This window comes from Conger conger, chromosome 14 (genome assembly GCF_963514075.1).
Source record: "Conger conger chromosome 14, fConCon1.1, whole genome shotgun sequence".
In the NCBI taxonomy this organism is placed as follows: domain Eukaryota; kingdom Metazoa; phylum Chordata; class Actinopteri; order Anguilliformes; family Congridae; genus Conger; species Conger conger.
Window position 1 is genome coordinate 19,727,626 of NC_083773.1, and position 279,444 is coordinate 20,007,069.

At 42.7% G+C, this 279,444-nt stretch overlaps 7 protein-coding genes across 11 annotated transcripts; 3 read left to right on the forward strand and 4 right to left on the reverse strand.

Annotated features, from left to right (window-relative positions):
* The first annotated feature begins 40,369 nt into the window (after positions 1-40,369).
* On the forward strand, positions 40,370-97,590 carry cdk18 (cyclin dependent kinase 18). The gene is made up of 16 exons (XM_061220502.1): positions 40,370-40,606; positions 62,762-62,897; positions 77,369-77,484; positions 79,633-79,758; positions 81,086-81,142; positions 82,781-82,895; positions 83,809-83,903; positions 84,347-84,409; positions 85,487-85,610; positions 85,966-86,086; positions 87,636-87,733; positions 89,860-89,965; positions 91,395-91,437; positions 93,739-93,829; positions 94,260-94,337; positions 94,903-97,590. The coding sequence occupies exons 2-16, from the start codon at positions 62,780-62,782 to the stop codon at positions 94,935-94,937; spliced, it is 1,386 nt and encodes a 461-aa protein (XP_061076486.1). The 5' UTR covers positions 40,370-40,606; positions 62,762-62,779; the 3' UTR covers positions 94,938-97,590.
* Positions 97,591-98,190: 600 nt separating this feature from the next.
* On the forward strand, positions 98,191-116,702 carry mfsd4aa (major facilitator superfamily domain containing 4Aa). Of its 2 annotated transcripts, none has more exons than XR_009704813.1 (10): positions 98,191-98,687; positions 105,499-105,697; positions 108,327-108,560; positions 111,478-111,640; positions 112,117-112,232; positions 112,628-112,801; positions 113,765-113,912; positions 114,041-114,266; positions 114,372-114,478; positions 115,177-116,702. XR_009704813.1 is itself a non-coding variant. In XM_061219974.1 (10 exons), exons 1-10 carry the CDS (start codon positions 98,458-98,460, stop codon positions 115,178-115,180), a joined length of 1,446 nt encoding a protein of 481 aa, XP_061075958.1. In that variant the 5' UTR covers positions 98,191-98,457; the 3' UTR covers positions 115,181-116,702. The 2 variants fall into 2 exon arrangements, 1 of the variants encoding a protein (XP_061075958.1); XM_061219974.1 differs by having other exon boundaries at positions 114,041-114,111.
* A 159-nt stretch (positions 116,703-116,861) lies between these two features.
* elk4 (ETS transcription factor ELK4) lies at positions 116,862-134,518 on the reverse strand. Its single transcript, XM_061220816.1, has 6 exons — positions 133,866-134,518; positions 130,425-130,635; positions 126,506-127,207; positions 125,845-126,066; positions 122,692-122,811; positions 116,862-121,220 (listed from the first exon to the last, which is right to left on the reverse strand). Exons 2-6 carry the CDS (start codon positions 130,629-130,631, stop codon positions 121,122-121,124), a joined length of 1,350 nt encoding a protein of 449 aa, XP_061076800.1. The 5' UTR covers positions 130,632-130,635; positions 133,866-134,518; the 3' UTR covers positions 116,862-121,121.
* A 5,373-nt stretch (positions 134,519-139,891) lies between these two features.
* si:ch211-117k10.3 (Krueppel-like factor 15) lies at positions 139,892-145,723 on the reverse strand. Of its 2 annotated transcripts, none has more exons than XM_061220191.1 (3): positions 145,583-145,723; positions 143,159-144,258; positions 139,892-141,474 (listed from the first exon to the last, which is right to left on the reverse strand). In XM_061220191.1, the coding sequence occupies exons 2-3, from the start codon at positions 144,193-144,195 to the stop codon at positions 141,306-141,308; spliced, it is 1,206 nt and encodes a 401-aa protein (XP_061076175.1). In that variant the 5' UTR covers positions 144,196-144,258; positions 145,583-145,723; the 3' UTR covers positions 139,892-141,305. The 2 variants fall into 2 exon arrangements, with proteins under 2 accessions (XP_061076175.1, XP_061076174.1); XM_061220190.1 differs by having other exon boundaries at positions 143,159-144,309.
* A 725-nt stretch (positions 145,724-146,448) lies between these two features.
* Positions 146,449-147,820, forward strand: LOC133110553 (uncharacterized). Of its 2 annotated transcripts, none has more exons than XM_061220744.1 (2): positions 146,449-146,560; positions 146,897-147,820. In XM_061220744.1, the coding sequence occupies exons 1-2, from the start codon at positions 146,539-146,541 to the stop codon at positions 147,556-147,558; spliced, it is 684 nt and encodes a 227-aa protein (XP_061076728.1). In that variant the 5' UTR covers positions 146,449-146,538; the 3' UTR covers positions 147,559-147,820. The 2 variants fall into 2 exon arrangements, with proteins under 2 accessions (XP_061076728.1, XP_061076729.1); XM_061220745.1 differs by having other exon boundaries at positions 146,470-146,560; positions 146,906-147,820.
* A 3,149-nt stretch (positions 147,821-150,969) lies between these two features.
* Positions 150,970-163,890, reverse strand: LOC133110552 (solute carrier family 45 member 3). 2 transcript variants are annotated; one of them, XM_061220741.1, is made up of 6 exons: positions 163,865-163,886; positions 162,369-162,441; positions 154,968-155,201; positions 153,558-154,367; positions 152,914-153,179; positions 150,970-152,246 (listed from the first exon to the last, which is right to left on the reverse strand). In XM_061220741.1, the coding sequence occupies exons 3-6, from the start codon at positions 155,107-155,109 to the stop codon at positions 151,764-151,766; spliced, it is 1,701 nt and encodes a 566-aa protein (XP_061076725.1). In that variant the 5' UTR covers positions 155,110-155,201; positions 162,369-162,441; positions 163,865-163,886; the 3' UTR covers positions 150,970-151,763. The 2 variants fall into 2 exon arrangements, with proteins under 2 accessions (XP_061076725.1, XP_061076727.1); XM_061220743.1 differs by lacking the exon at positions 162,369-162,441 and having other exon boundaries at positions 163,865-163,890.
* Positions 163,891-177,655: 13,765 nt separating this feature from the next.
* nucks1a (nuclear casein kinase and cyclin-dependent kinase substrate 1a) lies at positions 177,656-196,169 on the reverse strand. The gene is made up of 8 exons (XM_061220632.1): positions 195,914-196,169; positions 187,365-187,414; positions 186,713-186,815; positions 184,656-184,702; positions 184,114-184,248; positions 183,520-183,672; positions 183,009-183,158; positions 177,656-182,670 (listed from the first exon to the last, which is right to left on the reverse strand). Exons 1-8 carry the CDS (start codon positions 195,928-195,930, stop codon positions 182,447-182,449), a joined length of 879 nt encoding a protein of 292 aa, XP_061076616.1. The 5' UTR covers positions 195,931-196,169; the 3' UTR covers positions 177,656-182,446.
* Positions 196,170-279,444: the final 83,275 nt, after the last annotated feature.

The following is a 279,444-nucleotide window of genomic DNA, read 5'->3' on the forward strand; positions in this document are numbered from 1 at the left end:
CACAGAATGAACCCAAATTCCCTTCAGTGGCAGCGGGGTAAAAGTAGCAGCCTTTGTCACACGAGTCGAAGCGCCCACCCCCCTGCCCTGCCCCCCCCCCCCCCTCCCCACCTCTCTAACACCAGGCTGTAAATGTGTGAGAGCCTGCTTGTACAAACACAGCCATTACAGACCAGACCACTCCAGCACATAATGAACGCACACACACAAACACGGACACAGATAGACAGACGGACAGACCGACAGACGGACAGACGGACAGTGCGAGTAAAGTGACCCGCAGAAGTACAGCTCTACAGCGGCGGATAGCGTGGGATTCACCCCGGCACTTACCTAGGCTTCCTCTGTCTTCAGAGTCCAGGCTGAGAATCGTCTCCCCTCAGCACAGCACTGTACTGAGAGACAATGAGGGAGGGAGGGAGGGTGGGCGAGCGAGAGAGCGAGAGAGAGAGAGAGAGAGAGCGAGAGAGAGGGTGGAAAAGGAGGGTGAAAAAGAACTGGATAGGGTCTGAAGTGGACAGCCAATCAATTTGAAAATCGGCGAGGACAGTCTGACGAAATGCAGCGGGATTAGCGATCAGCAGCTTTCGGTGAATAAAAAAAAAAAGGGTTTGGTGAATACTAAAAAAAAAAAGAAGCACACAAGCTGAGAAAAAAAGAAAAGTAAAATCAGGAAAGAAAAGGGAGCCTTTTTCTTGAGGGGGGTCAGGAGGAGGGGGGGGGGGCGAGAGAGGGGTGCAGGGGGGGGAAGAACGAAAGTCCTTTTACTCGAAACTTGGCAGTGTGCCCCCGCTTCTTCGTGGGCAAGCAGAAAAGAGAGGGAAGAAAGAAAGGAGAGAGAGAGAGTCGCAGGGCATATTCCTCTTGTGTGTGTACCCCCTTCTGTTCCACCCAGAGCCCTACAGCTGTTGGTTCCCAGCACAGTGACTCGATGTTCTTGGTATGTTTAGTGGCTGACAATGATTTTTGGAGTTGCCCCTGGGTCAGGTTTTTTTTTCCCCCTGGCACTCCGAGCGTTTCCCACCTACCGCTTTTACGGCCTCAAACAAACGGTGAAACAAAGACACCGTCACCGTCTTAAGGTCGCGCTAGGCTAATTACTAATGTTAATGAGCTGATGTGTTGATTCCCTGCTACTCTTCCCTGAGGCGTCGTTTTTACGGGCGGGGACGGTGTTTACTGCGGTGCGCTTGTCAGAGACGTCCCCTCTGCGGGCAGTTTGATGTTACTGTCCCGGCAGCCCCACTGAAATTCGGTAATGGCACCTCCGACGTTGCACCAGGTGTTCGTCCCAGATTGGTAAAACCGATACGGCTGGCTCCAGTACAGCGCAGGCAATCTCCGGATCCAATTATTTTGGTCTCAAAAGCAGGGAGGAGAGGAGGGAGGGGAAAAAAAAGTTCTTTTGAGTCTTCTTGGAGGGGAATTAATTAGAATGAAAAGTGCTTTTCAACCAGACAGAGTCCTGAGAATTCTTCACAATTAGCTTCCAGCAGCACATAGTTAGCCTTCCAGATGGATTTAAACGACGAGGAGAAAAGCTATAAAATAAAAAAGTTTTTTTTTTTAAGGAAAAAAAAAGAATAAGAAATGGAAATGAGGCACACACAAAAAAAAGTTGTCAGAAAATTAAGTTGAGTCTGGGGAAAAGGAGGGATTTAATGTTTTTTCTCTCTCTCTCTTACCCCCTCGGAGATTTTCTGTGTTCCGCATCTGCCCCCCTTTCTGTGTGTTCCCCCAGCTCGGGGTAATCCATCAGAGCGGGGGGGGGGGGGGGGGCCTTCGGGAGAGGAAGCGGGAGGGCAGGTGCCTGGTCCGTCTCCGAGTCGCTGCGCGTCCGTTCACCCGTCGCTCCCTCGCTCTCTCGCTTCTCTCTTCCTCTCCTCCTCGCCGGACTCTCATATTCTTTCGCTCCGGAGCGACGGATAAAAAAGGAGTGGGACACCGCGGTGCGTGGGGAGGGGAAGCGGAGGGAGGGAGAGGAGAAAGAAAGGGGATGAATGAATAAACGTGGGGTGTTGGAGGTGACAGGCCGTCTCACACACCCCCTCATGATTGGGAATATGGAGGGATGATGTAGACGGAGGACTGAAGTGGTGGTGGTGATTCAGTCCACTGCCTCCTTCCTCCGCTCTCTCTCCCTCTCCCTCTCCCTCTCTCTCTCTCGCTCTGAGAGTACAGCTCTCTCTGCTGCGCACCTACGGACGAAAAACGGCTCCCCGCTAGCACCCCACCCCACACACACACACACACACACACCCACACACACACACACACACACAGTTCATTACTATTCACTGGTTCCTACCGTGACACGCTTCGCTAGCCTACACACTATGACTGGGTGGGGAGCTGCTGAATTCTAATGTGCAGAAAAGAAAGACCGGCAAAGAGAGAGGGAGAGAGAGAAATAAAGAGAGAGGGCGAGAGAGAGCGAAATACAGAGGGAGAGGGAGAGAGAGAAATAGAGAGAGAGGGGGAGAGAGAGAAATACAGAGAGAGAAAGAGAGAGACAGAGAGAGAAATAGAGAGAGGGTTAGAGAGAGAAATAAAGAGAGAGGGAGAGAGAGAAATAGAGCAAGGGAGAGGGAGATAGAAATAAAGAAAGAGAGACACAGAGACACAGAGACAGAGAAATAGAAAGGCAGAGAGCAGACTAGCAGATGTCTGTTCTTACATTTGTACCCATTTGTCTATAAAATCCCCTGAATATCCGACAGCCTGCTTTGTCTGAGTCTCTCCCCGCTGTTGTATGAGCAGTCTTTTATGGTCACGCAGGGATGCCTTGGCAGCACAGTGCTCAGGAAGTCCATTCAAGCCCTGATCTGTGTGTTCATTAACCCACAGGAACACATTATCTACACACACATTTCACACAAAGGACCTGGGAGAGAGAAGGACTCAGCCACACATCCGTCCAGCCAATATTCCCGCCATTTTTACAGCTTTTCTGATGCTGTCACCCTTTTTCACAGCTTCACTAACAGGCTATAAAGCATAAGCTGAGTTCCTTCCAAAAAACACGATATTTTCGTTTCAAAACAAATATCACCAAATAGGGGGGTCCGGTTCTTCATACAAGCTGTTTCTTATTCCAACAGGCAGATACTGCATATAAATCATAAATCATACACACAACATGCGCATTACACTCTCTCTTTAGAGCCCAGACAGGGAATTTCTCGTTGGCAAATAAATGTAAAAAGAGGATGCATATTTTTTCCTTAAATGTCAGACAATGGCAGGTTACCCCACACCTCTTTATGGGATCATTATTGTTCTTAAAATCATTGTTATGCGCTGCATAAATATCCATGCCCTTTTCACCGGGATGATTGACAACGCTGAAGTTTCCCATGAGACCCTGGGGTATGGCGGTAGGGCCGCCCCGCATTTCTGAGCAGTAGTGTATACAGAGATTAACATCTCCCCGATGCAATAAAACTGTCACATCGCGCCTGCTCCTGTCAGCTCTCCCCTCTCCTGTATGACTTAGTCACGCTCCTCTGCCACAAGCCCCAGTTTAATTAAAATCCATTTCTGAGCGCCGTCCACGCTCAACTCTTCTACATACTGTATACGCACATATAAACAAATTCAAATATAACGTCTTACATATTATTCTAATACACTGTTTGTACATACACCGACTGGGCACTTTATTAGGAACACCTGCACACCTACTTCTTCATGCGATTAGCTAAGCAGTTTCAGTTAATGTTCACATCGACCATCAGAATGTGGTAAAAAATGTGATCTCAGTGATTTGATTGTTGGTGCCTGGTTTGACTATTTCTGTAACTGCAGATCTCCTGGGATTTGCACGCAGAACAGTCTCTAGAGTTTACTCAGAATGGTGCAAAAAGCAACAAACATCCAGAGAGTGGGCGGAAAGAGAGGTCAGCGGAGAAGGACCAGACTGGTCAAAGCTGACAGGAAGGTGACAGTAACGCAAATAACAAACATGAAGCGCTGATATGAAGAGCATCTCTGAGCACTCTACACATCAAACCTCTAAGTAGACAGGCTACAGCAGCAGAAGACTTAAGTCTAAAAACAAGCCTTATAAATACCTAATAAAGCAGTCACTGAGTATATATACAGTGGCTTCAGAGAGCATTCAATCCCCTTCAGATTTCAGTTTTTGATTTTTAATAAATTAGCAAAAATGTATAAAAAAATGTTTTAACTTCGTCATTTTGGATTATTGAGTATAGATTAATGGGCAAAAATGCTATTTAATCCATTTAAAATTAAATCGAATACAATTAGTGTGTACGAAGTGAAGGGGGCTGAACACTTTCTGAAGCCTCTATATGTATATATACACATACCTTACGTATATCTTATACTGCATATACACAAAATACCTTGTGTGAAAGGAGAGAGGCATTTTCTTGTGATGCTCATCAGTTGAAAGCAGATGATTAACCCTGGACGGCGTGCTGATTTCTCAGGCAGGCCTGCGGGTTAATGGCGGGGCACTGGCTGTACGCCTCCAGCTCCGCTTCTGTGTTCTTAAGCAGCAGACGACAGATCAATGGGACGGCAGATGCTAACATGCAGGAAGAGAAGCAGGAGAGCACAGAACAACACGCCGCTAAGTGCGCGGCGCTGATGAAGGTACCTGCGTTTCTCCCGCACGCCGTTAACGAGCTCTGTCAGTCACAGGGACCGAGAGCGTTCTCGTCCTGTTTTACATTCGGCCGAGGAGGATTCCCACTATTGTTTCTAAAATTGTGCCCGACCCTCGTGGTGGCCAAACCCCGACTGATCCATTTCAATGAGCCCTGCAAGAACTGCAGTCGCAGATAGAGAGATCGTCCCAGTTGATTGATTTAGTGACAGTGCAGAAGATTATACAGTTGTTTGTTGGTACTTTATATGTAGAAATAATCTACGGACTTGTCAGCGTGGCAGGTTCTTATGAAAACTTGAGCACACAGATAGCGTGTCCTCTTTGGGCCAATCAAGTAAACATCAATAACAGGGCTGCCCAACCATGTTCCTGGAGATCTACCAACTGCCGTCCTTTAGGTTATCACTCCAGCCCTAACAAAGTCAAATTCTATATCTGGAGATCTCCTGGAGCTGCTAGTTAGTAGAATCTGGTGTGCCTGAAATGAACACCTACAGGAAGGTAGATCTCCAGTAACAGGGATGGGCAGTCCTGATCAAGAATAGCTTTTTTCGGGAGGAAGGGATCGTCTGTCAGGGTGTTGGCTCATCCTGGTAGGCAATGTTCTAGTGCAAGGATGGGGCTCTGATATCGAATCTGGACTGTTTCAGTGCCCACTGTGACAGGCAGCTCCGCAGGGAAACAAAGTTAGCACAAGCAGAGTGAGCTTCAGTCCAGGTACTGAGAGCTGGCTCAAATATGTCATTGCTTTGGATTCAAATACTTTTCTTTGCTTTACCGAGCTTGTCAGGTGTATTGGAACGCATAAAAGAAAGTAAAGCCTTGCCTTCCGGTCCTCTTGGTTAGCTCGGTTGCACCAAGCTTGATCTATTGAGCACATAAAAGTAATTGAATCCAAAAACATCACATATTTGACCCAGGTCTGATTCAGACCCAAGAAACCAGGTGACCCAAGTTAGTCGTATGCTCAATAGTTGTGCGTCTCAAGTGTAGGGTCATAACAGAAGCCAGCAGACCCAGTGGTTTTCCCGAACCCTGGGTAAGCCACTGGACCATTGCTCTAGCATCCTCCAGGGAAGGCAGAGTTTCCGTCGGTTCGGTGGAGAATTACAGTTTCTCACTGTGTAACAGCGACCCCTGCTGGTCAATGCAGCAGACACACCTCTGCCCTCTGCCCGGCCTGATTTACTAAGACCTTTAGCGCATGCAAAAATAATAACACAACCAATGATTGGTGCAGAACAAACAGCTTGACCAATCGTTGTTCATGTTATTGGTTTTGTGCATGTAAATCAGGCCCAGTCTTCCCCATCTGTACAAACCCAACTTGCAAACTGCAGCAAAGTAGGAAGCAGTGACTGATATCGCATGCTTCAGACAAAGTATGAGATCTCCCAGATTGATTGTGGAGGTTCCAGCAGTGAGTGCTGATGAATATTCCAAATCTGGGGAGAAACAGATGGGTAAATATTGAAAAATTCTTAAATAAATTCATAATACAAAAAAGAATATCATCTTCACAGGAGAGGATTGTGCTGCTCCCCACCAGTTACTAATGAAGACCCTGCACACTCTTCCCATTTTACCTTTTGAAGAGCAGATTCTTTGCAATGTTTTTTTTTTCAAACCCCATTGCATTCCATCACCAGTAGGGATTGCTACATCAGCAGTAGGATGTTCAGTTAAAAACATTCTGATCACATATCTTTGATCTCACACCATAAAGGGTTAAATGCACTGAGGAAGCTAATTTGACCAATCGGAACCAATATTATCTGAGCCACAAGTCTGTTGGTCTGCGGATGGGCCAAACCATACAGTAACTGGCTACGACAGGGTTAGACAATCCTGGTTCTTGAGTGCCAGAGATTCTCCTGATTTTTTTGCACCATCCAGACTACCCGACTGCATTTATCTTGAATTTTGAGTTTTGAATGAATCATGTTTACTGAGAGCAAGTGGCCATGCGCTGGAGGTAATAAGCAGAAACGTCGCTGGCACTCCTGGACCAGGGTTTCCTACGGTATGCCTGGCTTGTGAAAACAAGGCCTTTTCATTTTTGACCAATCGACTGTCCTTACTCCACGTGTGGGACTAAAGTGGAATCGGTGAGCTTCACTTACAGCCAAAAGAAGTGAGCGGATCACATCTGTGAGAGTTTTCTAGATGACAATGTAGTACAATGGTTAGAGAACTGGGCTCATAATGAAAAGGCTGTAGGTATTATTCCCAGGCGGAACCCTCGAGTAAGGTACTTCAACTTGAACTGCTTCAGAATAAAATACTCAGCCGTATAAATGTATTGTAGGCAACAGCACAATCTAAGCACGAGGCTCTGGGTAAGAGTGTGGACGAGTGGCATGACCTGTTAATGGCAGGGGCCTTCTTTAACCTTTTTCGGTAGAGGCAACGGTGACGGAAATAAGGCCGAAACAGAACCGAACGCACCAGACGGGGTGAGCCGGAGCGCGCCATTGGCCCCCGCCGGTGTGCTAGCGTCCTAGCCTAGCGAGCGAGCGAGCGCAGAGGAGGACTCGCCTGGCCGTGCATTTTAAACACGCTTACACGGAGGCTATTTCTGCACCCGGCTCGGCTAAATACCACAGTGGACGTCAGCCGTCCGCTGCTTACATTATTCGCTGTTAACAGAGCGAAAAGGAGGGAAGAAGAAAAGAACTGGTCCAAGCTCATTAAGTCCCTGTATTAGTCAGATATTAAAGTCTGATCTTTGTTGGCGGTGAGGTGGGGGAGGTGTTTCTGCACTTGGTCTCGCAGTGTAAATTCCCCTTCAATCAGTCCAGGACATCACATCACAGCCCATGCAGGAAATCCCCTCAAGGGGAAACCGGTCGCCTTTCATCCTCTAACTCCCACTGCAAACCCCCCCCCCCCACCCTCGCCCCCCCCTCACTCCCCCCCGCCAACCCATTTCACGAGTTTCATCAGTCTTGTGTCTCAGGAAGTCACAGCAGCCCGGGATCAAAAAAGCTTTAGGTTCTAGCTCCTTTCGTGGCCACCACACAAAAAATGAGAATCATCGGCGTTTGGGTTCATTGGTACCCGGATACGCTGTATGAAGCAGCCCATGTGACATAGCGATGCTTCCCACAATGCACCAGTACAATGCCGCTCTCGGGATGCGTGGAAATGGATTGGCTGCTGCCGGCCGGTCTCCTGCTCCGTGTCCTCGCTGTGTTGACGAGGCGGAGTGCGTTTATCTGTAAACCCCGAGGATTTCTCTGGGGACAGAGTCGCGGGGTTACGCTCCTTTAGATGCGGGCTGATGTAATATCCGAGGCCCTGGCTCTGCCTCTCTGAGTGCAGCGCTGACTTCCACACTGGAGCGAGATGGGAAAATTCATGTGTGAGTGTGCGTGTGTGTCCGTGTACATGTGTGTATGTGTGAGTCCATGCGCATGTAAGGGTGTGTGTGTGTGTGTGTGTGTGTGTGTGTTAGAGTATATGTGTGTGTGTGTGTGTGTGTGCCTATGTGTGTGTGTATGCGTGTGTGTTAGAGTATGTGTGTGTGTGTGTGTGTGTGTGTGTTAGAGTATGTGTGTGTGTGTGTGTGTGCCTATGTGTGTGTGTATGCGTGTGAGTTAGAGTATGTGTGTGTGTGTGTGTGTGCCTATGTGTGTGTGTATGCGTGTGTGTTAGAGTATATGTGTGTGTGTGTGTGTGTGCCTATGGTTGTGTGTATGCGTGTGTTAGAGTATATGTGTGTGTGTGTGTGTGTGCCCATGTGTGTGTATGTGTCCGTTTGTGTTCCAGAGACTGGGGCCCCTTGTTACAGAGGACGATGGACTCTTTCAAGCGCCTGCACCTCTGTTTCCATGGCAGCAGCGGGCTTTACAGGAATCCCATTCTCGATGTGGTATGACAGCCCCACCCCCTGCTCCCTGTACCTCCTCCCCAGTCCACTCTACCCCTCCCCCACACCCCCTATCACCCCCCCCCCCCCCAACCTCGTTCTCGCATTTTCGAATGGTTAAGAAACTTGTCAAATATGAGAGATGGGCAGCGTGGTGCTAAATGAACCAGAATGGGATAACCGCCACAAGATTTCACAGTCCGCTAGCCTGGAGCGCAGCGCTGGACCGAAACCCCATCCTGCTCGCACCGCGTGGAAAACAGGTTGTCACATCACATTTCCCCCCCTGTATTCCCCCCACCCCGAGAGACCCGACACGCCACCTTACCTGCACAAAACAGGAACTCTTCTCCCCAACATGCCAATGTGCAGCCATTCGGCAAACACCAATTTACATCTCCGAAAAATAAAGATTTAATCCCATTGTGAAAGAATCGGTGGGGAAGCGGGGGGGGGGCTGGGTGTGCCCTTTTTATTTTTCACAAAAATGTACACAAACACAGCTCCACACAATACAGCGAACCCACGCTGGGTCCCTCATTGCGACAGGGCATCTTGTAATTGGGGTTTTTCGAGCTTTTGCAGCCCAATTAAACCCTAAATGAATCAACACAGCTCTGGCTGGTCAAAGATATGTCAGCAAGCTTAAGACTGCAGTTTAGTCACTGTCAATTATCAAAATGTCACAGCAGAACAGCTATTGTACATTTTCCTAAACTGCGTTTTAGGGGCTCAGTGGTGGAGAATTATGTTCAGGCTGTCAGTCATCTCTCTCACTCCCCTGCCCCCCCCCCCCTAACGCAGGCACAGATGATTGAATCTAGCGGTTGGGAAAACGCAGATGTTGCATTTTTCCTCCCCGTTTGTAAAAGTGCTAGTGTTTGCTTTCCGTTCCGACGCGCGGCACGGCGACCGGCTCGCGGTAGCGACTCGCGGACGAGCCGCAGAAACGCTGTAAATATTCCACAGGGCTCTATGAAGCGCCGCCAGCCCGAACCGAGCACATTCTGTGTCTCAAAGACTCGGGATTAGCAAACACACGAAGGGACTGGAGAGTGTTGCAATAGCAACATTTCTAATTGCGTGTCCAGGAGTTATAATAGACCGGCGCATTATCACACACGCTTGTGTCTGCCAACACGTGTACTGTTGGCACTCGCTTCATTTGCGTAAAAAGAAATATACATTTAATTCCAGCTCCGGGAAGCAACCATGTGGTGCGCTACAGTGGCTATGAAGTTGCTTTTGAATATATTGAAACCGCGATTTCTTCAAACGGCACTAAACCATGAAATGTGCATGTTGCATGCATACACACGCCTCCATATGTCTGTTTTGAAGATGCATTTGGGTGGAAGTGTGCAGGCAACCTAATAATTCATATTCCTCTGGTTGCACATTGTATATATGTATATATATACAATATAATTAACTTTTTTTTTTCTTCAGAAAAACCATGGAGACCAGAGAGAGGACATTGGAGTGATGCTGGCTCTAGAGTTATTACATACATGCAGTCTGCAGGAGAGGGGATGAGAGTCGTGGCTAGTGAGAGGGGTGTGGTGGGGGGGTACCATGGCATGTCCAAAACGTTCAAGCAGATTCTCTGCATGTCTACAGCTCAGCACTGAGGAGGGCTCCCTGTCAGTAATTGCAATCTGGTGTTGTGCTGTAAATAATTCACCCTCATGGGTCTCTCATGGTGTGTGCGTGTGTGTGTGTGTGTGTATGTGTGTGCGCGCACGTGTGGTGTCTGTGTGTTAGTATGCAAGTGTGTATGTGTGTGCGTGTCTGTGTGTGTTCGTACATTTATGTGCATGCCCGTGTGTCTCTGTGCGTTTGTCTGCGTGTGTGTGTGTGTATGAGTATGTGTCTGTGTGTGAGAGTGTGTATGTGTGTGTGTGTGTGTGTGTGTGTGAGTGTGTGTGTATGAGTATGTGTCTGTGTGTGAGAGTGTGTATGTGTGTGTGTGTGTGTGTGTGTGTGAGTGTGTGTGTATGAGTATGTGTCTGTGTGTGAGAGTGTGTATGTGTGTGTGTGTGTGTGAGTTTGTGTATGTGTGTGTGTGTGTGTGTGACTGTGTGTATGAGTGTGTGTGTGTGTATGAGTGTGTGTGTGTGTGTGAGTTTGTGTATGTGTGTGTGTGTGAGTATGAGTGTGCGTGTGTGTGTGAGTGTGTGAGTATGTGTCTGTGTGTGAGAGTGTGTTTGTGTGTGTGTGTATGAGTGTGCGTGTGTGTGTGAGTATGTGTCTGTGTGTGAGAGTGTGTTTGTGTGTGTGTGTATGAGTGTGCGTGTGTGTATGTGTGTGTGTGTGAGTATGTGTCTGTGTGTATGAGTGTGTGTGTGTGTATGAGTGTGCGTGTGTGTGTGAGTTTGTGTATGTGTGTGTGTGTGAGTATGTGTCTGTGTGTGAGAGTGTGTTTGTGTGTGTGTGTATGAGTGTGCGTGTGTGTGTGTGTGTGTGTGTGTGTGAGTGTGTGTGTGTGTACATTACATTATTGGCATTTGGCAGTTGATTAGACTAAGCAGGAGACAATCCTCCCCTGGAGCAATGCAGGGTTAAGGGCCTTGCTCAAGGGCCCAAAGGCTGTGCGGATCTTATTTTGGCTACACCAGGATTAGAACCACCAACCTTGCGTGTCCCAGTCATTTACCTTAACCACTAGGCTACAGGCCACCGTGTGTATGAGTGTTCGTGTGTGTGAGTGTGTTTGTGTATGTCTGTGTGTGTGAGTATGTGTCTGTGTGTGAGAGTGTGTTTGTGTGTGCGTGGGTGTGTGTGTGTGTGTGTATGAGTGTGCATGTGTGTGTGCGTGTGTTTGTGTATGTGTGTGTGTGTGTGAGTATGTGTCTGTGTGTGAGAGTGTGTTTGTGTGTGCATGGGTGTGTATGTGTGTGAGTATGTGTCTGTGTGAGAGTGTGTTTGTGTGCGCGTGGGTGTCTTTGTGTGTGTCCGCCCCAGGGCCTTTTCATCTCCATTACCGTCAGCCAAATTACATCTGTCACTTTCAACCAGGAAATGAATAAATGTCTCACCCTCTCGGCCCCCTGGGAGATGGCTTGCATGCACACACACACACACACACACACGCACACATATACAGACCATCACCCACATCTACTAATGCTCTGTGGCAGAGAGGTGTCTGCGGCCAATGGTGTTTTCCATTTCTGGGGAAACTCACTTTCTCATTTGGGTAAGAAGATGATATTTGAGAAAGAAGCTGTTTTCCAACTGTGGCAGTTGGCTTCAAACGGAAAGAGCCATTTCACTGAATCCAGTGAGATTGAATGAAAAAATGAGAAGCTTGTAAAGCCTTGTTTTGTTCGACATTGTTCGAGCATTTGTGGCACAGCTCTGCAGGAGCGACAGAATACCATGCATACTTGGTGGGCATCTAAAAAAACTACCTGAGCTGAAGAAATCTACTTTCAAAGCAATAAAAAGTAAAACATTGATCGTTCTTCAGATAAAAGTCGCTAAGTGCACCATGCGGTGTGCTGGTCTCCTTGGCAACAACCATGCCACTATACCTGCCCTCCCAGTGCACCATGGAAGTTTTCCAAATGTCATAGCGACATATTACAGAGCTTACATTCTTTAGACTCTCAATCCATTTCTAAAGCTGGATATTCTAAAGTACTTCAGACTAAGTATCTTGCTCTAGGGTACAATGGCTACACCCCAGCTGCAAATTAAACCTACCACTTTGGAGTTACACGCTGAGTTCCCTGAACATATGCATGCTTTAATGCTTCCCCAACAGGTAATGAAGCACTGTTTGTGCTCCGTATTCTTATCTACCACTGTCAGAACAGCAGAATCCCTCCCCCTATTTCGACGCAGACTCAAAACCAACCTTTTCAAACTCTACCTTAGTCCTCCCTCCTGATTTCCCCTGCCCCTCCTTTCTGATATCCCTATCCTTGTTTTACCCCCCCCCCCCCCAAAAAAAAATGCACTTATGATGACAACTATGTTTAGAACAGCATTTCATGTGTATTTTGCTAGTTTCTGGATGTGATGCTTTGACTTATGGTAGAACCTATGCACTTGTAAGTCGCTTTGGATTAAAAGCGTCTGCCAAATGACTAAAATGTAAATGTAAATGTAAATGTATTTCATAGAAGGCTTTCAGATACTGGTGAGGGTGGGAGAGGGGGCGGTCTAACTGCACTCTCAGAAATACAGTGACAGTGGAAGTACATTTTTGTTCTTCAAGGATCAAATTTCCCAAATGTACCCTGAAAATACAGAACCGTTCCCTTTGGGTACAAATTAGTATGTTTTCCAAGCAACATAGGTGAAAACTAATGACATATTGCCAGCTAAGAGTACTGCCCCAGCAACAAGCATTTGCACCTATTTATGTACTTTTTACACCTTTATTTCTGAGAGAGTGCAGGTGTCTCAGCTGGTGCTCCTCCACCTGTGACCCTGGCAGTAGCCCCCGCTCCTCCCTGTCTGTCAGCTTGCCAGCTCCCCCACGTCTATTTTAGGCCCCAAGCCTGGAGGGGGGGGGGGGGGTAAAACGTCCAGTGACCACCTCTCACAGGGTGCAGGCAGGGATGCAGCAGGTGGGGGCGGTCTGCTCAGTTTTATCTGCCTCCAGGGGTCTGAGTCACTGATCCCCACCACCCCCTCCCCCCATGGGGCTCTGATGGTGATGTGCCCACCCCCATCCAACCCACCCACCAGCACAGAGCTATCTACCCTGGCCTGACTGCTGGTGGTCAGAGACACTACTGAAATGCTAAGTGCTACAGATTTGAGTCATTGGATTCACTGATTATCGTAGTGACAGCTTAGGTTTTCAAGAACTGAAATCCCACGAAAACCACTGAATTATATTGCTTTGATATTGTAACATAAGCAATCAGATCAGAAACAAGCATTAAAAGATGGGAAAATAATAAGATAATAACGTAGAAAACTGCTAAAAGGACAGCAAAGTCAATTATAGCAACTGCTCTGTTCTAAGTCTTGTCCTGGAAGGAAATAAACATCTTAAGATTCATGTTTATTTAAAGGCCGAACAAAGCAGTTGAGTTGAAGTGAGTTTGTTTGCTTCTCCTCCCAAAGTACTCTTCAAACAGGATGGTAACTCCTTTCTAAAACTTTATTTGAATAGTTTTCTGGCAAAGCCGAGGAGCTTGGAACACCTGTGGGACAGTGGATACACGCTGAAATGGACAGTCAGTGTGGGGTCAGAGCTCTGGCCCAAGGTTGTGTGCATTCTTTTGTATACATTCCAGCTCTGCTGATTGGGCAGCAGTGAGTGAGCAGTCCCAGACGGGGGCATCCTATCCGAGACGAGGGCACACACTGCCGATATAAATGGAAACCAGGTCAAGATCTTTTGTGCCAAACTTTTTTTGATCACCGTCATTCAAAGAGCTTCTTATTGGCAGCACCGGCAAGGGAGCAACTGGCCCTTCCCACTGTAAATTGGACCTGGAGGTTTTTATAGACTCACAGGCAGTGAGAGCAGGTGGACGTCTGGTGTCTGGTGTCTGCAAGGCAGGTGGACGTCTGACGGTCGATGCTCTGCCTGACGCCCGCTTTCTCCAGCCCATTATCCCTCTCCATTTACTTGGTACAATGTCTTCTAGGAAAGGAGTGTTGATCTTGAGGAGACACACTAAGTCCTGCAGGTTTTGGTGGTATTTTATCTGGTCATTACGTTAAGGATTACCAGATGCTCTTACACTTGCATTTCACATACCATCCATTTATCAGAGGGGGGAAATCAGAGGTTCAGAAAGCAAAAGAAACACAGGCTTCTACGTTCCGACACCTGGACTCTCCACCCCTGATAGTGATAAAGCTGGATATTTTACTGCAGAAATTCAGGTAGAGTTAATTTACTCAAGGCTACTACAACAGTGCTCCCGCCCGGGAATCGGACATACTGCAGCACCTCTGAGTTACAAGCCAAGGGAGGCATTTCACAAAGCAGGGTTAGCTGGATGAGTAAAACCCAGAACAAGTCGTCTTACTTCAGTCGATGTTGCATATTCAGGAGGGTTCCAGGTTTAACTCTGTAATCCTGCTTGATGAAACAGGGCCCAGTACTTATGCTACATCTCCACCCTAGAGAAGAGGCTTGTGGCATTTGGGAGCGGAGAGGCGACAGCACACTTCACACATGGGAACGGGGGAAGCTGGAGAGACTGTGGGGAATTACTGAACGATCAACAGATGGCAGTGACTGGGATACTTTAACACACTGAGCTAATAGCATTAGCCATTGATTGGAAGTCTTGGGTTGAGCCCGGGGGATATTCATCTGTGGCCATTCTTATTTGTCTTGTTCATGGCTCTTATTCTGTCGTGCCTAGACCGGGGATTCTAATGCTCTGCGCTTAACGTGTATGCCTTAAATATTCAATTTTACAAGTTATCCACTTATCCGCTGCCTCTCCTGCACAAACACACATACATTCACACTCGCACCAACCCACACACACACACACACACACACACACAGACACACACACACACAGACATTCTGCTCGACACTCAGTCAATACTTTATCAGTGTTGAAGACAGACAGCCTGGCAGGCCCAGTGAGAAGCAATTAGCGGCCCCGGCCAAGATGGACGTTTGTCCTCCCCCAGACAAAAGCGGGCAGAAGACTGCGGAAAACGCAGGCATCAGGGCGTTTGTCACCGGGCGCTCGGACGTCAAACGCGCCGGCCTAAATGGGGATCAGATAGACGGACGTGTGGCGGGATCGGAGGACGGAGCGAGCGGCCCTAATCTGGAGCTCATTCATCACGGGAAGGGCGGATATCTGCGCCCGTTTGAGGCTGCGGCCCCTGCTGGACTTTGCGGGAAAACACTCCGACGGCGTGGCTCAACTCCGCTTATCCCCGTCATTCCAAAGAACATTCCGCATCCATATCTTCCCGAGACCCGGCAGGATAAAAAATGCTTCAGTATTTCATTATTTTCTGACAAAACACCGACGGATGACGAAAACGTTACGAAACGAAAATATTTTCAAATATATGATTTTATTTTTATTGAATCTCCCTTGTAGTGTCAGTTCCAGCATAGCATAATATATGGTTCTCGAGATTAAGAACAGAGGCTCCTGTCCCCTACAGGGGACAGAAATAAATGGCTGGGTCTTAGAAGGATATGGATCTGTCTGTTTGGCTCCCAAGTCGAAGGTAATGAAAAAAAAGTGTCACCCGTGCTTTTGCCCTCTCCTGACGATGAGAAATAGAAGGGAGTCATTAATTACCATGTCACAACAAATAAAAATGCATTCTAGAAAACAGAGCCCCGTTGCACAGAAAGAGTAAAAAAAACAAAAACTCAGTGGTTTTGAAAACAGGCACACACACCCGTGTGAGAGTGAGAAGAAGTAGAAGGAGAAAGAGAGGAAGAAGAGAGAGATGACGTGTCTGTCCCTGAGGGTCTGGACAGAAGAGGGGCAGAAACCACCTGTGGAACAGCAAGTGTGCGGCTGTCCGCATGATGTGGTGACGATGTCATGATTTATGTTTTCTCTGTGACAGGGGGAGACGTTGAAAAGGCCACAAACAGCACCCCTGCCCCCTCGGCCCTGCCACCCCCAGCAGTGAGTGATGCTCCCATCGGGGGACAGGGGAAGACCCAGTCCCCACAGCGTGGGCTGATACAGTGATGGAGGGCCCCCACACCTCTCACTGACCCCAATACTGCTACATTACGTCCACAGTGTTACCGTGTGTGTGTGTGTGTGTGTGTGTGAGAGAGAGCGAGAGAGTCTGTGTGTGTGTGTGTGTGTGTGAGAGAGAGAGAGAGAGAGAGTCTGTGTGTGTCAGTCTGTGTGTGTCTGTGTGCGTGGGTGTGTGTGGAAGAGAGAGAGAGAGAGAGAGAGAGAGTCTGTGTGTGTGTGTTTGTGTGTGAGAGAGAGTGTGTGTGTCAGTCTGTGTGTGTGTGAGAGAGAGAGTGTGTGTTTTTCTGTGTGTGTGTGTGTGAGAGGGGAAGACAGAGAGTGTGCTTGTGAGTATGTATCTTGGAAGCATCTTTTTTTATTTTAACTCACGGTAGGCTGTATATCGAAACGTTAGAATTATAACGTTCTAAATGATATTTTTCATAATGATAAATATGCCGTTTATAGGATAATTTGATATACAATTTTGATATTGTACGTTCAGTGTACTACGGTGTCTGTCATTTCATCTATGTTTTGCTGTGTTAGGATGTGAAAGCTTTGAAGCTCATTATCTCAAAACTACGCCAGAGTCACGATATGCTAGCTAGCTAGCTATCACTAACTTGATTTTCTTTTACCTAGGGTGACTTCTCTGCTGTTTTACAAAATAACTCTGAGAGACTGAGCAGACAGACAGATCATCACCACTTACTGTACGTCTTTATTTTCCACAGCGAACGTATGCAGGGGTCTGTCACAAAGAAGGATGATTGAGTTAGCAGGATAACTGCACTGAGTAACTGCACCCAGAATCTTCACAAATCTGGAACATGGACGGATGTAAAAAGAGCCGCTCCAGTGGTGTTATCCAGCAGACCCAGCCATCCTGCTTTGTGAAATACCCGCCAGAACTGGGGCAGTTGCAGAGAAACGCTACATGAACAGTATATCAAGCGAATGCTCTTTGACATACACACTGTTTGCCAATAGCTTTTGTTCATTGTTAGATTAATACTTTGTGCTGTTACACATGTTCTTAACAGAACTAGAATAGAAGAAATATATATTTTTAATGATAACTGAATCCTCAACAGTTTTAATGGAAAATAGCATGAATCACCATTCACTGAAACCTATTTCAATTTGCAATGTTTTATATTATTTAGGGCTAAATTATTATAATTACATTTGTTGTAAAGCCTAGAAAGAGCCTCAAATGATGATTGCATACCAATCAGCCTAATTATCTTTTGTTGAGGTATTTGTACAGAGGATTTTCTTGCTTTTGATATTAGAGCCATTCATACAGAGACAGAATTAAGGTCCCTTAGACCATGAGCAGTAATATAATCTGACTGTTTGATGAACTCATTCATTCATTCATTCATTCAGGAGATCATTGTGATTTAAGATACATTGTAAAAGCATTTTTCAATGAGAAACATTTTCAGCAATTTGAATGACTAAATTAATCACAGGGATGGCCTTACTCAAAAGAAGCACATTGAAGAGCTGAAAAGCAGAGAACTATCATAAAACAAAACAACGACAAAAAAAATCTGTGTGTGTATGCTGTACGTGTGCGTGCGTCTGTCTTTGTGTGTGTGTGTGTGTGTGTGTGTGGGCGGGGGGGGGGGGGGGATCTGTATTTCAGTGGAATCACTGTTGGTCTTTATGTCACTTGACAACCTGTTCCTGCTAATTAGAAGAATTGAGCTAATTAGCTAACGTCAGTGTTTGGAAAGCACTTTTACTTTCTGAACCAGGATTTCTCACCTCAGATCCATTCTAGTTTCTGTACTTTTCTGTTTGTCCTTGGAGTCTGTTTCGGTTGTTTACTCTCTGAGAATTGCTTTGTTGGCATGCAAGCAACACTTTTGCAGAATAGATGTCAAAGTGTACATCAATCAATAAATCAATGAATACAAAGTAATAATCTGTGAATTACATAATCTCTCCCCCTCTCACCATCTCTCCCTCTCGTCACTCTCTCTCTCCCCCTCCCTCCCTCTCCTCTCTCCCTCCCTCTCTCTCCTCTCTCCCTCTCTCTCTCTCTCTCTCTCTCTCTCTCTCTCTCGCTTTCTCTCTCTCCACATGCCTCATTTCCTTCCCTCTCTTCCCCCAGGCCTCCATCGACCCCTCCTGACAGCCTCCTTCTCGGACAGGCCGCTATCGTCACCTTGGAGACTGTGCCCCGCCCGCCAACACTCCACCTTCACAGCGGTACCACCCCCCTGTGCCCCCCCACCAGGACAGACCCCCCCCCTCGCCCGTAAGGGAATCAAGCCTAACGTGGCTGTGCCGAGCCAGGCACCAATTTATAAGCCATGGAGGAGGGACGACACATCTCCACACATCTCCTCTGACCCGCACTTCCAGGGTACGGTGTCCCTCAGGGGCTACACTGTGCCAACACCTGTCTGAGGTGTCACCTGAACACCATGGGTGTTACTTCTGGACACACTAGGCCGGGCATCAGCAACTCATGGTCCTTGAGGGTGAGAACTGCTGGTGTTCCACCCTCCTTTACCCGAGAGTCAGGTGTGGAGACAGTCTGGCCACTGTCACTGGTCACTGTCAGAGTGGCACTAATAGAAAAGAAAACCAAGGCTGGATTTCATTATCCCTGCACGAGACCCAACACGCTCATTTCCTTTAAGGGTGACAGGGCACAACAAGGGCCGATCCATTTCAGGATTTAGTGGAAACTTCAGGTTTTGAGTCATTAGATTACATTAATGGCATTTGGCAGACACTCTTATCCAGAGCGATGTACAGTTGATTAGATTAAACAGGAGACAATCCTCCCCAGGAGCAATTCAGGGTTAAGGGCCCAACGGCTGTGCTGATGGTATTGTGGCTGCACCGGGGATCGAACCACCAACCTTGCAGGTCCCAGTCATGTACCTTAACCACTACGGTATAGGCCGCCAATCATATCTTTTCTGACATGTGTTTGAGTACCAGCTACAGCCGCACACTGCAAGTGTATCCTAATGATTTTACTGTGCTCACGTGCAGGAGTGAACCAGGGTCATTTATAGAGCTGTCAGCAAATTAAAAACAAGGAAATTGGTTGGAACAAAAAGCAATACGCAGACCGGCCCTCGAGGACCGGAGTTGTGCACCCCTGCATTAAGGGCACCTCGGTGTAACTACCCGTGTCCTCGATCAGTACTGATGGCAAGCAGCTGGCTCAAATATCACTTGGTTTAATCAAGGAAATACTGAATTTCACTCGATTTTTTAATTTGCCCCTCAAAATCTGCTCTCAATGCTCATCACAGGGTGCCCATTAAACACACTAATTGAATGGAGAAGGAGTCCTATGAGTCTAATGAACAGACACTACAGCACAGAATATGGAGTCAGCAGTGTTTACATACACGCAGGTGAAATACCTACAGTGCTGTATGTAACCAATGTCTTTACCTGAATTATTCAATATCTGCAAAATTGATTCTTTTTTGGTTTAGTTCAGTTATATTTTCTAAAAACCAAGCAGTCAGTTATGAGCAAATATATGAAATCCTCACTGTCAGCTTATTTCACAGCTATGTATCACATTTGTGTTCTGTTACTGCACTGGGCATTTCAGTAATAAACGGTTTTAACAGCTTTTTCAAGCCAAGCCGCTAAACTGTTAACGAGGGCATCTGGCCTGTCCTTGTGCTGCAGACTCTTTGGCTGCGAAGGTCTCCTTCACCTGGACGAAAAGAGGAAAATGTAATATATAAAATCATCTGAGAGCCTCAGGGAGGGATTCTTTAGCGACGCGAAAGGAGACCTGGCTAGAAGGGCAAGGTGAGGCTCTGTCCAGCCTTCTCTGTTTCTCTGAGGGACACCTTTAATTACACGCCCCTGACCCGGTGTCACCTCCCACTGCTGACCGAGAGAGAGGGGGGAGAGGGAGGGAGAGAGAGAGAGAGAGAGAGAGAGAGAGAGAGGGGAATGAGAGAGAGAGAGAGAATGAGAGGGGGGAATGAGAGAGAGAAGGGGGAGAGAGAGGGAGAATCTGTGTGAGAGAAAGAGCGAGAGAAAAGGAAGGAGGGAGAGAGAGGGGGAGAGGGAGGGAGAGGGAGTGGGACGGGGGGGCTGATTGTTTGGTTGTGTATTTATTTACATATATGTGTCATACATTATATTGCTTTGACCAAAACAGTTCATTTTTATTCATGCCAATAAAGCCATTTGAACTTGACTTGAGAGAAAGACAGATGTGTAGATCATACGGCTCTTCATTTCACCACAGAGCATCTTACAGCACTGCTGCTCATATTCACCCATTTCATGGGATGCAATGGGTTTATGATACCTCTATAATAATTTTCTGTCACCTCTGCTTTTGTCAACCGGTGAGAGAGAGAGAGAGAGAGAGAAAAAAATGGGAGAGGAAAATTGCAAGGCAAAGGGAGATGGGAGGGAGAGAAAGAAAATTGGTAGGCAATCCTTAATTTTTACCATGATATATGTCACTGTCATCATGAGAGAGTGAGAGAGACAGTGATTGCGTGAGATAGAGTGAGAGAGAGAAGGAGAGAGTGCAAGATAGAGAGAGTGAGTGTGAGAAAGAGTGTAAGACAGAAAGAAAGTGTGTGAGAGAATGTGTGAGACAGAGAGAGTGTGAGAAGGAGCGCGTGTGAGACAGAGAGAAAGAGAGAGAGAGTCAGTGTGAGACGGAGAGAGAGAAAGAGAGAGAGAGATGTTGGATAAGATTAAGATTCCCTTCACAGACGGGCCTGGCTTTGTCTCAAGCTCCTGACTAAAAGGACTGGCTGAATGTCAAAGCCATGAGACTGAGTGGAGGCCATTTTCTCTCTCTCCCCAGCCGCCGTCTCCTTGGCGATGATGGGGCAGCCGTCCCAAATGTCAGCGGGCTTCTGCTGATAAACCGAGGAAACGGTGTGTGTGTGTGGGTTTGGGTGTCTCTCTGTGTGTGTGGGATTGTATAGGTGTGTGTTCACCACTATGTGTAGGTGTGTGTGGAATTGTTGCTAGGTGTGCATGGGTTTTTGAGTCAGTGTGTGGGCTTGTATAGGTGTGTTTTCACCTGTTTGTGTAGGTGTGTGTGGGTTTGTGTGTCGGTGTGTGTGGGTTTTTGTGTCTAGGTGTGTGTGGGTTTTTGTGTCTAGGTGTGTGTGGGTTTGTGCATGTGCATGACTCACAACAGAGCTCCAACACACAGGCTGTGAATCTGTTTTTTGGAGAAATGCAATTTATGGAGGAGCCATTTTAAATAATCCCCTGAGAAAAAACATATTTATTTTTATTCAGAAGTCTGCCTGTTCTTTTCCATAAGTCATGGAGTTGGGGAAAAAGTTTGGTCCATAACCTCTTGAGACCCTGCGTCCACAAAGGAGGACATTCAATTGTGGCTTCCCTGAGCTCTATACAGCATTTCTCTTAAGAAAATATTCAAGATAATCAGTTAAAATGAAATAAAATGTGTTTTTGAAAAAAATATTTTCACTACAACATGATTTTGTCATCCAAGACACTTGTATTATGTCCAAAAAATAATTATTTATTCCTCCAGGGTCTCAGGAGAATAAGAGGGAAGGAGACTGCAGTGATCTTAACGCAGGGATACTCAAATCTCTTCATTCTTCCCCTCTAATCAGCGCTGAGTAAAACACCAGGTGAGTGGAGCATCAGACCAATCAGTGACTGGACTGTGGACCGTCAGGCAGAAGAGAGAGCACGAGCAGGCCTCCTGACCTTGATGTGAGTATCCCAGGTGCAGCAGCCAGCTCTCTGTAATCACCGGAGACCTGGTGTCCTAAATCCCGTAGAGCAAACGGGAGTGGGGGGAGAGACCTGGTGTCCTGAACACCACAGAGCAAACAGGAGTGGGAGGATGGCAGTGTTGAGCCAGATACTGATGCAATTCCCCATGGAAAGCAGGGCCTTGATCTCAGGAAGAGCCACCAGGACAAGCCTGCCACAACGTCTGGCTGAAATCATGGATTACCGTTGCTCCAGGATTGAACTGCAGGCCACATCCTGCCCAGAACAAGACACTGAACCATAGCAACAGGATGTGGCAAAAATACACCAATATGTTCTCACAAAACTGTGCTGCTGATTACTGAGGGAAGCAGTTCACATGCGTGAACATGACTGAAATCTGTCGGTGGAGAGACAACATCCTGTGTAGTGAAGGTGCATTGGTTGTCTTCTGAAAAAAAAAAATAATAATAATAATAATAATAAATATTTGGTTAACATTTTAAGCTATTACCACAATTTGGGAATAGTGGCACATTAATTATGAATTCATTTTTTACAGATATTTCCATTGAGTAGCATCTTAAAAACGTCTCAAAAACAGGAGGCATTGGTGCTTTGAGGAGGGTTTCTGAATTCGTGTGGTGTACTGAATTCTCCGAGGAAACGCTCATGACTCAGGTGTGACACCTAGTGGCACATCCTGAAAATTCAAAGCTTTGACGCAGCGTAGCATCTCTCGGCATTCCCACTGAGGCGAAGGTGTTTTTCCAGAACAGCATCGTGAAAAAAAAAAACGAATAGATTCCGCCAACACAGTTGTCATGGGTCTTGCACCTCCATGTCCATAAAATAAAAATGTTTAAAAAGGCCATAACCTTAAATCACATGAGGAGAATCCCGCAGGATTTTTTGCCAAGTATTTGGTTAAGGTAGAAGTACCTGTGCTGTATTTTAAGGTGTGACTGCGTGTAAAATTATCAAATGCAATAGTGATAAGACTGAATTGAAGAAAGCACAGAACTGAAACCGGTGATCACACACCAAGGTAAAAATGAAGTTAATGTTATGAGCAGTCTCACACAAACCACGGTCACACAACAGGGAAGATAACGATACTCATTTTACATAGACAGCCTCGAGCGGTGGGCGCGCTGCTTTTGCGGAAAGATGAGAAGCAAGCTTCAGCCTCAACCGTGATTTCACTCTCTCAACAGACAGAGACGCTACTGCCATCTGCTGCTCGTTTGGTGTACTGCACTGAAGAGAATGCCTTTTGAAATGGCTAATCGTTCAAACATCACGCAGACCCTTTTCCTCCTGCGCCCAGGATACAGTACACGGAGATCGGTTTTGTGGCATTCAGAATTGCCTTGACATTCTGACAATTCATTGTCAGAGCTATGTGGCTTCCCACACAGAAGCTCTTTTTATTAATTATTCATATGAATTTATTGTTTCCATGAGCATTGTATTGCATTCTGTGGCCTTCATTGCAAATGACAGCTGCACTTTTATTTGGGAAGAGCGTTTAATAAAGGCAAAGCCTCAGTCAGCCCGCTGCCGGATCTCATCTGATCCAGCTCAGTCCCCCGAGAGGGATTCTGAGGGAGCAGAAATGAGCAATACCAAGTGGAGAGAGAAATCTAACTGTCGTGTCTCAGCCAAAATGGCTCTCCAGTATTCTGGTCCTTGCTCTTTCAAATTGAGGTTTGGATAATCTCTCTGCGAGAGTGTGCAACTGACATGGAACAGCCCAGACACACACAGACACACACACACACACACACACACACACACACACACACTTTAAGAAGCTCATCATCCTGTTGGCAGTGGGTGTTGTGTAACAGGTGCAGCTCTCTGCATTCTCCCCCATCTCTCTTTCTCTCCCAGTTTCTCTTTCCACTGCTTTCTCCACTCTCTCACTCTTACTTTCTCTCCATTTCTCTCTCCATTGCCCTTTCCCCGATGCTGCACCCTGTCCATTCATCTTTCTCTCATTTCTATTTCCTCCCTCTTTCTGCTCTTGCTGTTATCTAGTTTCTGTCTCTTTCTGCTGCTCCCTTTCTTTTCCCCCTCTCATGATTCTGTATTTCACACACACACACACACACGCACGCACGCTCGCACGCACACACGCACACACACACACACACACACACACACCTCTTCTTCCTCTCACTCTTCTACTCATCAGCCTTTCATCTTTGCAGGCACTGGATCAGAGCACTTAATTCATTTCGGAGAAAAGCGGGGTAACAGAGAGAGATGGATGGAGAGGGAGAGGGAGAGAGAGAAGTGAGGGAACAGAGAGAGAGGGAGAGAGAAGCAAGGGAACAGAGAGAGAGAAGCGAGGGAAGAGAGAGGGAGAAAGAGGGAGAGAAGCAGGGGAACAGAGAGAGAGAGAAGCGAGGGAAGAGAGAGAGGGAGAAAGAGGGAGGGAAGCAGGGGAACAGAGAGACAGGGAGAGAGAGAGGGAGAGGGGAGAGAAGCGAGGGAACAGAGAGAGAGATGGGGAGACAGACATAATGCGAGCACAGAGGGAGAGGGAGAGAGAGAAAGAAAGAAAGGGAGAGAAGCAGGGGAACACAGAGAAAGAAAGAGAGAGAGGGAGAGGGGAGACAGAGAAGAGTGAGAGAGCATAGAGGGAGAAGGATAGAGAGAGAGAGAAAGAGAGAGACAGGGAGACAGAGAGAGAGGTTGTTACCCACTGAGGCATGAAGGGAGATGTACATAGAGGAGGTAAAATGTTCTACAGAGAGGCAGACTCCTCCAGCCTCAGTATCCCACCCCAGCAGATGCTTCACACAAACATGCATAAAGCATGAGATGCATCATTTAGCAGGCCTTGATCATCCAGCACGGCTTACATGCCTGGCCCTAATACACATCCGCACAGAGGGGCACCAGCGTTCACTGTGTGTACAGGAAACATGGAGCACAGCAGTTCGGTCATCATTTTTAAAGGGCGGTTATTCATATACGTTAGCCTGTGATCATCCGGTTTCAGTATGATGTCACACCCACTCCAATCCCAATCCCAATGCACACAAATAAGTGAGGAAGGGAGAGAGGCAGAGAGAGAAAGATAGAGAGGGAGAGAGCAGGCTAACAGATTTCTGTTCTTAAATTTGTTTATAAAATCTCCTGAATATTCAACTGGCTGCCTTGTCTAAGAGAGACCGAGAGAGAGGGAGGCTAATCCACTGCTCCTGTGGTTATACAACACATTAGCATAACATTGTAACATTATAATTGATATACATAAGGTAACTCATGGTAATTCATGCAACCTGCACAAGGAAAGCTACATATGCAATTAACAAACTTACAATTTGCACAAGAAACGCTGCATCCTCCATTTTATCACTGTGTCAGTGTGGCATTAACATCTGATAGATTTGTGGACCCATGTCTGGTATCATAGTCTACCAAACTCAGAATGATTCACTGACATGAAATACACCTGCAAATATTTCCAACGCAGATGGAAATAAATGAAATCTAAATACAGTACAGTAAATAACGAGCGTAAACCACACAATAACAATAATAATGATTATACTGAATCAATCAAAATAAAAAAGATATTCGAGATATGATGTCAGAGATATTCGAGGGTGATGATCGGATAACATTTCTTTTCATTAAGCATTACATGAAGGCAAATTGACGCTAATATAACCAAATGAAAACAAATGTATGTTTAAGTTACTCCTCAGCTTCCAAATGACTTTAACATACATCTGAATTAAAAACCATTTCAGGGGTAGAGAGAAAACTTATAAGAACACTATTCTTAAATTACTAATTGTCACCATTGCTTGACAAATCCACACACACAATTTGAATGAAAGAGAAGACTCCTAGAATATTAGCTAGTGAGGTAACATAACTGTTGTAATGCAGAATCAATGATGTCTCAAGAATCAACAGGGATTTAGGTAACCTGATATATTCATATAGCATATGGATGTCCAGGGATCACCACTCCATTTCCTCACAAGCACAACCACAGAATTGTGGGGAACATTTTACAATGAGGTTATATGAATTGAATTTAACTAATGAATAATTAATTAACTGCTGAAAAGTTAAGCTGTCCAACTTTGTTTATGTGTCATTGTACACGATTAATATCAACAACTAAATTAATTAATGCATATTGGAATGAAAAAAAACAAACATGTATCCTAGGCTGGCTAATGTATGCATATTCATTTAATACATTAGCTTGTATTTAACAAATATATGAACTAAACTTAAATTCAAGCTTAATTATTGTATTTGTATCTCATTAATTAAAGTTAACCGCTAAATTAGTAATGCAATTAATGGAATACAATCTACTACAACCATTCAAACAATCATTCATACAATCAAAGCAAAGCTATGATTGTTTTTGCTATATACTATTTATAATGATCTAGCTGAGTAGCATTCAATTATAAATATCACCTATACAACTTCTTTTAGCAGCTAGTAAACAAGCTCCTGCCAATTCCCAGCACCTGAGATGGGGCTATTGTGATAAAACAAGATGTTCTGTTTCTCATGTGATCCATTGCTAGACAAGAAAGTCTAAAGATACAGTAAATTAATATTGGTGATAATGTAGCCAATTCTTTGCTCACAGTTGGCTAACATTAAGTGAGAAACTTGCCTTGGCAACTACAGTAGTACAGTATTTTCTTACTATATCAACCTACATTTTTTGTATGGACTCATGAACACCCATTGTTAACATATAGTACAGTGCATAAACAGCCATGTCACCACACAAAAACCCGTAGAAGAAAAGTAGCGGTTGCATTTCTTGAAAATTCGTTTTGACAAGCACATAAATATGCAATAAATCCATGTATCTGCATATATTACATAATTATGTAATTATTTGTACACAATATAAGTATGTTGTTTATAATTAATCATGTCCCCTGTGACAAAAATAATCAAATATTGTCAAGGAATTGTATAACCGTAATCACAATGTATAAACAATCACATCTGCAATTATATATGCAGATATCACCTTTGTAAAATGAAAAAGAGAAATGATAAACAGTGTCTTCATAAATATTACCCCTAATTATAGTTCAACTCCAACACAATCAAGCTTGGACAAGCAATTTCCCCCTACAAAAAACATGGGAATCTCATCAACATTATATAAAAACAAGAGTGAATCAGAAGATCCTGGCAGGTTGAGTAATGCAGCAGATAGCACAATGCTAAAACAAAGATCACCTATCTCTGGGGTTCCCAAAGTGTTCTGATCCAACCCCAAGTGAATGTTCACAAAATTAAAGGACCCCCAACACCCCATCCCCACACACACCTCCTGAACAACAACTCATAGCTTTATTATAGTTGGGTTGAGTTGTTGTGATGTTCATCCACAAATCTCCCCCCTGGGGATCAATAGTAATGTCTATCCATCTGCATGTATTAGCCTACATTCACAAATCAGGTGACCCCAAATGGGGTCATGACCTACAGTTTGGGAAGCCTTGGTCAATCATGACTGCATATAGAGTGTGTACCCTACAGTATGCAAACTAAGGGACAATTTGTTTAAATGCAATCAACACAGTAGAGGGGTCAGGACAATATAACAAAGGCCTAGAATGTTAAAGCACTGTATATCCACAATAAGATTAAACCATCAGTGTTGGGATTAACACGCACTTTAATGTTTTGATTCCCCTCATTGTCTTGAATAAGTGTCACATTATGTGAAGTGACACTTATGGTAAAATCCTAAAAGTGACAAATGCACCCTTGCAGAACCTGCAGTCATTTAAACCAAACAACAGTGAACTCATTATTGAAAACATTTCTTATTTAAAAACTCACACAAGAATTCACGCACACACACACACACACACACACACACACACACACACAAGGCCCAGTTGTGAAAAGAATAAACAAGGGAAAATCAAAGAGAATACTGAATGCATGTCGCTGCAGGACTCTGCTTACAGAGAAATCACCACCTCAACTGCCAGTTCTTGGCAGAAAACAATATAATTCTGGCATAAATATAAAAAGTAACAATGACAGCTCTCTCGGCATGTCAGAAATCCTGCCCGTTTTTATGCTTATGAAAGGCGTATGTATAGTTTGTGGTAGTTAACATGTACTTTTCAGTGACACTATATTGTACAACTTTCATTAAGTGAAAACTTTTTTATAGGCTAATTTTGATGGGCTAAATCCAGTAAGCATTGAGGGATGGAGCTTCTCCACAGCGTGTGTGTGCGGGCGTGTATGTGTGTATACATTGTGAGTGGTTGCCAGCTGCCACCCCAACCCCCCATTTTTAGTGTAAATCTGATTTACAGCATCATAAAGTCTTGCAATTTCTTCTCCAGGAACAACCAGACAGGACAGGAAAAAACACTTAGTCACTGTCCTCAAGGCTACCTGTGTGAACTGTGCAGGACGACTGATCTAGGATCAGCTAACACAAAAAACACTAGCACAGATAAGAACCTACACAATCGAATCTCTCTTTCGTGTTCTTTTTCAAAAGACGATAAAATGATAAGCTGTGTTGCAGTTCGGCTGCAAACATTACACTTGATAATGTCTATAAATGGACCAAACAAACTATCAGGGGATTCAGTAGCTGAGGTGAAAGATCAGCCAATCCCCACTCCACCTTATTAGAGTCTTTAAAAGAAAAAATACTTATTTGTTTTGGGAATCTCTTTAACATCTCCTGGGAATGAGATGTTAAACCGAGGTCCTGACTCACTGTAGTCATTAAAGATCCCACAACACTTATCGCAAAGATGAGGAGGTTCCCTGCTGTCCTGGCTAAATTCCAAACCTGGCTCTGTCGACCTGCCACCTAATCATCCCCCAGTTTCATCTGCAAGTAAACATGGTGTTCTCTCCCTCTCCGCCTCAGCTGATGTGTGGTGAGAGTTCTGGCGCAATACCCAGACAGCAAGTAACTCCAGGCTGAATCTGCACCCATTCTGGCCTAGCTGTGCCTACTTTGGGCTAGCATGAGCGCAGGTCCGCCTCGAAGTTACTTGTATCTGGAAAGTGGTGCTACACATGGGTGGGGGTCGAGGAAAGTTTCCCCCTCAGGTTTCAGTCTGAGAAAAGTGCCGGATAAATGCGCAGCGTCGTCTTCATAAATAAAGCATGAGAAAAGCGCTGTGTAAATGCGAGGCCTAATCGTCTTGAATAAAATACAGCTGTGATTAGAAACCATAGGGCCAAAGCAGAGAGAAATCATGCAACAGGAACCAATATGCACCTTAAAAAGTGTTATATGAGGATATACTATTTCTATGAAGTCATACAATGTCCAGTGCTGTATCTGAATGCTTTCAGCCTTGAGCTGCGTTAGCTTAAACCAACAGGCAGCAGCTTAATGGATTGTGCTGTCAAACAGACAAGCCTGCTGTACGGGTGCCTCTAGTGTTTGAGTGCTGACCAATAGATTTCCCATAACGTTCACCAATTCCTGTGCGGCAGGGAAAATCAGCACACTTGAAAACAATCGCAATCCACATTGTGCTTCGGACGCAATCAAACCTGAAGCACAGGCAGAATTACTGTTATAGACATTTTTGTGCCATTTGTTAGTGAGCAGTTTCTTTAGCAACAGAACCAGCTAGTGCTAAATACTTGCACAAGAATTTCCTGCAGTGAATATCGAGCTGTTTTGATTGTATATATGAACACGTAATTCAATTTACGAATTCAAATATTTAGCTTCAATGAGCTTGTCTGGTGTACTGGAAGCTATAAAATTCTCTCAAAAAGTCTTCTGGTCCTCTTGGTTGGCGCAATTTCACCAGGCAAGATTGATCAAGCACAGAAAAGTACTAGACTCCAAAACATTTGACCCAGGTCTGGTACATACATACAATCCATTGAGGACATTTACTGAAGGAATTCAGGTTAAGTAGGCCTACTTCGGTCCAGCGTACAATGGCAGCCGCCCAAATGAAAACCCACCCTACGATCTCAGCTGGAGCCCATTTCCCTAAGTACAGCGCAATCATTAACTTCATATAAATCATACAGTACTTGACAACAAAAGTGCCATTACAATTTAGACAATGGCTCAACTCCCATTACAGGCAAGCGCTTTCTTTCACATGGAGGCAACAACAATTCTGATCTGGAAAGTGTCAATTAAGTTAATTATATGAAAACAAGCACAATCTCTTGTTTCATTGGCGCTATAATGATTATGGCATTCTCAGAACCCGCTAGCATTCTGCACAGCCGCTCCATATATCCGGGGTTAAGCAGGCCTACAGGTGAACGACCTCAGAGAGACGTTTCAGCGCCAGGCTGTTATCTCCACGCTCCTAAATTGAAGTCGCTATTAAAAGCTCCTGATCGCTCTTAAGCAAGCGGAGCAGGCACTGAAGCCGGGTTCCCCACACTGTTTGTTCGTTAAATATTAACCAGACCGCAGGTCCTCAAACACACTTCATTTCTTCATTAGACCCACTCTCTCCGCACCTGAGCACCAAACCCTGACAGACACGCAGTACCTGCTCAGACTAAAGTCAATCACCCCCACAATCTCCTAATGCAGCTTGCAGATTGATCACGTACAGTATACCACCGTGGCATTAATCTCACTTCTTTTCATGCAAAAGCAGAACAAACTTCAACTCCAAACTTGTCCCACTGGGTTTTGTTATATGGTAGCATGACATGCCGACTATTGTATATTTAGCATAGTCAGATATTTTGTGTGATAGAGAATCTAGATTTGCTAATTCGAATGAAATATTGCATACTAGCAGTACATAAAACAAATGACTTGTATAATGAACATAGCTAATAATATGTTATTTGTACCTAGAGCTACACTGCAAAACATGATCGTCTTAACAAGGATATTAGTCTGGTAATAAGACTTAAGATCTTATTTTTTTCTCTCAAGTAGAAAATATATTGGTTGTTTTAAGTTAGTGTTTGCTTGACACATGAGAATTTCTTATTCCATTGGCAAATCTTGAGATGAGATTTGCTTGACACATGAACATTTTTTATTCCAGTGGCAAATCTTGGGATGAGACTTGCTTGACAAGTGAAATGTTCTTATTCCATTGGCAAATCTTGAAATGAACTGTCTTACCTATATGACAATATTTTCATATTATTTTGCAGGAAAGTAATATGAGATCATTTTTTTTCTTTTTGTTTTTGCAGTGAAGCACTAGATACAATATAAGATGGTACTGTATAAACTAGAGCATACTTGGAAATAATAAACAATAAACAAACAATAAATAACACTCCCAGGCTAAGACAGCCGCGCTAACAACAGTTAAATGCATAAATGCATATGGACAGATGGAAAGAAAATATAAAACATTCTCATGACCTGAGGCAGTTATTAAGACTTGATTTAAAAAAAAATCATGTTCTCTGCCAATATAATTATTGCAACAGCTCCATTCGCCTCAAAGTGGGAAGAAAAGTTTTCATTCTGCTCTGATAAACAGAAATGTGTTACATCAGTCAAGGCCCAGAAACTTCCATATTTTATGTCAACTTTATCTTCAACAGTTCAATATTGGGCCGTTTGCCTCCTGGGAGCTGTCTCCATTAAGCCAGGTCCTACCGGGGGCCATTTGGATTTGTTTTGGCAGCGGGGCAATTAATTCATCATCAGCTGCTTATAGACCTGGGTCCCAGTTCTATTTATGGGCTGTGCTTGCCGAAACCGACAGAGGACCAACAGTTTGTTTAATGCATTTCACTCAGGGCAGAGTTTACATAAACCTCTCGCTTACCATTCCTCACCAGAGCTCCCTGATCCCCAGACAAACACAGCACCTGCCAATTCTCGAGGAAAAAAAGAGAAAATCGATACTGTTGAAGCGGGGAGGAGGGTGATGGCGGTGAGGGTCAGCATTCCCCACCCGTCCTGCTGTGCAATACTAACGGAAGGTGCCATTTCAGAGCATCCACGAGTGCAGTCCCTCCTCACCATGCATACAAATCATCTCCCGCTATTAATTTATCTCCTGTTGTTATATAATGTTGTGAGCACGCTGATTAAATAATTCTCAAAAGGCATTCAAGGTGAAAAATGCTGTCGAAATCTGCCATGGTACCGGAGAGTCTATTTTATATCATCAGAATAAACAGTTGTAGGGATTGCTATTTACAAGCACATTGCATAATTATCAGGGGAAATAAAAAAAAAGATTTTGTATGTACAGATATTATTTGCTTTCTGGGAAATGTCTAAAAGGTATTTGAAAGTGAACGACTGTGGATTACCAAGCAAGAGAGAGTGATTCTGAAAGCTTCATGTCCCCAGAACAATCATGAGCTCCAGCATGTGTCACAAAGGTCACAAATATGTGATTAGAATGTTCTTCACTGGTAATGGAAAGCAGTGGTGTTCTAGAACACTGAGTTCTAGACTATTTAGTGTTCTAGAAGCTTTGGGCAGAAGAAACATTCCAAAAAACCAAAGGGTCAAAGGGTTAAAGGTGAGTCCACCCTGCTCCATGAGAGGTAAAGGTGAAGACACAGGTACATAAGTTGACAGCTGTCCCCAATGCACAGTAAGCTGATCCAAAAGCAAGTTTTTCCACTGGAATGAGATGCAGAGCAGGTGTTCGGTATAATCTAATTTTCAGTAACCTTCAGGAGGCACCGAACCTTCTTCCAAAATAAACCTTCCTGTTGGGAATCGCTGTGTGGTTTATGTCTCGAAAGACAATAATATCATTGTGCAGTCAGTGGTCCGATGTGAGAGAAACACCCAGAAAAAATATTAGCTCAGATTCATTTTTCTTTCTCAGATCCATGCATAACTTTGTGCAACACAGGTCAAAAATTGTGATCGCACCCCACTGAGCAAAAGCTGGAATCTAGGGGTTTAGAGGGATGCAGAGACGTTTTTACATAAATGGATTAGTCTAAGTCCAATATAACTCACCCAGATATAGCCTGGCTACAACCTAGTAAAATGTTTAACTTTAACCAACTTTAGCCACGTTTTCCCCAGAATGCCTAGACAACGTTTCACCAACTTAAAACCACAAATATGTTTCACTGAGATTGCTATGTTTAGCCACCTGTTTGTGAATGACAATCGCAATTCACAGCAGGTAAACCGTGTCCAGACTAATTACCAGGGTGGTGGTGAAGGGCTCATCATCGTAGGCAGTGGAAAACCCTCTTTGATTTGCAGTGGGTAAATAAATGGACTGCATTCACTGTGCATTACAGTAGATACTTTACCCAAAGAGATTTACAATTAATGCCTCACATTCACACACACTCACACACACACACACAACAACAACAACAGAGAAAGGCTGCCATGTGAGGCACCAATCAGCTCATAGACCTTCAGACCCGCTGACTGCCAGATGACTGCTCTTACCTCCTGAGTCACTGTAATGTTATAGTTTTTATATAGTATAGCTATAGTTTCAAAAAAGCAAATTAGTTTCAGTTAACAGCTTCAAATTAATTTAGAAAAACCGTTACATCATTCAGAACTTTTTTAATTTGTCATTTCGATTGAATCATTTGTGCACACTGCCCTCTGCATTCAATAAGTTTGACAATCACATAGCAATCTTACTATCAGACTACCCTTAAATTAACCTCAGGAACTGCCAATATATGTCCTGCTGTCAGACTGAACTGATAAAATCTGCTGTGAACTCACATCAGAAAATCCAAAAGATAAAAAATAAAAGTTATTTTCAATCAAACTGGATTATGAATTCCTTTCAGCTACACCTTTTCATTCAAGGAGCCTGCCTCGAAGCACCAACTGGGGAAGCTCTGCACCAATATAACCTTAGATGACCTAGAAACTCTTAGAACACATCATTCCCTGCAGAACCTGCCCTCCGGTCAAAGCAGCTATCTCAGAAACCGATGAGCTTAACTCACAAGATTCATAAACGGGCCCACAGGTTTCTATGTGAGATGTACAGTAAGCTGATGTGTGGTTTTGGGTGTGAAAGTTAGCTTTCCGTGTTCAAGACAACAGAGCTACGCAAACTAGGTCCTGGGGAGCGCTGTATACACTGGTCTTCATTCCAACCGCAGTTTAAATCCCAGAATTCTAGCCAGCTGTTCATTTTTATTAATTACGCATTTCATGTTTAGATTATTTACCATTTTGTGGTACATTATACCAGAAATAACAATGCAAAATAAAAAAATAATGATAAATAAAAGTGCCACATTCACATTGTACGTATTGTGCTATATTGTAAATGATTACATAAAAAATGAAATAAATCATCAAATTGATCAAAGAGGTGAATCAGTAGGCTCCTAACTGATAAAAGGTAGGAGCCTATTGAACACATTGCAATTAAAACTAATCAATTTGGGAGGTAATGAAGAATACAAAGACAAAGGAAATGATAATGAGCCAGACCTGCACTGTGTTAACAAGCTTAAATGATGAAAGAATAGAAAAACAACAATCTTAAGCAGGCGATACGCTGCAAAGGCCAGCACACACAGGGGCCCCCACAGCCGACAGTGGGGTCCAAAAGCCTGAGACCACTAGTGGAAATGCTTCTATTTGCATTATTTCTAATGTTATCCCAGCATTATTTGACAATGTTCCAAAGAGCATTTTGTGATGTTACAGAATGCTTGGCAGTTTTGTCAGTCTTCAAGCGCCCCCATTATCCACTGGGTTATCCACACACATAATCATATTCAATGGGGTTGAGGTCAGTGGATTGTCCAGCACTCCTTGCTCTTCCTTGGACTTTGAATAGTTCTTACAAAGCTTTCTTGAAAACTTTCATTTATTTAAATTTTTTTCTAAATCCTAAAACTTTGTTTATTTCCAGGATTACACGCAATGCTGAGCAATGAAACTGACACCCCCACAGGCATGTGCAGAGCCCAATTACCTACTCTTTTTACCCCAAGTACCCAACGTGCAAAATAAAAGTTAATAAAATTTGATTTCATTAATTTTAGTAATATACTATTCTGTACAATAACTGGGTGTCATGACTATGTTGGTGTGCCCTTTTCTCACTTTTTTCCCCCTCACTCAAAATGTCTCTGCACAGCCCACACTCCAGAAACCAGACAAAAGCCATGTCAAACCTGTTGCATCTCCTACCCCAGTATAGCAAAGAGCGATGTTTGATTGACAACATCAATACGGTGCTGATTAGGAAGCTCCAGGCAATAGCTGCATACAGTACAAGAGAAGCTGAAATCCTGCACAGCAATAGACACTCGGTTCATCATAGCATTTAGCCTATACTCTGCATTCCGGGTAAACAGGGACAGCTGCAGGTTAAATTACGAAATCCGGGGCGGGGGCAGTTTGCTGTTCTTCTATTTCCGACTGTTGTCAGTTCGGGGCAGGATAAAGCACGTTTCTAAACCTCTCTTCCACCTATGGCGCAGATTTCAAAGTTCAGATTTCTGACCACTCACAGGTATGCAGTAGCAGGTCGTAAATTCTGGGAGGCTCCAGGACCTTCCGGAGGAGGTGGGATGCCTGTCACATAAACTGTTCAACTGAAACAAACATACGGCTTTAAACACAGCATCGTCCCTGCCACCCCACGCCCAGCCACATGCGTAAGGAGAAGGCATCATCATCATTTCCCCTTGCACTTTGAGATATGTTTCTTGAGTTCAGCCAATGTCCTCAATAAATGCAACATCCTTAGTCAGGAAAATGTACATGAATTAATGATTGCGATACAAACTGAAGAGGATTTTCACAGAATGCACTGTGCAGGTGTACTGAGGTGATGAGCAGGACCCAAGGATTATTACAGACATCCTCACAGGCCCTCCTTCAGAACCACAACACCCCCCCTCCCCCTCCATCCTCCGTCCTATTTAATGTCACCTTCCTTGGGCAGGAGGCGAGTTTCAGCCCCCTGCTGAGATTGATTTCTCCTACAAAAAAGCACAAGCAAATTACCCACGGACAGGCTAGATTGGTTTCTGTCTGGGACTGCGGAGACACTCTGCTCCCACACAATCTCAGCTGCAAATGAAATTAACTAGCCCCTGGCACAAAATAACTGGTACACTCAAAGATAAAATGGATACTGAAAAACAGTTGACACAGAAAGTAAAGCCCCACATATATATTCCATAGAAAAACAGGTGGGAACGCTGTGAAATTCCAGTGCTGTGAGATCGCTGCATTTCTGTTGCCGAGAAACAGAAAGAAGTAGGTACATTTCGTACATTTCTTTTCTTAGTGACTGGGACTGTAAACTTTCTTTTTAATATTTTTAAAAATATATAAAAGTTGTTTGCAGTAACCATGATGACTTTAAATTGCTTCAGGGAGTCTGGACTGAGCCCAGGAGCTGAAGAACGTGCGGACAGGATCGCATTAAAAGCATAATATTTGCTCCCAAACCAATGCTAGCTTGTGACAACCCCTTTCTGTCCGTCCCTGGACTCTATAAAGAAGACAGAGGGACTTGCATTGGCACAGAAGTGCTGAAAGGCTGTCTTACTATTCCATAGAATCAGTCCAATTTCAGCAGTAAACATCACACAACCCAGCGTGATGCCATCACTGTGCTGTAGAGCATCTGTTGTCAGCCAACGTCCACAAAAGAACACAAAGGGGATTTGTTTAAGACTGAATGAATCCCCGTCCTGTCATTTCGTTTCAAGCCAAATGAAGACTGGAACTCACAGCAAATGATACCCTAAGAAGGACATACAGAATCCAACCCAAATTTGGAATGTGGAATTTATGAACTGTACAAGCCTGCTCATATGGAAAATGAAGGCAACCTGCGGCTATGCAGCTAGCTGCTACTATTCACACCACAGCCACAAGCTCTGCTGTGCTGAGAGGAGGTGGAGGAGACCCAATCATACACATACGCAAAGCAAGCCACAGGCATCCGGACAGTCAGCAATGAACACTATCTCCACCAACTGCACCCTTCCGATATAGGCCTTGGGTGATGCAAAGCCAATTACGCACCACCCCTACAGGGCTGCTGGCCACAGTAGGCACTGGCAAAGTGAGATTTCAACCGAGACCATAGAGCTCTACACTTTTACAGCACAGGATACCCAGCATGAGGACATACTTGATTTGAAAATACTGTCACAATAATGGAGAGATAATGGACACACATTGTACATACAGTTCCAGCCCAGACTTACAATCGAAAGTGGAAAACTTTAAAGACAGAGAACAATGATGCTTGAAGCAGGAAGGTGACTATCTGCACCATTAGACCCTGGAGGTGTTTGGATGCTTTTCTGCCCAACCCCTTCCCGTCTTTCAGTGACAGAAGACAATCCGAGGGAGTTCAAAAAATGCCCTAAACCCTAAGGATTACCGATTAAGACTGATTAGAAAAAAGAATGAGGGATAAAATCCACCTGTATATTGCAAGGCCTTTATGAGTTATGAGCAATATGCAGGACCGATCCCTCTCTTCGAGGCTGAAGAGGAGTTAAGAGATTAAAGATTGCATGATGACACATCGCAGGGCATCTGTGCAGGATGAGTCTGTAACCCGTGGCTCCTCCACCCAGGCTGAACGGTTCTGGAAAGATCCGACGGGGATTATTCTCATTGATCCTGTGTCGCAGGTGGCATGGGCCACCTCCAGTCCCTCTTTAATGACTTTCCTGTGTTTCTGTGCTCTTCAGCTTTCATGTCATTCTTCTATTGGACCTTCTGTTCTTCCACCGCAAGATAATAAGGTCAATTATTTCTGTTTTTCCCAACTTTGCTGGAGTTTCAAGGTTTAGTTTCATGTTGGTAGGGTGGGAGGGGAAGAGGTGGATGATGGTGAATAATACTGGATAATGAAACTGTTCTGTGTAAAATATCAAAGTACATGGTGTTCCTGTGTGTATGTGTGTGGGCGGCCAATAGCGTAGTGGTTAAGGTAAATGACTGGGACCTGCAAGGTCGGTGGTTCTAATCCCGGTGTAGCCACAATAAGATCTGCACAGCCGTTGGGCCCTTGAGCAAGGCCCTTAACCCTGCATTGCTCCAGGGGAGGATTGTCTCCTGCTTAGTCTAATCAACTGTATGTCGCTCTGGATAAGAGCGTCTGCCAAATGCCAATAATGTAATGTAATGTAATGTAATGTAATGTGTGTGTATGTGTGTGCGTGTGCGTGTGCTCAAACACAAATACCAGATGCAAATGCACAGATAATTCACAGATATTCTGTTATTCTCAAAGGTGACCAAAGATGTTTGGAAGACATCTCATAGAAATATAAAATATAAAATATGATAAACAAAAAATATGACATTAGTGGAAACAGCAAGCATTAAATGGGGAAACAAAATGACAGTAATTTTATGGGCGCAATAAGACATGTTTTAATGCAGTTCTCAACACATTGACAGCTGCATATATTAAATTATAGTGCTATAATGATCAGCTGATGAACCCCAACCCTCTGGGTTGAATTAACACTCCCCCTGTCCCAAATACAGATCATTCTGTCTGTATCAACGGTACAGACACAGACAGCATTGTATCTGCTCTGCCTGATACCATGCACAGCCAGACAGCCAAAGGTCCTGGATGTTCCCAGAGGTAAGCTCCAAATTCTGCACTCCCACAAAACAGTGTGCCCTCCCAGAACTTAGTTTAATTGAAATCTTCTGAAAGTTGAGGCAGTTCATATGGCAGTAGGCATGCGTGCCGCCCACACACACCTATTCACAGCGCACACACACACAGAGACTTGCAGACACACACACACCTATTCACCACACACACACACACAGACATGCAGACACACACACACCTATTCACCACACACACACACACACACAGACATGCAGACACACACACACACACCCCTATTCGCAGCACACACACATGCATACACATGCGGACACACACACCTATTCACCACACACACACACAGACATGCAGACACACACACACACACACACACCTATTCACCACACACACACACACAGACATGCAGACACAGACACACACACCTATTCACCTCACACACCTATTCACAGCACAAACACACACACACCTATGTGGCGCACACACACAAATACACAGACATGTAAACACACAGACATGCAGATGCGCACACACACCTATTCGCCGCACACACACACACACACACACACCTATTAATTGCACACACACACCGATGTGGCACACACACATAAATACACAGACATGCAGCTATTCACCGTGAACACACACATCAATGTGGCACACACACATAAACACACAGACATGCAGCTATTCACCGTGCACACACACACGCACACACCCTGACACACACACACCTATGCACCCTGACACACACACAAACACACACACAAACACTCCTGCCAGGGTTGGGAATGCAACAGGAGGCTCAAGGCCAAGTGTTTTTTTATTTTTATCCAGGAGCACCAGTCATAAATCCAGCAATATCCATGTTGTCAGTAAGTAACACACAGAATGACAACTGAAGATTGTCAGCTATTCAGGATTAGCGAGGCAAGAAGGGACATTTTTCTTAAAGAATTTTATAGGTAACACTAATTTAATAACTTCACAAGCTAAGTACTTTCACGAGCTAGCTACTATAATATACCTAGCTGATGTTAACTAATGGTAGCTATCTTTGAGTTTCTGGGGTTCATTGATTATTATTATTGTTTCCATTATTGACCCCCCCCCAACCCCCTTCACATGCGCACATGCATACACCCACACACACGCACATATGCACGCACACACACGCACACAACACACACAACATATTTCACATACTGTATGCTGCATATTTTCAATTGAAATTGACAGATGGCACTCTATTTATTTTCTATGAAAGTCTTCCGGCACCACCACAGACCACAGTGAAGAAGCACTTCACTCTTCCTGAAAGAGGACAGCTAAAGCAAGCTCTGGACAAACCGGCAGTACAAAATCCAGAGCAGCATTTCAACAGCTAATTTAACACCTTTCAGAAGCAGCACAAGCCATGTACACATACACATAAAGGCACACACTGGCACACACACATACACACACCCACACACAGGCACACACACATACACACACCCACACACAGGCACACACACACACACACACGCATACAGGCACACACACACACACACATACAGGCACACACACATGTACACGCACACACACATACAGGCACACACACACGCATGTACAGGCGCACACACACACTCACACACATGCACAGGTGCACACACATACACACACATATACACGTACAGGCACACACACACACACATGCATGAGATATAAGCTGTTAAAAAGTGAGAAGTACTTATGCACTGCAGAGCTGGGGAGAGCAGTCTCGTATAATGTGACCTTGCGATTGGCTGTTGCTATAACAATGGAGGCGGGGAGATAGGCAAGTGGGGGTGGAGACCAGCACTGATTATAAAATCCTTCAGTGAAGCACATTTGCCTTTCTGGGTTTTTTTTCTCTCTTTTTTTGTTTTTAGTTTTTCCTTTTTTTCCCTCTCTCCTCTTTAGTCAGAGCAGTTCGCATGAAGGCGACGGCAGACTCCAAGCACGCTGCCCGTGGGAAGAACACAGAACTGAGCCTCCAGCCATCAGCAGAGCCCGTAAAACACCCCCAGTTGGGATTATCTATCGGACGGGGCGTTAGCAGGGACCTGGAGGCCCCCCTGCACCCAACCACAGGAGTGAGGTACCTGGGTTCACCACTGCCCTCTCCCCCCCGGTGAGTACACACTGGAGCCAGAGCTGCACTTTCACTGCTTCTGTCTGCTGCTGTCACGTCCGGGGCTCAGAGGTGACTATCACACACACACACACACACGCACACACACACACTGCCGCCTCCTCTCTCTCTCTCTCTCTCCCTCTCACATACATACACACACACACAGCCCCCTCCTCTCTCTCACACACACTCTCACTCTCTCATACACACACAGCAGCCACCTCTCACTCACACACATACACACACACACACACACACACGGCCCTCTCCTCTCTGCCTCACAAGCACAGCCTCCTCTCTCACACACACATTCAGGTGCTCACACACACCCACACCAGATACACACACATTTCCATTTGCTGAGCAGGTGAGAGGACGGCTGGATTTAAGTTCACTGGAGCGCTGCTGACGACAGGCTTGTTTTAAAAAGTGTTAGAAGTGTGTGTGTGTGATTGTGTGTCAGAGAGAGAGAGAGAGAGAGAGAGAGAGAGAGAGAGCACAACTAATCACATTTCAGAAAGGTTCATGGTGATAGATTGACAGATTGATAGATTGAGTGTTTTGGTTAGCAGTGCATTAGTTTAGTAGAGTGTTAAACTGCAGTTGAGGAAATCTGTTAGTTGCAGAGTTCTCATCATGAGTGCTCAGTACCTCTGTATCAGCAACACTGGCTTCAGTGTTTTCAGTAGATTGGCACATTAGACCATTTGCACTAGTATGTTTATTTGCCGTGCTAAAGAGAAGTGCTTTGGAGAATTGAGAAGGTTATGAAATGAACAGTGGGTTTCAATGTGATTTACAATGTTTGCATAACTAGATGGCCTGTTATTGCCGTTTTAGTGGGTGACCATTCTCCTGTTTAAACTGGATTTTAATAACATTAAGTAGGCTTGGGTGCAAAGCAATGACCCCGGTAATCTTTAAAAGTAAGGGGGGGAAAGCAAGTATAATTTAGTCTGAAACTTAGTCTATAATGCTAGGATTATTCAAATCCACTGACAAAATGTGTTATCAGACCATATTACGCAGAAAGTCACACCGCCTCATCTGCCCACATCACAGGAAAAGGCTTTTATTGCCAAACTTCTCCCTTATCTCACATCACCCACTGCAAGATGGCCAGCCTGAAACTACAGCCAAGGAGGGGGCAGGGTAGTTATTTTAGAGCAGAGTTGTCAATCTAAGCTCAATATGCAAACAAGTGAAGCAAGGAACAGCACCATAAACGCTTATGAAATGCATATGAAAATCAGTGCCATAAATATGACTTCCAATCTCATAAAACTCTCAAAGAAAACTCTTTCCGTTAATTTTGTGGACAGAAATAGAACATGGCGGAACACACATCCTTCTGTTTTTACTCATTATGTTCATGACATTTTGAATATGAAGTGTAGGGGAAAATGCACAGAAGCTGGGGCATTGTTGGTGCTTCTGGCAGAAGCAGCGCCTCCCATTGGTCGGTTCATGTAATGATACACTTCCTTTTCTGGAAGCACGTCGATAAAACGGAATAAACACAGGCGTCTGTGAGTGGTGCCTGGAAAATTGTGACACAGCGAACCAACTGGCAAGTTTTTAAAAGTGAAATACAACTCAGAGAGAGACCATCTGGTGTCTAGTTTCTGGGTTAAATATAAATGTGCATACATCAAGACAAGATTAAGAAATTTTAGGTCCAACATTTCTGAATGCATTTTCACTTTAGATAGCTAGTCTAATCAGTAAAATTATATCATCACTCTATATGCTTTCAAACACTCCCTCAAAACCATCACTGTGGGTGTACAAGTTAGAGAAGTGATTGATCCTATTTTAGCCAATATCCTCAAGCAGCAAATCTGGATTGCCCAAAAATGGCAAATAAAGGAAGCCTACCTTGGCTTCAAATAGTATCAATTATTATCCAAATGAAGTAGTGCTTATTGTGAGGTGGGGTCCAAGATACCTTGGAGTGGCTCGGAGTTTGTTTTATTTTTATATATATATATTTTTTGTATATTCTCATAAATGGATTGTGTTCTTATTCAAACCAAGATTTTATTAACAGTTCTTCACTGAAGAGGACACTGCCATAAGCTGGCAAATGATAATCTTTAGCCTTTTGTTAAAGTTTAATTCATTCATTTTACAGTGGGCCCTAGTTAAGGACAAATTTTCATTTCATTTCATTTCACAACTAGGCTCATGCACTTAAACTTGCATATACTTCTGATGTTTTCATAGATCAGGTAAGAACATAGCACCTCTAAGTTGGTTATTGAACTACATAACTAAGTTTCTCCAGTCAGAGAACTATTATAAACCATCTAGAAGGTGTTCTTTCCCAACCTGGGAACAGTTGGCATGTATCAAAAAATAATAGCAGCTGAACACCTCACACAATCCAGTGTGTGTGTTTTTCTAAGAATGAAGGAAAATGTCAGTTATTAGCTATGAGAATGGAAGTCCTGTTGCTTTATTTCTGTATTCAGGTTTCAAGGTTTCAGTTCCTTTTGAGTTTTTTTTTCCCTTTTTGGTTTGTGGCATTGAAACTTTCATAACATGGCCCTGTGTGTGTTCGTGTGTGTGCACATGGCACAGTGAGGGACAGTAGAGGCCCAGATAAGGGTGTTCTTCTCAGTTTGACGAGGAAGACGATATCAAAAATGTGGATTAGAAAAAGGAACTCCCACTCGCACTCCCCTCAAAAACAGAAGGCATTATGTCCGCTATCTGATATCTCGGGCTATTATCTCACCGGCTTTGTTTAAATAAGATAAACTCAGACTAAGTCTCTCAGCTTAATGAAATCCAGTGGCTTACGCGAATGGTCATACTATTACAGTGAAGATAATCTACAGTGTAAATTTGGAATTTGATCTGCGACCTTCTTCGCACCGCCAAAATTGTGCTTCGCAGTCCTGTGGTCACTCAGTTTGGTCCCACATTTAAGCACACACATACACATCTTCTGTTCAATGTTAAATCAACTCTTAGAGTCCCTATAGTGCTCATATGTACTTATATGTAAGAGTTGAATTAAAACCAGACATTTTACTGTGTAGCAGCGGATGGAGCTTCACACTAAACTGAACATTCAAAGTGATTCAGCAGCACCATGTACAGATTAAGGAACCTCACTTGTTTAAGTTCAAGCTGGGAAACTGCTTTTTTTTCTTTGGATACACTGCTGGTTTTATTTTCTACCTGATAATTAATTGATGGATTAATGCTCCCAGGTTTAAGTCAGTCTTGCTTGAAGGGGTAGAATAAACAGCAGTACTCCAGCTCTGGAGGGGCTGGTTTGCATATCCCTGATATTGGCCATATGTGTGTGGGCATACTGTAGGCACACACTATATACTGTGACATTGCGGGGTGAAACGAACAGAAAAAGCTACAGAATCTTCAGTGCATCTGCCATGAGATATTTCACCATGTTTTTATAAAATTTCCACTGCCATTCCGGGCATGAGTTGATGAGTTGTCATAGCTGTCAAAACTTTCCAAGTACAGGTCTGTGATTACCAAGGCCAGGGCTCATTTCTCTATTTTTTGGAAAAACAAAAATAGCAAAATGCTGATATCTGGAATTAGCAGCATGATAAGAGGGGTATTTTTCCACCCCATGAATGTGAAAGCGGAGTGGAAAAAGCATCAGAGTTTGTTTGGTTCTTACCACAGAGCTTCTGTGGTTCTTACACTGCACAGTTTTTCCAGCAAAGTTGATGCTGTGTCTCAAATTCTGCAATCCAGCAGGAAACACGAGCTAACTACAAATAGGTTCCATCTTCGCAGAATAATACATACTGTATACTGGCATATTATCTGACACACAATAAGAATATTATTTATAGCAATGCCTATGAAAGCAGAGGGGGGAGGGGAGGAATAAACATATTTTATGCGCTTTTTCTGGTCCTTACCATTTCACTCCTGTGTGTAATGACAGCAAAGACACTGGAAGAATGTTTTAGGCCCATATTTTGTAAGGCCTATATTCTGTAAGAGTAGGTAGCATTTGTTAACTGTGGCTGGGGGGTGTTTGTTAATGGAACACATAGCAAGTCTTGCTGGTGCCCTTCACACGGTGTGCAGAATAACCAGCCCTGGAGTGATTGATCATGAGGCCTTGGCAACAGAGCTAGAGTACAGGCAGTGTGGGTCATGGTGAGAGAGAGAGGGAGAGAGGGGGATGACAGAGGAAGAGAGGGGATGAGAGAGAGAGACCGAAAGAGAGCTCTAATTATAATTACAAGTAGTATGAATTGTTCATGTTTTACTTTTACGTACTGTTCTACACATGTATGTTTCAAGTTTGCTTTGTCAATATGCACCCATGTACAGAGAGGGAGTGAGAGAGAGAGGGAGGGGGAGGGAGTGAGAGAGAGAGGGAGAGAGAGAGAGACACAGGAGGGGAGCCTTTCAGTATGCAGGCCACACACCGACAGTGGTCAATAACCCATCGACACCCCTCTCCCACTCTCACCGGTTTGGGGTCTGCCTCTCTGTGAGGAGCAAGGAGCGTCATATGAAAAACATCTCCATCTGCGTAGCCTGGCAGGGGTTCAACAGCGTGACTGCAGATTTGGCCCCAGCGAGAGTGACACGGCTATCAAAGGATGCGGGGAACCACATCAATCGCACACTGGAGACTGGTCACGTTCGGTATCATATGAGGTTTTAAGTGCGCTCAACAGCGCGCTTTAATGAAAGATCACAATGGCAGCTTCCAACACCCTCCAAGAGAGAGGAGTGCCGAGGCAGTCGCATGTGACAAAATGTTTTTAATGCGCAAATGCCGGGTGCACTCGTTTGAAGTGCGTCTTTTAATGCCCTACTCTAAATTTTACATTTGGGTTTTTGTTCCACGCGAAGGTCCTGCGGCTTGCTAAACCCATTACTGAATAGAGTTCTGGAAAACAGCATTTTACACCGCCCCATGATGCCCTTTTTACCTGGAATATCATTTTCAACATTTTCCCCTCATTTGCAGCTCCTGGAGAGCATCACCATTGACTGATTTGAATATCTTTTTTCCTAATTAGAATGCAGTAGTAAAGTAATGGCATATCATTAGCTTTAAACAGCGTACACTCAAAGAAACGATAAACCAAGAATAACAACTGAAAATTGGGGGGGTTAATAAACGAGAGGAGGTTTTTGTGCTAAGCCTCAATTTCAGGCAAGTGGTGAAGGGGAAATTGCCTTTTATGGATGTTACCTATCTGTGTACACAAGCGTGGTGAATTGAGGTCATCGGGGACTCCCTGGTTCACTGTAGAGACAGGCACTCCGGTCTGGCGTCTGTGTGTCAGATGTGTAGACGGTGAAAAGGAGTGTGTTTTACGAGCCGCTGAGACAGCCTCTAGCCACCGTCCCTGATTCAAAACAACAGAGAGGAGCGTTTACAAAACCCAGCTCCAGCAGACACCTTATCAACAGCAGAACAAGGAGTGCTCTTTGTCAGTCGCTCTAAGGCACGGAAAACACTTCAGTCTGAGCCGTGAACGCTGATGCGGTTGTAGTTAAGCTAAACAAACAATGAATCAGCAATGATTATTGTAAACAGAAGTGAGCTGTAATTGCTTTCATGAGACCCTCTCAGTCAGCCGACCAGGAGCAGTCAGGGACACCAAGTCCCTATTAGCTCCTTTGATAAGCGACAGGTTTTATCCTTTATCGTATCGAGGCCACACTGTACACAATATGTCAGGCATATTAAACATGGTCCACTGCCTTGGAGATAATAAGCAATATACATGCAGTGTATACTCAGCAAGCACTTTATTAGGCATTTTTTAGACTTATTTTTTAGACTTCTGTTGCTGCAGCCTATCCACTAGTTGTGTGTGAAAATCCTTGGAGATCAGCAGTTTCTGAGATACTCAAACCAACTTGTCTGGCATCAACAATGATTTCATGGTCAAAGTCACTTGGATCACATTTATTCCCCATTCTGACATTTGGTCTGAAAAACCGCTGAACCTCTTGACCATCTCTGCCTGCATTTTGAGATTACAGCATATATGCAACCAAAGCTCTATACATAAAAGCTAATCAAAACACTGTACCTACAGACTCAGCTACAGCAACACACTGTTTGCTCACCATAGTACCAGAGTCAGTGATAAATGCAATGCTCAATCTTTGTGATAACCTAAACACAGTATACAACATTTCACAAATAATTGTGCTACACTACACACCCACACACCCACACCTACAGTACACACACTGTGCATGCACACACACGCATGCTGCACACGTACACACACAGACACATCATCATCTCAAATGGGGAAGGTGATGGATTGATAGCACCCATGAATACATCCCGGTATTTATTACTTATTACACGAAACCTCAGTGAGAATCAGCATCACGACCTTGCCGATGACAAACACACACTTTGTACTTATTCCCGGCGATAATCACCATCTCGCGCCACCAGTCTCTGCCAGAGCTTCTTTTTGTGTCCTTTTAAAAGATGCTCGCCGAGAATAAAGAAAGAAAACAAAAGGTCACTTGTATAACCTCACACTGAGAGTGAGAGAGAGTGCAGCACAGAGACACCAGGAAGCTGATAATGACTTGTCTTTCTTCTTCCGTGCAGAATAGCGACTACCACAGCCTCATTTACAACACAAAATAACTACCCCACCAGAATCAAAGAGGTCGCAACACCACGGCTGCAACTGCGCCGTACAAAATGTAAACTTTTAGATGTGTGGGAAAAAGAGAAGAAACTGCTCGTGCTGGAAGGCAGAGGCTGATGATCAGACGCTGTATAATAATGTCGGGAGTTTGGGAGAGATTAAACAAATTCAATGCGATTAACAATTTAAGTTCTCTGCATCGACATCACAGTTCGGGTTCTTATTGGGGACAGTTGTTCCACTGAGCAGCGGCCCATTCAGGGTTTTACCAGAAGTAGACTAGAAGGTATGTTTTTATATTTCAAAGAAAAAAATGAGTAAACTAATTTCAGACCAGCAAAAAAGGTGTTTTAGGATTTGAACATACTCAAATCGGGTCGAGACCACAGCTTCCATGCAATACTAGAGCAACCAGGAGCCAGAGCACAGAGGTTGAGGAAAATGATCTCTATCCAGTGGGTTGTGTGTTTGAATATAACGCATACTTTATTTAATCCTGTGGGGTAATTCGCATTTGACCCATCCTAGCTACTTAGAAGCAGTGGGCAGCCACAGTGCAGCACCCAGGGACAAACTCCAGTTCTGAGGCCAGTGCCTTGGTCAAGGGCAAGAGCCGGAGCATACCTAACCTGACATATGTCTTTCCGGAATATTAGGACATTGCCTTACTCCTGAACAAGGGACACTCACCCTAAAAGTTTCCACTGAAAGTGAAGCTATGCTAATTGTTATGTAAAAAGAAAGCTCTGCAAGTCACCTTGGCCAAGGGTGTCCTTGCAACTAAGAAAAAAAATCTATGTTATATTTCCACTTCCAAGAAAACGCAGCAGCTGTTGTTCTGCTCCAATACTCCTAGGAAAGAGTTGGCACTGGAGCCCTCTGTTTTGAAGAATAAAGGCCACAGCTTCTTCTTCTGTGGTATTTTAATATCATGCCAGGGACCTTTCTGAAGGGCCAGAGCTCGGAGGCCCACTTTACCGATTGCTTCTGTGTGGTGTGTAAACCAACCAGGGCTTTGCAATAATCTTCCTGCTAAAGTTCATGTCAGGCTGAATCATGGCACTCGATTCAACCCCGTCTCTCTTTCTAGTCCCAGCCACATGTCTTACTGACCTGCTGTAAAATCTAAAACCCAGAAACATGATGAGCCAGCATGGCTTAGCATAAACAGCAGGCTGCAATATTTTCTCTCCAAACTGAACGGGCGGATTGGATTTATAGGAACGGGCCTTCCCGGAGTTGTAAATGTCTTGCATTTCTGCCGCCATTTTGTACAGTTTAACAGGCCTATTGGTCATATTGCCAATGCAATACACCACACTGCAGCCCGTATATAATCTTCCCTGTCATATTTACATTACAGCAGCCCCCTGGTCATGCATCAGACAAAGTCTACCGGCACAAACGCGCATGACACACACAAACAATAAGCACATTCACACATATGCACACACACACACACACACACACATACACTCCCACACACACACACACACGTACACTCGCACACACAAACAATAAGGACATATGCACACACACACACACACACACACACACACATACACTCCCACACACACACACACACGTACACTCGCACACACAAACAATAAGGACATATGCACACACACACACACACACACACACACACGGAAGCACATGCATACATTCAAACATTCGCACACACAAAACAAAATGTATACACACATGTACTGACTCACAATAAGCACATTCACAGGTATGCACGCACGCACACACACACACACACACACAGCAGAAATGCACAGTACAACACAGCCTGACATTCTCAGCCAGTACTCCCACCCACCCCTCTACCTCCTGGGACCACCTGTCCCTCACTCTCCCCTGAACAGACCCCTACTCCTCCCTGTATGACCAGGAGAGAGACACTGATTAATAGCAGGACTTTATCTTCTGATTTATCGCTCAATTCTCCAGAGCTCACCGAGGTGCTAAATTCAGCCACTTAGTGCCGGTTAAACGGCCCGGACTGTGTGACCCTCCTCCACACTGCAGTATTACAGCCTTATTGTTTCCTCTTTATTACATTACTGCATTTATTTATGTGCTTAACACACACACACACACAGACCCACAACACACATACACACACACACAGACCCATAACACACATACACACACACACAGACCCATAACACACACACACAGACACACACACACAAGCACGACCACACACACAATATCATGGTATTCGTATGAAAGATATCATGAGATAATATAATAATTGCATTGTTAATTTTATATAGCCTTCATTGCTCATTTTCATCAATCATTCATTGATCAATCATCATTTTGGAGGTTGCGTGTCTATGCCTATGTGTAGGTGTGTATCCAGTTATTTTTACAATGCAAAAATAAGCATTTAGTATACACGTATATACTGAACAGCAACTAAAATGATTGTTTTTACTTTATATTGACAATTATACATTTCATGCCAACTGGAAAATTAGGCATTTAAAAATACATATATTAAACTTTCACTATAAAATTGGTATATGTGCATGGTTTCCTTGCTTCTCAGAATTATATCATTAAGGCACTAATTATAAAGCTGCAGACAATGAAAAAAGTGTAATGTGCATTTTACTGACCAAGATGGAGCAGAAACTCATTAGGCAGTTTGCTGTCATGCTGCGATATACCCACACTTCATAATTAATGTAGTTTTAAGGGCCCCTAGGAGGCTCGAGTGCCATTGCTTCAGACATTTGCATGTGTACAGCCACTCATAATGGAAAATTATAAGAAGGCTATTCATCTTCATAATGCTTACAGAAACTGCATTTAAGCACTGATAATTACTCTAAAATGGTGGGGGAATCGTGCCGTTGCATATGTTCCTATGCGCTTGAAAAATAACAGCCCTGTCAGTCACGGGTGACTATGATTTATATTGGTTATGGTGAGTAAGATCACTTCCGGTGGAATCTAAAGGAGAGACAATGGCAGCTCACCAGAGGAAATCACATCATTAATGTTAAGCTTTATTCATACAGGGAAATCACATGTGGGTCTCTTTTTCAATGGAGCCCTGATTACAAAAGAGAACAGAATAAACATTTACATACAAAAGTAACCAGGTTCTGCGCTATACCTAAGACAGCGCTATACCTAAATGCAGTCTTATGTAGTTCAGAGTAGACCTGCAGCAGCTAGAGAATCAGCCACTCCTGAGAGCGGTGTGATAGGCTCCATTTCTCCAATCAATCAGAGATGTGATATACTGAGGTAGCTTTCTGAGGAAGTGTCTTATATAAAAACAGCAACCAATGTTGATGATATTCTATTCACGTCTTGTTTGGGTTCGGTACTGGCATTTGAGCACTGAGACCTTCTGGGGAAGGGTACCTGGGGAACCTCACTGAAATTGGGGCGTTAGTCTCTACCACTTGCAATAATTAGCTCACAACCTGTAGACATCTGCTGCAGCACTGACATTCATTTTATATAATATATAGGACAATAGCTGTACTTGCAAGCTCTTTCCTCGTTAAGTTTATCAGGCTGCAGGTCTTTATTAGATGCATACATTCCAGCTGTATCAGAAAGCTTTCTAGCTATGATTGCTAGATGGCATCATTACAAATTCTGGTATCTAAATGGCGGGGTTATTAGCTGAGATATTGAGCTTTATTAAATTCATAATTTAGGCAGGCTATGAAGGTTACTTATGCATTAATCATACTTGGACAGAATTCTGAAGCAACATTATTTTACCATTTTAAGTATTCATGAGAATCATGTGCAAATTACAGTTTGTGCTCTTCCTAACTCCGGTAATTAAATGCCAACAATTTGAATGTCTCTCAAATATTGCAATATTATTAGATCATATGGAAATGCTTATGACTTCCAACCCCACACCAAAAAAAAAAAACTTCATTAAAATGTGCAATATAGTGATACAGTATGTAACTGCACCAAGAAGACCAATACAAGACAATCTGCCTGTAAGAGATAATATATACAGGCCTCTCCAATAACCTGCTAAATGATAAGTACACACAGCATTAGACATGTGCATTTAGGATCTCAGGCTCAAGAGGTAAAATTCAGCCAAATGGCCACCTTGAAGCTTTGTTTATCTCATTGCAAAAGGTAACCAAACAAACAATATATCCCTGCCTCATCAATATTCTCTCAGTGATGACATTAATGGCAGTAATAGAGAAGCGTGACCACAGCACCGAGTAACGATCGAAATAAAATAACAAACACTGAAGCACTCTAAAATGGCCGACGGCTTATTCACGCTGTCTGGAGTGTAAAAGAAAATAAAATTAGCAGAATAAATCACAAGAACCAGAAAACAAACCAATCTGCAAAACAGCATCCCACAGGCTAATAATAAATAAATAAATAAAAATAATAATAAATAAAAAACAGAATAGGCAGGCTGAGAAAAAAAGCCCACACACTCTTAAGCAGCTCTGTCTCCATGGATATCTCTTCTCAAAGACACGGCAGACTGTTCCTTTCTAGAGGGCCTGAAGACAGGAAGTGGAAGCACCTGGGCTGATTACCAATCAACCTGGGGTGCGCTTGCCTGTGAGTGAGGTCACGGCTGTCTCCGCAGCGCTGAAGGTCTCTCTGGGAGACAGCCGTGGGCTTCGACAGCTGCTGAGGAGGAGAAGCCCTCTCTCCTTCACCCACACGCTTCTGCCATCGCACGGAGGAAGATGTAATACTGCATCTCCGTACATACAAGTAGAAAGAACCGAGCTAAGTAACTGGTTTTACTGGTTTTAATGCCCTTACTGGACATTTAGAAATTTTAAATCTTTGTTTTTCAACATACTATTTTTAGACTTCAGTCAAATATAGCAGACTATGAGTAAAGCTGAGTTTTCAAAACTTATAGCTGGTTTTATCTGGTTGACCAGTTAAGCCAGCTGTTCAACAGCCTATAGAGTTAATCTGTTTAGCCAACAGCTTATGCTACCGGCTTAACCAGCTTTAACAAGCGTTGACCAACTAAGGTAAGACCAGCAACAGACCAACTAAAACCACCTTATAGTCCCAGTCTTGGTACGCTCTGTTCTGGAAATTCCCATTCTTGAGCCAAGGCAACATGTTGAATAAGCAGATTCCATTGCGGAAAAGTAGTGAGGAGGGTAAGGAATGAGAGAAAGAAGTAGCAGGAAGTAGCTGAAGGCTATAAAAAGTGCCACTGTAAGCATCAATATACAGTGTAGCTTTTCAATTATAATGATTGATAGATCCATACATGTTGCATCATAATTTGCAAAAATGATTTCAGTGTTTTTCACAATTTTTGTAAGCCATTTCATAAAATAATCATGGGAGTTTTATAGTAAACCATGCCCTTGGGCTATTCAAGCCTGCTAAACTCTGGGTTTGTTATTCCACAAATGAAAGATAGTTGGCTTCAGATAGATTGCGCCCCAAAGCACTAATCCACAATAAGCTGATCTAACCGCTACCCTACTCAGCCGCCTAATGCAGAATTCAGGATTTGAATAAGCCAGGAGCACAGGAAAGGTAGAACAGGGAAGGATTAGGCGCTGGCAGTACAGAAAAATAATCAATGACCAGCACCACCAGGGACACGACGCCATTTTGCGGATGAAAGTACGAGCCTCCATTATCACCCCGATGAGGCAGAACCGGCCTGGTTCTGGCCAGCTGCTTCATACAGGTTCCCATAACCACCGTTGCCAAGCACGATAGGACAAGCTGGCTGTGTTTCAGGATCTGCCCCTAAACCACTACATTACATTACAGTCATTTCGCCGATGCTTTTAGCCTAAGCAACTTACACTTGGAGTGGGGCAGGGAAGCAGGCTTCGGGCAGCAGTGTAGTGTAATGGTCAGAGAACCAGGCTTGGGGCAGTAGTGTAGCGTAATGAGCAGGGAATCCTAAGCGACATACAGTTGATTAGACTAAGCAGGGGCCAAAGTAGGTTAGGGGCCTTGCTCAAGGGCCAAACAGCTGCACCGATCTTATTGTGGCTACACTGGGACTTGAACCACCAAACTTCCAAGTCCCAGTCAAGCACCTTGGAATCCCATGTACAATACATGTGATATACAAATGAACTTGAACTTAGTCACTCGGCTATCAGCTGACCCCCAAATTGATATTTTTTAAATAATTTATAGTGAGATATTAGAAAGGATTATGAAGTGCCTTATATGTTAAAAACTAGTGGATTTATGAAAGAAGTATATATGCCAATTTTATGTATTTTCTGTCTATTGTATATTTTTTACAAACCTTTTGCACACGGGAGGTACTTAACCTGAACTGCTTCAGGAAATATGCAGTGTGAAAAGTAAGCTATACAAGTTTATCTGTATAAGAGCATCTGCTAAATACCGAAAACTTAAAGGACAGTGGGTTAGTGTGCCAGTTTGCCATTGAAGAGTTGCAATGGGGTTGTCCAACCGGGAGGCTTCAGGGCATTACAACGCCACAGCAGATTTGGATTTTACCTGGTTATTTTTCTACCCATGGATCGAAAAACAACTTCAAGGCTTGCTACACATCTCCACAACGTTTGGGATGGAAACGCACCGGACGCCTCGCACTGTACGGACGGGTGGGTGACTGTCTGGGAGAAATGAACCTTCCCGTTTGCGGGGATGCGCCCGATGCGCTGTCGGCCAATGGGCTCTGGCATTAACGCTCGTGTTTAGGGCCTTGTTTACCGCGCTCGTGCGGTCGCTCTTCATCGATGACGGGGGGAGGGGGCCCCTCCGGGGAGACGGGCACATCCTGGTCTTCTTCCTGACCTCGCTGTTAAACTTTGGTATTTCCCCACGCGGACCGCGCTCTGTTAGCCGCAGTGTCGCTGCCACAGCGTAGCAGAAATAGATTCAGCTGCGAGCAGAGACGGCGTTTAATGGTCGCGTGGGCGGGAGGCCTCGACCGGACATCAGAAGCACTCCGCAGACACCGGCTCCTGAAAAGGGGAATTTAACCAATTGATCCCGAAAAATCTCTCTCATTCTTCGGCACTAATGAAGAACAAAAAAGGCAAATGGGTTTAGATCTCGGAGGTCTGGGAGTAGCATGGGATGATGGCCGCGCAACATCAATGATTTTTTATGTTTTTTTATATTTTATAGCAAGCTTTGGGTGATCCTTTAGAAAGCCCCTCGCTGAAGCCAAGTGAATCTGGCAACAGTAAGAAGGCAGATGCTTCTAGAAGATAGGGAGCCTGCACAGTCAGGGGGAATGAAATACACATCGTTACTAGCTTCACTCTTTAAACAAATCGCGGCGTTCCCAATTAAACAGCCGTACCCCTGTAGCGGCTTATTACAGAATGAATAAGTCTATCAAAGGGATTGCAAACTGACCGGAAAATCTAATGTGCTTCCACCCCACTCCCCTCAGCCCCCACACTCACGGACCCCCCCCCCCCCACCCCCATACCGACCCCCGTCTTTTTTCTGCCAATCTTCAGGACTTCTCACAGCGTGAATGAAACCTGAATAATATGTCAGTGTGCTCCCCCAACAAGCCAGCCCTGTAGTCTGTAAACAAGACAAATGGAGCGTATTCTGATTTGGTGCGCATTCCAGGCGATAACCAATTAGGCAGCTTTGTGCGGGTGGGGGGTGGAGAGAAAGACAGAGAACGAGAGCGATGGAGAGTGAGAAACAGTTGTTAACATCACAGATGAAGACTCCTTTCTTTTTTTTTCTTTTTGGTTTTAGCTCCCTCCCTGCAGAAAGACGCAGGTTTCCGATTTAGATGCTGGCAAGAAGTGTTTGTGCATCTTAAGCAGTTCTAATTTGCACTTTGATCCGAATCGTGCGGGAGATATGCTAATAGGCCTGTTGACCAGCCTGAGCCGTCTCGCTCAATGCTTCAGGGGCCTCTTTCTTACTCCCAAACCCCCCCCTTCCCCTCATATCCATCTCCCACATCCCTGCAGGTTTTGGATATTTCAGGTTTTGGCATGGGCTCTGTGATGGGAGTACTGAATAGGCCGAATGTTCATGGAACACTGAGGCACAGAGCAATCTGAATACAGATAAATCACGATACGCCCTTTCAACGCGTAGACCGCGGTGCCCCCCCACCCCCCCCACCCCCCGCATCCTCTCTGTAGCTTAGGTGATGTCTTGGAAACAGACTCGTTGAAAGGTAGGATGTGCTGCTCGATCTTTCGCTGGCATTTAGCGTGAGTTTGGCACAATGGAGCGCTGCACACAGACACATGATCGCTCTTCTTTCACAGCCTGTCTTGCAGATAATTCTTCCCAGGCTTTGAGCACGGAGAAGGGAAGCTGTGAGGGAGGATAGGTACTGGCTTGGGGAGAATGGAGCGATTACAGCTATCTGTCTCTATTCTCACCCTGCTCTTCCGCTTCACAGTGATAGACTCATTGCTTCATATGAGCAGCACCCGGCCTGTACTGAATACACATGGGCACACGCGCATACACATAGGCACACATGCACACACACGTACATGCATACACACACATACACATAGGCACACATGCACACACGCATACATGCATACACACACATACACATAGGCACACATGCACACACGCATACATGCATACACACACATACACATAGGCACACATGCACACACACATACATGCATACACACACATACACATAGGCACATACGCACACACACATTCACATACACACACACACACACGCACATACACACACACATACACACATATGCAAAGGCGCACACACACACATACACTCATACACACACATACACATAGACACACATGCACACACACATACACTCATACACACACATACACATAGGCACACATGCACACACACATACACACATACACATAGGCACACATGCACACACACACATACACGCATACACACACATACACATAAGCACACACACACAGTCACACACACAGACACACATACACACACACATACACACGTACACATAGGCACACATGCACACACGCATACATGCATACACACACATACACATAGGCACACATGCACACACACATACATGCATACACACATACACATAGGCACACATGCACACACGCATACATGCATACACACACATACACATAGGCACACATGCACACACACATACATGCATACACACACATACACAGAGGCACACATGCACACACGCATACATGCATACACACACATACACATAGGCACACATGCACACACACATACATGCATACACACACACATACACATAGGCACATATGCACACACACATTCACATACACACACACACACACACACGCACATACACACACACATACACACATATGCAAAGGCGCACACACACACATACACTCATACACACACATACACATAGACACACATGCACACACACATACACTCATACACACACATACACATAGGCACACATGCACACACACATACACACATACACATAGGCACACATGCACACACACACATACACGCATACACACACATACACATAAGCACACACACACAGTCACACACACAGACACACATACACACACACATACACACGTACACATAGGCACACATGCACACACACACACACACACACACATGCTGGAAAAATATTATACGGCTTGGGCCGATGTTCAAGTGTCCTCGAACGTGCCTCCTGTTAAAAAAATTGATCAGGACCATTTTAATGAGAAATGGGGAAATGCTCTGCGAAACCTGGAGAGAAGAGAAGATGTCCCCCCAGGACATAAAAATGATTGACTTTAATCATGAAATGGCAGATGTTATGCGCTTGACAAAATGTCTGTATGGAACGGGTGTTCTTCAGCATAATGAGTGCGTGTGATTGCTGGAGAAGAGATGGCAGTCGGGGGGGGAGGCAGGATCTCGCTGTTCCCGTCGTGCTGAAAGTCCCTGGGTGCCAGCCCTTCTCCGTGGCTCAAGGGTCATGCTCGGAGAAGGTCCCTGCTCTAAACCAGGATTATTTCTAACCTTGAACCGGCCGTTAAGATAAATCAACTGGGCTGGGCTTATCCCTCTGATGTGACTTATCGTAATCGCTCGCCCAGGTCTGAGGACTTCGATATCGCCTGGAATACAATATTTCATATCTCTTTTTTGCCAGAACTTCCCTTTCAAGGGCCAATGAAATATGCTGAGGGCTACAGTATGCGCCATGATCTGCTTCTGAAAGTTTCCTATAAAAGCCCTGGAGGATTCTGTGCATGGATATGAGGATATTCACAGTTTTCAATGGAAGCATCGACCCCATTATCCCAGGTGAACTAATGCCAGTGACTGAAGACATTAGTGAAAAACCTGCAAATCACGAGATTATCAGTCGTGAGCAGCTCATGAACTTTAGTTTTTCAGAAACCTGTGAACTCTGAACATGAACTCATGAGCATTATGTTACTGTATTGGTGGTTCTCAGATCTCCAGAATTGCCTCCATAATCCAAAAGCATGTGCCTTTTTTCTAACAATTTCTTGATCTCCGAGCCAACTGTCCGATTTGTTTTGGTCGCATTCTGTCAAGTCTGCCAGTTCCTATATGTGTTCAGCCTGTTTTTCCTGTAATAATCCTTCTTTAATAGGCCTCCTACAAACACCAGTACAGTGACACAGAGCCTGCCTTGCTTTGAACTGCAAAGTCGCTTTTAAAATGTTAAAAACAAGGTATGAAGGAAGGCACTGCATTTGGTCCTGGACTAAAATAAAGTTAAACCATTAATATTTGCACTTTTGCTGCACAATGACACTGTCAGCTGTTTTTAGTTTTGATAACCAACTCCAATGCAAAGTGAGCATTTTCGTGGTTTAAAAACACCCCAAAGTACAGCAAGGGGCATAACCTGTAGTTCCTCCACAGCCATCTCTGTGTAGGCTCCTCTATACTGCAGTCTAAGATTTATTCCGACCAATCAGAGCCTTCTTCCTGCAGTATAAAATGGTTCCGACCAATCAGTGCACTCTCACTGCAGTCTAAGATTTATTCCAACCAATCAGAGCACTCTTCCTGCAGTATAAAATTGATTCTGACCAATAAGAGGACTCTCCCAGCTGTATAAGATGGATTATAACCACTCTTCCTCCCCACACAGTGCCACAGACACTGCTATCTGTCTGGAGGAGCCTGGCATCTACTTCCCCAGAGCTATCAGTCAGGACAGAGCGTGTGTGTGTTTGTGTGTGTGTGTGTGGGACGGTTCACGATGCACTGGTACAATGCCCCTTGTATAGGACAGCAGGGCTGGTGTTGGGGGGGGTTAGGGGTTGGGTGTAACGCACCACCGCCCCCATGTCCCGTGTCTGATATGGGCCCTGACACACACACAGGGGGGCTGATGGAATGTGACAGCCAGATACGGGCCTATCACAGACGAGCTGGTGATTTAACCGCATTTCACACCCTTCACATCGCTTCCCGTTTTACAGCCCCAGAGCGTCATAAATCATGGAGCGGAGACGCCGAGGAATTCCAGTCCGCGGGACAGAGGGGCGCTCGTTATACGCACAGGCACCCCGCAGAGGCTCGTGGCCGATTTGTAGCGGGGAACGTGAGTCGGAAGCGGCGCATCTCGAGGGAAGACGCCGTCTCGTTATCCCCGGCTTTCGAAAGCGCGTTCTCTCCAGGTTCAATCGATCGGGAATGTTAAGAGGAAACTCTCTCGTTACATTGAAAAATGAAGGCCATCTTCGCCTGAAGGTAGATCACTCTCAAGTCATCCATTTCATGCCCTGACCTCCACTTCATTCTAAAACAATATATATTTCAACAAATACTTGTTAGGCCTTAGATGTGCTAAGCTCAAGAAAGAAAGCGGCAGACAATGAAATGTACCGTACAACTGGAATGGTTCTATAATATCTAAGTATCTAAGTACTGTATATTATCAAGCAAGCCATTCAAAACCAACACCAATGGATTTCAGAGATTTAATTTACCAAAATTATTACCAAAAAAAGATTAACATGTAAATGTGGAAAAACCTTGGGTGGTTCATATATATGACTATATATATGAATAAACATTCACAAATGCTGATTATGAATGCAAGGGGTGGGGGGGACGGTTTCTATGCAGTATGGCCTTCAAAGAATGTGAAGTAGCTGATTGTCCTGTAAGAGGGCTCTTGTGGAACTTACCGTTTTGTCTTTGTACAATGACGAAGGCTTGCTAACAGTATGCCTCCTATAAAACTGCAACACAAATCATTTTATGATAAAGGTAGTCAGGAACCACTAGCATATGACTGAATAAAGGAGAAAAAAGAACAATAATTGCACACTTCTAAATCATACATGTAAAATATTACATTACAGGCATTTGGCAGACGCTCTTATCCAGAGCGACGTATAGCAAAGTGCATACTCATAACCAGGGACAAGTGTGCTGAAAGACCCTAGAGGGAAGTACATTTTCAAGTGCTAGGAATACGACAAAGATAAGGACTTGGACCTTGTAGATTAATCTGATGTCAAAGGAATCTATCTAAAAAAAACAATAAAACCATCCTAGTGAGCATAACCTTAGTAATAGTGAAAGTATGAGAACTAAAAATAACAGCTAACATAGTCAATTAGAAATTACAGGGAGGTAGGGAGGGGTATAGGGAGGTGTGTCTTCAGTCTGCATTTGAAGGTGGTGAGCGTCTCTGCTGTTCTGACCTCTACAGGGAGGGTGTTCCACCACCAGAACAGACAGTGGTAAAAGGGAAAGGTAATGACATCATACACAACATGGCTACACTGTATGAGATTTTATGTGAAGACGTGTATAGCCTGATGTGATTGGCTCCCTCATGTAATGTGTAAAGCTTGGAGAAATAACTGATCACATGACCATATTCATTTCTGAAGTTATCCAGCTGCTGTCTGTAAGCATTCTGGGTTCATCCACCATTTGGCAATCATCAGAGACCTGCAATTAGTGAGACAATTAGGCTCTAACTACGAGGTGTTCTGATTAATTATAGTTAAAATTAGTTAGAATTACTTATAATTATCTAGCTGGAAGCGCTAAGCAGTAAGAGCACAATGGTGAAATATATAGCTCCACATTACACTGCCTCACAGTAGCCAAACCACCAGCAGAGTATGCGTTTACATTTATTTTAAACACGTTTTCTTGTCCTTAAAGAATATAAGATGCCCTGATTGACACTGTAAGAGTATATATAATTTAAACAGAATGAAAAAACCAGGAAGATTGTGAAAGATGGAGGTTTACCTCACTGCATACTGCACATCAGTTTAATAAGTCATTCTACGCCCAATACAATATTCGGTTATAAGGAAAGACTGAGTGTTGCTGATATAGTCCTTTTAAATCAACTTAATGAATTACCTGAGGAGAATATTGACTACAAATTGCCCTGCTCAAAAGTTTGAGGGCAAAACTACCACCACACATGCGCGCTCACGCACGCACACACGCAGGGTTATGTAACCTTGCTATTCCTATTCTACTTTAAGCCCATATAATAGACTGATGCACATGGGCAAATTCCAGCTGGCAGCAGGAGAATAATAGAGTATTTTGTGTTATTTCAGCTCATTTATTATACCCTGAGCTGCACAAACACACACACACACACACACACACACACACAAGCTTGTGAGCCATTGCATACCACTGGTCACCATAGCAAGACTCCCCCTGGCCCCAGATCATTATATTCAGCACTGCTGGGCATCTTTGGAAGTGCCCATTTATTAGCTACCCAGCCTCCGAACCTCCATCTGACGATAAGCAGTACACAGGGACGCCCCTAGCAACGGAACTACAACGGCTCCTGTTCAGTAACGAACCGGCGAGGGTGAGAATGAGGGGGAGGGAGAGAGGGAGAGAGGGAGGGGAGGAGAGAGAGAAAGAAAGAAAGCAGGAGATGGCAAAGCAGAGAAGCGTGACAGTGAGATTCAGATTTGCACACTGTAAACACTCCATTGTGAAATCAGCTTGCCGTTTTCTGGTGTCCTTGGCATCAATGCACACAGATACTGTTCTCGTTGGGTGGATCTATCTGATAACTGGGAACCTTACAACGTCTTAGAATGAATATGATTATCAGTATTGTGCAAGGGTATTCCCTTTTTAAAATATAACAAAATTTACAATAAGTCTATAGGTTAAGAAAGATAAATAATGATGGATTCATTTGTACACCCTCACGTTACCGCAAGTAGACATCACACCCAACTGAATCAGACTCAATAAGATACAGTGTTAACCAAACTTATGCTGAAAGGCCACATTCATTGCCTTTCAACACATCTGAAGGTTTTGTTTTAGTCTGAAATTCAAGGGGCTTCCAATAAATGGTGCTTGTGAACATCAAAGGAATAAGTAAAAATAAGCTGCTTGGTAGCTTGCTAGCTTGAGACATGCAGACTACCAGTACTGGATCAGCTAGATACACAAATTCAATCTAATCAAATGAACTGGTAGCAAGGTTGCTATTCAATAAGCTCCCTACTTTGCTGTATACAGCTAGCCTAGCTTATTGCATGGTAAGCTGATTCATTATGCATCTTTCCCACTCTTAACATGGATCTTCATTTCTGGGTGATCCATTTTAATAAAAATGTTTTTTACATTTTCCATTGACAGAGGCCTATGTTTTCCTGCCATTTGTTTTGCCTATGGCTGGATGTCACGTAAAAGCACGGCAGGCAGGATCAAGGCAAACGCACGGCACGACTCAAATGATTTTTTGATGCGAGCCCAAGCTTCAAAGCAAGCGCCGGGAGGCAAGCCAACCTCAAGGCTCAATGGAAACGATATAGAAACAAGGGCTTCTGGGATTGAAACGCCCTGTGAATGTAACGCACAATTTCCTTTTAGAGGGGGAAAGCCACACGCCTGGATGTTTATTGGCACTTTTCACAACCAAATCTCAGAGCATGAAATAAATCTTTTTACTTTACTGTGGAAAGGATAAACCGTGCCCTGGCTGTGTGGCTTTTTCGGGCAGGGTAATCTCCTCTCTCGCCTCCGTTCTGTAAAACAAGCAGTTATCAGATACACTTCTCTACATGGTCACCTTTTAGATGTCCTTAGGGCATAAACCCAACTTGGAAAAATACGTTTCCTTATTCAACTTGGACATGGTGCAATCGGCAGAAACTATTGAAACTGGACACAGTAATATCCTTGGGTCACAGCAAATCCTTTGCCCATTTGTTCATAATTCTGTGTCAACAGAATTATAAACATTTCTATGTAATAGGTTTTCTAGATACTAGGTTGTGTACGCTTGAATTTGACAGTTATTTTCTGTGTTTAATTGTGCCATTTGTGTTTGTGATCAACATGGAATTTTTAGGTGTATTTTCTATCTGCTGTCTTGGCCAGGCCTGCCTTGACAAAAGGTACTTCCTGGTTAAAGGTTACTAAAAATGAGTGAGTTGCCGAGTGTGTGCAGGGATTTCTATGGTTTTCTAAATATTGTTGTATAGCTAAGGTGTTGTGCTCACTGCTCATAATATACAGCAATTGAATCCAAGTCTTGCTTTTTTTCACCAGGATCAAGAACACAACACAATGAACAAGATGAAGAACTTCAAGCGCCGCTTCTCGCTGTCAGTGCCTCGGACAGAGACGATCGAAGAGACCGAGTTCACAGAGCAGATAAACCAGCTCAACATTCACCACAATGAAGGTAGGTCAACTTCCTCTGCTACGGTGGCACCTTCTAAATTGGAGGCTGGTTAGTGTACGAGACCCAGTGGTGGATCACAAGTCATGAACAACAAATAAACAAACAAACAACAAAGCAAAAGTGACCAAACTTAACTATCCAAATACTGCTTACCTAGCCAACTAAAAATACCGAAACACAACGTAAATCACAAAGACAACAATTAAGGTTCACAGGGAGGTAGGGAGGGATGGGGAGAGGTGCTGCTTGAAGAGGTGCGTCTTCAGTTTGCGCTTGAAGGTGGGGATAGATTCTACAGTTCTGACCTCAACGGGGAGTTCGTTCCACCACCGTGGAGCCAGAACAGACAGTAGTCGTGAGCGTGAGGTGGAGGTTCGGAGAGGGGGAGGTGCCAAGCGGCCTGTGGAGGCTGAACAAAGAGGTCTGGCAGGGGTGTAGGGTCTGATGATTTTTTGTAGGTAAGCTGGGGAAGACCCCTAAACTGCTTGAATGGCTAGCACCAATGTCTTGAATTTGATGCGAGCCATGACAGGCAGCCAGTGGAGGGAAGTAAGCAGGGGGGTGACGTGTGAGTATTTGGGAAGGTTGAAGACCAGACGAGCTGCTGCATTCTGGATAAGTTGGAGGGGTCTGATGGCGGATGCTGGGAGGCCAGCCAAGAGGGAATTGCAGTAGTCCAGACGGGACAGAACCATCGCTTGGACCAGGAGCTGGGTCGAGTAGGGGGTGAGAAAGGGGTGGATTCTCTGTATGTTGTATAGGAAGAACCTGCAATGAATGGTATTTAAATATGGGTTTAAATACCATTCACTCCTTTATTACTTGAATATTATGATCCTAAAATTCCATATTCACATATACTGAACCTGTAGTGGCCAATATTCAGTATGACATGCTGCATTTTTAAAAACATATTTACAAATATGAAATTATGCTAGGACACAGTGTCAGAGGGAGTGAGTAGATCACAAGAAATAAAATAATTCAGCTGCAATTAAGTATGTTCTATTTATGCATGTCACAGAGACACGGTAGAGCACTAGGACAGGATGGTTTGACATGGAATTTGTTAAAGAGTCTATTAATTAATAGACGTTCTGCTTACACTGTGGCATTGTTTCAAGTCTATCAGCGCTGTTCTGAGAAATACTTCCTGCTCTTTAAAAATTCCATCTTATTTAGTCCTTGATAAACGTATCAACCGTTTTCTAAATCCGTCTTTTAATCTCCTCTGTTGCGGAGCAACTAATTGAGTAAAAACTCTGCTCAGGCGCAGTGCAGTTGATTTCATTTTTTCAGCTTAATGTAATCGAGGGAATAGGTGAATGATAAGAGATGATAGCTTCACCCCCCCCTCCCCCACAGGCACAAAGTGCTTGAACAGTAATCTATTCTATTCAATCCCCTTTCATTTAATTTGTATAGCGCTTTTCACAAAGGCGCTTTACAGAGTAACAGAACACCAGGCCTGAACCCCAAAATAGCAAGCACACGTTGTAAAAACAAAACCCCTCAGACAGCAGCAAGAAAACACTTCCTAATGGGACAAAATCTCAGGATGAAGGCGGGCAATGTGTAGTAAAGGTAGAATGGATATAACAGAAATGTAATGAGAAATGTATTAGAGCAATTCAAATGGGTTGAGCAGGTTACAGTTAAGGTAATATACTAGCTGGAGTTAGTGTGCAGTTGGGGAGGCAGGGAGATGTGTCGGTAGCTCCAGGTCGTGTCGAGATGAGAATTTAGGACCTTCCTCAAGGGCATTGCCCACAAGTCTAGAGTTTCTAAATGACTGCCATGAACTTTGCCAAAGTTCCGATTCACTTCCAGGTCACCGTTCTGCTCTTGATTTGTGTGTGGGAGGAGGGGGGTCTGCGACACTGCAGCAGACTGCAGGAGAGCTCTCCCCACGTCGGCTATCGTAAGCGAAATCTAAAAGCACAGCAGCGCGTTCAAACAGCTGACCAAACAGTTCTGCAATGACTCGCCGCCCGCAGGTTACAGCGCGCTCCGTGAGATGATGAAAATACGAATCCCCCAGCCGCCGCAGATCAGATGGCAGCCCTTCGCACCCGAACACTCGACGGCTTCTCAGGGATCGACCCCCTCTGCTGGTGGTCCCGCGGTTAGCCGACGCGGGGGGTGGACGGTGTGCGCCGTGGCCGATAACGGGTTCAAGGCCCCTCGAAACGGGAGGCAGCCGTGCGCATCGCATTTCTAAATCAGCTTTATTTCCCTTCATCGCAGAACGAGGGGTGGGGGGTGATGGTGGTGTATGGCGGAGGGGGTTGTGTTGTGTGTGTGGGGGGGGGGTGTTATTTTAAGGTGCGGTCAAGGATCAGTGTCAGAATTGAAAAGTGATATGCCGTGAAGGTGCAGACGTGAGTGTGCCAGGGGAGCGAGGAAAGCCGCAGGAACACTCCGGGTTTTTAAATCAGGTGACCCCCCCCTGCTGAAATGCTGTCAAGCAGTATGGATAAAACTAGCCCTGGCAGCTGCCACGAGAGAGAGAGAGAGAGAGAGAGAGAGAGAGAGAGAGAGAGAGAGAGGGAGAGCGGGCAAGAGAGAGAGAGATAGAGAAGACTGAGACAGCTGGAGACAGGGGGAAAGGTTGGTACAGATCAGCGATAGCTCCCCTCCCTTTCTCATAAGCTAGTAATTAAGTAAGTTTTCTAAAATGCCAAAACTTCTGTACAATAAAGCTGGCCTTACTAAGGTGTACAACTTCAAAAAAGCTTGGCTGGACACATACCCCTTCTCTCCCACCTCCCATCCTCCTCCCCGTGAAAACCTTTTGCGTGCAAATCGACTTCATTCAATTTCATTAAATCTCCCCAGATCAGTCCATCTTGGCTCTGTGATATGCGGAGGCATGCGCCCAGACGCACGACCGCCTGCACTAATTAACTCCGATAGATTGCCTATCTTCTCCATCTTGGCTCCGGGAGACGTGGGGGCACGGAGAGATTCGCAGGCTTATGATTAAAAAGCGCTGATTCAGTGGACTTCCCCTGGTCTCTTGGCTCGCCGTGTGTTGTTGGATGACATATCAGTGGAGCAGCACAGCCTCCTCTTTCAGCCGGGAGACTAATTACCAGCTGTTCCTTGGAAGGCCTGATGGCCCTGGGCCAGCCTGGGGGTCGTATGTACCCAGTTTCCACTGCGCAGCATTCCAAGCAACAGCAACTTTTGTGAGAAACACTTTTGCAATTGCTCTTCGTTAAGTTGCAGACACCTGCGTTAAGGTTCTGTCCACTTGAAAGCCAGCACAAAATACTGAAGCTACTGGACAGCTCCCCCCCCCCCCCCCAAATTGTCCAACTGCAGGATTACCCTACAGGAGCCCAATGACCAACTGGGTACATTTGCCCTGCGATTTTTCCAGTCCAAATACGGCAATGATTCATGTGCAGAGCTGGCTACTGGCATAAAAGCTCTATGTGGCCATGTAGGGCCAGAACCATGCATCTGTGCGTCACAATTCAGCTTTGACATGTTTATTTTTTTGAATGATTTAATAATTGTGCAGTATTCACAGATTGTGAATAGCTTTTTTGATGCTATTGCTCTTATGACTGTTTCTTTCATCCCACTCCCCACGGTTTGCAGTCCACAATCAGTTGGACCTGGTTATTTATTTTTTTAGGGTGACCAAAATCCTAGTGCCAGCTCTGTTGATGTGGGAACTACCAGACAAGTGTTAGGGAAACGTCAGCCCAAAACCCAGGCATTTCCAGAAAGACTACAGCTGGAGATTGAAGGGCTGCTATTGGGCAGAAGCCAGGGTCTGAACATGTCCTCTGTTCTAATAGAAGATGACATTTGCCCAGAAATTCCAGCCATCTGGACTTTTGCAGATGGTTCCTTAAAACCTTAATTCCATCCGTGAAAAATTAATTATTTCCCTTTTCATTCAGAAACTAGACAGTGTTACCTATAGCATCACAATGTCCTTTTGGTAGTTTCCTGCAGTTTAGTTTTTAGACTTTGATAAACTGCAATGGGCATAATGTTTAGACTATGATTTTTTAGCTGAAGTATCAGGGTCTGTGATTGATTAATTAAACCAAACCTCGATTTGTGTCTGGTGACAGTTTTATAGTTTACAACAGGGCTGCCTAACCCTGTTTCCTGAGGTCTGTGGTCCTGTAGGTTTTTACTCCAACACACCTCATTCAACACCTAGAGCACGGCTGCCCAACCCTGTTCTCGAAGATCTACCATACTGTAGGTTTTTACTCCAACACTAAAAAAGGACACTTCATTCAACAACTAGACAGGGTTGCCAAATTCTGTTCCCTGGGATCTACTGTCCTGTAGGTGGTCACTCCAACCCTAACCAAGGACATCTCATTCAACAGCTAGATATCTGGTTGAGGTGCCTATTAGTAGAATAGGGCTGAAATGAAAATGTATAGGACACTAGATCTCCAGGAACAGGGTTGGGCAGCCCTGGTTTACAGCAGACTAATATAAGCATTGTAGCTTTCACTGCAGTCAGCCACATTGATCATTCCCAACCAGTCCCCATCTTTCTTCTTGTGATGAGATTCAGGCTTTACAAGATTTGAAAATCCCCCTAAATTTTGACAGTGAAAAGGTGCTACATGACCTACAAAGCATTATATTATAGATTTTTAGAGTGCGCTTTTGAAAGCGTTCAGCTTTCAGACCCTCACCATGTCCTCTGTGCAAGCTGCCCATTCATTTCCCTTTGAAATGAGTCACATACAGTACTTTTTTTTTTTTTTGAAAACATGACCATTTAGTTGCTTGAAATAGATATCCAAGCACATCAGACTAAAAAGCTAGTACTTCTATAGTTTGAAGAGGCAGATAAGACTAATAAGCTGGAGACAGTTGCATTCATTAAAAGTGACAAGGCATCACAAATATACTTTCAGTGAGCACTTTATTAGGTATTTCTTAGACTTATTTCTTAGACATATTAAGCCTTCTGCTGCTGTCGCTTATCCACTTAGAGGTTTGAAGCATTGTGTGTTCAGAGCTGCTCTTCAGCAATACCACAGTAATGCATGGTGATTTGCGTTAGTCACCTTCCTGTCAGCTTTGACCAGTCTGGTCATTCTCCTTGGACCTCTCTCACTAAGACATTTCTACCCACAGAACTGTTGCTCACTGGATGTTTTTTGCTTTTTTGTACCATTCTCTGCAAACTCTAGACTGTTGTGCATCACATTTTCTTGGATGGTTGATGTTAACTTTAACTGAAGCACCTGACCCATATCTGCATGATTGTATGCATTGCACTGCTGCCACTGGATTGGCTGATTAGATAATCGCCTGAATAAGTAGGTATACAGGTGTTCCTAATAAAGTACTCAATGAGTGTATAGCAGAAAATTCTGTTTGATTAAATGTCCATACTACTGAAAAATATTGTGAATAATCCAGAAAGCTGCATGAATCTTCACAAGGTCTGTAATATCCAGATAAATGAAACCAACAGGGATGTTAACTTTGTGGCATAAACCTTACATCCAAAGGCTGTATGTCCTACACTGTGGACAGAGGAGAGCAGGATGAGCCACAATTATTCTGATTGGCAGGCCGCGTGATTGCCCAATCAACATACAGATAAAGATGTGATGAATGTATGGGGAAGCATGACTGGATGTGAGCACTTGCTTCAGGATATATCACTAATATATCTACATGTGTCTAGTGATATGATGATCATGGCCCTGTTTTCCACTGTTCTTATTACTATAAGTGCAAACAAATTTCATTATGACCCTTTATCCAGCACTCTGGATGTGTCGCTGGGAGTTTTGTTTATAATGTGTTAGTTCTCCATGTTGAAATTATAGTATTTACTCTGCTGCAATATCGGTAATCTCTTTCTTCTGAAATATTGAGAAGGCTTTGCATAAATTGCCTTCATTAAAAAAAGATAAAGGCTTGTGAGAGGTATTTCTCCGCACGAGTTCAAGGTGAAAAGAAAATCTCATCATGGAGAGAAAAACACAACCTGGGGTGTCGGCTATTGGACTGCCTCATTGCTGCTAAAGCTGGTGTTGGATAAAAATAGATTACCCTACAAAAAATCTGAAGTGCATGAGATGTTTTTTGTTTTCTGATTGGCACCATCCCCCACCCCCGCACCCCATAGGCAGAGATAAGAGGGGAAAGAGGCCCCCCCCCCCCTCTCTTCGCTGGCTAAAAATAGGGTGCAGAGACAGCGGTTTGGCAACCGTTTCCTGCAGAGGCACACGTAGTCTGTATCATCACAATGCATTCTGGGAAGTGCCAGGAGGTATCACTGTTTATATCCTTTTTCTCCGACCCCCCCCCCCCCCATCCCCCCTATCACGCCCCACCCGAGCTGAGACGGCATCAGATCTGCTTGGCGAGCGCTGAGACAGGAGCCTTTACGCTAGGATCACGGGGCAGATGGGGCCGGGGACGCGTCTCTGCTTTAACTGGAGGAGACTGGCTCTCAGGCGCAGCAGGAGTGGAGTGGCTCGGCACCCTTCACCAGTCCAGAAAGCGATGCCATACTTACTCTTATCGCCCGCGGTGGCTGTCTGAGCACGTGCCAGTCCCCCCTCTGCGATTCACCAAGGGAGTATTTTTAGACATGCCACTTCCACTGTCACCGTTGTTATTAGAAACACATTCGATGCCCGAACACACTCTCAACATGTTCTTTAGACGCCACCGACAGTACAATGTCTCGCTGTCGGCCCCCGCAATACCGCCCCCACCCCCAATCCACAGCCCCAAGCTCGACTTAAGCTGGCTCACTTATTGGATTGTCCTTTCCGGCAAAGCGTCTTGATACGTGACGGCAGTCTGTTCTAGAACATTCTGCCAGAGAGAGCTCTGGAGGGGGGCTAGGTGGGTAGGTGGGTAGGTGGGGGGGGGGGGGGGGTGCGTAGAAAAACAGGACAATTCTCAGCGAGGTTATCTGATGGAGGGAACTTATTAAGGTGGGAGGAAGAAAAACCGACTTGCCTGTGATGACCCCAATTACTCACGAGGAAGATCAAAGCGCCTGCTGTAACTGTGATATTTAAATTAAAAGCCCACATCGTCCTCCACTTCCATATCTCCAAATAAATGTGCTGTGTCCCTCCCCCTACCGCCCGCCATGTCTTTGTGCCACGCAAAAAAGGCTGGTCTCGCCTTTCACTTGCCTGCCTGCGAATATTAATAAAGCGGAGGCCGGGAGCAGCGGTTCCCTCCTGATGCGAGCGGGAGGTGGGTGGGCTGAAGTGGGCTAGTCAAGTCACTTAACTGCAAGCAAGTCCAAGTCAGCTAATATGAAGTCCAAGTCTCCAGTTCTCAAGTCCAAGTCAGCTCAAGTCTCAGTCATCTTACCTGAAGTCCAAGTTGAGTCCCAAGAATCGATCCCTCAAGTCCGAGACCAAGTCCGAGTCACCTAATCACCAGTCCTAGTCCCACTCCAAGTTCCTCCTATGGTGCTCATATTAATGTCCTGACCTGAAGCAATTAACAGAAAAAAGAATCCCATTTTACAGCCATTACAAAATTGATTACAAGTACAGAGAGAGAGAAATACTGAATCTTCCTGAATAGCCCTTTATGGAGTAACTACTACACGAGGGTCCAAGTCAAAAAACCTCCAATTCCTAAGTCACAGATGGTCTAGGCCAAGTCAAGTCACTAGTCATGGTTATTATGCAAGTCCAAGTTCTGGACATGAGTACTACAAGACTGGTTGACCATTCTGTTCACAAAGACTGTTTATGGACATATGACTGCAGCCAGAGCCATAGCTCCAGTTCTCCGTTGGTCTTTCAGTGTAAAGGGGAACTTTACCCAAGTGTGGCAATATAATGTAATGAGTAAGAAACTGTACCTTGAGGATTGTACTGTTGGTTCAATTCTCAAGCAGGACACTGCTACCGTACTGCTGGGAAAGTATATGTATCCAGCCGTGGAAAGGGGTACTAAACAAAAATGCTAAAGTTGCTCTGGCTAAGAATGCCAGTAAAGAAGAGTTCATTTTTTTCTTTGACAGGCAGGAAGCCTTAAATGGACTCGAATGGCTCTATTCTCCAGCATACATCTCTGTTTTGTTCCAAGGTTTAAATGTGCTAGGGTCTACTTTAATATGGGGAGAGGAGGAACGCCACGAGTCCAAAGAGTACAAAGAGTACTCTGGGCATTCTTTGAATTCTTCTGACATCTCCTCATAAAAGGCTGGGAAAGGCTGTCAGTGTTTTCACTGTGTAGGTAATACTCCGGATTGTGTTTCCATCCGTGAAGCTATTTAACAAGTGGCTAAAGATGAATAATAATGCCGCGTCACAGGCAAAGTAACCGCCAATTGATCCCAAATGACTTGGCGTAACGCCAGGCCAGTCACCTTCATTTGGAGACCGCTGCTGTTGTTATTCTCAGCACAAGCACTCCTCGTTGAACGCATCACCGCCTCTGCTGTAGTGATAACAATGGTTTCTAGTGGTTGCGGTGTGTCATTGGTTGCTGTGAGCACCGCAGGGGTTCGGTGTGAGGGGGCGGGGGTTGGAGGGGGGTGGTGGGCACATGGTGAAAGTGTTTTGTATCGCTGCTCCAGAGGTTAAGTCCCTCAGTACACATTGAAATTGCATGCGCACAAGACTGTGTTTAGCCGAGGCCTGATAAGATAACATAAAGAGCACTGGCTGAATCACAACTCTAAATGGGAAAGGGGGGGGGGGGGGGGGGGACGGGACTGTCGCCATTTTACATTGCTGTTTGCGCATGTCCCCACTAGCAATGGCTACCACGTCTTTGTGAGAATTTTTCAGAACTGCATACTACCCCATGCTGTAGGAAGGGTAGAGGTATTGAAATAAGTTTATAAGTTTATTAAATTAGATTAGCGTGGGTATCCATTTCACATAGAAGGAGAATGTGTGAAAATGATCTGTGAGTTTCCATATACTGTAAGTATCTGCATGGGAGGTTGTAGGATTACACAGATAATTAGATAGAAGATTACAATATATTATTACATTACTCACATAATTAACTAGAGATATAACACATTTCAACTTCCAATCACTACTGTACATCAGTAGTTCTCCAGCAATTATGAAGAATTAAGAATTAAATTCTTATTTGTGCTTTATTTGGCAATAGGAACCTCTACTAGTCCACAATGTGCCATATTCTACAAAGTGACAGTGTGTACGAGTGTTATATTTCTAATTGTAAAGCATGACTGCCTTTTGGAAACAGCTTGCCCAGGATCAAACACCCATTATTGCACAGATGGAGATGCTCCATAATAATGACAAATGGATTACCTTCCAACTTTAGACGCTTTCAGACATTGTAATTAATTTAAGGGTTTAAAAAAAAACTGTATTAGAAAATTAACCCAAGAGTGTTTGTTTTGGTCAGTAAGAATGGAAGAAAAGCTATTACACATCCTGCAACCATCAGGCCAGTTTCACATGAAAAGTCCTGATAGAAAAGGTGATGAAATCTTTTTTCTTCAGAGTTAACTTTTTGAAAGACACGTTCTGCCATCTCTATTTACAGTAAGGATGTGGCACTTTTGTCCTTGAAGTGTGTCAGAGACTACATTAAGGAACAGCTGGCAGTGTCCCAAGAACATCACATACCACCACAGTGCCAAAAACACTGTCAATGTCTGTACCTCACACTCCTGGGAAAGTCACTGGTGGTGCTGTTTCCTCTCCAATCAGAACATAGCTGGATTGAAAAATAGCTTCATTTTGTGATCAGTGTCCATACACCCATCCATCCATTATCTGATCTGCTTATTCCTGGTCAGTGTCATGGGAGGGCTAGAGCCTATCCCAGCATGCATTGTGAGTGTGTATTTTGGGGGGTTTTTGTTGACAATATATATATTTGATTGGTTTCTTATCTCTGTGCTATGGGTGTTACAGAGCACCAGGTGGTGTTCTGAGCTGACCCCAGATCTGTCCTCCTCCACTGACCTGACGGGTGCACTCCCTGCCGGATCTGGGAATTCTGTAAAGACTGTGAATGTTTTGTTTTTAATTTAGGTAAATTAAGAAATTAAGAATTTAGACAGAAAACTGAACCAAATTTTTAAATGGCACAATGTGTGTTTTTTATTTTTATCGGTGGCTATAAATAATTTACTTCAGAGCCAGATTCTTCAAACCAGATTCTTCAGATGTTACTGTATTTGACCAATGATATTTCAAGCTGTCTCTGAGAAAATGGCCACCGATACAGAGCCTAGATGTGATTGGACATTTATGGCAGGACCACTGGCCTTTACTTACCCTGCCGTGTACGACTACGTGTCCGACTTTACCTGGGTTTCACTTTCACATATTTCTTGACATTTATTATCTTTAAAAAAATCCAATGATAAATTGCAGGTAGACTGCACAGATCGGGTCAAATGATTTGCTAAATGTGTTGTTACCCTGTCATAAAAGGCCATGGACTGCCCAGAGGCAGCTCTCTGATAAATACATCATCCGGATGAGACCTGCTGAAGCAACTGCTGCTTCATTCTGTCAAACACGAACCGACTGCTCGAATACCTTGTTTATCCACATTAGTCAAAACATGTAACGTCACCCAGGAAGAAGTGCTCATTGTTCTGTTATTCATGGGTGGCCTCACAATTACAAAAAAAAGTGGGAGGAGAGAAAAAAACACAGGGTGAGAGAGAATGAAAGAGAGAGATGGGGAGAGAGGGAGAAAGAGAGGAAGAGGCAGAGAGAGAAAGAGAGAGATGGGGTGAGAGGGAGAGGCAGAGAGAGAGTGTGAAAGACAGAGAGAGAGGCAGAGAGAGAGAGAGAAAGAGAGGAAGAGGCAGAGAGAGAGAAAGAGAGAGAAGGGGTGAGAGGGAGAGGCAGAAAGAGAGAGAGGGAGAGAAAGAGATGCTTTTGATCAGTGGGATAGATTGGTTATGACTGTCATAGTCATTACCATAAAAGCGCATATGTAATCCCATCTATCCCTTTCCAAATAAAAATGAAATGAACAAAGGCAGGTGGGTCGAAATGGCTGTGATCTCAGGTTTATTTTTCCTGGGAATCCTGACGGCTCAGTCACGCCGAGGCCTCGCGGGGGAAGCGTGTTATTGAAAAGCCTGCCACCGTGATGTTCCTGTGACAGCCCTGTGGCTGGAGCCTCCGTGGGGCTCTGCTGAAGGAGCGCTATTGTTGTGGCGACACAGTTTCGCGGACACGGGTTCTCTCGCGGCATTCCCTGCGTTCGCCCTAGATCCGGGGAGGGGGCGTCAGACGGCACGCTCTGTAGAGGTGCTTCCGATGTGGGAACTGCGTGGTAATGCTCACCGTCGCCGTGGCCTTTAAAACGCATGTGGGTCATCTTCCACACAAGAGTTCTCCAGCACAGTGGGAGTGCTATTTCTCCCACAATGCAACTGCGCCAGGTCGCCCATCAAATAAGGCCACAGCTGCTTATCACGACTAAAGCTCTTTGGCTTTGTACCGTCTCAACGCCGTGTACGGCGCTAAAAAACTTGAGACTTGGTGAATCCTTGATCAAAATCGAGTTGCGCCAGACATGGTATTTCCATCAGTGTGTGGACATCTTTATTACTAAGAAGCAGTTGTAATGTCATATCTCTGGCACATTCGCCCGAGGGGCGACATGGCTCAGGCAGTAAGAGCGGTCGTCTGGCAGTCGGAGGGTTGCCGGTTCGATCCCCCTCCCGGGCTGTGTCAAAGTGTCCCTGAGCAAGACACCTAACCCCCAAATGCTCCTGACGAGCTGGTCAGCGCCTTGCATGGCAGCCAATCACCGTCGGTGTGTGAGTGTGTGTATGAATGGGTGAATGAGAAGCATCAATTGTACAGCGCTTTGGATAAAGGCGCTATATAAATGCCAACCATTTACCATTCGGCAAATCTCCCTGAACTCAGCTGTCAACTTGAGATGCCTGCCATTTGAACAAAGCACAGTTAACATGCATATATCGTGCTCCATGATACCCATGACTACTGCATATGTACACAACAATGACAGTAATAATCACCATCACCCCCATCATCATCAGCAGCATCATCATACTGTAATTGCTATGGGAGCGTGGTTACGCTATGAATAAGTAGGTGTACAGGTGTTCCTAATAAAGTGATCAGGGAATGTATATATTTTGAGTACAGTGCTGGTTGCTAAGGAGAGTAGTATATGGTAAATTCTCAGGATAAGTGGATTAAAGTTGCTAAGCTAATAAACACCAGTGAAAATCTAATTCAGCTGGAACATGTGAGGCTCAATGTGCCCATGGGCAGGGTTAAATTACGCTCTCAAAAGAGGCATCCATTCCCATTTAATGTCTCTGCTTTACTGCTAAGCCTATTTCACAAGTGACACAAATCAGGCCTGTGCAGGAGGCATTACCATGTAATATTAACGATTTAATTACATCGCAACCAATAAATCACAGGCTGGAACGGCATATTGCTCTGAAAGTTTCAGGCATCCACACGCTGTTAGCATCCTCCCCTGGTCCCACCCTCACCTCCATCTACCCCCCAATCAGAGGGAGGGCAACTCTAGTCCTGGAGGATAGGTGTGTATGCAGGTTTTCACCCCACTAACTACCCTGGTTAAATGAGCTGGTTAAACTGGCTGTATACACCAACACTGGTTCACTCTTGGGTTAGATCACAGTACAGCATTTCATATAGGGTCACAAGAACAGACTTTGTCATTCACGCGCTTATCAAGAAATGTAGCTAAAATGACAGATGGCATACATTTTATGGTTAATTCAGGCCGGCTAGAAGTTGGCATGGGAATGAGGAATATATTTGGCCCTCGTTACCCACCCGTACTGCAATATTTACTCTTCTTTTCTCTACTTCCTCTCCGATGTGAAGTCTAGGTCCCTGCATCACACATTATTGAGTTAGCTGAATAGCTGCAGCAAGTAAAACATGGAGCCCTCTCAAACGTGGAACATGGACTGAAGTAAAAAGGCATTCCAGTTTTTACTCTGTGCAGCTATCCAGCAAACTCAGTAACCCTGCTTTGTGGAACAGGGCCCAGGTGTGCCCGTTCCAAAAGACCACAGCTCCACTGGACACTGTGTCTAAAATGGCTTCTGCACTGAAGGGATAAGGTGACATTTTGTTCCCTTCTAAAATGGGACTGTGCTGGCGACATGAGACATGGACGCAGAGTCGGTGTTTCTGCTCCCGCTCACATCAGAAGGATGAAAGCTTTCATGGCTGCTATGTGCAGGAACCGCTGGTCTAGTTAAGATCAAACACCTGAGCCCACCTGTTCATCACTCTCCAGCTCGGTGTGAGCTGGGGTATGATCACACGAGGCGTGTAGAGATGAAGGTTTGCTGGACGTGGGTGGTCGTGTAGAACGTCTGAACCACCATGAGCTCTGCCTGTGTGAATGCTTCCCTTCAGCACGGACATACATTATGCACTCCAGTAGGCCTATTCCTAAGTCAATTGAGCAGGGGTGCCAAACTCTCCCTACATGATTTGAGGATGGGATATCCTGAAAATTAAAAAAGTAAAATTTCATTTTTTAAATACTGTAGGTTAATGTAGGCTACTCCACGTCAAACGTTACAACAAGCAAACTTTATATATCGGCAATATAGCCACGGCTAAATAGTGTTGTTAAGTAGTGTTGATCACAGGGGTCTACATGCAATATACTGAAGCTATGTCGCTTTGGATAAAAGCATCTGCTAAAAATCTTATATACTGTACATGCAGTCATACGCATAACCATACCTGCCTAATTATGTTAAGTCATCTGTGAAAATTCTTACTCTGTGGCAAATATTTAATTTGGAGACCTGGTTTTTCCTTTAATTAACATGCCACCATAGCGAGGTACAATAAAAAAAAAGATCTGTCTGTCTAGCTATGTCCAACCTTTTATCGTTGAAATGTGTTCAATAGGAAATAGAAAAAGAATCCAGCGAGAGCCATTGAGTGACACCCACATTGGGAGCTACCCTTGGTCGAGAGCAACACATCTTTTAGCAGTTATTTCCCTTGCTGTGGAACAGATCTCCCGTTTGTCCCTCAAGCTTGCTTCCAAACTGAGGAAGCTGAAAAGCTTTCTGGTTTATTTTTTACTCCAGAATTAAGACCGTATGTAACGTAAACCGAAAGTGACGGACAGCTGGTGTGGGTATTAATGAAGCTGGCAGATCTTAACCGCGGTCAGGTATTATTAACGGTTCAGATTGCAGATGTGGTTTCAGTGCGCGTTTAATTTGCGCTGTGAGGGTACCAAAATGTGTTCATCTGAGCTGTGCGAAGGTGTGGATGCCTTCGCAGTCCCATTAAAAGTTACAGACACCGTGGTAATTGAGTAATGAATGCCATAATTGGCATTCGTCAGAACAATCACAGAAGGGTAATTATATTATCAACACACATGACCGAGAGTGACCCCAGGAGTGACTGTAAAAAAATATTGTGACTTTTAATTCTGTGACATAAAGAGTGTTGTGGGCTGTGGTCCTCCCCCAGGCTTGGTGCCAGACCGGCTGGGACTCCACGGCCCCCTCCCTGGGGACGTCCGGGGCCACTCCCCCACCCATCTGCAGTTCCACCACAGGCACCAGCACCGCCGCTTCTCAATGGAGGTGAGGGACAGACCCTGTGTGCCACTGTATTCATTTCAATCTCTTTTTCCTTCTCAATGGAGGTGAGAAACAGACCCTGTGTGCCACTGTGTTCATTTCAATCTCTTTTTCCTTCTCAATGGAGGTGAGAGAGAGACCTACCCATCTCCACTGACTGTGTGTTTCTGTGACTGTTCATTTCAATCTCTTTTTCCTTCTCAATGGAGGTGAGAGACAGACCCTGTGTGCCACTGTGTTCATTTCAATCTCTTTTTCCTTCTCAATGGAGGTGAGAGAGAGACCTACCCATCTCCACTGACTGTGTGTTTCTGTGACTGTTCATTTCAATCTCTTTTTCCTTCTCAATGGAGGTGAGAGAGAGACCTACTCAGCTCCACTGACTGTGTGTTTCTGTGACTGTTCATTTCAATCTCTTTTTCCTTCTCAAATGGAGGTGAGAGAGAGACCTACCCATCTCCACTGACTGTGTGTTTCTGTGACTGTTCATTTCAATCTCTTTTTACTTCTCAATGGAGGTGAGAGAGAGACCTACCCATCTCCACTGACTGTGTGTTACTGTGACTGTTCGTTTCAATCGCTTTTTGTCTTTTACTTGCTCCTGACCTAGAAATAGTCTGTCATCTTTAAGGTTAAATGTTCCTTCTGGGAACTAGAAGTAGAAGTCTTTCCTTTGAGCAATTAAGCAATTGGAATATGTGTTCTTCCTGCCATCCTTTCCTTCTTCCTCTTTCTTCTTCCTCCTTTTCATCTTCCCCTTTCTGTTCAGCACAGGGCTAATAATAGTGTAACAATTAATTTGCAGATTTGTTGCACTATCATGATAATATATCTTCATAAATGACCCATATTTTGATAATACATCTTCATTCATTTATTTCAAGGCATTTTCTGTACATATAATTTATGTGAGAGCAGACTTTACTGTATATGGAAAGGTCACTTTCAAAGACAATGCAGGTCATGACTCCAGCACAATATTTAATTTAAATGTAATGAGATAAATGTAATGAACTTTACTGTAAGTCAACATTGTCCTTACCCTTCAGCTTGAATTCAGTCCATGTGGCTGTGCCACAGGAAATGGCACCATTTTCATGTTATAGCTTACACTCTCTGTTATTTCTAACTTCCATCATTCTGACTTAAACTGCACAATGTAGAAAGGTGACTTTCATCCATTCGGGGGGGGGGGGAAAGGACAAAATGTCCACTCAGAGGTAACCGAGATTAATCACAGTTACGCGATGCCATGACAGTTATCATCACTAATATCACAGGCTATTCAATTGCGGCCTGGTCGTGTGTGAAAGAAAGGAATAGCGCTTCTATTATAAGCATCTCAACTGCCAGCGTCTTCACCTAGCATTACGGGAGCAAAGAATGATAAATCTATTCTCAAACCGAGTCGATGGCCTCTCTTTGAGTTCCTCTAATGGTACAGAACAGAGTCTTCAGATTCATAGACCACTGCCCTCCTCATCTGTTGTGTGTCAACTGTGAAGTCATCAGGCGCAATTCTCTGGGGAGCGGGAGGGATTCGGAGGAGCGAATACTCTTTACTTTTAAAGTTCGCTTGGCTGTGCTGTCAAAGCCTCTCGCAATCCTCATCTCATTCCTATAGGCAATAATGCATTTTAAAGTGTCTTTTTGTTCAGCCACTGTGCTAATCAGACATTAGCTGCAATATCACAAAGCCTGAGCCTCTTTTGAAGCTAAATTTACCTTTTAGAAAATGTACAAACATTACATGCGAAAAGAGTTCCCTTGAAAAAAGGCTAAAGCAGGGGTGTCCAATCATATCCAAAAGGGCCGATGTGGTTGAGGTTTTCCTTTTAGCTCAGCACTACGTTACCTGATTCAACTAATTACCTAATCACGGTCTGCAAATAAGAGCTTGATAAGCAGAATTAGGAGTCTTAGCGCTGGACTATAACAAAAACCTGCACCCACATCAACCATGATTTCCAAATAAGACTGGACAGCCCTGGGTTAAAGTGATGAACACAGCTGAATACAAGGGCTTAAACGTTATTACTGAGGGTAACAGCCAAGGGTATAGCCGAGCCTACAAAAAGCCTAGTATGTTAGCCTGCTGTAAGTCGTGGATGCAGAATGTCAGATGGTTTGTTTTGTTTCCTCATGCCGCAGGACGTCAGCAAGCGCATGTCCCTGCCGATGGACATCCGCTTGCCGCCGGAGTTTCTGAGGAAGCTGCAGCTCGAAAGCCCGCCGACCGACAAGCCCCTCAGCCGGGTGTCCCGTCGTGCCTCCCTGGTTAGTCCCTGCTCGGGGGGGATCAGTGTGGAGTCAAGGGTAGGCAGTGCAGGGCCACAGTAAGGGAGCTGAGTTTAGTTCCTTCCCTTGAAGTTCCTGGGGGGTCAGGGTGAGGGCATGTCGGGGCATTGCTTAGGGAACAGGGTTTCTGTCCAGTGTTATTTACTTCAAGGAATAAAGGTGGCAGACATACAGCACCCTTTAGGTAACACCCCTTAGGAGATACGACTGAGCTTTTCCATTTCCTAACACAGTTGGATTTTTAGCATTCACACTTGCTTGCCAACAGACCCACGTTAGCAGTGATATACCGATACAACAACCCATAGGCTTCAAGTTTGAACCCCAGGTGCATTGCTACTGGGATGGTGTGTCCACCAGACAAACTCAACTCCATAAATGGAACTACTTCAGAATGCATCCAGTGGATAGATAAATAAAGCATGTTTTCAGATTAAATATTTAAAATTATATGCTCGATATTCTGCCTCCAGATCAAGGGGCCAAGACCAGGCTTCATAACTGAAGTTCACTTCCCGGTCTAGTTGAGAGACGCGACTCACTAGCACCAGTGCAGCTGGCTCCAGGATGGGCCTTTCAGCCACCTGTTTCAGTGCAAATCTATGGCACCACTGCGGTCAAAATGCAAAGTCAATATTTTTTGTCATTCCATTTGTCTTGTGTTTTCTTTGGACGACACATTTGAAGGAGTGTTTCCAGGTGACATTTTCCAAAAGCTTGAGAAAGAATGCAGAAAGAATCTGTGAATAACACCGTATTCAGCCCTTGTTTTGTCTGCATGACTCATTGTATTACAAATGAGAAAACAGCTTAAGAAATGGTTTAGATTTCATGATTTGACTGAAAACAGAGAACGTTTGTCTGTGGCGCTGCTGAGGTACTGATATGGTTTTTTTATTATAAATGTATTTGCACTAAGACTACAATTATTTAATTCAATAAAGTTATTCATAATAACGAACTATGGAGGTTTTGCCTAGCCAGAGAGAAATGATCATCGCATCCATCTCATTGCACCAGCGATCTTTTAAAATAATCCCGTTCATTCTTTAGCATTGAACTCAACTCAGATGTGGTTAGAAGGACTCAAGTATTGTAGACTTTACAGCCTTTTGACAAACTGGAAAGGCTTTCTGAAGTGGTTGAACATCTACTGTATTGTATTCACTTAATAGTGGTTCAATTGCACACCGTGCATTGTTACAGGCCCTTATAATGCAGGCTATTCATCTTAAATGATGTGTGACTTCTCTACCCATGGGGCTCTGTTGCAAGTTGACTTGTTATTCTTTCCTTCTTCTTGTAGTCTGACATTGGCTTTGGGAAACTGGAGACCTATGTGAAGTTAGGCAAACTGGGGGAGGTGAGTGTGGCCTGGAAACTACCTGGCTGCCAGCATACATTGTTTCCAAGTAACTGAAATTCACTGTACACTAATGTCAGAGGTTACTCACTCATAACTACATCAAACTAAAAATGAACAATGATAGAATGTTATAAAAACAAATTCCACTAGCAAAAGAACATGCACACACACAGGAAAACACACACACACACACACACACACACACACACCAGTGCATGCTTGCATAGGGTGTAATACACATCTGCAGGACACCTGTCTGTCGCCATCCTGCTCAGGTTTGACCTGGTCTGACTCTCCTCTGAAACAGCCACAGTGTACTGTCTGATTACACACCTGAAACCCCAGCCACAGCCACAGTGTAGTGTCTGATCACGCCCCTGAAACCACAGCCACAGCCACAGTGTACTGTCTGATCATGCCCCTGAAACCACAGCCACAGTGTAGTGTCTGATCATACCCCTGAAACCCCAGCCACAGTGTACTGTCTGATCACACCCCTGAAACCACAGCCACAGTGTAGTGTCTGATCATGCCCCTGAAACCACAGCCACAGTGTACTGTCTGATCATGCCCCTGAAACCACAGCCACAGTGTACTGTCTGATCACACCCCTGAAACCACAGCCACAGTGTAGTGTCTGATCATGCCCCTGAAACCACAGCCACAGTGTACTGTCTGATCATGCCCCTGAAACCACAGCCACAGTGTAGTGTCTGATCATACCCCTGAAACCCCAGCCACAGTGTACTGTCTGATCACACCCCTGAAACCACAGCCACAGTGTAGTGTCTGATCACACCCCTGAAACCACAGCCACAGTTCAGTGTACTGTCTGATCATGCCCCTGAAACCACAGCCACAGTTCAGTGTACTGTCTGATCACGCCCCTGAAACCACAGCCACAGTTCAGTGTACTGTCTGATCACGCCCCTGAAACCACAGCCACAGTTCAGTGTACTGTCTGATCACGCCCCTGAAACCACAGCCACAGTTCAGTGTACTGTCTGATCACGCCCCTGAAACCACAGCCACAGTGTAGTGTCTGATCACACCCCTGAAACCACAGCCACAGTTCAGTGTGCGCTCTGAGAGCATCTGACAGATTCCAGTGGACAGATGGAGTAAACAGTCGGAGTGTAACCCCTGTGGAAGGTCACAGATTCTGGTGTCCAGGGGCAACAGAATGACAACTGACTGATAATGCGAATTAGCCATACACACTACTCACCCCCCTCCCTCTGACCTCTCTCAGACTCACACTAACACGCATTCTGTAAATAACATACTGTGATGATTCATATTCAAATGTATAACACACTGTGAAGATTAATGTGTATGCATAGTTGAATGGAGACTGGAAAAAAACATTCAGAAAATGAGCCTGACTGCATCAAGTGCTCAGAATTGGATCACAGTGGAAAGACATGCATAAACAAGCATGGGGAATATTTTAAACCAATGCCTGATGAATAAAAAAAGAAAACAGAAAAGTGCACCTTTGCTCTTGATACTTTAACAGTTTTCTTTCATTCCCACCTTACTGATGCTTTGAATGCACACAGCAGTCTGTAGGCTTTTTAAATGGTATGTTTCTGAAGGTGTTGTTCTTAAGTTGTCTCACTCACTCTGCATTAGGGGACCTATGCCACCGTGTTCAAAGGTCGCAGTAAACTGACAGAGAACCTGGTGGCCCTGAAAGAGATTCGCCTGGAGCACGAGGAAGGGGCGCCCTGCACCGCCATTCGGGAAGGTAACCCACTGCTCTCCCCTTTTCAAACGGGAAGACACACTTTCTGCCCTTTTCCCACAAGAAGATACCCATTCTCCCCTTTTCAAATGGGAAGAGACAGTTTCTCCTCATTCCAACTGGGAAGGTACCACTTCCCCCATTACAAACGGGAAGGTACCACTTCCCCCATTACAAACGGGAAGGTACCACTACTCCCATTACAAACGGGAAGGTACCACTTCCCCCATTACAAACGGGAAGGTACCACTTCCCACATTACAAACGGGAAGGTACCACTGCTCCCATTCTCAAACCTAACGATACAGCTTCCCCCCTTTTCAAACGGGAAGGTCCTTCTACCCTTTTCAAACGAGAAGATAATAATCTTCCCTTTTACAATGGAAAGATACAGATTCTTCCCTTTTCAAACGGGAAGATACAGTTTCTCCCATTTTCAAACCTGAAGCTATGGCTTCCCCCTTATCAAACGGGTAGGTTGTGCTTCATCCTTTTTCAAATATAAAGGTTCCCTTTTTAAACATGAAGATAGCTCTCCCCTTTTCAAACAGGAAGATACCTCTCCCCTTTTCAAACAGGAAGATACCTCTCCCCTTTTCGAACGGGAAGGTACCTTGTCTCCCCTGTTAAAAACAAAGGCCAGTGAACAGTCCCAATGACTGGTGCGACTTGCTCAATGTCACGAGGTGACGTGCAGCCATGCTGCCACCTAGTGGGAGACACGGTATAGCAGCACGGCTTGTTTGGCTCCCGGGGAGAAAGGCAAATACATTTTACAGCGCTGAATAAAAATGGCTTATCTTTCGGTCTCGTAGCAGGACTCCGGAGGCTTAGCGCCAGGGACACAAGGGCACAGACCATCTTCAGTAACTCTCTCGCTCTCTCTCCCTCTCTCTCCTCTTTCCTCTACCTCCAGTATCGCTGCTAAAAAACCTGAAGCATGCCAACATCGTGACCCTGCATGACATCATCCACACCGATCGCTCCCTCACCCTTGTCTTCGAGTATTTGGTAAGGAAGCACTCCACTGTTTTTTATTACAATTCTTACATTATAAACTTACTTTCTAAAGCTGTGAATCTGCATACAGTAGGTGGGTTCGACTGAAAACAGCATAATGAGAAAGCTTCTCTACCCAGCACGTTTACGAAAAGCAATGGCAGTGGTGTTCATCTATCAGCCTCCTTCCCGGGAAGCGGAATAGTCTCAGATTCATTACTTGTTGCCCTCTTCGCTGCAAAGCCTCATTGAAAGGCAGAACAGAGGATATTGATATTTTTTTCCTCAATTATGAGGGCAGCAAGTTATTCCCAAACCCCGAATCGAGCGCGGTGGTCTAAACCGATTCCAGCAAGCTAATTAGGTTTGACCGTCACGCTCTCCTCCCTCCCTTTGTTTGCAGATGGCAGAGTTGCTGGCCTTCAGTCACAGATGTTTCTCTCTCTCATCAACAGGACAGCGACTTGAAACAGTACCTGGACAGCTGTGGGAGTCTGATGAGCATGCACAATGTCAAGGTCAGCGAGACTGGCGCGATGAATCATTCAACACAATCCTCCACCGCTATCCAATCAGGGAACAGAAACCTCCACTGCCAACCAATCAGGGAACACAATCCTCCACCGCTATCCAATCAAGGAACAGAAGTGTCTACTGTTATCCAATCAGGGAACAGAAACCTCCAAAAATGAACACCTTTCAGGTCCACCTAAACCCAAACCCAGTGACACCCTGGCCAGCCATTCCACATCCTGCATCGTTTCACAACACATCTGTCGGAAACATTTAGAATCCATTTGGATTTTTGCACAGACAGCATTGGCAACATTAACTATGGCTAATTCTGTTCAAAACAACATAGGAAATGTTCTACTGTTACCCCCGACACTTGGAAAAGTTGAAACCCACAGAATCCCGATGCAGCAGGGCGACAGCTCAACCTTTCACATTTTTTCTTCAATTCATTTCAATTTACTCTTGTAAGCCGCATTTCACAAGTACCTAAGATCCAGATAATGAACACAGAGAGAAGCGTGAATCCACCAGGATTGAGTGACGGATTATGGCAGGGCTTGACAAACCGCTTTGTCACTCTTCTGTCAGCCATTACGCTGACGGTTTCCACGGTTACGGGCAGAAGACAGATTTCCCTGGAGCCGTGACTTCATTGCAGAGACGTAATTGGAGAGTCGCAGGCGTCTCCGGGAAGAGAAAGGAGCGCTCTGACCGAAAGATAATGGCCTCTTCCGTGTTGCGAGATACTTAAAACAGTTTGGGCTGAAGTTTGACCATGAAAATAGAGACAATGAAGATACAGTACTTTTTCTCCAAGATGCAGTAATTCCTAGTCCTAGAGCAGTGTTCAAGTAGCCTTTAAAAGACAATTTCACAAAGCCATTCTCCCACAAATCATCCAACTCCATTGTGGATAGAAACTTTTTCACACTGAAACGTATGATGCAGATTGAGCTATCCAACTATACATTTTTACATAATAAGCTGAATATGTTCATAAATAGGCATAAATGCACAAATGTATGCTTGTATGATTGTATAATCTCTCTTTGCTCTCTTCATTCCTCCTTTGACTGCAGATATTTATGTTCCAACTCCTGCGTGGGCTGTCCTACTGCCACAAGAGGAAGATTCTCCACAGAGACCTGAAGCCACAGAACCTGCTCATTAACGAGAGAGGGGAACTAAAGCTGGCCGACTTCGGTGAGAAAGACTCCAGCTTTTTCCACCTGGCTCCACCAGTTCATTCCACAAAAAACTTGTTTCAGGCATATACTTTTTCTCTTAGACTTTCCACAAAGCCAGTCTGAATCACTAGCCTCCAATGAAGTTCACTGGCAAAAAACTATGAATCTGTTTAATTTGACAATGGAAATATTCACAGAAGGATGTGAAGCACGCTCGGCTGTGGCACTTGTCACCGATCTGAATGGAATGAAAGTTTTGCAGCCTGTCAGAGCTTCCTGAGACATACGACTGGGAAGCCCCTTTTGTCTGTCCCTCTCAAAAGTAGACAGGCCAAGACATGTTTTAAAAGTGTACACTTCATTTCTTTCAGGCTTGGCCCGGGCTAAATCTGTTCCTACCAAGACCTACTCAAACGAGGTGGTGACGCTATGGTATCGCCCCCCAGATGTACTCCTGGGATCCACAGAGTACTCTACGCCCATAGACATGTGGTGAGTACTGCCATCATTACTCAAAGGGTACAAATTGTACTGTAAACCCATAGATATGAGAGTACTGGCAGCATTACCCAAAGGATACAAATAGTACTGAAAGCCCATGGGTATGTGGTAGTATGCCATCATATGACTGAAAGATGAAAGATGACCTATGAGTACTGCCATCCATACACAAAGGCCCCACAGAATATTCTAGTCTCATGGATCCCAAACACCTAACAGCATGGCTGCCGGTCCCCAGCATGAAATGCATGATGTTGTCAGACCCATAGACTTCTACACCAGAGCAAATGTCGCTGCTTGGCAATGTGTGAATCCTTTGTGTTTTTTAGGTCAGCTATTATACTGCACACTCAAATAAGTCAATAAACAAACACTTTGCAATGAGGTTTCTCTCTTGTGCCGACCTAAATAAACAGCTCCAAGTATGCTGTTACAGTCAACTTTGCAAAGGTTTACAGTTGTGTTCTTTTTTCCCAGAAGCAGGTCACATCACAGTAAGTGCAGTCAAAAGTTATTTTTGGATCGTCTGTGGAATCACCAAAAATGTTGTACTCAAAATACTCCAACTGCATAGCCTGGATAGGTGATGCATAGTGTTCCACTGTTAGGCACCCCATAGTGCTACACTACTAGAACACATTGAGCTTGCAAACACAACTACTGCTGCGTTTCCCTGCACCAAAGTCAAATCGAGGCAGCATCGTTCCACTTTTACAGCACATAGGAAGTGAAGCTGATTTCATGGGTGGAGGCTTTTTAATATTTACCTGCTGCAAAGTTGTGCAAAATTCTGTGTTTAATCTTTCAATTAACGACCTCCAGAACAGCAGTACTGTAAATGTTTATCCAAAAGTCTTTTTTTCCCCAGTCACACTTACTGTTTTGAAACACCCTTCTGGCCACATTAAAATGGCTTCTCTTTGTCAAACATTGCCCAACCGGATCTCTGTCCCTCTGTGTGTACGTGTGTGCGGGCCTGTGTTATATCAGAGGTAATGTGTTACAGAGTGCTGGTTCAGACTTAACTCATCATAACTCATCTCACTCTGCGTCTGTCAGACAGCTGTACCGGCAGGAACGGTTCGGTTCCAGGAAATGACCCATTTGGGCCAGGGACTAAAATAAGACCTCACTCCGCCACGTACTTCCAGCCGAGCCACCCATTTGTCACGCAGAGTGTGCCATTAATAAGAGCCAATCCCGTACCGCCAAAGACCAACTTTAATCACAGCCGTCATTACTCCCCAGGCCTGACAGGAGACCCTCAATCACGGTGTTCAGAGATCCACCGTCTAATTAGACGAGATCTGGTGGAAATGGCCACTTTTTCGAAGGCCTCGTTACAACCGTACTACCTTCACGAGAGAGACGAGCTTCCGCCATGCCCGTCATCTCTAAGGTTTCCAGTCTTTTATACGCTGTATTTGAGACAGCGAGAGGAAGCGTTTGTCACTCAACAGAGGAGCTGAGTCTGAGGATGAATGCACCCTGGGCTAGTTCCCTTCACTAACTGAAAGCCTCTCTCTGGCCTTGACTTCAGGGGGGTGGGCTGTATCCTGTTTGAGATGGCAACAGGGCGGCCGCTGTTCCCAGGCTCCACCGTGAAAGAGGAGCTTCATCTCATCTTTCGGCTCATGGGTAAGACAGTCTGTCAGAGCACCTCACTCACACCCAGCACCCGGCTACAGGCAGGACTCACTGTTCACAAAACTCAAATAGCTAGTAGATTATATGGAAGGAGACTGAAAAAGGCAATAGATACTCAACATTGTGTAACACTCAAATCCAACAGGTTTTCAATGGCATTGTAAATATACTTTGTTAGTTCCTGAAAACTACTAATCCTTACCCACACACTGTCAAGGGTATATCTAGGAACATCTTCACCATCAAGCTAAAATAGTTGTCCCAGTTTCATATTTGACCTGTATCTTCGATGAGAGAGAAATCTGGCAGTTGTAAGGCAGTGTTTACCATGAAGTACCTTGGACATTAAAAGCTAAAGAGCGAATTGAATAAACCATATGTGTGGATATAATAAAGCGCCTCTCATACATGATTCTCCAGATATTTTCCAGATAATACAAATAAAGAGAAAAACAAAAGGTAAATACAAATGGCAAGAATGACAACAATCAAGCCAGAAACAATTGATTAAAGATAGGAAACGGCAATAAGTTGTATACATCTAAAAGCAAAGTTGGAAAGAGTCTCTTTTTAAAGAAGATGTTTTTAAAGTGGTGACTTTGCATTTTCAGGAAGGGTATCCCACAATTCCACTGGGAACTGCAGAACTGACATAAATAGGACAGAGCAGTGTGTGGTTAGGAGCCTCAAATCTGGTTCTTTGATTTCAGTGATTTCCATTTATGCTTTTACGATGATGTTTAAGCAGTCAGCAGACACTTATTGACAGTAATGCAATAAGTGAAAACACTTTATATAGCTGGATATTTAGTGAGGTGATGCAGGTTTGATACTGTGGCCAAGGATACAATGGGGGTGCCCCACCTGGGAATCAAACCAACAACCCTGTGAACCCAGGGCCATTATGTTACATTGCTGTTGTACCTGCTCTCCATAATGTTTCCTGAATCGTTCACTGTGTGTATTCAGCCTGTGGGCGTCCCTGCTGGATCTATCTCACACAACACAGTCCTTTATGTGATTATACATTCAGAGAAAAGCAAACAAATTAGCATGAACCGCCGACCTGCTCGGTCTGTGTTGCCTCTCTCTCTGACAGAAAAGAATTACAGAATTCTACAATGTTTACCAAAAAGAAATATCTTCTGTAAATAGGGAATATTTAACATTCAACAAACTTTGGTCTTAAGAGGCCAAACTGCACAACAGCCTAATTATAAGCCAGCGGAAGTCAGTGGAAGTAGTACAGAAGGAGCTGATGGTTAATTAATCACAGCGCTTCATCCAGCCAGAGTCTCTCAGTTGGCCCTGATATCTGTGAAGCCCCTGTGCCTTCTGGGTAACCTCCAACACCACCGCACTTCAGTCAGAAATCTTTGCGCGGCTGTCTCGCATAACCATGGGTGGAGGGGTGTCGAGAGACTTTAACCCACAGCCCTAGCTGTTTCCTGGCCGTTGGCTTCACTCGGTTCATTTCAGCCGAGAAGCTCCGTATGGACGGGAAGAGCGCTCTCTCCTGTGAGTGTTTCTGCGCACACCCACAACGGCAGTGGTCCTGAACATTAGCAGATGCCTCCGCCCTCGCCAGATCCGTCTTTCACACGTACACATTCTCACTCCTTTGGGTACAGTCTGCTGGTTCACCGCGCTAAATATCCTACACGGTGTAACTGAGACGCGTTTACCTTCTGTGTGCCTAGTGTTTTTCTTCCTCACTGAAACACAGTCCCCAAAGCATGCTCCAGCGCATTACTTCTCTCCATCTTCCCAATTATTTTTCACACACATTCCTTGTGGAGGAGAGGTCATTACAGCACTATAGTCTATAGCAGGCGAGGGCAATCTTACCCGTAAAGGGCCGGGGTGGGTGCAGGTTTTTTCTTTAACCCAACACTAAGTCACCTGATTCAACTAATTAACTAATCATGGTCTTCAATCAAGACCTTGATAAGTAGAATCAGGTGTCTTAGTGCTGGGCTAAAACACAAACCTGCACCCACCACGGCCCTTTGTGGGTAAGATTGCCCACTCCTGGTGTATAGTCTCCAACCTCCTCCCTTTGTCCGTATTCCCACCCAACACTCACTGAAAACATTCCGGCCCATTTCTCTTCCCAGGAACGCCGACCGAGGAGACCTGGCCTGGGATCACAGCCAATGAGGAGTTCAGGTCATACCAATTCCCACAGTACAGAGCCCAGCCACTCATCAACCACGTTCCCAGGTAATACAGCCACCGCCAATGCAGCACTGTGAATCCACTACACACTGGTAAAGACATACCATTGGACAGTGTGTTCTACAAAGCACTGTTTATCCACTACACACTGGTAAAGACATACCATTAGACAGTGTGTTCTACAAAGCACTGTTTACCCACTACACACTGGTAAAGACATATCATTTTACAGTGTGTTATACAAAGCACTGTTTATCCACTACACACTGGTAAAGACATATCATTTTACAGTGTGTTATACAAAACAGTGTTTATCCACTACACACTGGTAAAGACATACCATTGGACAGTGTGTTCTACAAAGCACTGTTTATCCACTACACACTGGTAAAGACTTACCATTAGACAGTGTGTTCTACAAAGCACTGTTTATCCACTACACACTGGTAAAGACATATCATTTTACAGTGTGTTATACAAAGCACTGTTTATCCACTACACACTGGTAAAGACATATCATTTTACAGTGTGTTATACAAAACAGTGTTTATCCACTACACACTGGTAAAGACATATCATTTTTACAGTGTGTTATACAAAGCATTGTGTATCTAGTACACAGTGATAGAGATGCATTTGCCTTTTTCCAGCATGCTCTTTACAGAACTCTGCATGGACTGCACACTGATAGAGATAGTGTGCTAGACACTTTGCGGATTTTTGTTAAAAATCCTGAATAAACTGAATAGCATTATATTTGCTGGCTGGATTTCCATATAATAGGCCATTCATTCACTGTCTACTCCAGACGCATCCTGAAAGTGTGTCATTGAATGCAAGTGACAGAGCTAAGCTGGTAGCCAGACACCCAGGGGGCAGTATGGGCAATTTGGCCAAGGAGACAGAATTATTAGAAATGACTGACTGCAAAATAATGAAGTTTCTAAAGCCAATGAAATGAAATTCAATGAAATTCATCTAAATTTAACCGTTAGTTAATGGCATGGATGCTTAAATCTGACCCTCAAGGTCACCATTGCTTTTCACTTCTGCCTGGTAGACCACAGTCCAGCACGGTCACCACGTGGTCAGAGATTACCCCCCCCCCAGGTTTAAATCAGGCCCTGATTAGAGGGGAGGACAGAAGAACAGCCCCCGGGGGTAGGATTTGAGTTCCCCTTCCCTTCACGGGGCTGATTTGTGATTGACAGGAAGTGTCTTCAGGCTGTAATCTAAGGGCATGTGTGCAGCCATTTCAAAGACTCTGACTATCTAAAGTTTGTGCATTGCGATAGCTTTGGATGAAAACCAGCAACTCTAGGCTGGTATAAACACTCCCAGAGGTAGATGGACTTATTTTGACACACATCGCCCTCTGATGGGAAAATGGTGCAGTGCACTGTTTCTGCTAAACTGCAAATTGCTTGCCTCTGTTGAAATGGTTGAGATAACATTTGTTATATGTGACTTCCAGGTTAGACACAGAGGGAATGGACCTTCTCTCAAGTTTGCTTTTGGTAAGAGCATTATTTTTTTTTTTCAGGTAATGAACACATTGGCATTTTCACCACAGTCACTTCTGAAACTTACTATAGATCTCCAAATACACAGACTGGCGACATAACATTCTAGAACGGTCGCTGTCTGAGTGATACAAAACTAGAAAGTATCATTTATACATTTCACAAATAAACAATGTGATAACTCAGTATAAATGCTTAGCAAAAATAAGCAACACGTGACATTGGGCACTAGAAAAGATGTCTGGTAGAGGTAAAATATACAAGCATGTCAATTATCGAGCCAGTCCATATTTATCCAGACCAGCCCAGGGTTTTACCGGCTAAGCAACAGCTGCCAACTTACGTCTTATCAATGCATATCAGATGGCCTAACAGGAGGTAAATGGATAGCATGCTCATAAAAATTTGTAAGCCATTCAGTCAAAGCATATGCTTATACAAGGTCTGGCACCTAGAGGTGCAAAACACACACATATGCATGCACACAAGTAGGAACATCCCCTGTAGGCCTAGTTGTGTGTACCAACGGATGAGATGTACACACACACACACCCGAAAACACACACAAGCAGGAACATTCCCTCTGTAGGCCTAGTTATGTGTACCCGCAGATGAGATGTACACACACACACGGAGACACGCACACACACACACAGGTCCCCCGTGTCTTGTTTCCACAGCTTCTTTAGCTGGCTGGACAGCATCTCCTTAGAGCCAGAGCAGAGATGCCACTTATAGCTGACCCCTGCGGTCCCTAGATAGCTCCTGCCCACAGCCCTGCCACCAATTTACTTAATGACCCAGAAGCAAGGGCAGGCGGCCGGCACAGAGCTCCAGCAGCACGGAGGATGAAGCACACACTGCTGGATGAAGCACACACTGCTGGATGAAGCACACACTGCTGGATGAAGCACACTCTGCTGGATGAAGCACACACTGCTGGATGAAGCACACTCTGCTGGATGAAGCACACACTGCTGGATGAAGGACACACTGCTGGATGAAGGACACACTGCTGGATGAAGCACACACTGCTGGATGAAGGACACACTGCTGGATGAAGCACACACTGCTGGATGAAGCACACGCTGCTGGATGAAGCACATACTGCTGGATGAAGCACACACTGCTGGTCGCCCCTGCCAGCCTGACCCTGACTTCCCCAGGTCAAATTCTCAAGATCTCTGATCGGACAAAAACAAACCGCATATCTTTCCGTGTACTGCTCAATGTCGAGTAAGAAATCCATAATACAGAGCTAAGCATAATATTACTTAGACATCCCTGCCTGACAAAGTCTTATTCTCAAATTACATGGCACAAAAATATGCTTTTATATAACAGGGATGTCTCCCCAAGGCCAATATTTGAAAACACGGCAAAGGAGAAATTGTGCGGCGCATTTTAAAATAATGTGGGCTCCAGACAAATATGACAGCCAGATATGACAGGTCTGTGTATGAAGACTTGGCGCTCCTGCGTGTGTGTGCGTATGTGTGTGTGTGTGTGTGCGCGCGTGTGAGTGTGCGTGTGTGTGAGCGCCCGGTGGCGGTGGCGATCTGTCACAATGATGTAGAGGCTGGCGGGAACGAAGGGAGTGTGACTTGCCTGCAAATATGACGGATGACGGAACCCTCAATGAGGCGGGGATACGACATCTTGAGAGGATTGGCGTTTAATCAGGCTCACTAATCCCGTTTTTGCCCGCCCTCACCCCCGATAACGAGCCAAGGGGGCTGATTGCAGAGTCAGAAAAGCACTGAGATGGGAAGGTGTGAAATAAAGGAGATTTTTGGAAGGGGAGCGTCTGAATACCTCCAGAGAACAATGACAGACTTACATCCGTTCTGTTTCCCTGTTCTCTAAGTCTCTGTTCTCAAAGCCACAGGGGGGAGGTGAGATGATTCTGCTAAAATGGCTAACCACACACTGCAGTCACTTAGACACTTATCTCTCCGTCTTTAGGGAAAATAGACATACGCATTCAGATGTACAAATGAGCAACCACAAGGACACTGATGGAGACAAACACAGACAGAGACACGCACAGACACAGAAACACACACAGACTGATAGACAAATACAGACAGAGACAAACACACTGATAGAGACTAACACAGACAGAGGCGCACACATACAGACAGAGCCATAGAGACAGACAGAGACACACATAGACAGACACAGAGATACAGAGACAGAAACACATACAGACACAGACACCCACACGCAATCCTGAACGAAAATATTCATATTTGAATATTTTGCCCCCCCTTCCCTTCTTCCTACACCCTGCAGTATGACACCAGAGAGAGGATTTCCGCTGAAGCGTCTTTGAGATTCCCATATTTCAAGAGCATGGGGGAGCACATCCACACCCTGCCTGACAGTAAGTGTGCAATGTAATGTTACAGTTGTGGTTTGCTGTGGGTAACTCCATCACCCTGATCATCTAAGGCCCAAAACATATAACTACCCAAGTTTGTGAGTCAAATTCGCAAGTCATTGCATACTAAAATGTGGCATAAAATCCAGTCTGTCCTGGATCGCCCCCTAGAGGGCTGGGGTGTATTACCTCCATAGCAACATAAGAAGTTTTGGGCCTAAGAGACAAAGTCATTTAACTTACTACCAAGGACATCATCATGATTTGTGTGTCTTGTTTCTGTATCGGACTAAGATGATGATTTGTGTGTCTTGTGTCTGTATCGGACTAAGATGATGATTTGTGTGTCTTGTGTCTGTATCGGACTAAGATGATGATTTGTGTGTCTTGTGTCTGTATCGGACTTAGATGATGATAATGATTTTATTTCTAGCGGCCTCAGTGTTCACTGTTAGAGAGTTTCAGCTGCAGAAGGACCCTGGACTTCGAGGATCAGTATTTCAACACGCAGGTAGGCTGCTGACACCCTGTACCAAGAAAACATGTAAACCATTGCCCTTCTACCAAAAGCCTTTATATGTAGGCACCTGAAAGACATCTTTATCTACAGAAAACCTTTCATGGAATTTATTTTGAACACACTATCCATTCATACTGAATGAGATTTGCTGAAAGAAAATGCACCTTTTCTGCCCCCATTATCCCCATAAGTAACCTGCTCAATCTGAGACTGAAGCTCTACACTGCTAAAGAGAACACGCCAAATGTAAACCATGTTATGCACAACAAGAAAGATTTAATTAGTAATGCAGATCAGAGCATCAATACAGCATTTTCTTCATACTTCTACTCAGTTACCGCTGAAATTCAATATAGATCCGTATTTCAAATGCCTCTGTGTATACATCATTAATCGTTTTATATCCATATTCATATTTACATTCATAAACAACCACCATGAGAAAGAGGATGTGCAGGCAGCCCTATTTCACACAATAAAATCTCACGAGGTCTCATTTTGGCTGCGGAAAAACAGAAACATTGAGATGCTGGTTTCGGCCCTTCTTTTGATTCAGCCCGGGGGAAAAACCGTCGACAGAGCATCTTCTAACCGTGCGAAGCCGGGCGTGGCACGGGCACGGACGTCCCACTGCAGCAGAACGCAGGAGGCGCTGAAGGACCCGGCGGGATGGGGCCCCTCTGGCCATTTGGAGAAATCACGGCCCAAGTTCGGGGGTGTTTGGAGTTTGGAGACGAGGGGTTTGCACTGACATTCTTTAGACGTGGGGTATGGCCCCCTCTAGTCTAAAGTAGGCCACTACATAGTTGTAAACTAACTGACTTTGAGTTCAAACACTGGTTTTAAAAATAAATTAGAAAAAGGTGGGAAACCCTTCATACCGAGTGAGACTGTTCCAGTCGGAGGCATCTCATCTGGTTACAAATAAGAAATAAGCCACTGATATTAAAGAGTTACATAATCCACATAGGTCTCTCCTATATGTGTCTAATTCTCTGGTGAAACCAGCTCACCGTGTCCAGTTCTCTGGTAAAACCAGTTCACCGTTTAGTCCCTGGCAGAACATTTTGTTTGCAGTTAGACCCGTATGTGTGTGTGTGTGTGAGTGAGTGCATGCAAGTGCCTATCTCTGAGATGTCCACAATTAATTTGTGGGCTTAACTAGGTTAAACAAAATCCCTGTTTATGTTAGGTGTAATCAGTTATCATAATTCTGTACATTTCAGTAAATAATATATATTTGATCCAATCTATGTTTATTCATTTTTTATTTTGATAAATACAGCTGTAAAATTAACTGATGTCATCTCAGGAAAAAAATAAAAAAGTTACAAGATTGACAACATATTTCAGTGCAATCTGGGTCCCTAATAGACAGGCCATCCTAATCCATACTGCTTTCCCATTGGAGACAGCAGATAACTCAGTGGGACATATCTCATTAATTTGTCATGATTCCTCCTCCTCTTAGCATTTTTAAACTTGATTCAAGGAGTTTCCACCATGTAACCCCAAGACTATTAAAGGCCTCCCCCACCACTAACAGGTAGCACCAACACCAGAACAGCATTCATAACTTGTGTGAGTAATACAGCCTATGTTCTACTCATATGCTATATGATACGTTAGAGAAGGTCAGTGCACTTTAATGAATTTGCTTTTTGAAATGTTTAAAAAAACAAAACTGTCTAGGAAAGTGGAAACGATGTCCGACATAAGGCGTATGGATAAGGCATTTTGATTGAAGATTACAGACAGTACAATAGATCAGGAGTTTCTTGGTGTTTTAAGAATTACATTTAGTATCAAAATGTATAAAAATATGTTCCGTATATTCTTAAATGGTGGTAATATATATCGTTTGTTATGGACTACTGTATTTGCTCAGTTCGCTTTTGCAGGAAAAAGACTGCATATTGTGCTACTCAAAGAGTAGCATCGGCACAATAGTATTTGCACAAAATAAGCAGCCATTTTATAGCTCGCACAAAACCATAAATGTCCTGAATTCATCCTTGGAGCTAAGATCCCATATGACTTAAGATCGTCGTGTGACTAAAAAGGAACATATGTAGGGACAATGAAGGGGGGAAATCAACTTGTATAACTAACACGGTCACATGACGCAGCACCGGAGCTGCGTCAATTAGCACCCCCATGAAACGAGTGATGTCAAACAAGGTACTAGGCCACTGCCTTTATAGATTCCTCACGCTGCCAAAAAAAAGTCAATGTTGCTATAAAAATGCACATCAATTGCCTGGTTTAAACGAAGCATAAAAATAACCTTTTATATGGCTATTCTTTAGCATGTTTAACTGGGCGTAACAACGCTAACAGAACATGGTTCTACATTGGGATGATGCATCATACTGTATGTCCGTTGCGCTATTCAGACACCATTAGTTCACTTTACATGCGGACGAAATGTATATGACATGGTATCGTTTTAATGGTTAAGAATTGGACCCATCCAATGCCTAGAACCCAAAAATAAATTTCAGTCCACGGTGCATTGAGAAACTCAATTTCTCTCCATTTACCTTCACACTACAATGCATTACAAATGTGTTGCATAAATCAATAAATCACTCATAAAATGCATTGCGACTCGTAATATGTTAAATAGAGAGTGCACCTAAGCGGCAAATGGGAGCAAGTGGCGGAAAGCTACAGAAATGGGAGGGGGAGGAGAGAACCATTAAAGTTCATGGTCTGGGTGCTACACTTTCCGAAATGGATTTCTAGCTGGATGATTCAGTGACTGTTTTGAAAGTACTGTACTGTATTTGACTGAGCTGAGAAATGTGTGTTGATGTGGAAAAGACTGAAAGTGATAGCAATCGTGTCATTTAAATTAAAGTAAGCCACCATTTTATTTTAGCATCACTGAAGCTAGGGTAGTTCTCCGTTTGATGTGGTACATAAATATATTTTAAATACTGTACATGTAGCTGAAAAGATTGATGTGTATTTTAACCCCACTATTTTCACTATTATCTGTAAAATTTATGACAGACAAGAGATGACTGTGTTTTAAATGACTACATGATATGGTTTTTATTTTTTATTTTGATTAAATGTAGTATATGTTGCTCTTTTGTATGGAATGTTACATTGAATATTTGGAGTAAATTATCTGTTCCATTAAGTTGTACTGAAACTGAATGTATTGTGACTGCTACAATGCCAAAACAGATTAAATCCATGAAGTACAAAATAAATTATATATATAATACCTTGACCTTGTTTCACTCAAATCTTAAATCTCAATTTTACTCAAAACAATATTTTCACAATTTGAAAAGATACAATGCAGTGCATTTACATTATAATAAGTTGCAGAGTGTTTCTAAGGCCACATGTTAAGTGAATGGCAGAAGATGAACATAAGCTTGTAAAATCTGTAAGACACGATATGAAACATGGGTCAATAGAGATAAATTGGGTCATAAAAATAATAGGTATAAAATGGAATAATAAAAGAAAGGCATTTTTCTGTTGTAAATTACGTATAACTTTCTGCTTCCATTTTTATGCTGAATTTGTTCAGTGGACTAGGAAGTTCATATGGGGAGACAAGTGATATATAACGTACTGCAACAGAATTATCAGTGATATTAATGACGGTTAGTTATTGTTGATGTTTTCCCCCTCCCATGCTTGGTTTATCATTATTTTAGTAGCCTGCAGGGGAACAGCCCGGATGTGTTAACAGCTTCATGGCATTTCAGTCAACACGACCAGATCACTGCTAGTTAAATACATAAATAGGATATCCTGAACATCACTGAATATAGCGCCCAGGAGAGGGAGTTCGACTGCAGTAGAGACAATGCTCAGAGTTACAAAATACAAGTTTAATTTCTCCCTCTAATCCGTATTTTTAAACGTATAGCCTACTATAAAAAATGGAACTCGGAACATCGATGCCACGGTGTCAGACTCCACTAGGGCGGAAGGCCGCAGCGTCCGATTCAAGTCGTTGATTGGCTAAAGAATTTACACCTTATTTGAAGGCAAATACTTGCAGACACCTCGGGGAGAAGCGCTCGTTCTGTGCAGTCTGGCGTTTTGTTTTCATTCTCCGCTCAAAACCCCTTCTGACCACATGATGTTTAACGAGCGAATATGGACCGTTTTTAAACAGAACTGGCAGCATACACTGACCTACTGGAGCGTGTTCTTCAGCTTCGGACTGTCCATTAGCTTCCTCGGTCCCACAGTGCTTGACCTAAGGTGTCAGACGCAGTCCACCCTGCAGGAGATCACCTGTGTGTTTTTCGCTCAGCAGTTCTTTTTGCTCGTCGGCAGTTCGGTTGGCGGACTCTTCAAGGAAACGTGAGTGTTTTATAAATCGACGTTTCTGAAGTTTGACACGTCATTATGGCTGTCTCAGACTTTTTGACACTCAAGACTGCATAACTAGTATTCGCCGTCTCACATCTACCATGGCATCTTTGTTGAAAGGTGTGTGCATTAACTACTATCGGTTGAGACCCCGATTACTTGTTACTACGTTATTCGTTGCCTAAACCAGAATGTGTGCATAGTGTCCTTATGCAAGTCGCTCTGGATTAATGCTCCTTCTACAAATGCAAAAATGTGTAACAGGAACAGTAGCAAAAACATTATTGGGGGTGAGGGAGTCTGCGGTCTTGCCATCAATCTGTCAGCATAGTAAACTGGCACAATCACAGTAACTCAGTTGTGGATTAGCACAAAAGTTTGAATGCTAAGCAATCGTGCATTGCTTTAGAAACTTTAATACACAAAAACATGGTGATTGGAATCCACAAGTTAGCCAAGTAACAGTTAAGTTTTACATTCATTTTTATTTGGTGACTGCGCTTTGTGCTGCATTATACAAAATAAACTTAAATGTTAATTGTGCCTAGAATATTTCAAACCGGTTTAATGCTGCTGAGAGATAATGGACATTTTTTTTTTTTTTTACATTGTCTCCCAATAAAGAAAACAAAGTAATAATTTATTGCCTCTGAATATTTATGTGGAAATTTCCCTGGAAATTTTTTATGCTGCTCTGCATCCTAGTTGAGCAGGACGCTGCATACAATCACATGAGCCCTCCTGTTTTGTTCTCCGCTTCCTCGGTGGGTGTGTGGGTGTGTGTATAAGGCTGGAGACTCGCTGGGAAAATGTACAGTAATATAACTGCAGTGAAACCCGTCTGTAAACAGTACAGCAAAAGTCTATTTAACTTCCGTCATTACTTCATCGTGACAGTGTCTCTGGAACAGCCACATCAAATAAGAAAAGTGGAAAGGTTACATTCCACCACACAATTACATATTAATTTTCTACCAGGCACCTTTTATTGAAATATGCAGGCTCTTTCAAGAGGACTCTGTATAAAAATGCAGGAAATCATTTTCTTGGTAATACCAAATGCACACCGGGTAAAGGCTCATAAAAAGCAAAATATCAATTATGATGAAAAGGATCCATAATGAAGCCACTGAATATGCAAAATGCAGTGAAGAAAAAAAAAATAGATCATTATAGTGCTGATAATATTCTGAAAGGGAAGTGTCACTTTGGGAAGAACATTAAGAAGTCTTTAAAATTAAGAAGCTGAAAGTGTCTCTGTGAAAGTAAAATGTGAAAAGATTTTGGGAAAATAAAGGTAGTAGAAGATTTCATTTTATACAAAACAAACTGAAGAAAAGCAGTGGCTTACCACTGTTTAATCAGCCCTTTAGCTCAACTAAAGGAAGGGTTTTTATTTTTCTTTTCTTTTTTAAAGTAGTAATTGATTCCTTTAAGGGAAATGTTTTAAGCTTTTTTTTTTTACTTTCCCTGTACATGTCCATTTCCTCTCTAAGTTCACATCTTTGCTGCTCTTAAAAGGAAGGATTCGCCAAACAAGAACTAGACACAACAACCAAACTTCATGGAAGCCAACTTCCACAGCACAAAGCCCTCTCTCTCCCTCCAGCCTCTGAGCCAGGCCCTTATCTGGACCGTTAACTAGGCAACAGGGAGCAGCTGCCTGATTGGCGATTAGCCACAGCTGCTGCCCCTGAGGCTGACACTGGCTGTGTCTGAAATGGTCCACTACATGACACTACACTACACTACACTACACTACATTATTGGCATTTGGCAGACACTCTTATCCAGAGCGACGTACAGTTGATTAGACTAAGCAGGAGACAATCCTCCCCTGCAGGGTTAAGGGCCTTGCTCAAGGGCCCAACGGCTGTGCGGATCTTATTGTGGCTACCCCAGGATTAGAACCACCAACCTTGCGTGTCCCAGTCATTTACCTTAACCACTATGCTACAGGCCGCCCCACTAGTTCCCTCTGTAGGTTGAATCCCATTCTCTGGACTTGTGGACATTTTATGCATTTGCAAAAGTTGCAATTTTCTACAAAGTTTGTTCCAGAACCAAATTTGAGCCAAATTTCAGTGAGGGGATAGTGGCTGTTTGGCCCTCTGACTCTCCCTCAACAGTGAGGAAATTAAAGTGCTGGCTTAAAAGCAGGCATTGCGTTGCTTTATCGTGAAAGCATGGCTGAGCTAACCACATTCAAATTATATTTGACTGCAATGTCATACCATTTCAAAGGACAATTACACTCAGTGAGCACTTAAATAAGCATAATAAATGCCTAATATTTAGACTTACTACGTCTTCTGCTGCTGTAGCCTATCCACTTAGAGGGTTGATGCTTGTGTGTTCAGAGATGCTCTTCTGCATACCACTGTTGTAATGCATGGTTATTTGCATTACTGTCACCTTCCTGTTAGGTCCAAGGACTGGTCAAAACTATCTCATTAACAAGGAATTGCTGCTCACTGGATGTTTTGTAGAATGTTCTGCGTGAAAATCATACCCACAAATCATGCCATGGTTGAAATCACTGAGCTCACATTTCTTTCACCATTCTGATGGTTAATGTGAACATTAACTGAAGTTCCTGACCCATATGTGCATGATTTAATGCATTGTACTGCTGCCACAGGATTGGCTGATTAGATAATCGCAGGAATAAGTAGGTGTACAGATGTTCCTAATAAAGTGCTCAATGAGTGTGTCTCGGTCTTTATAGTATTGTCTTGTTTTCAAATGTTGTCTCAAATGCTGCAGCACAGTTTGTTGATTGAAGTGTCCTGATGAAATATATTTTATTTGTAATGCAAATGTGGCAGTTCAAAGTATCTCAGTTTGTGCGCCCAACTGATGAGTGATATTCCTTTAAGTGGTGATGATTTATTATTGATAATCAATCATTATTGTGTACTGCTCCAGTGACCCAGATCAGACCAATATTGTGTCCCACACCTGCTGCTTTTTCATATGCTCTGTTTTGCCTGCCTGGTGTCAGTGGCCTTTGTGAAATGACACTGATAACTAAGCCTAACTCAGAACTTAGACTGGGTGATCAGGAGGTAAATTGGAACCAGGGGGTGACTCAAAAGTGCCTTTCCTTCAAGTCCATGAAGGCGTAGGGCTGTCCCACAGTCAAAACGGCACTTTAGCGAATGCTCTTGTACCCTTGACTTGTTGCCCCCTCAACCAGCTCTCTTGCATCACTGCAAACATAGGCTGAGATAATTACCCAAAGTTCAGTTCAGGTCACAGGTGCAGAAAATGCAGGTGCTGATGTTTTACTGTGTTGGTAAGTGAAATTTGCATGTCCTTTGCATGGTTCACTTACGAACAATATGCTGTAACTGCTCCTCAACTTCAGCAGATATGTTCCGTAGCAGACACCCAGCCATATTCATACTGTAAATGCATGACACATTGCATGAACTTGCGATAAACAAACAACATTCCTTTCTTCTCACTCACCCCCCTCTTATGCCATTTCCCTCATGTCATTAGCATTCACTTACTTCAAAGCTGCTCTGTAAACATGTCTCAGACACGCGCGTTAATTCCCCCCCCCCCGGCTAGTTACTGCTCTTGTTTGCCTTGTTAAGATGGTGGATGACTCGCCTCTTCCTCTCTCGTCATATACATTTGAGGTTGCATCATGTTGTGAATGTGGGTGATTTCAGAGGTTTTGTCCTATTTCACGCTTTGTAAACCCTTAAGCCTTTATCCACTCATGGACCCATTATGAGTCTATGAGTCCATATTCCGCAAGTCCAGACAGTGAGGTTCAACCTGTGTGTCACATGGGCCAGTAGTTCCCTATATTGGACTAACTAGAGCTTCTAGCAAATGGCTAGTCCACTATATAGGAAAGTACCTGTAGTGGTCGGTTTGAGACACAACTATTGTCCAAGGTTCTGTAGTACTGAAACACAAGATATGCTTAAAGGACAGTCTGCAGTAGACAAACATTGCTTTCTGAAATTACTATATTGCATGCAAGCCTTCAGTGGGTTGGTTGCCTTATTATACAGCAGCAGCTCTTAAGAAAAACTGCACAGAGACGTTGTCCTCCAATGTCCCTTCAGGATGTCGAGCTGCCTTCTCTAAATTATTCAAGAAGATGTGCTTTGGTACACCGGCCCTGACATTGATCCAGCTAAGGCAATTACAGGGACAGGGGGAGCCTCTGGCAAGAGAAAGAATGTGGCAACTTTACAAAGAAAATGGGATTTTATCTGGTAAATCCAGTTGAATGTAATTATTTTACTCAAGTTTTGAAGATGAAACACAAGCATGCAAAAGCTATTCAAATATGTCTTGGCACTTTTGTGTCTGAATCATTTAGACACATTTGTTTTGTTTTAAATATCATTTTAGTAGTTTTTCCAAGTTACAGAATGCAGTGAGTGATTTGTCTGCATGAAGAACTATCCATTTGAAGACTGCCTGACTGATTTATGTACATAGTAGTGCATTTATTATTATTTTTTTAACTCCACATAAACTATACAAACCAAAAAGTAGTGATAATTGATGATTCATACTGGAATTACGTAAGGGTTTGTTAGATAAATGGCTCAGCATCTGATGCCTTGTGTCCCCAGGTTATAATGTACTGGCCTCTGTGTTATTGATATTCAGCTCTATAATTTCAATTTTCTCTAAGTCACCCTGAATGAGTGGAATGAATAAATTACCATCCTAATATCAGCCTGCCCCTCCTCTGCACGGCTGCCCTGTGTGGGGGAGGAGACAGGGTTGTATGGGGAGCCATCTTTGTTTCCTCAATATGTGACCTGTGAGACATTTAGGCCGCATATAGTACAAAATGGCCTCCTGTTCCAGCAAAATATGTACTGTCTACAAAACATACTGCGACTTATTTTAGTATGCAGTGTGCTCCCGAATACAGACCGTGAGCACACAGGATGAGAAAGTTTGTTAAGTAAGTGAATAGTATACTTAGTAGTATACTAGTATACTTAAAATGCCAGGATGAAGTACACATTTCAGGGGTTTCGCTGAGAGTATTTAGAAGCACAGTTCCCAGGAAGTAAACCATACTTATTAGGAGGTCCCAACGAGATGAAGAGGCAGAGTTGTCTTTGGGTCCAATCACAGTCCAATAAATCGAAGAGGTCGAGGCCGGGGTAGTTAAGTACAAGGACCAGGGTAGTTAAGTACATTTCCTGAGTACAGTTAGAAAATAGTATGGAGGATAAGTCAGACAGTCGCCAGTATATCCAGTAGACGGTACATTTTTTGGGGGACACAGAAGACAGAAGACCCCACTCAAAACACTGGAAATATGTACTGTATATCGCACAGGGATTTTAAGTACCCTACATTTAAAGAAATGTTCACCTACTTAACTTTCTCATCTAGTGTACTCAATTTATATACTCAGTAGTAGGCAAGTAAGCAGTTCCAGACACAGCCTTAGCTTTAATTTCTGTCCTTATCCTCAATGTTAGTATTCAGTAGTATTTAGTAGGATACAGACAAAGGAACCAGGCTTTAATACAATAAAAATCTGGAGCCTGTATCACAAAGCAGGATTACTGAGTTAGCTGGGTAACTGCACTCAGTAAAACCCAGAACTGCTCTTTACTTCAGTCCATGTTCCAGATTTGGGAGGGTTCCAGGTTTTACTCAGTGCAGTTATCCAGCTACAGTAACTCGCTGATCCTGCTTTGTGATACACGCCCCAGTTTTAGAGCTTGTTGGTGCTAAGGTGCAAATCTGTAAACCAGACGTGCCTAGACGAGAGGCTGGTGTGGTTGCAGGTGTGTTCTACCTGGTTCATCTAATCACGGTGACCTTAAGCACTATTAAGTTACACAACTTTGTTAGTCGCACCTGTTCAGACTCATTTTGGCATTTCACATTTGAGCAGCCTTGAACCAGGCAGGCAGAAACACTAATGGTGGCGTCTTTCAAATCAGAATTCTTCAGCTCTTCTGAGAATCTAAGTTTATATTTTGCAATACCTTACTTAGCCATTTTTTTTAACTCTTAAGTAGATGGATTTTCTCAGATTAGCAAGATGGTTTCTATGTCCTAGGATGTACTTCAGATAATGCTGCTCTAGGTTTTGAGCAAATACTGCACACCCTTTAGAGATGCAGGTATACATTTCAATAGTAGCTGATAAAAACAAGAAGTAGAAATTGTATGCACAGTGCATTCTGGATACAATTAATGACTTTGTTCACTGGCATCTCTGCATGCCTTCACAGAATACTCATATTCATCATCTGCCCTTTTAAGCTAATCACATAATAATAATACATATGCAACATAATAATAATTATACATATGCAACATAATAACACGAACGTGTCACTGTATTTTACTACAATTTACCTACTCTGCCTAAGGTGTGTATCATCAAAACTGAACTGTCTAGTTTTTGTACGGAGTAAAGGGAAGGAAAACAGGCAAATGCTTCTTTAAACTTTCCATTTGCTCAAGCTGTTGAATGAGGTGTGCCTTTTTAGGGTTGGAGTGAAAACCTACGTGATGGAAGATCTCCAGGAACAGGGTTGGGCGGCCCTGCTCTAGATGTTGAATGAGGCGAGCTTTGTTAGGGTCGGAGTGAAAACCTACAGGACCGTAAATCTCTAGGAAAGGGTTGAGATGCCCTGCTCTTGCTATTGAATGTGGTGTGCTTTGTTAAGGTTGGAGTGAAAACATGCAGGACCGTAGATCCTCCAGGAACGGGTTGGACAGCACCGATGTTGTGTGTTGGGGTTCCGCTGCACCTAGTAACAGTGCCCTCCTCTTCTGTGTCCCTCAGCCAAAAATGTGCCCTGTCAGCCCTCTTCACCTGCACTTTGCTCATCTCCGTGGTGTTTGCCATCGTGCCCCTGTGCCACAGCCTCCTACTACTGGCCGTCGCCCTGGCGACAGGCGGGCTGGCTATGGGCATCATCGATACCATCGCTAACTTTCAGCTGGTGAAGATCTACCAGAAGGACTCCGCTGTATTCCTGCAGGTTAGAGGGCCCCTGGGGTTGCTCGGGCCTGAGGAGTGATGTCACATTCAAAATACTAAATACCTGTTAAATGTGAGACCTGTACAAGCAACACTAAATAAGACCATAATGTACAGTCCAATTCAGCCGATATTATGGTCTGTCTGTAACTCAATCAAAAATGTATTCACCTAAAGTGTTTATTTAAAACACCTTTTTAATTCATAAATGCACAAAGAATGGTTGCCTAATTTTCTTTGAAATGAATTGAAGTTAGCATTAGGTTAATGTTTAACATTCAGGCTATATTTAATTTGGGTCTGTAGTTTGTTTGTTTTCTGATTATATTTGTAAAAATGTGATGTGTGAAGGGCGCTCGCCAGGGAAAGGGATTGATACAGCAGGCACACTCTCAGACTGATAATAATAGCTGGCACATTGGTACTTGGCACAACGGAATACTGGCTCTGGGTTTATGAAATTCCTTGTAGTACAATCCTAGATGCCTTCAAAAAACCTATTTAAATTTTGTTTGTTTTTTAAATTATAAAATTTGTAAAAAGTTAAAACAGAAAACTTGAAAACTATTTTGAATATATCATGAATTCCCTCAAGCAAACCTCAGTATTGCAGTCAGTTTTCAAATTGAACTTTTATTTAAAAATTTGACATTATGTTCAAACTTCTTTTTATCTCCTGCTGTACACTGTTACCAGTACTGTGCAGCTCTCTGCTGTTTCAGAGGCACCATGTGGAGAGGTAGCCTGGCCAGTCAATGGAAAAGTGGATAAAGTGGTGGAGATGGAGAGATTCAATTTGGGAATTTGGTTCAGGTAAAGGGTTACCAACCCTTGAGCTTTAAGGAACATTTATGATCTTTAATGGCATCAAGAAGTCATATGGGGCAACTTGTAGCCTAGTGGCTAAGGTACATGACTGGGACCTGGAAGGTTGGTGGTTCAATAACATCCCCACAATAACATCAGTGCAGCTGGTTGGCCCTTGAGCAAGGCTCTTAACCCTGTGTTGCTCCAGGGGGGCTTTCTTCTCATCCCATGCTTAGCCTAATCAACTGTAAGTTGCCTTTCTAACTATTTGCTATTATCATTATTATTATTATTATTACAGTGGGGTTAAAAAATGTGTGCACCCCTGGTTTAAATGTCTCTTACAATTCATCTGTATGTGATTGAGTTAAAGGAGATCTTTCTGCACATTTTAAATCATGTTTTTTATTTAAATATTTAACTGTTTATATATTATAACAGAAAAGGGCCCTGTGCAAAAGTTTGGGAACCCTTTTGGTTACTTTTTAAAAAGATTATTACTAAGACCCAGACCCAGGTTATTTACTTGTTAGGGCTTCAGTGAGTCAGGTGAGTATAATTTCACGGCTGAACTTTTTATTCTGAAGTAACTCTGTGCCTTCTAAAGTATCCAACTGCAGTGGCTGTTCTCTCTGGTGTTAACAACCATGGGTTGTCAAAGGATTTCAGAATGAAGATGGTTCATTTCCACCAAGAAGGAGAACGCTGCAAAAACTCTCTCAATGTTTCAACCTACCTATTTCCACTATTAGAAAATGGAAGATAAACAGAACCGTTGAAGTCAATGCAAGGTCTGGAAAACTAAGAACTTAGATAGAATGTCCCAAGACCTGGTGAGAAATACTCACAAGAACCCACATATCACTGCAAAAGAGTAGCACGCATAGGTCTAGCTGTTTACAGGAAAACAACACAATGTACTTTAAACAACAAAGACATACATGGCAGAGTTGCCAGAAAGAAACCATTTCTACGACAAAATTAAGCATTTGGTGTATGCAAAAGAGAACATTGAGAAGCCTGAAGCCTTTTGGAACAATGTTCTTTGGACTGATGAAACAAAAGTGTTTGGCCACCAGGTATCTTTTGGGAAAAAAAAAAAAAGGTGAAGCCTTTGTAGAGAAGAACGCCGACTGTGAGACATGGAGGTGGATTCATTATGCTTTGGAATTGTGTAGCAGCTGGGGGCACAGGAAATATTGTGCGAGTGGAAGGGAGAATGGGTTCAGACATTGAAGTTGAAGAGAGGTTGGGTTTTCCAGCAAGACAATGATCCAAAGCATACCCTAAAATCGACCATGAAGTACCTCCAGGAAAGGATGATGGTTTTGGAATGCCACCACAGTCCCCAGACTTGAATATTATTGAACATCTGTGGAGAGATCTCAAACATGCCGTACATGCAAGGAGGCTGAAGAATATTTCTGAGTTAGAGGTGTTATGCCAGGAAGAATGGGGAAAAATTCCAAAAGTGAGAATTGAAAGACTCTTAGCTGGCTAGGAAGTGTTTACAAGCTGTCATGTTTGCCCGAAGGAGGAGTGACAAGGTACTGACAGTTTCCAAACTTTTGCAAAGGGCCATTTTCCTTTTTTTATTATTTTGAAATTGTAAAAACATAAAATAAAAAGTGTACCATTTAGCGGTCAGGTTTTCATTTTTTTCACTTAGATATTCATAGTAAAAGGCTTTTTGACCCGGGGTGCCCAAGGTTTTACACACTACTGTATCATAGAATGTTATATTGCGGTCTATGCTTTACACCGTTGTTATTACATTGTTCCTCTAAAATCGTTGTTCCAACCTACCCCCTCCCCCGCCCCAGGTTCTTCACTTCTTCATTGGCCTGGGCGCCCTGGTGAGCCCCCTCATTGCCGAGCCCTTCCTATCAGAGACTAACTGCGTCCTGGGAGCGGCGAATGCCACCAGCGAGCTTCGGCACCTGAGGAAAACCCTGGGCAGGAACACCGCTCACAACTGGTCCCACTACCACCTGCTTACGGAGGGCATCGTGGTCACTCAGGTCGCCTACGCCTTCTGGATCATGGCCATCATCAGCGTAAGAGCCACTGCCTGAATGTAAACGTGTCCCATTTAGCAGCCCAATGCAGTGTAGAGCATGTGACATTTATTTATTGTTTGCCTTTAATTTTACAGACAGTCTTGAGCCATCTTATAGCCTATACATGTTCAGAAATATATGCATTTATTTGTTGTCTTCTTTCTCATTGGAAAGTCCATTGTTTCTATATGTCAACTATTAGCCCTTTTTAGAAAATGTTTTTAGAAATATGACTATAATTTTTACTAGTCTACAGTGCATCTGGAAAGTATTCACAGCGCTTCACTTTTCCCACATTTTGTTATGTTACAGCCTTATTCCAAAATGGAATAAATTAATTTTTTTCCCTCAAAATTCTACACACAACACCCCATAATGACAACATGAAATAAGTTTTTTGCAAATTTTTGCAAATTTATTAAAAATAAAAAAACTAAGAAATGACAGCTTGAAATGACCAGCTACCAGCTGTTTCAAAACATAGCTTGAGTTGGTCAAACCGTGTTGAGTGTGGAGCTGGTCTGAACTGGTCAACCATCTAGCAGTTGTTTCAAAACCTAGCTTGAGCTGTTTCAGCAGAGCTTGGATTAAAATAAGTAGTTTAGTGTGTGCACATGAATTCTTGGGTCAGCCCTCTGTCGGATTGTGTGTAGTGGATCTACCCAGCAGGATCTGAATAACAAAACAACCGGATGATTGTGCCCAGAGCAACTGGCACAGCAGGCTGTGCCGGGGATTAAGGAGGGTGGCTTCCTCCGTGCTAATTAGTCTTCCGGGAGGGTGGAGTGGGATGCGAGGGTTTGGAAAAAGTGTTCCAAAAAAAATCAGATGAGTCACAGAGCAGACTGAGACAGGACGTGAGAGGAAAGTTAAATTCGCCGAATGGTCGGCATCGAATCGGCTTCATTGCCAGTTGCTGGTCGTAGCTAGATATTGCGTCAATGCACCTTGGTAAGACAGTCCGGGGAGAACAGAGCCAGGGCCTGCAGAAATGCTGTATGGGTGGCCATTTCCTCCTTATCTACAGTATGTGTCAGGTGTCATCCTGTTGAAAAAAAGTGTGTGTGTGTGTGTGTGTGTGTGGGGTGGGGTGGGGTGGGGTGGGGGGGGGGTGCGAGTGGGTATTCAGACAAGACCTTGTAGGGTCTTATGGGACTTAATGGTTTACCCTTAAAACCAATACGGTGGTGGCAGGGAACCAGGTATACTGTCCTTCTTAAACAGTGATGGGTCCTCCAGAAGTCCTGTCTTACCTGGTTGTATTTGACAGCATGTGTTTGTTCAGAAACTGGAACAGAAAATGAATTGGTTCAATCAAATGTCATTTTACAAGGTTTGAACAATTCAGCTGGAAAGCTCATACTCATTCACAATAGTAATGTTTGTTTTTGTTTTTATGAAAGGCAATAAGGTGTGAAATCTGTCACATCCAATTACACAAGTGACAGACTGAATCCTGGCAAATTCAGGCAGAAATGAGACCAGAGCAAATATTGGATGTACCCACTGCGGTAAAATCCTTCAATCTTTCAGTGTCAGTATGGTGGAGTGCTACTGGAAACCCCTTTTCCCAGATTCTAAATTAAAATGCCCTGACAGCAGGAACCAATGATGGACAAGGGTTTCACCAACCAAGTCTGGGCAGGGTACGAAAGGACAAGCGAGCAATACAGTGTGACTTTTTACCCACAATGCACCGTGTCTCTCTCTACAGAGACCTTCTTAAAATGGTTTCAGCTCAATACACACAGCAGGAAATGAGGCGGTGAATGAGCAAGAGGAAACTAAGCTTTCTGGATGAGGAGTGTAATATCACACCTTGGAATAATGTTAGCAAGAGGGTGCATCTGACTTGCACATGCTGTACCCGGCCCTCTGCGAAAAAAGGGTTGAAATTGAAGTATTGTCCTTGAGCAAGCCACCTAACTCATAATTGCATTCCACAAACTGCTTGGCGCCAGGCATGGCTGTCTTTTGTGATTGGTGTTGACTGTGTGTGTGTGTGTGTGTGTGTGTGTGTGTGTGTGTGTGTGTGTGTGTGTGTGTGTGTGTGTGTGTGTGTGTGTGTGTGTGTGTGTGTGTGTGTGTGTGTGTGTGTGTGTGTGTGTGTGTGACGCATTAATTGTAAAGCACTTTGTGTAGCTGCAGTTGCTGGAATAAGTGCTATAATATAAATGCAGTCCATTAACTGTTTACAGCAGTGGTCTCAAACTGCGTCCTATGGAGGGCCGTGTGTATGCTGGTTTTTATTCCAGCCTCCAATCTTGATTCTATAATTAGTTCAATTATTTGCTGAATTAGGGCTGTATGTTTGCAAGTAATGTATATAAAGTGGAATATGTTATTTCTAAGTCTAAATGCCAACTGTTATTATATTCTGTGCTTTAATGCAGTTAAATGTACATGGCTGAATGAGTAATTGGAATAAATTAAGGCAGCATAAATTGGTTGGAATGAATCTGCATACACATTGCCCTCTGTGACAATGGGGCAGCCTGTAGGCTAGTGGCTAAGGTACATGACTGGGACCCGGAAGGTTGGTGGTTCAAGCCCTGTTGCAGCCACAATTAGGCCCTTAACCCTGCATTGATCCAGGGGGGATTGTCCCCTGCTTTGTCTAAATCAACTGTGTCAGTTTAAGAACTGTAATACAGTGGTCTCCAACCCTGGTTCTGGAGAGCTACTGGGTCTGCTGGTTTTTGCTTTCACCTTAAAATCAGCATGCTGTTGAGACCCCAGTAACCAGGTGAGGTGAGTTAGCTGTGTAATCAACTGCTTTTAATAGATTAATTAAGTGCAGAGTAACAACAAAAACCAGCAGAACCTGTAGCTGTCCAGGACCAGGGCTGTAGACCAGTGCTGAAATATAATGTAATGAGTTTGAGAGCCCTGGTTTACAGTATGTGTGCTCCAGCTGCCGGTGCCCTTGGTGGTCTTGGCTCTCCTGCACCGGGAGAGAGCTCTATCCTGCTGCTGCAGGGCCAGGAGCCCCCGTCTGCTGGACCAGGAGGGCGTCGACATGAAGACATGGGCTGCAGGCCCGGGCGAGGAAGAGCCCAAAAACCTGCACACCGAGGGTAAGGACGAGTTCCCCCATGACACAACGCTGTACGGCTGGGTGGATGGGAAGCTTTAATGGGTAAATGAGAGGCATTCATTGTATTTACAAGTGTTTTGTAAATGCTCTTCCAGAAGCCAGTCTGCAGCGCTGAAAGAGTGTCTTATAGTCGAGCCATAACCCTGCTGTAAAATCCCTGCTATGACCATCTTGAAATTACCAGCCGCCAGTTGTTTCAAAACATAGCTTGAGCTGGTCATATGGAGCTAGTCTGTCAAAACCTAGCTTGTTAGAACTGACCAAACTTTTCCAGGGTTTAATTTTTATCATCAAACTCAAGATTAAAAATTGTGAGAGACTAGGTTTGACCAAATACAGCTAGAGAAGCCAGGTTACACAAACCAGACCTGCATCCTGGAAGCAACACCTTAAACGGTGGATTGCTGGTGGATTGTGGTCCGTTGGTGACTGGTACCCTTTTCATGGTCCTTTCAGGCCATGGGGGTCTTTTTAGCTGCTGCCGGAACAAGCCGGTCCACACACTGTCCCCGTTCTCTACTGGAGTCCACATCCTGGGTGGACTGGTCGTCTTCATGACAGACGGCATTATAGTGAGTGATTACGAACCTACTGTACCAATTCACCATAGTTTCCTCTGCCTGTATGTCTGTCAATGAATAGGATTGTGTGGACATTGTAACATTGGCTCCAATGTGTACCATGAAAAAGTCATAATCATATTAACTTGGTTATGATTGACAATTGAGGCAGCATCTATGCTTCAGTCCAAACACATATGGGGCAGCCTGCAGTCTAATGGCATGAATGGGACCTGGAAAGTTGGTAGTGTAGCCCCAGTGAGATCTGCACAGCTGTTGGGCCCTTGAGCAAGGCCCTTAACCCCACATTGCTGCAGGTGGGATTGCTCCCTTCTTAGTCTTAGTCCTGCAAGTCTGATAATAGCTGCAATGTAATGCAATGCACTACTAACTCTAGTTTCCTGCAGGGGGTGTATTCGGTCTTTGTTTACAGCTACGCTGTGGACCCTCCCCTGGCTCTGAAGCACAAGACAGCGGGGTACCTGTCCAGCGTCTTCTGGGCGGCCATCACCGTGGGGCGGCTGATCTCTGTCCCCATGTCCTGCAGGGTCCGGCCAGTCCATATGCTCATCGGCAACCTGGTAACTTCCACTGTAATGCTTACAAACACAGCCACAAATCAAAAATGAGTGCACCTGGTAGTTTCATGCCAATGGTATCTAGATTGTGTCTGGGTATGATTTAGCCACATTGCATTTGCACTACTAGTCAGATGCGTCTCCGGTTAGCCGGAGTGAAATCCGATTGCTATTTTGCACGTAAAATGCAAAATGCTAACAACCCACTTCCTCTTTTCTGCCTCTCAGAGAGCAAAGATGGTAGACACTTCCAAAACAGAAAGTTTGTACGGCATTTTCAGTTTCTTAAAGTTAAGCGAAGGTGCCATTTTTGGCAGACAATGAACAACAGAAGATGGCTGATGAGATTGTTTAATGCAGACGTAACCCTGGTTGTAGCTGTGGCAAAATAGTTGGATTTCTGTAACTCTTTACCCTTTGGCACTTTGCACTGCGAGTGGATTTATACCTGTTACTGCCCTGTCTGTCTCCCCGTGTCTGAATAAAGTTGGGGGGGGGGGGGCGGACGCAAGCAGGGTAGACTGTCTGTCTGCAGAAGGCTGCTAGAGGGCATTTTAAGGATGCGGTCTTAAAGACATAATCAGGAGAGTCTTCAGAGATCCTGTCTGTTTTGCCAGATAGTACCTATCATAATCCACGCTTCAGCACAGTAATAAAGAACATTACACAACACTGACAGCTTGGGAGAGATTAACTCTTCACAAGGAGTAAGATCACAACTATCTGATTAGACTCAAGCTTCTAATGCTGATGACACGATCACGTAACTGAAAGCAGCAGAGTTCTAGAACACTGACTTTCAAGAAAACCTACTCTTAAAAGGATTGCAAATAAAACCTGGAGAAAATGAATTTGAAGGCAAACATGAATAGATGCATTTTTGGTTGAATCTATACCGGTTTATTTTCCCCTTTGAATTTAGTTTCTTTCTTAGTTTCTTTCCCACTTGCACCCTCTCTCTCTCAGGCTGGCATGGTCATTACCACCTTGCTCCTCCTCCTCCTCCACACTCATGGCATGTTCCTGTTTGTGGGGACGTTTTTCCTGGGTCTATTCCTCAGCAGCGTCTTCCCCTGCATGCTGGCCTATGCCGAGGACACCCTGGACTACCAAGGTGTGTCTCCGTCCGCATCCGCCGTCCTCCAATCAGGGACTCCCTCCATAGATTCATCCCTTTGTGTTGCCATGGAGATGACCTTTGGGTGGAACACGGTGGGTAATCTGGGCCCTCTCTCCTCTCAGGCTGCGTGACCACGTTCGTCGTGACGTGCGCTGGGTCGGGCGAGATGGTCCTTCAGGTGGTCGTAGGCTCGGTAAGGTCCGCGACCTCGCTGAAGATCAACGCAACGCCGCCGTCCTCCCAACTGCAACGCGCGGCTCACGCTCAATTTCTCTGGCCCATTTAACAGCTGGGCGCTCTAACTCCTGTCTGTTTATAGCTGTGTAATGTAACTGAAGCGACCGGAGGGTAAGATGATTTTTTTCTAAACATTAAGGGGTGAGATTGTGATGGCTCCTATTCGAGACATGCCTTGGCAGGGCGCTGCACTCTGACTGTCCCTCTCTCTCCCAGTTCATGCACCGTACAGGCAGCTACAGCTTCCTCCTCTGTACCATGGTCATCGCCAGCGTCGGATTCATCCTCTTCTGTGTTCTACTGCTGTTCCGTCACATGCACAGGTACGCGTGCCTGTACACACACACACTCACTCACACACACACACTCACACTCTCACACAAACACACACACTCTCACACAAACACACTCACACACAAACACACTCACACACACACTCTCACACAAACACACTCACTCACACACACACTCACACAAACACACTCACACACAAACACACACACACACACTCACACACACACTCACACTCTCACACAAACACACACACTCTCACACAAACACACTCACACTCACTCACACACACACTCACTCACACACACACTCACACAAGCATGTGCACATGGGTGCACACACACACACATACACACACACGCACACACTTACACACACACTTACACACACACATACACACAAGCATGTGCACATGGGTCCACACACACAAGCATATGCACACACACACACACACACACACACACGGTATCAACTCCTCCATTCAGAAAAGGCAATTTTAATAACTAGATGTCATACAAATATCATCCAAAAGCTTTTATTCAAGCAATAAGTCTTGTCTTCAGAATATCTCTTCTATCTCTTAAGGGCATTATGCATGGTTGAGATGAGGTAGGCTGCTTTGTGTTCAAATTGATATTTAAACAACTGTGTGCATTTTTATATATTGCTTAGTGGCCATGCTGAAATTTTAATTGCATTTTAAACGTATTTTATGTGGAATATTTGGCAGGTAGCGGTTAAGAAGGCACCCAGGATGAAAACTTAATGATGGTGAGACGGTGAGAGGGAAGACGCAATGAAACGGGCAGCACAAGATGCAGGAGAGCTGAAGCAGTGTCACCTGTGCAGCAGACTCAAGTGTGGGGACACAGTGCCCCCTACTGTTAGGAGGAAACATTGACAGACATTCATATTATATTATACAATATTTCATCCTCTTTGTAAATTTCAATGTGCAATTATGACGTCTCACATAATTAACTTGGGAATTCTTTTTTTTTTTTACGATGAACAGCTTGTACAAGTACCACCTGCCCAAGGAAAATTGTTTCTTACACTTAATGTAATGGAGTTTAGTGCAATATATTATTAAGTTTGTAAAAATTGCAACACAGTAAAATACATCACCAAATATGCAACTTATTCCTGATTTCCGATATTCAACCATATTTTAAAAAATACATTGCAGTGGAATCTCCTGTATTTCACTATATTTAACAAAGCTGTCACACATTTACAATATGTTGCAGCATAAGAAAAAAGATATTATCTTTTTGTGGACGGTCGAAGATAAATATGCGGTATAATTTATTTGATGTAGAATTATCATTTTCATAATATTTTTCAAAGAAAACTAAAGCATTGTATTGATATTTCAATGCAGGATTACCAACGCTGCTTCATTACACCAGTTGTTTCAGGGGTCTTTATGGTGAATTAAACATTAGAGTGTTCTTAACTGAGAATTCTAATGCTGATGTCACAGTCACTACTGGTGATTGAAAGGAATGTATTTCTAGAACACTGACTAGAACACTTTCTAGAAAAAATTAAAACTACTCTAAGGGTTAAAGCGTTTCTTTCTAGCAAATACCATTTTGCTTTCTGGAAGACCTTGTATCTGATATTCAGACTGATACACAGAGGACTGACATACAGGGGAGCTGTGAGGAAGTAAACTTTCTGAGACAAATATCACCCTATTCTCTGCCAGATGCTGATTGTGTGCAAGGTCAATGAAGGGTGACACACCTGTTCCCTTATTTTATTCCAATTTTTCATCCCACATCGGAATGCCAGTCATAACGTTCGGCTGATCCCAGGTCACCAGTGACCTGTGAAGGCCATTCGACAGCTGTGTGCCAGGTGTACGACCTGCTCAGTCTGTTTAGGGAAGACTCATATCAAACACAACTCTACTCCTGTAAAAGGCCGTTCTGGAAACAAAATGCTTTTCTGAAGGGGAGCGGTCAGTGTAATGTCATTAACGGTTATTAGCATCTATTGTTACATTACATTACATTACATGGCATTTAGCAGACGCTCTTATCCAGAGCGACGTACAACGAAGTGCAGATCAAACAGCTCATAACTATATCTCCAGTGAGGATAAGACTTGAGTGCAATCCTAGTTTAAGTGTGCCTAAAATATGCAATGGTCCTAGCAGGTCCGTCTTAGAAATGGAAGGCGGTTATTTTATTGTACCTCCCAATGGGCTGTATGTCGAGCACTTTAGTAATAAAGGGTGAATATGCTGAAACAGATGAATGTTCAAGTCCATTTCATGCATAAAGACTTGTGTTCTAAACATTGTGACAATGTAAAACATTCATTTCATAACAAAGAATAGTCCAATTGACACAAAGGGTGTTCTCAGATGAAACGCACACATAGAAAAGACATTTCAGCAATCATACATTTTTCAGCCATTTTTATATTCTATATATTTTTCCCCACATACAAAGCCCAAACATAAGACTGTAAACATGTGAGAGGTTTAAACACAAACAGCCGTGAGACACAGAAATCAAACAGGAATATGATGAGACTTTTTCAGGTTTGTTTTAAACCACACTGTAAAATTGGGCTTTTCTAGATTGATTCAAGTGATTTTTTTGCATGTACTATGCAATACTACATCCAAAGAAGCATTCCCAACTAAACCAGAATCTAACATGCATTCATCCACCTTGCTTTACCCATTGTGAACTTGTATATATACACTCTTCATGAGTAAAATCTCTTATAGAGAAGGGCATGTTCAATAGCTATTGGACTATTTCCCAATTTATGTTTATGAAAACCAGTTAAAATATTTCCCAAGTCAAGTATCCTCTGAATTGTATAAACCTTACAAGAAAAATACTTCTTTTTTTCCCCACTGGGAAAGGAAATATAATTTATAAAATGTATAATTTCAGTAATCTAAAAAGTAGTCTCTTTTGGAAATATAAAAATCCTGATTGAATCGATAAACATTGTAGTATAAAGTTACTTTGTGCATAGATTTCACTGTAATTAGAGAGGGGGACATTACAATTCCGTTTTATCTGAACCACAGTACACACACAAAAACATCAGTTTCAAAAATACATTTCAAAACAAACAGAATTCAAGACTTAAAAGTTATGCACTGCACTGTCTAGTTATACAAGGAACCCCAATAGTCTAAGTCAGGGCTGCCCGACCCTGTTCCTGGAGATCTACCATCCTGTAGATTTTCATTTCAACCCTGATTTCTACTAATTAAGCAGCTCAACATGATCTTTAAAATTACATTAATGGCATTTGGCAGTCCCTCTTATACAGAGTGACAAACAGTTCACTAGACTAAGCAGGAGACGATCCTCCCCTGGAGCAATGCAGGGTTAAGGGCCTTGCTCAAGGGCCCAACGGCTGTGTGGATCTTATTGTGGCTACACCGGGGATTGAATCACCAACCTTGCGGGTCCCAGTCATGTACCTTAACCACTACGCTACAGGCCGCCCGATCTTCAGCTGTTGAATTAGTTGTGCTTTGTTCGGGTTGGACTGGAAAGCCTACAGGAAGGTAGATCTCCAGGAATGGAGTTAGACAGCCCTGGGCTAAGTGCTAACGTTACGCTCCACTTGTGTGAACAGTTAAAAGAACAAAAAGAATATACAAAAAGTACACGTTCCAGAAAGCTGCTTTCACTTGATCAGTGTCAAAACGCTCGACATAGCAAACAACCTTTAACAAAGATACTGGATCACAACGAAGAGCACTGAATATTCCTGCTTGTCTTTTAGTCGTCAGTTGAGATCTGCAGGTGTGCATAAACATATTTTTTTTAATTTTTTTAAATTTTTTTCAAAGTGAAGTCAGGGACCATTAAAAAATAACATTTTTGCAGCTATTCCTAGTTTTGGTCACACTTATGCAATCCTCCGATTTCAGCTACAAAATAAACTGAAAGGAAAACCGTTCTAGCTTGTGCATTCATTCATTCATTACAAAGCAAGAGCTACGGGGAAACTCAGGCACATAATAGCGGAGGAGAGTGTGCAGGAACTGTACGCACTTGCACACAAAATGGAGCTGACTGCGACTGAAATATTCCTGAAAAAGGGTTTCACCAGGGCTGCATGCGTTGCTGTGCATAGCTTCCAGTGATCTGTAGGCGGCTGCTGTTTAGCTTTACAGTACCTGACATTAGCAAGAGTCCACAAAATGCAACACAGCACTTTAGTCACAACGGCACCACCTGAAGTACCTGAATTTCAAAAATAAGAGTCTATGGTTAGCAACACGTACGTATCACTGGCAGTCTGGGTCATAACAAGAGCGATTACAAATACAGAAATGAAAGGAATTTGTTGAATCCATGGAGCATGCCCATATTTGAGCTTCATTCACTGAACACAGGGATTTCAAACTGAAATTCTTGAGGGCAGCAATTTTAGATGTGTTCCCATGCTTACTATGAGTTGATTTTCTATGTTTCTGCAGATCTAGTTTCTGCAGGCCTAAATTTGCTGCTGAAAGGAAATCACAAAAAGCAGCAGTCCTCCAGGAGAGGACTTTCAGATCACTGACTTAATGTAACCATGACCACCAAGTGCCCTGGTTCCCCCATTCTTGTGTGTGCCCGGACAAAATCACTCCATCAAATCCATCAAATACTTGTCGCGCAAAATGGCGGAGTTTGTCAATACGCGTTTGGCCAAGACTAGAATATCGCTCTTACCAGAGTACGGAGAAGAATGGCGTGTTGCTATTAGTCTGTCATATCTAGTTTATGGCAACAGACATAAGGCATCGTGTAATCATGGCTGTCTCATTCATAATGCTGCTCGGAGGAGAATGATCTGTTATTTCCTCCATGGGAAATGTAAAATCGATCCATATTTCCGTGAGCCAATATTAAATTTGTTTGGCAGCATAAATGACTCTTACAAGAACATAGCCCTATAGGCATATGCTGCTTTAACCTGAGCAATTGCACATTAATATATTAAGTAGTTTTGCTTGTTTTTTCTTTCCCCATAAAATATACTTTAAATACAATTCATTACTCCTGGGCCTTAGTGAATTTAAAAGATGAAGGAAAGAGAGTAAAAGAAAGAGCCCCAGTGACTGTGGGAAACATGCATTTCTGCATGATCTGGGGCAGACTGGTGGAACCCACCGCTCCCAGCACACCACAGACAGGTCTTCAAATCCATCTGAGGAAGTCCGTGACTGTCGGTTTTAAAAACCTGACCAGGTCATGAACCACGACTGAACCACTCCAATAGAAACAACTTGTAGAAAGCTTTCACACATACAGACCAAAAACTGTAATTCAGTTTAACAATCCAGTTCCCAGTGGATACGGGTCTACTCCAGTGCAGTTTGACTGATTGGTCAAATGAGAGAAGAGCTAATTGGCATCAGAGCAACTGAGTGATATCAACTCAAAACAAACTGGAGAAAATGTATGATTCCTACCAGAACAAAAAAATAAAATAATAATAATAATAATAACTTACAAACATTTAAACATTAATATTTCAGCATATTTTCAGGTGCTGTTCTTTAAACAGGTAAGTGCTATTTTTAAATCATCCGTCTATACATAATGTAGCATACACTAACTAACACCCATGACGATCATGGTCACACCTTTGTACATGTCACTGTAACCTGAGCTCAGTTGGAAAAACAAACCCAAGAAAACTATTAGCAGAAAAGTGCAATACGGAGTATGACGAAGCTTAACTACATTAAAAACATGGAGGGGCAAAAAAACTAATAACACCAAAAGCAGGTGCCAGAAACAGACTTCAACTGAGAGAGTACAGCGAGGCAAACTCACTTCTTCCTTTGAACCCTTTTTCTCTTTGATTTCCTCACAACACAATACAATGCACACAATTGCCTGCCATTTTGCTACATACACCACATGAATGTCATACAAACACAACAGGATAAACATTTGCTATGGCAACAGCAGCTACAAATTAATCATAACAAGTTAGATCACACTACAGAATATCGCAATGGCATCTATGTGGTGTATGAAAAAGCAAGCTAGGATTAGCATTTACCTCACATTAAGACATTTAAAAGGGAGTTAAGGTAGTTGTTAAGGTAGCTGGTTAAGGTTCATTGCACAAAAACAATGCATATCTGATGAATTCGATATAGCTGTATGGAAATAGCCATCATAGTAAGTGTAATGCCTTGATCAAGAGGCTCCTTTTCCTACATAAACACATGAACCAATCGAAACTCTGCCCTTAGCTGCAGGCAGTGGGTAGATTTGCACATATTAGCTGGGCTAACATCGCATTAAACTAAAACACATCCTTCCTGGATGTCACCAATATCTGGAACCTCGCATCAACAGAATGTTCTCCTGATTTGCAATTTTTTGAAAATAATAATAATTATTATTTTAAAGAGGTCAGGCTCTAAAAACGTCTCGGCTTCCCCCGCCAGCTTCAGCTAACCCCTGTTCCAGGAGTGACACTGAGGCAGAACATACCAGAATCCTCCCACCCAAACTTTGCTGCTCCACTCTCTGAGCCCATCCACCCCTGGGTTAGCGCCATCACCAGACGGCCCGTTTGTGGTCTACACACTGAGATTGGTGCACGTCTCTCTAAAAACAGTACGGGAGGGGCGCAGGTTAGCGCTGGGGGCCGTTCCAGGGATCCGGGCTCTTGCGTTATGTCTTCTGTGGATCCGGGGAGAGGGGTCCCGGGGTGCTACAGCTATCCAGGCTGTGAACCGGGAACTGGAACTGCGGGTTGAGCACGGAGGGGAACTGTAGAGCAGAGAACAGCATGAATGAAGGCCTGTTCACACCAACAAGCAGAGAACAGCATGAATGAAGGCCTGTTCACACCAACAAGCAGAGAACAGCATGAAGGCCCACAGCCACTATAACATAACATAACAGGCCATTCAGCCCAGCAATGCTCACCTTTTCCCACTGTGGCAGTAGGAAAAAGCGAGCATTGCTGGGCTGCTTAGTTTACCTAAAAGCTAAATAGCATCAAGCACTATATCAAACCTGGTCTTGAAAACCCCCAGTGTTTCTGCCTACACTACATGCCCTGGCAAGCTATTCTACAGTGACCACTCTCTGTGTGAAAAAACACTTCCTAATATCTTTGTGGTATTTATCCTTTATCAATTTACATGTATGCCCCCTCGTTCTGCTAACCAAACTCAACGTGAAGAATAACCTGTAGTTCACTTTTTAATCCCTTTAAATCACCCCTAATTCCCCTTTTACTAAGCTACACTATAACAATAACTCTAACCATAATGATCTCTTGGCTTTGTCATCTCCCATTTTGCAAGTAATGCCGTGTAAAATCGATTGTATTCTGATTGGCTGTCAAGAGTTTTATGGTTTACGCAGCCTGAAGCAATCGCTCTGAAAGTGATCTTAACGATACCGTTCATCACTGCCGTTGTCGTGGTGTGGAAGTTCTTAAGACAACATATTTATAACTAGAGATGTGAATTTCCTAAAGAAAATGTGGAGTGTGACAGTACCCTAGAAACCAAACCTTCCACCATTCATTCCTATGGGACTTATTTTACCCGGAAAACCTTAAATATCTTGGAATTTTAAGGGAATATTGAAACGTTACGAAAAGGCACACCATTCTGGACCAAGCTAGACGTTTAATAACAGTAATAGACTTGAATTTTGAATAACAGTAGTGTGTTGCTTTGCGACCACACTAATTATTGTTATAGTTATTATTCTTGGTGTGGATGGGCCTTTACTCATCCAGTACTGACTCCGAGGCCATTCTCACCCCAGCTCCCTCACTCTCAGTAGTAGCGGTACCAATGGCTGGGATTTTGGGTACCAACTCACCTGGAACAGGGTGTGTGTGCCCTGTCTCCATACGCACAGGTAAAACTCACCTGGAACAGGGTGTGTGTGCCCTGTCTCCATACACGCAGGTAAAACTCACCTGGAACAGGGTGCGTGTGCCCTGTCTCCATACACACAGGTAAAACTCACCTGGAACAGGGTGTCTGTGCCCTGCCTCCATACGCAGAGGTAAAACTCACCTGGAACAGGGTGTGTGTGCCCTGTCTCCATACGCAGAGGTAAAACTCACCTGGAACAGGGTGTGTGTGCCCTGTCTCCATACGCACAGGTAAAACTCACCTGGAACAGGGTGTGTGTGCCCTGTCTCCATACACACAGGTAAAACTCACCTGGAACAGGGTGTGTGTGCCCTGTCTCCATACACACAGGTAAAACTCACCTGGAACAGGGTGTGTGTGCCCTGTCTCCGTGCAGGGCTCAGCGGGGCGACAGGACTGAGCGTGCTCCAGAAGTGGATGTTGGACAGCAGAGGGCTTGGAGTAAGCAGGAGGGTAGGTGTCTGTACACACAGACACACACACACATGCATGGACACACAGGAAAAAAACCTCTAATAAACCGCTTGTCAATACACTGAGGTACATTTGCAAAACATAAAGGTGGGGCTCCTTTAAGCTTGACTAGAGGCACACAAAAAACCCCTACCCCCACTGGCAATATTAAACAATGATATAGACACAATATGCAGCACTTTATTTCTAAAGTAGGTCATTGAGAAATTGTAACATGATAGTGATTGTGTTCATACTTCTAATCTTATCAATTAGCATATGAGCCACCAACCATTCCCTCTTAATTTTACACCGAGGATTGCATGTCTTAAGATAATGAAATCAGTACTATATAATTTAAATGTCACTTCATTTTAGTGTACACATTCATTTTCAGTCACTCAAGGTTCTGAAATAGCTGTGGAGACAGGTAGAATCTATCTTTGTTTATTTTGCCGGTGAAGTTTTTAATTGGGATATCAAGGGAATATTGTGACGGCTGGGGTAAAACAGACTGAAAATATGGGTTTTGTAACATCAGATCAGGCAGTTTGCTCATGGAAATTAAGCGCTGTGTGGATTACCCTTGATCAAGGCACTTAATCCAAATTTGATAGGTAAATATCCAGCGGTAGTAATGGATAGGGTGAAAAGAATATAATCTGTATGCACGTCACCATTTATCCAGTAATGCCCAAATGTAAATGGAGATGGAGCGGCTCAAAGGGACTCCCGACACATTTTTCTACCAAACATTAGCTGCATATCACTCGACTGACTGACATTACTTAAGGGATCTGGCAGTGTGAATTTAGTCAAATAGTCATTTCCATAATTGTTTTGATGCCTGGATCTTTCTGCGTTCTTAAAAATATATGTGGAGGGCTGACAGCTCTCTGAGGTCCCCTAGTGGGAAACCAGAGCGAAAGTCAAAGGGCCCTGGGCAAAGTTTGTGTTCGGGCCATGGGGTTTGTGTTCGGGCCGTGGGGTTTGTGTTTGGGGTGTGGGGTTTGTGTTTGGGGTTTGTGTTTGGGGTGTGGGGTTTGTGTGTGGGGTTTGTGTTTGGGGTGTGGGGTTTGTGTTTGGGGTTTGTGTTTGGGGTGTGGGGTTTGTGTTTGGGGTGTGGGGTTTGTGTTTGGGGTTTGTGTTTGGGGTGTGGGGTTTGTGTTTGGGGTGTGGGGTTTGTGTTTGGGGTGTGGGGTTTGTGTTTGGGGTGTGGGGTTTGTGTTTGGGGTTTGTGTTCGGGCCATGGGGTTTGTGTTTGGGGTGTGGGGTTTGTGTTTGGGGTTTGGGGTTTGTGTTCGGGGTGTGGGGTTTGTGTTTGGGGTGTGGGGTTTTTGTTCGGGCCGTGCGGTTTGTGTTTGGGGTGTGGGGTTTGTGTTCGGGCCGTGGGGTTTGTGTTCGGGCCGTGGGGTTTGTGTTCGGGCCGTGGGGTGTGGGGTGTGAGGTTTGTGTTCGGGCCGTGGGGTTTGTGTTCGGGCCGTGGGGTTTGTGTTCGGGCCGTGGGGTTTGTGTTTGGGGTGTGGGGTGTGAGGTTTGTGTTTGGGGTTTGTGTTCGGGCCATGGGGTTTGTGTTCAGGCTGTGGGGTTTGTGTTTGTGTTTGGGGTGTGGGGTTTGGGGTGTGGGGTTTGTGTTCGGGCCGTGCGGTTTGTGTTCGGGCCGTGGGGTTTGTGGTTTGTGTTTGGGGTGTGGGGTTTGGGGTTTGTGTTTGGGGTGTGGGGTTTGTGTTTGGGGTTTGGGGTTTGTGTTCGGGCCGTGCGGTTTGTGTTCAGGCCGTGGGGTTTGTGGTTTGTGTTTGGGGTGTGGGGTGTGGGGTTTGTGTTGGGGTGTGGGGTTTGTGTTCGGGCCGTGGGGTTTGTGTTCGGGCCGTGGGGTTTGTGTTCGGGCCGTGGGGTTTGTGTTCGGGCCGTGGGGTTTGTGTTTGGGGTGTGGGGTGTGGGGTGTGGGGTGTGGGGTTTGGGGTTTGTGTTCAGGCTGTGGGGTTTGTGTTTGTGTTTGGGGTGTGGGGTTTGTGTGTGGGGTTTGTGTTCAGGCCGTGGGGTTTGTGTTCGGGCCGTGGGGTTTGTGTGTGGGGTGTGGGGTTTGTGTGTGGGGTTTGTGTTTGGGGTGTGGGGTTAGGGTCGTGTGTTTGGGGTGTGGGTTGTGTGTTTGGGCCGTGGGATGTGGGGTGTGAGGTTTGTGTTCGGGCCGTGGGGTTTGTGTTCGGGCCGTGGGGTTTGTGTTTGGGGTGTGGGGTGTGAGGTTTGTGTTTGGGGTTTGTGTTCGGGCCATGGGGTTTGTGTTCAGGCTGTGGGGTTTGTGTTTGTGTTTGGGGTGTGGGGTTTGGGGTGTGGGGTTTGTGTTCGGGCCGTGCGGTTTGTGTTCGGGCCGTGGGGTTTGTGGTTTGTGTTTGGGGTGTGGGGTTTGGGGTTTGTGTTTGGGGTGTGGGGTTTGTGTTTGGGGTTTGGGGTTTGTGTTCGGGCCGTGCGGTTTGTGTTCAGGCCGTGGGGTTTGTGGTTTGTGTTTGGGGTGTGGGGTTTGTGTTCGGGCCGTGGGGTTTGTGTTCGGGCCGTGGGGTTTGTGTTCGGGCCGTGGGGTTTGTGTTTGGGGTGTGGGGTGTGGGGTGTGGGGTTTGGGGTTTGTGTTCAGGCTGTGGGGTTTGTGTTTGTGTTTGGGGTGTGGGGTTTGGGGTTTGTGTTTGGGGTGTGGGGTTTGTGTGTGGGGTTTGTGTTCAGGCCGTGGGGTTTGTGTTCGGGCCGTGGGGTTTGTGTGTGGGGTGTGGGGTTTGTGTGTGGGGTTTGTGTTTGGGGTGTGGGGTTAGGGTCGTGTGTTTGGGGTGTGGGTTGTGTGTTTGGGCCGTGGGATGTGGGGTTTGTGTTTGGGGTGTGGGGTTTGTGTGTGGGGTTTGTGTTTGGGGTGTGGGGTTAGGGTCGTGTGTTTGGGGTGTGGGTTGTGTGTTTGGGCCGTGGGATGTGGGGTTTGTGTTTGGGGTGTGGGGTTAGGGTCATGTGTTTGGGGTGTGGGTTGTGTGTTTGGGCCATGGGGCTTCGGTGACTCTGACCTGCAGGAAGGCGGGGGTGAGGGAGGCAGTGGGCAGGGAGGGGCTGGACAGGTTCATGGGGCTCAGGTCCGATCCCGTCACCACCAGGGTGGGGGCCAGCTCCAGCCCCTTGGGCTTCTTCGACTTCCCGCTATGGGCGCTTCCTCCGCCACTTTGGGGCAGAGATCTCACCGCCTCGCGCTCTGATGAGGTTGCATTCTGGGATGTAGGAGCCGGCTGCATCTAAGACAGGAAGGGCAGAGGGTTAGATGTGTGAGCTGACCTACTGGGATATTCACGACTTCCCATTTGCATTGCTTGCGCCAGAATCAAACTGATTATGCCAGGTAAAAATGTATAAAAATACATTTTTATATGCATGTTTAGAAAAAAACAAAAACAAACAATGTTTGAAGGTGCAAGGACATTCTGTCGGAATATGCGTGGCAGATGGGGAGAGGTGGATCCACAGGTTGATCATTTATACGTCACAAAAATACTCATGTTTTATTGTTCAAGAAAGGTTCAGGACCCTCTAGCTTCTAGGTGTTAGAAGGAATATTTAAAGGGGTGATAGGAGGCAATAAATAAGCGATTGGACCGAGCTCCATTTTCTTTCTATGAGAGGCAGGAAGAGAAACTATATCCTCTATATGACCACGTCCTGTTCAGCATCGCTCACCTGCAGAGGTAACTCCGAGGGCTGGGACGAGGTGGACTCCATGTCAATCACCAGCTCCTGGGTGGAGTCAGCGGCCGTGCTGGGAGTGGGGGAGCGGGAGGGGGGGGGCACGGGGGCAGAGACCCCCCCCCGAGGGAAGCCCCGTGAGGGTCCCTGAGCGGACGGGTCCTCCTGAAAAGCGCAGGAGGCGAGGGGCATGCGGCCCTGCTTCACTGCCCCGTCTTCACGAAGCAGGTGGACCTGCTGTGAACGAGGCTTCACATCAGAGGACTCTCCAGGAACAGTTTCCATAGCGCCCGACGGAGAAGGCGGCGTGGTCTTCTTGGGGGGCGCGCTCCCGAACTTGATGACGGACGGCGACGGTTGACCCTGGTCGACCTTCCTCTCCCCGGGACTCTCCACCTTTATGGGCCTGAAGAGCTGGCCCCCGGCCTGCAGGGAGGAGAGGGTGAAGGAGGTGTACAGGCCCGAGTGGAGGTAGTCGTTCCGGCCGGATTGCTTGCCCGAGCTCTGTCCCCCGACGTCCGCCCCAGTGGTCTCACACCCAGCCTGACGCTCCTGCTCCCCCCTCTCAGAGCCCAGAGCCCCCCCGGCCTCCCCACCCCCCTCCCCCATCGCTGCGGTGGAGTCACCACTCAGGATGTCTGGGTAGGACACAAAGCGATACACAAACTTCTGCCCGTTAACCTTCTTGATGATGTTCTGTGGGCGAAACCAAGAGAAACAAACAGTGTTCAATTAGCCTCACAACCACGGCCAAAATACAGTGCAAGTAAACATAAAAACTGGCTCCAAGCCTGAGGAAGGAATACGTCACGTTTCTTGTGACCAATCACTTTTTTCCGACACACATAAATCATATTTATCAGAGCTTCCTTCATGCATTCACGTCTGTAGATTTTAATGTAATGCCTTAATACAATATGCAGCTTCATAACTACACTGTGTTCCAAATTATTATGCAAATGATATTTTTCTCTGATATTCCTAAATAGTCGATGCAAATGACAGTCAGCATAATTTTCAAGTCATCAACTGTTAGGGTATAATTCGAATGTTATTGAACAAACCTCCCAATGATAACAGTATTTCTTTCAAAAATAAAAAAAACTTAAAATGCACTGTTCCAAATGATTATGCACAACAGAGTTTCAAAACATTTTATAGGTTGTAAAGAACTGAAAATGGTCATTTGTTGAATTTGCAGCATTAGGAGGTCATATTTACTGAAATCAAAAGCTATTTCAATCAAAAACATCTTAACAGGTCAAGTTACATTTTAACATAGGACCCCTTATTTGATAGCAGCTTCACAATTCTTGCATCCATTGAACTTGTGAGTTTTTGGAGAGTTTCTGCTTGAATTTCTTTGCAGGATGTCAGAATAGCCTCCCAGAGCTGCTGTTTGGATGTGAACTGCCTCCCACCCTCATAGATATTTTGCTTGAGGATGCTCCAAAGGTTCTCAATAGGGTTGAGGTCAGGGGAGGATGGGGGCCACACCATGAGTTTCTCTCCTTTTATGCCCATAGCAGCCAATGAGGTGTTCCTTTCAGCATGAGATGGTGCATTGTCATGCATGAAGAGGATTTTGTTACGGAAAGCACGGTTCTTCTTTTTGTACCATGGAAGAAAGTGGTCAGTCAGAAACTCCATATACTTTTCAGAGGTCATTTTCACACCTTCAGGGACCCTAAAGGGGCCCCATGATTCCGGCACAAAACATGACTCCGCCACCTCCTTGCTGACGTCGCAGCCTTGTTGGGACATGGTGGCCGTCCACCAACCATCCACTACTCCATCCATCTAGACCATCCAGGGTTGCACGGCACTCATCAGTGAACAAGACTGTTTGAAAATTAGTCTATTAGTGTATTTCTGGGCCCACTGCAGCCGTTTCTGCTTGGAGCATTGGTTAGGGGTGGCCGAATAGAAGGTTTATGCATAACTGCAAGCCTACACCTTGATGTTCGCGGGACTCCAGAGGCACCAGCAGCTTCAAATACCTGTTTGCTGCTTTGTAATGGCATTTTAGCAGCCGCTCTTAATCCGATGTTTTTGTCTGGCAGAAACCTTCCTCATTGTGCCTTTATCTGCACGAACCCGTGTGGGCTCTGAATCAGCCACAAATCTCTTAACAGTACGATGATCACGCTTAAGTTTTCGTGAAATATCTAAGGTTTTCATACCTTGTCCAAGGCATTGAACTATTTCACGCTTTTTGGCAGCAGAGAGATCCTTTTTCTTTCCCATATTGCTTGAAAATGGTGGTCTGCTTAATAATGTGGAACGTCCTTCTTAAGTAGTTTTTCCTTTAATTGGGCTCACCTGGCAAACTAATTATCACAGGTGTCTGAGATTGTTTTCAGTGATCCAAAGAGACCTGAGACACAATACCATCCATGAGTTTAATTGAAAAACAAAAAATGTAATCTTTATGACACTTAAATACAATTTGCATAATTATTTGGAACGCGGTGTATTTGTACTCCACAAGCTAACAGTGCAGCCACATACATAAAATATTGTAGATATCATATCAAAACCAGGCTACTATACTCTATACCAGGGGTCGGCAACCCTGGTCCTGGAGAGCCGCAGGGTGTGCTGGTTTTTGTTTTCGCCTTAATACCAGCAACTGATTCATACCCAAGAAACCAGGTGAGGCGAGTTAACTGTGTAATCCACTGCTTTAATCAATCAATTAAGTGCTGAGTAACGACAAAAGCCAGCACACCCTGCGGCTCTCCAGGACCAGGGTTGCCGACCCCTGCTCTATACTATACTACAATACTATACGATATATTTACAGCAATCCGGATGACAGACCCAGTTTTAGGCCTTTTGGTTTTTCTTGATAATGCTACAGAATTAAAGACCATCCCGCCTTGTGTGAAAAAAAAAGTCAAACATTTTGTATGGAAATAAATATTTAAATGTGTTCAAAGAAAAATTAAAAATACTAGGAAAAAGGATAGGTGGTGAAAATGGAAACTCCCATAAACTCATAAAAGCTTTTTTTGATTAGACAGTTGCTCTCACATTTGAAATTTGCATTTCAACTGATCATTATTACTCGCCTATTTTTTTCCTTTTCCGCTTCAAATGAATGCACAGATATCACAAGTATGTGGAGTATGTGCTTCTGCCAGCCTTCTTGCCTTCAGATTTCAATGCCAACATCAACTCTGACATCAAAACAGAATCAAACAGTGGCATCTAGATCACCCCAACAATCACCCCTCAAGTCACTGATCTCTCCTGTAGCCATGCTAATAACATAAGTGTTACTTTCCAGTTTATAAACACAATTTTCATGTTCAACAACCCAGTTAAGTAGCAGTTAAGGTCCAAGCGTAGTGTACAACACAAAGATACGTCAACTTCCTTCTCCAGTGAGGAAGCTGCAAAACAAGTATTTCCAGCTCCTGCAAACCTACCATTATGTGTGCTTTTCGCTGGGGCTAAGGAACGCAAAAACCTCCCAGCTCCAAAAGTGAGTCACGTCCAATACCGCATCCTGAACCTGCCCCCAGCACTGCCCCAGCCCTGCCCCAAACCTGCCCAAAATATGAGACCCCCCCGACCCCCCCCAGGAGTGAAGAGGACATACATCCTGATAGTGGGATGCGTTTCTTAAACTTTGGGTCGGTCAGGAGTGTATATGCTGGGTCCTGGAATGCGACGATCTGACAGGTCCCTGGATGGTACTAAATTTCAAATGTGGGTCCCGATATAACACAACATGACATGAAAATACGTCAAATTGTTATGATGACCAACCAGGGATAATAAAATGGTGATAAGACAATCATGACATTACCTTACAGTGGAGCAAAACCCAACCAATCAGTGTACGTTGGTAAGAACCAAAAGGACAGCTCACCATGTCAAAATAACAGCGCAGGGCACAGCTCACCTTGTCATAATAATAGCGCAGGGCGCGGCTGAGCTTGTCGTAGTTCATGCTGGGCTTGTTCTTGCGGGCTCCCCATAGCCTGGCCACCTCCTCCGCCTGCAGCAGCTTGAACTCCCCGTCGTCGCTGGTCCAGCAGATCAGCCGGTCATGGCTGGGGTCCAGGAGGAGCTGCAGCAGGAACTGCCACAACGTCACCGAGCTGTCCATGCCCCTGGGGGGGGGGAAGACGCACCAGGTTCTTATCTGTTCATTTATTGTGGGTGGAGGGTGAGGGGGTTGAAGCCAACTCTCTATAGGTGATCTACGAGTAATAATAAATGATGTATCTACTGCAGCAGGACTGTATGGAGCAGCACTCCATGGGCTCTGACTGACAGGAGCACTCAATAAATAATACAGCATTCAGCAGGTTGTAGATAGAGTATTATATTTACGGTGTGCTTATGAAACTAATGGTGTCATTTTTATTTTCTTGCAGTGGTGGGGGGTGGGGCCCATGTGATATATTTTCATCGGGCCCAAAATTACTGGCTGCACCCCTGCGTGGCTTAGCTTGCTGCTGCCCTCGTCTATGGTGACCAACTGTATCACCGCAGCACTTTTTTTTTCTTTTCTTTAAGTGATTCTCTTCATATGTACTTGCACTGAGGACATAGTTCTTTTAGGGCCCTTCTAGACATCTTTCATTCAGCTGCCACGTCTTTTCAACAGGATAAATAAAAACCTATGTCCATAGAGGATTAAAAACCTCAGGACACAGTCGACACAGTGGCTGCCAAACTCTACACTGCAAAACAAAATGACTTACTGAAGGTTACAAACGTTCAATTCACATAATTTACAGCAGTCAAATTATACCTTGCGCTTGTTCATTGTACTGCACTTGACAGGCATACATTCTGCTGAAGCGCTCAGACCTACGTACCACACCGACATACCACATGTACAAATTCAGCATCTTACTTTTAAGCGAGTAAAAGTTAATAGATGTACTGCAGTGTGTAATTAACATCAGCCCATTTCCTGAGTAACAATTTGCAAAGGTCAAAACCATAGCGATCGCGAATGCACCCCTATTCCATCCAAAAAAAAGGATGGATGGATGAAAAATGAACCACGGTTATCTGACCTTATGAAAAATAACTTGTGTAACAGTAATGTGAAAGTGACAGACCCAAACCCGCCCCCCTTTTTGTCTACGGCTGTGATTCATTCTGAGCAGGGTGCAGGTTTTGTATTAGCACAGCACTACGACCAGCCAGACACTGGCTATTTGGACACATGAACCCCACTTCACCCCAACTGCCCCTGTCAAGGTGTTTCAGAGCCTTTCCAAATTGCAAACCGTAAATTTGGAGACAAATCTCAACTGTTCTGTCCGATAAGAGAATTTAAATGTTCCGGTTCCACAAATGAAATCTGAAGTGGACCCAAGTCATGAAAATTCCTGAACAGGTTACCCGCCCCATGCGTTCCTTCCCTTTTCATTCCACAGTAGACCTTCAGCGTCACTAAGAAACGGTGCTTATTTGTTGTAGTGAAGCCAACCTGACAATTTCAAAGCAGACTTAATCTGCACTGAATCTCACTTCCCTATGAACGATACAGAAATGGTCAGTAAACAGACATTTACAAATAAGCAGAAAACAAACTGCATTGGGCCTTAAATAATAAACAGTGCACAGCACAGCATTTAATGGCCGGATATTTTGGCATTTAACCGGAAATGTGTGTTAAAATTGGTATGCTTTAAGAACAGCCATGGTGTTATATTGGACTTCAGTGTAAACACTGACCCATAGACGCCCCTACTTCCAGTTTGATTGCGGTGTCCACGGTGTGTACAAGTGGCTTAAATGAAAATAAATCTGCGTGACTCATCCCACATCCTGCTGGGATGCTGGGTGCAGCAGCCTACACACAGTCTGACAGGGTATAACACTGTCACCAGTGGGGCAGAACTGTCCATAATGCTCAAAATGTTAAATTATAATAATAATAATAATAATAATAATAATAATAATAATAATAATAATATAAAAATTATAAAAATAGGATATAGTCCCTCTTGTGAAGACAAAAGAGATTCTTAAGTTAAGAAATATACAGTATAGTGTGTATCACTTGAGTAGGCTTATATAAACAGTCTTTAGTCATCTTTGAGCTGTTCATATACCATGTGAACTCAAAGAGCTGAATCTGTATTCTGAATTTGTTGTAGGTGTAGAGCCAAATTTGTGCTGGCCAAGGGCTTCCCAGCAAGTCATGTGAAACACAGCAGTTCAGAAACAGTAGTTATTTATCAGAAAATAAAAATAAAGAATATTTTAAATGCGTTTCAAACTGATGTTATTTAGATGTACATGATAGCAGGTAAAACAAATCTGAAGAGCCACTCTATAAACAATTCAACTAAGCTCAGAAGTGACCTTCCTCCACATATGTCCTGAGTTGAAGGCAGCGAGTGAGACTTATTTTTCTAACAGTAACAATAGAGCAAAGGCCTACATGACAGCTTAATATATACTTTATAGATGCGTTGTGTGTTCAGAGATGCTCTTCTGCATACCACTGCTGTAATGCGTGGTTATTTGCATTACGGTGACCTTCCTGTTAGCTTCGACAGTTGAATCTCTTGACCACGCCTGCATGCTTTTATGCTTTATATTTAGTTGCTGCCACGCCACATGATTGGCTGATTAAATATTTACATTAAAAAGCTGGTGTACAGGTCTACCTAATAAATAACTCAATGAGTGTATTTATCTACGTGACGTGATAATCTTATGTGACGTTTTCATTGAGTTTTGGAACACGCAACAAAAATAAACCTGCTAAGTTCCAATACGACCTAAAGAAACTGAGGGCTAGACGTGCTATTATTATAACACATTTTACTGTGACTCAAAATTCATTATGACGTCCACAGAATCAGGAATTCATGTCTGGCTGTTATCCATCTTACCAATGGCCGCAATATTTCAGTAACCATTCATATCACTGGTCGTTTTGTTAAACGTAGTACTAAAATCAGCAGCTACCTCTTCATAAAACACACACAGTAGTTATGTAGTTGAACGTTGTCCGAATCCTGAAACAGCCACCTGTCACAGAACTGCATTGTTTATCATTAGCCTACCTGCACTAACGTGACATGGAAATGGCCCACGAAGGTTGCGAATGAAACCGAATTGCACATTCATATTTGCAAGCTGTTTTAATAAACACTTTGCCACACAGCATTATTGCAACTGTCTGGACGCTTGATCCACTCTGCCTGGAACCCATGCTAAGGAAGGCTGACATAATGCTATATTATTTGCTTTCGAAAAACAGATAGATAAGATTATATCCACTTCTGTAAGGTTCTCTGGGGATAAGCGTAAGTGATTGCGATGAAAATGTAAACAGCGCGCGCACACGTCGAGGGGCTATACTCACCACTCCAACCTAGCCAAGATCCTTACTGAATATGGAATCCAGAGTTTCACTGCATAAATAAAAAGTCATGCTAAATTAACCGCGCAAAGCAATGGTGCAGACGAAATGAACACTTAAAATTGACACTGACAGCTAAAAATTAAAACGTTTTGTATTGTCCTGTTAGGACAGGGAAAACTGACACTTCAAGTGCAGGAAATTAAGGCCATATTGAGATCACTTCCTTTTTGTTTTCGTTTCGGATTTTGTAGCTAACGTTAGCTGGCTGGCTAACTAGTTCCCGCTATAGCCATTCCAGGTCGAAAAAAACCAAATTCTCGAGTCGCCAATTGGCAGACCTGCCCAGACGACTACGTTTTAAAACCCGAATATTTTATATGGTTAGCTGAAGTTACAATTGGTTGCGACAAGATTGCAAAAATAATCACTCATTCTAAATAGTTATTCACAAAATGACACTAAACTAACTAGCTGCACGCTGATTAACACGGAGCTTTGTAAGCATGCGCGTGCGTGGGAGGCGTTTTCTTCATGAAAACTGAAAAACAAGCTAACTTAGCTGCGTTAGCTATGTTGATTCATTAGCTCGCTAGATTAATTATCGTCTGAGGCAAAAACCACGAGGTATGTTTGCATTAATAACCGAGTCAATATTTAATATTTCATCCGTTGTCCGTTTTGTTATACAACTTTTTCATTTCATTCTATCAGAGAGCTGTTCAATTTCCGTAGCCATGGTCTCCCCGGTCCTAAGCTCTGACATATTCTGCAGTGTTGTTACTGTAAAATGCATGAATCCCGGATAGGCCTATCAGATTGGATACTCATTCATTTTCATTTAATTGGTTAAGGTTTAGATTAAGTTAAGATCACGCGTAACGTTTCATGTCAATGCGCAAATATGTTGTCACGCGTGATGAGGTTATCCAGAAATTTAGCTGAAATATGAGAGCAAGTATTTGGGTTACTTAAATAATCGAGAAGTTGACATGAATAGGCTACGGCCATGCTTGAATACATCTGCAGTCAATTTGGTTTGCCCACATATAGAATAAAATGTATAGTAAAATTAGCTAGATCTTATTTTCTTAAATCATCTTATGCAATTGACTTGGTTTCTGTACCCTGCAATGACCGATCTTAATGTCAAACTGGAAAGAATACTCAGCTCCTATAATAGATTTTTGAAGGAAATAATTCTGCTGACACGAAGTGTACACTTTTTCCAACAGATGGCGCTATTTGCATAAACGTGTAATGATGCAAACTTAGGTGGTACTATAGTATGAGTATGAGTTCAAAGTAAAATTAAAACATACGTAAACATTCAAAAGCGGTTAAATTACATTGTTGTTGTTTTTTTGTATTCACCATACAATCATTAACCAGTTCACCAAACCAGGTGAGGTGAGTTGTGTCGAGCTGTTTTCTGTGGTACTGTAGATTATACATTCTGGGTAATAGCACATGCAAAATGAATGAATGGAATATAATATAGAGAATCGACACGTGATTAGTATGATGAGGATGACGAAACAGGGACGCACTTCTGAATCATGGCATGCACACTGTCCTGCGCAAACAGGCCATTTAGTCAGTTCTTGTCACCTGAACCGTACGTATATTTTAGAGTGCATACCTCACCGAACATACTGACAGCTATTTTGAAATGTCATGCCTGATGCATGATTTTTCCTGATATATAAGAACAAGAAGTAGAACTACTGCCTCCAATGAGCTGGGCGAATGCATCATAGATAACCACTTCCGTTGGCTTGACGTGTTTCATTCAGCAAAAGAAGCAGAACTGTTTTGCAACTGTGTGTATATTAGTCAAGAAAGCAGATAAGGAAGTGGTGTATTCAGCGGCAAACAGACTATCCCATTTTTGGTATTTGGCAGGCACATTCATCCAAAGCAACTTGCACAACTTACAAGCTTACAGTCTACATGCAATCCATTTACACAGCCGGAGTTACAGAAGTACTTTGCTCAAGAGTGCAATGGCAACACCCTACCTGGGAGCTCAACCAATAACTTTGGAATTACAAATCCAGTTATCTGAAAACATTACTGCACTGGTGTCAATGTAAAGATGTACATAAAACCACTAATGAATGAATGAAAAATCCCTTTGGGAGATTAGTAACTGTGAAAAAAAAAATGCCCCTTGTCCTTATCTTTGTTGTACAGGTAGCAGTTGAAATTGTACTTCCCTCTAGGGTCTTTCAGCGAACTTATCCCTGGTTATGGGTATGCACTTTGTTGTACGTTGCTCTGGATAAGAGCGTCTGCCAAATGCCAATAATGTAATGTAATGTAAAAAAAGAGACAAACTCTAAAGTTAATATTAGGGAGGACAGCCCTCTTGGTATATGTTGTGGACTGTCACTCTTTAACTATTTATAAAATATAATGTCATGCTTTGTCCCATTTTCTTAAACCAGCAATTTAAAGTAGATATGTTACTTTGGCTGGCAAAATGTAATCAGCTGTTTCTCAATCCTTCAGGACAGAACAAAAATGGTTAACTTCAATCTCACTGTGGTGGGGCAATGAGTGATTTTGCTCAAAACATTTCATATCCTGGTTTAAGCCACCAGGTTTTTACTGAACATAATTTTGGTTGGATCCAGTAGCTCTACACCCTAGTAACATTAGCTGAGGACCTCTTAAAGTAGCCAGCGTGACATACTCAAAACACCTTTGTGTTTTTCCCTTTAAAGATGGAATGCTTTTTCAAAATTCAGTCTTGTAGTCAATGTTGTACAACTCTTTCATTTGCTTTACATTTTCAGTGAAGTGATTGTTCCATCGGCATTAGACTGTTAAGAACATATTTCTGATCTCACACCACAAAGGGTTAACTGCATTTCTGTTCGGTTAGCGATCAGAACTCTAGTTTATCTACGATAGAAAATGGTTTCAAAATATGCCACTCTGGTCTAAAGAATCACTAAACATACTCTATGAATTCAAACATACATGCATTTTGATTGGTGACAATCAAATTAAACAGATGGTTTAATTGTTTATTGATACTGCATCAGCTGATACTGTAAGGCCACTGTAGAACAGTAGAGTTACATTTCTTTAGCAAACAAACAAGACTTTGGCATATTGGATACAACTACTGTACATGCCAGGATAGGTCAGTAATCCCACAGGCCGACACAGACGCATGTTCCTTTATCCTTCTTCATCTGTTTTGTGCAGGTGGGGGGTGTCATTTAATAGGCATGTAAATAGATATGCAGCTAGCCTGTTCACACATTAAATAGCTAAGAAGTGCTTGTGTGAACATACAAGACAGCTGCTATCCCTCTGCCACTTTATTGACTGTGAGTATGAAAGTGTAGCTCTTACTGACTAGTTTTCAAACAATCCCTCCCAAGTACTGATCTGTGATAGAGGCAATATGAGAAGAACTGTTATTTATAGCCAAGTCATGTCAGATTGAATTACTGCATGACTGGTCAGAGAACTTTCGATGGAACGTGAGTTTCACTCCTGAAAACAGTAACAAACAACTAAACGCATATACTGTATGAGAACTGTGTTCTGTGAATCAGAAAATTCATTTAAAAAGTGAGGAGCAAACCTGGATCAAATCACTCAAAATATATCTCTCAATCCAGGTAAAGGACTGGAACAGAAGTAGTATTTTTCAGTAAACCACAACTGCAACACTGAGTGCCCTAAAGGTCCTTAACATACACTCAATTAACACTTTATTAGGTATTTATTAAACTTCTACTGCTGTAAGCCTATTCACTTTATGATGTGGTGTGTGTTCAGAGGTGCTCTTCTGCATACCACTGTTGGAGTGTGTGGTTATTTGCATTACTGTCACCTTCCTGTCAGCTTTGGCCAGTCTGGCCATTCTTTTCTGACGTCTCTCATTAACAAGGTGTTTCTGTCTGCAGAACTGCTGCTCACTGGATATTCTTTTGTTTATTTTTTGCACCATTCTTTGCTGTAGATATTAGTGTGTGTGAAAATCCCAGGAGATCAGCAGTTTCTGAGATACTCTGCCACCAACAATCATTCCACGGTCAAAGTCACTGAGATCAAATGTTTTTGCCATTCTGGTGGTTGATGTGAACATTAACTGAAGCTCCTGACCCGTATCTACATGATTGTATGCATTGCACTGCTGCCACACAATTGGCTGATTAGATAATTTCATGAATATGTAGGTGTAAAAAAGTAAAATATTCATAATAAAGTGCTTGGTGAGTGTATATATAATACATGTCTGGAATTTTTTTTTAAATCATAAAAATCTGAAATTCCTGCAGTTGAGATCATTTGCTTCAGTTTTATCATGCTGTGACCTTGTAATTATAAAGTTCTGTCTGAGTACTTTTGAGATTTTGAGCTTCAAAGCTTTCACATCCTAACACAGCAACAGTGCAGGGCAGTTCTTCATAGATCAAAATGACAGACACCCTAAAAGTACAATTCTATCCTATCAAATTGCCCCATGAACAACATTTTATGTGAGTGAGCTGGAACCTTATAATTCTAAGGTCTCGATGACATGCATTCAGGACTCCTGCATTCAGGAGCATACATGGCTGAATGTTTACTGAAGCAATTCAAGTTAAGAGGATTGGATCAAGGTTCAACTTCAGTGCATTTCCAGGCAATCCAACCTGCAAATTTCTTGGCTTCAGGTCAAGACTCTAAGCCACTCACTGCAGGCTTGCCCTTTTACTCACTGTCTTATATAAATGGTTGGCATTTGTACAGCGCCTTTATCCAAAGCGCTGTACAATTGATGCTTCTCATTCACCCATTCATACACACACTCACACACTCACACACTCACACACCGACAACGATTGGCTGCCATGCAAGGCACCGACCAGCTCGTCAGAAGCATTTGGGGGTTAGGTGTCTTGCTCAGGGATCGAGTCGCCCGGGTGGGGGGATCGAACCGGCAACCCTCCGACTGCCAGACTGCTCTTACTGCCTGAGCCATGTCGCCCCCTTCACTCTTCAGTCTTATGACTGAAGAGTTAACAGCACTGTATGGCAGGGTGACCAAACCATATGGGATTACAAAAAATGAGAGTGGGGCAGGCGGGGGTTATGAACGTATTACTTTGCTATTAATTTGTTTTTATATGATATATGGAATGAGCAAAACGGAACCAGGCATTTTAAGAATTTAGAAATCCTACCCAGACAGATAGTATTTTCAGTTCCTAAAGGAAGAAATATCTGGGGAAAACAGGATGTCTGGTCAGCCTACTGTATCCAGGCCAATAGATCAAGAAGGGGGATATCGGAGGGACATAGCACTTCCTGCAATTCAGGAAGTAATCAGAGACCTATATGTGTGTCTGCAGACAGTAAGATTTGGTTTCAGCACTTATATGGAGAGTTAAAGATGACCCGGATGCAAGCTGACCAAACCTTTGACCTGGAAGCTCATTCAAGTGGTTTCGCCACAAGCGGACCTTTCCTGGCTTTGTGGAAAACTCAGTCCTGTCCCTTTTCGTGACGTGCACCTTGTTACTCAAACATGGCAAAAAGCCCATGGGAGAACCTTGCGGGCTGTTCAGCTGATGCTGAGCAGTCCCACAGAGTTCTCCCACATTTATCATCACGCCTTTACATATTTTCACAGTCGAACAGCAGATTCAGTTTTCAAATATGCTCACACTGGAAATGTACAAGCCCACCACATTGCTGCACAGGCAGAATCATTTCCAAGACACCCAAATAGGTCAAAAATACAATAGATTCAATAGCTTCAGAGAACCCTTGGCACTGTTGTCTGGCACTAGAACAATAGCTTGAGGTTGTTCTATTGTTCAGAGGCTTCAGTTGGCCATGCCAGAGTGGAGACTTATTCAAATTTCTTTCCCTAGGAAAATACAGAATAGCTCTGGGAGAGAAATCTTGTAAGAATCACACTTGTACAGTATATTGGTCTGCTTTCAGAATAGTTACAATGGTTGCAATTGCTAAGTGTTTAATGTTTGAAGTATGTAAATAATGCCACAGGCCCTCTGTAATTTCAATGTTTGGTTTATTGTCATTTACCATCATGTACATAGGAAAATAGTATTTGTTTCTGTTATTCAAAAATATATAACCTATATTTCATTATGGTGATATTTTGGATGGCTTTGCTGTTGAAAAAGACAATTCATGTTTTTTGTAAAGGCAATGTTATGCATTGACGTGTGCAACCCAAAGTGACAAAGCCATTTTTTTTTTTTTTAATGGAAAAAACCATACACAGTTCTGTTGTGGTTGGGGTATGCAATTTCTCTAGAAAAAATGGCATCTTTAAAATGGAGGACGGTCCAAGAGAACAATGGAACCCCTATTTTGTTCTGTGACAATACAGTGATAATACACTTTGTCTGTGCATGAAGTACATGATACTGACGTGACCTGGAAACTAACTGCCATTAACTGGTATTATCACCACTTTCTTTGAAGTTGAAATCCAGCTTTTTTTTTTTTATGGCAATTTGCAGCTTAAAATGGCAATATATTGTGGATTCCAAAACCTGCAGTCGACTAAAAAAAACAACAACAAACCCCAAACCCAACCCCACCCTCAAGAAAGAATTGTTATATACATAATGTTGATTCTATTTTCTCAGGAGTTTTTAGAATGACCTAAAAATAGTGATAAGCGCATACAATTCAAACACATTCTGTGTGTTAGACACATATTATTCCCTTTAGGAAAAACTTATATTTTCTTTTTTGTGTGCTGTCGTTCTGGCATGGGATCAGAGTAAGTCTTACCAAAATGCTCCTAGTCCTTCACCATGAGTTACAGGTTTTGGCTTTTTCATTCATAAAGCACATTATTAGTGAAACAGCATGAAATTGTCAATCAAAGTTAAGGGGGAAAAGACTGGTTTGTCTGAGCCATAGCCAAGTAAGGCCTTTGAAAAGTTTGTTTGAAATAGCTTTATACTTGGTAAAATAACAATGGATAGCTTCATATCAAAAGGAGACAATCAGCTGCCTTTTTCAAGTATAAATGCATAGCTTTTTACTCAAGCTTTGTGTATGCTTCAGGACATTACAACTGACAGGATAGTGAACTAAATTAGCACAAAGACTTGAATTGCTACATTCACATAATGTAGAGATTACTGAACTTGTTGAAGGGACAACAACCTACACCCCTTATACGAGCAAGAGGTCTCATCTCCGCATTACAATGGCCAAAACAAACAGCTGTTAGATGTAGCCATTCACATACCTGGGTCCAGAGAGAATGACTGCCCTGCCCTGCCCTAGCTAATAACAGGCAGGAGCAGGCATGCCAAAGCACCAAGAATAGCACAAAAGAACTGGACAATCTGCTCTTGGGTGAAATGGAGGCACTGAAGATACTCAGAAAGCCCCTCAGAAATGTTTGCGTTGGTAGTGCTCTGTGGCCAGGCAGAGGCCGGGGGGTCAGCAGCTGGCCCGGACTAGCCTGCCAGCCCTGGGGCTCCGGTGCACCTTGGTGTGTTTTGACAGGTGGTCGCTCCGAGCAAACTTCTTGTCGCACATGGGGCACATGTAGGGCTTGACTCCCGAGTGGGAACGGCGGTGGCGGGAGAGCTCGTCGGAACGGGAAAACCTGCCGGGAAGAGGAAACGCGGAACGTCAACATCCACCATACACACACAGGGCCCCACGTCAACCTGTCTCCATGTCCTCCACTTTAAAAAACACCCTCAACGAGAAAACGACCAAGACTTTGTGTTTCACAGCTCGAAAAAACCTCTAATAACTGATTAACAATTTTTCTATTTATTTGGAAATATGTCATTTTGGCATTCATATAAATATAGCAGGTAGTATTGTTGCTTAAAATTACATTTGTATTCTTATTCGTTGAGAAAATCAAATGCAAAAATTGTATATATTTGGCTGTACAATGCATTTACAAATCAGCAGGTTTAGGGCACCAGTAGTGTACTTGATAGGTATAACTAAAACCTTTACCAGAGGTTCATTTTAAATTTCCTTTTTAACAAATTAATGCTCCGATTATTGCCATTTTGAATAATAATTGTGAAGCATGCCACCAATTATTTTTAAGGGCAACCAACATTGTTATACACACATCTTAAAGATGTCCGTTTACTGTAAATCACTTCATACAATGAGAGTAAAGTCAGCTGTGCCTGGATCAATATGAGCAGAAACACCTCTCTGCATTTTCACTTACAACAACCTGCCCGGGCTAAGCCTCTGTTCATGTAAAGCACCACTGTAACCCTGCACCCCGGCAGACATGCTTCTATATATAGGGAAAATAGTTATATAGTATGCATAATGCCAGTGTATATAGCAGGGATCAGCAACTTGAAGGCCGAGAACTGTTGGTGTTCCACCCTCCCTTTACCTGGAAGCCAGGTATGAAGACAGTATGGCCAATTAAAAACACTAATTACCTGGGAGAAAACCAGGGCCAGAGTTGATCACTGATAAATAGGATGTCTGGTCAGAAAGGATATAGTGTAGGGGGCTGTTGGGTGTCTCATGCGGTTAAGGCTAGTGCATTGTTGGGCCCAGGCTGTGGGCCCTACAGGGACCCAAAGTCAGACAATGGACCCCAAAATCAGGCCATGCCAGTGCAGACTATGGTGTTGTCTGCAGGACATCACCCAGGGAAGGGTTGGGAGGGGTGTCAATCCATCGAGATAGCGGTGTCTTGTGGAGCATCAAACCCTGCTAGTCCATATGAAGTGTCTTCCTCCAACTCGTGTCTGTGTGAGCCCGACTTGTAGCCTATGGTGTTACTGCTAGAAGCAGCAGCTGCAAGCAAAACGTGCTTCAGAGGAGGGCATATGCTTGTCTGCACTCTCCCAAATCAATAGCATTGATTCTGCACCGAAGATAATACGTCTTCCAAATTTGGGGAAAGTCAGGGAAAAGCATTAAAGGTAAATATAGGAAGAAAATATGAATCTGAGCAGCGTTGAGCAGGGACAGTCTGCCTTCTGACTTTTTCACATATGAAATTCATCAAAGATTTGGAGTTATATGCACCAGCAACACGTGCGCCAGTGTCACATGCACTAGCACCACATACACCTGCGACACGTGCGCTAGCATCACATGTACCAGCGACACGTGCACCAGCATCACATGCAGCAGTGTCACGTGCGCTAGCATCACATGTACCAGTGACATGTGCGCCAGCGACACATGCACTAGCGTCACGTGTACCAGCGTCACGTGCACTAGCATCACATGTACCAGTGATACGTGCACCAGCATCACATGCAGCAGCGTCACGTGCACCAGCACCTCACCTCCAGCCGCAGTCTGGCCAGGCACAGGTGTAGGGCTTCTCCCCCGTGTGCCTGCGGAAGTGGGCCTTCAGGTGGCTGCTCTTGGTGTACATCTTCTCACAGCCTGGGTGGGAGCATTTGTGTATGCGCTGCGTCTCTGATGGCGATTTGGCGGCCCGCAGCGGGACGGCTTTGACGAGGCCCCCGCTTCCTCCGCCGGGCACCCCCAGCGTCCGCACCGTGATGGGCAGAGGCGCGATCTTCACGTACTTTTGGTCCTGGCTGCCAGCCTCACCAACCAACGGCAAGAGAGTGGCGGGGGACACCTGTGGCAGCAAGGCAAAGTTCTGGCTCCCGCCAACACCCAGCACCAGGTGCGCCAGCCTGAACCCGCCACTGCTGCTGCTCTGAGGGGCAGGCTGAGGGGGCGGGGGGCTCAGCTGGAGGGGCTGAATCTGAAGCACCATTGAGGGTCCCACGAGGACTTGGGTTGCCGAGGTAGCGGGCGGGGCTGCACTCTCTGAAGCAGGGGCCTCTGGGACAGAACTGGCTTCCAACGAATCAAGTTTGCTGGACAGGGCGGGAACCATGGGGTCGGGGGGGCTGGCTTCCGGTTGGTCATCTGGGTCCAAAAGACCGTCTTTGTTGACCTGCTCCATCTTTTCCCTCAGGAACTCCTCTATCTCCTCCAGGGTAGGGGAGAAGTTGGTGGGGAGCCTGGATCTGAAGTCTGGCAGTCTGGGCGTCTGGCTGCCGCTGACTCTCTCCTCGCCACCCACCGTGGACATGAGATAGAGGCGCAGGAGGCTCCCATCCTCTCCCGGGCCGGGGCTAGAGCTGGACCTCGTGTCCTGGGACACAGGGCTGAGACAGGAGCCTGAGCTGGACCCCTCACTACACTCACTCTCCCCTCCCTCTGAAAAGGCCAGAGCTGCCAGGCCATTCTCCTTAAAGGGTAGCACAGCACTCTTGTAGGTACATGCCAGTGGCAGTTTTGCCAATGTCCTCAGCGAGTCATTGCCATCGGTCAGCACGTCTTTGTCACTTACTGAGACCATTGGCGTCCAGTCAGGGGTCCACTATGCTGGGTCAGGCCGTATATATATTTCTAAGTGGCAAAACTAGAAAAATAAATGAAAAAAACAGGAAACTGATATGACACAGCACATTACCTGCAAAGAGAGTGTAACATGAGTTATTATAATTACTATTACTAATGTTATTATTATTGTACAAAGTATCTTTTGCAACTCAGATTTATTAATGTATTTAACATCGTAGGACACAAACAGTATAAAACTCCTGAGATATTATTTATAGTTAGGTTATTTCATGATACACAGTCTATATGGTTGCTACGATAAGCAAAAACTGTGGCAAAAACTTGGGAGTACCATTAGCGTGCAGGCTACCAGACCGCGTGAAAACACCACCACCTTTGCAACGTGACAAAAAGATGTGTATATACTTCGACCCGCCCCTCTTCTCCTGCCATTGGCCCGTACGATCAGCAGTATCAAATTACAAGCCTTGAATTGGTGCCTCCTGTTGTCAATCTTGCGTTAACTTTAAATACTGTCAGACTTAAAAAAATATGAGCAAACGACAAATTACGTTTTAAAACTACTTGTGAGAAGAATACATTTGGATGACGCAGACACCAAAACAAGTGTTCATGAAGGAAAGCGAAACGTATAAAGATAAAATATTTGGTTTGGGGTTGATTCGTTCTCGACTTCGTTTTACATTTATATTAGCTGCTTATTCAAGTTAATAGAGTTGCTACTATATACAGCAATACATTGTGCATTTCGGTTGCTAAAATGGCCGTTTAATGTTAAACCTATATCTAGTAAGACACAGCGATGTCCAGGTAATTATTGATCACAAAACACTTTACAATTCGAATAAAACAGAGTTCATAATTTGCTACGTTTGGTAGGCTAACCAACAAGCCAGTATCCAATTCTACACGAGTGTCACAACTATCAGATACATTACAAAGCTCCGCACGAAGGACTCGCGCTGCTGGGAAGCCTGCCAACTAGCTGGCTAGCTTACAACGTTTGCACGCAGTTATGACACAGATGTTTGCTTGCAACCATGCTACATGGCCCAGGTAGCCTACCGTGCAGACCTCTTTTTTTGGAGTTTTGGAGTTATACAATTAGCAAGCTTATTTTCAGAAAGTAAAAACATAATAAACGATTCCATAGTTGGTCAACTAAAGCCTATATAGGCTACTTGTCGTATAACACATTTGTGAAGCAACGACTTTTATCCCTCAGATTTGCTCATGGGTAAAGTACACAATTTTGCACATAAACTACCAAGCTGGCGAACTTGACATAGCAGGCTGGCTAGCAAGGTAGCCAAATTATAATGCTGTAGCATTATGTCTGGCCATTTAACTAGCTAAGTAGAAAAAACGAAAACGCGACTTACCTAAGTAAGGTACTCTGAATCATAGTGCACGATGCTTTCTATTTTTTGTTATTGTTATTGTTATTAAAAAGGAAACGTCGCTCTTTCAACAGTTCAATGTTGGCATTCTATCACGATGCAGGCCCATCACATGACTGCAACACATTGTAGCCAGGGGCTCGGATCCGATTGCACCCTTCTGATTGGTTATTGAAGGGGAGGCTCGACCCGTTGTGTGAGATCTTACTGGTTTTCCTCGAAAAGGCACGCAGTAAGCTTTTGAATACGTAACATACTCTAGTCTGTTTTCTCTTTCCCTCGAGTGCTGATTATATTATTATTTCATTCGCTTATAATCACATGAAGCCACCAAGCAGAATACAGCTAAAACAAACTTAACCCATGGCGTTACAGTAGAATGAAAAATGTACAGTTGGCCATTTTCGCGCAGATCTCCATATTTATTTATTTAAAAAAATATTATTAGGCGTATTTCTCCAGTAGGCTAATTCACACCAAGTGCCTTCGCCAACGCTACCTCCTGATAACAATCCTACTAATCTAAATTGCGGTAATCATTATGCGGAGCCTTATGCAAATGTACTGGTTCAAAGTACCCTACTGTGCCAACTGTTACGTGATGTTATTTTAAGTTGTGGTGATATATATATATATATATATATATATATATATATATATATATATATATATATATATATATATATATATATATATATATATATATATATTCTACATTCCGATCAGGGTCGCCGAATTAGGCCAAAAGTGCGTCCCACACTTGCTGCTTTTTGTGCTCCCTATGGCCCTGTCCGCTTATGAGTGGCCCTTAACTCAGTGACACCTATAATTAAGCGTAACTCAAAACAGAGGGGGGTGATTAGGATGAATTGTGTGTGAATCGGGAGCGGGGTTATAAATCCAGCCCAACGAGTTCCGCGTTCAAGTCAAGTCAGGTCATGGACAAAGAAGTATTCTCTGGTAAGACAGAAAAGAAAATTAATCTGATGGGATTGATAGTGTGGTCTGCACTTGGGTGGTTAACTAATTTTGTGTGGCGCAGCCTGAATGATTAAATCAACTAGCGAGAAGAGCGCAAGATCATATCACGTCGCAAATTTTATCAAAGGAATATTTAATAATGTTGATTGAAAAGAATAACGACGTCGTTCTGAAATGTTCATTCTAAACGTTGTTTAAATGTCATACATGTGCAGACACTAACGTATGTAAAGTATGAACTGCACGGACTTGGTTAATTTTGGTTATCAGTAAGATCTAAATGAAGTAACGTACACTGAAATGTAACGCTTCTAGTTTCGTCAGATATGGCTGCATCTCGAAATGGTGATGGGTCGTCCCTCCTGGATCTGGACACTGGCTTTTTGTATTCCGGTTCGTCCATTGACCTGCATCAAAGGCTGCAAGTTGTGCGCATGTCCCGTTCAGCGACTGCAGTGGAGTACCCTGGGCTCCGCTCCTCTGCACTGGCACCTCGGTGCCACCCTGCCAGTGCACGCTCCCCTTCCTTGTCCCCTCAAGTCCGGTCCCCGTTAACTTGGGACCACACTCCTGAGCCCAATGGGGGCCTTGTTGTTCCTGTGGAGGTCCAATCCCATCCGGAGATTGTGGTGGAGTACACTGGGGTTGGCACATCCTCCCTGGCATCTCGGTGCCACTCTGCCAGTGTGCTGTCCACTTCCTTGGCCCTCAAAGTCCAGTCCCCCCCCTTAACCCCCCTTACCGTTCCTGCGGAGGTGCTGTCGTCCACACCGCGTGAGGGGGAGAAGCTAAAACCTGAGCTGGACAGTTTACCGAATCTGTCACTCATCGACCTGCTATCCCCCAGGTGGTCCCCGCTGTCCTGGAAGGTCTCCCCCTCGCATTCTCCGCCCTGTTCCCACACAGTCAGCCTGCTTGACTCTACCCCTGAGTGCCGTTCCCCGTCCTTTTCCCTGGTGGAGGTTTCCTTCGTGTGAAGTGCAAGCTGGGAGCGTAGTTGTCCTTTGGCCTGCAGTCCGAGGTATTGACTGAGGGTACTGAACTGAAAGGCCTGAGCCTGGACCTTGAGCACAAAGCCCAAGCTCAGGCAAGACGATTGAGACAATTCTCCAAATTTTTATTTGCAGCGTGAGGAAGCCTAACAGGGCAGTGGTACTGTTGCATGAAGATGTTCTTATTAAATGCATAACTTTTATACTTTTAGTTAACAATATTAAATAAAATGTATACTGTTGAAACATCTTGTTCAAGGGTTTGTATGGAACATTTGCAATGTACTCATGATTTATATAGACAAATGGATTTGCCATGTACAATCCTTGTCAACATGCTTGTACAGTTGGAAAGGCAAGAACAAATGCTTTGCATTACAATGCTCCTGTGGGAGAAAAGTTGGGGCAGTGAAAATGCCCCAATACTGTACAAACGTGGGTTTTAGAATTTGCTTGAAGTGTCAAATTGCCTTGATTCATTCCCCTGCATGCCCATATCTGAACATTCATGCTCAGACTTCACTTGTGGGGAAGCATTGTTATGATGAATCCTGAACAAACATTGGCTTTGACTTCAATTTCATTTGTAAGAGTTGTCATGGTTCTTTCCCTGAAGCTCCAGGTGATCTACAGTATATGTAACTGTACAGAGCACATCTTTCCTGACAATTCCAGCAAAGACCAGCTGGGATTCTAAGATGGTTTAAGGGGTGTTAAACTGAATTCCCAGGGGTCTGCTGGTTTTTGGTTTCCTTTCAATCAGCTGTCAATTAAGGCCTTGAACAAAGTGTGTGGATTTTGCAAATCAATTTAATGAACCACCGGTACCGGGAACAACCCAAAAACCGGCAGACACTGCGGTTGACACCTGTGATTTAAGGTGGTAAGTAAGTTGGTAGTCAACTGGGGGTGGCTAGCTGACTATAGACTGGTCATTTCTGTGGACTTACATTTGTTAAAGCAATGCATCACCACCTCTTGGTTGCATTTTCTTCACTAAATCATTGCCATGAGCTGCACAAGTGCGAAGCAACCTAGCCCGAATGCACGTTAAAAAAAAAATCCAAGGTAGCCTGGAAAAAGAAATCTGATTCATTGAATTTGCTTCTTTCAACCTTGAGACATCAAGAGCATTTTGAGGAGAAATGTGTAATGGTGTACTGCTTGTTCTCATACATATAACATTAAAGCAAAATGTGTTATTGAAATGAGCACTTGTTTAAATCCTAAATTTGAAAGCATATTCAAAGCTTTTAAGCTTTCTTACAATCATACATTCACAAATCAATTGCATCTACAATCTACAACATGTGTGGTAGAAAAACTCCAGTGGAAATCGTGTCCATGAAACGGTGATTTATGCTAAATGCAGGCTGTGATCCCTTTCAAGCCCTCCCTGCTTTTAATGGCCCTACGGTTCCCACAAAACGGATGCAAGTAAATTCCTGCCGGCTGTTGGTGGGCCTTTAGCTACGACTCCAAACATTTTGTCCTTAACTTTGACAACAGTGTGGTGATCTAAAACTAACTTACCACTTGAAGAAAATCAAAGGCTCACCAACAATTTATTGGTTACATGGGTTTTGTATGAATTGTCAGGTGTGTCAGTGTAGTATAAGGGTCAGGGAATAGGACTTGAAACCTAAAAGGTGGTTTAGTATCCTTAAGTAAGATACCAAACCTACACTGCTTATATCCGGCCATAAAAAAAAGGTTACTATGTAAAAATACTGAAGTTGTGTGAGTGTCTATTAAAACCCTTGTAATGCATTGAATGACCTTGATTTGTCCTGGGTTGAAAGCTAATGGTTATTAAATAGACTTGCATGAAATCACCATTTGCTGAAGTTAATCCAAATTCTTTAAACATAATTCCCTTTGTTACTGTTGTGCCCAGGAAATGTGCAGATGCACTCTTTTGGAATTTTTGGAAGGTCCCAAATCATTCTTCCTCTGTAATGGTTTTCTTTTTGATTTCCCACCAACTGTAGTTTTCATCTTTCAACTAATAACCTTTTCACCTCAAGTAATTTCAATATATATTGTGAAATTAGTTTACGATCACCATCTTTTCCCACTCCAAACCATATTTTTGCCATCTCGTTATGAAAACAATGTAGATGCATTCCATGAAACTCTGCTATGAGGTATTCTGAAAAAAGTAAATGGTTAAAATTAATAAACCATTACAAAATCTCAGTGTCATATAAAAGTTTTTTTGTTCTTCGGGAAAAATCTATTAATTCTGATTTTAAAAAATGTTTCAACACCGACACCCACAGACAAGGCGGGAAAGTGCAGTCAAATGGCACGTGGGGTGGGGTGGGGTGGGGTGGGGTGGGGTGGACTGATCATAGACTGCAGAAAACATAGAACAGCAGGGTCTTAGACTCTTGCTTCAATACTGTAATGTAATGTAATCTAATGCAATACGCTTATTTCACAAGATGGCGAACAATATCGTATCTCAACACCAAAAACCAGCAATTGTGCAGTGCATTGAATTCTGTTGACACAACAAAGCATTAAGATATGCTTTGGGTAATGCAGAAAGCCACAGCAAATGGATGGATGTCAGAAAGCAAAATGCTGTCTCGCTAATGTAGCTAGTATATTCATCAGGAGATGGGCCGGAGTTAATAGGCACCATCCAACACGGGATTATTTCATCCACTTTGCCTCAAAAAATGTAGCTTCCCTTGTTTTACTTCCACTCAAATCTCAATGGGCCCGAATTTTAAGCTGCGACTCCATGTGTACAACTCACTTAAAGGGCAGCCTGTAGCGTAGTGGTTAAGGTAAATGACTGGGACACGCAAGGTCGATGGTTCTAATCCATCCACCAAAATCAGCACAGTTGTTGGGCCCTTGAGCAAGGCCCTTAATCCTGCATTGCTCCAGGGGAGGATTGTCTCCTAATTTGTCAACTGTATGTCACTCTGGATAAGAGTGTCTGCCAAATGCCAATAATGTAAAAAATGTAATGTAAAGGTACAATAGGTAAGATTTTTGTGTTAAAACATTGTTACAAGACTACTGGTAAATCCCTTCCTATCATTGAAAAAGACTCACTGTGTTTATAGTCCTTAAATTTGGGGTTTGATGGCCCGACACCAAAACATTGTATAACTATATAATAATTCAAGCTCATTAGTTGAAAATTGGTTCTAATTGCCACAGCCAATGGCATTTCAATGTCAGCGCGTTTATAGAGAAAGGGGAGGGATAAACAGTGTTGTGGTTTGAAGGTGTTTGTTGCTGCTATTCCTCTCTTGACCGTTAGAAGTCCAGAATTGCCTATTGTACCTTTAAGTTACTGTCTTTAAATTATTCATTTGAAACATAAAATACATCTAAAATATGAAAAATAAAATTAGAAAAGGAAAGAACAAGAAACTAAATCCATAATTTAATTATATGAGTAATGAATATGATTGATAAAAATCTGTTTCAGATACCTGAGGAATGGAAAGTGCATTGAAGTAATATTCAAACAACTCTACATAAGAGGACTTGTCCACTGTAGAGTGGTCATCTCTTTCTGCTACATAATTCATTATAATGATTTTGTTATTTAGCTTTTATGTTGATTGCTCCAGGGGGGATTGTCCCCTGCTTAGTCTAATCAAGTGTAAGTCACTTTGGATAAAAGCCTCAGCTAAATAACAAATTAGTTTGTTCCAGTTGAAAACAACCAGTAAGTACATTTGTTCTTTATGGCAATATTATCCAAAATATTTTCATCCAAAAAAACAAACAAACAAACAAACAAAAAAACAGTATTAAGGCAATAGCAAGTCCTGCTCGAGCTGTTTAAAAGCATTCAATATCTTGAAATCCTTTTACTTCTTTTCTTAAAAAAAAAAGAAAAAAGTTTTTAAAGTGGACATCTGAAATGTAGATAGTGTAGTGGCCAGAACACTGGGCCTTGAGCTCCAGACGTTGAAGCAGAGGAGGCACCATGGTGTCATATCCCTGAGAGAAACATCTTTAACTGAATTTCACTGTCACCAAGTAAACCAATCAAATTGGCTTTCTACTGGCCCTTATTTGTTACATTAAATAATTTGAGCATTTTATATTTGAATGTAAACATTGCACACTCAACCAAATCCAGTTTTTGTTCTTTTTTTTAAAATAAATAAAAAATATATAATTTGGGATTGGATAGGGTGAAATGTGCCCCTATATCAAGTTCTTACATCCAGAGTGCCTTTATAAGCCTGCGCTGGGCGGACCCTGTGGCGTTCGAGGTCGGCCCTGTCGAATATCACCCTGCTGGAGATGTAGATGGCCAGCAAGCTGAAGACGGAGGCGCAGGCCATGTAAGCGGCCACACTGCGGGTGAACTGGACGACATAGCCCAAGACCAGCGAGGGCAGCAGATGTGACAGGAGGTAGGCACTGTCCAGTATGGCCATGTCCAGGCCCATCCCCCGCGCCACCTCCGGCGGTCCGTGGGGGGGCAGCAGGGCGCCGTCCAGGGGCAGGGACACGTATATTCCCAGGGTGGGGGCGGCAGCCAGCCCGGGTGCTGAAGACGCTGATCCTGGCTTCCCGCCTGGATGTCCATTGCTGCAATGTTGCTTGATGCCGCCAGGGGGCAGCATCAACGCCTTCTCTACTTTTTCTTGGTCCTCAGATATTTGTGAATTGGAATTGCCGAAAAATACCTGGAAGAAGGTAAAAATAAATAAATTTAAAAAGAAACTTATGCATATCTATTAAAATGCACAGTGCTATGCACCACAATTCTGTGTACTTTAAATAACCCCTAGGCCTGGTCTCAGATCCACCTCTGGGGGTGGGGGGCGGTGGGTGTACTGGTGTTTAAATTAAGTTCTTCATGTGAAATAAAGAATCAGGACATTTGTGAAATTCTTACCAAAGCAGACAATAGGCAAAATCTGGGAGATGCAAAGAACTGCAAACTTTACACCCCCCCCCCCCCTATAGCCCAAGGTGATTCACTGCGCCCCGTCCTACCCTCCCCTACCAACTAACTGCCCCCATATACAGCTGGACATTTGAAAAATTTAAATATTACTGTATAGCAGAGGCCCACCCAGAGTTTAAAACTGCAGAACCCTGCAAGCAAGCCCCAGCCTCCTGCCCAGAGCTGGAAAGTCCTGCTATGTCTTTCCACCCACAGATTTCACTAATAGTCCTACCTCCAGGCAAATAACTATGCTAATTAGCAAATCCATGCGGGGAGGACTTTTACTTTCTAGCCCCTGGGCTTTCCACTTCTGCTTACGACCAGTATTCCACTGCCCCCTCACCATCGGCAACCCAGTTAATAGTTAGCGGCTTCCATTTCCTGGCAACAGGAGCACCCACCGGCATGTCGGCGTGGTAGAGGCAGATGAGCGTGTAGGGCAGGATCTGCAGGGTGCTGAAGGTGTAGCCGGTGGCAGCGGCCATGAGGGTGACCAGAGGCAGGCAGCGGGACACACTCATGACCAGGGTGGCGAGCGCCAGGACCGCTATGCTGCTGAGGTAGACCGTCTTCATCCCCAGCGACTGCACCAGCCGGTCCATCAGCAGGGAGAAGACCACCGAGGTGGAGCACTGCAGGAAGAGCCCCAGACTCCCCATACGTATACCTGGTGACACGCACGTTTACACAGGCTCAATTTCCAGAAACACATCCTAAAAATCACAGTCACGCCTGATTTTAATATTTTATTCAAATATTTTCTGCTTGAGAGAAAAACATGAGATTTTACTCGTTAACACTTGTTAAGACAGGCTTTTTCTGCAGTGTAAAGCGTATCTGTAGGATCCCATCCCATACATAGTGCTAAACCTTCTGTAGGATCCCATCCCATACATAGTGCTAAATTTTATCTGTAGGATCCCATCCCATACACAGAGCTAAACCTTATCTGTAGAACCATGTCCCATACACAGAGCTAAACCTTATCTGTAGAACCATGTCCCATACACAGAGCCATGTGCTGGGCCAAAGCGCAGGGTCTTACCCTCGTCATACCGTAGTCTCTCTGTCGAACCTGGAGCAGCGGTGGGCACCCCCTGGTACAGCCCCTCCCCCACAAAGTCTGTGTAGAACAGCAGGAAGGTCATGAGCGCCATCCAGCTGCACACCTCCGCCATGAAGAGGCGCCATATGACTAAGGGCACTTGGCGGTATGCGCGATACAGCCGGGGCAGTGCGGTGAGGCACCCGCCCAGGACCAGGCGCAGCTGATTGATGCGGGGAAGGGGGGGCCGGAGGAAGCAGTACGCCCCGGATTTGGTCGGAGGGCCGGCGGAAGGCCGCTTGGACACTTGGCCTCCTCCGCGCTCTTCGGAGACGAAGGCGGTGGTCAGAAGGCAGAGGAGGAAGATGAGGCTGAGCAGGGTGTAGATGAAGGCCTCTTGGCCGCCCATGTAGTGTGCCAGGGGCCTGGAGTTCCAGTCGACGGCTGGAAGCAGGAAGCCGACACAGCCTCCGAGGCTGACCATGAGAGCGTAGACGGAGAAGGCCAGGCGACTCTCCTCCTCGCTGGGGAAGAGGTCGGACAGCAGGGCCTCCAGGGGCGTGAAGCAGGCCTGTCCGCAGAACTCCAACATGCTAATGCCGACCACGAGCAGCAGCACCTCCAGGAACCGGGGGCTCGGGGCCAGCAGAGCAGCCAGGTGCGCAGAGTGGGGAATCAGCCACAGGCTGAGCAAGATGCCCAAGCTCAGTGCCCAGATGAAGGGTCGCCGACGGCCAAATCGGCCGCTCCACTGGTCGCTTGTGTTGCCGATTATGGGCACGAACATCAGCCCCAGCACCGGCCCTAGAGCTGACAGCAACAGGAATGAGATCAGGGCACATGAGCTGACTGTTCATTCCCCCCACATCCCATTTCCATCACTGCTACATCTTTACCTGCACAGTAAAATGTCCAGTGTCAATTCAACTCTTAGAGAGTACATATGATCCCCATTGGGCTTATGTACTGCATATACACTCAGTGAGCACTTTATTAGGTATTTATTACCTGGACTTATCTTTTAGACTTATTGGTCTTCTGCTACTGTAGCCTATCCAGGTTTGACGTGTTTTGTGTTCAGAGATAGTCTTCTGCATACCACTGTTGTAATGTGCGGTTGAATTTGATAGACAGAGCACTCCATATGTAATACAGAATGACTGAGTAACCCGTTAAGGTCTAAGATCACACGTATGTGATTAGAATATTCATAACTGAACATGCTAATGCTGATGTCACAATCATACGGGCAACTAAAAGCAAGCAATTGAGTTCTAGAACACTGACTTAGAATTTCACAGAAAAAACATGCAAAAAATCCGAAAGGGTTATTGGGCAGAGCACAGGTATCGGGCCTTAAAAACCAGCAAAACCAGTAAAACCCCTACCTAAGACCCCTTAAAAACTCACCCAGGACCATAGTCATTAAGTGCTCCTCCATCCCGGCTTCCAGCAGAAGCGGTGGCATGTAGATAGTTCCAGTCGACAAGCATATCTCCAGTCCACAGGACAATGCGTTGACCAGAAACAGCTGAACAACCCTGGTCCTCATGACCGAAGGCACTTGTTCTGTGTCTGTCACTCTCCACCTCTCTCGCTCTCTGCTCCCTCGCTCACAGCATCCACAGGTCGATCGCCCACTCCCTGGAAGGAAGTCCAATGGCTTCATGTCAATTTAACCAGCAGGCTGAAGAAAATATTGAAAGGGGCCTTTCCGACGGAGTGCCAAAGTGCTCCTTGGCTGAGAAATCTGATTATCTTACCAGCTTCCAAAGGATAATTCTGTGTAGCAAGATACACCAATGCACCAATGAAAACATGGGAAAACAACGTTGATAACACTACAAGCATGCCAAGAAAGCCAGCATTAATACAGCATATGCATACCCCTGTATGAATGATCTACTGTACTTATGATAAATCTATCACTTGACCGAGTCTAGCTGATTCACGGATGTGGCCTTGCATTTCATTAAAACAGAATGGAACAAGTATGTTCAATGTATGGAAAATCTAAAAATATCAGCTCAGATAATGTTCCACCTTACATTGGCTTATTGTACAATTGTACAGGCTGCATTGATGATTTTATTAGCTCCTAAACTTCTAAAACCACAATGCATTTCATTGCACATCACATACTGTCAACCCATACACCTGGAACTTAAATTGCTTTTTAAGTTTCCCCCGTGAATAAATGATATGCGCCACAGCAATATGGCCTGCATATTGCTGCAACACCACCCAACATCAAACAGCTTAAATACGGTGAGTCAATTTCATGAACCTATTAATACTTCATGCAAAATAACCTTTTCTACGTGCATAGGAAAATGCTCAACATACACAAAAATGTTTGACGCATACAATGTTCACTTCCTTTTACTATCTTCTGCCAGTTTGCTTTCATTTACAAGGCTGGCAAGTTCATTTTAAAAATGAAGCTGCGTGTTCTCATGAGAATGAGAAATCACTGCAGTTTGGGTATAATGGCACATTTGAGATGAAACGCAGTGTGAGCAAAATCTGAACCAAACATTTCAGAGAATACATTTAAATAGAAGTAAATTGATTTGAAATGTAATAGTAAATGAGTTAGTCTAAAAACAAATTGGAAATTATTTTAATTAGTTTTTAGTACCCTACACCAATTATGAGCAATAAAATCATATAGAAAATGTGAGGATTAAGACACCTTTGGCATTACTATATAACAAGTAGTTGATGTTGCAATTTTGGACTATAGCTATTTGTTATTTATTATTTATTTAATACTACTATGCCCACTGTTAAGAATACCATTCAGCGAATTAAGAGATGCTACTTTAATGATCTGTCAGCAGTTACTTCCTCTGATATTATTTTGAATAATGTATATACACTTAGGTATTTATTCGACTTTGTTATTGGTCTTCTGCTGCTGTAGCCTATCCACTTAAGAGGTTTGTTATGCTGTGTGTTCAGAGATGCTCTTCTGCATATCCTCTTATAATGCATGGTTATTTGCATGACTGTCACTTTTCTGTCAGCTTTGACCAGTCTGGAAGTTCTCCTCTGACTCTCTCAGAGAGTCTTTTTGCACCATTCTCTGCAAACTCTAGAGACTGTTATGCATGAAAATCACAGGAGATCAGTAGTTTCTGAGATACTCAGACCACCCTCTCTGACACCAACAACCATTCCATGGTCAAAGTCACTTAGATCACATTTCTTCCTCATTCTGACATTTGGTCTGAACAACAGCTGAACCTCTTGACCACGTCTGCTTGCTCTTATGCATTGAGTTGCTGTCACATGATTGGCTGATTGAATATTTGCATTACGGTGTATAGGTCAACCTCATAAATTGCTCACTCAGTGTATGTGTAAGAACTCTTCTACCATTCATGAGAAAGTAAAAGATTGTAACTCTATGTTATGTAACTCTTGACACTGTTGCTCCAGAGAAATCCAAGAAAAGGTGGCAGGTGAGAATACCCTGAAAAATGACAACACTCGCGCTGTTAAGAGAAAATATTGAAAGGTTGAACAGAAATGGAGAAAGAGCAAGCTAGATTAGAGACCGTCATCATTTTCAAAAACCATTGTACATAGTAGCAGTAACCCAAGGGTATATTGTATGATGGGGAGAACCAGTTGGAACCACTCGGAGACTCAAGGACGTCTTAAGTTGGTTTAAGTCATTCCTAACTGGTAGACTGTTTTTTGTCAGTCTTAGAGAATATGTCTCCATTAAACATGACCTATTATATGGAGTACCACAGGGCTCAATACTTGACCGCCTATAATTCTCTCTGTGTACATTGTACCACTCTGTTAAGTCATTAGAAGGCCTATAAACCTTCAGAGCAATGCTGATGATATGCAGCTATACTCATCTTTAGGTTTAAGAAGCACATTAACAATGTTACGAGAACTGCATATTTTCATCTTAGAAACATTGCAAAAGAATACACCTGACCTTACAAGATGCCAAAAAGTTGACTCAAGCTTTTGTATATTTTGGGTAATAAAGCCTGTTTTACAGACAAAGTCACACCATCTCATACAGCTCTTTGTAACAATAGCAATGGAAATAAGGGGGGAAATAAACAGAAAAAGCAAAAAAATAAAATTTAAAAAATGTAAAAGATGTAGATTGTCAATGAAATGCCACTCAAGTTACCCAGTGTAAAAGGTTGTTGTTGGGGGTTGTATCTGGCAGAACAAGATACTGAAATTCCCAGAATGAAGTCCACACCAATGCACTCATTAAATCCTGCTCTGACTCATTTCTAAGATCTTATATTTCTCTCCCCCGCCTGTCATCCAGGAAGTCCCATTTTAGAGATGGAGGCAGGGTTCCCCCCTCTCCTCGGAGCGTGTGATTGAAACAGCAATCGCTACCACAGGCTCCACTGCAATGCACCCTCCCTCTCTCTCCCTCTCCCCCCTCTCTTTACCTCTCTCTCTCTCTCTCTCTCTCTCTCTCTCGTGTTATTACCAAAGAAATGGCACAGGATCTATAAAACACATATTCAAACAATAGGGTCACACTAAAAATAATGAATTGGTGATAAACATTAAGAAATTAGAGGACCTGCGGACAATTAAACAACCTTCTAGCACCTTACACTTGCGAGCTGCTTGGATAAAATCAATCATTGGTTAAGCTCCCTGACTATGTCAAACACCTCAGGCTTTGTAATCAGATTTAACAGGCTTAGATTTAAGGTAATTACAATGCAGGCCCAAACTTGTATGGTCAATGGTAGAAGGTAACCAGTGAAAGTTTGAATATATTGACTCCAGTGAACATAAAACGTGGTAATTCTTTCAAGGAGGTGCTTCGCGGAAAAAATCTATGACGTCAAAAACAGCTGTCGTAACCTTTCACCTCACATTGTGCAAACCTAGGTGTGTCCTCTTATCTCACCTTGGGCTGTAGCTCAAACAAAATAACAAGGACATTGAATATAATATAGTTAATCTGTTCATTAACTCTGTTCCTTTACCTGTTGTTCAAAAATCTGCATAGAGATAAAGCACTAAAATGAATAGGCAGCGCAATACTGAAAATACTGAAATAGGACATACTACACATATTTAAAAGCTATTATCAATATGGTGACACTTCTTAATATATGTGCAAATACGCATTTAATGATTTAGACAGCAATATATTTGTAATAATAAAGTGAAAGTGAAAGTCGCACAAATAATTGATCAACACTGCAACTTGGAAGGAAATAATTATATGTAAATTGTATGTTAATAATATTCTAATAATAAATTCAGATGAACAAATTATATGCTGTACTTGTTTTAAACTACAGTTCTTACTATAGAACTACAGAAAGAGCAAGGTGACTGTGCCAATTTATCGAATGTAGGGTGAATGAACACAAATAAATATATATAAATGACAAATAATAATGAATAAGTCTTAACTGAACATCCTAATACTGATGTAACAATCACTACTGGTAACTGAATTCAGGAATACTGACTGGAATAATTTTGAAAAAACATGACTGTTCTATTGTCACCATATGAGGCTTACATGAACTGTTATGACAACGCTATCCCCATATTTCTCTGTCTATACACTCTACACCGTATATACTATCTTGTCCGCATGTGATGATGGAAACAAAATTAATCTGATTGAATGACTGATCTATGAAGGATAGGCATTTGTTTGGATGTGGATACATTTGATTAACAGATATTTGATTATTGTTTTTTCCATGCTGTTGCTAAGATGGAAGATTACATCAGTTAAAATTCCACCCACCCAGCACAAACACTATGAATGAAAACAAGTTCCTGTCCCACAATTCAAATAATATATTTCTATATGAATTCCAACATGTGGATGAATTTTATTTTCATGATGTATTTATTTATGCTTAATTATTCTGCTCAGATTTATCTTATAGCACATGTGCTTTTAAGTGTTAATTGCTTATGTGCCAAGACAACTAACATATGGGATAAAAGACATTCATTCATATTACCAGCATTATCCCCTCTTTAGTTACTCCAGAATTTGCTATTCTATGAGAAAAATAGAATTAATAATTGTAGGAATCTGGTCTTGTAGTTCCAAAGCTTCGATCAATGACAATTTATTATCAAAGCCAAAATAGTCTCCTACACAATATGGAGGTAGGTAGGCAGATCAATGACAACACAGTGTTGTTCAAGTACCAGCTTTATACCCCTTTCCCAGAACAAAATGTAGCAATAAGGTGGTAGGTGAGCAAATGACCATTGTTGCCTGTCTGCTTGCTCCCTTCTGATAGATTATGAAACACCCCCAAACACCCAGATGCCTCTGCCGGTCTATCCACAATCACTAGTCATAAGGAGTGAAGAGTCGTAAAGCCCAGTAAGGCTTAGACACATGTTAGAATCCAAAACAATTACGTACTTGACGCAGGTCTGACATACGCAGAAATGCACACAAAGTGAACAATAGGGCGAATTCTGAGAACATGAGACTTCCTCTAACCTCAAACATGAGCAGAAACGCATAATGGGTGTGAGACTGGACATAGTAGGAGGCGTTGTAGCAAGGACACCACAATGTGCTGACTTAAGTGAGAACAAAATAACTTGCTGCAAGAAAAATGAAGAACTTGCTTGTGACCCCTTGCTTAATGCACGTCCTTTAAATTGTCACATAGATTGGCACAAGGCCCAATGAATATTCTCACAAAACCCTTTTGGTTCAGAGTTGGCTGTCCCCTCCCTGAATCCAAATATTCAAAAGTGCTGTCAGTATTCTCAAAGGATGGAAGAATTTATAAAAATTAAATTCATTTTTACTCCAGTCAGCAAAGAACTGACAGTGGCCTCTCTACACAACACCAAACTCTCCTTATGACGGACACAGTGATCCAATGACAAAAGTCGGCTTGAATTGCAATGACACTCTTTAATCTAAACTCGTTCGGAAAGTAAAGAAAATACAACCAAGAGTCGAGAGCTCAATAGGTCTCACACAAAGTAGGGACGCATAATAACGTCTGGGCCGTATTGATATCAGTGGATAATCGGTCAAATTAATCAGTATCAGACTCATGCCGATATGCACTGCAACAAAATACTTTAGTAAGATACTTAAATTATTTATTTTTCTTCCTCTCTCAAGTAGAAAATATTAGCTTGTTAGTTCTTTTTTTTTTTTTCTTGCTCCATTGGCAAATCTTGAAATACGTAAAACATAAAAATAGGAATTTGGCTTTTACAGTGTGATAGCTCAGTAAAAAGCTAATCCTGTAACCAGGGCTTCCCAACCCAGCACCTGGAGATTACTGTCTTTTAGGCTTTCATTTCAACCTGGCACTTCTAATTAGCAGCTCAATGAGATCTCTAGCTGTTGAATGAGGTGTGCTTTGTTAGGGTTGGAGTGCAAACCAACAACAGGGTGGATCTCCAGCCACAGGGATGGGCAGCCCTGTTCTAGCTGTTAAATGAGGTGTGCTTTGTTAAGGTTGGAGTGAAACCCAACAGGAGGATAGATTGGGCAACTTGAAATGAATTGACAATGACATGGTAGAAAATAACATGCCTAATCACAGTGATCTAAACTTTTTATTTTTATTTTATTTATTTTTATTTATTTGGACTCACATTCTCTGCTTAAGTAAGAAATTATGCATTACATTATTATAGAAATAAACATTTTAATTTGTCCTTAAAAACTTGGTATCTTTGTTATCTGCTTCTTCCATGAAGGTGGGAACTCAGTTGCAATTTGTATGGGATGTAAAACATATCCTGTATTCTTCACCCCCAAAACAAACTACTGAAAACAGCCCCAGTCTCAAGTGCATGGTGGAAAACCTTCTATTCTCCCTGTAATTATAACTGCTACCTTGTACACCATTCAAATTCTGACCAATTTAAGTAGTAAAGTAGGCCAATTTCAATAGTATATATGACCCTTTGGCTGTCACAATGACATTTGGTTTAATGGTAAGGCAAATCTATGCAACGAACAATTACTGTTATTAGCAGTCTATTCAATCAATGACTTTCTTTCAGCTTTTTCAATGGAATTACATATAAAACTGCTAGGCAAGGTGACACCCCTACCGCCTGCCTTGTGATACTCCTACCCTTTCTGGAAGTAGCCTACTAAATACAAAACAATTAAAACAATGATTGTGGCACTCTGTATTATTCATTCAGTTTCTGCTCATTCATTCTGTTTTGTTTTTTTGTTATTATTATTGGAAAATACCCGATTCAACTAATAAACTAATCATGTCAATAATCAAACCCTTGATGATTAGAATAAGATGCTAAAACAAAAACACCCATATCAGCCCTCTTGGACAAAATTGGACACCCCTGATTGACCCCTGAGAAATATAGAATTTCAGGCAACATGTTAAAATGTAAAACTGAATTGTTTCACACCTGAACTGAACTGAACGGGAGCTAAACTGAACTAAATCAGAGGTGAATCAAATCATATTTAATTGGAGCTTAATCAAATTGGATCATTGCATTTATAAGTGTATCTTTCCTGTATTGGCTTGAAGATCATGTACTGTATGTTGCATTTTATGATAAATACTCAAATAACTATTCAAGTATAGAATAAACATTTTCAGTCAAATTATCAGTAGAACAACAGAACGGTAATAATCGTAGAATTCATCAATTGCTATTGTCAGATTTCACAAAACTAAAACATCACCTCGAGGAGCATTTTATGTTTCAAAAGCCACCACACCCCCATAATACTTAGTTAAAGGTATGTTAATACATTACTTGGAGAAGAAAAAAAGCACAATACATATAGATTTGTCTGACCTTTAGACGCTTTCAATTAGTTTGAGCAGGGGACATCAGCATAGCATGCCTTTCCGTTGACATGCAATCTTGACTGTGGAGGAAAGCAGCAATGAGTCAGGGCTCGTGCCGCTGGAAAAGAAGGAAGTATCCTTTGTAGGAGTGAAAAGACGGAGCCAGGGAACATAGGGGATAGCCAATGGGGAACCAGCGCTGATGACAAGCTTGAAACTTGAATTTCAACATTCTCATTCCACACCCTCTGACAATTTCTAATAGATTTGGCTACCACAGGAGCACAAAGCTGCATATTACGCCTACAGGTACCAAGGCCATGCCTGATTTCCCCTTAAATGCTTAGCGCACATCCAAGAATCAAATTAGTATCACCTTCTGAGATAAGGACAACAGCCTCCCACGGCCATGAATACATGAAATACAATACTGTGAAAAAGTATTCTGTGTCAAAATCTGTAAAGCTTAAAGATGTTTTCAGAAATAATGATGACAGTTTTAAATATCAAAAAATGTACTATAAAGAGCAGTCAAGAGTTAAAAAACAAATTCTAATTAATATTTGTTCTGACCACCCTTCACTTTTAAAACTACATCAATTCTCTTAGGTACACTGTCGGATAGTTTTGTAAGAAAATCAGCTGGTAGGTTGTACCACACATTGGAGAACTTGGATTTGCTCCTTTCTACTAACACACTAATGAAGAAAACAAAAAAAGGGCTGACATCTGCTGTTTCCATCTGAGAACTCTGGCCTGAGAGTCTGATGCTTTGTCTTACAGCTCTTCAAAACTTAAATTTCAGCTTTGTTGGAACTATTTTAAGAGACACAAGCTGTGGTTTGGTATTTTCTTTCTTTCTTTTTTTTTGTGACTGTCCATGTCTGCAACATTCTGTGTTTTAGGATGTTGATCATCGTCTTTAAAGAGAGCTGATGTTGAATATTTTTGATAATACCAAATTAAATTGAAAACATACATTGTACATTTGGACAAGTGAGGTTGATGCATTTGTGTTTGGTATTCAGAGTGCCAAATGTTAAAGAAGGGTGTTATTTCACATTTCCCTGACACTGCATGAGTGTTCAGTACTGCAGTGCATTCACTTGAGAAATCCTGATCTCTTGTGTAATATTATGGTGGTAATGCTTTCAGTATTTCCACATATCACTAACAGCATAACTTGTTTAAATACATAAATAAATGACTGGAAATGATGTGCACTTCCTGATGAACAAAATGGTGAGTTATGGCTCATAACACCCTCCTTGAACAGAAGACAGCAGCTAACCACAATGTCTCTGATACTGTTCTGTAGATACGCATGCTCTGGAGTGAACTTCCACTGAAACATCAGAGAGATTTATCGACAGAATATAGAAATACAATCCAAACATGGGGCGCATATGCATAATCATAAATGTACTGTGATAAAAACACACACTGTACATGAACTACATCAGCTGGAAAGTAAAAAAAAATAACATCATAAAGGAGACTCACAGGAAGTAGCACTTAGCTGCACGGAAACAGGCTTGACACCAAAACAACATGTTCTGATAGCCTATTTCCTTTCAGTGTCCACACCCACCCTTCCTCTGTCGCTCTGTGATTGGTGCAACCCAAACACCAGCACTTGATTTTCATGTTAGGCAAATCAAGTCTAATCCTACTTCAGGCCACTAAAAGGCTAGCACTCTCATGGCTATATGAGAGCTAATTATTTTGAAAAATTCGACACAAAATCAACAGACAAGGGCTTGCAATATTACTGCTGTAATGTTTCGGAAATGCTGAATTTATTGTATGTGTTAGATGGCCATCGACCCCAAAGACATCTTAGAGATGGTTGTCATCTTTTCATCAAGATCAATCAATCTATGGCCTTCTTCGTACTTTGCCTGAAACAGGGCTGCATACTCCTTTGTTGAAAACGTTGAGAAAGAATCAAATATCCTCCGTGTCACATAACCCATTCACAGAAGCATAAAGCAGTCAAGTGATAACCCTTTGGAAATATCAGTGGCTCTCTTATTTACCAAGACTGCTGTAAACCCATGAAACCATATCCAGGTAGGCCACCTGTTACTAGGCTCAGTTACTATGGTAGCGCCGAAGGCTGTTGAAAATTAGAGCAAAACATTACAGAGCTGTTCACAGCAGGAATGGATATGTGTTAAACATACAAGAGGCATTACAGTGTCCGTATTTTCCAGGGAAATCCCCCTTGACCGGCTCAAACTTGAATTTTAAGACAGCTTCCAGAACAAAGTGATTTGGCTGATTGCACCACTATCTGACTATGTTATTTAGCAAGACTACGTTTCACCATCTAAAAAAACGGATCCCAGGTTAGTAGGTCCAGTTTGTAGTCATAGAGCTGTTCGATGGTAAAAGCCAACTGTAATTTAGCAAGGCTGATTTCAGCTCTCAGTTGGTAAGAAATAAATCCATTGCTTGGATAGCAACTGGATCGCATACTGACTTAAACATTCTCAGTGTCAGATTGACCTTGAGCATGAGAGTGAGTGAGTTAGTGTGCGGGCGTGGTTATTTGGTTGCAGGAGTGTAAGTAACTTATGAGAAATTATCATGGGGTTGTCTAGGGCAGAACATCAGCTGATTCATAAAAAAACATTTTAAAAAACCCACTCTTCAAAAGGTTAAATGGTTGGCATTTATATAGTGGGGGCGGCACGGATGGTGCAGTGGGTAGCACTGCCGCCTCACAGCAAGGAGGTCCTGGGTTCGAATCCCCATCGGCCGGGGCCTCTCTGTGCGGAGTTTGCATGCTCTCCCCGTGTCTGCGTGGGTTTCCTCCCACAGTCCAAAGACATGCAGGTTAGGCTGATTGGAGAGTCTAAATTGCCCGTAGGTATGAGTGTATGAGTGTATGAGTGTGTGAGTGTGTGAGTGTGTGAGTGAATGGTGTGTGTGCACTGCGATGGACTGGCGACCTGTCCAGGGTGTATTCCTGCCTTTCGCCCAATGTATGCTGGGTTAGGCTCCAGCCCCCCTGTGACCCTGTTCAGGATAAGCGGGTTCAGATAATGGATGAATGGATGGATGGATGGATGGATGGATGGATTTATATAGTGGCTTTATCCAAGGGCTGTACAATTGCACCAATCAGCTTGCGTTTGGGGGATAGCTGTCTTGCTCAGGGACACTTCGACACACTCAGGGCAGGATCGAACTGGCAACCCTCCGACTGCCAGATGACTGCTCTTACCGCCTGAGCCAATGTCGTCCCCACATGCAGAGCAGAGGCATCGGCATTTGTGCCGAACACTCTGCCAGTTAAAGGCTGCAACACCATAGCTGGGCTGTGAAACTCACCCAGGACCATAGTCATGAAGCGCTGAAATACAAATGCACAAATGAAAGCCTGGGAAAACAAAGCATAAAGCTGGTTGCGGCACAATAGTGCAGTGGGTAGCATTGTTGCCTAACAAGAAGGTCCTGGGTGCGAGCCCTTTCTGTGTGGAGTTTGCATGTTCTCCCCGTGTCTGTGTGGGTTTCCTCCGGGTACTCCGGTTTCCTCCCACAGTCCAAAGACATGCAGGTTAGGGACTACAGATGAAAAATAACTTATTAGCTAACTCACATTTCCATTGATGTGGAAACTAAATAAAATGTTGATTAATGTGCATTGTCCCTGGTAAATAAATGAATAAAACATAAGCCTGTATGAATGACAAGCATACTGCTGGTGGCTGGGGGGTAGGTTAACTGAGGAGGCAGGGTGACTACGTTCAACTAGGGGAGTCCCAGGATGTGCTCCCACAGAATCATTTTTTGCTGTCCAATCACTGTAAAATGGTTCATTTTGGTGACTTTTGGGGCAGGATACAACTCAATTATACTATTAGGCAGGAAATATAATTTAATACAAGCCAGATGCTTAAAAGTCAAATCAAATGCAATTACTGGGCAAGGCCACAAAATAATGGAGTTATATCGGCACTACAGAAAAAGATAGTTTTTTTTAAACAGAGCTAAATGTTACATATGCATGCAGTCCATAATTATCTGGCCAGTGACACAATTGTAGTTTTTGCTCTGTACTCCATACATTGGATTTGAAATGAAACAATGAGGCGTAGGTGAAGTGCAGATGGACAGTTTTAATTTGAGGGTATTTACATCCACAGCAGGTGAACCGCATGCCATTACTGATATTTTCATTTCTGTGACTTTATTGATTTTATGTATTTTGGGTTGCTACCACAAAATACGATTAGTAGGACACTTAGCAAATGGCTGGGAGTGCCACCATGCTTTAGTAGTGTTGCATTACAGTCGTGTGAAAAAGTGTTTGCCCCCTTCCTGATTTCTTATTTTTTTTGTGACACTTAAATGTTTCAGATCAAACATATTTAAATATTAGTCAAAGACAACACAAGTAAACACAAAATGCAGTTTTTAAATGAAGGTTTTTATTAAGGGAGATAAAAAAATCCAAACCTACATGGCCCTGTGTGAAAAAGTGATTGCCCCCTAAACCTAATAACTGGTTGGGCCACCCTTAGCAGCAACAACTGCAATCAAGCGTTTGCGATGACTTGCAATGAATCTCTTACAGCGCTGTGGAGGAATTTTGGCCCACTCATCTTTGCAAAATTGTTGTAATTCAGCCACATTGGGGGGTTTTCGAGCATGAACCGCCTTTTTAAGGTCATGCCACAGCATCTCAATAGGATTCAGGTCAGGACTTTGACTTTTTTCCCAAAAGTCTTGGGGAACATCAAGATGTTTTCTGGCAAAATTGAGACGAGCCTTAATGTTCTTTTTGCTCAGCAGTGGTTTTCGTCTTGGAACTCTGCCATGCAGGCCACTTTTGCCCAGTCTCTTTCTTATGGTGGAGTCATGAACACTGACCTTAACTGAGGCAAATGAGGCCTGCAGTTCTTTGGATGTTGTTGTGGGGTCTTTTGTGACCTCTTGGATGAGTCGTTGCTGCGCTCTTGGGGTAATTTTGGTCGGCCGGCCACTCCTGGGAAGGTTCACCACTGTTCCATGTCCCAAAAGTCCCAAAGCTTTAGAAATGGCTTTATAACCTTTTCCAGACTGATAGATCTCAATTACTTTCTTTCTCATTTGTTCCTGAATTTCTTTAGATCTCAGCATGATGTCTAGCTTTTGAGGATCATTTGGTCTACTTTACTTTATCAGGCAGGTCCTATTTAAGTGATTTCTAGATTGAGAACAGGTGTGGCAGTAATCAGGCCTGGGTGTGGCTAGAGAAACTAGAGAACTCAGGTATGATAAACCAGTTATGTTTTAACAGGGGGGGGCAATCACTTTTTCACACAGGGCCATGTAGGTTTGGATTTTTTTTCTCGTTAATAATAAAAACCTTCATTTAAAAACTGCATTTTGTATTTACTTGTGTTGTCTTTGACTAATATTTAATTTTTTTGATGATCTGAAACATTTAAGTGTGACAAACATGCAAAAAAATAAGAAATCAGGAAGGGGGCAAACACTTTTTCACACCACTGTATATGGTAAGGGAATTTTGGAGCTTATAAAGGAATTTAATGCTGGAGGTGGGTTTGGAAATGACACTGGCAGGCTCATAGGATGCAGCGGTGAAGAGTACTGCTCCAGGAGAGAGCACTAGAACATAGAGATATGGTTGGTTAGGTGCATAAGGGGAGGGCTGGGTTGGGATCAGGTGATGTAAGGAATTCATGGGCTAAAGCTAAGATGTGAGAGAGGAGGACGATGGTAATTAGTAACATGTGCACGGCAGCAGGAAGAGACAGATGTGCGTGAAAGCTACTTCATAAGCAAAGCAGGTACAATGGATCACCCAGGTGGGTGCTGCACATTGGTGGTGGGTGAGGCGAGTTCCCCCTCATCACTGCAACACACTTTGTGTGTGGGGGAAAAAAGCTAGTATAAGTGCAATTATCCATCTTCTCTTTATTCCCAAATTCTAAATGAGAAACCCCATCAGTCATATTTTCCCTGACAATTTTTTTTAATGTAACTGGAGATGAAGATTATTGATGAATGTGTACGAAATGGAATTAAACTTACAGAATGCAAAAGATTGTTGTTGTGGTCAGTATCTGGCAGAACTGGATACTGAAATTCCTATAATGAAGTCCACAGCAATGCAGACTCATTAAATCTTGACTCATCATTTCCATATATGGGGGGTTGAGATCAGACAAGCTCCTAGAGCAAGACAAGGCCATCGATGTTAAACACTTAAAGAATATCACTGACGATGATCAGGATCACTAAGATATAAAACAGGTTTCACCATGAGTAAAGTAAAATACATAATAAAAAAAACTTTTTTAAAGTCTCAATATATAACTGAAATACTTGTAGAGATGGTGGTCTAGAATAGGGACTGTCCACCCTGATCTCATCCCATTCAAACACATATTCAAGATGAATTTCACCAAAAATAAAACATTTAAAATGAGAGGACCTGCTGGCAATGAATCAACCTGCTAGCACCTTAGACTCATGAGCTGCTTGGATAAAATCAGTCATTGGTCACGCTCACCGACTATGTCAAACACCTGAGGCTTTACAAATTTAAAAGACTTAGATTTAAGGTAGATACGATATAAACCTAAACTTGTATGGTCAGTAACAGGAGTTAACCATTACAATGTTGAATATATTCACTCAATCATAAAACATATGATAATTTTTGTTTCCAATAGTGGAATCATTTATGCAAGGAGCTGCTTCCTGGGGAACTGTGGCAAACAGCTGTGGTAAACTTTCACCTCATAATGTGCAAACTCAGGTGTGTCCTCTTATCTTTAGGCTGTAGCTCAAACAAAATGACAAGGCAATTGAATATTATATCTGTTCATCAGCTAAAATACCTGCGAGGAAATACAGCACTAAAATTAATAGGCAGCGCATAAGTGCTGAAATGGAATATACTACACATATATAAAAATCTATCATCAATACCACTTAATATATGGGCAAATATACAAATTACTACCACCTTCAGACACAAAAATATATGTGTTAACAATAAAGTGAAAGGGGTCTAGCACAAAACAATTATCAATACAACACTGCAAGTTAACATTGGTAGGAAATTATTGTAATAATAGTATTGACAGACCAAGGTGTGCTTCTCGGATAAAAAAAAATCAGCTGCAAATTTACTTTGTTATGCCCTGGAAGCATGGCCCGTGATTTGAAAGTGTTCCTGATATATTCCTTGTATAATTGCTGATTAATTTTGTATGTACATTGTTGTATATTATTCCTAATACTAACAATAAACCTGCATGTACCAATATAGCTGCTGTACTTACAGCACTGAAGTAGTGTCCCTGGAATGAAGGGATGGGGAAAGTGTAACCAACCGGTTTAGATCAGTGGCCAGGTCCAGAAGAGCTACAGGGTCTGCTGGTTTTTGTTGTTACTCTGCACCTAATTAATCAATTACAGCAGCTACTTACACAGTTAAATCACCTCGCTTGGTTACCTGGGTCTTAACAGGGTACTGATTTTATGGTGAAAACAAAAACCAGCAGACCCAGTAGCTTGCCAGGACCAGAGTTGGAGACCACTGATTTAGATGCTTTCTGCATTTCCTTTTCAACCAATAAATCATCTTTATTGTTTTCTTTTTGGTGTCCTGTTTCTATTACTTGTTTTAAAATTATTATTTAGCACAACAGAAAGAGCAAAGTGACTGTGATAATGACTAATTAGCAGCCTATTCAATCCACTGCTTTCATTCAATGCAATTACACATTAAACTAATAGGCAAGGTGACACCCCATGCTGTTGTGATACTCCAAACCAGGCGTCGGCAACCCTGGTCCTGGAGAGCCGCAGGGTGTGCTGGTTTTTGTTTTCGCCTTAATACCAGCAACTGATTCATACCCAAGAAACCAGGTGAGGCGAGTTAACTGTGTAATCCACTGCTTTAATCGATCAATTAAGTGCTGAGTAACGACAAAAGCCAGCACACCCTGCGGCTCTCCAGGACCAGGGTTGCCGACCCCTGCTCCAAACCTTTCTCAGTGTAACCTACTAAATACAAGACATTTAAAACAGTGATCGTCACACTTGGTATTATTCATTATGCTCCAGGATTCCAGATCCCCTGTTTTTTTTTAAAGGAACACCTGGAAGACACCTGATTAATCTAATAAACCAATCATGTCTTCAAACAAAAATTTGAATAAGGTGCTGGTCTAAAAGAAAAACCTTCACCACCTCAGCCCGACAAAATGTAAGTGAGAATAAAGAATTTCCACTGACATGTTAAAATGTAAAACTAAATCAGAATTGAATGAATTAAATCAGAGGAGAATCAAATGGAATCATTGCATTTGTAACTTGTAACTGAGGTGCATCATTCCGCAGGCCACGTATCAAGATGGAATCTTCTGAGAGGAAAAGATTCATACCCCTAACAAACTTTTTGGTTTTTAATTCTAAAAGGTGCAGGTGACTGAACACACCACAGTAGATTTTAAGATCAATATCCAAACAACTATTCAGTGAAGAATACATATTTTCAGTCACTTTGACAGTAGAACAAATCCAGAGAAGGTACAATGCTTTTGTCTTTGCGGGAGCATTCATGACGGTTCACCGATAGTGTCGCTCCCCAGGGCGTCACCAAGGTCTGAAAACATTTGGGACTGAGCCAAAGTAATTTAGGGCTGAGCTGGGATGGGGCGTTCCATGCATTTTACCCATTTACCAGATTAAATTGCTGTAATGTTTATCAGTCTGTATGTATAAATATAATGAACAAGGAGCCAGATAACAGTAGATTGGATTGAAGGACTAAGTAAAATGCTGTAAAGTTAGCAGCAAACATTAGCCAGCTGCAACAAAAAACCCTAGGTTAGCCTCATTCTGTCTTTGTAACATAAGCTAATACTGCATTCCAGACAACTCGGAAGTTAAGTTTTCAACCTCCTGCAAGGAAAAGTGCAATAGAACTTCACTGAAAGTCGGAATTCCTACTTGTGAACTTGGGGCAAATCCATCTACCCTGACTTCATGAGAAGCAGTTGTCTGATGTCACAACAATGGAAGCACCCATGGAGGTACACATTGTAAATAGTAAATGGTAGGCATTTATATAGCGCCTTTATCCAAAGCACTGTACAATTGATGCTTCTCCATTCACCCATTCATACACACACTCACACACCGACGGCAATTGGCTGCCATGCAAGGCCCCGACCAGCTCGTCAGGAGCATTTGGGGGTTAGGTGTCTTGCTCAGGGACACTTCGACACAGCCTGGGCGGGGGATCGAACCGGCAACCCTCCGACTGCCAGACAACTGCTCTTACTGCCTGAGCCATGTTGATGCCGCTGATCACTCCCTTAATCCAAGTGAAACTGAGAAATGATTTCTGCAATGCTATTTCTCAGAGAAACTAGCTCTGTTCAGCCTGAATGCCCAGCATGCAAATGAGAGCTGAAGACACACCACATATTTGCAGGCCGAAGCAACACACCAGAACCTTTCTAGAAACTCACCACAGGACAAACCACTGAGAAGATGTGGAGTGGTTTTTCAGGTTTTGTAGGGGAAAATTCACAGAACGAAAGATCTCCCTCCTAAAAGCATGATAACCAATCACAAGTCAAAATCAGACTCCGCCTTAGTGAGCAGGCTGGTTCCTCCAAAACTCTCGACGATGTGTGCTAAAAGTTTATCAATATATCTGTATTAAAGTATGATATGTACCCTGTATAGTTTCAAACTGATTAACTGCTAAATTGTGCCAGGATTACACAGTGAGCCCAGCCAGCTGGCAGGGGGGGGGCCCGTCTTGAACTGTGTAGACCAAACTGTCAAGGACACGGGCAGAGCAAGATATGACTATACAGCTGATTTCTCCGGGACTCTCGATGTTTTATGCCAGGAGTGTATCTATTTGACCTAGAACATTAATTATAGCTGAGCTTATGAAAACGCAAGAAACCACAGTGAAAACTGTTGAAATGAGAGCAAAGAATGCTACGTACATTTATTCCCTTAGAAGAGAATAATTAATCAAATGTTTAGTATGTCTGTATATTAGAAAAGTATATTAGAAGTGAATATTAATGAAATGTTTAGTTTGTCTGTATATTTTCAATGATTACTGCTGCTTAGTTTGTCTTATAAAAGCGAAAGATACAGAGTGACGTGTATGGATGACGTGTTAGAGGGAGGGCATCCAGAACTTTGAGGTCTGGTAGTTTGCCAAGAGCAGGTGCGGGGTGAAGTGAGGACACGTAGTTGGCAGAATGCCCTGAACTTTGTACAGAGTTGGCAGAGCATAAGGACCGTTGGCAATTTGCCACAATGACGTTGTGGGAGGAGCGTTGGGAGGAGTTACGATAAGAAAAGTGTGGGTGATTTGCCAGAATGCGGTTTGAGGAGGAGTTGTAGGTGGAGTAACTGTGTATAAAATGGGTGTACAAATGCCAGTCGGGGTTCAGTTCTGGAGAGCTGATCCGGCTTTATGCACGTGTGCTAATAAAGTCTGATTTTCCTGAAGATCTTGCTGCCTGGTGTCGTCTTTTCCCTCGCGAAGATGTTTTTCGACAAATTGAAGATTTGGACTCTGTCGTTTCCTAGACACGACAGTTTCAGCATGTTTTTTTTTCCATAACCCTTTAAGGTGTAAGATCCCAAATCTGTGATTATAAAATTCTTAAGGTGCCGCTTCTGGAGCATGGGATTCCTTTGTGTACGGCAGCCTCTCAGCCCGTGATGATGTAAAAGACGCTTGACTGTTGACAATGACACCTGTGTTCCATAAGCTTCTAATTCATCACACACCTGCTTTTTGGTGGTTATTGGTTGACTATTAACCATCCTGAACAATTTTCTCTCGGCAGCAGGTGATAGCTTGCATTTTCTTCCTGATCGTGGCAGGGACACAACTATGCCATGCACTTTATCCGTACAAACAACTGTTTGCACAGTTGATCTTAGGACCTGTAGCTGCTTTGAAATGGCTCCAAGTGACTTTTCTGACTTATTCAAGTCAGCGATCTGCTTTTTCAGCTCCGTGCGAGTCCAATGAGTGTATCAAACCAGTCCTATTTAAATAGGCTCAGCGAAGTCACCAGCTGTAGTCACTCACAGGAAGTGAAGAGGCCATGCCAAAAAGAACACAACTTTCTACATCACCAAAATCATTCAAGTTGCTGTATGTATATTTTTGACTCAGCAGATTCTGTCATATTTCCAGAATATCAATAATACATTTTTAAAAGAACCAAAATGCATGACTTTTTTTTGGCAAAACATTGGATAGGGACGGTAGGGACGTGTCCCTACCGAGCAACTGCTGAAATGTCCATAGCGATTATTTTGATTGACAATGCACATGTTAACAATATTAACAGATCTCGTTCTCTACTACGAGTCCCGCCTCGCTGATTGGCTTAACCAGTACTTTTTAACGTTAATAAAACGCTGTGGGCTGCGTACAAGAAGAGCCAGACTGAAGCGGTAAGATGGAAGTTATTGGCCAGGCTACATCTTCAGTTAAAACTGCTGTAGCTTGTGGTTACAAACGACCCCAGTGATAGGCTACTTGTTACCATTTAATGTAGATGGCATGTTACAGTATAAGTCTGTGCCAGTGTAGCAGGGTTAGCTCGATCCCACCTCGGAAGGACTCGCTGTAATGTAACGCAACGTGGTAAATGTCGTATTTTGGCGGAGATCTATTTTTTCTTTTTTTAACTTGATGTGAAACTATATGATCAGAGCTACAAAATGAGGTCGTCTATCACTTGTTGGGATTGGCCAATCCGTTTTGGAGATATAGCTTGATAAAGTAGGCTATGTGGGTCGGACAGAAGTGGTTTTGTAAAATCAGTTTTTTGAACAGTTGTCACAGTTTCTCTCTAGAAGTGACCTAGGTCTAAAGGCCCATCAGACACTGCTTTGGAGGGTCTGAAGAGATTGGGGGCAGGACATAAGTCTGGGGGTGTCAATGAGATGCATAATGTAGGCATGAGCTTTAAGTGGGAGGCAAAACACTTCAAAGGCAGCGTTTTTAAATAATAATTATAAGCTTTATTTATATAGCACCTTTATGTAGCACATTTCATACATAAAATATAGCTGAAAGTGCTTTAAATTCAGCAGTAAAATCACAGCTTTCTGGTTTCTACCCTCATAATGACCTATCACAAAGATTATGAAATCGTATGCTCCATTCACATTTCTAAAGTCTTTTTTTTTTTTATTAAAGGCTAGACTGGGACAGGGACAGGGACAGGAGCAGAATTTGCAGGGGTACTGTGGGGTTATTTATATAAGCATAACTTAAACTCCCCGTGTTCTGTTCAAAGGCCGCTACCACCAGAAGATAACATCCGTTCAACGGTAGTTTTTCCCTGGGAATGTGGTTTATGATTATGGTTGCCTATTGAATATCCCAAACGCTAAAGACTTTGATGTGAAATCGACCAATATTTATAGGGAAATTGACAAATAACTGCACAACATCCCTGTGTTCCGAAGACCGTGTTAGCTCACTGAACACCTAGCTATTCGGTCTGTTATGCAGGCTGACCCGTAGCCTGCCTGGTTCATAGTCTCTCGTTAGCACCATCTTCCCCACCACAATGCTACAGTGGATCACCATTACCATGTCACTGTATGCTGAAATGGATCGTGTATGTGAATTTTACCAAGTTTTTATGAAACCGGAAAGAATTAGACCAAAGCTGATCTGGAAGTAGCCTAATGATTTATTTATTCATCATGAAAGTTGCAAATGTTACCTTACACATGAATGACTGAAAAGCAGCTAATCGTAGTGATTTAGTGCTGTCAGCAGTCGTGTGAAATCTGTCATTTTAAAGCCTATGAATTCACACGAACACAGTTGGTCCGGTAGCGTATTTTTGAGAATGATTAGCTTGGTTTATACTTTAGCTCCTGTTTTAAATATAATTTGGTAGTTGACTAGACTATCTGGGACAACCAACATGCAGTGAGACAATTACCTAAAACCAAACAGAATGTTCGGTAAGGCCAGTTTCAGCATGAGCTAGGTTTGCTGTTTGTAAAGTGCTTTTAAGGCTGGAAGTTATTGATCATCACTACCTGCTAAAACCACTCTGGCTAAAATAAGGACGTGACCACGTAATGGTCAAATCAAAGGTATAAGCATTTCTACATAACTAGGTACAGAGTGGATAGCACAATTTTTTTAAATGGTATCTGATCTCGAGCAACAAACTAGTATTTTGTGTGTGAGCTGGCTTAATAGTATGGGTAACAGTTAGCCTATGTTTGTTGAATTAAACAATTATTTTTAGTATATTGATGTGTAGCACATTGTTTTATTTGGAGCATCTTTGAGAGAGACCGGCAAAGGTGTGTGTGCAGACGCCAGCGACAAGTGAGGGAGAATAAACTGGAACATGACACCACTGCATTTTGAATAAAAATTAGTTGTTCAGTTTAATTATCTTTCACAATAATTAATCCCACCAATCGTCAACATCTTATTAGTCTTATAATAATGACAATCTTATTATTTGTGATGTAAATCTGTAAATGTTTACAGATCATTGGTTTGGACTGGCAACAGTAGCTACCTGCCTTAAAACAAAAATGTGCTCTTCAAAGTCGCATTCAGCAGGAATGTAAAGGGTTAATTAATGGGCGACACCCGTGTCTGTGTGCCTGTGAATGGGTGTGTTGACTACCACAACCGTCTATAAATTAAGGCTCTAGATCACAAGTCTAGTCATCGAAAGTCTGTGATGAATGCAAAACGCCTCTGCTTCCAGCAAAGACCACATCCCCTCTGAACTTCCCCAATTTGTGTCCCTACCAATGTCAAAATCAAACCTACACCCTTGCAAAGACGTATGTGTTCCAATCATTCCATCATAAGAGTTGTATAAATCATTGGAAACTCAAGACTGCCATGATATACATGTTCTTTACAAGTGTATGTAAACTTTTGACCACAACTGTACTTGGCCTATAAAAAGTCGACGAATTTTTAAATGAGCAAATAGGCCTAAATATGAAGACGGAGTGATGTCCGATACTTTGTCTGCTCGCCTTTGAACCATAGGACTCAAGCAGGGCTCTCGTGCTATAGAAACAAAGAAAATCGCTCTATTAAATTGTTTAAAAATAAAACTATATGCCGAACATTGTTAAATTCTGATCTCCAGCAGAGGTAACCAATATTTTTATACGATTGGTTTACATTAATTGAACATACGTCTCCAAAACGATTGCTCGATGTTTTTTTCCGCGACAACTGTTTATTTTAAATCAGAAACAGCGCCAATGTCATCGTTTATCAGCGTTGGAGTTAAAGCTTTCGAGGGATTTTATAAATTATTAAGTAACTACAGTTACTTGGGAAAGTTAAATGGGAAAACCTCACAAAGGTGGACTGGCCTATACAACATTTATCATCCACGTAGATCCTTGACGAACGCTTTAAGAACGACAGGGACGATGAACTTTAAGACAGAGCGACTGTGACTAAAAGTGTAATGTGCTTAGTTCTAGTCACTCAGCAGTTTCACTTCTGTAGTGTTACCTGCAACACGCTTTGCAGACATGACATCAACGTCGGACGCGGTGATGGTGGCGTAGCAGATGGGAACTGAGTTGGATTTCTGATAGATACAGGAGTGCCACCCGAGACGCACTTTCAAGTGTTTAAATCGGCTGCTGGTCAATGACAATGTAACGCTGGATATGACAATATGCTAAACACATTTACAGCACACTTCCTATTAAAAGGAAATAATTCGTATGTTTAAAAAAAAAAAAAACCCGTGTAGGCCTTATTAAACTGTGAATATAAACAGTTAATTTGGGTGTCGGTGGTAAGCATTCAAATTCAAAGAGGTCTAGAATGTTAAATCTCCAGCACCATAAAGTAACTCGAACTCATTGTGAGAATGTAACGAAGATGACTCAATAACCAGATGCATCTAAACAGATCCTTACTCAGGATCTGGGAATTCATATTTATCATTAAAACCTCAAAAGTTAAACATTTAGATCTGCTAACTATAACAGGGCAGGTTGCAAACTGTTTAAACTAAAACAGCGACACCGTGCAGTTTAGCGGAGTATAGCATATATGTACAACACGGAGAGACCACCTAGGTACAAGGCAAGTGGAGAGGACATTTATTTCAGAATCGTAAAGCTCTGGAATGTTATTCTGAGGAACGGTGTGTGCTCTTGTTACATGACATTTCAGATTATCACAGGAAATTCACGGAGAGAGAAAACTTGTTCATCACAAAACAACTATGTTAAACAGTATAAAAAGTAGGTTGCTTTTATTAGAAGCTGGGAAACCATTAATCATCAACATCATTGTCATCATTAATACCATGGACCACTGTATTGCCATCCCCACATCTTTCCAAAACATGCACAACAATTCAGCAGTTTACCAGTTTACTCCTTTTAGACATTATTGACAAATGCTTTTTTTTTTTTTTTATACCCTTACCAGCAGGACTCACATTGGCATGGTTACATTGCCAGCACACAAATATTACTGTATTTGTTCCACTTTTCTTTCTTGTCAACCTGAAAACAACTGCCGTTTAGAAAGAAAATCCCATACCAAGCACAATGTTTATGTGTTCACTTAAAAGCTGTATAAAACGGATTCCCTTCATCAAAACAAATGCCTCTTCATGATTCGCTGACCTGTTACTCAGTTTCTCTCAAGGACATTTAGTAGATTTTCTTTTCTTTTCTTGGGGAATAGTCAAGAGCAATAGTCCCATGAACTAGCTTAGCTTCTACACAAAAGAAAACATTGACATTCATCACAACTGTGTACATGGCTTTACAATTAATTTACCCCCCAATTCTGAGTCTGTCAGAAAGGAACTCTACGTTAACAAGTGTTCATACACGTCCCTCACTCTGATGATTGCAATCAGGGAAAAGCATTTTAATTGTGTAAATTTACTTACAGGATTTCAAAAAACATGTATTTACCCCATTTGGAAATTATTAAAATCATTCATCAACTTTTTAAGATATCGCATTTGCAGACGAATAGACACTCAAGGCCAGGAACTGGTTTTGGTCTTCACCACTTACTTGTGGTCATAATCTCAAGTTTCAATCTTGAAAAATGTGTTTGTTCTTGGTCATCTGCAGCACTATAAAAATGAACATCCGAGAGGGTGCACTGGCCAGTGTGTCAGAATCTAAAAGCAGCTCTGCATGGGTCACCCGTTTGGATGCAGTGGCCTTTTTCCTCCCAATCACATCCACCAGCACCATTTTTGTCCCCAATTTGACTGCAGTGGCTAAACATCCATGAACAGTCATTTGCTACCGAGGCAAAACGCTTCTTTGTAACAGAGCACACTCCAAAGAAACCTACCTCACACAACTTACGTCCTGGCACTAGAGTAATCTATTCAAAGGCCAGTGACCTGCCTGTTCCATTATGCTGCAAGCTTCAGAGTACAAAAAGCGCTTGGTTTATATTTAGAAAACCGAGGGACTCGAGTAGCTTGTGAAAGTTATGATCATACTACTCAACTTGCAGTGCTCTTCGCAGCGCTCAACAAAATCAGAGGGTAAATTGGACATGAACATTGCTTTGGCGCACAATATAAAACATTGCACAAGCAAACTAAAGATAGCAGGCTCATCAGCAGAGAATGTAGGATGGGCCACGCAAAGGATGTACCATCCGTCGTACCCAACCAATAAAAAAAGTCAGGTACTATTTGGGTAAGAAGGCTTGGTCTTAGACATTGCCCCTCACCCTTGAAAATGTCCATCATACATAGCCTGGGCAAAGCACACGAGCATGATTTTTAGTAAAAGGAATGGATGCTACAGAACGCATTTTATTGGACAATCACTGAAACGGTCAAACCTCTTCATCAATGGGACTGTAGCATAAAAGAGTCAATCTGGGTAAATGAAACGCCTCAATTTCCAATACAGCCTCAGACAGTCCTCAGTTTATACAACGGTCTACTGACACAGGTGAATGTACTCAAGTACAATCTGCCCATCTGAAACAGATGAAATGTGAGCAATTGTTGTCCAGTTGCACGTCAAACTATGAAAACACAAAAACCACAGGATACAATTTTTGGGTCGTTTCATTTAACAGTAATTACAAGATTCTTTGTTGCTGCTGCATTTCAACTTCCACGCTTTGCGCTTTCTGTAATCGAGTAAACTCAACAGTGGAATTTTAATTCAAATATATCGGAGAAGAACAGCAATAAAAGAAAAACAACAGTGTGACTGCAACGGACCATACAGTACAGAAAACTTGTACCGGATTGCAGCAAGTCATGTTGTCCTTGGTTACAGAACATCTTCTCAATGTTGCAAGAACGTTGCGTTAGCCGAGGTCATCCCAACCACAGGGAACACTGGACTCAATCTCCAAAGTCGCTGGCATCAGTCTTCATGCAACATGAAGGTTGCTTCTGCCACCACACACCTGAACCATCCACACTTGGGTCTACCTCCAGTTAATCTCTCCCCATTCTCCATGTCATTCTTCTGTCATGTCACCATTTGCTGGACAAGACACAAATTAAGGCATCGACAATGAAACAGATCACGAGAGAGAGCGAGCAAGAGAGAGAGAGTGAGTGAGAGAGAGAGTGAGATTGAGTAAGAGACAAAAGCTTTTCTGAAGGACTAAATGAAAACTTAGCAGCTTTTACTGAGGACAATATACAGGCATTGAAAAAAATTCACAACGATAATTCCACTTCACTCTTGGAGATATTTGTTGCATGTCGAAAACATCTTAACCAGGAGAAAAATGTGGTGAACTCGCAACACACAGCTGGAGTAATTTAAAACATTCCCACAAAGGCTATGAACTTCAGTTTTCCACCAGGGGTAACCGTGACAATGACCTGGGGAGAAAACATCAGATGTGAGACCAGCAGGGCAGAACAGGTGCACGGTCAGAACCTTTTATGACTGACCCATTCAACCTCCCTTTCCAAATTCTTTAGTAAAGAGATATGATTTAGCTTTTTTTGTTTTCTTTAAAATCAAGATACATTTTATTTTTTTTCATAAAAAACAAACATTACAAAAAATCTGAATTGAAGAAAATTAAAAACAAAAACAAAAAATAAAAGCAATAAAAGCAAACAGAAGGACGTTTGTGAAAATCAAATAAAACATAAATGATGCCTGGCACAAAGGCTTGAACCATGATAGATGCCACGTCTGGGACAGCTACAAAGGCCCCTCTTCATTTCAGATTTATTACACGATGCAGCATTGCCTTACGGTTTACTGTGTGTGTGTGTGTGTGTGTGTGTGTGTGTGTTAAAAAAACTATTATCTGGTTTTAAACAATCTGGTGAAAAAAAGTTCAGCATTTCCTGATTGTAGGAAAATAAAAGAGGAAGTACAGTTGGATGTTGAATACTTGAAGCACAAAAACTGCATGAGCAGTTTGTAAATACTCCCAAGTACTTGACAGTCCAACAACACACTTTCTCTTGAGTTTATTTTCCCAGAGGACGCACCCAGAGGGGCCTTTTAATGCACCTGTACCCGAGAACTGGATTGGCCATGATCACACAACATCAGCTGCTGGCTTAAGCACGCAAGACCCCACAAAGCTTCCACCATCTCTATTATGTCTATTAGAAATGTCAGCAGCTAATAGTTCAAAACTGTTTACTGAACAAATGAAGAAGAAAAACATAGCAACGCTGCCCCCATGTGGACGAAGTCGGCCCTTTATGCCATAAGGCTTCTCTGCCACCATGCCAGGGCAGTGTATGACACAGCCGTCATTGTAGCCTGTGCTCAATCATCACAGATTAGAGGTGGAGTCCAGGTCATTCACACAGCTCTTCCATCTCCCTTACATTAACACTAAAATACTGCATTTGTGTACACAGATCAACATGTCCCCTACGCAACGATGCAATAAGCTCTCAAATACAGGAATGTAGCTTCAGCTTAATAACACGAGGGTAAAGGTTAAGTATTCAATTTAATTCCATAAATGTTTAAAGCAGTCACATTTTCTTTCAGAGGGACTGATATTGAGCAGGTTTTTTTTTTTTACCCCTTTGACCGAGTACCTTTAGCTACACTAGTTAAAGCAGCCAAAATAAAACTCAATGCGCGCACACACACGCAGACACACACACTCTCACACACACACACACAGACGTATACAGCATCGTCTGAAAATAACTGTTCATCAACAGTGAATTAGGGGAACTGACTGAAGATGGATAGTGTTTTTACATTTTATAAAAGATAAACAGCATCATGATTAAATAGTTTTTTCTGCCACTCGATATCAATGAAGATGCCTGCTGGGACTTTTGAGTAGAACTGAACTGATTTTCCATGGATAACACCGTTGAAGTTTCACTGACACTCAAGCCAGCTTAACAGTGTTGTTACAATCATTCAGGAGGCCACCAGTGCTTTTCAACATGTGGCCTTTCCCCTAAACTACCTGCTAGTTGGACGGCTGTAAAAAATATCTTTAAAAATCAGGAGCTCATGTAATTAATCAGCTTTACCAAGATTTACCAAGCCCATTACTAGCGCTAACTGGGGTGAAGACTGACAACAATTAGCATTGATCTTAATATTAACATTTTAAAACCCTAAAAGAAATTTGTTCTAATCCATCCACTCATCTTTTCATACAAACTAGGTTACAGCTTCAAATTCAGTGTGGAGGGAAAAAAACAAAACAACAACAACATTGATTAAGAATCTCTGATAAGCAGCTGCCCTTGTCAAACAGACACAGGTGTGTTTGTGTTCCTACGTCTGTAAAATAGGCTCTGTTCTGTTCGCCAGTCACTCGTTCTACCACACATGCACGCACACACACACACACACACACTCAAAAATCCTTAAAGAAATGCTATATAAAGGCAAAAATGTCCAAACCATTGAGCCAGGCCAATACAGAAACTGAAATCCTCTAATGCTAAAGAACAAAAAAGAAAGGAAGGAGGAAAGAAAAAAAAAAAAAAAGAAAAAGAAAGGAGGGGGAGAAAAGACCTAAAGACTAAAAAGGTAAAACAGAGGAAGGGTTTTGCTGCGGGGAACCGGCTAGTCTTCCCCAGAGGGTGCTTCCTCTTCCGATACGTCATCCTCTTCCTCAGGTGCCTCCTCTGTCTTCTTGGGGGGAGGGGAATCTCTCTTCTCCACCTCGTCCTCCTCCTCTTCCTCGGGGGCGCTCTCCTGGTCCCCTTCGTCTTTGGGCGAGGACTTCTCCAGGGCCTTGGCTGCACTGGGACGGCCCTTCCCCTTGCCTTTCATGGGGCTGGGGGTCACTGCAGAGGGGAAGGGGGTGACCTCGGTTTACACAAGTGCATTTCTGGGACTGGGGTTATGGCAGGTGCTTTGTCCGTCTGAAGTATGGCAGCCTAACCCTGTTCTACCGTAGATCTACTGTACTGTGGGTTTTCACTCCTACCCTAACAAAGCACACCACATTTGACAGCTAGAGCCAACCCTGCTCCTCAAGATCTACCATCCTGAAGGTATTCACTCCAACCCAAACAAAGCACACCTCATTCAACAGCTAGAGCAGGGATGCTCACTTTACCTTCCTGGGTAAATAAATAGTCATAAAAAACTCGTTTTAAAATTGCTGACGAACTGGTCATACCTGTGGCCTTTAGTCTGGGTTTGGGGGATTTCTTCTCCTTCCTCTCGGGCCTACTTCTCCTGATCACCTTCTTGCTCCTCTTCTTGGAGTGGCCGTAGTCGCTGTCATCGTCATCGTCAACCATGAAGTCCTCGTCGCTGCCCTCTGACTCTGCAGAAGAGAGGGGAGACTCTGTACAGCTCGTCTTGATTGCACCCCTTTCGTAAGCCGCCATTTTGAGGTTCGAAATCTCTCATGCGCAGGCTTGCATAACCAAACACATTCTAGTATGGCTGTGAATTCTGTTTTTAAGAGACCAACAATGTCAAGCAAACAAACCCATTTCCAAGAATTTCTACTTTTTCCTTTAGAGATTTACATGTCCTCCTACACAGCGCCACTTTGTGTTGAAACCCTATCTTCTGTAGTAACATCAAGCAAAACACAGGTGTCAGGCTGCTGTTGAGGGCTAAAGAACGCATCAAGCCCCCGGCCGTAGTGCAGCGAAGGGTTTGGGTTTGGCGGCGCTTACTGTCCATGAAGGCCTGCTCGTCATCCTCGCGATCTTCGTCCTCGCTGCCCCCGTCTCCCAGCAGCATCTCTCGCTGTTTGGACACCGCCTTCGAGGCCGCCTGCCGCACCTGCCGCACCTTCTTGCTCACCTCGCGGTCATCGTCGCTGTCGTCTACGGGGAAGCCGAGAGACGCAAAACAAACACTCAAAACGTAATGCCTTTTCTGCCACTCCATAACCACCGAGGTGCCTGTTGCACCCGTTCGTAGAACTGAACCCATTTCCATGGATGAAGCTGTTCAGCTGGATCGAGTGACAGTGCTCAACCCTCGCCTGCTAGGAAAGATTAGTCCAGTGTTCAGAGCCAAGGCCAACAATTATTCTGCCATAATGATGTGAATTATCAGGACGGTCACATTGTGTTCATTGTGATATTCTTCACAATAACACGGGCTCCCAGACAGGTCATGAGCATATACCTGCCAGTAAAACCTATACTGCTACATGACATCATGATCCAGAGGTGCCTACATTGCAGAGGTGAACATAGTAGCCACACAGGTGGTAAACCCTAGTTCTACTGTAGGTATGTAGAAGGATCAGCGAACAGTACCTGCATCTCGTTTCCTCTTCAGCGACCTTCTGCCTACTTTCTTTCCCTTCTTGCCCCTTTTGGAGTCATAGTCGCTGCCCCCTTCTTCCTCCTCCTCCTCCCCAAAGTCATTGTCTTCATCACTACCGAAGTCATCTGAAGTGAAAGGAGCAGGAGAGAGTGAACCACTAATCTCATCTTTTACACACAGTTCAAAACGAGTTTCATGTCAGGAAGAGATTCAAACATTGGTTCTCAACACACTTGCTTTGGGGAAACAAATGAAAAATTCTACACATTTACTTAGGCATAAAGTAAATGCTCTTATCCTGAGTGACATCCATAGCTTACATCGCTTTTACATACTACCCATTTATACAGGTGGATATTTGTACCCAGGCTATTCAGGTGCAATATGAATGACATATTCTAGGTGCCGGATGATCAACAAAGCTCACTCCACCATTGGTTAGACAAATGCAATCGCATCTCCTCATGGCCAACAAAGAACATTGCTCATAAGTAACAAGGCAAGCCAAATCATGAGAAAATTCCCAACTTACCAGCTGAATCGTTTTTGGATTTTGAAAGCTTATCATCAGAATCGTCACTGAAAAAAAGAGAAACACAAAGTCTGTATGAGCAATAAACTGCCTTAGGTCATTGTTTTTTTTAAATAAAATAAAAACAGTATGTCAAAATGTCATACATTAATACTTACCAGGCTGATACTTAGAGTGAGTAGAAATGTATACTGGTGATACCGATGCAGTACATTACCCACACAGACATTAAATGTCCAAGTGATTCAATAATGTTGAAATAAATGGCTATCATGCAAGACCTTTATATGGGCCATGTACCATGAAGTGGATCATTTTGTCTAAGACCACAAATGCCCAATTTCACCTGTACTAGTCCTCGTAAAGGTAGTCATATCGGTAAATATCCAAAATACGCTTCATTGCACACCCCTCAAAAAAATAAAAATAAAAATAAAATAAATAAAAGTATAAGTTTTTTTACAAAACTATCTTGGCCAATGGAAAACGCATACAATAAAACTGGAACAGCATTTTTTTTTTTTTTTCACAGAACGCTGACTATCACTATAACGGACATGCCGTAGACCAACTGAGAGTTGCTCCCTCTCAAATGCTTAGGATTGTTGATTTTCCTCCGGATTTGGCCCTTGGGTCCTACTCACACTGAAGCCATTATTCAAACCCTTCATCCCCTTTCCTCCCTCCTCAAAAAAACAAGTGGCAAATGGACCCAGAAGGAATACGAACACAGGAACACATGAGCGCGAGAACAGGCTATTCAGCCCACACGGGCTCAGAATTTACCTATGAGCCTGAGTGTCCAGCACAGCCTGGACTGAAACCCCATGTTCTCTGCCTCCATTCATTAACCTGGGGTGCGTTCAGGACAGCGAGCATTCACGGCTAACTACATTTGCAGCAAAATCTTACTGTCGAATGATTTTAAATGAACATTCCATTTACTTTGCTGTTAGCTAACGTTCACGGCAAACGTATGTCGTCTTGGATGTCGACATCAGGTAAGCAGTTACACACACCGGCAACTGTAAACAAAATAAGTCCTGATGCACTTGCAGAATTCACACTTCCTTTTGCCAAGTAGGTAACAATACTGAATTGAGCCCATTTTGTAGGTATTATTAGATTATTTTCCATACATTTATGTGTTTCACTATACGTTTTAACATTCTGTTTGGACTTGATTTAATTACTGCAGCACAGCAGACAGACCCCGATAGGACACTACTCCTAGATCGCATATAGTACTCCCGCCTTAAATTAAATTAACATTTTAATTCCCACATGTAGACCATTATGTTCAACTACACCGAATCATTAGTGTAAATAAGGAAAAGAGGTCCTGACATCAATTATTGCAGAACTATACTTCCCACAGTCCCTTGTTCCCTCCTACTGCTATTCTTCATTTTCTACCCTGGAGCCAATTTCAAATCCACTCAGAAATATCTTTGCTGCACTGCTACTTGTAATTCTCTCAAGTGCTACTTTATCAGATACTTTTAGGTAGTTCAACGATCACAGGCCTGTTAGAACTACTTCTCTAATCTATTGTACAGGGGTGGGAAATGAACACCAGCAACCAGCCAAACTTTGGCCGGTCAGTTTGTTTACTCTACCAGACACTTTGGCAGGTAAACACCAATCACTTGGAGGTCCTGTTCTATTCCAAATATCAAGTAACTTATTGTACCATAATATAAGACTGGTAGTTACAGACCTTGTGTACTGGACTTGGCATTACAACCAATTGTATATGAATTGTACCTTATCTGACGTGTTGGGCGGTTTGTTCTGACCTGGATATGCACAATTTTATACATCTGCTAAATAAAATGTAATGTAATGTAATCAAGTTGTTTGGTAAAACAGTGAAATTGGCTAGCAAATTTTGGAATACCCCAGCCAAACATATTGTCTTATTTGTTCTATGAATATTGTACACTTGGTGGTTTTTAAATGTGCTCTATAAATAAAGGTGACACTGGCCAGCGGATGAAAAGGGTAGTTTCCGGCCCTACAGCGGGAGCCATTTTGTATTCTGAAGGCCTCCTCACCTGTCCTCCTGAGAGTTCTTCCCCGGCCTCTTCTTCTGCTTCACTTCGCGCGGGGCGGCCCGCATCTTTTTGGCTCTCTCCGAGTCTCTGCCATACTCCTCATCTGCGGGTGGAGGCAAGCGTTCGTTAGGCCTTGGTCCACAGCCCAGGGGGGGTGCCCCGGCTAAAAATACCGCCCTCCTGCACGTCTAGAGCTGGGCCGGGACAGGAAGTGCACACGCAGACTTTACGCTCCGATTACGCTGACCGCTCAACTGCAGCTACACTAGCTCTGAGCTCTGTCTGCTCTCGCGAGACACACAGCCGAAAATACCACTCAATCACACCCCCGTAAACACCCATTAAGGATTAGATCCAGGGGGGTAGAGGAGCACACAGCAAGAGAAGCCAAATTAAAACATAAAACACCAGATACTGGAGTGGACGAAGGAAATGTAACCGATTCTAAATCTCCCCCTTCAGCCTTAATGTGCCTTGTTTTGTTCAGCAGGAATCACGCCCTGTTAGAAATGAAAAGTAACTTTGTATTTCGCATTTCATCTTCTCTGCTGTGGCAAAGCGTGATTTTTGTATTCCATTACAATACATGGGAATCCGTATTTGTCTTGGAAACCCAATTAAGGACGTGGTAGTACTCATTGGCGTCTCTCACCTGCGTCGTCGGACTCTTGGAACTGTGAGTAATTCACGACCTTCCTGTTCCTGTAGGAACACAAAAAGAAAGCCGGCGTCAGGAAAAAATAAAAAATAAAAAAAAATGTTTGTAATGACAATGTGCATAAACCTGAGGAAATGAGTATGGAATTATGAGCCTGTTATGCACTCAATTGTTTGCCACTCAAAATAAAACTTTCCCATCATTATATAGACAGCCATTTATTACTTGAGAATTGCAACTCCAAGCTTGGTAATCATTTCATCCTTTTGAACAGATGTGATTTCTCCGGTGATCTAGGATTTTCTATTGATATATTTTTTTTATCATCTAGGATTTGGAAGCCTACATCTGCTCTTAGAAACAAGATAGGTCTCTTGGAAACATCTTATTCAACCAATAATATTGTTCTCTTTTGACCAATCATGCCATGGCAGCTGCCTGATAAATGAGGACTGCACTTGTTGAGATGAATAGGAAGCAAAAATAGCACTCAGTAATTCAGCTCCGAAATAAACAGCATCTACGGTCAGACTGACTTCAGAAGCTGTGCCAAAAAGCCTGTAATCTGGCAATTTCCTTCAAAATGTCCATGTTGAGAATCATTACCATTATTAAAAAACATTTTTAAAAAGACTACATTACTGAAACAGAAATGTTATCAGGATGCATTTTTCCCCCGATGTCTAGGGATGTATAAATAACAAATAATTTGGTAATCAGATATTAGACATAGACAATCAGACATTTCTCATTTGCAGAATGGACAAATGATTAACAAGCAACACCGACTCTCTGCATTTAGGGGGATAATATGTGAGCGTGTTTATCTCCGTCGACGGTATGATGCAATCCTATGTGTATCTCAACCCATCAGAACAGGCCGATATTACTGTGTTTGCACAGGTTTGACTCCGAGCAGCATCAAAGCTCCCCAGGGCCACGACACTGGGATTTTCCACCTCACGGCACTCTGGGGTCTATTTGCAGTCATTCCAGGTGAGGACTGAGTAACAGCCTGGCTACCTGAAACACCAGTGTACCACATCCCGTCCACCTGCACTAGTTCAGGGATTTAACCCTGTCCACCTGCACTAGTTCAGGGGTTTAACCCTGTCCACCTGCTCCAGTTCAGGGGTTTAACCCTGTCCACCTGCACTAGTTCAGGGGTTTAACCCTGTCCACCTGCACTAGTTCAGGGGTTTAACCGTGTTCACCTGCACTAGTTCAGGGGTTTAACCATGTTCACCTGCACTAGATCAGGGGTTTAACCGTGTTCACCTGCACTAGTTCAGGGGTTTAACCGTGTTCACCTGCACTAGTTCAGGGGTTTAACCGTGTTCACCTGCACTAGTTCAGGGGTTTAACCGTGTTCACCTGCACTAGTTCAGGGGTTTAACCGTGTTCACCTGCTCCAGTTGAGGGGTTTAACCCTGTTCACCTGCACTAGTTGAGGGGTTTAACCGTGTTCACCTGCACTAGTTCAGGGGTTTAACCGTGTTCACCTGCACTAGTTCAGGGGTTTAACCGTGTTCATCTGCACTAGTTCAGGGGTTTAACAGTGTTCATCTGCACTAGTTCAGGGGTTTAACCGTGTTCATCTGCACTAGTTCAGGGGTTTAACAGTGTTCATCTGCACTAGTTCAGGGGTTTAACCCCGTTTGGATCCAGGGACCTACCCAGGCTAAAAGACATCTAGGGGAAAATTTTCCATAGACCGAAATGTCATGTATCTTATCCAATAAATTAGTGATATATTTTCCATGTAAAAGTCACTGCTCTCAGTGCTTTTATTAGCTCCAATACTACAAGGCACAATAGGTCTAGAGAGGAACTGCAGCAACAAGCACCCTCAAACCACAACACTGTTTATCCCTCCCCCTTCTCTGTGACACTGAAACACCATTGGCTGTGGCAATTAGAACCAATTTTCAACCAGCTTGAATTATTGTACAGCTATACAATGGTACAGTGTCGGTCCGTCAACCGTATATTTTGAAACATTTCAATGATAGGAAGGGATTTACAATGTTTTAACACAAAAATCTTACCTACTGTACCTTTCAGGTTGAAACTCTATTAGTGTTGCAGGAGCTTGGATTTTTCTCCCCCACTTGTTCCAAATCTATATATAGTCATTGCATATCAATCTGGCCAGGGACCACCTACAGTACCTTCAAGGACCCCCAGGGGTCCACAAACCCCCGTGAAAAAAACCCAGGGTCTAGTTAATTCAGTCACAGCCATTTGTATAACACCATCAGAGATGAGACTGCAATCTACAACCATGCAGACACTCGTATAACAATGCACAGCACATGCATATGCAAACAAATCCAACAACACAAAGCACTTCATGATTGAGGAGTTAAAAATAATGAAGGGCGATGCAATTAAAGTGATTGTAATCATACCTAATCAGGAGTTGATTACACACAGAAGTGTGTTTGGGGAGTACATGAATGCATTAATGTGTGTAGGACTGTAATCATGAAATCAGGTCGATTAAAGGTTGTGACACAAGGGGTGAGGAATGCATTATGAAGAGCTCTATATGCAGTTATGAATATGAATATGCTCTGTAGTCCAACTCTGTAGTAGTATGTAATTGTATTATGGAGACAAAATGACTTGAAGTGAATAACCATTACGGAACAGCCAAATCCCATCAGATCTAATAGACTTTACACCAAAAGGAAATGCTTTCCATTTAGAAATTCAGACGTAGTAAGTATTCACCTTTATCTTGCAGCTGAACACATTAAATCTTGAAAAGAAAGCGCTTTCACAGAGTCTGTGAGTGAGTGAAACAGATTTGTTTTTAATGTTTTCAGATGTCTAGTTCTGGGGTAATCAGTTTCAGAGAACTCCCTTTCTCGGGCCTCATATATGAAAAAAAAAAGAAACAGCTTTGAGGTCCACTTCATTATTCCCAGTGTATCCGTAACTGCAATGGGAGATCAATGAACAAATTACTTTCATAGTGTTCATTCAATTAATTTGATCATTTTTTAAGATTTTTATTTTTTCTAGCAGTACCACCACCAAGCCAACAGCAAGGCAAGAACTGCCGTGTCCCCAAAAACAGAAAACATCCTAAATTCCTTACAGCTGTACACACCGCTTACAAAACGGAACAACAGTGCTGGCAAATGAATGTTTTTTCCCCCGCTAGAAAAGTTAGAGTTAGACACTCAGATGCCCAGGGTAGGGTAGTGTAGCGATAGAACGCTGCAGCTCATTAAAGCAGAGGCCTGTGTCTGGTTTCAGGAACATGAAGAAGGATAAAGGACTCAAGAGGGACAAAGGTCCATAATGTGACCCACAGCTGCAACACTCAGTCAAATGGTTTATGTAGTTAATAATGGTTTGTTTAGTTTATAAATAAATACTGATTTTACAGATTTCAAGATGGAGGACACTGCAACCTCAAAAGGACTGGCACTGGTGCAAAATGAGCTGCCATACAGTCAGGTATAATAGCGTATACTGTAGGTAGTGGCACAGTCCTTACAGTCTTTACAGCCCCTTAGCTCAGCAGTACCGAACACACGCGGGCCGTAAAACAAATCAGACGAGTCGCAGACAACATCTAGGCGAAGAATCTACATTTTAAGTATGGTCCCAATTCAGCATAACGGCTCTATAGGGCACACTAGCAAGCACACCCGCCCTTGACCAGAGTAAGCGTTGCATGTGACGCTTGAGAGCAGAGCTGCAACTTTCTGCATCCTACTGGGGTCATGAAATTGATGGAGGATGGAGGTTCACCTAAAATACGTGTGACTGTAGACTAAGGCTGTCCGTCAACAATAAAGGTTACAGGGTGGAAAAATTGGTATGCCAGATATGCTCATTTTCTGTCCCAGACTTCCAAAATGCAACTTATTGAAGCCCACTACCAGTACATCCTCCTGACCCAAGATGAAAATTGTTTGCAAATGAAATCTGACGGAGAGCGATTACTGCTCAGTAATCTTGGGTGACCTTCAGTTGGTTCTCCCACGGATAGACAGGCAAAAACTTCAGTGCTGACTGAACAAAGCACCATTTAGCATTTAAACGCACAAGTGGAGCTCAAATGAACCGATATTCCCCTGTTAAATGTACTAGTTGACAATAGGATGGTCAGCTGGTGAACAGCTGGTTGGCCAGCTAAAACCGGTTTAAAATGGAATTTTCAGCGGGGTGTTTATAGACCTAACATTAGCAAACTTGTCTAAGCTTACAGAGTAGGCCTACCATGCTGATGGCAGGGTGGAACTGCTCTTGTGATAAACAGCTTAGCGGGGTGCCTTCCCCTGTATGTTAATGTGATGCCAATTCTTGCTAAGAAATTCACAAGCCAACTGAATTCTCATTTACTCAAGATGCCTGCCAGTCGCACACTGAACAGTGGAGAGCAGACAAAGTGGAGTTCATCAAATAAATAAATAAATAAAATAATAATAATAATAAAAAATTAACATTTTAAGTGCTCATAAAATAAAGAGTACATTTATGTGGATGCAAGTAATTTCATTTCTGGGGCCAAAACTAATTTATTTTAAATAATTGCATTATTTATTTCAGAAAATTACAAACTGGTGCACAATTTTATTTTATTTTAAACACAGTACAATGCTCAGCAAATAAAATATAATATAAAGGATGTGGGAAGTTTGTAACCAACCAATTTTTAGAAATGGTACCAGACATATTTAAGTATAATGCAGTATAGTAGGGCTACCAGATTTGATCGCATGGGAGCACAGAAGGCTACCACACAGACTTGCGAACTGTCTACCCATGGGTCATAGAATATAAACACCTATAATTTACCAACTTTAAAAATATCAAGCAAGCCCTCATGCTGTGCATGCCGCATGCAACCTCAAGGGAATAAAAAAATAATAAAAACACATGTTCACAGCTCCAGTAGGGATTTCCTTACAGCAGTGGACAAGCTTGTCACAAAACATTCTAAACCTCTTATACAATGCCTTTTTAGAAACTCCTTCTTCAGAGCAAATATAACCAAAGCAGAAGTCAACTGCACAACAGGACAAGGCGGACAGTTATACGACAAAAATAGACAGGCAAGTAGATGATTAGCAATTATTTACATCCTTTCCTTGGATCAAAGGCATGATGACAATCAAACTGCCAGTGTGTAACCAGACATAATTTCAAGTTAATGAAAGCTTAGCTGATGACATGCCACCCATCTTCAATTTACAAAGCACGGAAGTGATGACCTGTACCTGACGAAGATACAACTGTCGACAAATATCACCGAAAGGGAATTATGTTACATAAATATATTTGACCATGTACCTGCACAAAATTATAAACGGAGGCACACAAGCTTCTGCAAAGCCGGAAAATATGATTAAAGTACCATCAATGTATTGATTCCACTGACACTCTAAAATCATATTTCAGGAATACAGAAAAATAAATAAATAAATAAATATGGAAATGTGGAGAGCAATAACCAAATGTGAAAACAGATGCATCCTTAAATCCAGAAAGTGTAATTTTTTTTTTTTTTTACTAATTTTACAAATTTTGGCAAATTTACTTATCCATGTTAATTTTGTCTAAATATAACTGTCCTTTGCCAGACCAGTTTCAGCAGTTCACTTACAGTACAGCAAGCCAACTTGAGTATTCACAGTGTCAAGCTGCCTTTGGACAATTCCACTGCATGTAAATGGTAAATGGACTGCATTTATACAGCACTTTTATCCAAAGCACTTTACAGTTGATGCCTCTTATTCACCCATTCACACACACACACACACACACCAATGGCTATAGGCTCCCATGCAAGGCAAGGTTGGGAGTAATTGGGGTTAGGTATCTTGCCCAGGGACTGACTACACAAAGCTAAGAAATACAAGGGCTCGGTTAAAACAGCAATGCCGTTTTAAACAGCTTGTGGAAATTAAATTTCCTTGTGAGCCTGCAGGGGAATATTAGGAGCATTATTAGTGATGAAAGGCAGATTCAGCTGTCAGCATTTTTAAATGAAAAGTAGCACTGGTTCACCTTACAGGTCCCATCCTCACCTTTCTGAAAGGTAATCTAGCACAACAAAGGGACATATCAGACATGGGAGGTCAGGGGACGTGTGAAAATGAAGTGTGAGATGAGCCATTTCAGCTTTTATGAGGCCTGATCTCACCTTTCTTTCCAATCAAGGCAAGGAATGTCTTTATAAGATTACCCAAAGAATTTGAGATACAAAGGAAGCAATTGCATATTTAAAGGGTACCAGCAGTAACTTGATTATCCACAGAACTTTTTCATGATGTACAAATGGTACTTTGATTAAATATGTATTCTATGATTAATAAGTTATAATTATACTAAACATACTAGTAGGAAAAGTTGTTGGCATCTTGCTGAAATATGGTGGGGAAAAAATGAATTAACCTTACAGACTGACTAAATAATTTAGATGAGTAAGGACAGTAATTTACCCAACACCTTTAACAGTTGTGTCAGTACAACTGTGAAAGGTGTATAGGGGGATATCCATGCAAATCCTGAGAAAATTCAATTAAATCAGATTTGTATAGCGCTTTTTACAGCCACAGACACTTTGCAGAGTGGTAGAAGGACGCAAAGGAAAAGGGCAAACACCATGCCAGAGCCACAAAACAAACAATCACCAGAAAAACTACCCAAATGGGAGAAAATTCTCGGGAGGAATCCGGTTATGCGGGAGGGGGGGGGGGGGGGGGTCATCATATGCATCCAAATGGCACAGGAAACCGACTAGGTCCATAACCACAGCCGATACACTACGTGCCAAACTGCTCGGACCCCTACTAAGATACATCGTAATAGCCAGTGAAGTGCTCTAATTTCCGAAACGCACCCGGAAATGCGTGAACGGAGGATGCACAGAGTGAAATAGATCTAGGCGTCACGTGACGGTCAACCAACTTAACCACGGGCATAGTTACAAGTGGCCGATTCCTTACTGTAACTCGAGTCTAGAGATCTCTGATAAATTGATCTATTTGGCTAGCTGGCAATCGGGATACGAAGCCCTCATAAAAAGAAACGCAACGTATGCGTCACAAAATTGTTCCAATATTTTGGCCATGACAAGTCACAGCAGTGTTAAAATAGCTCGTGTTATTTTGTGAGAAGTACAAAGGTATTGTGTATAAAATGAAAGTGTTCATTTTATATACAATACCCTGTGATGATGCCTGTTTGTTTGGAGGATGCAATTAAAAACACAGTGGGGAGAAACCTTCAAACAATGGCAGGAATTTTGTTTTGTGGCATGAATGATATTCAGGTCCGGTTGACTGTTCAAACGCTCAGCTAGTTAAGCTATGTCGTAAAGATGACCCAAGAGCGCTCCAAACAGTCCGCTAGCTGCAGAGCAAGTTAAATGCCCCAGGTATGCCACACAATACGAAACTTTAGTCAGATGGCCATGAGTTTACATGGAACATACAGAAAGACTTGATATTTGAGCACAGTTGCAGCCAAACAATGTTTTGTGTACTAGCAAGCCAACTAAATGGTCAGTTGAAAAACGTGGCTAAGCATGCAAGTTCGCTAGCTAGCGGAGCACACAATTTAAGGCGGATTAATGACGACGAAGCCACTAAATTTACATAGTATTTAATTAGATCACTTTCGCTACATCTCTTGAGCTAATAAGATACCATCGTTGCAATGGATTATGTTACTAACGTCAGATGTTCAACTATACGTGCGTAGCAACAAGCCAGCAAATAATTCCAAACAGTTCTAACAGCGATAGATTTCTCACCCCAAGATAGAGCAAGTCAAGGGGGTGTGGTAATTTCACAGATCCCCGCCCCCCCTCTGACATCATTCCAATACTGTGTTAGCCTGCTAATTTACTGCTACCAACGTGAAAGGTCCACTGGTTACCTACCACCCCCCACATTAGCCAGCTAGCTATCTGGTCATTCCCCAAGATTTTATTGTTCCAATATTCCTAATCAAACGTGTATCAACGAGTAAAGCCTGAATGCGTACGAAAGCTTATCAGAAACGTTAACGTTGCATCTACTACAGGCAAACTGGCTCAGCACAATCCCATCGGTGAACCAATGACGACCATATCCAGTCTGGGATTTTATTACTGCTTCTCGAAGGCTGCCTTGGATGAATGGGTAGCCATATTTTTTTTATCTTAGTTCGCCACTGCTTATGAAAGTAAGCTTCATTTTTTAGTAATTGCCGGATACCGCTGAACAGAAATGAAACCCAGATGTAGCAGCGGTATGATGCCCGTGTATTAGCCAGACTGGAAATGGATGCACGTTCGAAGCGCGCGCGAAAGGACGTGCAGCTAGCCAGAAGGCTAGCCTTCGATAGCAAGCTAACCATCACACTGCAAAGATCACTGTTAGCAAATGGGTGTTCTAAAACACGAAATTACAACCTTTTCCACTCTGCTAAAACTATGTTGCCCAAGAGCAGTATATGGCAACAGTAAGGAGCGTTTTGTTGATTCACAGCGTGCATGCAGTTGCATCTACCAAGAAAACATTCAGCAAACATACCTCACTGGTCTTGACATTTTGCAGAAATACTGTAGAGGTTAAAAAATGTAAAAAGAGAAAAATCCAAGCCAAATAAAAATGATTCTGTTCAGTTTTGCGATTATAGGCGTGATGCAACGTCACAAAAAAAATCGCCCAATTCCACGCGTAAAACAAAAAATAAAAGGAAGAAATGTGCTTTAAAATGAATTTTAGTTTAATTTTACCCTCAGCTACACAAAATGGTGAATAAAACAAACTGAAACTGCAGGTTCTGCACAACCTACCCGTTTAGCGTTGGGCGGTCGCTTTGCTGAAAGGACCGCCCACAACCGTAGCTCATTGGAGAACCTTGTAACGGGAATGCTGCGATTGGATAGTTCGAATCATCGCGTACCATAACATTGGCGTCAGTAATTGTTCGTCACACGCACTGTCCCACCCACAGTCACCCTCCCCCTACTCGGATAGGTTGAGTTTACACTGCTAAGAAAACAAAAAAGAGGCCCATATTGGATTCAGACTGCAGCTGTTTTAGGTTCAAAATGAACAAATTTTAAGTTTCACCTATATTGTAAGCATGGCATTTCACCACGTATAGTTTAACTGATCTTGAATGAATATGCATTTATAATAATTTAAACTGCGGAGCATTTTGGTATGGGAGGGGTTGCTAAGTAATTATTCCCCCCAAAAACACTACATTACCTGTGTTGACAACCAACTGCTCTCTTTCAGGTATTTTGTGCAGGAAGATAGAGGTAAACATTATTAAGCCAATGCCCAAACGCCTGCTATAAAATGAAAATCATTTAGAAAATGTAGTTCCCTATAAACCCACCACCTTATTGATTATTTCTGTTTGAATGCTATTCAGTCTACTGCATTGGAAATAAATATTTTAAAAAAATAAGTTGAGAGTCGTTTCCACCTCCCTTCCTGACAGAATAAAATGTATTCATAAAGGAAAATATAATCTGCAATTGCAGCATTGTTCATGTCATTCTTTTGTGAAAAGTACAACTATTACTAGAATATTTGAGAATTTGCCATAAGTAACATATAATGACTAACAGGCAGATTGTTTTATAGCATTTTTTAATTAGCATCCTTTTAAAACAGCAACTATTATTGTAGCAGTTAAGTACATTAACTATACATTGGAGGACTGCCAATTTTGAGATTAGTGACAAAGCAGCACTAATCTAAGAAAATGCAGAATACTAATCCCAACACCACTGTCAGACTTCCTCTTCAGAAAGCATGTTCAATATTGACCTTGCTAACTTGCTATAATTGTGACTTTATTTCTCAACAGGTTATATCAAAAATCTGAAAGAGGTTTTGACTCTTTAACATTTGCTTTGATTGTCCGATTCTGAAACAGAAGAGAATTTCAGCTATGTTGCCAAACTTTATTTGTTCAAATCCAAATTTATGGCTGAGTACTTGCGACAGACAGAGGCTGAGAGGTCAAAAAGGGCATTCTGACACATCCTGCTTCAGGACAACTAGCCTCATTTTAAATAGATCCAGGTTTTCTGAAGGTAGTTGGTGAAAGTGACATGATGGCCATTTTGTCATTCAGCTCGAGCAAGTTGTAACTGCACAAGCTGAAATCCCAGAGGCCACATTAACATAGGACTGCACATTTTTCTACAAGATTGTTCAGCATTTTAAAAATGTGTATTGATTAATTTAGTCTTTAGTTAAGATATGTCTATATTGAAACCTGTGCAGATGTATAATATTCTATGTTGTATAATCAACTGGGAAAACAGATTGTTTGACATGGCTTTTATTAACCTATCCTTTAAATACAAAACACATACAATGTGGTACCTCTGGCTATCTACAGCAACAGCAATTATTGATTAGCCGATTTCAGATTGCATGCCTTTTGGTTTCAACTCTGAACATATTGGCTGAGCTGGGGCAACATGATTTTCTAATGCGATGTCTGTACAAGAGTTAGTTAGTTACCTCATTACATAATACTTGGCGAGCTTAGCAACTTTCAAATTAACAACCAAAAATGCAGGCTTCAACATCACAAGTTAATCCTATACTGTTAACTTCACAGTGCATATTCATATCTGATATTAGGTGTTTGACATAAGAAGCTGTGCCACAATGTCCTTGAATGCAGAAAATGTAATCAGGCAATATACACACATGCAGCCTCTGTCATAGTACAAGCTGCTCCATGGTGTTATATAAACTTAGTGATTTTTCTTTTATTTTTAGACCACACTCCTATATGCCCCAATACCAGCCAAGGAAGTTCATCAGAAACGGATGTAAATATAAAAAAACTGTTCACAAAAACTGTCCAATCCAAAATGCACACTTCAACTGAAATAATATTGAAAATTCCCCAGAAAGCAAACTGTCGTCTTAAAGCCTGTAATTTCAGCTGATTATAACACTGCTACCAAGTTGCCAGTTTGTGCCAAAATCTCCCATTAGCCGTCTGAAGTGCCTGAACTTGAGTAAAATATGTAGCAAAAGAAAGAATAAAGTATTGATAAAACCAGCAAATTCAAAAGTTTGCTTTTATCTTGAGACTGGACTGCTAGAGATTGCCTGGTGTCAAGTGACCTTTTTTGCCAGAGGACAGTGGAGATATATGAAATCCTGTCGGGTTATATACAGTATATTACCTGTGTTTGTTCTGTAAAAAAGTGCCTGAGCACCCCAGGTATTCTGAGGCAGTGAGAGATGAATTTGACAAGAGCTCTGATACCTACGATTAGCGGTTGTGAAGCTGTCGCTTTTAATCTTGAAGCAGGCATGCATTGTAAATGTATGAACCCACACTGTTGAATGTTACAGCATCGGCCAACCTGTTAAAATGCTGTGGGATAAGGGGTAAGAGCTTTCCTGACTAAAATCTGAATTTTAATGGGAAATGTTTATAGGATGAAACTGAGGAATCTCAGTGGATATGTTAATATAGCAAGGAAACCTGAAGCGGGTAATTACTGGGTAATTTTGTGTAATTATTATTAAAATCGACCACATAGATATTCTATTTGTACTGCTTAATTGTATCTAATTACAACAGAATATAGGCTGAGCCTTTCACTCACACATTATAATTCGTTTGCAAATTTCCTTCACTCAGTGTATGTCTATTATTATACAGTATATTCACAGAAGAAAGGATTCCAAGAAGCTCCATACTGGAACCCTATCTAGTTCAAGCATTCTTTATTCGGCAAAATGGTTCCCTAAGTAACTAAAAAGGGTTCTCTTATGGGGACCAAAAAGTAAAAGAACCTTTTTTCCTGAGAGGGTATTCAGTCATGGTAAATTATCAAAGAATAGCCCATATGATAAAAGGAAATATGATTATTATTTCTTACCCCTTTTGGGTAAAATGCTCAGTTCAGTGGACTGCACCACCATGTGGCTGGTTGACATGAAGTTCAGATGCAGCATTGCATTGTGGTTCTGGCACTGAGACTTCAGTCATGTTCCGATACAGACTGAAGATCCACATCCACAGACTGCACCTGGCCTTCTCCACCCTAACCCTCCAGTGCATTAACCAGCCCAAGCATAACATCATGTGTGACTTCTGTTCTCTTTCTTTCTTTCTTTCTTTCTTTGTCTTTAGAACCCACGGGACTGTGCTGTTGTTCAATTAATGTAGTTCAAGGTTCAGTAGGGTAGTTGACAAGTTTTCAATTAATTGTGCACTTGTTGAACTTCCTGGTAATATGCTCTCCTGCTATGCTTTCTCCCTTTACCCCCTCTTGGGATTTACTGCACTTGGTAAGTGATCTTTGCACCTGTACACTGTACAGGAGTGAGCAGCTTCATGATGTAAGCAGGTCTGGGGGGGGGGGGGGGGCAGAGGAGGTGCCTAGTGACTGGGACCCTGAAAGTTGGTGGTTCAAACACCAGTGTAGCCACCATAAGATCCGCACAGCCGTTGGGCCCTTGAGCAAGGCCCTTAACTCAGCATTGCTCCAGGGGAGGATTGTCTCCTGCTTAGTCTAATCAACTGTACTTCGCTCTGGATAAGAGCGTCTGCCAAATGCCAATAATGTAATGTAATGTAATGTATAAAAGCACGCAGACATGGTTAAGAGATTCAGCTACTTTTTACAATCTCAGAATGGTTTAGAAATCTAAGTGACTTTGACCGTGGAGTGATTATTGGTGCCGGACAGGCTGGTTTGAGTACCTCAGAAATCTCAGAAATTTTCACGCATAACAGTCTCTAGAGTTTGCAGAGAAAGAGTTCAAAACACGAAAGAGAATGAAAAACTAAAAACATCCAGTGAGCAACAGTTCTGCAGGTAAAAACTTGTTGTTAATGAGAGAGGTCATAGGAGAAGGGCCAGACTGTTTGAAGGTAACCGTAATGCAAATAACCACACATTACAACAGTGGTATGCAGAAGAGCATCTCTGAACACACTATGCCTCTTAAGTGGATAGGCAACAGCAGCAAAAGACCAGTAAGTCTAAAATAAGTCTAATAAATACCTAAGTACTCAGTGAGTGTGCATAGGTATAGATAATAGGTGCATAGGACTGGCTCTTATCTACCTATTATCTTTGCATTCTTTCAGTAATCTTAACGAACATAATGGCAAAATAATTGCTTACTTGCATGGCTTCAAATTATACTTGTCAGATTTGTCATAAATGCATATTTGTCATAAATGCAAAAGTACTGCAAAATTATCTACCAATTCCTAGTCTTCCTCCATACTCCTGGTAAACCCTCTAGCCAATAGAATGTACCAAATTAGGGCGCAATTAATAACGCACAAGAGATCCCATTGGCCCTCTGTCTTGTCTACCATCTAGCCAATAGGATCACTTGCACCATATTAATAGAGGCCTATTTTTATCCCACAATCTCACTGGTATTTCTATACACCCCAGTACAGGGAAGCACTGGATATTAACCCAATTCTACTCACTTGGGTGCTTATTTTGGCACAACGGTCTCAATTAAAAGACACAAGTTCATGGCTTAGCACATGGTCACCGAAGGGATCACACCCCATGGTGTTAGCACCCCAAAGCAAGCCAGGCCTGGAGCTTCCTGTGCAATGTGCTATTGTTCCAAGTTGCTCTTGAGGGAAGCTTCTTATTAGGAGGCTGTGTTCAGTCGAGTCAGACAGTCTGACAAATGATGCATGAAATTTGCTCCTAAAAGAAAAGCTATTTAGTTTGCAGAACAAGTATTGGCTGACACACTCAGCTGGACTTGAGAGTCAAGGTCAACTCACCTTCAGTCCTTGTTCATTTGTGTTTAGTGTTGACTGCAAGAAGTATTGCATTCTGGGAAAAATCCAGCTATGACCATCATGAAATTACCAGCTCCCGCTGTTTCAAAACATAGCTTGGGCTGGTCAAACCATGTTGAGTATGGAGCTGGTCTGAACTGGTCAACTAGCTACTAGCTGTTACCACACCTAGCTTGAGCTGTTTTTTTCAGCAGGTGAAAAAAAACATGGGCCCTTTTTAAACATTTCCTAATATGAATACCTACAATTAATTCACACTTTACCCAACTAAAACTCTTGATTTACACCTCAGATTTCAGTCAATCTTAGTAATAAAATGAGCACAACTGGGCATGGGCAGACTGTGATTGAAAAGCCATCACATCAGTAAAATATCATTAGTATCACCACTGCAAACTAATACTGATCTGAACTCAGTCTAACTAAGTGATTTAGTGTGTCAAATTCACACCATCACTGTGTATCATAAACCGACAGTGTCTCCAATCTGCTTACCCTGTAACTGAGTTCTTTTAAAAAAAACATTGTTTCAAAAAACAACGAGAACCATTATAATATTTTGACAATTTGGCTCTACTTGCATTAAAATTCTTAATAGTATCACACAATGGTTTGGTACAGCTTCAATTCACACATTTTCTAAATGTGGCTAAGCTCAATGACAATACATTGCATAAAATGTTATAGGGCATGATTGAAAATAGAAGTAACTTCCCCTCCCATCAGCTGTTGAGGTCAGCTATATGATCGTGTCCATTTGACCTGCAGAAAACCTGGTTTATCTACTCACAGTCAAAGGCTGAAATACACATTAATTTCTTTCTGAAAAGTGAAAAAATATTACAACCACAGAGACACCAACACAGGTTTAATACAAAAGAAAAGCCTACTGAGGTCACAACGAAGCAACCATTTGAAGAGAATGTCAACCCAGGATGGACCAGACCACCAAAAAACACTACCAGGCCTCTGATAGACAAGATGAAGGACAAGAAGAAGGCAATAGAAACAGATACAAAGCCAAGGATATCCAGTGTTAATTCAACTCTAACAGAGTACATATGAGTCCAACAGGGTTAATATCGTATGTTGTAAGAGCTGATTTAACACTGGACATTTTACTATGCATGATGCCTGTGTTTGCCAATTACATTCTAACAGCATAGCTGAACATAGATTATTTTAAAGTTATTTTTTTAGGGGGAATAAGTGAAATGTGCCAGTTTATAGTCTGATATAGTGTCACGTCGGTCTCATGAAAAATACTTTGATCTGTAGAATAATTTCAGGTTGTGGTTTCTTACTTCTGCAAAGGTACAGCTTTGATGAAAGGCTCATAGCTGTGTGTCAGGTGTAGAATTTATCTGCTGCTTCCTCACAAGATAGAGGTCATGGGAAAGTCATAATTTAAATGAATTAAATTCACTTGTGTAAACCTCTGTGTTGAGGACACCCAGGAAAAATATTGAAACAGTTTGATGAGTTCATGTCACATTAAGTTTATGGGAAGTAAGCATTATATATAATAGTGATGACATAAATAAATACATACGTAAATAAATAAGTAAATAAATTATAGTGATGGCTTCATGAGAAATAGATCAAAATAATCATAGTTATATTTATCAATTGTATCTGTACTATGTAGTCACTGTCTCAGTGTATTTAATTATGCACTTTGTCTTTTATTTCTTCTTGTTGTGTGTCTTTGTTCACCACTCAACCATCACAAAAAGGGGTCCTTGATTTCTCCTGTTTAAAATATTTATGACATTTGTTTGCCTTGTCAAAAATCTAAATTTAACTGGGTTTTCCACAGTTAATTGCATATAATTCTGGTTATACGTTTGCAATGCTGAAACGTATATAAACCTTACATATTTGCAGTGGCACTATGAGATGAATTAGGAGTCAATGTCAAGAAGAAATATTGATTGGGTTAATCAATGTGGATCTAATAGTGTGATACTCTTGTATAGGTATAATGACAAAATGTCAAATATTACTACAAATTGGAATTTTCACAAACAACAGTTGTCTGGACTTGATTTTGTCCTCCAAACTAGTAATTATTTTCCCCACAAGAGGGCAGTACAGTACTTTCAGTTGCAGGAGCACCTCTCCTTACAGGAACTTGAAGAGGAAATCTCAATAAAAGATTATTAGAACAGCAGTGTTCAACGTTCAGCTTCCTGTGTTTGAACTGACGTTCACCCAGCCTGAACCTTTGCCTGGAATCAGGGGAGGCAACAGGAAGAGGAACAGGGAAGGCTTCCCAGGACACGAGCAGGTCTGTGGGGGCTCCGGAGGTGGGAGTTGTACGTGCACACACATGCACGGGCGGGGTTCTGATATTTTTTTCAATGCACAAATACGTTATAGATGAATCTATATACAGCCCTGTCACAGTCACGGCCTTCAAGGGCCAAGAAACTCCCTCCCTTTACCTGGGTGTGGAGACAGTCTGGCCAATCAGCTGCACTAATTGTTCAGTTATTTACCGAGATGGAAAGAAAAACCAGGGCTAGATTTGGATTCAAGGGCCAGAGATTTGAGTATTCCTGATCTACGGCAGTGAACAATTCTGCTAAGTCACTGTATAGCCCTCTGCTTACCCTGTTCTTACACCACACAGTCACTTTATGGTTCTCTGGACTTCTACAAGCTTCACATCAATATGAAATGACATTTCCAGGGTTTTGAGATGTAATTTGCTATATTTTATCATTGTATGCCGAGCCGGGCTGACCCAATAAGCGGTGTAAGTAGCTGCTCTGGGCCTCACGACCACTAGGGGGCCTCCTCGGTATGGGGCCCAAATAAAATCCTGCTTAGAGCTTCTTAAAAGCTTGAGCTTTGTGTGTATGTGTGTGTGTGTGTGTGTGTGTGTGTGTGTGTGTGTGTGTGTGTGTATGTGTGTGCTTGCGCAAAATACCAAATAATTATTTGTGAAATGAACACAAAAATCTCCTGTTACTCTGCAACTTTGGTAATCTCATTTTAATTGTAACTTGTATGATGAAAATGAGCTCACTACATTTGCTCTTGGTAAATCTCTAAACATATTAACAAAGATATTAATATGTCTGGAGCTCAGGGTAGCTCTCTAGTTTTCTGCTTCATAACGCCGTCTTACTGTACTCACAAACGTACAGTAACAATCAGGCACCTGGACTACTTTATGAGCTGATCATGATAATAATAATAATAATCATCATCATCATCATCATCATCATCAGCAGCAGCATAATAATAATACTAATACTACTACTACTGATAATAATAATAATAATAATAATAATAATAATAATAGTGTACAATAGTGTATTTGATTGCAGCAATATAAATTACGAAAATATGATCAGTATATATTTTCCTTATGTTCGAGATTGGATCAGGTTACCATCAGGTTAAGTGGAGCAAAAATAATTAGTTTGAAGGAATACTGTGAACTCATTTTGACTTATGGATTTATTGGAGGTGACTTCTGTATTTTCACATTTAAAAACACACAAAAAAACCTACATTTCAAGGCTCACCGAATTACCTTCAACCTATTTAGACTTTGCATACCTTCCAGCAGTCAATTGTTTCATCTGAGCCTACAGTAGCTCTGTACTAATCTAAATGAATAGCTTGGGGCCAGTACAGTAAAACAGTCAGACACTCTTAGATGCCATTTTGTTTCTGGTTGTTTTAAGTCCACCAGCGAGCCATAGGGTACTGCTGCTGTCTGTGAAGGAATGTTCTGTCTGTAAATGTTTGAAAACTATCCCGATAGCTGTGTATAGCCCTTCTTTTGCAGGAAGATTTGCTTTCAAAGGTGGCCAAGCATTGCTGATGGCCGAGTAACACCAGTGTTTACAGTAACTCATTGTCTGGGGGTTCCTTTTCAGAACAAATATAAAGTTTGACTCTGACCAAAACGGAGGACACTTTTTTTTCAAATTTTGTTTTTCAAAAGAACTAAACTACCCTCTTAAAAAACACACCAACAAAATGCCACGAATAACAAACAAACAGATGGACAAGTAATAGTATGTGTACAGTAGCTAAGCAAAATGTCAGAACTTTGTGTATCCATCTAGGAATCTGAAGAGAATTTTATTTCATAGTGCTTTGATCAAAATACCTACAGTACAATTATACTAAAATAGTATAGTATATAGTCTTGAATCACTCTTTTAAAAAAATGAAATCATGTTACTTTGTACTTTGTTAATTTATCATTTATTTTCCAGATGCATATTTTCAGGACCAAGTAAATCTGACAATTCAAAATGAAATTACTATCACAAAGAGAAAAGTACTGAAACCACAACAGATACTGTATAATTAATATGTTGACAGTTTATATACTAACTTGAAGAAAACTGTTATTCAGCATGTATATTTCAGATACTCACAGGAAGCATGGAACTTCAAATTCAAAACAACAAATATATTTTTGTTGTATATAACAAACAAACTTTAAATATTTATTTTGTCCATTTGTTACACTGCATAGTGCTATTTAGAATTTAGTAGTCATTCTTGGAATGTTTAAAAAAATATCTGTGCATATTTCAGTGTGATCATGCTAACAAATTCTTTTTAAATATAATCTGCTCTGAGATATACTATTATGAGACAAATATCACTTTTTTGGGTGTTCTGCAAAAAATGATTAATTTACATTTAATTTATTCATTTTTTTACATTGAGAAAAATTCAATGTGAGCTGATTGTTTTGGAGCTACAGCCATTAATTCCAGCTGTACTGTCCTGAGAGTGTAACTAAGCTAATAATATAAAGATCATTTAAAGATCATTTAATTAGCAAACTCAAATTCTGCTAAGCTCCTTTTACAGATCACTCAAAAAGGCATTAGAAAAGTTAATCAGCCAATTAAAACGAAATTCATACAAAACGATGCCCTCCTAAACTAGACTACAAAATAGTTTTTATACTTATATACTGTTATATACAGTTTTTATACTGATTCCTGTAGGGCACAAAATAAAAAATAGATCTGAAAGAATTTTCTGTGAATCTTGTGGACTCGATGTTGAAACAAAACAACAACAAAAAAAAAAAGTAAGAAAGAAAAGTTTGATCAAATTTTATTCTCACTTGCTTTCATTCCCAGAGTTCACCGAAGATAGCAGGCTACTTTATAATGTTTCATAACCCTGAAAACGATTCCACTTACTCAAACAACAGACAAGATCCATGGTAGAATTAGTTTCTCTCTGTCAAGTGTTAATTACTGGCGTTTCTTGTAACACAACCTCCCCGTCTGCCGGAAGTCGGAGCGAGTCGCGACTCTAGGGCTGCTGGGAGCGAGAGATGGGAATGAACTTTCCACGTGCCGCTGCACCTGTGACGTCTGCACGATCGTCAGGAATGTCGCAAAGCTTTGTAATTACTCATCCAAGATCGGGGAATCCTGACTACGCGTCCCATAAATCAAATGTGCCGCAGCCAGAGCAATACCGTCATTATAGCTCTTATAATGAAAAAAAAAAAAAACTTTCACAAGGCTTTGTAAACCGACATTATTCTGTAAAGGGTACTTTGGTTGTCACTTCGGTTGCTTGCATTTTGCTTCTGCTTTAGCACCTAAATTGAATTACCCCACTGATATTCACACGGCTCATTTAATGTTCTTTCTCCAGATAATAATGGATTTTTTTCTTTGTGATTTATCCCAATTATTGTGTTTATGGAATACAATGGTGCAATATAACTGTAGCCTACAGTCCTCATACGCTTCAAAGTAAAATTAATGAAAACAAGGTAGCCTACCCACTGGAAAACAGAAGGCCAAGTGTGATTCTAAGTACAATATTGTCAGCTATTGTCAGCATTGAAGATGACGATGTCAAACAATATGCTCTGAACTGTGAGACTCGTGTGAAACTCTAACAGAGGGATAAATCGTTGGTCCCTTGGCATCAAATGAGCATAATTCCACAAATCAATCCGAAAAGCCTGCGTTTGCTTATTCAGTGTCTGCGCGCGACTGAGAGTTCTTGGCAAATTTGAATAAACTCCCCCAGGAAAAGTGTGAAACGCAGCTCTGCGAGTTCAGTCAGGGGACACGGCGGTTGGATCTGTGCGTCGGTATTGTTTTATATCCCATTTTCTGGGGGGTGGTTAAGAGGGGGGGGCTGGGGGGGATTGGGTTGACTGGGGACTCTTCGCCACTGTAGCTGAGTTGCTTCTTTTGGGAAAAAGGCTTTGCTTTACGCAAAACGGTGTCATGCCGAGTGCTGGCTCCCTTACCTGGACACCCCCCTATAAAAGATTGACTTGTAAAGTGAACTACAGGCTATTTCAGGGTGAGTTCGGTTAGCAGAACGAGGGTGAGGGGTACATTTCTTCCCACAGGGAGTGGTCAGTGTGTGGAATAGCTTGTAGTGGTCGAAACATTGGGGGTTTTCAAGACCAGGCTTGATACAGCGCTAGATACTATTTAGCTGTTAAGCAAACTGAGAAGTAGGTCCACTTTAGTGGTAGGAATTGGCTGAATGGCCTGTTCGCGCCATTATGTAACGTTATGTTATGTTAAATATTTGTCGCATCTATTTACATGGGCTGCCCCCCCCCCCCCAGGTATATAAAATTGGTAATATTTCACTTCATTACCGATAGCCCACAAAACATCAGGAGGTGTTCTGACGAAAAGATTGCTCTCATTGTCTTTGCCAATGCATTGAAGTCTGTTACCACGCAGTATTGGAGGCATTAATGCATAGACATGCTGCTTAATGTGATTTATAAAAGGCCAGGACAACCGGCATGGAGGACTAATCTCCTGCAGACTCTTTTGGGGTGGTTTTAGTTTATGCCTTTAGAAGCTGTTTGTTTGCCACCCCCGCAACACACACATTAGACAATATTGCTCTCGCCATATGTGCAGAAGCCCAGATCGACATTGCAGATTTGGTAACGGTCTGACTCAAATTGACACCACCGCCCACCTGTTGAATCACGTAGCGTAGCGTGACGCCGCGGCCCTTAAAAAACATTCAGTTATTTTTTCTTCTCTCCCCCCCGTTAGAGCTTATCAGCGTCGCCCGGTCGCGTCTGCGCCGCCGCTAAGTGAGACCGAAGGGGGGGAAACTCACAAAAGGAGAGCTTTGCGAGATTCGGCATTTTCACCCAGCTCAGACTGTTTGATGCCATCCATGACATCCGCCGACAGGAATTTCAAAAAGTTTCTCTTTCTTTTTCTCCCCCTCCGTGCCGCATGTCGCTGAAAAGCTGTCATCTTTTCCCCGCGTCTGCAGAGGCGGATGAAAGGCGGAGAGGGGGAGGCTGGGGAGGGTTTTTCGGGGTGAACGAGAGGACGCCGGGGTTTAGACAGCAGGGTAACCCACTTGCGCACAGATTCACTGAATTGCCTCCGCTCGTAGATATGTTCAATTACACCTTTAAAAAAAAACTCCAACCTATTTATGAAAAGTTGGTTGGAAAAGAGTTGAGTGTGAGAGAAAGAATCTCTGATTGTCTGACAGGGGAAAAACCTTTTTATAAAATAATCATTAGAAGAGCATCCGAATTGAAACATCACCGCCCGTTCAAAATCCCCAAATACATTTGGCACGTGGTGTGTTCTCTGCCCTTTGGATTTGTTAAAACATTGTAAAGAGAATGTGTTTACAGCATACGACCCCATTGTGGCGTGCATGTATGATGATTCACACCATTCCCCAGGAAACTTTCTCTTCCATCACTTCCCGTACCCGCTGTCAGCCTGGCCGAGCCTCACTGTCAGGCTGCCGTCGGTCTTCCCGGCCCTGTCCCAGCCTTGTCTCCTTTAATGCGGATAAGCCCGAGCCCGCGGCAGCCGCGTCTGAGAGCCGGGGGTTACAGCCGCTCCGACAGGCGCGACATTTCATTCTCCCGCGGCTCAGGCGCTGACCAGCCTGGCGGATGATGAGGTCGCCTGGTCCGTACAGTGTGTGTTTTGCAAATCGCGAATGCTTGGGGGGACGGGAGAGGGGGGAGGTGGGGAGGTGGGGAAGGGGCGCTTTTGACTTCTCCTCGTTTCCCCCGGTTCAGACTTGACGTTGCTTTCAGAAAAAAGGCCGCAGATTGAATTTTTTGTTCTTCTTTCATCACTGGCCCGTGTGACAGGTAGCGGTGTAGCTAACAAGCTTACCGCCATCTCTTGTCGTGTCTCGGTCTCCCGCTCGGCCTGGCATGACAGAGAGCGTCTTCCTGTTTGTGTCCGACGGCACGGCCCTGCTCTGCTCAGGGAGGAAGCTCCCTCTCGCTCCCTGGCAGGGAGACTGATACCTGCGGTAACAGACATGAAGTGGCCATGTTGTAGTGGTTAACCCTTGCATCAGTTATTTAGCTGATGCTTTTATCCAAGGCAACTTACAGTTGGTTAGACTAAGCAGGGGACAATCCCTCCCTGGAGCAATGTAGTGGTAAGGGCCTTGCTTGAGATCCCTGGATGAGCCCCGGCTTGTGACAACGAGGTCAGTGACTCCCAAGTCAGGCTGAGCTCTTGGTCAGCGGAGCAAGGTCAGTGACCAGAGCATCTAAAGGTAATGTCTTTATTTCACTTTTTTAATGCAAATTATGTGACAACATTTCAGCACTGTAAATTGCACAAAATAATGTATTCTGCTGCTGTAGCCTATCCAGTTAAAAGGTTTGACATGTTGTTTGTTCAGAGTTCTTCTTCATACCACTGTTGTAATGCATTGTTATTGCCTTACTGTCACCTTCCTGTCAGCTTTGACCAGCCTGGCCCTTCTCCACTGACCTCTCTCATTAACAACACATTTCTGCCCGCAGAACTGCTGCTCACTAGTTTTTTGCACCATTCTCTGTTGTGCATGAAAATCCTAGGAGCTCAGCAGTTTCTGAGATACTCAAACCACTCTGTCTGGTACCAACAATCATTCCACGATCAAAGTTACTTAGATCACATTTCTTCCCCATTCTGTCATTTGTTCTGAGAAACAACTGAAACTCTTGACCATGTCTGCATGCTTTTAGTATTTAGTTGCTGCCACATGATTGGCTGATTAAATATTTGCATTAACAAGCTGGTGTACAGGTCTACCTAATAAAGTGCTCAGTGAGTGTATATCATGTCATACAATTATCTGGTTCATGTTTTCACCAAAACATGCACTGACTAATTTCAGCCTAATATTGCACTGTATTTATAATTTAAATAGCAATCAAACATGATTGCTTACTTGGAATACCATTCCATACATTTACCGATTGGAAAAGATTCTCAGTTGTGCAGTTTACTTTTGTAAACAGTTGTTGCTATTTTATGTACAGCAAGAGCTGATATTGCGCCCCAAAGTTTTTAATAAAACTGGGCACATGAAGGTGCCTATGTTGCTTCCTGGTGCAACAGAAAAAGAAAAAAAAAAACAGAAAGAACCCACACTGTTCTCTGGACGAGACTCGCGGGGTCGCCAGCTTGGGTGTTTTACCTATCATCCTCTGCCTTCACACGCACCTGCTGAGATGAGCTGGTGTAAAAATGTCCCACAGCAAACACGGAGACAGGCTGAAATAGGGAGGGATCACTACCGTCATCCGCCAGGAAAATGTGACGTCATTCCAACACATTCCCCACAACGGAGGTGAGATCCTCAGGTTCCTTTTACATCTGCTTTTAAAGCAAAAGGTGATCATATGGAGATTAGCAAGCAGTTAAATACACAAAAACAAATGGCACATTTATTTTCACCTGTGCATATTTATTATTACCTTTCCTGTAAGGTGGGCGGCCTGTAGCGTAGTGGTTAAGGTAAATGACTGGGACACGCAAGGTCGGTGATTCTAATCCCGGTGTAGCCACAATAAGATCCGCACAGCCGTTGAGCCCTTGAGCAAGGCCCTTAACCCTGCATTGCTCCAGGGGAGGATTGTCTCCTGCTTAGTCTAATCAACTGTACGTCGCTCTGGATAAGAGTGTCTGCCAAATGCCAATAATGTAATGTAATGTAAGCCAAGGGGATGGTACAATTTCTGAGACATTTTCTCAGTGTGAGTTCAGAATAGCTCAACGTATCTATAACAGAGAGCGATCTTTGGGTTTGGGAGTGTGACTGTTCAATAGCTGAACATGAAAAGGAAATGTAATTTTGGTGAAATACCTTTCATGTTCAACATTCCTTTGTGAAAGCCACTAGATGTCACCTCTGTGTAAGATAACCCCCATATCTCATCCACACCAAAGCTAATATGCCAACTAAATCTGACTGGCTCTCTCGAATACCAGAATTCATTTTCCTGTATTGAAACAGTAAAATATGTACTGAGACGACTAGCAATGTTTAAAAAAAGATTTTCCTCAATCCTCAAATATGGGTTTACCTTGTCAACGAATTATCTGATTCATTGTTTGCACACTGTACATTCAAAAACAGAAGGGTGGGTTTCATACAACTGTTATTTCTACCCCTGTGATTATATCTGTAAGTTAAGGGAACCCATACTTTTAAAACTTTTCAATGTCTGTCTGATTTATCACCTTGGCTATACAGTAGTGTGTGTGGAATGACAATGGAAGGTGAGTAAAGTAAAGTTTCATTCCCCCAAAAATGAGTCAATCACTGACTTAATGATTAGTATAACAATGTATTTTGATTGGATAATAATAATAAAAATTGTTAATGTAGTATTAATGTTTATGTAGTCTAAATTTCCCACCAGCGCTTTAGGGAGACAAAGTGTGGTTTATTTTTGCAGTAAGGCACCCAGTGAGGTTAGAAATATGCAGAACCTGTACAGCATTTAGCAAAAGTGGGGCCACATTTCCTAAACAATACCCCTTGATGATTTCAGTCTGACATGATACTGGTGAGGTCTGTTGTCCCAGTAGCTGCCCCCAATAATGACCTGCTATACAGTCATGGCTGAATACAAACAGAGGTCTGGATTCAATCGACAGTCACCCCTAATGGGGTGGCACTTCACAGCAAGAAGGTCCAGGGTTTGAATCTTGGCCGGAGCCTTTCTGTGCAGTCTGAATGTTTTCCCTGCACACGCCTGGGTTTCCTCCTGGTACTCCGGTTTTCTCCCACAGTCCTAAGACATGCTAGTTAAGCTACTTTGGGGGCATTCACAGGGTATTGCTGGAGAAGAGCATGCATTCTCAGCCAACCTACCCGGCATAAATAAAGGTTAATTCATAAATGATAATTTACAAATACTCTAAATCCAAATTTGAGTTCAATTTGTTGATTGCTGAACTCTGAATGGAGGAAAAAGAACACAATTAAAAATTAATGTAATTTTGAGTTTAAGTTATGGATAAATATTGACTGAATTCCTGCTAATCTCTTACTATGACTTATTCTGCCATCACATAATTCTCAGTCAGTCCTATATTACATTATGTTATATTATATTATAGATATAATGTCCCTATTTACTGCACAAGCAACGTAATGCAGGAATCAGTCTATTGTTCTGACTCATGATTGGTAGCCTTTAAGCTTCTTCTTTTATGTTTTTATATTACCCAGCATTACTCTGCAGAGGCATGCCAAGACAAACGCATCCTGTATTTTATCTGGATGCCAGATCGTATTTTAAGGGGTCTCATGTGTAGTGCTGCTTAGACAGTCATTTTTCATGTTCATACCCTTTCGCAATGTGACGAAAGCCATTAGTCGGCATTTTATGTTTCATTAAGAACAGCATATTTCAGATTATGCTTGCTTTACAGACATTTATGTCCTCTTTCTTGACAAAACATTCAAATATTTGCAGGCACGCTGGCTCCTTATCTACTCTGTGATAAGACTTCAAACATGTTGATGTGTTCACTTCAAATCACCATACAATAGGAGAAGGAAAAGTGGACACCGTTCCTGTAGTGTTTCTTTTCACAAAAGCTGTTCATTTGTTGTAGCTTTGAAGTACTTTCAGTCCTGATTACCTGAAGAACAAAGAGAATCTTGGAGAGGAATGTTTTGGGATACATTGCAGCAGCCATTTTCCCTGCAGTGAAGATGAGATGGATAGTGGTGAAATGGTCCATTTAAACCGCAGGGTCACCAGTGGAAATGCGAAGCTGAAAAACATTGTTAGATTTGGGCTTCAAACTGCTGCTGTAGAATGAACTCTTGAGATGTGATGGCCACGAGTCTCCCTGGGTATTCGTTTGACCTTTCCTGCTGAAGATGATGCTTCGAAGAGCACTTTGGCTTTTCAGGAAAATCACTCTGGAAAGTTGAAGATATTTGGGCTTTGTGAGAAAACAAAACAAAGCGAAGACACTGTCCAAAGATGTTTTGCAACTGCAAGCAACATCTACAAATATGTTTTGAGGTGCTCATGGTAGTATGATCTACCAATACATCACTAGTACCCATAACATTTTTCTGTATAGCCTTCAATACATTTCTTTGGACTTGTCACAAAGACGGCTGATTCTTCAGCCAGCCAATCAAAGATTTGACCAGTGGTCAAAACCTATAAAACAGTTTATTTACACACAAGCCAGAAATGCAGTGTTATGTTCCTGTGTTCTGTGTGTTAGTGTATCATTGTTTAGTATTATTTATTCTTGTAATTTATTATTTTTCATATTTCATGTCTGGTTCTGTTTATATTTGTTTGTCTTTGCACTCGTCTTCCCCTGTGATGTCTGAGTCTGAATGTTTTCTAGTCCAGTCACTCCCTTGTCTGCGTGCCCCACTATTCGGGTGTTTACGGTAGTTCCGGGGTTCAGTCTTCCTTCCAATCTTACATTACTTACTTCCTGCTTTCTCTCCATTTCATGTTTGTACATAGCACTAATATACTAATCCCAACTAACATAGAATTTGTACAGTACTAATTATACTAACACACTAATATGTTTGTCAAACTAACATTCACTAGTTTTGGGTATTTGTAATTTAAATCACTTAACTAACTTACTAATGCATCTCCAGTTTCAATTCTGTTCTGTAACTCCACCTCCCTATTCTATCACTGATTACTTGCTTAGTTTTCAGCGAAGTATTCGCACCTGTCTCTCTGTATCTCTGCATCTCCTGATTCTCTGCAAATTGTCTACTCCCTAGTCCGGAGCCGTTTGTATTACATGTGTGTCTTTGTGATTCCAGTCCGTGTTTTTGTTTCCCCCTCGTTATTGTCCCATTACCCTTTCATGTGTCTCACCTGATGTTTATTTGTTAGACCGCCCTCACTCCCATGCCCTGCCTAGTTTGTCTCATTCCCCTGTGTATTTATACCTGTCCTTTTCAGTTGCACGCTGCTAGTTCGTCTTGTCCTGTTTCTGTTCCCGAGCCCTTGATTCCTTCCCCAGTTCTAGCCTCCTTGTTTCCTTGCCCCTGCCCTTGTTCCCGAGCCCTTGCCCTTGCCCTTGCCCTTGCCCTTGCCCTTGCCCTTGCCCTTGCCCTTGCCCTTGCCCTTGCCCTTGCCCATCTGGTTTTCCTGTTTTGACCCCTGCCTGCTTCCCTGGACTATTCTTTGTGTTTTGTGGATTTCTGTACCTCTGCCTGTTTGGACTGACCCCCTGGATTTTGACCGTGGCTTGTTTTGTGACTACGCTCTGTCTGTCCCATCACCTGTGAGTAAACTTGCCATTTTCCACACCCCTGTGTCTGCTTCTGGTTCCTCTGTCCTCCCTGCCGTAACATGCAGGCACTGCAGCTGCAGCACACTCAAATTATATGGAAACTAGGGAAACCGTCAACAATAAGCTTTACCACCAGACTGCCCAGACAAAGATCACCTCCCAATTAGTCAGCACAGCTGATCTTAAAAAGGCCCACAATTAGACACACCTGGACACATTACAATCCTGCATTCCTGAAATGCACCATGCAATCTACCCCAAGTCAGTTCAGGATAATGGCAACGAAAGCTTATTATACAGATATTTTTTAATTAAAATATCTTGTCTCAACAGTGAATGCTACTCCTTCATAGGGCTCCATATTTGTGTTTTTAATAACTATATATTTAGATTGTATACAGTGGTGTGAAAAAGTGTTTGCCCCCTTCCTGATTTCTTATTTTTTTGCATGTTTGTCACACTTAAATGTTTCAGATCATCAAACAAATTTAAATATTAGTCAAAGACAACACAAGTAAACACAAAATGCAGTTTTTAAATGAAGGTTTTTATTAAGGGAGAAAAAAAAATCCAAACCTACATGGTCCTGTGTGAAAAAGTGATTGCCCCCTAAACCTAATAACTGGTTGGGTCACCCTTAGCAGCAACAACTGCAATCAAGCGTTTGCGATAACTTGCGATAACAATGAGTCTCTTACAGCGCTGTGGAGGAATTTTGGCCCACTCATCTTTGCAGAATTGTTGTAATTCAGCCACATTGGAGGGTTTTCGAGCATGAACCGCCTTTTTAAGGTCATGCCACAGCATCTCAATAAGAAACATATATATATATTTTTTTTATGTAATGAGAAATCACAAGTATCATAGTGTTTACATGCTCAACCCCACACCTGAACTGCTCCTCACAGAAATGACAGAATCTGCTCTCTTCACTTTCTAGCTTATTTATTAAAAGCATCTTTCACACCTTATGTCTGTGCATCTTCTTTGAAATGTGTGTCTACTGTTCTCTGCACACCTCCAGCTGAAATAAGTCTCAGCAGTCTATATTTCCTTTCCATCTCTGTATCTTAACGGCTGGCTGCAATCTTCAGGAATGACCTATGATTCCAGAGAGAGGAGCGTTCATGTTTTCCACTTGTGATCTACTGTCTTCTACCGTTTTATGTATCTGGTATAAACACACAAATCACGTAATGCGAGGAGCACAGTGATATGACAGGGAACGGCTTCTGCTGCCGACTGCAGACACACAGGCTCTTGAGCACCAGAATAAACTGGACAGTCTACTCGGGCCTGCCATCTGGCTAACTAGCTAACTAGCCAGAAACTTTACCCGAACATCTTTGCTAATCCTTACCAAATGACGAACCCAAATGCAAGATCCATTCCTGAATGCAACCGCAAATGAATGCAGAACAAAACTGTTTTTGATCATGCCTGAGCCAAAGTTTGTATTCCCTCTTTCTTAATGAAGTGTACGTTATTATTCGCAGTTTGGGACAATAATTCACTACACAAGAATCCCTGTGTAGCAACATGATATCTCTGAAAGTTCATAGACTGCATTTGCAGATGTGCATGTCTGTTTTCTCAGTTCATTTATTTACCCATGACTCATAGATGACTTACAAAATAATTAAAGTTGTGTTTCCTGACACAGGAAGCTATGATTGGGTGCTTTAAAAAAAAAAAAGAATTATTATTGTGTGTGTGTGTGTTCCTGGTGTAAAATCCAGCTATGACAAGCTTGAAATACCAGCTACTAGCTGTTTCAAAACCTAGCTTGAGCTGTTTTTTTCTCAGCAGGGGTGTGTGTGTGCATCTGATGAAGAAATACTTTAAACTGACTGCTCTACCCTCTACCCGCAGAGCCCCAAATATAATTATTGCTGGGTAATCTGACCCTTTGCCCCTCTGAACTTGGCCCCATTGTGCAGCAGTCAGTTTGTAATGAAGAGCATACTGTTGTTACCCTTTCCTCCATGGATGCAGCATAAGACGGTTAACCCTCCTATTATGTTAAGTCTATAATGTTTGAACCACCAATCTTGCGGGTCCCAGTCATGTACCTTAGCCACTAAGCTACCGGCTACCCCTGTAGCCAGGAAAAACCAGCCATGTCAAGTCATACTACACAGGTTTTTTTTTTTCCTTGCTGTAGTCCTGTGTTTATAATCAAATAAGTCCCCTTCTCTGTCCTCATTCTGGATTGAGTCCTGCTGGCTTGTCGTTTCACTTCACTGTCCATTTTCACCTTCGCCATTGCAGTAGCTAGCTAGCCATAAATCCTAAAACCTGATCCCACCCCATGAGCTTCTTACACACACACCATCTCCTCCCACACAGAAACGAGCGTCACGCCCACACACCTCCCAAACACATTTTACAAGAAGTACAGGCAGAGGAGCACAAATTCACAATTTTCTCAAAGACAGAGCTTGCCAGTGCATTGTAGATATTACTGAAAATTGCTATTTTAGAATATTTTTTGTGCCTTTAGTATAAAACAAAAATAAAAGTGTAAAAACTGTTTGGCTTTTGTACTTGTTTTCAGCACACCTTCAACCTTGAAGTTTGCTGTGTGAAGGTGGCGTGCCTCAGACAGACACTCAACGGGGCGTCTGAGAGAACAGTGGCTTCTTGCTGGCTCATCGATTGTTCTGCTTGCCCTGAGGATCTAAGCGTTTGTCGATCGGAGCCAGTGTGACAGCACTGTGGAGAGAGTCCTTCAATAACCATGGTCAGATTCAATCAAACACTTTTACCCCTGGATTCAATCAAACACAGTTTAAGGACATGGGCTGTGCGTGACCCAAACAAGGCCAAGTATGAGTTTTTATGTCTGGTGAAAATAAACAAAATCTGACTTTTCATAATGACTGAAAGTCCAGGAACAGGTAAAGGTGTGGTCTGACATCCTTTTGAGGACCACTTAATGTGGATCAAAACACAACATTGATGTTGTTAATAAATGACAGGTACAGTTTCTAATAATGAAACTGATTTAGGGTCAAGGGTATTCAAACTCGGTGCTGGGGAATCTTGGACTTTGTTATATCCAGTCTCTCAATCAACATGTATAAGAAATAGGTTTTATTTTTGAAAGCTCTTTGGATGTATATCATTTACAATGGAAGTATTTGACAGGAATCATTTTCATGGAATTCCCCATGCAAAAGCATGTTGTTGGATCATGAATCAAGCATCCATCACATTCCCAGCCAGAAAATTGATTGATTTATATTTGATTTATTAATCATTAGTATGTCCAATCAAGTTTTATTTCATAACCAAATAAAAATTAACACTTGCTCATTCTGCACAAAGGATTTGGATGATAGTACTTGATTTAACCAAATAAATACTCCATTTGAATTTAAAGTGAATGCTTCTCTTCTTTTTTCCCCCTCTCAAGCATCATATTATGCAGCTGATGGGTAAAGAGCACCCCATCCAAAAAAGAAAAGAGAGAGAGTGAGAGAGAGATTGAAGGAGAGAGAGAAAGAGAGGGAGAGAGAGGCAGAGAGAGAGAGGGGGAGAGAGAGCGAGAGAGAGAGAGAGCACAACCTGCAGTGTTTCTAATTACACACTGCTTCCGCCAACAATTCCAGTCATTCCCAATTGAGTCACGGCGGCAGGGGTTGGGCCAGGTAGGTCAAGGTGAACCTGGAACAAAGACAACGGCGGGATGCGGCACCATCAGTGAGCCGGCATCCAATGAAGAGACAATTTCAGAGATGGTGGCGTCACCCCTTCAGCTAATTGCTTTTCTAGTCAAACAAGACAACAATGCAATCACTGTCAGGCGGAATGGGCCAGAACATTACTATCCACTGTGTGTCACGCCACATCGAGCTATTTTAGCTGTTTACTGAGGCAATTAAACTGCCATTACCAACAGAGGGATAAAACAACGACTTTGAGTTCTTTGTAGGATAGTCAATGCATTCTTAAAAGGGTTTTATTATCAAATGGCTAGGCATGGTTATGAACACACGCAGTTGTACTTGTACTATTTACACACTTCATATAGGTATATCTATAACTGGCATAAGCATGATCACAAATATGGAATATTTCTGTAGTTTGTGAGTATTTGTGCAAATTGTGTAGTTATTTGTTTGGCAGATCGACCTTATCCCTAATGAATAACAAAGCAGGCAGGATACACCATATAATTTAGCAAGAAGCTGCAGCGGAATTAGCAGGATTCTAAAGAACTGCTCAAATTTGAGCACACAACAGTAGTTGTTTTCAGCACCTCTGACAAACATCAAATACGGATGACATCATCAAAGCACCAATTGGTTTTCAAAGCTGAACTGTGTTCCCAGTGCTTTGGCACTTTCATCTAGTAACATGGATGTGAGCCTCTGCTTCTCTAGAACGGCTGCAAAGAGAGTCTGCATATTTGTTTCTAACGGCGTAATTCTGACGCCGGGAGTTGAAGAGACGCGTGCGATTGATGTCAGGGGTGGGGGGGTCGGGTGATGTCACTGTCACAATGTGCACTGACCCCCTGTCATGGTGGCTGCCATTTAAATGTCAAAATGCATATCTTTGTCAGCACACTATCTCGGTCCATTTACATTTATCAAAAGCCCTCCCGGATTTGTGTCATTTGAAGACCAGATCAAAAATAGCTATTGGAGAGGACATGTCACATTGGTTTAATTTCACGTGTGTCTTAAACACAGAGCTAACACATAGTAATTAAGGTTCACTGTGAAAGGAACTTATTCAATGAGATAATGAAAATAAAGAAATTTAAAAAGATATATTTAAAAGAAATATACAGAACAGAAAGATGGTCGACCCTTGAAACAGACAAATGTTTCCCTTCCAAGTGATATATTGTAGTTTGACTGAATAAATGGGCTCCACAGTCATGTGGCAATGCCTTCACCGCGATCAATGCTAAAAAGGCTTGTCAGAATCTGCATCAATTGTGTTACCTGTTGTGAATTAAGATAGGATTATGAAATATGAAGCAGAGAAAGAAGATAATCCCTGGGGGTAGAGAAACTCAAGTGCTGTGGAATATTTATCACTGTCAACTGGGTTGAGGAGGTGGATATATAAAAAAATAAAAAAAATAAAAAAAGACGGCGGTTCCAGCTAGAGGACCTGGCAATTTGGAAGGAAGTAAAGTTATGGTACTGTGAGATACTGCAGAGATGAGTCTGATGTGCTTAAATGAAGGTTTGCAATTTACAACTTAATCATTTAGCCGACGCTCTCGGCCAAAGCGACTTACAAAAAGTATACTTCACATGATAAGAGAACACCACATGAGCTAGAGATATGTACTATTACAATCATATAAGTTCCACCTTCAAAGTGTTTGCCTCAAGACCTGGGAGATAAAGAGAGAGGGGGGTTACTTAATTTTTTATCCCTGTTCTTCATAGATAGAAACAGTTATTTTCATAGAAACCTTGAGGTGTAATTTGAAAAGGTGTGTTTCGAGATTTTTTACGACGGAACACAGAGTCAATTTGGCTCCCTGACGGATTGTTGAAGTTTTTTCCACCATCAGGGTATGAAGACAGAGAAGATGATGGGGTTATGAGGAGGGGCTGCTGGGTATTGAGTACGTAATGACATTCATAATTTTAGTGATTCAGAAAAGTTAACTTGGCTCACACATATGGAGTATTATATTTCTCCTCATTCAGCCTAACTGAGATGAACTAAAAGGTGCAGCGGGTCATCTCAGTTATGTCAGTGCTCTCCAACCAATCAGAACACAGATACCCATCTGTCCACTCTCAGAAAGTTACAAAAAGTGCAAAAAAAAAGGTACAAATGTTTGTTAGGTACATAAAGTTGCCTAGCCAGCAATACATAATTATTATTAAATATTAATATTTCATTTATTTAATATTATTGAATATTATTAGTACCCAAAGAGAACATTAGTGTACTTTCAGGGTATGTTTGGGAAATTTAATCCTTGAAGAACCAAAATGTAGCGTTACCTCCACTGTCACTTTATTTTTGGGAGTGTAGTACCTCACACATAAGGAACATTATGCTTATTCTTATTCAGCCTAACTGAGACTAACAACATATTGTGGGTCACCTCAATTATACCATTCTCCAGCCAATCAGAACACAGATACCTATAGTTACATGTGATCATCTAACCAACAGACACTATTTTGAATACACCACACTGGGAGTTGTAAGAGAGAGGGTACAGGCAGCTGGGGGCAGGACGCTGAATGGAGTGGTCTGGTGTAATGGAGAGGAAGAATGGTATAATTACTGTCTGCAGATAGGAAGGGGCAGTACCATTCACTGCTTGGTATGCCGGTGTCTGAGATTTTAACTGAATGCCGACAGCCAGTGGAAGCTAGCGAAGGGTGTTCGGAAGTGGCATGGCGGGTGTGAGTTTTGGCAGGGTTGAAGATCAGCGATCTGTGAGCAGTGAGCAGCAGCATTCTGGGCTATTTGCAGTGGCCTGGTGGCACAAGCTGGTAAGCCAGCCAGGATAAGTTACACTAGTCAAGATGAGAATTAGCTGTGTAGCCTTCTGTGTCAGGAAGGTGATTGGAGATCTCAAACTGAAATCCTGGAGGGCCGTTGTGTCTGCTGGCTTTTGATGTGTTCCTGCACTTAAAATAAGTCAGTGATTAACTGATTAATAGGGATCATCAAATCTGGTCCTTGAATCCAAATTTGGCCTGGGTTAGTGCTACATACTGTACAATTAGTGCTACTGATTGGCCACACTGTCTCCACACCTGCCTCCTAGGTAAAGGGGGGCTGGGAAACCAGCAGTTCTCAGGCCTTGAGGACCGTGATTTGGACTAAAGAGTCTGAAAACCTTGTTTCCAAGGCCTGAAAGGAAATCACAAAAATCTGAGCAGACTGTGACCCTCCAGGATTGAAGTTTGAGCCCCCCTGGTGTATATTCTCCTGGTGTTGTTAATCTGCAGGACTGCGGTTGTTGAAATGTGCTCAGAGAACCTCAGCTGGTTGTTCAGGATCACACCAAGTTTTGTATTTTGGATCAGACCTTAATTCATGGAACATTCGTTCAAAACTTTGACTTAACATAATGCCCAGTTTGGAGACTACAGCAAATAAAAGTTTTATGATTAACAGCTCGGCAGCAATTGGGGGTTTGGTGTCTTGCTCAGGGGCACTTCGACACACTCAGGGTGGGATAGAACCTCCAACCCTCCAACTTCCAGATGACAGCTCTTACCTCCTGAGGTACCCATGTCACTGTTTCACTAGGGTTTAACCCTAACCCTAACCCTAACTCAGAGACACTTCAATAAAGTAAATAAAGCCCAAAGCAATGCTATCATATTCCATATGACAGTGTTTATATTCACAGCTTTACTTTTAATAGCTTCTGTGACAGGGATAATATCATATCTGCAGTACAGTAATAAAATCAAAAGCCTTACTTCATATACGGGGAGACAGAAAAGGCTTGTTTCTTTGGCAAACTTATTAAAGCAGGATATGACTCTTCTATGTAATTCATTAAGGGAGGGCAATGAAAAGTATTGCCTGAAAGTGATGCATGGTCCATCTCACAAACCAGCATCGCATCCATCATTCTGTTATTGCGGCTCTTTCGCCCTGTCAGATCGAGCAGATCGAGCACGTACCCCAGGAATAAAGGATGTGTTTACGGAAGACTTTCAATGCAATGACATAAGGATTCTTCCGCTTAAAAAACAGAATGCTCCATATCTTCCTGTTTCTAAGGGAAATGATGTATATATGTTTGCTTGACGGACACGGATCATTTCTATTTCGCTGTTGCAGAAATGTGCTCTCCGCAGTCGAGGAAATGGCATGGGACTAAGCTCTTAATCAGTCTGTGGAGTTCATCCATAACTTTGAGTCATTTTTTTTATTTTTGCAAGTGCACAGTCTGTTTGTTATTTACACAATATTAGGGATTTGGTTATCCCTGGGATTAAGGGGAACGAGTGTATAAATAATGAGAAAATAAAAAGCAAGAAAACTGGACCAAATGTATTTCTGAAAGCATATTTGTCAGAGTATTGAATAAAGCCTCTAAAGACCTTCCCTACATACTAGTTCGATTTTTACTTTACTTTTACCTGGATTATTACCACCTTTCACCCAGCCACTGTGCAGTAGCTGGTGATTTCATTGCATATTTGCTGGTTAACAATATTGCTGGTTGATATTTACATTAATATTATTAATGTACAATATTAATGTTTTGTGTATACAACAGCAAAACAGTACAGGAAAGTTTATCAAGCACTTTGGAATCTACTTTTTATTTAAGCAATGTTTGGTAGCAGATACACACTGTAATGAATAGCTTTACCTTGTGGAAGGAGTACAGCTGTTTTAAAGAAACAAAAAAAGAAATATTTTAAAGAAATAATCTCCTCAAACAAATCCATTCAGAAACATTTCTGAATATTGAATACTTTAAATATTCCATGATTAGATCAGCCAAACAGCACTGCACAAAAAGACATGAAAAAGTGATTTAAAGTTATAAAAGTGATTTAAGTTATTGAAACAGTTCTGTGTCAGTCCCCTGCTACCCTTGCACATTATGCAGAAAGCCTATGGAAGGTTACGTATAGGGCAGTTGAAATCTGCTGTTCAGGTCAATATTCATTTGAAGCACCAGTTTGCCAGGTGTGAAAAGTGACCATAGACTAAGTTTTTAATGCTAACGAAATCAGGGGCACGTTTGACTGTGTTTAAAGGCAAAGGGACCTTCAGAATACACTCCCTGCTCTTACGCAGATCAATCACTCCCAGCATGCAGTGCGATGGCCATCCCCTGCCAGCACGTTCTGGCGACAGCGCCCCAGCTAACAAATGTGTTGGCGTGTGCCTCACAGCATCCAATCGAATTGGCTGGTTTGTTGAGAAAAAAAAAGAAAAGAAAAAAAACGGGACTGCGTCTGTCACATCTGGCCAACTTTAAACTGTGCGTGTCTGGATAACGAGCAGGGTGCGTGTGCTCGCATGGAGAGAGGGCACTATAAATACACACACAGGAGTGAGTAATTGCAGCCGTGGGGGTTAGGCAGAGCACAGTGATATCGAGCATGATAGAAACATACAGCTGTCCCGGGCCTGAGAGAGAGAGAGAGAGAGAGAGAGAGAGAGAGAGAGAGAGGGGGGGAGGAGAGAGAGGGGAAGAGATAGAGAAAGAGGAAGAGAGATAGACAAAGAGAGAGGAGAGAGGGGGAAGAAGGAGAGAGAGAGGAAAGAGAGAGGGGAGAGAGAGAGGGGGAGAGAGAGAGGAGAAGAGAGGGAGAGAGAGGGGGGAGAGAGCGGGAGAGAGAGGGGAAGAGAAAGAGAGAGAGACAGGAAAGAGAGAGGGGGAAGAGAGAGAAAGGGAGAGATAGAGAGGGGGAGAGGGAGAGAGAGAGGAGAGAGAGGGGGAGGAGGTGAGAGAGAGGGAGAGAAAGAGAGAGAGACAGGAAAGAGAGAGGGGGAAGAGAGAGAAAGGGAGAGATAGAGAGGGGGAGAGGGAGAGAGAGAGGAGAGAGAGAGGGGGAGGAGGTGAGAGAGAGGGAGAGAAAGAGAGAGAGGAAAGAGAGAGGGGAGAGAGAGAGAGAGATAGAGATAGCAGCTCTCAGAGAACATTGCAGTGAACCTGCGTAGCACGGCAGTCTCTGCCTGCGCTGATGGCGCATGCCAATTAGGCCGTCTCCTTTCGCCCTGGGCCTGAAATTAAAGGCGCTAACTATCAAAGTGCGCCGCGCTGCTTTCTTATGGCCAGCCATTAGGGACGGTGGTGGGGGTACAGCGGTCTTTTTAACTGCTGCTGCTGCTGCTGATGTGGGTGTGATTGTGTCTCTCTTTCTCTACTTCTCTCCGTCTCCCTCCCCCCCAGCAGGGGTGAGATGGATGAAAGAGGTGTCAGATGTTACAGGGGAGAAAGCTGTTGTTTCTCCCAGACTGCCAGTCAACAAAAGGATGATATGGATGATGATGTTCAGTTTTTTTTTTCTCTTGTAGAATTAAAAAGAATCACAGGGCCAGTGATGTTTGGGATGTATTCATAAAGAATCAGAGGGACAGTATTTTTTGGGATATATTTATAAAGACTCAAAGGGTTAGTGATATTTGAGAGGTATTCATAAATAATCAGAGGGACAGGGAGGTTTTGGATATCGTCATAAAGAATAACAGGGACTGTGGGGTTTGGGATATAGTCATGAAGAAAAACAGGGACAGGGAGGTTTGGAATATATTCATAAAGAATCACAAAGACAGTGGGGTTTGGGATATATTCATAAATAATCAGAGGGACAGGGAGGTTGGGGATATATTCATAAAAAATCACAGGAACAGTGAGGCTTGAAACGAAATACTGCATGGGCTATATTGACACGGTAGCTAGCTAACAATCAAAGTAAACTTTCACATCACATGCATTCCATGGGCCATAGGTGTATAAACCAATTGGTGAGGAACAACCAATCAGATCCTAATTTGTCCATAAGGCTACTAATAAGTCAATATCTTGTGGCAGCAAATAAAAAATAAATAAATAAACATACATAGTTTCCACTCTGGTGGCACGGATGGTGCAGTGGGTAGCACTGCCGCCTCACAGCAAGGAGGTCCTGGGTTTGAATCCCCGTCGGCCGGGGCCTCTCTGTGGGGAGTTTGCATGTTCTCCCCGTGTCTGCGTGGGTTTCCTCCGGGTACTCCGGTTTCCTCCCACAGTCCAAAGACAAATGCACGTTAGGCTGATTGGAGAGTCTAAATTGCCCGTAGGTATGAGTGTGTGAGTGAATGGTGTGTGTGCCCTGCGATGGACTGGCGACCTGTCCAGGGTGTATTCCTGCCTTTCGCCCAATGTATGCTGGGATAGGCTCCAGCCCCCCTGCGACCCTGATCAGGATAAGCGGGTTAGGATAATGGATGGATGGATGGAGTTTCCACTCTTATTTCAGAAGTTTTAATTATAATGAGACTGACAGTTTCTGAGACTGATATTTCAGTGCAATGCCTTCATTGGTGAAATGCTGTTGTATGTTGATAGCAATCTTTTATATCCAAGTGGCACCAAAATATTGAAATCATTTAGCATTCCCTTAAAGGAATACACCAACATTTTTTGAGTTTCAAATACACATGATAGGTGTTGTTTAAATGACAGCTTCTGAGTTGCTGTATGGTGATAGACTACTAGGCTTCAAGTCATTATGCTAACATGCTATGCTAACATGGAAACTGAGCCTGGGTAAGGGAAACAATGTATATATCCCAAAATGTTGGTGTATTCCTTTAACTAAAAAAGTAATTCTTTAGATCTACACTTATGAATGTAAAATATTGAATCAACTTCAACATTCTTCACATTTCTTCTCAAAGTGGTCACATCCAAGAATATTGACTCAGCTTAACTAAGTTAAATTTAATTAAAGAAACCTATTTATTTTCTTAACACTTTTCCTGAAGGGCTGAAGAAGGAGCCAAATCCACCCCGTGCTCTGACTGTTCGTTCTTTGACAGGTATTCTGTTCTGTAGAGCCTTTCAGCCGTTCAGCCTGCCAGGCTGTGCAAAGATAATTATGTTTCAAAATTCATATGTCCTGGATGGCTGTCAATGAAGTTAAATGAGGCGAGTTGCACTGCATTGCCAAGGCGTTCTTGGATATCCATAGATGTCCGTAGACATCATGGCAGTGTGCAGACAGCAGCAGAGGCTTCAAAAATATCCACAATGTACTTTTCTGCGCATCTTCAAAAATGTTGCCAGTGCTCGGCTTTGGGCGCTATATTGGCTAGCTTTCAATCAAAAGCACAATCTCAAGTCTGTACGAGGTGAGCAACTGAAAGAAAAAAAAAAACGAACAAAAAATAACTGAAGTGGAAGCTGTTCACGGAATCTGCTGCGTTGACAATGTGTGAAATGCTGGATGTGAACTTTTTACATCCGTCAGAAAAACCTCTTTTCAGCAGACTCTGCTCTGAATGATGCCAAACTCACCTTTTGTTGACCTCACATTGTGGCCCTGGAGTGTAAATATGAAGCAAGATTTGGATTGAGCCGAATGAAGCTTTGAAATACGTTGTTTTTCCAGTCAAATCTGGGAGATGATGTACAACAATACACGCACACACTGACACACACACACACACACACACACACAAACAGACACACATACACACACATGCCATAGGCACACAAACACAAGTGCACATACACGCACAGACAGACACACACACATGCACAAACATACACAGACAGACACATACAGACACACAGATAAAGAGCGGGTGAGACAGCGAGAGAGAGAGAAGGAGAGAGAGGAGAGAAGGGGAGAGAGGGAGAAGTGGCAGCATCACGCCGTACTTCACTTCTCCAGTTTATTTTAAGTACTTAGAGCAATTAGCATGAGGAGCCTTTCCTGACAAGACCAGCTGAGCAATTGATTGCAGTTATTTATAACAGTGATAGCACTGGAGTGTGGGAATACTTTTACACTCAGTCTGTCTCTAATAGGAGGTCAGGCCAATTTTCTTATCCAAATTAATTCAAGAATCATAAAAAAATCCCTCAGAGACGGGAATAGCCCAAGATGTAAGGTGCAGGTTCTGTGCCGTTTCACGAGACAGTTTAAAATCCCATTCAGGGAAGATTACAATGCCCTGAAGTCTCTCTGCGGGAGAGGTAGGGCTCCCATACTGTCAGCGGCAGCTTGAAGGGAAGATATGAAGAAACACAGCCGGGCAGCGTGTAAACCTCGGTGTTCATTACAAACTGAACAGAATGTAGAAACGCTGCGTTGGGTGAATCCAAGGCCGGTTCTGGAAGGCCAGGACTGTTGCCTGCCCGACTTCAGCTCTTTGAATTTGGGTCATTACCCGTGACCCAGCGCATCAATTTACCCAGAGACACCAGCTATAAGGCGGGTATTAGTATCGACAGCAGCAGTGGGGTTTGGCAGGAGTGGAAGGAGCTCGAGGATGGAGCAGGCAACTGTAGAAAATGTATCAATTTCAATTAACTGCGGATTATTGGCTAGGACAACGTCAGGTGACCCGCTCTGAGAATCAATGAGGAAATGTCCTTGTGTTGACGAGGGGGTCGAGGGGAAAGCTGGAGATAAACTGAACAGGCCTTCACCCCTGGCTGCATGAATCCCACTTTGGATCTTTTGAATGGGCCTTCTGGCGGCTGTAGGGCTGCAGAAATCAGTTTCCATTTGAGCGCGTGGCATTGGTGGTCCCTAAAAAACATTTATCTATGTCAGGATTCACCATAACGCACTATCCCAACGGTCATTCGAAGTTCGGAATGAACTTGTGGTAATAAATTAAGCTAATTACTTTCTGAGGAATGTCGATTAATTATTGCATAAATAAATACACAAAAAAACATTTTTCTATTTCTAACGACACTAATTTTTTCCGAACAACATATTAAAATGTAGTACGGTTACCTTTGTTTTGATATTGATCCATCGTCACGGTTTCCCACCTGTCATATGAAATGTCTGATTACATGACAGTCTCACATACCTGCAGTCCTGAATGCAGCCAATGAGGGGGCGCTGTATCTGAACACATGCTCTACGCTGATACACCCACACACAAGCCGCAGCAGCTATTAATATGATTTGAGATTATTATACTGTATGCTGCGTTTCTGAGCTCCGGGTCCTGCTTTAATAATGATGCTCTACGTCCTTCCCTATACCTTACTCAGGCAGGCCGTGAGATGAATTGCATTTGAAGACTGTGTGTGTAAGACCTCTGTTCTCCTCATCATAGAATTCTCCCCCTGCAATACCGAATACAAATACTACAACGAACAGCTACATCAAAGAATATGGACGCGAAATATCCCCCACAAAAAAATATGGATCAGTTTCCTTCGTGCTGGTTAACTAATACTCCCACAGCACATTAGCATTGCTATTAACCAAAAATATAGCAAACATTAAGACACTTTAAAACAATAGACTCCTTAGACTTAGCCTTGGATTCTTGAAGGATTATCTTGCATGTAGACATTCTTAGCCCCTCTGTCTACAAGGAGGCGAAAGCTTTTAATTCATTCCCAGGGCTGTGGGCCCTGCGCCTCGACACAAGCGAGACCTTATACGGTTACCTGCGGCGATGCCCTTGGGTACTGTTCAAAGGGGCAGCGGACAGGCTTTCAAGCCCGGTCGAGGTGCGTCACCCTAAACCTCTGTGAACAGAGAGCCAGGTGGGAAATATTCATGGACTTTCATCTGCTGCAAACGGACACTTGTAGTCCAAAAATGCAGCCCGTTAATCACAGTGGGAAGACCAGAGCACCAGAGTGACACAAACATGAATGGCACAACTGATGAGCTGCTTGAAGATAAAATTGACGCGCTGTTGTGCCGACACCAACCTGTCATTTCCTTTTTGTGGGGGTCTTTGAAAAAGATGTATTACATGAAGCGATGAACACAGAGCTAAATTTATTTATAAAATTGTTATTGTACTGGAAAAAGTTAAAAAGAAAAAGTGCAGAGATGATAAAAAGCATGTGATGGTACAAAGAAATATTTATAGCCTACTTAAAGTTTACTGTCCTCCAGAGAGGATTACTGTGAATCTTAAATCTCGCAAAAATTTTGTATGACACCTACAATATTATGTTTTAAGTGATCTGCCACCCACAGATGCAATTTCATCCTGCTGTGTGAGCTGTATACATCAGCCTCAGCATTCATAATGCCCAATACCAGCTGTCTCTGGCTGACACCTCAGATCCACTATGTCCTCTGTGTCCTAGGCACACCTGCTTTTTCACAGGTACACCCAAATATGAAGGTTTTTCCCCAATCTCAATCTGTCCACCCCTGCCTGCCCCAAGCCCACTGTGATCACTATCTCACCTCAAAAGTTTCTGCTACATCCATGATCGGAACTCTGCTGAAGGTCTTTACCAAATTTAGAACTAGAAGGTTGAAAGTCCACGCCTCTGCCGAACCCTTAAGTAGTGAGCCACTGCAGAAAAGCAGGTTTCCACAGTAAATTGTGAAAGTTGCCATGAACAGAGGGGTTCCAGTGGGGAAAAAATAGCTTTTTACAACTAATGGAGCAGAAGACTGCAGTAGTCGAAACATGTGCCACAAAAAAAGAACAAAATAAAGACTTTCCATAGAATAATACTCTTGGTCAATTTAATTAATGATTCCAGTGCAAGCTATATGGCGATGAGAAATTGTGTGAAAATGGTGCATTTGTTGCAACACAGAACAGATGTTTTCTGATGTAATTTTATTCCTCAGCAATGTAACAACAGTGGCCTGTTTCTGCTCTACGTATTCCACGCATTGAGCAGAATAAAACACCCACTAGCTAAATTAAAAATATACAGACCCAATACAAATGAATAAATGTGGTCGATATACAATACTTTTACCAGGAAGTCATACGATTATCAGATACAATGCATGGTCCGCACGGAAAGAAAATAATGGTAGAGTTTAACTGGCCAGGTAGCTTCTTTCTTAATGCTGAGACCACACATCATCATTTTCAAACACACTAATACATCTACCTCATGAAACCAGATCTGCAATAACTCATCACTCATTCCCAGTTGAAACGAAGAATCAAAATGACTTTGAACTCATTTTTAAACATTAAATTAGTTATGATCATTTCATAATACAAAAAGACAGTTCCCCCTCCATACATTTTATAGAGTAAAGTTGTGTCCTCGAACACCCCTCCCTCCCCTCCAATAGGAGATGCTTAAAAAGTATCAAAAGTGAAGAAATGCGCATTAGCGATGGTCCACAGAGTATCGGGTTCATATCAGTCAGTGAGAAGACAGGTCAGTGCCAGGTTGGACCGTTTGATCTTTCAAGGGGGGCTTTGTCTCCCCCCCTCCCGCCAGCGTTTCAAAGCCCTTCCGTTTTCCCTCGCCAGCAGCTCTGGAACCACAAACCAGATTGGGATATTAGTCAGGCTGTCATATTTGCGTCGGTTTTCGGGTTCAAACTGGGGTTAGTCATTTCTCAGGAGTGTAGATACGCTGTCTGAAAACCATCAAAAAATATCTTCTGATCAACACTGTCCGAGGCAGCATTAGCAGTGAATCAACCAGCCAACTTCAGGTTACGCACAGGTGTAACTTCTGCATGTACTGTTGTAAATGGAGAGAGCAGTGGCGTAACCACGACCTGACAGGCCCCGGTGCAAATTATACTCAAGGCCCCCTCCCCTGCAATAACATTACCCACATGCACACTTGCAGTGCGCATGCACCAGCCATTCAGAACCACAGACAGTCAACAAAGCACATGGATAAGCGCTAGCCACTCCTAACAGAGAGCAATAATGTTACTACCAGATAGGAGACAACATCACAATATTACAATGGCTTTACAGTAAAAAGCAAAACTGCTGCTCACTCATTTAAAAGGATATCCATTACATTAATGGCATTTGGCAGACGCTCTTATCCAAAGCGACGTACAGTTGATTAGACTAAACAGGAGACAATCCTCCCCTGGAGCAATGCAGGGTTAAGGGCCTTGCTCAAGGGCCCAACGGCTGTGCGGATCTTATTGTGGCTGTAGGATTAGAACCACCGACCTTGCGTGTCCCAGTCATTTACCTTAACCACTACGCTACAGGCCACCGTATCCAGCGCAACTTACGCTCTGTGAAATCATCCACCAAGCTCTACAGGTCCAAATTCCTTTTAAGTGAAAGCATGGATCACCCACTTAATCACTCTTGTCCCATTTTTCTCCTCAAGCAAACAGGTTTTTAGTTTTGAGAACGAGCATTTATAGGTATGCATATGGGCAATGCCTAGCCAATCAAAGCCAACCTGCTCGCTCTTCTTTTGTTTCTGTTCAGGACAACCTGTAGTTTGTTTGGTGCAAATATGTAGCAAACATAGTATAAAATATGTACTTATCTTCAAAGTCTGTATGATTTTATTTTAGGTATTTAGATACACAAAAAATAGTTGTGTATGGTACAAATGTAGGTTGAAAAAGGAGCAAATGTTATTCAAACATTCAAAGGCGACAATATGCCAGTATGCCTACTGCAAATTTGCATTGGGGGGATAAGGGCTTTGTAGATAGATGATTGACCTGCAAACGCTGATTTGCATCTGAACCTTCACCCCGTCGGCATGATGGTGAAATGCTGAAGACAGCGCGTGAAGCGTAATCTCAGGAACGCGTAGCGTTTTCACGTTTTCACGTTTCTCCGCACGTCTCACTCGTCCTCGCACGTCTCCCCTTCATCCCGCCTCGCCTCACGTTCCCCCGCTCCTCCGAGTCTGAGGCCGGCGCTTGACCTTTGACCCCTGAACTCTTGGCGCTCCGGGTTTGATTGAAGCGCGGTCTCCCGCTGAGGCTGCCTACGGCGTCTGGCTCTGTGATAGCGGCTGCGTTCCCGTGGCGGATTCAGCGGGGGAGCCTGCGTGCGCTGCTCCCAAAAACCCAGCCCCACAGCTTGAAAAGAACACGAGCGGCTCTCCTTCAAAGCAACAAGATAAACCCCCCCCCCTCCCCACCCCCAAAAGCACAACCTCACATTCCCTCTGCCAGTTACTGAGTTTGACTCCAGTCTCCCGAGTGCTACTTCACCTGAGCTGCCCCTCAGGTGATGCAAAGGCATGGCAAACCTCAACAGACAGGATGGAGTACCTGTCAGCGCCGCTCGTTTCTAATGACCCATAAACGAGTTTGATTAGGAGCGTTAGTTTCCTGCCCTTCTGGACCTGCTCCCACAAAAATACAGTAAGACGGTATAAAACCCTCACGCTCATGCAGCCAGATGAATCGATCTCCCCTGCGACGCGGTCCAAGTGAGCAACGCCCAGCCGTTGTGCGGAACCAGGGAGGCGCTGCCTTAATGTACGATCTTCACAGGGCCAAGGTCTGTATAAAAGACATTAACATCAGAGCTAAGCACAGCTGTATGGGAGAAATGCAGAGGCGCTGCCTCATTACCGCTAATCAGTGTCAATTAGAGCCCTGAGACTCCTCGACTGTGGGAAAACAAACGAGAGGGTCACTCTCGGCCAGTCGTCCACAAGGGTGCTACAACATTAAGCCGGACCGTTTAATTTCTCATTTTCCTTTCTTCTATTACTGAGCATACAAATCGTATCTCTTCTTGAAAACACACCTAGAAAAAGAATACATCACTTTTCCTCACCAGGGTTTTTCGGCGTATTGTGAGATCTGCATCTGCGTGTTTATACATGAGCAGGTTTGAGAGAGTGTGACTGTTTCATCAGAAAGGTCAGTCTCATTAAAGTCCCTGCTGATTCACTTTAATGAGATTTTTTCCTTCTTTTTCATCAGGATTTCGAGAAATGCTGCCCCTGCTAATGAATGCATCCTTATATTTTTGCATCATGATAAATAAATGCCACTGAAATAAAAATATTCTAGCTTTTTTGTCATTAGCATTAGCATTGCTAATCAGAATTAGCATTTTGTAAGTAGCATATTTTCTTGTAATTTTCACAGTTAATTTTGATAGCCATCAAGGAGTGTTACCACTGCATGACAAACTCATGAATTAATATCATCAGTGTAATGAAGGGAACATCAAAGTTGAATATCCTCAGCTACTAATAAGACAAGTATATTAATGATAAGACTCAATTTTTTGATATATCAGGATTGTGCCTCTTTCGATTCAAAGGAAGGGGATCTTCAGAAGGGGATTTCTGTTCACAAGCAGGAGCCCTGGATCAACTGGTCACTAATTAAGTGACCAAATGAAGTATTCTACTGATCAGGAAAACCCACTTAAAACGAAGAGATACGTTTGAGATCACAGTAATCTTTCTGTCTTCATTTGCTCACCCTCAGTCATAATTATGATGGGGATCTTATGTCAGCCTTTGGGGAAAGCCGTAAGTAGGTCTGCTAATGAAACTGCCACTCGGTGTTGAATATTGAATCATTCGAGCTGAGGTGAACAGTGCAACATGCGCTCCTGTAAAAGTATTTCAGCCGCTGAATAAATGTGGAGAGGGGTAACAAGAACTTGCAAGTAACTTTAATTCCATGTATATATTAAAAAAAAATTTGCCTTAATTAGGCTCAATATAGCCCCTTAGGCTACGTACATACACTCAAACACTGGGCTTTGTTTGACAGTCCAAGTCTCTCTCTCTCGCTCTCTCTCTCTCTCTCTCTCTCGCTCATGTGCACACACACATACACACATACACACACACTCAGACAGAGATGTGAATATGTTACACACCATGGTACCATTACCATACAACAGTGAAGAGTATGGAGGTCACTAACACTAAAACAGTAATCCATAGGGTCTAGTTCACACACATGTACTGAAGTGGGTACAGGAACAAGCCACTTCCAGTCTGATAGTCTCAGAAATTAACAACACATATATAGTATGTACATATAACCTGTATCAGTCACTAAATAGACACAGATGAAGGATATTTTTTTAATGACAAATCAAATTGAATCTGAAGTCTACAGTATTTAAATAAAGATGAAAGCCTCAGATCTACCGGAAGAATATAACAATATCAATCACAAGCACAGCAAGATGAATGATGTGAGCATTGTTAAAATCTATTTATGTTACATTGCCGAAATTGAAAGTAACTTTATAATAGATCACAGAATGAAGTGTTGTTGATTAGCATTGTGTTGGTGGAATAATACAATGGTGGTAAAAGAGCAATAACTTGTGAAACACTCATGGCTCTAGTACAAGATGGGCTGAATTAGCAACTTAAAAAACTTAACAAACTACGCAAATGTTTCAGTTATTTGGAACCAAATGACAAATGCATCAAAACTAAGGATGCACTATATAGAACTTCTGAATATAGAACTACGGAATGAAAAATACAAAACAAGGGTTAGGGTTAAAGTACAGTATATGATCTAGATTCGATATGTAATCTACATATGTTGCTACCACACAATAGTCTACATTTGTGTTCATGTCAGGTCATTGTTACAAAGAAATACTGTCAGTCCGTTTACCTACAAAAGAATGGCTAGCCAACCCTGCTGTCTGTTCTGTCACTATATTTGTCAAGTCCTTAGCTACAATGTTACCTTCCTTTGCCTTTGTGTCTTTGCCAAATTAAACAATAATTATGCAAATGTTGCAATGAATAAATACACAAATAAATCAAATGAGGCAAAATTCTGAGAGCTGAATAAATAAAGAGATAACTTCACAAACAAACAAAAAGTACAGCTGGTAGGTCAAAGACTTTAGTCATATTTGCATTGCCTTCCAAGTCAGGTCTCAACTGAAAAAAATACAAATAAAAAGAGATGCAACTGCCCCTGACAAACAAGCCAATTCAAAACATTAATGCAAGCCCTGTGCTTCATCAATGGGTAACACTTTCTTGTCAAACAGACATTATTTAAACTTGATGCTTGTGTCAAACAAGGATTCTGATTGTTGCAGTCCTTACATTGAACCTGCACATCATTGAATGGAATACTTTTTTGTGTGGGAGGTATTAAATAAGCATACATCCACACAGTGTCAGCTATCAAATGTAAAGTTGAACAAAATTTCCACTATGGAGATTCAAAATAATTCAAATTCTCCTGATATGAAGACACTTCACACAAGAAAAAACTCAATGGATGGAGATAAAAACAGAAAGAAAAACAATTTCCCTGGCATTGTCCTGAAAGGTGCTATGCTAAAGTTTAAATCAGGCACTCTTTAATAGCTGGGTGTCCTGTTATGTGGCGTTCTCCCCACATAACAGTAAGAGGGTTTTAAAGGATCCAATTAACAACATACAAACCTGCCACTGAAGATTAGGCCAATCTCCCACAGATCAACTATTAGTTTATTCGTCTTATTCATTTACATTTTTATTGCCAAATTATTCCTGGCTCCTCCTATCTAAAACTGATGGGGTTTCCAGCAATGAGAACAATTCCTGGTGCTTAATTGGGAGGATTAGAGGGATTATGGAAAAGTCAATGACAAATGACCATGCTTTTTTAAAAGCACAATGTAAAGACTGCTGGTCTGAATAACCAGCATTAAAGTGTAATCATTGTGGTGTTTATAAATATATATATATATGTGTGTGAATATTGTGGATCAGATTTCCACTTCCTCCCCAGATTTACCAACAGGCTTCAGTTAATAGATTAGGGTGGCCAGATTTAAAACTTGTGAATAACATGGACAACATGCACATCTGAAAGTGTACGCCTGGAGCTGTTGGGAAGGGGGGATGGGTGGGAGGTGCCAGGGGGGGTCCCCGTCAAAAATGTCATTGGACTGGGGGAAGGGGGTTCCCCCCTTGTGCCTTGGAACCGACTGAGTCCCTGAAACACAAATTCAATACAAACTACTGGCAAACCTTCCATCAATCCAGATATTACATTATCGGGGTGGGACCACAAAATGGACATGCACAAATAATTTGAAATAAATCATTTGAATTTTGGTCAAAAACTGGTGGTATGGCAATCCTCGTTACAGCTGATGTGAATTTAAATCTGTCTAAATTCAGTTAGTTTGGCCTCGGTATCAAAGCCATATAGAACAGATGTGTTTGACATGTACAGTCTCTGTACAGTACAGAGAGTGGGAGAAAAAGAGAGTAGTAATTATTATTGTAAACACAAGTAAATACCACTATACAGATAAACTACCTTTACACCACCTTTACCCAGGGTGCACCCTCGCCTGCCACCAGCAATTCATCATGAATAAATGTCCTCCCATAAGACACCATTGTATTTGTACACCTCTCTAAATTGCTCCCCAGTGTCCGTCATCCAGCAGCTGTTTGACCAGTTCAAATGTGTACAAATTTAAATCTTGCTCTACCACAAGTAGTGTGAAAAAATGCTTAACAGAAAATAGGCAATTGCATATTTTTGCATGATAATATAGCAGCACTTATCAAGAGATTGTACTGTATGTGTGTGAGAGTAACTTACAGCATAAAAACACAGCATTCTGTTTTGAAGAGTGAACAAGAAGAGAGAATAAGAAAGAGGAAGAAGAAGAAAAAGAAGATGCAGGTTGCTGCTTCACTGATTTCTCTGTCTTTAACGGCAGGCCTCCGCTGACAGTGTGTTCATTTATGCTCCTCTTTTGTGTAAAATGTCTGATACAACCCGGGGAGAGCAGTAAGGAGAATGAACGGAAATGACAGTTAGGAAGAGAGAGAGAAAAAAAGGACCATTTGACAAGCTGTCAAAGATTCAAAGATTCAATGATTCATACATTCTAGTGAACGAAAAATGAACCATTCCATCTTAATGATCAATTAGTGCTCAGTGCTCCTGTTTTCTGCAAAATACAATTTGCTCATTACCTACGTATATAACGTAAGGTTAGAAAAGGCTTTGCACATTGGTAATTACTCTCATACCCAAATCGAGTTTAAAAAACCCCAAAACAAAGCCTTGAAGTATGTGCAGGATAAGTGAGAGTTCTGCAAACAAAAGAATAAATGTCAAGAGCCTAGTTTTCAGAGCTTCTGACTGGCTCAGTCAACAGAAACAGGGGAAACGATGAGTGCAGACAGGGCCCATAATTCACCAAATAGAGCCTGGATATGACATGCATTCACACAGATGGGATCATGGGACCACACTGGGGGGTAAAATAAGAGCAGGCCCACCATCAAATGTAGCACACTCCTTCAGGGCAATGTGTCCACATTTTTAAAGGCCCACACGCACCAGCATTCTTCCTGGTTTTAGCATCTAAAAGGCCCACAAAATATTCACAAAGCCCCATGATGTATGTCCCAAACCCCCCCCCCCCTTCTCCCCTCCTGTGGTCAGCTAACATGCACAGTGGTGAAAGCTAAAACTTAAGTGGAGAGAATACTATCGTGAGGGAGAGGTTTCAAGCAGCAAAATAACTAAATAACAACAAATTAGCCTGACTGATTTAAAAGATCAGGGTTCTCAATAGGTCCAAGAGGCAGTCTATGTGGGCTGAGAGGTTTGTATTTAACAACGTCATCCGATAATTATGCAAAAACATACGTCATAGCACATGACAAAATATCAATTTGATCCTAAAATATCCATACTTGGACCAAGATTGCGATTTTTTACTTGAATCAGCATGGAACCCAAATGGAAGGTTTAAGGATGATATGAAAAGCTGAAAAACAGGAAACGTATGCGTGTGGGCCTTTAAGTGAAGCATGGACCCCATGGGGTTGTGTGTGTAGAACGATTTCACAACTGCCAGTAATGCATGAGGAGAAATGCATGCGTGTGGAGAAACACGCATATGCCGGCTGGAGTGAGCAAAACAATGGGGAGAGAGCCGTTCTTGTCTCAGATTTGTCGAAGAAGAATTAGATAATGGCACTACACTTTTATTTATTTAGTTTTCTTCAGGCAGCATCAAGCTTAAGCATTGGAAGTGTCACGAAAAAACCCCACATTATTCACGTGTACTTTGATGCAGTTTTATTCACTCTTGAGTTATGATTCATTTTCAGTGCTATTTGAAAATTGTCAACATAGAAATAAATAAATATATAAATCTGTTAAAATCCTAAAAGGATACTTGCCACAATGTATAATGATTATTTATAAATATTTTTCAGTAGAACAGGATTGAAAAGTAATTCATTATAGGGCATTTCTCTGTCAAAAACCCGACTTGATACAAACAATTTCCCTTCAATATGCAACTATAGATATACAAATTGAAATTATCTCAAATTGCTCTGGAACAAGTCAGTACATATTTGACGACGGACCCCAGGGAAAGAGTTTAGTTGGATGCGGTAATGACACACTCAGTCGATGCCGGTTTATAAATGCGTGCTAGGACAGCCGAATCATCAGCCGACATCTTCCCATGCAGGGTTTTTCTCCATGGTCTTTAGACCCAGGACAGAAAATGTTGAAGCATTTTTTAAATAAAACAAGTGTCTTGGATGACAAAAGCATGTTTCAGTGAAAATATTTTAAATTGAATGTTCTTTATGTTAAGATAAATACTGTATAGAGCTCAGGGAAGCCAAAATGTAATCTCTTGGTTTGAGGACACAGGGTCTCAGGGTTAAGACCCACCTCCCCCTTTCAGACTGCATTTTGGCTCCCCTCGTCTCCCATCTCCACCCCCTTGCCATTCCATCTTTGGTATGAATTCGGGTTACAGCATTGTTATGGCTTTAAAAAAAACAAAAAACTGCACTTTGAGGGGTTAGCCATGTCCTTCGTTGCTGGTGGAATCTTTACCGTTGTTAAAGTTTCATGTCACATCAGCCCTCTTCTTCCCGGCTGAGATTCCTGCTTCGGCAGCAGAGAGTGTCAGTCGGGGTTGGCCTGGAGTCAGGGGGGAGGGGGTTTGTTGGTGGTGTGAGCCCACATAGACACATAGAATTATCAGAGGGGGGGGGGTTGTGAGATTCCGGCCGTGGACACCCAGCCTCAGACCTGTGTCCGAGCTTTCCGTGTCAATCCCCGGCCCCGGCGGGGGGTGTGAGAAACAGAATCTGTCACTCTGAGAGGCAGGCTGAGAACAACCTTGTCTGAGCTTCTGTTAGCGTGCAGAAATGGCCGTCTATTCCCACACACGCCAGAGCTTCTCCATGCTAATTTACTCACTGGGAAGGGCGACACAAGTAATTACGGGAGGACAGACGAGAATGAAAATCTGATACGACCTGATTTTATGTGTAGAAATACACATCCAGCACGTGAGGTCAAATGTGTAGCAAGCGTAGCATTTTGTAGCATCCGATACAATCTGATTTTAAACGCAGATATACACATGGGGTCAAATGTGTCAGTAAAACACAGCACACGGGGCAGTGCTGTTCACTGTGGGTCTTTGAAAGGGTGTGGAGGTGCTGAGTGACACCTGGAGCCATAGGCGATCCAATAAACAGCCCTTGCACATTTCAGGTAGCGAAGGCCCTGAGAGGGCGAAAGAACACAGATCAGCGGCTCTAAATGTGTATCCTGTTCTTAGAAATAGAAATGACATGACTGGTATTGCATCTTTTCACTTTTTTTCTCCTCATCTCAATTGTGTATAGCTATTATCTGTCTGTTGGTCAGTTCTATCTATCAGACACTGCCTGGTCAGTGTTGTGTTGTGTGGGAACATTTACTGTGTGCTAGAAATATGAAAGTCAGTACATCAACGCAAACAACAACAACCGCAATAAATAAATTGTAAATTAGCTAAATGAACATGTTTGGTAATTCACAATAGAATAGAAGAGAAATTCATAATTCAGAATAGAAGGGGAAAAAAACTGCAGTTGCGAATAGCCACTGGGTACCGAAGGAATTATCAGAGGAAATTTGGAGTTTTCTGCTAATTGAGAGCACCTCAAGTGTGAGAGAGCATTGACCAGTACCAATGTCAAACTGAGAGGTGGGATCAGCACATATCAAGGAGCACAGCATGGAACAGCTCAACTTTGGCACTGAATTAAAAATGGACATTTTCACAAATTGCTCTTTTTGTGGTAAAGCACCATGCCTTTCATGCCTTCTGATGAATGAGATCCAGGAGGTGCCAACAGCCCACAGCTGGCCATTTCCTCCCTCACTACAAATTGTCAGCAAGTAATTCTTTACCAGGTCTGCCACTTATGAGGATATTGTGTAATTACACATCATTGCCAATCAAATTTTTGATTAGTTGAAGACTGTGTGAAGTGCAATCAATCACTATAAATGTTCCAATAATAACTTTTATTCGGTTCATTTATAACTGTTGTCAGCCTGCACAGATACATGCAAAAATATATAATATTACTACTTCTGCTATGACTACTACTACTAGTAGTAGCACTACTACTGCTACTTATACTAATAATAATAATCTTTCAGAGCATGTATCTCAGGTTAATGTACAGTTTACCTCGGTTACTGTTTATATTTAAAAAAAAATAGTTCACTTTGATCCAGTCAGCTCCCAAAACATTATATTACCATGGAAACTCCTGCATTATGGTCATTTTAGCTATTAGAAAAACAAGGCTATATTACCGTTGAGAAAACAAACACTGAAACGCGCCTCTCTTGCGTCTGTGCGGTGGAATCTGCCTTCTTAATGTCACTCACTGTCGCTCATTCCACTCACGTGAGAAATTCGGTGTGCGAATATGGCCCATGCCGTGCTATAGTCCTTGGGCCAAACCATTTTTCAGTACCATCTGGGTGGGCAAATTCTAGATGTGAATTTTTTAGTCCTATACATCCCTAGATTATGTTTTGATATGATAGACCTTTTGGTTTGGCAGCTTATTAGTGGTTATCACCTCCTAAAAGTATGGACTGCTTTCGTTCAAAACCGGAGTTTTGCCAAAAAAAGTCCCCTGCCATATTTTGCTCCCCTTCACATGATTCGCTTGTAGGTCAGGCTGTGGGGGTGCTAGAGACATGAGCCTGCGGTTATTGTTATGCGCCTGAGTCTCCTGAACATGGAGCGATCAACCCCGAGTCGATCAGACCTTCCTAGGCCGAGCTATGGTCACTTTTCCGCACCTACCCCCTACCGGTGAATGCCTCATTTTTGCGGTTTTCCGAAGGTATTGTGCGGTAGGTGCGGGAAAGTTACCATAGCTCAGCGTAGGAAGCTCTGATCGACTCGGGGTTGGTCTCTACGTGTTCAGGAGACTCAGGCGCACAAGGAACATGTCTCTATCAACCACAGCCCAACCACAGCCAGAGCTACGAGCAAATAACGCGAAGGGGAGCAAAATATAGCAGGGGACTTTTTTTGGCTCCGCCAGAAAAGTTAAAAAGGGTAAAACATTTTACCTAATAGATATCACCATGAAACGTCCTCAGTTGGTTACTTACATAAAGACTATTATTTTTTTGTATTAAAAGTTTTCTGAATTTTTATGTTTAAATACGCAAATGATGCATTATCTACTTAAAATATGTGTTAATTTGCATATCTTTCCAGAACATTGGATAAAGCCAGTAATTAATTACTATACATCCCTCGATTATCTTTTGATGTGATAGACCTTGTTGGTTTATCCACGGACCACAGATACATTTATTTAGCCCACAAGGCAGTGAAACCTGTAGGTGTATGGAGTCCCAACAGTCTATATAATGTTTGAAAATATATTTTTCATTTACATCTTAAGAACATTTATGATACCTCCTCTTGTATAGCCTACCCTGTACCTGGGCTAATGGTTCAGTCCAACCAATGTAGGGCTGAGGAAGATGTATATAAGCTGGTCATTCTGACCTTGGTGAGAGAGAGTACAGCATCCTGTGAGGCTGTGGAAGTGGTTTTGATTTAAATTATATTTGTAGCATCCCAGGGCTGCAAATTTATGTTTCCTGATTTGTGTTGGTTATTTTTGGTTAATAAAACCACTATCTCATTTGCCTCATGACTCCCTTCTTCAGCACACCAACATCTTCTTAACATCTTCTTAACATCCACATTTGGTGCACAGCAGACGAAGGGAGGTGAAGATCCTGTGGACAGAGTAGAATACACAGTAAGGCAGGAGCGCAACCACAGACCAAGATTACAATATGAAACACTAGGAATACATTACCACGGGATGAAGGAGAGGTGGGGGTGTATTTCAGCACAGATCATCATCTGCATCATCATCCACATCTGAGTCTGTCAGATGTGCAGCAGGCTCTTCCTCACTGTGTTGGTTGGCACAGGTTTGTAGTTTGCACAGGTTTGTGCACTTCAGGCCATTGTTGATACATGTGCACTGTGGTGGTTTGCACGACCTCACACACTTGCAGGAGAGAAACTGCAAGACAGCATCTGGTGCTGAGCAACAGCTGATTTCAGAGGCTTGCTTAGATTACTTTTAGATTTTTTTTTACAGATTAGATTTCTATTCTGGAAAGTTATGCAAATTAAGACATATTTTAAGTAGATAATGCATCATTTGCATATTTAAACATAAAAATTCAGAAAACTTTTAAAACAAAAAAATAATAGTCTTTATGTAAGTAACCAACTGAGGAAGTTTCATGGTGATATCTATTAGGTAAAATGTTTTACCCTTTTTAACTTTTCTGGTGGAGCCAAAAAAAGTCCCCTGCTATATTTTGCTCCCCTTCGCGTTATTTGCTCATAGCTCGGGCTGTGGTTGGGCTGTGGTTGATAGAGACATGTTCTGTATGTGCCTGAGTCTCCTGAACACGTAGAGATCAACCCCGAGTCGATCAGAGCTTCCTACACTGAGCTATGGTAACTTTCCCACACCTACCGCACAATACCTCCGGAAAACCGCAAAAATGAGGCATTCACCGGTAGGGGGTAGGTGCGGAAAAGTGACCATAGCTCGGCCTAGGAAGGTCTGATCGACTCGGGGTTGATCTCTACATATTCAGGAGACTCAGGCGCATAACAATAACTGCAGGCTCATGTCTCTAGCACCCCCACAGCCTGACCTACAAGCGAATCATGCGAAGGGGAGCAAAATATGGCAGGGGACTTTTTTTGGCAAAACTCCTTTGAACGAAAGCAGTGCATATCTTTAGGAGGTGATAACCACTAATAAGCTGCCAAACCAAAAGGTCTATCATATCAAAACATAATCTAGGGATGTATAGGACTAAAAAAATCACATCTAGAATTTGCCCACCCAGATGGTACCAAATCGTCCAATTTTGGGGTTTGGCCCAAGGACTACTACCACTGACACTTTTACTGAAGTTGATTATCAAAGCCCAGTGTTCACTTAGCAAGTTTATTACCACCTTCATGATCGCACTTAAGACCGATTGTGGTTGCTAACACAAAGGAATCATGGGTACGTTAAGCGGCCTTTGTTGTATAACGCCAAGTGTGATCATCAATAATTCGGTTTGTGGTTTCATTTTAAGAATGTTTATAAGTAGTACAAAATACAAATGCATAGAAACGACTTCTTGTACTAATGCCTGCCCCTCTTGGATTGGCGTTAATGGGGACTGAGGGGTACAAAATACAAATTGTTGTTGTTGTTGTTTGAAATACTTGCATTTAATCCTGCATTATGTTTTTATTTGTCATTTTTGACTAGCAAGTCCATAGAATACTGCCTTCACTCCAACTTTCTCTCAATTTCTGTTTGATAACCAAATTTTAAGAATCCACAGATACATATATTATATGTAAAAAGTTAATATTGGCTGATCTATTGTTATCGTGCCAGACTTAGCTTTTGGTATTTGCTGCAGATTGGCTTGCAGTAAAGGTCCTTTTTTGTTTTGTCATATTTTAACCTGTTTATGTTGGCTTCATGATTTGGGTTTTGATCATGTATTTCTCTTGTGTCAAATTAGTTGGTTCTGGTTTTGTCTGTTGTGTTGTCCTCAATAAAACGCATTGCAAAACTGGCATAGCATATCACTGTTTTTTATTATAGTTGTCTTAGCCTTAGGCCAAAGGTTTTTTTTTTTTTTTTTCTCTCCCAAGTTTTAAAGTCATGGTAGACAGACAAGACAGTATTATAGTGCCAATTTAGTCAATTTGTCTTACTGAATGTATTCTTCCCCATGTTCCTAAATCTTTTGAAATGTGCATTTAAGAGTGCACTGAAAACAAATTCACCAGCTCTTATCAGCCTCAGAATTTCCATATTGTGCATCCCAAGTTCATGTGTGTTTGAGGGAGCGTGATAAGGTTGTGGACAGTATTTGTGAATATTATAAATATTAACATTCATTACTCCTTTAATCTATTCATGGGAGTTGAACACAAATTCCCATTCAAATTGTATACGCTTATAGATATGCTAATATTTCTGCATACAACCTTCCTGTATGTAAACAAGTGCAACAAAAAAGCACACAAGCATAGTACAGTGTCTGATGCCTGCATGATGAATACCAGCCAGTTTTACATTTACTTTAAATTCTTTTCAGTGATTACAAATACTACATTTACCAGAGTGGCTTTGTACATTCACCAACAGCTTGTTTTATTAATGTACAGGAAATGTTTGCACACTTTTACCAGAGATTTTATATTTAGTTGCTGTGATTATAGAAATGGTTACGCTGTGTTTTGGTGTTTATTGGTTAGATAAAATTCCTTCTTTCCCCAGCTCTGCAATCAAACTAGACGACTAGATGCATCAGTCAATCGACACCAAGTAGGACCCTGGTTATGTACTTTCCCTGGGTTTGGGCCTTTCGGCTGCTGTGCTAATGGGCTCTGATTTCTGCTCCTGTTTGGTGAACATATTTGATGAGAGGCGAAGATTGTTTTAAATTTGGGTCTGTAATGTTTGATTGTGTTTCTGTTACTTTGAGGAAAAGCTTTTTGGTATGTGTTGCGGCTATCGTGGGGTTATAAATGAATTATTGTATTGAGTGAGACCGAGATAAGTTTAGGTGATGAGCTAGACACAGTGCTGTGGCACGGTTGGTGTTAATAGCGGTGGGCTTCTTGGTGGTGGGTTGTAGGAAACATCCTCCAGAAGACAACAAAGGTAAGGCCATGGTTATGTACCTTCACTGATTAGATGCCGCTGTGCAGGTGTGCTTTATTTCAGTTGTGTGGAGATTGTTGCTTATGCTACAGGAGGTAAATGAGGAGCAAAGATTATATTTGAAATTTGGGCCTATACTGCTGTTTTTCTGTTATTGTGAGGAAGCGCTAGTTGCTGTGAGTTACTGCTAGTGTTTGAAAAGAATGCAAGGGACATGTAATTTTGGCAAAATGTGAAATTGGAAGTTTTTGTGAGGAGTTTGATCGAAGTGTCATTTTCTGCTGGTCTTCGCTGCTTGCTGTCGTGGTGTTCAGCAGAGATTACATTTTAAAGGAATAGTCTCTTCAGGCAAATATGAATACATTATTTATTTCCATAGTGATTTCAGAGAGATTTGTTTTTGCTTGTATGATGGTGATCTGGTGGTAATAGTGTTGTTTTTGCTTGTATGATGGTGATCTGGTGGTAATAGTGCAGTAATTCACTTTTGGTAACCGCTGCTGCTAATGATGATAATTTTTTTTTAAGTTCCTATTTCACATTTGGGGAAAAATGAATAATATTGAATGAAAAAAGATAATATTGGTGATTTGCCATATTGGTGGTGTCCTTGTTTTTACTAGGTGGATTATGTACTGATCTAATGATATTAGCATGTTGTAAATTAATTCTAGGTGTAGAGATCTTAGCTGTGTGTGAACTGAATTTGTTGCAGATTTGAGAGTTAGTGGTTTTTGAGACAGAGATTAGTTTAGGTAATGAGCTAGAAACAATGCTGCTGCATGGTTGGTGGTGATGGTGGTGGGTTGTAGGAAACGTCCTTCACTGTTTGGACAACGCTGTGCAGTCTTTTTTATTATTACTTTTGTTTTTGCTGCCTTTTTGTTGCGTCTGCAGCAGCAGGTGAGAATTGTTGATGAAGTGTAAATTAGATTTTAAATTTGGGCCTGTAGTGTTTGTGTTTCTATTACTCAGTGGGAAATCTAGTTGTTGTGAGTTGTTAATTCCTTTCTGAAGAGAATGGGAGGTTACAATTTAGTGAAATTGAGGTTTTTGTCATTTTCTGCAGTTTTTTGTTGCTGTTGTTGCTGCTATGCTGTTTAAAAGAGACTGCTTCAAAAGATGCAAGTGAATTTTAGAAGAATAGGCTTTTCAGGCAAATATGAATGCATTTATTATTTCTGTGGTGGTGTCATGGTGAATAGTTTTTGCTTGTGTGGTGGTATTTGAGACAGAGATTAGTTTAGACGATGGGCAATGCTGGTGCTGCACGGTTGGTGGTGATGGTGGTGGGTTGTAGAAAATGTCCTCCAGAAGACAACAACGGTAAGACCATGCTTATGTACCTTCACTGGTTGGACAATGCTGTGCTCATATATGCTTTTTTATTTTGGCTGTGTGGTGATCGTTCCTTGTGCTTCAATAGGTGAGAATTGTTGATGAGAAGTGTATATTTGATTTTAAATTTGGGTCTGTAGTTTTAGTGTTTCTGTTACTCTGAAGGAAAGCTAGCCTATTTGTTGTGAGGTGCTGGTCATTTCTGACGAGAATGGGAGGTTACATGTAAGTTTCCATGTGGAATGGAGATTTTTGTGGTGATTTTGATGTCAGTGTAATTTTCTGCTGGTTTTGTTTGCTGTTGTTACTGTGTTACTTGCTGTCTTCAGGAAAAGATGAATGTATTTATTATTTCCATGGTTGTGTCATTGTGAATTGTTTGTGCTTGTACGATAGTGTAGTGTAGTGATCCAGTGATGATTATTATAATAATAATGTAATTCACCAATGATGTGTTGTTCTATGTATATTGATATTGTGCGGTAATTGTGGCTGTTCCTAACAGTGAATGAGAATTGTTGATGATTGCTTATTTAATATCTTACATTTGGGCAAAAATGTGTTTTATATCGGTGACGTCCATACTGGTACTGTCATTATTTTTCCTGGACTGATTATGAAGTGATCTAATGATATTGTGATGTTCACAATGAATTATAGGTGTGGCGATCTTAGCTGTGTTACTGAAAGCTCTGTTGCTGGTTTGAGAGTTAGTGGTTTATGAGACAGAGATTAGTTTAGGTGATGAGCTAGAAACAATGCTGCTGCACGGTTAGCTGTGTTACTGAAAGCTCTGTTGCTGGTTTGAGAGTTAGTGGTTTATGAGACAGAGATTAGTTTAGGTGATGAGCTAGAAACAATGCTGCTGCACGGTTGGTGGTGATGGTTGTGGGTTGTAGGACACGTCCTCCAGAAGACAACAAAGGTAAGGCCATGGTTATGTACCTTCACTGGTTGGATGCTACTCTGCTGATAGGCTGTGTGCAGATTGTGACAGTAGGTGAGACTTCACTTCAAGGGTCGATTCGATTTTGAATTTGGGTCTGTAGTTTTTGATTGTTTCTGTTACTCTGAGGAAAAGCTAGTTGGCGTGAGTAGGTTTGCTTGCTGCTTTTTTTTTCAGTGGTTTGCCTGAGGTTCAGGGTTTGCCCATAATCGTTTCTGTATCATTGCTGCTTTGAAGCTATGAGTCTTCTGTGAAAAGATGGAGTAAATTACTTATTGTATTTACTGTATTGCTCTGTTCTGATGCTGAGATTTGTGAATGTTGCTACTGTGGTCATTAGAAGGACTGTGATGTGCTTTGGGGCATGAGTAAGGATGATGGGTGCATCATGGGTGCCTGCAGGTAAGAGGATGTGAGTGAAATGTATGTGTTTTCCCTGTGATGGATGGACAATCTGTCCAGGGTGTATTCTTGCCTCTTGGCCCGTTTATGCTAGGATGGGCTCCCTCCCCCCAGGCTGCCCAGAGTCTCTTCCCTGCCTGTGCCCAATGGTAAATGGTAAATGGTTGGCACCTTTATCCAAAGCGCTGTATAATTGATGCTTTTTCATTCACCCATTCATACACACACTCACACACCAACGGCGATTAGCTGCCATGCAAGGCACCAATCAGCTAGTCAGGAGAATTAAGGGGTTAGGTGGCTTGCTCAGGGACACTTCGACACATCTGGAATCGTGCTGTGCCTCTTAGAGTTGGGAGGGTTGGCCGGTCACTCAGGACTGGTGGGGTGGTGTGGGCAATGACTTGGGGGGGGGGGGGGGGCTGGCTCTGGCTCCCTGTGTTTTGCCTCATCAGCGTAATCAGGGGTGGCAGGTGAGGCTACCTGCATTTCTGAGCTTCTTGGCTTGGTGGTGCTTGAGCATGAAATTCAAGTTCTGTTACAGCTCGATCCCGTGGCCCATCTTGGGCCCTTGGACTCCATACTAGCCATTGCAAAGGTAGGCATGCTCTGAAGATTTGAAGCTAGAATTCTCTATGTGGCATTGAAAAACAGAAAATTGATCCCAACAGCCATTCCAATAACAGTGGGCTTGTTCAATCTCTAACATGGTCAGTTGCAATTTCAAAAGGCATTACTCCACACAGGGGAAACAACGGAAGGCTGCTCTCTGAAGGAAAAGGACATCACCTCAAAGCTTTTTTTTGCGGAAGGTGAAGAAAAGGAGGATGCAGTCATTCAGTGAGGTGGACGATCACCGAAGCCATCCGCTGATAACGAATGTCTGTGACGCTGCCTTAGGAGAACTTTAGAGATGATGTGCATCCTCCTACCTTCAAATACTCCCACAAAAACACCTATTGAGTAACATTAGTCTGTCCGCTCATTTCAAAACAGCTTACTGAACAGCCCAAGAGGCACGTTCAGTGCAATTTGTCCAGGGCTTCCCAATGAAAACCTTGCTGAAAGTACACCAGCACCAATATTTATCAGCCTGTGGATGGCAACTTCCTTCTCATAGAGGTGTAATATATTGTCAGAGAATAGAAAATCCAAACAGGCACCAGTCCTGGATCCCACATTTTTTTACTGAGAGAGATCCTGGGTTCGAATCCCGGTCGGCCAGGGCCTCTCTGTGTGGAATTTGCATGTTCTCCCCGTGTCTGCGATGGACTGGCGACCTGTCCAGGGTGAATTCCTGCCTTTCGCCCAATGTATGCTGGGATAGGCTCCAGCCCCCTGCGACCCTGTTCAAGATGAGCAAGTTAGGATAATGAATGAATGAATAAATCTTAAATCTCAGGCCTCTTCATGCTCTCCCTCACCGTTTATGTTTAATGTATAACAAAAACTGGATGGAAAAACATTTAAAGAAGACCTTCATTATCTGATGTCCACGTCAGTGCACGGTGCATGGCGATTGAAGGTAGCATACTTCTCTAATTTTGTAGCTTTAAATTGTCATTTGTTAAAAGTTCATAGTTATTAACCCACAATAAAAAATAATAAAAACAGGTTTCCAAGGGATAGCCTTGGAAAATCTTTTTCAGTGAGTGTGATGTAGCAATAGAATTACCCATCTGTAGTCCATAACTTTTAGGGAAAAAAGCCCACTATTTCTCCTGGGCTTTAAAAAATGAAAACAAAATAAAAGTTGAAATATCATTAAGTATGTATGTGTATTGATTACAGAGAAACTGAAAGATATTGACCAGGAAAAGCACAGCGCAGGGAGATGCACAGAACAGATGGACTTCGACACCTATACACCAATGGCTGGACATGTACTGTATTTCAGGCTTTTCTATCAATGGATAGAAAATTATTTGCATTTCAACTTTCTGCTGAAGTATTAGCTGTATAGGCTAGGTCTATACTGGTGTTCCTTCAAAGTTATTTCTTTCTAAATATCATTCACCTGTTCCATTTGGTCATTAACTAAGGAAAAAAGTCTGTTTATAGCAACACATCATTCACTGAGTCATTTCCAGTTTCTTTGCTGTGAAACATCCATCCGAAAACACTGCTATTAATCATGAGTCAGGTGAGCCTTGATCTGCTTCATGACAACATATTCCCATAGGGGCAAACGCGATGGGAAACATGCAGAGTATGCATATTATCTCTTAACTGCCAATCATTCTTTTTATTTATACAGTTCAAAAACTATACAGTACATGTGTGCAATAGGAGATATGCTATTATCGTTAACAGTATTGAATTAATCCTGATTTATCTGATTTAGTATGATATATGTATCTAATGTCATGTAAATCCATGATTTCAAGTGCTAAAATAAAATGAAGTGTGAAAAGATTGACAGGAGACCGGCGGTGGCGGGAGAGGGAGCTGATCTGTAAATAAGGAGCGCAGTCTGAAGTGGGGTCACGCATTGTAAATGGATGTCTGCGAAGACGTTCTTGAGAAATCAGGTCAGAGACGGAAATAGCGCCCCGCCCGCGAGCGCGGGTCCGCTGTGGCGTAACGGCGGTCGTGCGTTTCCCCTCCGAGCGCGGTGCTCCTCTCAGACCGTCGAGCGCGAGCGCGAGAGAGGACGGCGAAGCCATCACGCGGTCTGGTGCGGCCGACGCTCGCGTGCCACACAGCTTCCAGACTCATCCCACAAAGTGCCGCATCGGATCTGAGCTTCATCTGGAGCTACAGTCGTGCTGTGACTGCGATACTTGACTGTTAATGGCAGCATGAACGTTTGGGATATAGGTTAACATCAGGAACCGAGACGAGAGGTCTCGCATAGCCAGGCTGTGGTCATTAATTAATTAAATTAAAACTAATTAAAACGGGACTTTAAAGGATTGTTTTTATATGAATGCTCTGAATTGTATATTTCTTAATGATAACTGAGGACCCAGGTTGTAATATGTCATTCCCACTATATACAGTAAATTCCCGAGGCCAGGAAGGCTGAAAAATTACTCACTCACTCATGCTTTTGGGCTTGCTTCCATTTAAGTTGTTTATATTTTTGAATCAAGCAAGAATTGAGTCCTCTATTCTCCATTTCAGATTAGCACATTTTAGGTACTGCCCAGCTTCATGCCAGCACACTGTCAGTAGTTTAGTTTAAGATTGTATGAAAAATACTAATAAACTAGCATATGGTAAATCTTTGGCATATATATCATGCCTTTATCCAAAGCATTGTACAATTGATGCGTCTCATTCACCCATTCATACACACACTCACACCCCAACGGCGATTGGCTGCCATGCAAGGCAGCTCGTCAGGAGCGTTTGGGGGTTAGGTGTCTTGCTCAGGGACATTTCGACAGCCCGGGCAGGGGATCGAACCGGCAACCCTCTGACTGCCAGACGACTGCTCTTACTGCCTGAGCCATGTCGCCCCTAGCATATGGGATAGTTATTAATGCTTAATAAAGCATTACTAATAACAATATATTTTTAGAATGAGAGATGACACAAAATGGTGAAAAATGTTCTATACTCAAATCTAAACAAAGCATATTATGTGTTTTTCAACCCGATCACATGGTTTTCTTTTTAATAGCACTTTTATCATTGTTTAAGCGCTGTTTTGCCCTGGCATCAATAAAATGTTTTAATATATGGAATGCATTAGTATGCAGCATAAAACTGAACTGAATTTATGGCATATGTATCTGCAGAGAGAATGTTTTAAACTGAGACTGTTACAAAACTGTCGTATAGTTTATTTACAGCCAGAGGTTGAAATCTGCGAATAAACCTGAATTGAAATCATTTGTTGTCAGTTCGAACATATGAAAAATACATTTCTCATCTTTTTATGACTTTGAATGACCAGATTCATCCTTCTAATCAAAGAAAGGAAATAACCTGCCTAGTGATATTTTCTTTTCTGACAATTCTGATACAAATACAAAATTTAAAAAGCAAATTATATTTTGAGCTTTCACTGAACGGTAACAAGCAGAACATTTTCACTTTAAACCTCAATGAAGGGTGTCTCGGTGGCGCAGCCTGTAGAGCACTGACTGCATGCTCATTGCGAGCTGTGACGTCAGTGGTTCAAATCCAACCGTCTGACAATTTGTCGCAAGTCTTCCCCTCTCTCTCGCTCCCATCTTCCTGTCTCTCTATACTATACTGTCCAATAAAAAGCTGAAAAAGGCCCAAAAAATATCAAACAAAAAAAAAACCTCAATGAACTGTATTTTCATATCAAAATTAATCCAGCTGCCCCTTACAAGGCAGTAGCAATAAAACAGAAACATATTATACATTCAAAAGCAACAACATTGCTTCGGCCTCAGATGATGTGAAATCCCCCACAAAAACAAAGAAGAGCCCCCCAGTGAATTTCCATCCCGACGATGGTTCCTCTTCATCAGGAAGGGAAGTGACAGAGGAGGAGTGCTGGGATATGGCTTTAATGACGTTGCTTCTGCTGCCTGCTGAACGGATGAGTGCTCAGAGTTTGCGGTGAGACGGGAAACGGAGCGAGCGTGCCCGAGTTTGCGTTCACGCAGCACTTAAGGAGCAATTATCCGCCGAGCTACACCCGTCCCTCCCCGGCCCCTCATCTATTTTAATGTTTCAGAAAGAGGACGCCAGCTCCCGCCTCAGCAGGGGGTCCGACTGCAAGTCACGGAAGCCTACCGCGGAGCGGGGAGGACACACGCCGGCTCACGCTACCCCCGCGGAAATGGGCACACGCGTGCACACGCAGCCGCTGTGCTTCCTCAACACAAACACACGCAAGTACACACACGTATACACGCGCAGAACACGCAAACAGTTGAACATGCAACCCCACGCATGCAAAGACATAAACACACACACACACACAAAGGCACAAACACACAGAGGTACACGCATTGCATTCTCAACAGAACAGGGACTAGCACCTCCCATCCTCATCCCAGAAGTTGCCTTAATCCTTTTATCATTCCGTGTACAGTGCATTGTCGAAGAGGAGAATTAGCTTGCGCTCGACAATGCATTGGCTCAAGCATCGATTTTTTTTTATTATGTGTCACTGTGACTATGGAGGATTGCATTTTCCGATTAGACATTATTTTAGCTGGAGCATTAGTTTCTGCCGGCTCGTCCTCTGGTTGTGTCACTGTAAACATGGTTTTTCATATTTTTTATCATTTTGAAGACATTTGTGAAAACCAGTACTGTAAACCAACCACAGCTGCATAACAACTGCCTATTGTCATCTTGGTATTAGGCCGCCAGGCATGTGGATTATTAAAAGCAGGGCATTGAAATGGCAAGCATGATAATTAAGGAACATGGACCACTGCTGTTCTACCTGTGAACAAGGTGCTTAAGCTGAAACACTTGAGTAAATATAAACCGCAGCGTTTGGGGGATATTCATAATATCCGTAATACAATTCCCTTGGACAGGCACAATAAGCAAAATAATAAGAGGGTAAATATGAGGAATTTGCTATGAGTGGTCTTCGCATTTGTTTTTAAGGGGCGCTTAAATGAAATGTCATCCACCAATGTCTTTGGGATCCAGACCTTCTTTACAGTGTAGCTGAGATGAGCTGAAATACATGCATTGGGATTTCATGTCATTTCTCTTGGATGTTTTTGGAGGATTCAGTGCATGGAATCTGACCGAAGTTATCTAATCTACTGAAACAATAACATCTCATCTAACTAAAACTAACTTTAGAACAGCATTAACCCCTTCTGGTTATATAAGAAGGGGTTAATGTTTGCAAAGATTTGCTTTTATTGTATTCAGAGATTTCTATCATAGATTAGCAACTACTTTAATTTGGATAGATAAGTTGACAGCTAGTAGGATAGATAAGTTGACAGCTAGTAGGATAGATAAGTTGACAGCTAGTAGGATAGATAAGTTGACAGCTAGTAGCATTGTAGTAAGCAGTTCATAGTAGCAACTGGACCATGCACCAAAATTCTAGCGACAGTGTAGCATAATATAAGATGTGTAAGTCTGTCTGCTACATGTCTGAAATGTAAATGTAGCCGGTGCTGAATGTGTAGATAGCCCAGAATGGGTAGTAATGAGGAAATACCGCTATATAACACCCCCCATCAAAGATGTAAAATGTTCTTGTACTTTCTCCTCACTGACAACCATGACAACCAGACAATCTTTTCTCACTAGAGCGCCGTCTATGTGAGGAAATAAGATATTATACATGACAGCCGAGTCCTATGACCAGGAATGTAATTATGTTATTAGTGTCCATAACGATTAATCGCCATGAGTTACTATTACTGTATGGTCAGCAGGCGTGTTCATGCTGTCAGCGCGTCATGTGTATTTTCAGCACTTCAACATACATCCGTGGCAATGTCGAGTGCAATTGCTTTCATAGTTACCCGTGGAAAATCTCACATGCACATTATTAGTCAAACGGTGTGCTTGACCCGTTAGTCGGTCTATTATGAGCACTAAATTGTTTACACACACATTGTCTAATTGCTATAAAGATATTATTTGGCTGAAACCCCCCACCCCCACCTCCCACACACACACACACACACACACACACAGAAAGCTGACAGTCTTTGGGAAATTGAAAGGTGGAACTTGATGAATGGAAGTCCTTATCTTGGTTTTATGCAGTTTTCCAGCTGTCAACATTATTTTGCCATTGTTTCTGCTCTTTGGTACACCGCAGAATTGCCAGTGCTAAGTCTCAACTCTAGCAAGAGTTTAACTGTGCCCTAAGGGGCCCCATATGTGTTCTGTTAGTGTTTAAATGCATCTGACACATCCTGTAAAATGAGATATAGATTTAGGCTGCAGAATGTTAGTGTTTTAGTGAAGTTTTATCGCTAATTTCAGTGTCACTTTCCGCTGAGACCCACAGTATTTGACATGACAAACGTCAGATGGTACTGTAAAATGGTACTGTTATGGGAGAGGTGGTTTGGATGTTGTCACTTCATTGAATGGGCGTTATCAGCTTGTTTGTTTATTCCTGTGTTAATGTAACTTCAGGAAATTTGGTGGTGCACAAGTGCTTATTTACCATGACGATGTTATTTGTATGTGCGTGTGGTAAGGCCAAAACATGTGGCTGTAGCAGGGGGCAGTACCATCACATGAATAATGCTTTATTTATAAACTGTATTTACAACATGGTAAGAGCTTTTATTCTTATTTTTTAATCTTTCAAGGTTCTGCAGGGTGGATTCCTGTTGGAGAATACGTTTAATTAGGGACTCGATTTGTCAAAGTTGTGAAGCGATTGCTTGTCTGCCAAAGTACCAGATAGAACAATAGTTTTTTTTCTGATGCTCATTGTGTGCTCTCGGTTTAGCTTTGAATTTCTATCGTCAGAAAATGACAAAAAGCACTCCCCATCTCGAGGTAGTGTCTGCAAAAGATAAAGCAAGAGGAAGGCAATTAAAAGAAAAAGAGGAGGAGTAAGCTGGCAGAGAAAAAAAAAAAATAACACCGTGGCATCAAAAGCAGAGTAGAGTCAGGCGAGTCTAATGTTCACACCTGCAACACCCGGCAACAAAAAGGACACGCGCCTAATTGAGTGCGGCGCGGAGAGCTGGGAAATGGCATGACCGGACATCTCTGTGCTCCTAAGCCTCATTATTCCAACCGGCTCCTTCACCTGCATCGCAGACCGCTCAGACCCTGGCTAACGACGGCAGACACCTCTTCCCACAGAGACTCTGCCTCTTAGAGAAAGAAGCTTAATGAAGAGGTAAGCTGGAACATCCAAATTGAGTTTTCTCCGCACTCCTTCCTGGCTGACGTATAAATATTCATCATCTTCGCATGACCTGTCTGCAGCAATTAATCAAGCAGTTTCCCCCTTAAGCGAGATAATGACGGGATCTTGGGCTTCTCTGGCTTCATGAAGGGTGTCTCACAACTAACATATGCTGAATGTGATTTTCCCCCTCATCTACCAAGACTTCTAATCCAACAAGGCACGCTTTATCCAACGGAAAGCCTGAAAACTCCTAACTTTGAACCTGTGGTTGGGGAGGAAAAAACCTAAAGAACGACCAAACAAAGGAGAAAAACATCGGCCCTTCTGTGTGTCACGGCCACCTCCCAAAACGTTCTCCACATCAGTGACATCACAACATCAATATATAGCCAGACTAAAAACATGCTATATAGCCAGACTAAAATGTCTGGCTATAGTTTGTGCCAGTTTTAATTGTTTTTGAGTTTTAATTGGGACTTTTATTCTGTGTTTTGAGATGTGAACTTTAGAGAGGGGCAAAGAGGCCCTTGAGGCTTATGGCAAAACAATTATTGGTGTCTGTGAGTAGTTTTTATTAATAGAAAAGCTATGATGTTGATTTATGAAACAATGGAATATCCGATTGAATTTTTGAAATCACTTGTTACCTAAAACATAATGGACCGCTTCTTACCGTCCCTCTGTTTCTTTTCTGATGAATTGAAAAGTTGTCATTCTCAACGGTCATGTTTGACCTTGAGGACCAAGCCATAGCAGCACATTTTTCCTCGTCTATTCAAGCGCAGTCAGCAGAAATTTGAAGTGGTAAAGGGACTCGAGAATCATTGTCTCTATCAGTCAACAGAGCCCTCGCATGTTCTTATCTGCCTGCACACTCTTCCTGTCTCTTATCAACGGATTTTAAAAGGGTGTTAAAAAAAAGAGAAAAAAAAAGATGTTTGGTCACATCCCCCTCTTGAATAGGCTATTGACTGCTTGTACATAGCGCAGTATTGTCAAATAACCACTTCCCCCTGGATTATATAATACAGGACAAATATTTCACTGCTTATGTTTTATATGTATAATCGTTGTGTTAAACAGCTTTTATCTTTGGATAGAGAACATTCCTGTGGGCAGCATGAAATGGTCTCTCCGCTTGCCTAGGCCTCCTACGGAGGCACAAAAGTAAAGCCACAATAGAGGTTGGTCCACTCCTGCTGGCTTACTGAAAATCCCTCCGTTTTTCTCCCTGTGAGCATCCAGGCAGGGTTCAGCTGAGGCTCAAACATCCACAATCCTCCCGTGTGTGGATGGGGCTGTGGGGCGTGGAGCGGGGACTGGGGGGTGGGGGTGGTGGGGCGGCGTGTTCCTGACAGAGAGCTGCCACAGAGTCCCCACACACGCTCCGCACTCCAGCCCAAGTTAAGATATCTTGTCGGTAGATAGCAGGCGACCCCAGCGGGAGTGTTTAAAATGGCTTTCCCTCCCTTACCAGCACAGCAAAGGCCCTTCCATCCTAAAAAACTGTACCTGTCTTCAGTTACTGTGGTAAGAGCTCGAACTGCAGAGGGCCTTCACCTGTTGGCTGCCAATCACCTGTACCGCCCCCCCCTTATTTCTCCCCATCTGCCCCCCTTCAAATTGTCAGCCCTTAAAAAATGTATGTAAAAGCTACTGAGCAGATGGTAGCCTGACTGGCAATGGCTCCAGAGTATTGTGAAGCTGCTGTGCTCCAGGAGTGATGAATTCACCAGTGGGCACTTATCACTGTGTACATTACTGTACCTGCTGAGGAAATGTACAAACTTAATGCTGCGATATCCATCTTCCGCTGTTGAAACAGAGCACCGTGTTACACTTCAAATGTTTTTGCAAGATGTTCTACTATTTTGTGGTGATTTGAAGCAATTAAAGGTCCCTTTTCCCTTGTTATTTGGATTATTCAGGAGTTGTAGGTGCTATAAACACACTGTGAAGGTATGAAAAGGCACAGTACCCAAATATCCACACAATCTGTATTGAGAAACTGTGGCCTTGAATGTGCTGTTTGGACTTCTGTAATCTTTTGACATCACAACTATATACCTTCAGCACGGCCCACTGGGAGGAAATCCAAGCCCCGGCATTGGGTGCCCTTCAGGTCGCTGTGGAGCTAGCCAGCCAATCGGAGCAGCAGTTCATTGATATTAATGAGCCTTAAAGACACGGTCACTAAAACAGCCTGTTCTTGGTCAAGCTCATTAGAGGTACTGGAGAATGCACATGTAAAACTGGATAGAGTTTTTGGTACTTAGAACCACACAAACATCTTCTTATGCTTGTTCGGGATAAAAATATGGGATCTTTAAATAAAAATAAGTCCTGTTCCGATGGCATGATTAGATTAAAATAATTTGATACTCCCTTTAAATGCCATTCAGAACATATTTGAAAAGTTTTGACCAAATAAGCAGCATCCACCTGAACTGTGTTTGAAGGGAAACTGTTTGATCCTCGCTGTTGGATTGACGCTGTCTTGCAATAGGCAACCTAATACATTCAGCTCTTATGGCATCTGACGTGACATTGAAGGTGTTGACTTGAAAGAATCAAGTTCAGTCTCCAGCACAGCTCAGCACACATTACTGGGGAAGTCTGTTGCAGCAGGGAGTTTGTGATGGTCATGTTCTTCATCGTTCACAGTGCAAATGACATATACCACAGGACAGACCATGACTTCATAGCAGTCAAAGACCTTCATAGCAGTTAAAGATACTTTTCCATTTCTTACGCAGGCTCAGTTTCCAGTTTCATATTCAGATTCATGCTCACTTTCTATTTTGAGAGAAATAATATACTTTGACCTTCAAGAATTTATTTCTTGTGTGTGCGTGTGTGCGTGTGCGCGTGAGTGCGCATGTGTGTGCGTGTGTGCATGTGTGCGTGTGTGCGTGTGTGCGTGTGCGCGTGTGTGCGCGTGTGTGCGCGTGTGTGCGTGAGTGCGTGTGTGTGTGTGTGTGTGTGTGTGATCGTTTGAATTAGGGTCTCATAGAGGTTTCTCTTTCTGACCTGCCTGTGACTGGCTGCTGTTTCTTATGAAGTTCTTCAGACTTTAATGTTTCCAGTGTGCCTTCTTCCTACTGCCTGCACCCCTTTCAAAGGGAAAGCATAATAAATCTGTGAGGAAAAAATGCTTCTCCCTCTTTAAAAGGCAGTCGTACTTTGAGGGAACAAACTCCGCTATCAATTTGGATGTGTAGAAGTTTAACTTTGCTGACAAATTGGAAATGAGAAGATCTGGTTGTCAATCGTGCGTGCGTGATGCCAAATGATTTACGTGATAATGTCGGCATATATATATCGACCTCGCCAATCTTTTTAAAAAAGATGGAGCTGCAATTGCGGGTGACACAAAGAAATATGGATGTCAGATAATACCTGAAGCAATGTGCAATGTGTAAATTGTTGGAGTCTTTTTTTGAGGCCGTACCAAAATATGTTAATATCACTCATCTCAATAGTTGGAGGGGCTGACGAGAGTTACGCATGTATTACTTCCACTTTTTCTTGTGTTGCCATGGCAACTGCTCTCCTGATGTGCAAACACGCATTATAGAAACACGTAGTAATTTTAAAACTGAAGAAAATAACTAATAATAATAATAATAATAAAAATAATAATTAATAAGAGTAAAATCCATGTGATTTAAATGAAACCCTGGTTTTTAATTTATAACACATCCTATTACGATGATGGTCTTGAGAATACAACAATTTCTAGCCACCTGGTTTGTATGCCAGGCCCTTTTGCAAGCAGATGAGAGTGAACGCCCATCCCCCAGTGAGATCTGACTGCTGTAGGTGACCAGAACGCCCGACCTGTATTTACCTCCAGCCTAAGAACAGAAGCCCATCAGGCCCTCCTGGAACAGTGTCAATCACCACCTCGACTGCTGCCTCTACTGCTGCTTCCTCTTTGCTTTATAGCCTTTGGAGGGCATTGCATTTCCCTGGTAGACCGAGGCAAGAGTTTAAGCCACAAGATAGATTATGGTTACAATGCGAAAATGAAAAAGTGTTTGCACCCTCCTCCTGCCTGTGACCTTCCCTTCCTCCTCCTTCTCATCCTCCCTCTCCTCGCAGCTCTCCTCTGTTGAGAAGATCATGAAAAGTACTATGATCTCAATGATACCATCTTGTATACTGATATATCCATTGTATTACTCTATTTCGACGTAGGCATCACCAAAGATTTGTTGTAAGCATAAAATCTCAAGAATTGTTTTTGCCAAAGTGCAACAGTCTCAGCATGCTTATTGAACGTATTGTGTTGTTTTATGCAAGCCTAACAAATTATACACTGTTGGAAATGTATTTTCATTAGCTAAAATGCGATAGTCGTCACTTCAATAACATGTCCATAGTCTGAATTCAGTACTGAATTTTCTTACACACGGATGGGGTAACGCATTTTCTCTACCTACATTCCCGATACTGGTCAGAGATGCCGTACTTGGGCGCATCGTGTTCTAGAAAGCCTATACAAAATGTAAATAATAGCATTCCTATGTGCAAGTACTTTTGTAGAAGTATACAATGGCGAAATGGACAATGATAATTCCTCCTAAGAAATTCTGAGTTAAACAATGGACATTCTTTGAGTTGGCACATTTTTAGAATGGAAAAACTATTATGCATTTTGTCTGCTGGACCCTGGCCATGAAGAGGACACTGACATTACCTTATTTCCTGTAGTATATGGATTTCTAAAATGCAGAGTAAGTGAGGACCCCCCCCATGCTGGTTTTACAACCTGCATGTTATGAAATAATTAACTGTTGTCACGAAAGAAATCCATCCATCCATTATCTTAACCCGGTTATCCTGAACAGGGTCGCAGGGGGGCTGGAGCCTATCCCAGCATACATTGGGCGAAAGGCAGGAATACACCCTGGACAGGTCGCCAGTCCATCGCAGGGCACACACACCATTCACTCACACACTCACACACTCATACCTATGGGCAATTTAGACTCTCCAATCAGCCTAACCTGCATGTCTTTGGACTGTGGGAGAAAACCGGAGTACCCGGAGGAAACCCACGCAAACACGGGGAGAACATGCAAACTCCACACAGAGAGGCCCCGGCCAACGGGGATTCGAACCCAGGACCTCCTTGCTGTGAGGCGGCAGTGCTACCCACTGCACCATCCGTGCCACCATCACTAACCGTATGATTGAAAAGTGGACAGAGACTTAAGGGATTAACGAAGCTGTAATAATTTCCATCAGTTCCTTTATTAATGTTTTTGATCAGAAACATCTTCTACCCTTCCATATTTACCCACCACCTGACAAAGACGTGTTCAAATAATTATTTATCCTGTGAAAGCTATGACAATGTCAATTTATTTCTGCCTTTTAATTAATTAATTGCAATGTAGACTGGTTATTGTACTGTGTTCATAATTTTCATAATTCCATCTTTCAGACTTAAATACATAAACATCAATCATCTCTATGTACAAAAATGTTGACAAAAGTATTTGCCAAACAGAATTAATATTTAAATTAAGATTGATAGCTGGCATATCCATACCATTCGCAAGTTATACAGACTGTTGAAATGCTGTTGAAATAGATTCCTATGCAGTATATAAAGAAAGCAAAATAAACTCAAAGGACTAAACTGGGATTTAATTGAAAAAAAAAAAAATGGCAGACTAATACAAAGCAATAAAGCTTTACAAGTAATATTTTCATAGGATTTATAAAGGGATGCATCTTGGAATTTAGAATGGTCATTATGAATTTAAATCCCAAATCCTCTTTGTGCAGATATACTGAAATTGTGTCACCCTCCAGCGATCTATCCCAAAATGTTACACATACAGGTAACCGGGGGCGATCAGGCTGTCACTGTTGTTGGTAGATTGTGTTCACTTCACCAAAGGGGATTTTCATTGCTTTAAGCTTTTATTAGAATAAGACCAGTTGGCTCAGAAAATTTTATATAGAAATGTAATCATGTATAAAAAGAAATAATAATACAAAAAACTTACCACCCATTTCCCTCAACAGATTAATCTACATGTACTATAAAAGTACAATGGAGAGCACCCAGCTATGCACTTATTTAAATCTTTAAATAACATGTTTCCATTCAAATGCATTTTTCAACTGCTTGAAAGGGACAGATTTGAAAAGTGCTTAGAAAGAGAAATTTCACCGGTCGTAAGGCTGGAGGTAGCGGTCAGAGGTCAGGGAATTTGACTTGTTATCAAAGGGGTGTAACCCTGCGTGAGTCGCAGCTGTTGTGTCCTTGAGAAAGGACCCTAACCTGGTACTGTTTCTGTGAAATATCCGGCTGCATATTAATGCAGAATATGCATAATGTATGCTGGGAATAAACCGTAGCAAATAAATAACAACATAATTTCAGCTATTACCATAGGGCCCTGACCTTTTAACATTACATTGTTTCACCTGCATTTATTGCTTGCATTTTGTTGTATAAATGACATACTGAGAATATTTATAAACTCATTTTATTTTTGTTTAGCCTTTATTTATGCAGGGAGATTGTACTGAGACAAAAATCTATTTTTCAAAGGTGCTCTGCTTCAGACAAGAAAACATTAGGAGATGGTACAAATGAACCCTAAGTCACACAACACACAGTATTAAAAGAAAACAAATGGACAACAACAAAATTGAAATAAATTGGGAAAGCTAACTAACAAAACAATTGCCCAAGCCCCAGAGCAGGCTCTAGGATTTTGGTGGCCATACACGAAAATGCACCGGAGGGGTTGGTTGATCTGGCGAAAGAACAAAAGCATTTAAAAAGCTCTTTGTACGCTGTGAATACTGCACAATTACAACATCTTTCAAAAACATAAGCACAGAATTAAAACCTGAATTGTGTGTCCCAGGGATGTCCTAAGCGACCACATACAGCGTTTCTGCTTGGAGCCGGCTCTGCATCAAGCTCTCTCGTAATTGAGGGATGTTTAATTCACCCGTTTGGTTGATCAGGGGCAGGGAGGCCATCCTTGTTTTGCCTTAGGTTACCAGGATACATGCTACTTTCACCCTAAGCAGAAAAAAAGAATGTGATTCTGGGTGAATAGTTTTGATAATGAATGCTACTCTGGGACTATAGATGTTATGTTGAATAGCGCATTTTTACAGCTGTAGTACAAAGCCTCATAGTTCCAAAGCCTTAGCATTTCAGCCCCACCATGAATCTAATGTTATCAGTCCTTGGATGTCATTCTGAGAAATGAATGGAACCAGCATGAATGCTGATTGGGTACAGAACTTTATCGGAATATGGAATCCTATCTGTACCATGTGTGAGAGAGAGTGTGTGAGAGAGAGTGTGTGAGAGTGTGTGAGCGAGAGAGTGAGAGAGAGAGAGAGAGAGAGAGAGAGAGAGAGAGAGAGAGAGAGTGAGAGTGAGTGAGAGTGAGTGAGAGTGAGTGAGAGTGTGAGAGAGTGTGAGAGAGTATGCTCCACATGCCCTCTCTCCCAAATTCTCTCTTTTTGAGATGTACAGCAGGGCTACATTGCTTGAAAAGATGAGCTGGAAAGTCTACTACATCTATTTGAAATGTAATGAACCCTCTTTTATTCCTGTAAGTGGTATTGAAATGTAAAATGGCTTCAGGTTTTCAGTGTCATTTTTCGGAGATAAGCGCCTCTGCTTTGTGTGTTGATGTACTTTCACTGGGCCAAAACAATGTTATTAATATTCTGTAGTGGTGTTTTTTATATAATATCTGACCAAGAAAACCCATGTTCCACTGGATGTGCAGTAAATGCTGCAGGGTGACAGCTATGTGTTGAATGCAAAAGTAAACGCCACAGAAGTGGATGTTTGGTTCACAGGCAGGTCAAGACTAGCCCATACTATCAATTTGAACTGGTTATCTAAACATCTTCAACCCCTCAGGTTTCAGCTGATTTTATATGAGCAGTGAGCACATCGAGCAGGAGTTACCTCTACTGCTCATCTTCTTGCTTGCTTGTGGTTGCTGTTTATTTGTTGTGTGTGTGTGTGTGTATGTGTGTGTGTGTGTGTGTGTGTTTAATTTGCCTGTAAGTGCTTTCTTATCAGGCTCATTCACCAGTCTGTCACTCAGGCATCTTGGCGGTAATTGACAGTCTTTGACAGGAGGTTGTGGAAGGTAGTTTCCCTCTGCCCTGTTGGGAATGCATGATGTTTTCAGGCTGCCGGTTCTGTAGCCCATCTGCACAGGAGGAGAAATTGAGGTAAAGCACCTCTCTCAAAGGTGTGATATGGCTCTGTACCGGTCCCCTGTCTCACGAACAACCAGAAGTGGAGTGCCAAATTCACACATGAGTACAAACAAGTTCATTACCAGATTGAACTAAAAGGCACGGAACCGGAATGGAAAAGTGTGTCAGTTCTCCTTGTTTTGGCAGTTAGTGTCTTTAAAAATTCACAGCGGAGGGCCATTTTTTTCCCCCTCCAGTTTATCAGTTAATTGGAACAACAGCATTGCAGCTATAATGGCCTCGGAGGCAGAGGAGGCAGAGGAGGAAGCGGCACCACGGCCGTCTGCATGTCTGCCAGACCCTCACTACTCCCCTCGAATGAACCCCCAAAGACCGAGGCGCGAAAATATGACTGATAACGCTGCTCCTGTTTCACAGACACAGATAATTCAGTTCACCGCCCGAAACCCTCACCCAACATAAAAGCTCACTGACTTTGTCTTTCAGGCCAAAACAAAACAAACTAGCAAAAAAAGAAAAAATAATATACAGAAATAGAGTGCGGACAAGCCCCTGGCACCGCTAAGTGTGTGGCAAAAAAATATATAGTTTCCACTGAATGTTCAAGAGGTAGCCTGATCCAGAACCAGAGCTTGTGGGTTAATTATTTTACAGAGCAGATGTTCAACTTTGGTTCACTCCTGTTATATAATTCTTTTTTATCTCATAAAATCCCTGTGGTGTAATTAGAGCAATAAAACCATTTACTCATTAGCATAGTTATGTAATATGAACTAATGAACTGTGGAGAAGCGCATTGAAAATGAGATGATATTCTCTTTGGGTTATTTGAAATTTTTTATTTTTTTTTTACTCCCATACTTGAAACAGAAAGCAATTGCTGACACAAGTATGTGAGCCACATTTTAAAATCCTTTCAGTCACCCCTTGATTTAATGTATTTTAAACTATTTATTTATTTATTTATTGTGCTGGTGTGTTTTTTTTTTTTTTGTTGCCTATTCAGTAGGCAGTCTACATCCCCTTCATTTCAAATGTGCAAAAGAATGAAATTCCTCACTGGTTGATGACTGTCCAACAAATTAAAAAGGCCCTGGAAGCCAGGGAGGGATGGGTGATGTGTGAAACTCTCCCCAGAGAGAGTTTCCTCCATGCTTTCTTTCCTTGGCTGCCTGTGTGCGGTGTCTACCAGGTACCACCATAGAGTAGGGACTGGACCATGATGTGTTTTGCAAGATAAAACTGCACGGCGTGAATACGGAGAGGAGTAAACTCTCAGATATGCATGGCTCAGTCCCAAATGTGCCTCACTCCCAAATCCAGGCTTTAGCCACACTGAAATAAACAGTGCCATTCTGCCCAAGACAAAGAGCAGTGCTGCTGCTCGGGGTATGAATACATCGTTTGGCATGAACCGAAGTCCCACGGCCAAAAAACCTCCAAGAAAATGAGATGGTGATTTCTTTAATATAATAAATTCTGTTCATTCGTTTATTTATTTAATTCCTTACAACTGATAATTTGTGACAGTTTAGTTCCCCTATCTTAAAGCAGTGTGAATCAATCAAATTATTCTCTGCATTTCCCTCTTAGCCAGCATGGTGCTTCATAATGCAGCCCCACTGTGGTGCTTCCTCTCCTGTCACAGCTACTCCCCCATAATCCCGTCCATATTTTCTCACCTGAACTCCCTACATCAGTCCTTTGCAAGCCCGGCGTTCACCTAGTACTCTGTAGTGTGACTCAGAGTTGTATAATCTCTGTAACTTTGAGATTGACATCTCTATTGCAAGGGGGCCTTCGAGCCACAACCCATCTTTGGACTATGAAAGCTTTACTAGACTTGCAAGTTATCTTTAGATATGCCACAGATCTAGCTCTAGTACCACACCATGGCTAGCACTCAAGCATAGCAACCATTAACTTGCTATTTAGCTCATGCCTACTAGGCACCAGAGAGAGTAAGATCCTGGTAGGCTTTCTGAATGACATGGTATATGACACAGGCTCTATAGTCCAATTTGTACAGCAAGTCCTGCCCTGTAGCCATAAAAGCTGTTTCCTCTGATCTCTGAGGTAAAATTCTGCTGGGGGCAGTGAACACGGGCACAAAAGTGTGATGGTCAATCAGTCACCTTCTGCAGGCCAATCAGTCACCTTCTGCAGGCCAATCAGACGGAATTCTCCAGACTCCGTCGGCCGTCCCATAGAGCGGAGGAAAGCAAACCTTCGACCTGCCTCTGTGTCTGGGGCCGAAAGGGGGTCACTGGCCTGTCATGTCGGGTCACCTCAGTAATTTAACGGGGGGCAGGGTTTTGGGGGGGTCTGTTGACACAGAGCAGTCAAAGAAAAATGACTCAAATTTATTTATCACTGTTTGGGACAAACTGGGGTGGGTGGGTGTGTGGGATACAACCATTTGTACGGGTATTTGGAAAGACATAGAAAAATGGCAGAGCATCAAAGTGCTTTGGCAGGATGCATTCAGCTGGGTGATAAAAAAAAAATATATATATATTCTACCTGAAGAACAGGACTGGAATCAATGTACCTTCAGCATAGTTTGCCATTAACTTTTCATAAAACAGAAAGAGTGAGCGTTTACTAAGACTCTTTATATTTGCAACGACTACAAAATTAACTTGAAGATGAACTATAACCAGTAATGGCATGTGAAATGGAAATCTACGACTCAACTTCTTCATCCACTCTTGACAAATAGAAAATCCTTTTTTGCCAGTTCTCTCTGTTGGAAAAATGATTTCATCCTCACTGTCTCAAAAAAAAAAAAAAAAAAACCTTGCACAGATTCATATTCTTCATTTTTTCCTCTTCACCCACAGCGTTAATCTTCTGTCTGCAGCATTATCCCATGAAGAAGTTTATTCTTTCCGCGATGCCAGGGAATTTAATCATAAAATTTCCTACACAGTTTTCCTCAATGCTATAGTGCTGGCTCATAGTTGGTGCTGCCTGGACCTATCTGCTGAATTAGAACTGCCGCTGGAGATAAGCCAGAAAGAAGAAAGATCATCAGAGCAGGAGAGCACTGTGAGTTTAGGGACATCCTGTTTCAGAGCAGGGCCATTCCCTCTGTTTCAGGCACCTCCATATCAGAGGAGTCCCACTCCCTCTTGCATGGATGGAGGTTAAACACACCTCCCATACTTCCAGAGGCTGAGGGAGTGGGATTTGGGCATGGAGGAGGGCAAGAACCATAGTAACAATTTAGGTATGCATTTTTTACATGGTTTTTCAGTAGCACATAGATCATGAAAGATGGGAAGGGGTTAGACAGAGATAAATAACAAAGGAGGTATGGAAAGTGCCTAAAAAGGTACAACTGCTTGTCGCTGGAGTGCTATCCTATAGGTACAAAATTGTACCCCTAGCCAGTGATATATTATTAATTTGTATCTCTTTTTGCTTGGAAAATGTACCCAGAGAACATTACTGTATTTTTAGGATATATTTTGGAAATTTGATCCTTGTACCTCCACTGTCACTATTTCTGAGAGTGTACAGGCGTATGTGTGTGTGCTAAAAATATTTATTTTTTACTCGAGATTGTGCTGCTTGCGAGATTGCAGGAATGTGTTATTTCCAGTGCAGAAGCTAACAGCGGTGGCTAATAGTCTGTGCAGAAGGTTTAAAAGTTGAGCTCAGAAGGCGTTCTTAGAGTGGTGCAGTGGTGGAGCCAGACGGCAGACTGAAGTGACTCCTACAGGATCTCTTGTATAATATCTCTGCTGCTTTCAAAGCAAGTTTGTGCTGAAGGATAGTGGGAGACCAAAGAAATCCGTCTGTCTCTGATGAATGTGGGTGACACCCAGAGGTTAGGGTGTGGGTGGATTTTTGTTATATAAACCAAAACCTTCTGCCACTGCTACCAACATACTTCCGAGACATAAACATATACAGAATTCACCTAAATTTATGATAATCTGGCATTTTGAAAACAACACATAATCTAACACCACCCATATAAAACCATAGCCTGACTGTGACACAATACATTTAAGAAAAATCATATTAATTACGAAACGCACTAGTCGAGAAATCCAAGGTATGTCACTACCACGTTTCAATAAAATGTAGCTCAGAGAGATATATTTTAATAAGAAACAACATCACCCTGTCAATCAAATAAAATACAGCTGTCGCCTCAAGTGCGTAGACTCTGACAGCCCCCTAATATACCATAGCACACCCACATGCTTAGGAGGAGCCCACAGGGAAAGTTCCTACGGTAAGGAGTGATTGAAAACTCAAGTAGCCACATACTGTTTGCAGATACCCACCTATATATTACTGTATACAATGGAGACTGAAAATGTGCTAAGGGACAACTGTCCAAGTGGCTATGAGATTTCATTACTTGTGAAATGCAGTACTGGATTGTTGTGCATATGTGGTACATATAAATATAAATGGAGTTGCTGTACAATATTTTGTGAAATAAATAAATCTAAAAGTAGGAATACACTCAGTGATCACTTTATTAGGTAGACCTGTACACCAGCTTGTTGGTGCAAATATTTAATCAGCCAATCATGTGGCCACTATTATATATGCATACAAGCATGTAGATGTGGTCGAGAGCTTCAGCTGTTTTTCAGACCAAATGTCAGAATGTGGAAGAAATGTGATCTAAGTGACTTTGCCCATGGAATGATTGTTGGTGCCAGATGGGGTGGTCTAAATATCTGCTGATCTCCTGGGATCAGAGTGTTATACAGGTGCCTAAGCACTGTATATACTAATGAGTAAATGTAACAATGATAATAAGCACTTTACAGCCATATCTTGAACTAAAGCCAAAATTGTGAACTGAAACTCGCATGTCCTGGAAGACAAGGTCAGCTCTCTGTGCTCTAAATGACTGGGGCTCCCCTGATGCTGTTGCCAGCCAAATAACAGACAAGAAAAGCAAAATCCCAACACTGTTCAAAATTTCCCCTATCACTGCAAATTTACTGCTCATCAGCATGTTTTTGGTCTCATAAGAATACATTTGAAACAAGCGGTAGATTTGTATGATCTATGTTTGTATTACAGCCATCACTCACCCTGGTAAGGTGATCAAGGAAAATTAGTGATTTAATTCATTAATAATGCATCTCTGTCAGAATCAATGAAATTAGAGCGACTACCAGGGGTCATGAAATGCTAGAGGTATGTTATGAAGCAGGATTACGGAGTTAGCTGGATAGGAAGTGAAACCTGGAAAAGCTCTTTTTGCTTCAGTCCATGTTCCAGATTTGGGCGGGTTCCTGGTTTTACTCAGTACTCGGTACTCCTTTGTGGAAGAGGTTCTCAGTCTGTCTATGAATGCTGAGACGCAGATGGAAAATTGTGGAATTTATACTCAGAATATTTTATCCTGGAGCGGTTTAATTATTTGTTGGAGTGTATTACTTAAAAAATATATATTTCTCAAGAGTAAAATTATTTCCATGGCTATTTGAACAGATAAAACCAAGGTTATATTGAACCCGTTGAAAACATGAACCATGTTTTTTTTTTTTATACACTTTTGGTCCGGTCTTTAATGGAAGATATTAGGAATTATGAACAATATGATAGTATTATATCTATTTCATAGGTATTTTATCAAGGGTTCAATTTTTTATCAAGGGGTGACAAAGGAGTTAATTAGTTTTAACCACAATAGAAACACGAAACAGTAGGCTACAAAAGCATGTATGCCAATAATGTGAAAAACCTGAGATTTGGTATTATTGTGCTGCAAATGAAATAAAAGGAAAAAGCAATAACATGCTTATGGACCGAGAGAGCATTAAAAATATATATATTTATATATATATGAATGATAACTTGGCCTTTCATAAATGTCTTGGAGGGATGTGCAAATGAAACATTTTGAAATGGAGTTTACAGATAAAAGCCTGGATTCAACTGCTCTTCCCTCAGCGTCAGAGAGGGAATTAGCCAGCCGCACCCTGAGACAGGAACAAAGCTGCTGACCAGTAAAGAAAAACACGGTGAACTCCCAATCATAATTCTCTTTCTCTCACTCTCTCACTCTCTCTCACTCTCTGTCTCACACTCCCCCGTCACTTGCTTTCATTTGTGTGCTGAGCTGATGCATAACCAAAGCAGGAGCGGCCCTTCCCATGTTACATCCTGTGAACGAGTGAACAGCCAGGACTGTGGAGACATGGGAGGGAATGGGGTTGTCACAAAGCTCACCTGGCGCATTGTCAGAGGGTGAAAGGCACAACCAGGTGAGTGATATCAGACAGCCAAAAATCACAGGAGGGGACCACAGGAGAACTAATTGCGGGTGAGTGTGATTGTGGGGTAAGTTGTGCCAGAGCCCTATCAGCACCAGCATCTGTCTGCAGTGCTGTGGCCCCCCGCCCGAACCTCCGCAGGGGGAGTGTGAGCCCTGCTAATGCTCTCTCTAATCGATAGGAGCCAATACGCTCCCCCGGGTTGCCAGATGGAGAATCACCCTCCGTTCCTCACGCGGCTGGCTTTTATGTTTCGTGACAAACCCACCTGCTTGTTTTCCCATCAAACCTCACATTCCTCTCTCTTGCTCTTACCAGAACATACTTACAGGGTAGTAATGGAAGGGCAGGCTGCTGCCGGCTTTACCGCGGTTCTCTTTTACCTGTTGAATGTCAGTAGGTGTCACAGTGTGTGGACAGAAGAAACTAGATTAGTGGGCAATTAGCTTGGGGGTGCAGTGCAGCTATGGGTGGACTGGATTTCCTAGGGTGTCTCTCTAATTACTGCGATTTGTTCTTTTGATCAGAGAGATAATTGTTGAACATTTAAGTAGGTATTCTACCATTAGCTCACTGCAGGTACAGGGTGTTGAATTAATCGCTGTAGGAAAAGGTTCCCTATACTCGGTCTTAAAATGGACCAGGAAATCTAAATATAATCCAACATTTTAAGCAACATTTTTGTTTTCATCGGTGTTCTCCTGCACACACAACAATTCCCATTTCTCTTCACTCTGTAAAGCATGCCATACATTTTACTAGAAAAAGATTTCAAATCCAGCGCTTCTCTTTGAGGAACTGTGTGTGCAGGTTGTCTGTCCAAGAAGCTATTAATTTAATAATTACATTACATTATATTTGAGGGAAGTAAGGTTCCAACTGCTAGAGTGAACACATAGATAAGAACTTCAACCCTTGTAGAATAATGCGATAAACTTACCAAATAGTGATGCCACAGTTTTGGCAACTAGAACATTAAGAATAGTAAAATAATTATACGTAGGTGCAATCATAGCAGCATACCTGGCTAACTAGACATTATAGGGAGGTGGTGGGGGACGTGAGGGGTGTGTTATAATATTTGGCAAGTATGATTCAGGTAGTTTTTTGTCCCAAAAGCTCTCAATATTTGGCAAAGAACATTCACAGTGGATGGCGATGCACTATATATGCATGCAAAGATCCATGCAAAGATCATTTTTGAAAAGTAATTTGTTATATTCACTATGCAAGGCAGCTTTTCCCCCGTTGGCCACAAGTGGATGATGAAAAATAAGATAAGCTTCATAATCCTGAAAGATAAATTCATCTAGGACTGTGTTACAAAGCTGCTGCAATTCAAAAGAAGACAGAATAACACATATGCCCATGACATATTGTGTCACAGACAAATAATATGTCAGCAAACTAAAGCAAACTGACAGGAAGCTGACAGCTGTTCAGGAGTCCTTGTATCCAGGTTGCCAGCTGAATAGAAATGCTCATTTGCCCCTCTCACTGACTGACAATGTGGCTGCTGCAGTACCACACTTTCACCACTGGACAGTTTAACATTATGATAAAATGTCCTATTCCTATTTTTCCCTATTTGAGGAACATTCTTTTTTAAATCTAACAGTCCAAGTCATTATGAGTGAAAATTGTGATAAAAGAATATTGTGTAATATCACAGTTGCATATTGCTAGGAAGTTGGATTAGAGGGCCCACTTTTTCACAAAAACAAGTCCTTAGATTCCCTGTGCTTTGTGAGATTACCACATGTTTTTATATTTGGAGCACAAAATCATTAATTTCTGTTGGCAACATGTCCTGCAACGCGATTATGTGAAGCTGTCTGAGGGCCTGGACGTGACACGGAGGCTGATTGTTCATTGCGGTATTTCCCCTCAGCATAACCTCCTGTTTTATTAGCATTACTTTTCATCGTTAGCCAAGCTGAGCTGTGTAAACACAAACATAAGCACAAGCTCTGGGTAAAACGCATCGGCTGGTCTGCAATGCGGGCGGGCCACCTTGTCCCCAATTCAGACCTCATCAGAAGAGCCATAGCCGTGTTGGGTCTTCTGTTGAAAGGCAGGGGCTGATATCGCACACTGCCGCGCATTTTAAACTGTGACCGAGGCAACAGCAACAGGGCCCGAGGGGTGATGTACTGTTAAAGGCTTCTTGAGCTTAAGGCTAGGGGTGTTACGATGCATCGATTTCAGATCTGATTTCAGATCTGGTACACCATACAAAAATGGATCCATTTTGTTATGAACTTATTTCGATGTCCAGAATTTTCTGATTCAACCTCATCATCACTCATGGTAGTGCCATTTTCCCTTCTGTTCATCACGTCAATACATTTTTGGACTCAACATTTTGGCTGTATGTGTACATTGTAACAGTATTGTAATTTTCTTACTATATTGGGTCAGTGGAGAGGGAAGGGGAGAGATGGCCATGGTTAGTGGAGAGGGACATGGCTGTTTTAGGCCTAGTGGCTAAGGTTGACAGGGACCTCGACAATTGTTGGTTCAAGCTCCAGTGTGGCCGCAATAAGATCAGTGCAGCTGTTGGGCCCTTGAGCAAGGCCCTTAACCCCACATTGTTCTTCCATCTAATCAAGTGTCACTTTGGATAAAAGCTTCAGATAAATAACTGTAATGTAATGGTTGTGATTGCCTTAGCTGTTAGAGAGGGAAGGAGAGATGGCCCAAACCTGTTTGAAAGGGAAGGAGAGAGAGTCATGGCTAGTAGAGAGGCAAGGAGAGAGATGGCCCATAGCTGGTGGGGAGAGAAGGTGAGAGATGGTCATGGCTGTTTTGGAGAGAAGGTACGAGATGGTCATGGCTGTTTGGGAGTGAAGGTGAGAGGGAACCCATAGCTGGTGGGGTTGCGTCTGGTTTCAGCTGGCAGATGGCTTTAGATCAGCGCCCAGCTGTTGTCGGGCCAGTGTGTGTCAGTGCGGAGAATGCTAATCAGACAGCTGTGTACAACGGCGCGCTTTCACCGGCAAAAACAGCCCTAAAAAAAACAGACAATGAGTCCAGTCGCAGATTCAATCCGAAGAGCAACTTCAGAGGCCTATCTGGAAACTCCTGACAAGATAATGAACATAACTACCTCGTGCTTCAAGTTTAAAGATCGAATTATTATGCACAAAAAATAATTATCTTGTATGAAAATCAAGAGAAGGGGAAAGTAGGAAAAGTAGGAAAAAAAACAAAAACAAAGCAAATATGCCTTCTTAAATACGAGCTGCTGAATTCTTGTCATGTTGGCACTATTTCTATATGTCCTTTATTTAGAGATATCTGTCATAAACGCCCAGGAGAGCAGTTTCACGCAGTGGCTGGTGATAGACATGTCAGAGTGAGGAAGTGAGAGAGAGAGAGAGGCGGGAGGGTGGGGAGGGCGGAGGGGGGGCGGGGTTGAGTGAGGGGGGGGGGTGAGGCATTTGTCAACGATGCAAATGTCACCAAGTGAGGCCCCGCGGCTCTTTAAAGTGACACTCTCGCTGTGGCAGGCCTGCGTGACGTTACTCTCAAAGCAGTGCTCCGTCGGTCTGGTGGCCAAATCTTAAAACCTGGATCCAGGAGGGACCCATTATTGCGGCGGCAGTGCCGCTGATTACTGCATCGGTGTGCGGGGGGAGCGCTCTTACACGCCCCCCTCTTCCTCTTCATATCCTCAGTGTGGAGCTTTGCACGGAGAAACTTAGCTTGATCCATTATCTTGGGGACCTGACTCATTAAAAGGCCACAGATTAAAATCTCCAGTGGGAGGGGAAAACTTTAACTACTGAGATTCATTTTCTTCAGTAAATTTCCAGTGGAATAATCTAAAATTCAAACACTAAGCAAAATATGGTCACATGCAAAGCAAGCAAGTAGCTAATAGACCATTGTTTGCAATGTTTCTCACACGAGAAAAAAGGAAAAAGTGATACTGTATGTGCAAAAATGATAATGACCCCTGGAGCAGGAAGTAACAGTCCAATTAATGTAAAGTGCATTAAAACCCACACTCCACCCTTCATCTCATGAAACACTTACACCGATGAACCTTCTGCATCACAGCTATGAGCAGGTGAAAAACAACCCGACTCCTGTTAATGATTAAGTCTGAGTAGATGCTGAGCTGACAAACTAATGCAGTGATTGTGTTGCCCCACTACCCTGTCCCTGTCTCTCTCCTAGTCTTCAATAAACATACTTGTTTGCATTCAGTTGATGGTGTGGTCCTTAGTATGCAAAAAGGGACTATGTTGTTCCAACATGCAAATTGCCCAGAAGCAATTATTAACCCACTTGCACGTAGAGAGCTAATGTGATGGACTCACAGTACAAAGCTAGCGAACAAATTACTGAGACGGAAATACACCTGAGATTTGGGAAATGTGAGCCTCTGTCCAAATATCTTGATCAAATGTACTTGGCAACAATTCCCCATAAATTAGAAACTTGTCCACCTTACATGAATAAAATGCAATGCGACTATTGCTACATGTTATCCCGTCATTCTTTAGAGAAAGTAGAAATTCTTAGGATAAAAATAGCTTTTTTTTTGTAAAGCAATCATTAAGAACATTTATCATTAATCTATAAAATGACCTGTGCACATAATGAGGAATCCATCTGTACCTGTAGGTACAATTTTCACAGAAGGCTTCATGTTATGATGATGACCCTTGAAGGAGGTACTTATGTGGAATATCTTTGGCAAATCTCCAGCCGTACATCATCTGCAATGTGTGAAATGGATGAATTCTCCCAGGAAACGGCTGTCAGTAAAGCAAATAAATAAAGCCATAATGCAATGCAGGGCAAAGGCATTCATTTCAGGTGAAAATAGTTGGAGTTGGAATATTTTGTTCCCTTGCTACAATGTGAATCGTTTACGGCAAGCCCGGAGTAGCCAACCCCTTGCGGAAAAGCAATTTAATGAGCCAGTTAAAATGCACTCACACACAGACACACGCCTGTAAGAATGCGCTTTCCCACACACACACATGCACACGCATAATGTGTCAGAAAGTGCATATACGTGTGTGCTTATATGGGGAAAATAACAAGCACATTTGTGTATCCGGGTTTGTGCATGCATGCACACACATACACACAAAGGCAAGTGCACACGCATGCACGCACACACGCACGCACGCGCACACACACACACAAGTACAGGCACACACACATGCACCTACACACAGACATGTGTGCACACATTTAGACACATACACACACAGACAGGTGCAGACACGCACGCAGCCACATGCGCGCACACACACATTCACACAGACACACATACGCACACGCACGCACACACACACACACACACACACATACACACACAGCCATATACACACATACACACATACACACACAGCCATATGCACACTCACACACGCACACACAGAACCTCCCTCTGACTTGGAATCTCGGATCGGCCCCGGCTCATGATCACACTCCCCGCGCCGGGTGAAAAGTTCGGCGAGACATCTGCATATTTAACAGCTGACACCTGGCTCCAGCGCGGGAGAGGCTGCTTTACCTGCCTGACAGCGCGCCCGCGGTCCTCACTACGCCCGCGGTCCTCATACCACCCCTCAGCTGTCACCGCTGCCTCAGCAGCCGGCCCCCAGGGGGCCTGTCCAATCAGAGAGCCCGCCTGGAGGGCCGGGGCGGTGGCGGTCCAGCAGTGAACCCGCTAGAATATTCTCCGAGCCCCTGAGTGGAGAGGGGATCGGCAGCCGCACGAAGCCAGCAGGCTAGGCTGTCCGGGCTGCATTTGGGCCGGGTCTGGCTTATGAGACAAAGCTACGGTCACGTGATTCTGTTCGATCACTCCCATTGGCTAGTTTGACGTGGCGCACTGCGAGAAGCTTGATGAGCGGGATTGAGTGGGGAATGCCGTTGGAGTAAACTAATGATGGTTAGCACAGTGAACTGCTAACTGCCCAGAGTGTTTACTGTCTCTCTCTGGGAGCAATAAGTGATGTCCATCTGCATTATTGTTAAAGCTGTCTTGCTACCGTTCAGACCAAACAATGACAATTTTGTGTCGGTACCATCTCTGTATTTCCCAACGGCATATCATACACCCAGTGAGCACTTTATTAGGTATTTATTAGACTTATTTTTTAGACTTAAGTCTTCAGCTCCTGTAGCCTTTGAGGTTTGATACATTGTGTGTTCAGAGACGCTCTTCTGCATATTACTGTTGAAATGTGTGGTTATTTGCATTACTGTCACCTTTCTATCAGCTTTGTCACCTTTCTATTGGCCCTTCTCCTCTCTCATTACTACCGGATTGCTGTTGAGCGTGAAAATCTCAGGAGATCAGCCATTTTTGAGATACTCGAACCACCCTGTCTGGCACCAATAATCATTCCATGGTCAAAGTCACTTATATCACATTTCTTCCCTAGAAAAACAGCTGAACCTTTTGATGTTTGTATGCTGGTATGCATGAGTTGCTGCCAAATGATTGGCTGATTACATATTTGCATTAACAAGCTGGTGTGGTCTACCTAATAAATGGCTCACTGAGTGTATATTATGTAAATAGTGGGGCAGGGGCAGCCTATAGCCTAGTGGCTAAGGTACATGTGGTAAGGATGGTGATTTAATCCCCAGTGTAGCCACGATAAGATCCGTACAGCTGTTGAGCCTTTGAGCAAGGCCCTTAACCCCTGCATTGTATCCCTGCTTAGTGTAATAGACTGTAAGTTGCTTTGGATAAAAGTCAGCTAAATAACACATTATTTTTTTTAAAATTATTATTATTATTATTTTATTTTATTTTATTTTATTATTATTATTAATGCTGTGGAAATGTATAAACAGTGAAAATCTTCTGAAGAGTTGCTGGGAAGTACATGTGACTGGCGTGCATTATGATGCATTTGATAAGTTATTTTCACAAAAATATATTTGCAAAAAATATAATTAAGGTTTTAGCATTCCATTAGGTCGAATTCTCCAACAACAAAATTCCAGTAATTATATTACTGCCCAAGAGGAAGATGAAATGCACTATTGTCCTTACGTCAAATAAATGCAAGTGTTTGTTATTTTTCTTCATGGAGAGTTTTGTGACTTTGGTAAGCAGCACAATGAACTCGGCAACCTGTATTTCAGGAGAAAAGAAAATAACACCTGCAGTTAATTGAAAACTAAAATTATGGAAAAAAAAAGTCAATTCAATTTAATTCCTTTGGACAAACACTGATGAAACATTTCTGTGTGGTTAAAAACAAATGTAAACCAGGTTGATGTAATTATAATAAATATTGAAATGTGTTTACTTTTGCGTGCTGATTTGCGGTTTTCCCTGTTTGTTTTGTGTTGTATTTCCTGAGAGAACTGTGTACATGCATGGCTGCAGGGCTGAACAGGCTCGATCAGAGGCAGAACTGGATCCATTATTGTGCTGTTTTCTCCTCTTTTTCTGGGTATGTTCTGGTGTACCATTTCCCAGCTGGTGAGAGATGCAGTTCAGTCTCCATAGTTTACAATGCAGCCATTTGCCGTAACTGATATTCTTTGTCATAAATAGGGTTTACAATCTGCAGAGAAAAAGGCGAAATAGTTACTGTACATCTCTTAAATTCTGAAGAGTAGACATAAAGATATGCCTGCAGACACATACAGTATTTGTATGGACATAATAATAATCCATTTTATTTATTGAGCGCTTTTCAAGGTACTCAAAGAAGCTTACATGTACTGTATGCTGTAGTTATCGGGTTGCATATTACATATGAATAAATATTACATAATTTGTTCACACGCACACACACTTACATCAGCAATTATCTGAATAGACACATGCTCATAAGAAATAAGAGTTTTTCTTTTCACGCAGACAGTAAAAAAAAGTTCTACAGTTCTGAAAATCAAGATATAACATCAAAATAGCAAAATATAAGACTGAAGACTGAAAGAAGAGTGAACAGAAAAAGAACAGACTCGGTGAATGGTGGAGCGACTCTCAATCGACCTGCTGTGAAGTTTATTTCATATACAGGGGCCAGTGAAGTTTATTTCCCAGGTGGACTCACACGACCACTGTCCTCCTCTCCTCTTTTTAATAATTAAAAAGGGGAAGTACAGAGAGTGACAACCGCAAAATTGTGAATGGGTGTGATTCAACACCCCCGTCCCCCAGCACTGCCACCCCGTTCCCAAGGCATCAGCCATCCATTTATTTTACCGCTTCCGTTTTTTTTCCACAGGATCCCGTGCAATTTTGCCATATTGATTTTCGGAAGTTTTTTTGGGCCGGCTCATTTCGGCGCTCTCTCCCTGGCTTTAATGGTCCTTAACGCGGCGCGGCGCGGCGGCGGAAACAAAGGACGGCCTCCCTCCCATTCATCATCCTGACAGGCCTTTTGTTGGCAGTTAGCAGCTGTGCGCTGAGGAACATTACTCTTCCACCGCGCTGGCGGAGGGCCGCGCCCGTCCCCGTCCCCGTCCCCGTCCCCGTCCCCGCGCGCGGCGTTCGATCGGGACCGGAGGGCCCACCGCTCGCAACGCGCTCCTGTCGCCCGCTACCTCCAGCCCCGGCCCTGGAGAGAGAGCCCCGCCGCTGAACCCCGCGCGAATCAAACGGCCGTTAATGGGGCACCGCAGCAGTGTTTGTGCAGTTAGATTTAAACAAAAAATACACAACAAAAAAATTACTTTGTGTAAAATACAAGATCTACATTTAAGAGACGGCTTACAACAAGTAATGTCGGTTTATATGTCAGGATTGCAGCTGAATTTCTTCAGCTGCAACGGTTTCCTTGACCTGGGTGTCATCTTCTGTCAAACACAGTCATTATGTTATTATTTTTTAAAATACATTGCACTGTGCTGTACAAACAACAATTATGTTTTGTTTCATTAATCATGCATGTCAAGAGAGGTATTCGTACTAGTCTAAATGAAGTACGGTATATACAGTATGCTGAAATTAGTAATTTCAATCTATAAATAAACCTAAACTTCACTATTGAGATCATTCTCAATTTATGTGACTGGCAAATCTCCCCCTGCAATTCTAATAATTTACAGAAAACCATTTCCTTTACAAACCTTCCCTATTCTAAATGTGTGACTACAACAATTTGCATTCTTTCAGCTTATAAATTATTGAAAGATAATTAATTATCACTCGTATCACTGAGCACAAAATTATAGTTGTATTACCCTACGTTTAATCTGGGATTTGCCTGAGTTTATATACTGTGTATGTATGTACGTATGTATATGTATGTATATATATATATATATATATATATATATATATATATATATTTATATATATATATATATATATACATAAATATAAAATACAGGTAAATTTTCCAA

Bases quoted from the DNA above. Each gene is read 5' to 3' on its own strand.
- cdk18 (XM_061220502.1), top strand. From the start codon at position 62,780: ATGAACAAGATGAAGAACTTCAAGCGCCGCTTCTCGCTGTCAGTGCCT. The intron at 84,410-85,486 runs GTCAGCGAGACT...CTTTGACTGCAG, and splicing joins TGAGCATGCACAATGTCAAG to ATATTTATGTTCCAACTCCT. The intron at 91,438-93,738 runs GTAAGAGCATTA...TACACCCTGCAG, and splicing joins TTCTCTCAAGTTTGCTTTTG to TATGACACCAGAGAGAGGAT.
- mfsd4aa (XM_061219974.1), top strand. From the start codon at position 98,458: ATGATGTTTAACGAGCGAATATGGACCGTTTTTAAACAGAACTGGCAG. The intron at 111,641-112,116 runs GTAAGGACGAGT...TGGTCCTTTCAG, and splicing joins CAAAAACCTGCACACCGAGG to GCCATGGGGGTCTTTTTAGC. The intron at 112,233-112,627 runs GTGAGTGATTAC...AGTTTCCTGCAG, and splicing joins TCATGACAGACGGCATTATA to GGGGTGTATTCGGTCTTTGT.
- elk4 (XM_061220816.1), bottom strand. From the start codon at position 130,631: ATGGACAGCTCGGTGACGTTGTGGCAGTTCCTGCTGCAGCTCCTCCTG. The intron at 127,208-130,424 runs GTGAGCTGTGCC...TTTCGCCCACAG, and splicing joins TGCGCTATTATTATGACAAG to AACATCATCAAGAAGGTTAA. The intron at 122,812-125,844 runs GTCAGAGTCACC...CTGTGTGTACAG, and splicing joins TCACCCCCGCCTTCCTGCAG to ACACCTACCCTCCTGCTTAC.
- si:ch211-117k10.3 (XM_061220191.1), bottom strand. From the start codon at position 144,195: ATGGTCTCAGTAAGTGACAAAGACGTGCTGACCGATGGCAATGACTCG. The intron at 141,475-143,158 runs GTGAGGTGCTGG...TCTTCCCGGCAG, and splicing joins TGGCCAGACTGCGGCTGGAG to GTTTTCCCGTTCCGACGAGC.
- LOC133110553 (XM_061220744.1), top strand. From the start codon at position 146,539: ATGGACAAAGAAGTATTCTCTG. The intron at 146,561-146,896 runs GTAAGACAGAAA...TAACGCTTCTAG, and splicing joins GGACAAAGAAGTATTCTCTG to TTTCGTCAGATATGGCTGCA.
- LOC133110552 (XM_061220743.1), bottom strand. From the start codon at position 155,109: ATGAGGACCAGGGTTGTTCAGCTGTTTCTGGTCAACGCATTGTCCTGT. The intron at 153,180-153,557 runs GTAAGACCCTGC...GCGTGTCACCAG, and splicing joins GAGACTACGGTATGACGAGG to GTATACGTATGGGGAGTCTG. The intron at 152,247-152,913 runs GTGGGTGCTCCT...ACCTTCTTCCAG, and splicing joins TCTACCACGCCGACATGCCG to GTATTTTTCGGCAATTCCAA.
- nucks1a (XM_061220632.1), bottom strand. The intron at 183,673-184,113 runs GTACTGTTCGCT...GCTTCCCCGTAG, and splicing joins GAAGAGGAAACGAGATGCAG to ACGACAGCGACGATGACCGC. The intron at 183,159-183,519 runs GTAAGCGCCGCC...TCTCTTCTGCAG, and splicing joins CGAGCAGGCCTTCATGGACA to AGTCAGAGGGCAGCGACGAG.